Genomic DNA, 285122 nt, shown 5'->3' on the forward strand with positions numbered 1-285122 from the left:
CACAATATTATTCATGAGATTGTGCAACATAGTATTTACAAGTGTTTTTATTTTACTTTCACTCCCTAAAGTAGCATAATATCATCTAATTCAAGTGGATGTACCTCACATGCATCAAAAAGTATTAAGAGGATAGGCCAAAAGATGCCTCACACTGAGTATGATGACATATAAAAGACCTCTTGGACACCATGTTTGGCTATTTCCCTCATATTTCCTCATAGAGATCGATGGATGGATCCAGTTGTATTTTAGACCCATCTCTCGGAAAATAATGCATTATTGTCTCCACCCCAATCGACATAACAATGGACAAGAGATTTGCTAGCTGTTGCTTGGATAGCTCTTTGGCATGAGGGTTTCATTCTTCTTCTTTTCTTTCCATCAATCACCACAAACAATTTATAAAAGAAAATTAATGATTCTCATAGGAAAAATCAAACTTTAAATGTTCGAGAATTTCTCCAAATTTGCAATTTTAACTTCCTCATTAACATCAACTATAGAAACAATTATGAATGCTACTTGTAGTAAACTTTTCAGACATACATACGTGAAAAAAATCTCTTAACACCATTACTTAGTGAGCATCCAAAAGACTCATGTTAAAGATATGATATTTATTGTTGGTCTTCTATCTAATAACTTATATTTTTGAATCAATTGATTATCTAATATGGTATCAGATATCAGAGATTGAGCCGCATATCCCATTATTTATCATTTGTCCATATGCACTATCAGGGATTGCATGTTAGGGGATTGCGTTAACGGCATGACATATAGTATTAATCTGTTATCTAACAACTTAAGCTTTAAGATCAACCAACTTTCTAATAGCTCTAAATTTTAAAGGTTATGCTATACACTTAACTTAATAGTCATTGTCACATCTGTTGAAGTATTACCTCGAGTATTCTGTTTTGCTAATTGGATAGTAAGTAGTATTCATGCACTTGTGTCCAGGCATGTAAACATATACTACACATAAGATTACATGCATGGCACTAGTATGAAATATTCAATATATATATATCTACAAGGATAAATAAAATGTGAATAAGTTGCTAACCAGAAACATTTACATTGAGATCTTTTTAGTTAGTAGAGCTTAATTAAGAGGATATATCCATTGGCCCAGCTAGACTGTTTGTGGAATCACATATGGTACTATGTGAACCCTTGCGTGGCTGCAACCCCCTATTTTATTGGAGAAAGATGCTCTATTCCCTCTCTTCTCTCTTGCCTCATTCCATCAGAGCCATCTACAGAAGAGGTTATGGCTCCACTGGCAATGTATTTGCCAGTCATGGCCATGCTAATTTGGCTGCATTGCATTTTTGAAAGACCTCTCGTGAGTCCTCCCCCTGTTCTCTGCTTGTTCTTTAGGATACCACAAAAGAAAGCTCTCCATACCCATGGGAAGACCAACTCTTTGTCCTCCTGTTGTTGCACGAGTGTTTTAGATTCAAAAGATTTTTTTCTTTTTACCCTGCTCCCGCTCCCCTTAATTTGGAGCTTTTCTATGGGGTTAGATCAGGAATATTAGTTCCTCAATATAATATATTGTGTCTTCTTAGAATACAAAAAGATAAAACCACTATCCTCTGCTTAGAAACCTAATAAAATGTCTTGAATCCAAAAGTGAGAGAAGTTTTAGAGTATAAAAGAATAAAATATCACTGTTCTCTAGCACCTGCTCGGATAGTCATTCTCGGTCTCTGAAGACGATATGTATCCGAATTGTAAGGTGCACATCAACGCAGGGTTGAGATGCTAGATCAACTGATCTACTTTGTTGGTGCATGCAGGGCATTAGACAGTGCGTTGCGTCTAAAGATTAGGGAGGCGAATTGGTAGTGGTTAGACTCAAAGTAGGGATATAGAAGGCTTAACTAATTAAGTATTATAAAGTTCTAGGATTTAGATATGATAGACGGATGGCTAAAATCAAACGCAAACAATGGTGATATGTAGGTCAAGAAGCAAATTAATCCTCTCACTTTGTTGCAACTATTGCTTGTGTGAAATAGTACTAATAACTTTCTTTCTTTTTTATTGCTTGTAGTGTCATTATCATGTATAGTGTAGCTATTATTGTTAGCATAGTTGCTGCTACTAATACACACTGATAATTTTGTATCATTGCACAACTTAATAACACATACGTTTGGCAAAATAAAGTAACATAACCCGAGGTCTCTATAGATATTGCATTTTGAGTGCTCATTAGTGATTCATTTAGCACAGTCGAAGTGAATGAAGAATGTGACAAATTTCCCATGAAAGAAGATAGAGATAAAAGAGAGCATAATATATCCAAATCACATAATAAAGCTAGTCATAAATTTATATCTTGATCATTATGGTTGTCCAAATCACCATCTCTTTGAACTCCTAACTGGCAAAAGAGAAGTCAATTCATATAGTTATCAGATTTGAATTCTGTACAGTAAACTCCATGGTGATATATATAAATATATATAATCCTCTTTTGGAGTTTCTTGTAACTAGTTTATGTTATCTAGAATGCATATGTAACATTCATTATCTTTCAGACAAATGGGCATTTAAATTATTATCCTCCACCATTATGAACTGGTATTCAAGCTGTGCCCATCCATCCATCTGTTGCTCTTTGCAGTAGTGACATGAAAACTAACTACTCACAGATTCTAGCGATATACTACCAAAGCTCACGTGAGGTTGGAGCATTGGAAAGTACATTCACATGCAATTGTGGCAATAGAAAACAAAGCCCAAGTAACTTAAAATACGGGAGAGGGATAAGTATCCATGTTGTGCATTTTGGACGTAGCTACTATTTCTTTCAAATTTTATTTTATTTTATTTTACTTTATATATAATCCAACTTGCTAGATTGATAGAAATTACATCCTATTTGTTTCAATTTTATTTGATTTGATTACTATGAATACTTTCTGGCATCCTATCCTCATGTAATGATATATAAGCACGGGGACAGATGGTAGATACTTAGACCCTACATACTAGAATAGAAAATAGAGAATAAAAATGAGTTGAGTTACGAGGTTTAAACCCTCACAACCTCATACCATATTAAATAATGATTAAATTATTAGGTAATAGATTAAAAATATATCTTCGAGTAATTTTAGGTTAAGTCCAGCCCAGCTCAGCCCAGCCGGCCCAAGTAACGCATAGCTCGGCCCACAACCATAGCTTGCTTCTATTTTATTTTAATTTTAATTTTTTATTATTTTTATTTATTTTTTTCTTTTTGTTAAATGATGTTGCTTTCTTTCTTTCGGTCCACACTATGACTTTTTTGACCCGTTTCATTGGTAAGTAGAGCAGTCTAGCAGATCGTCTGGGATGCCGGAGATTGGTCAAGTTTGGGGGTTATTTTGCAGCTCTTGATTGGCTACCTAGAGAGTTCCTACACACGGGAATGCACCGGATCAGGAGATGGAAGATTCCAACTTTTTCTTTTTCTTTTTCTTACTCCTTGGCCCCGGTACACGACGAGGAGGAGGAGGCCATGGAGATGGAGGAGGACGCCACCTTCCCCTCGGCTGATCGGATCCCGATCGACTACACGATCACCAAATCCTCCCTCGCCCTCACCGGATGCGATCTGACGGTCCACGACGCGCGCGGCGAACTGCTCTACCGGATCGACGGCCGAGGTAGCGGCTCCTCGAGCCGCCGCGTCCGAACCCTCTTCGACGCTGCAGGCGATCCCTTGATCACCATCGTCCATAACAAAGTAATCTCCTTTTTTTAATTCTAGGAAGATTTCCTCGTCAATTAATTAGCTTCTTGTTTGTCTATTTTATTAAATTAATTTTCATTCAACACCCTACCTTTTGACGTTTTCACATCCAAGTTTTTAATATCTGGGATAAGTTGAAATCCGGCTAATCTAGGGGGTAAACTGTAAATTTCATATAATCTTAGGCTATTGCGCCTTCTTCTAGCGATCTGTAAAGGAACTTACTTTCTCTAAGCCATCATCAATGTGGATTTATTATTAAATGATCAGTTGCTTTAGCTAATATCTAAGTAGTATATGAGAATTCGACAAATTAATAAAGAAAAAAAAAGACAGTATGATGCCCTTAAATATTTGAAAATACATAGTAATGTGAACATATGATCATAATAACGTCATGACTATTGAAGTTTGACTTGAATCAAGAAAATTGTTCAAATGGGATTGGATCCGTTCGAACAGGTTTGCTGCAGAATGCTAGTGTTCCAGATTCATATTCCGGCGTTGGAATGATTTTCGGATATTCAATAACCCGAGAGTTTGGAAGGTCCAGTGTTTGAAGTTTGTTCCAACGGGTTTTTGATGGGGTGCGAGCGTTCGAACTCTATCTACCTGTTTAAATGGACATGGATTTTTCTCCTCTAAGTCATTTCTATAAATAAATTAATTGAAGTTTTAGGGCATGTAAGCATGGGAAAAATCTGAGAGGAAGAAAATCCATTATATTGGGAGAGGTTGGAGTGAGGAAACTCTTGTAATTGGATCTTCATTAGTGGATTGAAGCTTAGTACTGCCATAACTATAGGCACATTATTGAACCATATAAATATGATACGTGTATGTAAGTGCATGCATGCACCTATATAACTTTCTTGGCCACTTACTATCATGGAGCCATTACATGTTCCATATTTACCTTATTTTTAGTAGCTTGCTTACCAAGTCTTATTACTCTAGTTGGTGTGTTTAGATCTGTGTAACTCCTTCCCGAGTAATAGGAATAGGTGGGTAGTGCTAGTAGTGCTGCATGAGGTGTAACGTCCATATCCGTTATAATAGGATCATGCACATAACCATCTTTATTTCTTTATTTAAAGAATCCCTTATGTAACTGTGGGGAAAAAAGGATTGTTTAGTCAGACTTGGAGATCTAGTTTCTCTCTAATGAAGCTATCTTCTATCTCTTTCTATTTTTAGTTTCATTTTTTTAAGGCAACTAGTCACCACGGGTTGAAAGACTCAAACAGTTCGAAGTTGCTACAATTCGATGATTCTGATCATAACAAAATCTCGTCTCTCTCATTTTATTCTTTGTGGATTGCTTATATTATTCTACTATTAGTATTGCATTTGTGATTTTTCCCAATTTGGAATAGCTTTATGCATTGCTATTCTTTTGCATCTTGTTGTGTGTGGTTGGGGATCGCTTTCGCTGCCCTTCACCTTTTAAATTATTTCATGACAAGTGGTATCAGAGCCAAAAGTTCAAACTTAGGCTATTGGATTCAGGGATAGCATTGGACTTGGTGAATTTAAGTTTGCAAAATGTCAAAATTATCCAGATCAAGGAAAATTGTGTCAAATGCAAAATTTGAGGTAGAAAAATTTGATGGCACAAACAATTTTAAAATGTAGCAATGTGAAGTAATGAACATCTTCTTTCAACAAAAATTGGACACTACATTGGAGTAGAAACTTGATAAAATAATGAAAAAGGAATAATTGAAGATAAACCGGTAAGTTTGCAGCAATTCGGCTTTTTTTGCAAAATATCAAAAGTATTTTGTAGTGAAGAGGAACTAAACAAAGAACTTGTGTAAGGAATTGGAGGACAAATTCATGACCAGGAGTATTGAGAACCGGCTCTACTTGGAAGAATAAGAGTTCCGATTTCAATACAAGATTGAAACACTTATAGTCGAGCATTTGAATTTCTTCAACACACTATTTATTGATTTACAAATTTTGGATGTTGAGATATTAGATGAAGATAAGGCGTTGGTGCTACTGAGTTCATTGTTGGACACCTATGATCACCTCACTATCATTTTACAATATGGAAAGGATTTCATCCACTACAATAATGTTACAAATGTACTGATTAACAATGAGTATCGAAAATTGGACAAGCAAACTACTCATGAGTCATTATTGTATGTTTTGATAATGGGGTAGATTGAAGAACCAAAATTTGTTAAGAGGCAAATTTTATTTGAAAACACGAGATACATAATAAGATAGAAAAATACTTGCTAAGGACCAATTTTCCTATTGTCACAATAAAGGGCATTGGAAAATGGATTGCCCCAAAAGGTTAATGTGACACATTCAGGATGATGAGGATTCAGAGAGTGTATTGATTGGCTTAGCTCTTGCATGTGATGCAAATGAATGGATTTTGGATTCTGGATGCACTTATTATATATGTCCTAATCGGAATTGGTTTGATTTTTTGCTTTTGAGAAAACTTCGGGTGGAGTTGTGTTCATGGAGTGTATTGATTAGTTCAACTCTAATGGATTTTGGATTCTGAATGCACTTATCATTTGTGTCATAATTGGAATTGGTTTGGTTTTTCATTTTTGAGAAAGCTTCTAGTGGAGTTGTGTTCATGGAGTGTATTGATTGGTTCAGCTTTTGCATGTGATACAGATAAATAGATTTTGGATTATGAATGCACTTATCATATGTGTCCTAACTGGAATTGGTTTGTTTATTATACTTTTGAGAAAATTTCTGGTGGAGTTGTGTTCATGGGCAATAACAACCAATGTCAAGTTTAAGGTATTGGCACCATCCATCTAAAGCTTCATGCTGGATCCGTGAAGGAGCTGACAAAAGTTCGATACATACTTGAATTGAAGAAAAACCTCATCTCACTTGATGTTTTGGAATCGAAGAGCTTCACTATTATATTAAAAGGTGGAGCATCGAAGGTTTCTTTGGGAGCCCTTATTATAATAAAGAGTATAAAAAGGAAAGACTTATACTTCTTGTATGGCTCAATAGATGATATAGGTAGTGTAGCTACTGCTTTATCAAGTGATGTAGTGAACACTAGTAAATTGTGGCATATGAGGTTGGCATATCCAAGAGAGAAAGCATTGCAAGATTTGGCTAGCCAAGGATTGATAAAGGATGTGTTTAGTCTTAAGTTAGAATTTTGCAAACATTGTGTTATGGGCAAGCAAACTAGGGTCAAGTTTGCTACTAGAGTGCATTGAATTAAGGGCACTTTAGACTATATTCACATGGATGTTTCGGGGCCCACTAGGACTGCTTCCTTAGGTGGAAAGTATAGGTTTGCGACCTTCGTAAATGACTACTCAAAAAGGTTTTGGGTATATACTATGCACCATAAGCATGAAGTGCTAGAACTATTTTAGAATTGGAAGAAGATGATTGAAAATTAGACTGGCAAGATGATCAAGAAGCTCAAATCAAATAGTGGTGATGAATGCACATCAAATTCTTTTTATGAAACTATGTCAAGCTGAAGGAATAGAGTGACACTTTACTATTAGAGAGAAACATCAACAAAATAGTATGGCAGAGCGCTTGAACCATACCCTACTGGAGAAGGTATGGTGTATATATCCAATGCTGGCTAGGTAAGAAGTTTCTTGCTGAGACAGTGGCCTATGCATGCCATCTTATCAACTGTTTACATTTTCCTGTTAACAATAGGAAGAGCTCATTAGAGGTATCGTCTACAAACCTATTTCAAATTATAATTCCTTACACATTCTTTGTTGTCTGGCATATTACCATGTCAGGGAAAGCAATTGGATTTGAGAGCTAAGAATGATATCTTCTTGGGCTTTAGCACATGTGTGAAAGGATTTTGTATTTGGAGACCGGATTGAGGAAGATGATTATTAGCAGGGACATCACATTTGATGAGTCATCAATGTTGGAGTAGAGTCAGAAGGAGGATTATCCGGATGATAGCAGCGCTAGAGAGGTTCTATGACAAGTGGAGTTTGAAACAGATAATAGTCTGGTAAGGAATACCTCTTTAGATGAGGTTAGTGAAGAAAAAGACTCAAGTTTGCAGAAGGGTGATACCTTAGAGCAGGAAATAGATGAGCAAGACCCCATAGTAATTAGATGTCCAAAGAGAGATTAGAATGTCAACATGCTATTTTGATACGCTGGTTTATGCACTTCCGGTAATTAATGAAGATTCTCCCACTACATTCAGAAGCCATGAGGAACACTGGAAGTGCAGATTAGAAGGTGACTGAATTAATGAAATGCAATCTCTCGATTACATTAGGACTTGGGACTTTGTATAGCTTCTTAAAAGAAAGAAAGCAATGGGATGCAAATGGGTATATACCAAAAATGAGGATTCTCAATCAAAAAGCGATGTCAGATATAAAGCTAGATTTGTGGCAAAGGGATATACACAGAAGAAAAAAATTGACTCTAATGAAGTGTTTTCTCCAGTCATGAAATATTTGTCCATTCTTTACTAGCTTTGATTGCCCAGTTTGATCTTGAATTAACTCAGACGGATGTGAAAATCACTTTCTTGCATGGTGATTTGGAGGAGGATATTTATATATCCCAGCCAGAAGGATTCAAAGTTAGTGGAAGGAGAATATGGTTTGCAAATTGAATAAGTCCTTATATCCTAAAACATTCTCCAAGGCAATGGCATAAACGTTTTGATCATTTTATACGGAAGCAAAATTATAAGAGAAGTCGCTATGATAATTGTATTTATTTTAGAAAGCTTTAAAATGGATTCTTTATCTATTTACTCTTATATGTAGATAACATGCTTCTAGTATCGAAAAACAAGGTGAAGATTGATAAATTGAAGCATCAATTGCATAAAGAATTTGAAACGAATCTTGGAAAAGCTAAAAAGATACCTAGCATAAAAATTAGAAGAGATCAAAGAAAGGGGACAATATGCTTGTGACACAGGAGCAGTATTTAAAGAAAAGACTTTAGTGGTTTAGCATTGACAGTAAGATGAAACTAGTTAGTGCGTCATTGGCACGTCACTTTGGACTTAGTGCAGCCATGTCACCGAGTACAGATGTCGAGAAGGATTTTATGATCAAGGTACCATATGCGAGCGCAATTGAAAGCCTGATGTACGCAATGATGTGTACTAGACCAGATATCTCACAAGCCATTAGTATTGTTAGTAGATATATGCATGCTCCAAAAATAAGGCATTAATAGGCTGTAAAATGAATCTTGAGATATATTCATGGTATTTTGAAAATTGGACTAAAATTTGCAAAAGATGATAAAAACTTGGTGTACATTTTGTTAGGTATGTGGATTAGGACTATGTGAATGATTTAGACAAACGAAGATCTACTATTGGATATGTATTCACACTTGCTAGAGGACCGGTGTGTTGGAGGTCTACCTTACAGTCGACGGTTGCTCTATCTACTATAGAGGTAGAGCATATGGCAGTGACAAATACTATAAAAGACGCTATCTTGTTGATAGGTTTGATAAATGACTTGGGTGTATTTCAAGAACAGGTGAAAGTACATTATGATAGCCAAAGTGCAATTTGCTCTATCTACTATAGAACCAGTTCTTTATACTAAAAAAAAGCACATCGTTGTCCGATTTTTATTTTATGAGAAATTTTTTGGTGAAGGAGATATTTCTCTTTGCAAGATTGGCATTGCATATAATGCTGCAGATATGTTAACAAAAGTGGTGACAAGGGTCAAGTTCCAACTGTTTGGACTTGATTAATATCGCACTTCTTTGATTCATTTGTTTTGGTGTCTTAGGACGCAAACTTGCAAGCAGTGCATTTTGAAAAATTTCAATCACTTTGTAGTGGTGTAGAGAGATTTGTTTGAAGTCTTGGAGTTCTCGCCAAGATGGAGAATTCGTTCGAATGAGTTTGCTGCAGATTGCTAGTTATCTGGATTCATGTTCCAGCATTCGAAAGATCTCACCTCTATTCGAACAAGATGGAGAATTCGTTCGAATGAGTTGGATGCATTAGAACGACTTTCAGACATTCGATAACCCGAGAATTTGGAATAAGTCGGTATTCAAAGTTTGTTCAAATGGATTTCCATTGGAGCACAGGCATTCAAACGCCATCAATTCGTTCGAACGGACCGTTGATTTCTTCTTTCTCTTTTTAAGTCATGCCTATAAATAGACTAATGAGATTTTAAGCCATGCAACAACCCATAATTTCAAAAATAAATATAGAAATAAGAAATTTGAGATAATTATTTAGATAATGAGATATTTATTTTAATCCTTAATACTTTAGGATTTGGATTAAATTAAATTAATATTCATATTATGTATATAATTAAGAAAGAGATTAGAATTCCTATCCTATTTGGACTCTTATATCTTTGATCTATAAAAGGGAGGCTTACAAAAAGGAAAAGAAAAATCTAAACAAAAGTTTTTAGCGGCAGGACTATATTAGTGCTACAGGTGTGAGAAAAAACCTAGGTTTTATAGGGTAACACTAAAGCAATACTAGAGTACCAAGATGAGGAGGCTGTCATCTCCTACTTCCTCATCGAATCCCTACCTTGATGGAGCTACCATTGTCGGAATCGATCTTCGGGTAGTCACCGGAGTAAGTGAATAACACCAGACAAATCGCATGTGAAGAGTTTTTTTTTTACTTCGGTTATCGAATTGATCCATTCCATATAGACCTTAGGTGAGTGAATTCAATCACATAATTATCGACTCATATTATACTCCATACATTATCATCTTTTTATATTTAGTGTCACTCTACTTCGTGCAATACTTTAGTTCATGAAATATTGATCCTCATACATTACTATTCTTCATGCAAATAGTAAAATATTGACTAAGAGTTTGTAGGACTTTGAGAACAAGCACAAGGGAGATATTCTTCGTGCAAATAGTGAAATATTGACTAAAGATTTGTAGGACTTTGAGAATAGATGCATGCTAGATATTTTTCGTGTATCTCCCTATGAAGACTCAAGTCTACCTTAAAGTCCACATGATAGATTTATTTTTGATCGATACATAATTCGTCTAGGTGATTCTGTCGCAGTTAGATTACAGTTTCAGACTAGAGCAAAAATCTTCTTGAGGTGACTCTAATCTTTTTCCATGATTAGTGAAAAAGATAGGTTGTGTTTATCACACAGTGACACCTCCTTATGACTAATTAAATCAACTATGAGGAAAAGATTCGAGTGCCATCTCAAGGTGACTTCTGGTTGGTGTGGATCCACTGGCATAGACCCAAGTTGGGAAGTGGGCACTGTTAAGATTGAGGAGGTTTGCATAATAAAATAGAGCATGATATTAAGTTGCTAATTACATCTTTTATGGCTTATACTTAGTATTCATATTATGATATTACTGGCTATTATTATTAATCATTGAGCTTTATTAATATTTTATATTAGATAAAATATAATTTTCTAACATTTGGGTAGATTCACCCACTGAGCTAAAGTTGTTAGCTCATTAAACTATTTTAATATTTCAAATACTGGTAAGCATAGCGAATGAACATGGACACCAAGACTCTATCTCTACTTAGGATATTGGCTCTCACATTTTAAAATATAGTAGTGATTCTTAGTTTAAAATTGAAAAGCTAAATGTTGCCTTAGTAATGTTTGGAAGACATTGATTTTATAATTTAAATATTTCATGTCTTTGAAGGTTTTTGAATTGGAGTTATTAAATAAAATTTGAATTTCATTATATTATGGATAATTAGTTTAAGCTTCGTGTATCACAAGTCTATTGAGATATATGGCCGGTCATAATTTCTATTTCGAGTCATGACAGAGCATATAAGCATGGGAAAAACTTGAGAGGAAGAAAATCCATAATATTAGGAGAGATTGGAGTGAGGAAACTCTTGTATTTGGATCTTCATTAATGAATTGAAGCTTCGTACTGCCCGTGAATGTAGGCACATCACTGGACTATGTAAATCTCGTCTCTTTCGTTATCTTTTTTGTGGATTGCTTATATCAGGTGTTGTTGTTCGTGGTTTCATTCATTGTAGATATTATTCTACTATTAGTATCACATTGGTGATTTTCTCAATTTGGAATAGCTTTATCCATTGCTATTCTATTACATTTTGTTGTGGGTGATTGGTAGGGCTATCAAAATAAACAAGCGGCTCGGGCTCGGCTCGGCTAAAGCTCAAGTTCGACTTGGCTCAGTTAGAGATGAGCCGAGCCCGAGTCATCGAAACCGGCTCAAAATTAATATCTACCTAAGCCTGAGCTAGACCCAGCTCGCTCAGGCTCGGCTTGATAGGCTCAGTATAAAAGGGTTTTTATAAAACCCTATACCCAAATCCCTAGCCCGCCTCCTTCTCCTTCGACATCGGTGCTCATGAGCTCGTCTTCCTAAAGCTGCCACGGTGCTGGCCGCCTCGTCCTCCTTCGGCACCCATGCCCATGAGCTTATTCTTCTCAAGCTGCTGCGGTGCCGGCTACCTTGTCCTCCTTCGCCAAGCTCGAGGGAGATTCCGACGACGAAGGCAGCGTTGATCGGGCCACGGCAACAACGATGAGGATGCAAGAGCTCCTCTATCCACCAGTCAAGATGGATTCGTTCTGGAACTGACTCGCTGTCAAGGTGACAATGGCAATATAGGAGGGGATAAGGGCAATCGAATCGGTGTTCTAGAGGATGGTGATGCATGATGCTCGGCTTGGGCTTGATTTGGCTCGATCTAGCTCGTTTTGACTCGACTTGAATGAGGCTTGATAATAGGCTCATTTCAAGCTCGGGCTCGGCTCAAGTTGAGCTGAGCCGAGCCTGAGCCCAATTCTAAGGCTCGAAATTCATTTTGAGCTGAGCCTGAGTCGGATCCGGCTCACTCAGGCTCGGCTCGTTTATACCCCTAGTGATTGGGAATCACCTCCGTTGCTCTTCACCTTTCGAATTATTTCACGACAATGATATATGATCGATCACTGCATTATGTAATATGTTAGACATGTTGATGCCCCTGAATTTAAACTTCACTAAAACAAATAAAAAGAAATCATGTGGTTAGAATCATACTTTCATGAAAGTCTAAGATTCTTACTTCGATCTTTTATTGCTTTTTTTGCATTATTTCTATCTTGCTTCTCTAGAGCATTGTCATATGATTCTTGTCATTATTCTAGATTTATAAATTTAACCTGGCGTAAGTGATAATTTGCTGCTTTTGTCAGCTTTTTCTCATCAGCCATGAGTTTGATTTTCTTGTAGGATGAATGGCAAGCCTTTAAAGGGTACAGTATGGATTGGAAGGATATAGTTTTTACAGCACGAACGGCATCTACTTCTGCATTTAAAAACGAGTTGAATGTATTCATGACAAGTGAAAATTCTGGAGATTCAAAAGAGTTAAAACCAAGTTTGAGGCTAATTGGCAGCCCATTTCGGAGATCATGCACCATAATCATGGCGGATTCGATTGTCGCTCAGGTAATGTACTCATTGCAGTTACTTGATTTCAGTTCCTTCATGTGAGATATGACTAACAATTAGGATTCATATATTTGAATTGTAGCATACAAGAAACACATGATTGAAAGAACTACTGTTATTCATAAATTCATTGACCTGTTTAATTTCAGCTTATCACTTTCTTCATTTTATATCTGATAAGGATAAATATTTGAAACAGTTGGTCTAGAAAAAGAGGAAAAGTATCTAACTACATATTCTTTTTATGCAGGCCAACCTTTTGTACAGACTCCACAAAGTTATATATTCGAGGAATAAATTTCGATTTACTGTATATCCTGGAAGTGATCCTGTTCTTCTTATAGCTATGCTTGTGACCTTTTTGGGAGTTAATGGACAAAGAGAGAAGGGGAATTGGTCTATTCAATTGTATAATAGATGTTACGCCAGTATTTTCTGTTGTCCTTATCTATGTATTGTTCTTCCTAAGTGAAATGGCAATGGCATTGCATTGCACTTTCAGAGATTCACATTTCACCATGATTGATGATGCTTCTCAGGGATTTTAATTCTTTGCAAGTCCTTCTCATGGATTTCATATACATTTATCTACTTTCAACTCATTAGGAAAACTTATCTCTCGTAAATGGAGACATGCAAGTAAATAGATCATAGTTATTTGCAGATCCAGAGGACCCTATATTTTGTGTTATCATTTTTTTATGTTGTGATTAAATTCTTCATTATGTTGGATGTGAAATCTTAATGTAGCAAACAAAGTTAAAAAGGAGAAATGTTACAAATCCATAGTCAATTCTTATGAATTTTGGCTGCAATTGATTACACAGCAAGAGTTCATAAATCTAAAATAGGGATATATGTGTGGGATTACCCTATTCACAAATGAGAGGGAATGATCAAATGTTAGGATTATATTTCATCTTCTAAGAGTATATTTAGAGCTAAATGCAGAATAACTAATTTAAAAAGTCAAAAGGGGCAGTCCGAACGGTTAAAGAGGCTCATATTATATAAATGTTTTTACGCTTACAAACATTATTTAGTACATCGTAGAAGTATATACTCATATAAGTACTTTAATTCCACAGTTTGGGCCTAAAATTTTCAACCCTTATGTTGTGTCAAAAAGTTGTATTTGACATAACACTAATCATCTTCTCTCAAGTTAGAGAATGCTAAGATAGTTAAAGATGCTTATATTGTATGAATATTTTTAGATTTAAATTTTGGCGTTACTAAGTTTTTTTTTTTTTTGGTACCAGTTTACTTGTGACATTACTTCTCTCTAAAAAAAACACTTACATATGAATATATATAATTGGATTTGCTAAAGTCAGCTAAGGAGAGTCTAGATTTTCTTTTACTATTTAAGTTTGCCACTTATCTTTTTATGCATTTAATCTAACTTAGCCTGTCTAGCTATTAAAGACCACTTTAGTAAAGACCTATCTGGTTCCCTTCAGGGATCTCTGTTGTACTTTGCTTTATAAATAATATTTTATGTGATATACTTCCAAATAACTACAGATTATATGAATTTTATTTCAACTCCATTACTTTCCAAATAGTAGAATTCATCTCTAAATAAATGAACTGTATTTTATTTAGGGGTGGCAAATTTTAACCTGACCCGATAACTCGACACGATAACCCGACTCTTAATCGGGTTTGGGTTTAGTATAATCGGGTTCGGGTCATAAACTTGTCAACCCGTCTAACCCGTTTAATAATTGGGTCATGTTCGGGTTTATATAGGTGACCCGTTTTGACCCATATGACCCGTTTAAGTATATGGGTTGGGTCGGATCGGGTCGGGTCAACCCACCAAATTGCTAACCCGCAACCCATATATACATAAGGTAAAGTCAAAAACCTAAATCACACTCTCATTCTCTCCACTCTCTAGTCTCCACCCTCCGGCCGCAGCCGCCTCATCTCACCAAAAGGGGAAAAACACTTCGTCACGCCTCCTCTCTCTCCGAACGCCGTCTGTCGCCTGCCGCCGTGACCGAGGTAGACATAGTGGTCATGGTAGGCGGTGATGATGGCGTTAGATAACAAATTTAGTGATAGCGACCTCCGTGTGAACTTCAACGGCCTCCTGGCCGTCATAGACGTGGTAGAAGCCACGGATGAGCTTCGCCTTGTATAGGGAATCGACGGCGATCTCCATGCGACACATGGTGGACATGGTTTGGAAGGAGAGGAGCTCGGAGGAGGTCGTGTCGACGGAGCAAGAGAGGGGATTGATCCGGTTGCCGGTGAAAGGGATGCTCGTCTCAGTTGTTAGGGTTTTGTCACCGAAAGCGGAGGAGAAGCCATGAGGAGTGACGGAGAGGAAGCGGATGGAGGAGGTGGAAGAAGAAGAGAGGCGACGGAGGAACGCCATGGCCGTAGTCTCCTGTAAAATAGGAAGGCGGAGGAGGAAGAAGAGCAAGTATTTTATTATTATTATTTTTTTTTAAAAAAATTTAGGAAGAAAGAGCCAGTAGAGGAAATGTTAATACTTTGGTGGGAATGTGACACATGTTTGGCCTGAGGAGATGAACATATATGGATTCGTATTGTAATTTTAATTATGTATGAGTTTTGAGTGGTAATAAGCTATTTTATATGTATAATACATTATAAATCAGAAAATATTAAATTTTATATAAGATTTATATTAAACGGGTCGGGTTAACGTGTCAGGTTAACACGACCTGTTTAAATATACGGGTTAGACGGGTCGTGTTAGCGTGTTGTGTTAACCCGATTCATTTATTAAATAGGTTAGGTGGGTCGGGTCGTGTTACCCGTTTATTAATCGGGTCATGTTCGTGTTACCCGTTTATTAATCGGGTCGTGTTCGTGTTTACCAAATGCAACCCGTTTACTAATCGGGTCGTGTTCGTGCCAAGTTAAAGTTGACCCAATCCGAATTTGACCCGACCGAACCCGCTTAACCCGACCAGATTGTCACCCCTAATTCTATTTAAATAGTGCAAGGTGGAAATCTATGGGGATATATATAACGATAGTACTGCGGAACTCGGCGTCTTACTGGTAGAATCCGTCTATAAACATTGCCGACTTTTCTGGAGATTAACTATTTAATCCTTCCTTAGTTTTTTACTCTACTACGTTTACGTCCACGTTTTTCGTTTTGCACCCTAACCGAAGGGGACGATCCCAATCGCTTCCTCCGTTCGAAGACCTCTCGGCTTTCGATCTCGAGTCGTTTCCTTCGCATCGCTCTTTTTTTCGCGCGGAAGAAAACCCTAAAAGATGAGCTCGAAACCTCCCAATATCACCTTCAAGCTCGTCCTCCTAGGCGACGGTAATCTTCAAATTTTGTTTCAATTATGTAGGATCGATTAGTTGTCTATTCTTTCCTTTGATTCTGTTAGTCTCTGGCTTAAATTGGCTGTGGAAATGCTAAATTAGACTAATTTCATTGGGAATGCCATTTAAGGTTGGTGTTTGCTTGGTTGGAGTAATTTACAAATCTTGGGTTCCGAGGTGGTAATTTTTTCTGATATTATATGCGTGATTTGGGTTCTATATTGTGATCAAGCAACGCTGGCTCTATGCTGAAGCTGATTTGAACAATATCCATTTTCATCTGACGGTAAAGAGAAATGAAAATGACATCTAAGATAAACATAAAAATGATGATTCTTTATATAGGTTTGGGAATGGGCTTCTGGGTTATTAAATTTACATGGTTTAGCAGCTCTAGATAAGAAAGCTTATCACTGGTAGGAGATATTGAGTAGGAGGCCTATTGATCGTGCCATTTCTGTGATATTACATTAGCTCAAAACAAGATTTCAAAAGACTGTAGACAGCAAAAGGGTTGATAAGGAACTGCATACCACATAGGTTATAGAAAACGTTAAGGTGGATTTAGATGGCCCCAGATAACACTTAAGCAAGTCTGCCTATGTGGCCAAGTTGGTTTTTTTTAGAACAGTGGCTTGCAGTGTGCTAGATCTGGTAGATTGAGCACAATAATTTGTCTTGCTGAAGAGCTATGCTCCAGCATGCAAAGTGTTTAATGAAGAAAACAAAACACTTGATAACAAAAAATATTATATTAGTCATGGGAGCTTCATATCTAGATTTGGAAGTAGAATTGACAAGAATATTCAATGCCTCTTCTTGTAAATAATTCATGTCCAGCCTAAATTGGTGGATATGTCAGATAGTATGGGATTACTAATTACTTATTTTGGGCAGCCAATGGTCAACTGAAAATCTTTTGGTTTGAAAATTCATTCTAGATGGAGATTTCTTTATCAGATCCACAAATTGATTACAAGTCAATCTCGGTTGTAGCACAAAGATGTGTGATTTGAGAACTTTAAGTAGAGACAGAAGTTAGAGAGTCATACTTCATACATACTTTTGTTTGCTGACAAGTCACATACAGAGCTGATGTAAAATGTTAGTAAGAAATCAGAGAGACATGGATGGCACAAATATGTCTAGCTTGAAAGCACTATAGAGTATAGAGTGTAGAGAGACAAGTAATTACTTAATCTTGATGGGCAGTTAGCTGATCCTTATGGATGAACTTACTAGATTAATTATTAGATTCCGTGGTGTATTTGTTTTGGTAGTTATACTACTAGATAGGACAAAATGAACTCGAACTCTAAGTAAGAACTTGAAAGACGACACTAAACTGTAAACAATAATATTTTAATAATGAGTAGAACAAAGATCTGATCCGGACAATGAATGTTTGCTATGAGACGGAGAAGAATTATTGGTTATTCTTGATGATCAAGAAAATAATAAAGCAAAACAAAAGGAGTTCCTATCTTAGTTCAATTGTTCAAGTGATCATTGAATAATGTTGCACCAGGAAGTAGAGTAGTTTAATCAAAAGAAGAAAGTGTTTCTAATTATGGTATATATGGCCCAGTTCTTTATAAAGTAGAAGGATAGTTTTGCAGGGTATCTTTAGAACAAATCTGGCATTAATGGGTCAAGATTCATGCAATTTGGAAAAAGCTCTATTTAGAGAATAAGTGTAGTAGGATGATATTGTTGGGTAGATTGCTGGTGCTGAGACATGCACCAGTGGAGAACAAGATGGAGAAAGTTTGTTCGACCAACCTTGATCTTCACTAGCTGATGTGATGCATATCATCCTTCACATATTTCCCCTGAGTGTTTAGACAAGTCCCCATAGGAGAAGTAAAGTTGGCCTGCGCATCTCTTTGTTTCTTTCTATTATCCTCCTCCTCTTCTAGCTAATGTCCCCATTGGTTATTACTGTATTGTTCAGACTTTAGAGGATCTCCTTTCCCATGCCCAAGCTTTTCTCTCTTCCTGTTTTTGTATATCCCATCAACCACCAAAGCAATTCTAGTAGGAACATCGCTAGAACTTTTGACCAACACTTTTAATCTAGTAAATGTATAATTGATCTTTTGTTTGTCCTCTCATCAAAACTGTTATCAAAACCCCAAAGTGATCAACCAATTTGGTAAAGTGAGAGTAATTCCAACAATGGCGAGGAATTCCAATACATTTAATCCAAATATGATCTTGTCTACCCAATGCTCTCTACTCCATGGCATGAATTAAAGAGCTGCAACTCCCTAATCTATCTCATTCATCCTTCTACTTCCTCTATCATTTATATTTTGGGAAATCTATCAAGAATTCATTCTCAGAGATCTGTCTCATCCTCCGGTCCTTGTTCCATGGCCATATACTGCCAAAGCCAGTTCCAGATTTTGCTATGCAATTCTTCCCCTTTTAACTACCACAATCATACTCTTCTTCAAACTAAATTCGTTATTACACATAAAACAGACCACAAGTGTTCAAGAAAGGCTACGTACTGCACTATACTTAAGTGATTCACTTAAAGAGACAATGTTCAATGCCTACACACTGAAACTTGATTAAGAAAAGAATAGAAATGACAATCATGAAAAGAATAAAATGTGATTGGTAAATGGAGTTTCAACTGAATATAGACCAAACCAATTTAAAACCTATCCATAGGGCTGGCTGCTTGTTGATGTAAATTTTGGGTCAAACAACCATATTTCCTTCTATTTTCATTGTTTTTCTGATCTAAGTACAGAGTTTATGAACCGATTGTCTAGATTACTGCTGCGAGAGACCTTTCTGCTCTTTATTTTTCTACATGTCCTAGAAGTTAGAATATTAGAACTCAGAAGTATTTTCTGGTGTTCTCACATAGCCTTCCCTTTGAAATGTTATAACTGCCTTGGTTTTCTTTTTTTTTTCCTTTCTGTTTTATTTCAGTTATCTACGTTTCTTGTGATCCTTTTGTCATTTTCCTTTTTTCTTGTAGTTGTGGGTTATACCCTTTCTTTTATGTCATCTATTTGTCATAGAATATTCTTTCATTTCTTCTTGGAGTGAATAGTATGCTTTGTGATAATGCTTGGTATTTGTTTCCTGTAGGGCGAGTAGGAAAAACCTCTCTTGTGTTGAGATATGTGACTAATGCTTTCTCTGAGAAACAAGAAGCTACAATCCAAGCTTCCTATTTAACAAAGCGTCTTGTTATTGAAGGTGTGCCTATTACCTTGTCTATATGGGTGCGTTATCTCCTCTTTCAATCTTCTAAATTTGTACAGATTAATTTCCGAAGAACCTTCTTACTCTAAATCTGGGAAATCGGAACCATTTTTTTTAAATTTCCTGTGGAAATAAGATGATTTGTCATAATGAATACTGGTTGATGTTGCACCTTACCTTCTTTAGAAGGACTCTACACGGTCATAGTCTTCTGTACGTACTCATGGTGGATACAAATCCTTATTAGATAGACTAGAAGTCATTAACAATTTGTGTGCTTATTGTTTTGTACTTTTGCCTGACGTTATGTTTTTGCAGCTTTTCTCTATATGACTTAGCAAAAGGTTTGCACTTAGACTGTTCCCTTCTCAGAGATGGTGGACACTTCTAACAACAAATGAAAAGGGTAAGATAACTGAAGAAAGTATAACAAAGTCCAACTCCATAAGTAAATCTTTGGAAGATCTCGGTTAAACTAATCTAAAAGGAAAAGAGTTCCTGAAAAGAACTCAGGAACAAACAGGAAGAAAGTAAACAGCAAAGGTACAGAAGAATAATAAAATGGCTAATTGCCTTATTGATACAAGATAATTCGTATTTATATCCAATTCCTGATTAGTTCATTACTGAAGATATTAATTTTTATCAATGTGTACAATTGGTTGGCGTATCACATTGACAGATCCTATACCAAATTAATTTCTCTTGATAAAGTTATGAAGGATGCTACAGCCTTTCCTTGTGAAGAAGTATCCGGAAAATGAAAGATATCTTGGTTCAATACTAACCAATGCATTCAGCCATGATAAGTTTTCCATTTATCTTGAGACATTTGGGTTTTCTTTTGGTAGTGGATGAAGAGGATATGATAGATTTACTGAACTCTATCATTTAATCATTAAAAGCTTCACATGCCTAACCTAAGAGGATACTGGCTACTGGCTACTGGCTACTGGCTAGTCAAAAGAAGACAAGGACAAGCAGGAAACAAGTGAAAATGGAGAAAACAGTTTGAATTTAGTTTGACTATCTCCTCGTCCTAAATTACTTTTGAGAACTATGACATCACAGACAGTGGCTACTACCTTCCCTCCAAAATAATAATCTCAGGAAAAATCTCGGTCATAACAATCTCCGAATGACTAGAACTGTCATGATATGTTTGTGAGTAAGCATCCATGCACTTCAAGTAAAGATTAGATATCACTTTCATTATGATTTTCTTCTTGTATTAGTTGGCTTTTATGATGTTAGAGAATCCTGTGCAAATTTCTGCTGCTTAGGGGACAATGATTTAGATGACACCAGCATGGTGCATGAGGTGGCAGGTCTGTACAGCACCATGGCCTGTCTTGCCAGCATGTCTTAGAGTGCTTTATTTCATGGTAGGCGCTGCCGGTGCTGTGGTACCATGCTGATGGTGAACTAATATGCTATGTGCCAAGTGGCAAGGCTGCCACAGAAAGTCATGGTTTAGAAATATATGCATCAGGGCATATGCCAGTAGCTGCGAGGCTAAAGTGTTTATGCATTGTTTGACAGAAAACCTGTTGGTACCTTCTGAAAGTTAGAGAATGTTTAGAATTGAGACTTAAAAGAATAGGATTGGAAAAATGTCCAGCTGACATAACTAGGATGACTAGACATCTTGCTACTTTACAGAATTACAGCTGCAGTTTGGAACCTTTTGCTGTTTCCAGTTAATGCTGATTGGAAAATACTGGCTTAACTTAGTATAGTGGTTTTAAGCGAACTGAGTACATGCGTGCGATATAAAACAGTTGTGTTCAGGTCTTTATGATTTTCTTTATAGATCATCTTTATTGTTGTATAATAGATTGATAGCCGATCTTGGAACTGCATGTTTTGAAGTTCTACCCAAGACGGAATAGTAACGGCTAAAATTTAATGAAAACTAAGGCCACAACCAGCAAGATTTCTGGTTTTGACATTTATTTTGGACGACAATAGGCTAAAACCATTATTATTTTGGCCTAAAAGATTCAGTTTTTCTATGGGTAAAAACCGAAACTTCGAACTATACTTGGAATACTTGTTTGAAAGTTATCCTTATACATACCCATTGATGTCCTGATTTAATCATTTAATGGTTGTCAGAATGAATTATTTGTAGTTAATTGCATGTGCTTTCATGGATAAGTTGCTCATAAAAGTTGTTGCTTGGATCTTAGCATTTTCTTATTTTCCTTATAGCTAAATGACTCTAGGTTGTCATATAGTTGACTCAAACTTGAGTGTCTTTTCTATCATAGGATACTGCGGGACAGGAAAGGTTTCATGCACTGGGCCCTATATACTACCGCGATGCTGATGGTCTGTATCTAACTTAGCCAACTCACATCCTTCTCATTGATGATGTTGCTGGACTCAGCACTTAATTTATGTATATGATGTTCGGTGATTATTGATATCCACTATCATTTCTTCTACTTGATGTCTGCAGCAGCTATATTAGTATATGACATAATGGACAATGATACATTTCTTCGCGTTACGAAGTGGGTCAAAGAGCTTCAACTAATGGCACCCAAGAATATGATTATGGCCATTGCCGCAAATAAAAGTGACTTGGTTAGATCAAAAAAGTTCAATGTTCAAGAAGCTGAGAGGTTCGTAAGTTTCCTCTGACCAATATTAGTAATAACTATGCACATATTTACATCTAATGTTGCTGACACTGTTATACTACTAAATCTAATGTAACCTAATCTTATTATGATAGGTTTATTTGTGTTTCAGACATTCTTAGTTTCTTTAACCAAATAAATTATATTCAAGTATATTGTATGTACACAGAATGGCATTCATATAAGCAAAATTCTCTACAATAGATGGTGAAAAAAACCAATCATCATATCTTAAATCTCCTTTGGGATAAATATTCTATGAATCTTGATCTTGTAATGTACCTTTTCCTCTTCTTTAAAATAATGAATATTTCAGTAAAATTGACAAAGAGAGATTCGTGTTTAACTTATATGAAGGTTTCATCTCAATATTTTTATAAGGAGTTTGTAGTTGACAAGCAAAAATTGGAACCCTAATAATATTTAGGTGGCCAGGTGCTAGTTGGCGAGTTTTCAATTCATCGTGTAGCTTATGGACCGGTTGATTCCCAATCACTGGTTCATGTATGAATGATGCAGTTTGGTGTTTTAGTTGGGTTGAACTAGTGATGTTGAATTAGTTTGGTTGGTGGTATGGGTACATTTGAGAATTGAAAACATTGCCGCCGCCACCAACACCTTCACCATCGCCACTACCACCTCCTTTGCCATTGTATCTGCCATCACATTACCGTTGCCTTCATCATTACCACCACCTCCTCCACCATTATCGGTGCCACCAACACAACCTCCACCTCCATCATTGTTGCCACTGTGGCTGCCGTGACAACAATGGGGGTATCATGCTAGAGATAGCAATGTTGGTAGTGGTGGTGACGCTAGGTGGTGTGGCGCTAGGTGGTGGCATTGGCAGTTGTAGTAGAGGTAAGTAATTCACGATATTCATGATGTGAGAGGAAAGGGATTAAGCAGTATCAATTATCACAAATGATTCCTTAAGGCTTCGTTTGCTTTAAGAATAAGGTCAATTATTATTCCCAAAATGAGGTTTTTATTATAGGAATAATTATTCTTATGTTCATTTCTATTCTAGAATATGAATTTAATAATTACTTTTAATGGGATATAAAATGAAGAAAAAGATAGAAAAAAGTATTTTTTTAATATAAAATTATCATAAATATCCTTTGATTTGATATAAAGTAGGTTGATAGGATAGATATCAATGATAAGTTAATAATTGGATTATTATATAGTATAAGATGTAATTTTGATGAATAGTATTTGTATTCTAGAATATAATTTTAAATTTTTATAATGTTTAACTGTTATTCTGGAATAGTAGTTGTATTCTAGAATAAAGAAAAAATTATTCCTAAAATGAACGGGGGCAAAAGAATAAACTATAATGAATCCGGTATGGTTCAGAAACCATTATTTGGCAACATGTTACAAATTGAGATTCCAGTATTATCCTCTTTGCTTCAATATGATATAAGAAGCTTAATCTAATGTCTTCAACTCTTCATGGGCTAAGCAGGCAAGGCAGCTGTATTCCTGAAAAGACACTTCATATTTGTGGTCAAGCTTATGAAATATGTTCAACAACATAAGTTTATATTAGTAAGATAGTGAGATGAAAATAAGCTCTTTTGACTCTTTTCCCAAGGTAGTCTGTTGCATCTACTACATTGTGAATATTGCTTTTGGTGCTTTGCCAATATTCAAGAAAAGTTCTCCCACGGCATTATGAAGAGTGGTTATCCTGTTAGGCGGTCAGCTTATGGAATATCTGAACATAATTAGACAATGAGATTGCTTGTCAAGAAATCTTATTTTCCTAATTAGTCATATATGCTTCAATCATCACATGCTTCATTAATCTTCAAATTTTGAAAGTTCAATAGGCTGCTGTCAGTAAAGCCTACATACTACAAATTCATTTTGAAGATGGCTTCTGAGCCCATTATGATAGCTATGTCTAATGGTAGTTTGATGTGCTCAAGTGATTTTGAGTTTTTGACCATTAATATTCATGGTCTTCAGAAAATGCAGAAAAATTACAACTTACAGCAACCTCCAGCAAAACACCATTCTTTCTTTATGCATTTTCCTATCCTGCATGTCCTAATTAGTCTGATTTATCCAGGATTCAGTTATAATTGTTAATTTGGGCTCAGATCTATCTCTTTAGTTGATTTTTCACATTTATCCATATTACATCTTAGAGTATTGTGATAAACAATCAATAATTCTTTTTCCACAAAATATTTTGAACATTGGATGGTCTATTTTCTCCCTTGATCGAAAATTGCAAGAATTGATGTTGGATGAGGCACTTGTGCTTGAATTTCACAATTTTAATGAGATGAAGATTGTCATCTAGGTTGTCATACTATTATGTGATGCCCTGGTGCTTCTATGCCCAAACACTGGTATTTTGTTCTGAATTGTGTTTGTTCTGTGTGCAGTTAGGGCAGCCGATTTTGCACAGTGCTGTATTTGATCCTTGAGTTCTAAAGTTTAGTATCAGAGTGCTCTTTTTGAGACTATGTTGTTGATGTCATTTTTCCATCTGTTGCAGCTATGCATCAACTATTGGAGCAAGTCTTTTTATCACATCTGCTAAATCAGGAACTGGGATAGATGATATATTTCTTGATCTAGCAAACCGTAAGTTAGGATGTAACTAGCATAAGATTTATTTTTTTAAATTCTCCAGCGATACATAATTCTCCGTCATATATTGTCGTATATGAGTTCTGGTTCTGAAATTTATCAACTGTTTGATTTTTGTTCTCGCAATGTCACTTTTAATTTTGTCTCTGATGTATGGAATTTTGAAAATCTTCCTTATATATATAGTAACAAGTTCATGTTGTTTGGTGCATTGCCTTGAAAATTTCCTTCTTTGTGCTTATGTGGTACACATGCGAATTGATTTTTGGAAGATATCCAACTTGTTGATCTTTCTAATTTGTATGAAATTATGGATTGTGTTTAGGTTACATTAAGAGTACTGTACAGTTGGCTCCTTCACATATAACAATTGCTTCTGTGGGATGGTTCCAGTTATTTGGATGCTATAATGTGTCTAATCAGTGAGTCCTTCAATTCTTGAAAATTTCTACTAGCAAACTACACGACTAAATTTCTACTAGGAAATGGCATGACTTATTGGCAAACCCACAGGAGAATAGAAAAGATGGCAAATTCTTATCTAGTCATTATTGTGTTGTGAAAAGTCATTTGGTATTCTTATATTCAGAAATATTTCAGTCCTTAGTTTGGTAGCTCTCAACCGCATATTGCAGGAAAGGGATGTTTTAAAATCATATTTGAACAGTGGGGCAATGATTTTCTAGAGGACTGACTTACTATGAACGAAACTATAAATGATATAGATTAACAGTTTAAGAGACCAATATCATGACAAAATTCCTGTCATCCTGTGGTTCATTAACCGCTAGTATTTGCAGTGAAGTACCTGGGTCTGAGCTGGTCGCAATCCCATCTCGATCAAGTATGGTCATGAAGTAATGTTTTGTTGTGGGCTTGGTAGAAACACCCAATGCCAAAAGGTAGCTTGATCTGTACCGGCTTAGGTTCGTAATCTTGTCTAAAAAATGATTAATTTCCTTTTGTACATTGGATGACTGCCATCCATGGTTTTAAGTATCGGTTTTGGGATCGGAATCAGCCTCCCAAAAAGAAATGATAGAAAATTAGGAAAATATAAACTATACACATATGAATAGTGAAAACTGGAAAATACTCCCCTCCACACCCCCACAACGTTAGCCCTCTCTCTCCCTCTGCTGGAGAGAGCATAGAGAGAGTTCATGGTGTTGCTGGATTGTAATTCCAAAAAGGTGTTAAATTATGAACTACTTGACTGGAAGTCCAGATTGTAATCCCAAAAGGTGTAGGTAGGATACTGGTCTTCACATCATCACATGTATACCCTCAGCCAAAAGCCAGCTGGTTTTCCTCTAAATGCAAACTGAGATCTGACCTTGAAAGTTGAAACCAATCAATAATGACTAATGAGTAAGGTTGGCTCAGAAATATTATATCAGTTGGTCGTACCTGGTCACGATCCACCCTGATTTCATGCCTAGGTCGTATGTGAGGAGTGTAATGCTTAATTCATGTTAAAACTGGAATTAGTCTTTCTATGATCTTGATATGTGAAACTATGAATTGTATTCCTGTATCAATTGTTTCTTTTCTTACCCTCCTTTTGCAGTACACTGGTACTTATTCAAGTGACACTTTCATGCAGGACTATTGCAGAGAAGGAAAAGCATGGTTGAGGGCTTGTCATCAACTCCTCAAAAAAAGGGGATTGTAATTATAGATGATGAACCTGAGAAAGAACCCCCACCAAAGTGTTGCTCATAGCACTGGTACGTTATAGCTAGAGATATCCTGTTAGTAATGATGCTAATTTTCTTTGCAAGAGAGAATTTTGTGCAGGGTATGATGAAGCATTAATAGTTGGCATCATTATTTACTGATTGGCATTGATATGGATCTAGATACTCTTTATATCTGTGATTATTTGATGACATTGAAGCTGTAGATTACTAGATTTCCTTGCTTCCTTTATTGTGAAATTAAAAGATTTGTGGTAGAACAATATCTTATTTTTTAAGTTTATTATATTCTTTTCAAACTCATGTAATAATGATAGATTTGTATCTGCCACAATCAACCTGAATTATGACGTGATATGACATTGTTGATGAACATGTTAGGATTGTGATGTTAGTATTAATTGGCTGTAGTTGGTATCAAAAATGAGATGTGTAATCTATAGTATTGGAAAAATGCAGTGATTGGCAAAGTGTGGATTTTGACAGTTTAGAATTCATTTCTCCATTAACTCCCTGTATTCAATGGTTCAGAACAAAGAAAGAACTAATGCTTAAATTTGTAGGAGATAAGACTGATATAATATTTGATCTCTCTAGCAAATCATTGCTGCCCTGATTTTGGTAATAACTAGTAGAGTAAATTTAAACAATTTCCTTCACTTCCCTTTATATTTATGCTTTGCTATTCAGTAACATATGCAAAATAACTAGAACTTTAGTACATTTAATTATATTGTATCTTTTCCAACTTTTGGCAGGTTGACAGTCTTTGTTCATATAATAGCTGAAAATGGAACGAAACCAACACTCCACAGACAGATTTGGAAAAAGCAACAATTAGACTGGTGTAGATGTGTGAAGTTCTTTGTACCGACATTTTGTGGGTTTGTTACACCATTTTATATTTACAACCTGGAGATCCTCTTTAACAGATTTCCAGGATTTGGATTGATCTTATTTATTTGTCTATACATTATCTCAGTAAAAGGATCACATAATAGTCAGGAATGGTTGTAGATAAAGTCAAATTGCTCTATGCATTGTTCGCAGTTTCCATGGCAATGCACCATGAGATAAAAGCCAATTGGATTGTTCTAAAGATTAATTGATGACTGATTGCATATTTGTGACCATAATTGTAAGTAAGGTTATATCCAAGTGGTTTAATCTAGTTGAACTTTACCCTCTTGAACTTGATTTTGCTGCACATTTTGATGTTGTTACAACTGCTTCGAACCCAGACGTCCATGCGTATTTGCTCCTTATATGCATTAATAATAACTCTATATATATATGGAAGATGCGTAAGGTGATGGAGTTTATCTTGAATGCTTGTGCTACTCCAAATAGCTGTTGATGATTAGCATTTTCCATAAGGGATAGGATCATAGGAGTCCATCGAAAGGTGTTGGACTATCGTCAATTTTCTTAAAAGGAAAGGGTTATACCCAATTATATTAAGACTTGAACTATTATTAATTAGGTCATATCCATATTTTAACGGAAGCTTTTACATTGTTTGTATACACAAACAGCCTACCTTTTCTCATACGCCGATGCTGAAAAGGGCCTTTGCAATTTAAGGATGTGCCTGTAGTGCAAGTGCAGGCAAAATGTCAGGACAAGGAACTAAGAATTTTGCATTAGACCCTGTACAAGAGTCAAAGAAATCATCCAACGAATGGAAAAAAAGATACAACAAATAACAAATAAAGTGGGTGTGAAGCCCACTGGCACTGTTTAGTGAGAAAATTTTGGAGACTTTTTTTAGTACTTGCGAAGTTGAGTTCTATAAATATCAATTCCTGTTCACCATCTGTGAATTGCAAGAACTCGTTAGTTCGTATATTACAATTTACAACTAACTTTTGTTATATACTAGAAATTTATTAAGACGTCCAGGGCTTGAATACCAGACAAATGGAGACATGGCCAGCAATTGAGCCCCTTTAAACTAGGCCACAGAACATTAATGTGTCACCTGGAGAGAATAGTGAAGTTGCAAATAGAGGGCATCCTTGTTAAGCAAAACCTAATTGTTGCCTTAGAATAACCATTGCCATCAGTGTGATGGCAGCAAATCCAAGCCACTGCTTTAACATAGCATCATCAAATGATACCATAAGCACACTTTTTAGCATTCCTGCTTGTCCTTCTGCCATATTGGAAATGCAACAACAATTAGCATTATACATAAACATTAGTTAGGCAGTTATTAATGATAATAAATATTAATAAATTGTTTGTGACCATACTGATAAAGTTGTATCAAATATTGCACCACATTGGAAGGTAATGTGTCGTGTTCTGAAAATCTCTGCAAAAATTATCATTTGATTTACTGTTTGTGATTCAGATTCAATTAGGTCAATTGAGAGTCAATGGAAGAGCTTAAATCTTCACATTCTGAGGCTGCACACAAGGCCTTCCACACAGGAATCAATAGTTTGACAGGTGGCTGCAATTTCTGCAGGTTCCAATCAATAAGCTCTTCAGGTCATATTAGAATTGTTCCATTAAGTAAGCTACCGCAGCATTGAAATAGGGTAGGATTTACCATGAAAACTAGCATGAGCTCATCTTCATCACGTAGGATCAAAGCCAAGCTCCAGTAACAAGTAACCGGAGTTACACACTCATTTAGTACTGGTTTTAGAATCTTGCCAATGGGAACAAATCGGCGGTCTATTCTCCCACTAAGAAGAAAATAATCTAATAAGACAATGACAAAAAATTTAAGATGTTGAAGAAGTGAGTATCCAAACATATGCATATACTAATTGTGATAAACAATAAAACAGCTGAAAATCATTCACCACCTATAGTTATTGCAACTGTATGTTCCAGATAACTATATCTTCTCCTAAAACAAATTTTAAGAAAAAAATTGAGATCTAAATGGTAAATTGGTAATTGAACTAGTATACCGAAGATCTCACATTAAACAAGTGTCGGGTCAGAATGGCATGGATAGTACATTCTTGGTTAACCTTAATGCACTTAGTGAAGAAAGAAAAAATGAAGAGAGAGAAAACCAAAACAACTATTGTACCAATTTCAAGTTCCAAAGATCTATTTATTTTGTAGTACGAGAGAGAAAATAAAACATCTATTTATTTTGTAGTACCTCCAAAAATGAGTTTCAAGTTGCACTCCAAATGCCGGCATAATCACCACTGACTCTGCAAAACATTAGTGCAGTTCTCAGATGGGAGAGATATAAGCCATTTTCATCTCCTACATTCTTTACCCATTTCAAACAAGTCTAGAACTTGCTAATCCTCATGCAGCGATTCCAGAACAAATATTTAGAATAAACTGATCTTCTGTAAATTGTAATATAGTGACAAGTGACCCTTGGGTAACATGAGGAAGGTGAATTTAATCATAAGACAGTAACAAAATAGCAGACTATACACAACAATGAACTTGCAAAAATATTTTCGTTTCAAAATATGACTGATTGGCCCAAGAAAATCAAAGTTGCAAGAAAATGCAAGAGCTGAAGAAGAAATATAAATTCCTACTATCTCACCTTTCTTGACAGGCTTGTACTCCAAACATTTTGCAACCAGAATACCTACAAGAATACTCCATATGGAGCTGACACACAAGTGTTCCTGTAGTTTTGAAGTCAGGTAAGAGTTACCATCACATAAGTGATATCCTAAGTTGCAACTTAATTGATGGAAGTTAATAGCCTAATACATTGGCATGTGAGGACTGTTCCTATCTATTATAAGAGAGTAAAATGCTGGTACCCATCAACTTGTATGGTAAATGTAGATTACACATATGCTATATAATATGAAGATTAAAAAGTATTAGAAAAACAACAAAGCACAAAAAAACTGTCAAATACCTTTGCCATTACTGAGCAGTAAATACTTGCAAGAAGAGTAATGGTGCCAACATATGATAAGAGAACCCGCAACCTGTTCTTCCTTACAAAGATTTCGTGAACATCTATTGCTTGAGGAGCTTTCTGGCCAAGATGTCCATAACTGTATCCATTAAGAGATTCTGGACCCATAATATATCTCGATGCCAAAATTCTCTATATTTCAAGTAAATAGTGACCTGCATAGATAAAACGGATGGCAATTCATTGGTCAGACTTTACAAAAGCGCTCCTTAAAAAATTGTGATAATACTTCCAAGTTCCAAAGTAGTAGGTGCTTCAATAAGGGAAAAAAAAAATGTAAACCAATAGTAGTATTGCATTGAATTGAAATGTATAGATGCTGTGAGCTATACATTGTATTATCAAGAGATGTTCTCCCATGCGTCCTGTTAATAGAGTTGTAAACCAGTATAAGACAAAAAAAACCTTAAAAATCTTTGTTCCTGTAGAATTTCTTTAAATTCTTCAAGGTTGATTTAATCCCATTCTTTTCCAATTGCAAGATCTGATCCAAAACACTAAAAAATCTCTCCTTTCAGTGCCTGATGCATCACACCACGAGATTCAACATAAGTTGGCATCTTTAACCAATGTTCTATGCAACTTGAGCCCAGAGTGGTTCTCAAGCATAGCCTACCAATTTCTGTTATCTTGAGCCGTACCAAATAACCAAAAAAAAAACAGTCGAATAGTATTCACCAGAAAAAGAAAAAATTAGTAATCACTATTCACCAGCAGATTAGGCAAACACTAAAAAAACAAGATATCAACACAAAAGAACAGAAACAGATTGTAAACGACAAAAACCAATGTTTTGAAAGGTGGCCGCGGGTGGCAGCCTAGTGCCTAGGCGAAGGGCGGGTGACAAGTTGGTCTAACATTTTTAATATAAAAAATAAATAATAAATAAATAAACATATATAATACATATATAATTAACTAATTACTGTTTTACACTTTTACTTCCTCCACCAGTTAACTCACATTTTGAAAAGTAAAAACTAAAATTACTGCATAGAATAGGAAAACAGTAACTAGTAAGTACTAATTAATTGCTGATTTAAAAACAATAATAACAGTAATCGATAATTACTTGCTGATTATTGACTAGTTTATTCACATTTCAAAATCCTCTAATCAGCAACTATATATTTATTTAGCAGGTAATTAGTAATTCCTCCGATTAATAATGCAAGACAGTAAAACACTGTCAGAGAGCCGGGATTACCATAGCAGATTAAGAGAGCTCGGTAATTAATAATTACTCTAATTAATCCCTTTACCTGCTTACCGTAGCAGATTAAGGGTAATTGAACATTTAAGCTCGGGAAAATTAAATTTTAAAAACAGTAAAAATGAGAAACTGTAACTCTGTAAGAGAGCGGGAGTGAGAGAGACAGAGACAGAGAGAGTGAAAGAGAGTGGGAGAGAGAGGGAGAGAGAGAGAGAGAGAGAGAGAGAGAGAGAGAGTACCGTTGTGGGAGAAACTAAGAGAAGAGAATGGGAAAGAGACCGCCGCAAGCACGCTGCCGCCAGCCGCTCGCGACTTCGCTTCGGGAGAGACTGGTCGGCGCCTTCGCTGCCGCCGGCCGAAGAAGAATTTTTTTTTCTAGGGTTTTGGTGTGAAGAGCGAGCGAGCGAGAAGCGAGAGAGAGCAGATGGGTTTTTCTATATAGGTTAGTTATTAAAACCCGACCCGCTTTACTTCCACCCGCATCAAGAAATGGCAGGCCGCCAAGGCGGATGGCCGCCATTCGCCGGCGCCAAACAGCTTAGCGGGGCGGCCGGTGCACCGCCCCGCCATGCCGGCCGTCATTTCCGCCATTATAAAACAGTGACAGAAACAGAGTGAAAAGAAAAAAAAAGAAGAAACGATTACCTAAGAAAAATATTCTCTTCTCTCGCTCTCCCTCGGAGTGGAAAAATCCATCGACGGTTGACCTTCTCTTTCTCTTCTTTCTCTCCCTCTCTCCCAACGGATCTACCACACCCGTTAACTGACGATTCTTTATAGAGTTCCTCCGAAGGGGCTTTCTCGAGGACGAATCGCTCTTATATTCTGGAGTCGTCGCGCGAGAAATGGGCCAATGGTAGCTCTCGGATAAGGAGATTTATCAAAGAGAAACCAAGGAGAGATATCTACCTTCGAACCCTAGAAGTCCAATTAGGCTTTACGACGCCATTATTAGAGGAAGAAGCCTCGCGCTCGTCGATCACAGCGAGATGTTTTTTTTAAAAAAAAAAAAAAATCTTTTTATGCGGTCGGTGTCGGTCTGTAAACACTGTGGGATATATTCATAACGAGATGTGCGCAGTTTGGACAAAAATCATTTTAACCCTCCAAATTATACACTGAATCTTGCATTCAATCAAAATGAAATATTGCACTTTAGTCTACAAGAACACCAAGATGTACAGAAGATGCACAATAGAACTATATGGATTAAAATTGGATATCATCATTGTAAATAACCTATATTTTCTACATGGTCTTCGTTGTGGCAGATGTCCTTTTTTTTATTTGTTAAGGTCCCCAAAAGTGTTAGAAAATTTTATCTGAATCAAAGACTTGTGTATTGACATAATAGATAAGATGTGACATAATAGATAAGATGTCGATCTACGCTGGCACTTCTCTATTTAGAAGTATAATCTTCGTTGTAAATTATCTATATTTTTCTCGTAACATCTGCAAGATTAGAAGTACATTGATGCACCTGAAACTGAAATAAACAAAAAGTGAACTCCATTATACCTTTACATGCATTCAGTCCCATTGTAATAATCAGCAAATTGCGAGTATGCAATAATGGCATAGTGCAGTCAACTAAGCCTAGTTTTCAGATTAGTTAAATCATTACACAAATGTATTTTTCGTTATACCCATATTTTACAACAGCATTAATGATCCTTTCTTGCAATCTTATGTAGAAAGACGACGACGTTCAATACATTCCAATTGTACATAAACAACAATAGCTTTCAGATATCTCAGCTCATTCTGCATGATAACTTGATTTATTCCTATTGCAGAGAGCTAATCAATTGCCTCATTTTGTACTACTATATAGTATGAACATCTTGGATCGAGTTACCCCTGATCTGCCTTCTGATTAAGCTCCATTGCGTCGATCTTTTCTCCATTCCCATGGCTTCTCAGGGTTCTTCGACGCCCACAGGCCTACTCCAGCGGCACGCGCCTCTTTCTCCCACTACAATATCTCACCATTCCAGCAAATTTTAGCATTGATATGTTTACAGCTTCGTTACGAGTAAAATAGTTACATAGATCATACTCACCGCCGCAAGCTCATGACGCTGATCATATGCAAGATAGTGCCAAGCAAGCCCTTTCTTCAGCATATGTTCCTGTGTGCAGAAGTTTATGGAATCATAAGGCTAGCATTCCACGTAAAATTATGCAAGTCAATTTGTGCAACATTTTGTTCTTTGTTACCTGTACAAAGACTCCATTGCAGTGAATATCTCCTACACTACGGCCATATCTATCATCTCCAAATACATAGACCTTCAAGCACTTTCCTTGTACCAGTCTCACCAACTCCTCCTTGGCCTCCTTCCCATATGGCATTGAGCTTTCCGGTGCATCAATTCCCCTGTGTCCTTCCCATGATCGTAGACAGTATGATCAATAATTGCAAGATCACTACCCACATCTTAATTTTACCTCAAAAAATTTCCTCATTTATAACAAATTCAAGAAAGAAGGTGCATACCTTAGTCTGATACGATATTTTCGCGCAAGGATGTCTTCACCATTTGAGTTGGACAGTACCCTGCAACAGAAGTTAGAGATCAAGCATCTTGAGCATTTTCTGAAGTTGAATTCAGGATAAGGTATATGAGTTGAGCTTAACCTATATCCAGCATTAACTATGATCTTCTGAAGTGCATCAGCCTTCTGATAGTTCCTGACTGCCCTGGCCTTAGCCCTCTCGATCGCCGCCTCGTGTACTTCTAACGGGACTTTCCCAGACTCTTGCGGGCTGGCCGCGTCGACATACACTGTTATTGTATCACCATCTGCAACAGCCTTCGCATCCACCTAAAATTAGTATACAAACAAAGAGTTTGATTAGATTCAACATTTCCTTGGTGTTTACTCTCTCTAACTTCTATCATATGATGTTTATGCTATGATGAGCAGTATCTCACAGGGAGTGTTTGCAGCTCATACTTGACTCCCTCAGGCCTAGATGATGGTGGTGGAATTACTGAGCCTTGTGCAAGAGTTTGTGAGGAAGGAAGACCATAGAAAGCCAAGAGGCCCTAAAGAAGAACACAATTGAGTTTAGTATACAACTACGAATTACATCTAATTGCATTGAGGAATTAAGTTTAAGTTAGCTTCGACCTCCACATCTGCCTTGTGGTGCCTCTTCAGAGTCTGGACTACAAACCTAGCTGCCTCTTCTGGCGTCCTCGGCGGCGGATTAGCCTCCCGCCAAGCTTCTAGCAACTTCTTGTACCTGAAAAAATTTGCAAAGATTCGTTCAAATCTTTCCAAGTAGCATTAAAAGGAGGCGTAGGATTGGAAATAGTGGAGTACCAGTTAGCTTGTGCTTTCTTTGAGGAGACTACATGCTGAGTTAGCCCGTCTGGGACCTTGAATCGATCACACAAAACCAACGAGATCAAGAAATGATGATGATGATGATGATGGTTTTAATGAATAATGCATCATGGGCCTAGCATTATTACCTGAGACGTGGCATCAAAGTGCAGGAGATCTTGCGCGAGGGCCGAGACGCCGACGGTGGCGGCGGTGACGCCGTGGGGGCCCAAGAATTGTGAGTCGTTGGTGGATGTGGGCTTGGAGCAGATCCCACAGAGGAATCGAATAAGGCTGTTTCCCATCTCCTCCTCTTCTTCCGATTAGAATTCGTTTATTCCTCAGAGAAGAAGAGGAAAGGGAAGAGAGAGCGGGGGAGAGAGAGAGGAAAGAATTTTGTGAAGGGAGAGGAGGTGGACGAATCTAGCTCGCTTATCAATGAAGGAAAAGGAACGGGTAAGTCAACGTGAGCTAGATCTGACACATGGAGTAGCTCCATTGGTCAAATATGCGTATGCCTTGTGAGAGAATGCCATATCCTGATATCCAACATATAGGAAAGATCTCATCTAAGTTTGTTCCACTTTTTTTTTTCCTCACTTTATGAGTAACCAATTAAATTTTGGCATCATTACTATAAATTAATGAGTATTTAACCAAAATATGCCTCCTCCCCAAAATATCTAAACAGGTCTATTTTTGACATATCAAAAAATATCCGAAGCTGTATTGCATCTTACCTTTGAAGCTAAAAGTGCTAACAATCTGCTAAACTATAGAATAAATCAGTGGTTTTATATTAAGATTTGATGTGTTTACTATGGTAGTAAGATAAGATCTTTGATTGAATCATGAGCACAGATTAAGCTTTGATAAAAACAATGTTTTGTACATCAGGTGAAGCATCACTCAGCGGCAACAATCCTGGAAACGGACTCGCTCGTGACCGCTAGAATTCTCAGGGGCGAGAACTCTAGTTCATGGCGCATCAGAAACTTGGTCGAGGAGTGTGTGTGTCTCATGCGTGGTATCCGATGTATCCGTGTTAAGCATGTTGGCCGACTAGGTCGCTGCCCAGGGATGTATTGGTTATGGTCGGACTCGAATTGAGCCAAATGGACCAATCCCACCTGAATTATGTAAGCTCTTACTTTTGGACTCCACCCCGGCTCAGCTATGGGTGGGGTAAGCTAATATAGCTCATCGTTTCAAAAATATCAGGTGAAGCATTGAAAATTTCAGCACTTTAGTTGCAGTGTAAAATCTTGTTAATTATTTTTTGTCCGACTCGGTGATAATTGATATGTTCAAAATATACCACTTTAGTTATTAAATCTGAGGGTAAATTATTTTTGTATAAGTTTTTAAGGTGTCCAAGACGCCTAGTTTTGTCAAAAAAAAACTCGAAAGTATATCTTTTTTTTTTCATATACTACAAACCAATTCTCTATTTATTTGATTGGCATCCCCTTGCGCTAGACTATAGGGTGTTCCCTCTCCCTCTAAGGAGATCTCCTCTTTCACCGTGTCGTCGGTGAGGTTTTCCTCACTCCCGTCCCTTAGTCGATGGGCAAGGGGAGAGGAGAACTTCTTTCTATCTTTTTCTCTCTCTCTCTTCTCCTCTATCAACACTGTGCCCATTGCCGCCATTCAACACCATGCCCACTTTTGTCGCTCTTCTTCCTCATTCTCCATCGCCTAAAATCGCTCGTCGCTGTTGCTCCCAATTTCCGCCCCTCATTGCCTTCGCTGCTCCTTTTCTACTCCTCTCTCTTGTTGGATTTGAGCTTGGACGCCATTCTTCCACCAGATTCAAGCCCGTTGCCCCTTTGCTGATTCCCTTGGTGAAATCGAATATGTCCTAAACCCCCTCGTCACTAACACTCACTATCGCCACCGCCACCTCTACCATCATCACTTTTCTTATCCTAGTCGAATCCAAGCTTGGTCGCCACCCTTTCGCTAGATCTCTGCTCAATTTGCTACTGGTGTTGTAATTCCCTCGCTCAGTGTTGTCTTCTATCAGCTAGCCTCACCGTCATATCAGGTGGGAGAGTCCCCTCTGGGTGGCCGAGAGGGTCCTAGAGGGCGTGTGTGGAGACTTGTTCATAGTAGTAATCTGTACTTGGTGATGTCTGAGTTATTTAGATACAAATGTTGTGCTTTTTGGTGATTTCTACCTGTATCTTTTTGTTTTGCTCTACAGTAGTATTACGGTGTTGTTGGTTTTTCCTCCTCCTTAATTTGTGTTCTAAGTAGGTAATTTGTATCCTCCTACTTTTGTGGATTCTTAAAGCCATGTTTTGGATTGCTGGGCTGATGGAACCTACAGTTATTAGGCTAATAATGTTGTACTTGGAATCCTCTAGATTAATTTGTAGTGTAGTTTATTATATACCAAGTATAAAACTCGTGCCAAAGAATCATAACTCTATCTCCATTATTTTTTGTGTATCTGGATTTATCGTTGTAACTTTTGGAAGTTAATGAATCATCTTCAACTATCAGCTTCCCCCCCCCCAAAAAAAATTAGGATCAATTCAATTCCCTCCACAAATTTTCTAAAATGTTTATCCTTGGGTTCTAACTCTCTATACCAAATTAAATTCCTCTTGTTTAATTACTAGAATCCTGTGCAAGCTGATATTTAACATGCTTACATGCATCTTTAGGGATGTTATGGATGACTTCTTGTGAATACTTTATCCAAGAGTCTTATTCAGTTGTTGTTTAATTAACAATTAATATTTGCCATATTATCCTTAGTTGAAATACCCTCACTTGGTCTTCACTTATAATGAGCTCTTTCTAGTATGCAAGTCAAATGCAAATACTTTAATACCCCATTCTAATTTCTAATGTTAATCCTACGGTCAATATAGTCATTTTCTATCGTCTTTTTTTAATATCCAAAACCAGTTTTCCAGTACCCTTTTAATCATGGATTTAGAGACTAAAAAATTATTGAGAATTAGTTCTATATACACGTCCTCCTTTTTAAAACATATCTATTATCTCTGTTTGAATATAAAACAATCATCCAATAATAAGAGATTAAATTTTAATTAGATTCAAGTCTATTCTATCTGATTACAATGATAAGAGACTATGGCAAAACTCTCTCATCAACTCTCATAATATACTTAAAAAGTGATTATTTTTTTAAGAAATAGTATTAAATAAAATCATATCTCTAAATTAATATAAAATAATAAGGTTTTTTTTTAGTTGCTCTCGCTAACTGATATAGCCATATAGGAGATAATTAGTATAAAATCTCCTTTATACTTTTAGGACGACTAGATTTATATTTAATACTAAATACTCACATTAGAACGAGGCGAGTGTACTAATTTGATTTCATACTACTTGCCATTATTTAAGTACAAGCCCATATGATTACAATTAATATTTGCCACCATCTAATATCTATTCTTCTTTAAAAAGTCTCTCTCCTTTAGAAGACCTCGAGCTGATCGATCTCTCTTCTATCAAAGAAAAGACCATCGTTAAAATACAAATAATTCCACAGTCATCACTCACTTCCATAAGTGAGGGGAAAAAAATTTACATCTTTCTTCTAGGTTTAGATCCTCTCAAGCCAAAAAAAAAAAAAATTTGAATACAGTGTCAGATCATAGGACACTTAATTTGAGAGGATCTTAATTTTGATATCTATTAGAAACTAACCAATTTTGATAGTATCAACCCAATGGTTTTCATTAATACTTCCGAGATCTGAATTTGCTCCGATATCAATTGAAAATTTTACTGATTTTGATAGGATCAACTCAAGAGTCTTCATTAATACTCTCGAGATGTGGTCGCCAAACTGTGATCCGGCTACTCTGATGCTGTCGGTGGGTGGGCTTTCTCTCCGACAAGATCTCGACTAAGTAATTATCATCTTCTACTAGCTTACCATTCTTTGAGTGCTTCCTTTTGTGGATATATTTTTTTCTTTTTTCTGACGCTGATGTGACAGGGATAAGAAAATAAATCTGTCCGCGCTTGAGCTCTGATTCAGGAGACACGATCAAGATCCGACGGACGAGGCCTTGCGAGCATGGCTTGCTCAACACGTGGCGAGGATGAGCGGCGAGGATCTCTCCGGCTGAGATTGGACGGCTGTACTCGTCCACGTGGCCGTTCAGGTGTACAACTCGGACCAAGTCGAGTGCACCGCAGGGGAGGACACAAGCAAGGCAACATCTAAGATTGTTACCCATCTCTCTGTCTTTATCTCTCTCTCTCTCTCTCTCTCTCTCTCTCTCTCTCTCTCTCTCTCTCTCTCTCTCTCTCTCTCTCTCTCTCGATCTCTCGATCTCTACTTTGATTCCTTCTCAAAGTATGATTGAGGTGATTTATATAGGAGTTTAGCCATCAAGTAAAATGACGAATGTGCCCTTGAGCATATTATAACGAGTGTTAAAAGGTGGGCTGATGTGTTTCCCAACCTTATCGAAGTACTAATTAAAGGACAGAAGCACTTCTTCCATGTTCAATATATCTTATGATAACATCTCAAGGCTTTAATCCTTCCACTTTGGATTCAGATATAGGGTTAGACAAACTATGTCAATATTAGAGTTAAGAAAAAGATATATTTTACCACCTTGTGAATAGGTCACAATCTAAGGAGTTAATTTTCTTACCATCTTAATTTATATACAATCTTTAGTTTTTTCTTCCAAACTTAGCGGCAGAAATAATATTTTGTTAAAACTGTTAGACTATTGATCAATTTAATTTTTATATGTACAAAATACAAAAGTGATAAAAGTTGAGGTATTAAACAGTTTTTACTATATATGTACATATATATAGTATTTTGTATTAAAATTAATGTCTTATAAGTTAGAACAACAGGAATAACCACCTGAATATAAATTATAATTTCTCCTAGAATTAACTAGATATGAAAATAAACTAATTAAATATTACTTTACTTAATCATTACAAATGCTCTCTTATTTTCATCTCCAGTTTCTAATGTAAGATTAATATTCATGTCAAGTCTCACCAGGCTCTACTAGTCAACACCCATCCTTGATTTCAGGTCAAGAAATCTCATAACAGCCATCTGATTGCCATCAGTCCAGAGATGAGAGACATCTCCCCTAACATCTTGCCTTGATTCAAGGCTAGTTTGTCTCTTCTTTGAAACCATGAAGACTTAACTTTCAGACCATTGAAGTCTAATAATAAGTGTGAATTATATTTATAACTCTTAAGCCTATGGAATTATTGGACATAGATGGTTATATATATGTATATATAAATGAATTGTAACATTACTACTTGTGTTAAGAAAGTTATAAATGTATATAGGTCAATGACATCTAGGTCTAGGTGGAGTAACAACAAAAATATTCATATAGAGTGAGTAATTTTCAGGACTTTGGCTTTATGCAGACATTTTTGGCTATCTCAATAATTTTATTCTCTCTCTATCTATCTACTTATCTATGAAGAACATGGGTTGCAATGGAAAACTAAACCTAATAATTGGTTGTAATCTAATGAGCTAGCTAATAGCTTAGGACAGTGGTTGGGAACATTTAACTACTCTTTTCCAGCATTATTATATGTTTTTTTTTTACACCTATGGAGGATTTGTGCCCTTGCTATGCAGAAATCTAATATGCCTATAACATAGAAAATGTTCATAGATAATTGTGGATGTTCTTGAGCTGATATGGAAGGGTGGTTAGTTTTTATGGCATTTTAATAGATCCAAGATAGGAGACTAGGAGTTATATTTGGGTCAAGTGGTATTAGGTTCCAGTAGGATAGGATTGAGATTAGTAAATAGGTCAAGTTTCAATTAACTAATATAATTACACAGTGTGTTTATTAAACTAGTTACATGACTCATCTATTTAACCCATTTAATAAACATATTAAATAGGTTAGATAAACAGGTTAAATATGTTCAGGATTAAATTGGTTCAAGTATACATAGATTATTCGGATTAAATATATGTATTCAAGTTATTAATTGTTGTATTCATGTCATATTCAAATTATCAGATAATGAATAAGTTGGCGAGTTACAAACTTTTAGAGAAAAGTGAGAAATTAATGATGTCCTAATTAAATAGATATCATTAAGATTCCCATCTGAAAATACTTATATAACATGAACATCTTTAGCTGAGTGAGTATTATCATATTAGAATGGGTTGAGATAATATTATTGTGTCATATGAAAAATTGTCATACTTAATCCAAGACATATTTAAAGTAAGTAGGCAAAATTTATTTATTTATTATTGATTATAGACATAGAGATAATAGGTCGGACAAAGGGTCAAGCCAGGTCAACTAAGAAAATAAACAACAATGAGTAAAATATACGCACATAGTATTCTAATAAAATATTTACTAAATATTAGCCTTAATATCTAGGAGGAATAAAGTAAAACTCAACCACTGAGTTATAACGATAGCATATATGAGCAAAATCTTATATTTAATTAATATTATCGTATTATATTAAAAAATTGTCACACTTAGTTTGAAATATATTTAAATTAAGTGGATAAAATCTATTTATTTTTTATGAGTAAATAAGCTATAGATTGGACAAAAGACTTAGCTATCCCTCTCCAATATATAAGACAGCTAGGTCAACAATCCTAAGAAAATAAATAACAAGTATAAACTATACACATATAGTTCTCCAATAAGAAAATTTACCAAAGACTTAATCACTGAGCTATAATACTAACATAAGTAAGAAAAATATTGTATTTAATTAATATTATTATATTATATGAAAACTTGTCACACACTAAGACATATTTAAATTAAATAATCAAAATTTGTTTATTTTTTATCAATCATAAGCATATAAGCTAAACAAAAGATAGGATTAACTCTCCCCGATATGTAGATTGAACAACTATGTTAATAATTATAAGAAAATAAACTATAACAAGTCTAAACAATGCGCATATAGTGTTCTAATTAAAAATCCACTAAATATCGATCTCAACGGCTATAAGAAATAAAATAAGACTCAATCATTAAGCTATAGTGATATCATAAGTGGGCAAAATCTTATATTTACTTAGTATTATTGTGTTATATAAAAAATATAACACTTTGTTATAAATATATTTAAATTAATTAATAAAAATATATTTAATTTTCACATAAGTTTTAGATTGAACAAAGGGTCGGGCTAGCTCTCTCTGATATATAAGTTGAACAACTAGATCAGCACTCCAAATGAACCACAATAAGTCTAAATTATACACATATATTACTATAATAAAAAAATTACAAATATTAACTTTAATATCTATAAAAATAAAGTAAAACTCAACTATTAAACTATAGTTATGACATAAATAAATAAAATCTTACATTTACTTAATATTATTTTGTAATATGATAAATTCTCATATTTGGTTCGAGATTTAAGTGACAAAAATGATTTATTCCTTATTGATTATGAGCACATAAGCTAGTAAATGATCGAGCTAACCCTCTCCAATATATAGGTTGGACAACTGGGTAAACACTCAAAAGAAAATAATTTACAAACATATTAATGGATTGAGATAATTATTTTTATAAAAAAGTAAAAACTTAATAATGTCCCAATTAAACAAATGTCATTAAAACTTGTATGTTTAACACTTATACAACATGAGCCTCTTTAACTAACTGAGCACTATTATATTAGCATGGGTTGAGCTGATATTATTGTATTATGAAAAATTATTATACTTAATCCAAGAAATATTTGAATTAAGTGAGAAAAATCTATTTATTTTGTATTGATCATGATTATATAAATTATAGGTCGGACAAAAGTTGAACTAGTCATCTCTAATATATATATGTTGGACAACTATGTCAACACTTCTAAAAAAAGATTAATCACAACGATCTAAACTATACGCATATAATGTTATAATAAAAAATTATTAAATATCAACATCAATATCCATAGAGAATAAAGTAAACACGAGTCTCAACCACTAAGCTACAATTGTGGCATAAGTGGACAAAATATTATATTTACTCAATATTATCATATTATATATAAAAAATGTATCACACTTAGTCTAAAATATATTTAAATTAAATTGACAAGATCTTTTTCTTATCAATAATTAGCATATAGGCTATTAGTCGGACAAATTGCCTACCTAGCTCTTTTCAATATATAGGTTGGACAACTAGGTCAACACCCTAAAGAAAATAAACTGCAACAATTAAAAATTTAACAATATCGACATCAATGTCTATAAGAGAATAAAGTAAAATTCAACCACTGAGCTACAATGGTGGCATAAGTGGACAAAATATTATATAAATTTAATATTATCATATTATTAAAAAATTATCACATTTAATTTAAGACATATTTAAATTAATTAGGCAAAAATATTTTTTTATTGATCATGAGCATATAAGCTATAGGCTAGACAAAGGGTTAAGCTAGCCCTCTGTAATATATAGGTTGGACAATTATCCTAAAAAAATAAATCTCCACGAGTCTAAACTATATCTATATATTACTCCAAACTTCAATGCCTATGAGGAATAAAATAAAATAAGACGTAACTACTAAGTTTAGTGGTGTTATAAATAGATAAAATCTTATATTTACTTAATACAATTGTGTTATGTAAAAATTATCACACAAAGTCTAAAATATATTTGAATTAAGTTGGCAATATCTATTTATTTTTAATCTATTATGAGCACATAAGCTATAACCTAAATAAAAGATCAGGTTAGTCATCTCTAATATATAGGTTAGATAATTAGTTTAACACTTATAATAAAATAAATAACGAGTCTAAACTATGTGCATATAATATTCTAATAAAAATTTTACTAAATATCAACCTCCATATGAGGAATGAAGCAAGACTCAATCTCTCAGCTATAGGGTGACATAAATATGCAAAATCTTATACTTACTTAATATTATTATGTTATATAAAAAATTGTCACATTTATTCTAAGATATTTGAATTAAATAGATAAAATAAAATGAACCAAAATGAGTTTAAATTATGCGCATGTAGTACTCAATAAAGAAATTCAAATATAGACATCAACAAGAAATAAAGTAAGACTTAACAGCTGAACTATAGTAATATCATAAGGCAAAATATTATATCTAGTTAATATTATTGTGTAAAAATTATCACGCTTAATCTAAGATATATTTAAATTAAGTTAGACAAATCTATTTATTTCTAATCCATCATAAACACATATTATTATAGGCCGAACAAATGATCGGGCTAAATCTCTCTAATATATAAGTTAGACAACTATGTTAACAATCCTAAAAAAAAAAACCACAAACAGTCTAAATTATATGCATATAGTGCTCTAATGAAAATTTTCCTAAATATCGACTTCAATATCTATGAAGAATAAAGTAAAACTCAACCATTGAGCTATAGTGGTATTATAAATATGCAAAATTTTATATTTAATTAATATTATTATGTTATATAAAAAATTATTATGTTTAGTCCAAGACATATTTAAATTAAGTGAACAAAATCTATTTAGACAAAGGGCTGAATAATACTATTTAATATATATATTAGACAACTAGGTCAACACTCCTAAAAAAATGAAGTACAATGAGTTTAAATCATGCGCATATAGTGTTCAATATTTATCTTAACGTCTATGAGGAATAAAGTAAGACTTAACCACTGAGCTATATTAGTGTTGTAAGTTTGCAAAATCTTATATTAAGTTAATATTATTATGTTATATGAAAAATTACCACAGTTAGTCCAAGACATATTTGAATTAAGTTAGTAAAATCTATTTATTTTTAATTGATCATAAGCACATAGTCTATAGGCTGAACAAATGATTGAGCTAGCCCTTTTTGACATATAAATTGGACAATTAAGTTAACATTCATAAGAAAGTGAACCACAATAAGTCTAAATCATACGCATATAGTGCTCTAATAAAATTTTTATCGAATATCAATTTTAGTATCTACGAGGGAATGAAATAAAACTTAATCATTGAGCTATATATAGTGGTGGTGTAAGTACGCAAAATATTATATTTATTTAAGAGCATGCTATTTTTAGAATAATACAATGTTATTATATTATTATTAAATATAAATTTATAGTTTTAATTTTCCCAATCTTTCGATGTTAAATTTCTTAGATATTAGATAAAGAAGCATATATTATTCCTCATATTAGATAATATTAAGATTTCTTATTTTCTAATTTTGGTGTTAATATAACAGGAATAAAATAAGAGAATACACTCCAAGTCAATTTAGTTCAATTTTAATTTATCTCATTGTATTTTAAATTTAAGCTCTTTTTTTTAGAATTAAACACTTGTGAATATAAATTGCAATATTTAAATTTTTCATCCAAAATTGATAGTGTTTTTCTACTAGCGCCAATATTTTTCACAGTGTATACAATATAAAATAACTAAGAAAAAATTTCTATTATCATCAAATTAGACTTTCTATAGAGATAATTACGTTTTTTTACGATTTAGTTAACGGTTGACTAATAGTTATAATTTGTTCTGAACCATAAGAAGATTAAGTGCTTAAATTTGAATTCGAAATAGTTAACGCTAAACTATAGGAATAAATAGTATTTTTTTCTAAGATTTATCTCCTATTGTGATGTACATTTTCGTTCTCTTTTATATTAATCTAGATTTCATGGGGTCCATAAGTTCTCTATTATTTGATGTCGATCTAATAGTGACAATAGGTACAAATTAAAGAATTACTTAAAAAGATATTGGAATAGAAATAAAGTATAAAATCTAAAATTACTATAATAAAATAGTGCTCAAATAGAGTTTTAAAAAATATTATTTGAGTTTAGTTAGAGGTGCATCAATTCACCATAGCAACTAGCTCCACGCACACTCAAAACCAATAAGTCATTGGGCTGATTTAGTATATAAATAAAATGACTTTGCTTTTCTTCTATATCCTTCCATTTTTTTTAGTGATCACGATACCAACTACTTCAAGTATTAAATTCTAAATTAATATTTTATAATTCTTTAAAATTCCACTTCTAAAAAGAGAGAGAGAAAAAAAAGAAACATTATTTTTATCCATCTAATTAGTATTCAATTTTTTTTAATATTTTTTACTAAAATTTTTAACTAAGGAGGTAGAGTGATATAATTAGATAAATGCGTATATGTTTATTTTTTCTTAACAGAGTGAAAATGATATGAAATGATCGTTAATGAGTCAAAATATAGTTAACTCAAATTTAAACTAGAAAATATGACAATATTAAGAGTTACAAAAATATACAGGAAAATAAATTAATCATTTGGGGGCATTTTAAATATTTTTTGTTTTGGTTGGATACAAATATAAACTTATTTTATCATATTTTTAATATAATATTAGGAATAAGTAGTAAATAAAAAATGATGTGTGATGTGACACTTGTGAAAAACTACTTTTATTAATAAATTTTAAGCACTTTCTTTTTTATTGGGTTCATCAACTCAATTTGTTAGCACAGTTCTCCGTGTCGCCTAGTGATTGAATTCTATTAATTTATGATAGTAGTTATGTGTTCAATTTTCTTATAAATATTAGGACACTTTGGTTAATCAATAAAACTCTTTTCTATAAATTATGGATCTATTATTCATAATTTATAATTAAATACTACCAAATCTTATATAACTAATACCATGCATGAGTAACGTTTTCATGATATCGGAGCACTTCTATTTATTTTCTTATCATAATTTAAAGTTAGAATAATAAACGGATCTGCTATCATAATATTGTAATGAAATACAAAAATATATTTAACACTATCCATGAATTATCTTATTTTTCAACCAATTTTTCTTAGAGTTAAAGTTTAGTGAAGTTTTCACTAAAACACTATATCCAAATGGTGTGAACTCCTGTGGTCCATTTTTTAGGAGAACTAGTTCAGTTGTCCAACTATATGTATGAGAGAATTGGTCATTTTATCTAATCTATAATTATCATATTAATTCATAATTTGTTAAAAAAAAGAAACTCGGTTAGCTGGCATCACCTCCTATGTACCCTTACCGCCATTGCACCAGGCAAGAATTTGGAAACGAGCCGACCTCTCAAGGAACGCGTCGGCTTTGGACGCTACTCTGTTCAGCAAACCAGGTGGTTACCGGAATCGGCTCCCCCATTCCTTCCCAATTCCTAGGTAGCATAAACGGAAAATGCGAGAGTAGTTTCACTCCACACACCGGCGTGTTTTTGAAACTCCCTCCCCTGTTCTCTCTCTTTTTCCGTTCCATTCCAAGGAACAAACCGCACCATAAACCCTAACTCGATCGGTTCCTCTCCTTGATCACGTTATTATTTGTAGCATTCGTCGGCAACGATCGCTTTCAAAGTAATATTTCCCTCTCGTTTCTCTTTATCGACATCTTTGATTTGTTATGATCGGTGTTTCGATTGAATGCTGGATGAGTTCGAACCGAATAGGCAGTCATTTCGTTCTGTTGATCGTAATGAACGAGGTTGTTAGGGAATTTAGTGTAAATTTTCCTCTGCTTTTATGCTCTCTTTTCGACGAAGATTTCACTTCTTTGTTTCTTGTTGGTTGTTACGATTCTTAGATGATGATAAAGTTTAGGGAGGTTAAAGCGATGCCATCTTGAACTGTTCTGGTTGAATCTTTGTCGTGGATTTTTATGTCAATTTGTGTTTCTTTTGTCCTTTGGAAGTACATACAATGGGGGCTGGAAGAAAGACGGAGACGATTCCTGTTTCAACTAAGCAGCAAATCGCTCCAATGCCATTGAATACCTCGGTATCTGCTCGTAATTTGCGTCAGGGTGACATTGGAGGAGTCATCTTTGGCTGCACGCACAACACCATGAAAGAATGCCTCTCGAAGCAGATATTCGGTTTGTTTTTGTACCTCATTTTTCCAATCGCATGCTATGCTTATCTTCTTGCTGTTTTCTCAGCTTAATTTCTGTTAAATTATCAATTCTAGAGTTAAATTGCATGTAATCACTGCAGTAAAAGATTGACGACCTTACAGGATCTTTTAAGACATGTATACTTTTGGAGATTGTGTGTAGTTACTGGCTTACTGCAACTTATTTTATAGGATTGCCCTCACTGCACATCTCGTATGTGGGGAATATCAAACCTGGTCTGCCGCTATTCCTATTCAACTATAGTGATCGAAAATTGCATGGAATTTATGAGGCGGCAAGCGATGGCCAGATGAACATTGACCCATATGCATGGACTGATGGGGGTACAAGAAGAACATCCTTTCCTGCACAGGTATTGTGGATGGAGAATTCCTTACTTAGCATGCTTCATTTGGAAGTTCAATCTAAGTACTTCTGGTATCTGTCTGTGATCAAGTATTGGCTATTTACATTCTTAAGGTTCGTATCTGCATCAAGAAACAATGCCTACCACTTCTAGAAAACCAGTTCAAGAAAGTAATCGAGGACAATTACTATCATTATAAACACTTTTGGTTTGAACTAGACCATGCACAAGTAGAAGGTCTAAAGATATTATTCAAACCTTATACTGTGCCTCTCAATATCAAGCAAGTTCCAGCAGTTTCAAAAGAGGAAAACCTTTCTAAAACTTTTCCAGCAACAAACTGGAAGATAACTGCTCGTGCAGGACATATGAACACTGAGGCTGCTGTCACAAAGGATGCCAACTCCTTTGCTGTTTTGACAGATCCAAATAAGTTTGGGTCAGCTAACTGGGCTGATTGGGATGTTGAGCTTGCTAGCTCAAGTAAAACATCAACTAGTGCTCCGGATGATAGTGAAATCAAAGAGCAAATTTCAGACTGGGAATACTGTGATGAGACTGCTAGCAACAGTCAGTTTGGTATTCATCCTGTCCCATGCGGAGACAATCAGAATCTATTGGACGAAAGTCCTGGTGTCAAGGGAGCAGAGACTGTGAAGAGCAACGATGCAGTTGTTGACCTTCATCTGGATGGAGGGAGCCAGATTGTTCTGGAGGAAAGCTTGCATGCTAAAAGAGGGGAGACTTTGCAGGAATATCATTCAGGTTCCGATGATGTCAGGCTTGAAGCCAATGTACAGAAACTAAATGCTATATCAATTAAACGAGAATGCTCAAGTCCATCTTTCAATTACTGCGGTGATGATAGTTCAGGTCTGTACATGCCAGAAAAAGTACAAGGGGAAGCTAATTTTTCAAAAGAATCCTTTGATTTAGCTTTTTCAGGGGGAAACACAACAATTTCTTGCCAATATGAAGGAGGTGCCAAGGTAGTTGATTCTAATCAATTTTCTTTCTCCTTGATTTCCCCTTCCTTTCCCTTTCCTAATGTAATTGTCACATTTTGCTCCTTTTCCTTTTTGGTCTTAACCATGCGATTTATACTTCTAGAGTAATTTTATAATCTTCTATATTTGAAGCCTTAATCTTTGTTTCTTTCCCTTATGTTCTTATGTAGTTGGTGCAAATTATTGAACAATTGGCACAAAAGACTGCAACTTTGGAGAAGAAACAGGTATTTGTTATCAGCATTTTTATTTTTTATATTATAAATTTATTATTAGTTGACTAAGCATTATTATGTTGAGAAGAATTACTTGCATGTAAGATTCCCATTTTACATATCACTTTGATAACTTAATTGGAAATTTTTTTCTTGTTGATTATGTGTTATATTCCTTTTTGATACTCCATCTTATTGAGTTTCCAATCCTTAATAGTGTAACAGTGATAATTTGTATGCATTATAGGGAAGATAATATTTCTTGTTTGGAATAAGACTATAATTGAATTTGATGCATCCGCTCATTTTTGTTTCTTTACATACTCAATTTATGAAGACATTCTTGACTTGAGCCTTGTGAAGGCTTCTGAAATATGTATAATAGCATTCACTGTACATTGTATTTTTTTTATCATGCTATAATCTACCGTGCTTTGCAGGCTGAGTCAGATCAAGAAATTCAAATATTGAGGGATGTGGTTAAGGAATCAGGAAGAAAGATTCAGCAACTAGAGTATCAAGTTGAAGTGCTGGAGTCAAACTTTTGTTCTTCCATGTCCCTCCATGGTGGGACATCTAGAAATACAGTCACACTCACACAACATGCATCTGAAGAAGTCATTTACCTAATTGGTGGTTATAATGGCACCATGTGGTTATCCTCACTGGATTCTTTTTCACCTTCCTTGGACGAACTAGCATCTCTCAAACCAATGAGTTGTTCCCGTTCATATGCTGCTGCAGCAACGCTGGATGATAATATATTTGTTTTTGGTGGCGGAGATGGCTCTTCATGGTATAACACAGGTATCACTACTCCATGCATCTTACCTGACTTTCTTCGATGAGCTCCTTACCTAAATGACATTCTGTTCTTCAATGAAGTTGAATGTTACAACAAAAGGAATGATGAATGGACCGTGTGTCCTCGCTTAAACCGTGCAAAAGTAAGCCTTGCTGGAGCTACAATGAGTGGCAAAATTTTTGCTATTGGTGGAGGTGATGGGCTTGACTCTTTCTCAGATGTTGAGATGTTTGATCCAGCTCTTGGGAAGTGGATCTACAGCCCATCTATGCTTCAGAGGGTACGCCTCATTCTTTTTTATTTCTAACTAGTTGGATTAGTTTTTTCTAGTGTTTTTTCTTTTTTCGTTCAGTACGTCATTAGTTGCACATTATAAATAGATTCGGAAAATGAGATTTTTCTTGGGGATTTTTTTGGCTGTGTTGATTTCTTAGTACTCAATATTCTTACAAGTTTTTTATCATGTCACCTTTTATCATCTCATATATATTTTAATATAAAACTCCATTAGACATTTAGACTCAAGACGATGTCTACATAGTACATACTAGGCAGTTTTAGTTTTTTCTTTTGATGTTGAATGATTAATTTAGGTCAAAAACTTAAAACAATTATATCCTATTGAAAAAGATTATTGAACATAAAGTAAGGAAAAGGAGGAGACTTTTGGAGATGCTCTCATGCTCAATTAGTTATTGTACTCCAATGATTATTGGACCTTTTCTTCTAGAAGCATTATATATGGTCTGAGGACCTTTACCAATGTGATTGGTCTTCTAATTTCTAACCTTTATATCTTGAGTAGTGACAGACTAGAATGGTAGAATCTTTATCATGTATTTCTTCAGTAATATTACTAACCAAAGGCTCTGAATCTGTGTATCTACCGACACTGAAGATGGGTGCACTGAAATGGTGTCTTTATGCTTTAGGAAGATACAAAATTGTGTTAGCATATGATGGAAGAAAGGAGAAAAGGAAAGGGCATCAAACTTTGGTGAATTATTTGAGATTATGTAAATCTAGATCTCAGTATACTGACATGCCACTAGGGAAATTGCAAACTACTGATGTGCAAAAAAGGATAGTTAGAAGGTCCAGTGGTGCCCCCATTTATGGAACTAGAAAGTTTTGGTAAGACTGAGAAGTCTAGCATTTCCTCAAGAACTTAGGCTCTTTCCGTAGCTTGTATTTTAAAGCTCTTATAATATGAACAAAATTTACTAATGGAGCATTGGGGCTCTGAAGTTAGAGTAGGAAGATATTTTACATTCCTAATTGATGAGGAAAAAAAAGAAATAACAGACTCGGGCATTGCTAACACTTTTTTGTATTTAGTTTTGTAAGGTCCTACACTCCTGCATAAGTTGAATGACATCTTTGACTATACAATAGTGAAGAAATTATCGCAAGCAGTAGTACAATGTCCTATTAGTTATCCTAAAGAAAAGAATAATCAAGCCGAATTTCCAGAAATAAGGACATTTTTAGTGTTGAATTGTAACTAAAGAAAACTAGAATAACTATATCTCATGTTTCAAGCAAATAAACGAACAAAAATGAAAATTACCAACCATGAAGTTGTCTATATCAAAAATAGATAGTAGATATCTTCCATCACTTGGAATATGCTTTGCCTTATCGTCCATTACCTCTCCTTTTCTTTAATTGACTAATCGACATAGTTAGAGAACAACTAGGAAAACAAGATATGATGAGCAGGCTTCGATAGTCAGCACCAAGCTTTACATCCACTTACACTTCTCTTTATCTTGTTAGATTCTTATGCAAGGTGGTCAACAATTTGATTCATATATAATAATATTCAACCATAGGCTGGTTGATTATATGCCTATTGAATATGCAGGATAGCTACACACAAAAGTTGCTTATCATGATCCGAAATTGGAATAGTGACCAACCATGTGCCTTAATAGACTTTGGGATATACAAACCCTTATAAAAGTCAATATAAATTAATAACTTCAAAAATTCTCAAGATAATAAAAAAGTTTAAAGTTAGACATGAGGTGTTTTTCAAGTCTTTTCCTCGTAGTTGATCCATTTAGGGTCACCAAGAGGTGTTATTAGGTGGTAAACACATTTTGTCTTTTTCTCTAACCGTTAGAGAGAGATTAGAGTCACCGTAGGAAATTTTTCGATATAGCATTAGATTGTACCTTAACTCAGTCAAAGTCACTTAAGAAGGTCGTCGTAGTGATCTAAAATAACTTTATTTCTTGGATATGCAGGCATATTCGAATTACTACGAAAAGTTGCGAAACGATCTATAAAGAAACTTCGAGTCCTACTCACACTAGCTATTTGTGATTAATATATTTGTAATTTGCATGAAATATAATAATGCACAAAGAGTAATATTGTATGAAATATAAGATTGCATGAAGACAATATGATACCATAATAGAATATACAGATTTTCAGGATGGACCAAAACGTAAGTGAACCCACTCATCTATGGTCCATGTGGAATAATTCAAATCAATATCTGGGTGTGAGAAAAATTGTCACCTTTATTCATAAACAAATTTATCTTGTAATTTAACAATTATTATACAACAATTAGACTTTCTAGAAAATCTTTTAATCATTATTTGGGCCAAAATGAAACCCAAATACTTAGGCTGGGCTGCGGACTTGCAACCCACCCACTACGCTAAAATGGAATGGACTAAGGCCCAAACCCAACTAAAAGGAAAAAGTGGGTTGGGCCTTTGTCGGCCCACCTTGGTCATGGGTCATTACCCACATAAACCTATGGGTTGGGCTTGCCCACCCTAGCCTTCTTTTCTCCCTCGATGGAGGAGCAACAAGAAATTGAAGAATACAAGATAAAGCGCAATGAGGGAAGGTCTGCCAACTTCTCCACCTCGAGTGGTCCAAACCATTCCTCACGACCAAAACATCTCACACGAGGTAAAAAAAGGTTGGTCAAGGTAGTTGACGATGATGAGGCACAAGGACACTAACTACTCTATGTTTGGCTTCAGCAGGAGGCTACACCATCGGCGTGACCGGCGTTGCCAATGATGACCATATCCAAGGATGAATTGTTAGCAGGAGGCTACATGGTGTACCTGTGAAGGGGTACCTTTGGCACAGAGATGCAAAGGGTACCTTTGGCTACATGGAGAGATTTAGTTTTGGGTTTGGATTCAGGTTAACCAAAATTGACTCAATTCGACCCGTTACACCCGTTTTCACTCCAGCCCTGTCCAGCCCATGTTTCTTTTTTATTTTTGATTTTTTTTAATTCTGGATACGTCGGACTTGTGTCGGACTCCAACATGAACACCTCTCCTAGTAGGTGTCCATGCTTTATTGACAATTGTAGAGAGCATCTCGAGAGTAAGTTATACAGATAACTAAGAAGTGGGCAGATTTGGTTAATATGTCCACATTCACCGTAGCTGCATCATAATTTGATCGAGTGTGTGGAAGTCCTAAGAGAAAACCCATAGTTATGTCTTCTCATTTCCACTTAGGCAAAGGTAAAGATTGCAACTTTTCTACAAATCTCTGATGATCGACTTTGATTTGCTAATTAAACATCTAGCCACAAAGTTAGCAATGTCTTTCTTCATGCCATTGCATCAAAAATTCTCCTGGAAGTCTCTGTACATCTTTGTATTATCTGGGTGAATGTTGAATCCCAAATTGTGAGCTTATGATATGATCTCATTTTTTATCTTCTCACGAGCTAGAACATATCCAATTATGATACTTGAGCAATCTCTTATGTGATTTTGATTTAAGCAAGAGCTTAACTTTTCTCCACTTTTTCTAAACTTTTTTGAGATTAGTGTCCAACTAAGCAATCTAGATACTATTAAGAAGTGTAGGCCTAACCACCGACTAGTTGCATAAAGCTCCTCATGGTGCGATGTCACCTCAATCTCTAAGCATCTAAACTTCTCTATGATGCACTCCCTCCCTCTAAAGATTTTCTAACTCAGCATCTGCCACCACATTTTCCTTTCTTGCATGATAATTCATGCTAACGTAGTAACATCATAATTCTTGATCAGCTCTAGTCACCAACGTTGCCTCAATTAAGCTCCTTCTAGGTGAATATATACTTGAGAATTGTGATATATAAAATCTCACAAGATTCTTTATAAATATAGTGATGCAAACACAACTACAACTATCTCAAGATTATGAATAGGGTAGTACTCATGAACAATAAGTTGCCTAGAAGTATAAGCTATCATTTGCTCATGTTGCATCAATACACATCTCGAGCCTTGACGAGAAGTGTCATTGTAAATTGCGAAATTATTTCCTTTAGTTGGAAGTTATGAAGCACGGATACAAATATAGGATATGGATACGATACGAGGATACAACAAATTGTCAAAAAATAGGATACGATACGTCTAAGATACGATAATTAAAAAATTATATAAAAATAGTATATTCTAATGGCAACCTATACATGTCTGTGCAAACAGAAATTTATATTCTAATGACAACCTCTACATAACATTGCATCCAATATTTTAATATATCTAATATCTACATAAGCATTTAGTAGCAAAAATAAGAGTAGTAGATATCAAAGATAATTAAACAAAAAATACATCAACATTCAACAAATAATGCACCAAAATGAGAATAGTAGATATTAGTACACTCAATATGAGCAACTCATAGGCTCATAGCTCATAGCACTAAAGTATATAAAGTATATCCACCAACATTTTACAATTTGCATAACACCAAAATGAGAGTAATCATAAGTCAATAGTGTAATTGAAAATGACATTAATTATTCATTTTTATATAAGTTATTCTCCTCATTCCATTTAGTATTTTTTGATGCACATATATTTTTTAATATAAGGTTGAGGGTATGGACAACACATGGAGTCTAAAAAATATCAAAATACTGAGCCTCTATAAGCATCCCAGCTGACTTACAAACATGACCATTACAATAATGACTTGTAATACTTAAGTAACCATACTTAATCATGTAATACTTAAGGCCTTGTTTAGTTTGAGATTAAGCTTCGAACTTGATTAGTTATTCTCATTTCTTAGTTTTAATTTTTTGGAGAATAAACTTAGTTATATATGAAAAAGATAAAAAAAATATTTAGTTACTGAACCAGTTTAGGAGTCCTTAAACCAATTCAGGGGAGGTCCCTAAACTTAAAACAAACATGGTCTAAGTGATCATATTAGAATTAATTAAACTGAAAATAAGATAGAGAAGAAATATGCACAATTTTAAAGAAAAATCAGAGAACAAAGGGAAAAAATTGAGAAAAGAAAAGGAAAAAAAACTGAGGAACCTAACTTAAAATAGAATTCAAGAAGGGGAAAGTGGAAGAAATCAAATGAAGAAAATTCAGAGAAGAAATTGAGGAAAAAAAGAGCTGGTTTGTTGAGAGAAGAAATGAAAAGAAAATACTATCGTCGGTTGGTTCGTCGAGAGAGGGGGAGAACAGAGAGCTACGGCGTCGTCATGGTCAAGAGAGAGGGAACAGCGTCGTCCCCCAACTACCCAAATAAACCCAAAATGTATCCCAACGTATCCGGTTGTGTCCACCCCGTATTCGGGAATAAAAATTAATTATTTAAATTCAGGATAATTCGAAAACGTGCCGGATATAGATACTTATCCCATTTTGGGGTATCCGAGCTTCCCAGGTCAGAAGTGAAAGAATAAAAGTCGCGATATTATGCAACTTTTATTATCATCTAATAAACCATATCCTTTATCCAAATCATCACCACTAGCGCATCTCTCTTGTTCTTCTCATCGGTTTAGCCTACTCACATGCCCAATTCCGCCACTGGAATCATATTCAATGCCTCGCCCTGGTCCAATCACAAATAATTTTCAGAATTGATATTGAAATCAATTGAACCCCGATATGTTTTTAAATGGAATGTACCAATAGGTGGAATTTTTTTGATGAAGCCATAAAAATGAATTGGGGCTACACTACTTTCTAAACTATTAAATTAAAATTAAATACAGCAGGTGAAAGAGGACACGGATGAGTAGATAGGTGGTCTTCATTTGCTCCGAAAATGCTTTGACAGCTGATTCAGACAACAGCTGCTTTAGTGTGGTAAGGAGGAAGAAAGAAGGTGAGTGATTGCTGTGCGTGCGTGTGTGTGGGGGGGGTGGGGGTGGGGAGGGGTACGCTTTCCCTGTGGCGATTTCACTAGGGATTATGTGAAATTGCGAATTGAATCATTCCTCCCCTCTTGTAACGGTTACAAGGAAGAGAATGAGTGGTGCATACACTTAGCATGGCCCCCACAATTTTTTTTTGGTTAATACGTTGCTTATGTGTAATTCCAAAGTGCTAGTGGGAGTTTTTACATCGAGCTTTTCTAGATGGAAATTCTATCTGTTTGAATTATGCATCTTAAACTTTCCTCTTGTTTTTCATTCCTATGGTCGTCCATAATGAGCCATACCTACCCCTACTTATGCTGACTCCAGTCCAGTTTCCAACTTAATATTATTTTCCTCTTTAGTTGCATCATTGTTTGGGCCTTGGTTGCATGAATCTCACTGAGTACATGCCACATCAACTTTGAGTTCAGTATCGTGCCTCTTTTAGAATGCACAGTCAGAGAACAATAAATAATTCAGTATATTCTCTTCACACTAATCTGACTGTACTAGCATGAGTCTCACTTTAGTACATGTCACATTAAATTTGAGTTTAGTACGTTGCCTCTTTTAGAATGCACATAGTCGAGAAACCATATTAATTCACACTAATTTGAATGTTGAAACACCCAAACCTCCAAATACATGTACCGCGTGGGTAAATCCCCCCACGCGGAGTATCACATGACCTGTCAGTACAAGGATTTCACAAGTCACACAACAGCACAATTTCACCATAAATAAACTCAATTATAAGAGTCCGGAGACAAGTCCACAGGCCACAACAAGCCTTCCAAATATACATCCAAAATACAATGCTAAAGTCCAAGAAAATACAACGTCATCATCACACCCTCGCAGGGGCTTAATACACTAATATACGTACTTGAAAGAAAAGCGGCTACTCCTCGCTACCCGCACCCGCGTCCCCTAGCTCGAAATAATACCGCCACGGGTGAGCTTACGGCCCGAGTAGGATTCATACAATCTAAATTAATGACATCGCATGTATATATCCAATGTATGCCCATATTTGCTAACGATAACGATATGCTTATTTAAATGACTTACCACAATTTACTAAGTCAATGCAATTGATAAAGATTACCAAATACTATCCCGGAACATGCTAGATCCTAAACGTATTATGATAAGTTCACACGATATAAAGCTTGAGACAATCTCTTTTCATACACATCTCAATCATAGGTTTTACATATTATGCATAGCAATAAAATAGCAGTTTAGTCATCTCATGTCTACCAAGGCAATAATCATACTTATCATCGCTCACCGAGCTATTCACCACACAGGGTAAATACTCTTAAGAAACAATCATCCATCATCTCATACATCGAGGGGGGATATATACACATCACCTACACGTGTATGGCGACACTACATGTGATCGGTTGTCTGTGGCCATCAGACTCAGGACCCCGGTCGTAAGCCCATATCTCACTCTCTCTAAATCATCACCGCCCTCGGCGGAGAATCGGAGCCCTCGGCTCATCAACGAGCGCCCTAACCCCGCGTCGTCGGGTACCGCTAGAGATATATCCCCGCCTCACAATCATGTTCTTCTATCATCATAATCTAGTCCTAACTATGCGGTATAACTACCGAATGCCACACGGGCTTCCCGACCTCGGGTGTAGGCCGCTAATAGTATAGTCATATAAGATACACTCTACCCTTAACCCCGGGCCGAGTGAGTAGGGAGTCTTGCATAGTCGAATTCGACTACTAATGATAGGTGGAAGTGGTGCGGTGTTTATGAGTGCATAAAGCATGTTATAGTCATCATGATCATTACATTCTACGTTCACAAAGAATCATACATCTATGCAATGGTATACCATACCGGACACATGTAAAGCATTATCATACTAATGTTGATGTCACATTAACATTCTCATAATACTATGATGAACATGTTATAAATAACTACGTATGCAAAAGATATAATAGGAGTACCAACCGCATGCATTAATACCGACATTTCCTACATAGGTATAATGACTGTAATTATGTTATGCTAGATTTGTATAACTCTACTCGCCTGGGGGGTCTCCACGGTATGGTAAAACTCGTCAGCTAGTCCGGGATCCCAAAATCTTCCTCACGCGGTGTCAATCCTATTAATTCACGCAAGTAGAGTCATTAGCGAACTAATAGAATTACTTATCTTATTAGCACATTTATGTTTGGTACGAGACAAGGGTATCCTAGGAATCTTATGTTATCCCAAAATTAAGGATCAGGCTAATCAAAACATGTGAAAAATGATAAACAGGGTTATAGGGTCCAAATGGCCCCAAAATGGCTAGGCTAGAGGCAAAGGGTAGGCCCAAACCCAACCCACAAGCAAAAGGGCCTTGGTGGGCTGGGGGCCCAGCCACAGCCCACCAAGGTTGGAATAGTGGGCTGCAGACTGCAGCCCACTCCACAATGGGCTAATGGGTCGCACTGCACCCCACCCTGCACGGGCCGGGGGGGTGGCGGCCCACCCCACCCCAACAGATTAGTGGGCTGCGGTGGTCTCGGCCCACTGTGGGGGGTTTAACCCCACCCATCCACCTCATCTCCTTCCACTACCGATGGAAGGAGGGTGAGGCGGAGGGAAGCGCCCACGAGGCTGCGGCGGCGCGGCATGAGGCCGGCGGCGCAGCGCAGGGACGGCGGGGGCATGGGTCCGGCACAGCACGAGGCCGAGGAGGGGAAGGAGAAAGGGGAGAAATGAAGGAGGGGGAGGAGCTTACCGGAGGGGGGGGGGGGTCGGCGAGCTCGGCGGCTGGCGGCAACCACGAGGGAGAGAGAGGAGAACGGAGAGGCTGTGGTGAGGGAAAGAAGAGATGATGGAGATGGGTGGCGTGCACGGCAAAGGAAGGGAAGAAGAAGAAGAAAGGGAAGGGCAGGGTGGCAGGCTGACAGGCTGACGCACGTGCTCGGCACGTGCGTCAGTCAGGTTTTTTTTTTTATTTTTTTTTTTTAAATGGGGTGTTACAAATGTACTAGCATGAATCTCACTGAGTACATGCCACATCAACTTTGAGTTCAGTACAGTGCCTCTATTAGAATGCACATAGTCAGAGAACAATTATAGTTCGGTCTATTCTTTTCACACTAATCTGAATTTACTAGCAACCCTGCATGTGCAGATGCACATTTAGGCTTTATACTAAATTCTCAGTAAGTTTCCAAATTTGCTGAAACTAATTGTAAATGGAGATCACTAATGAAATAAATGAATCCAACTACCAAATTCTATGTCATTATATCATTAAATACAAGGTGTAAGTTGACTGTAATTACAATATATATGCATCTCATGGCTTTTGAGCATGGTGCCAATTTTAACTAAATCTTCACTTCTAACATATAGTTATGCTTGCTTTACATTCCCTGAAGGTAAGGGATAATTTTCACAAAGTTGACATGTATAGCATGTACTGTGCTGGATGGCACATCTGGGGAGTCTGCAACCATGCCTCACTAGGCAGTTGTTTGTCTGGGTAAACACATTATTCTTTTGGAAGATATTCTCAGAAGGCAATGCTGGACCACGGAAATCTGCATGTGATGGTTAAGAAAGTAATTAACATCTCCAGATACAACATAAAAGAAATGAAATTGTCCAACAAATGTTAGTTCATTACACATCTGTATTTCTTCAACCAGCTTTAGGAGATTTATGAGTTTTTTTTTAATAAAAAAATATTGAAAGGGGACTTGTAATTTGTGACAACATATGATGCAAAAGGAAATATATGCCCTGTTAAACAATAAGCTCTACACCTTTAATTTTATTGCATATGAACTTGGCTTGTCCATCTGTTAGTAAGATTATCAAAATAATCAAGCTGGCTCAAGCTCAGCTCGTATTTGAAACAAGTCAAGGTTCATCAAGGGGATCAGGCTCAAATTTTAATTTCAAGATGAGCTTAACGATAAGTCGGCTCGATTAGGCTTGACATACATACACACACACACAATAAATAAGATTCAACTTGGTTACATGTTTGATTTTATTTTACAAAGTGTAGACTATCGAACATTCAATTCAATGTTGATTCAAGCTTCATTCATGCTTGAATTAGGCTTGATTTAAAAGAACCTTGAATCTGCTTATCAAGTGGCTCAAAATAGGCTGAAGCTCGATTCTCTTGAGTAGAGCTGGACTCGATCAATCTCTCCTTTATTACACTGCTATCTGTTAACTTCTCTATGTTCCATGTCACTTCAGTTTTAATAGCAATTATTTGATACTTCAGTCTTATGCAATTTATTGTTCCAGCGGTTTGCTCCTGCTGCAGCAGAATTTCATGGCGTGCTCTATACTGTTGGTGGATATGATGGAAACAATTATTTGCAGTAAGATATTTAGCAACTCCTCTCTTGATTCTTCGTTAGTGCCATTGTCCATCATTTGCAAGCCCAATTGCCTTAGTTAAGGTGATATAGATAATATTTTTTCTTTTTTTAACATTAGCACTTTGCAATCTCGTGTTCTGCCAACTCCAAAAGTTACTTGAAAATGTTTCAAAAAAGAACTATTGAATAAACTTGTGAATTCTTAAAGTCAAACTGATTACTTAAACTATGTGTTAGAGAAGCATTAAGACACATTTGATGTCATAATCTGCAAGGTGAAGTGCTTATAATTCCAAAATCCAAGAACTCAGAAAAAGCTGTACTACTAGCTATCCTTGAAAAGGAAAAAAAATTCTTTTCCAATGTGTTCATTATAGTTTCTATGAATCACTAGATAAAGAAAGCACCAAAACCTGCGAAGGTTCTTTGAACTGAATAATCAGTTATTTAATCAAGTTGAGTGTTCCCTTAAAAGATTATGTTCGATCGAATATAATATTATTCATGAATATATGGAAGTGAATTAGTTTTAATATGGTCTCCTGCATTTCTCATGCATTCTTAGTCTAGCATTTGTTGTTTTTCTTCTATGATACACTTTCTACAAAGAGCAGTTGATAATTCATGATTTATTCAACAATACAGAATCTTTGAAAATCCATTAATGTTATGGAGTTTGTTAAGTTGGTTTCTATTTGGGTTGGTACTGGGCTGATTGATGCTAATGCTTTATGCCTTGACCTGAAGACATGCCATTTAAGTCACGCTTATTACTTTAAGATATTGTAGTGGACTAGTGGTAGTTACTCTATATCAACACAAAGAATCTAGTAGACCAATATGATTACCAATTTACCATCCTCCAGCTTTAAGATTAGTTCCCCCCCAAAAAAACAACACTTGGAAATATTGTACTGCATAACTGCAAGTGCCTTAATTTTGTGCCTAATGGCTGAATGGGAAGTGTTGATCCCTGGGCTTTATTAGTTGCTACATGGCCTTGTATGTTTTGGAGACAGATTCTCATTAGTTTTCTTGTAGCACTAGCTAAAAGGAGCAAGAACTTTCGGCTGCATTTCTTGTCCTAAACTATTAAATTAAATCTCTGTGGCACTATCATTGACTTTTTTTATGGTGTCCCTGACCAACGTATATGCTTGAGTTACATGCTTGATATCTGCCGGAAGTTGATGAACAAGTATCATTTCTTTTCTTAGATCAGCTGAAAGATGTGATCCAAGGGAAGGATACTGGACCAGACTGCCAAGTATGAATACAAGAAGGGGATCTCATTCATTGGCTGTTCTAAATGAGAAACTGTGGGTTTTTCATTGTGTGAGCTTCAACTAGAGGATAAGAGGTAATCAATTTTTTACTCTGGTATGAAGTAATCAATTTTTTACTCAGGTACGCAATGGGAGGATATGATGGCGAAAAAATGGTATCAAGTGTTGAAACCTTTGATCCCCGTCTTGGTTCCTGGATGATGGATGCGCCAATGAACTGTGTTAGAGGATATGGTGCTGCAGTAGTACTTAATGATGCTATACTCATCATTGGTGGGCTTAATGTGGGCGAGAAACTTGTGGATTCTGTATGTAGTTTCTGTATATCTACGTAGTTAGGTATTTGCGTGTTGATTTCATGGGAAAAACCAGATCACTTGTATTCTCTTCGTCATTTACAGGTGGAGTGCTACAACGAGAGGACTGGGTGGTCCATTTTAGGTACAAAATCTATTGGGAAAAGGTGCTTCTTCTCTGCCACTGTTCTCTTGGGATAATGATTTTATCCTATGCGCCAAGAGTAGGTTAATTTCTGTAATTACCATCTCTGAGAAGCAGTTTTGTACAGATGAGGCATTAGTTTTGTGCAGGTGCAGTATCGTTTTATTGCTTCAGGATGCCATAATTAATTGATTTCATATTGTAGTCCCTTGTACAGATAGGTACCGTACCATCTGGAATAACAACCTCTATTGGCTCCATCATAAGACTTGCAGTTTTACTGTCATTTGAAAATCACATCATAAAATACCCAAGAACGCATTTGCTGACCAACTATTTTGTCTTTAACCATAAGACTTGCCGGGTGATGATTTCATTTATAGTATTTATTTGCTGCATCCTTTGTCCAGGCTCCCTGAGTAGTGTGCCTTGGATATTCGATTCGACTGACTTGTGGTTTCCAACAACTAGAAATTTAAACATTCTTTGCACTTGTATTGTATATTCCTTGTCACGTATTACTTTGATGTTTGTCTCGTGAAAAAGATTTAATACTCTTTGTAGGAATTAAATTTGTAAAATTGTACCCTAGCTGACATAAAATGAGACTACTTTAATTCCATATAGAGGGTTTTTTTTTTAATTTTTTTTAACAATCTCCAAAAAAAAGAAAAACAAAAGCCTTTTTCTTAACATTTTAGTTTAACTGTATTTTTCTTTTCTACTTGATACCGAAAGTGTTTGAGATGCCTAATTCACGTCAGGAGTTGAATGGTTTTATGGCTGGGGTGGGTGGGGGTGTTTCACTGCTCCAGTCGTTAACTCATTGAAATGTAAGCCTCCATCTCCATCACCATTTCAAAATTTTGACGCATTTGCGTAAGCATCTGCATTCAAATGTTCAGCGAGCTCTTGGTAGCACTAAATGCAACGAAGCAAGATATGTTTACTTTATAATACATAACTGTCTGATAATCAGCAAATAAGCATCTCATATTAAAACCAGAATTATTGTACAACTCATCCATTACAATCGAACTCAAAGTGCTCAAGGAAATCTGGGTAAAAAAACTGAAAATGATATCAAAATTCTCACAACAAGATTACAAGGCATGCAGGTCAGCAGCAACAGCCATTGAGCATGGCCTTCTCCCACTAGACTCTAAATGAAAAATTAAAAGAAAACAAGTATGCAGAAAATCTCCCTACCACCATTTTTTGCACTTATGTGGACTGTTTCAATGAGTCCAATAGCTTCAACTTCAAATGACATAGTTGACGAAACTCAGAAAGTGAACTATGCTGCGCCCTAACCATTTTTCTCACCACAGAAGCAGAACTCCATGATTGTAGGGATCCGGCAATCCGTTCACCTAGCTCGGAGTTATTTGCAGCTGCATTCTCTTCTAAAATTTGGAGAACACGGCCCGGCTCTTCCTCGATACCCCTTCTATGTACATAGGATAACAGGGTATCCATTGCGTTTTCCTCTGACATGCTCATTTGATCCTCTAACCATTTTTGAATTTCTTGGATTGTGTTGCTTAGGCACTGGACTGAATCTCGTATAGCCTGCAACTGGGGCAAGTTTACCTGATCGGCAGAACTACTTCTCTTTTTCTTTTTTCCATGTGGAAGCATTGACCTCATGCAGCACTGAACAACAAGAATATGCCAAGAAAAGGATTCTGTTACCAATTGCACTAAAACTGGAAGGCAACTACCAGGAGATGTTAATATAGCTTCTGCATGCGTCAGCTGCTCCATGATGCTAGTCTTAATCAAGCTATCCACAATGTGCCAAGAACTTGGACTGCAATTGTCCTTGCTCGGAATAATGGGATGTTTAGAACTCAAGTTCCATGAGTTGAAAAAAACAGCAAAATTTATACAGCTGATCACATCGGAAGGGAAATCCTGTAAGTAGTTACACTTTTCATTAGCTTGAATTCACCAAAACGGAGCATGTTAAATTGCGAAGTATAGAGCCCAACAAAGGGCACAGATGCAGATATGGGGTAATGGGCACGACAGGTGTATGGCATTGAACTATTCAAGAATTGAACTACTGTGACCAGCACATCACAGGAGGGCTATCCCTATTCAACCCACTTAAATCCTACTGGGGCTCTAGAATACATAAGAGGAAATAAAAGAAAAGAAAGCATAATCAAACAATTTTAAAAAAACAGACAACTTATTTATATGTGGCTAGACATGAGATAGCCAATAAGTGCCCAAATCTTGTCAGTGTTCTTGTAACCCCTAAAATCAAAAAACGTAAGAGGAAGATCTCACTTTATGCACCGCCTTGATAAGTAGCAAACTACATTTTAGCATTGTTTACTTGTACTAGTTAAAAAACTGAAGCTATTTTAACTTCCAGCAAAGCTCTAGTTGGTTACCGACTACCAACTTGGCTACCTTCATACATATCAACAACCAAGAGAGTTTACCTAGCTAAGACTATTATAATGCTAGCCCTTAACCTTCCCTTGCACTTGGTCCATCTAAAGGTCTAGAACGAGCAAATAAAAGAGCAAGATAAAGAATCATAAGAAACAATAGATTCTTATACCATATAATGCAACATCACAAAGTATAAAATATATACTCATATACTCAATGAGAATTTAGAATGCTTAGACAAGATAAAGAAAATGAAAAAGCTATAAACTTCAAAAGGAGCATAGATTATTCTTAATACCTTGAAGGACTTTTGCCCCTTTGAGATCCCAGCAATTGCATCTATTGCAACATCAATAGGAAGACCAATGCTCATTGCATATCTATCGAGCAAAATTCTCAATTCTCCAACAACACTAGTTTCGGAGGTTAGGCCATTAGGTTCGATATTTTCCTTGATGGAAGATGAAGCGGCTTGCATAGAAAGATAAACTAGTCGGGGAATAAGTGATTTTCTCTCAATGTCTGTCTTCTCAGTAGGTTTGTGGTTGCACTGGAATGGATACAATAAATTAATATAAAATCTAATGAAAACAAATAACTTGGAATGCACAATTTCTTAAGGATAACAACTACTGAAATATCTTTAGCTTCCAGAAGTAACTGGTAACGGTCATTTTACTGATAAATAATAAACCAATCAAATTTAATTGGGAATTAACAGAAGAAAAGCTATGAGTAGTTGAGCAATTTCAACCAAAAACTTCTATGTTGTTCCTTTGAATGCAACAAGAAGCCAACTAATTTCCTCTATTTTGTATAACTGAAAGCATGTGGCGCATTAGAGGAAATGATCCTCCATGGTCTGCAGATTAGCTACCCTTTAACTTTAAAATTAAGTTTTTAACTAGATGCTTAATTAGATCAAACTTGAAAAAAAAAAAATCCTCTTTGATCCTTTGTTCCTTCAACATAACTATTGACCTTCTGAAGTATTCTTAGTTTTTTCCTTCTTTACTACAAAGTTGAGTTACTACGTGAAAACAACAACTGACTAGCATGAAACATCTAATTCATTAGAGGCAAGAATGATTGGTCGCTCTTGCAAAAAGAAATTTAGATCTCACAATCCTATAATAAATGATTAATTTTGAAAATTATGCACCTCAAATAAAACTTTTAAACTTTAACTTTGTAGTGGAACCCCCTTCTACATACTTGTAAACCCTAAATTCTTTCTCTGAACACAAAGCTCATATTCACATGAACCTCTATTTTCTGGCCTTTCCTATATTGCCCATCAATGCAAATTTACACATTACAACCAAGTACACCACTAGTGCATTTGCCAAATATTTAACAGTTTTTAAGTCTCATGGCCTTTATTTTTCAATTGATACATATATCTCTGAAAGTTCATAGTACTTGATTATAACTCTTTATGGCAGTTTAATAGGCTACTCTGACTAGGTAATAATTAGTACTAGATTCCATAATCTCAAGTAGTCTCCATTTCCCAATAAAATCTAATGAGTGCCCTATATAATCAAACTCTGGGGAATGCTACTGCACATTAGTGATAAGAAAATATTTTCCTAATCCATAAATTCCTGCACTTGCCCAATTTATTAAAGAAAGCCAATCTGTTGCCTTACGGTGACTTGCGTGAAAAGCGTAGTAGTGTATATAAAAGCAGCAATGCCAGCATAGAAGGGAACACTGAAACCTACAGGTAAATAAGCTAGAGATGAAAGTTCGAGAATATATTCTGCAGTTTCTTATAAAGCATATAAGTTTCGATACTATGCCTTAAGAACATAGCCTTCATGATACAAACACTGCTCATAAATATGGATAAAGTTACTACAATCAAGTAGCATACCAACTTTGCCCTAAAGCATGCAGATCCTTCTTCATATGGTTCTGCAAAAGAAAAATTACACAGTTAAAAAATCCATAAAGACATTTTGCACATACACACACAGTCAAAACTGCACCAGCACAAACTAAGATCAGTTTGCGCACTCTGAAACCGTCCCAGCCCAAGAAAGAAAGATAACAAAAGACCCGTCATGCTACAAACAGGGAAAATTTGTATATTAGATGCAAAAGTTAGTACATCAACCAAATAAAATGCAAAAGCCATACCTGAAAGAAAGTTTACACTGGATGTTGGTGACCACCAAGGCCGCGCTTGAAGATCTTCATTAAATGTTAAGGATGTCAACTTGTCCTTAGTTGAGAGCTCAAGCAACTTCATTCCATAGTTCACATTTTCAAAAATAAACTACAAACAAGAGTAATTGCCTTTGTAATAGATTCCTCACTTCATGGTATTGAGATCAGAAGACATGAATTTCATATCCATCTGACACTAATCCAAGAAAAATGTTTATTTTATTACAAGAAACAAAAGAGATACACTGATCATGATAGATTGCTAATTCACTTAACCAAGTTTACCATTCAATATGGTAATAACAAACCTTTCGGTAGCAAATTACTTACATGTGTAAAGCATCTATATGATGGCCTCCACATGAGTGGATCCAAGAGGATGTATGACTTGAAAGAAAGGAAATTATGGGCAAGTGGTCACAGGTCTGATGGAGATGGGGATCCCCAAGATTGAAAAACAAATGATATATCTCAAAAGCCACATAATAAGTAGCAATTTTCTTCTATGGTAGGATGAGAGAACTAAAACATATCAAGTATAAGCATGTTGCAGTGTCAACCAAGAGAATAGTAGAATTTGACCTCTTAAAAATTCAATCTTTAAGATTTGAAAAAAAATCCTACAAATTAGTTGGACTGAGGATATTTAACACCTCTATCTTGCTTGAGAAGGAATAAGCTGGTTTCTCATTTTCGTCGTTCCAAATTCAATAGAAATTTTTACCAGACCTTACAGAATTAAATCTCTGGTACATATAAAATTAGATCTAGAACTTAACTGATTTAACTTTCTTGTGACCACAGAGAATTAGTAGCTTTCCTCGGGGAACCCCTTACTACAGGGACACTGGAACTAAAATGCTTCTTCGCAAAGATTATACAGTTAGGGGCATGAAAAGAAATGCAGCGGGGCAGATTTCTTTATAGAGGAATTCAAAGGAATGTGAGGACCATCAGAGATGGAGGTTGGCTGGCATATGAGGCATTTATGGTTAATCATGGTTCCATATTCTCTGCTGGTTCGGGCACCAGCATCTACGTAGGAAGGAGAAACAAAATTGAAGCATATAAGCAGAGTATCTTACTTCAATTTCTTCAACACTATCAGCTTTCTGCTTGAGTTGTAGGATGAAAGATTCAATCCTTGCCATCAGATAGTGTTCTGAGTGTTGCAAGCGTTCTTTGAACTGAACAAATTCAATTACCTGAACAAATAAACAATTAGCCTACCATGTAACCTCAAACATTACAAATTTAACACCATCATAAGAACATGGACTCAATACTGTCAAGGAGCACAAAATAGCAGCGTATATAGATTAAAGAGCTAGTAAATATAAGCATTAGTTCTATTTACTTACAGTGCTTGAAGCAAATCAGACAGGAGTTTTTGGTATAAAAGCATAGTCTGATATGCAAGAACTACTGAAAGAAAGGATACATATATATAGCTAGATATCTATAAGAATTCCTTCAGAACTAAGTTCTCTACTGCAGAAACCATTGCCATAAACCTGAGGCAGCTTATTTCCTGCCAACTGCAGTTGTCAACAAATTCTTCCATGTCACTAAAAGCAAATCGGTACAAAGATAGTTGCAGACATCAGGATCATTAAAAGCTAGTCATCGTAACAAGCCAAGATCAAGCAACCTAAATAGAGAATGATTCGGATTGAAATTAACTAAAGTCAAGCTCAAGATTGCCTCAAGCTTGAGTCAAGCTGAAGGCTCAAGCAGACTCTAATCTAAAGCCGGATCAAGCTCAGCTTAGTTTGGCTGGGACCACTGGGTAGCAAAGTAACTTCTTTTTCTTTTTTCTTCTTTTTTTGCAGATACCGGTGAAGAAACTCAATTCCCATCATTTGCTTACAAGGAAAATTAAATTTTAGAAACTACAAAGAACATATGAATCGCTACCAATGTCTCGAAGTGGGACTAAAGACCAGAGCTCCATTCAGTTTGGAAAATTTTGAGAACTTTTTGCAACACCTAGTCTCGATCCCGTGATGTTGATAGAGAGCTCCTACCAACAGCTCTGATGTATAGAGAGCTTCACACAAGCTGTTCTACTAAACATATTAAATTTACATACCCAGGTGAGTTACTTCAAGCCTAGCATCGAGGAGAGATCAAGCTCGCCTTGTTAATCAAATGAGCAAGCTCAAACCACACCACATATGGCCGAGATCAAGCTCGGCTTGTTAATCAAATGAGCAAGCTCAAACCACACCACATATGGCCAAGATCAAGCATCTCGCAAGCTTGTTTGACACCCCTACCGAGAACAAAATCTCTAAACTGTTTTCTTAAACTGGCAAAGGAAAAGGTGTAAAGAATCAACTTGAGGTGTGCTGTACTTTTGTATAATTACGATGGCGATATGCAAGAAAAGTAAGATCAGCAGCTTCTCTCAAATGATCATCCATAAATTTCAAATACTCTTTCACAAGATCAGCAGCTTCATGCCAGAATGGTGATTTCAAAATCTGGGGTAAGATGTGGTGGGAGAGAGTCTCTAGCAGGATGTTTTTCACCTCCAAGGTGCCATACCTATGTAAGAAACTAAACTTTAGAGAAGAAGTATTGGCGTAACCCAATTCGTAACACAAAACAAGCAACTTAATATAACAGATGAGTTAGCCAAAGGAGGATCAAGTAAATATACCATTCATATGCTAATGGAAGAGCTCCCAAGTAAGAGTACAGATGCAACAAAGAGATCTTGTATTGCCAGACATATCTGCCAACCAAACAACAAGCTCATCTTCAGCATTAAGGAAGCTCAAGACATCAAAACAAGATTAGAATCTATCAACATGCACAAAATTTCTTTCAAAGCACAAACAAGATTTGATGACCACCTCTAAAAGATGGCTTGGCCAGAATACACAATGTAAGATAACTGATGACATAATCCATCAAGGCTATAGCTCATGACAATGCCCCAAAAAATGATCATACTTTTCAATCAATCATGTTATCGCACATAATACAAATGCAGGGATGCTCCTTGGAATGATATCAGGAACATCAGACTAGTGCCATGCCGGCTAGCACATGTCGTTGAGGCGGGTTGCCAGCACATTGCATGTGCCGACAGCACCCACAAACAAGGGTTAGGGTTTCTTCCGAGGAAGAAGATGATGGCATTTTCAGATTGTGAATTATTATCACAATCCACATACAAAATAAGTTAGGATCCGCTTTGCAGAATCATCGATTATTATCATGATCCGCATGCAAAATAATTTACGATCCTGACTTATTCCCAAAGCAGATCATGAGAAATAAGTTATGATTCACTCCCGCTTTAGGGTCTCGTTCAATCTTGAGAAGATGAAGGTGGAGGCAGAAGCAAAGATAGCGCAAAGGAAATGCAACAATGGAGAGAGGTGAATGTATCTCATTGTTTTATAGCATGGCCGGCACGTGCCATGACACAGGTCATGCCTGTGGCACAGCAATACTTGTATTTAAGCTACAAAAGACCATAAAATGACACTATTGTATAACTAGCATTTATGTGCACAAGAGTTGCATGGTTGCAGCATATAACCAAACAAACGATCAAAGATCATACATAACAGAAAATCAGAATCCATATATGAGATGCCATGACATAGATTTCCCAAGTAATTTAGAATTACTGAATGGTGAAACGAAGCCAAACATAGGGAGTTCAACTCTGTTCAAGTATTGGGAATCCACTGATCTAGAATTTAAGGCTACTTTAAACTTCCAATCCACAGAATAAGGGCCATCCTTGTTTGCTATACTACACAGTCTCAATTTTGTTTCCCGAAATCATGTGGTTAGGAAAAAGACATGCACAACAACAAAGGTGTCCTTTTCCTTTTACTTTCTCCTCTGGATAATGAGCTATTGCTTCGAGGAATGACTTGATAGATATAAGTGGTAGTCCTGTAGAATCAGCATGACAACAACCACCAGTCCTTCATCCCAACTTTTTGGGGTCAGTAAGCATTAAGAATCAGCAAGAAGTATAAATGTAACTCCCTCCACTTGATTATCTCAGTCTAACCATAGATATGCAGAACAAAGATATGGAAAACAGGTTGCAACTAATGGAATCCCTAGAATTAAGCCATAAAGATGTGATTAATAAGTTTAAAGTGTGGCAAAATTAGAAAAATAAAAGGCAAAATATTGATCAACCTCTTACATTTGAGCCAAACAGACATGTACTTCCATACTCTTACATTTGAGCCACAGTATGACAAATACAGCTTTGAGCATTTGATGAGCAGCAAATATGTAGACAATAGATTTAAAGGACCTTGATAGCTTGATCAACTAGTTCTTGATGCAAATGCCTCAATAGAGTGAGTAATTAAGTGAATCAAAGTTAGACACTTTCTAGTGAGCCTACTGTAACTGGTTGCATAAATGATCTCCAGAGCTTGACCAGTACGACATTTTACTTCTCTACAGACTGGCCAAAAATAAATGGAGAAACTATTCTTCACATGCTAATCTTTTCCTTCAGAAAGGATCCCTCTTAAGCTAGCATACATATGCATGTCTGGCAACAATTCTTCAGAAGAAACTCATTTTTGAAAATAGGAATAAATGATGTACACTAAGTAACAAGCTATGACAAATGTACCTCCGTATCGTCAGGCCAAACTCCAAAACAAAAATTGCCTCCAGTAAGTATCCCAAGTTCCTTGTGCGCCAGAATAGCTGTTTCAACTTTCATGTAAGTACTCTGATATGAGTTCATTGAATAGATTGTCACATTTTAAAGATATTGTAATGCAAAATAGCTCGTATGCATAATAGGAGAGAAACCTATAGGTTCTTTTTGAAGATAATGGTTCATGGACATGAGTCGAAGTGTCAGGTGATCAGGGAAATAATAGAGAAAATCTCATGATATCTAAAACTGTAAATTCTAGAATCTATGAATGAGCAAACAGTATATCCATCAAAATTTGCCTCACAAAACCAGCAAGAATCACCTGGCAAAAATATCCAAAACATATTGCTTAGAGTATATCATCCCAAAGGTTTCTATGGAGTAGTCTGATTAATCAAATGCAGGATAAACAGGTAATTCAGAGCATAAAAGAAAGGAGATTATGTTTCTTAACATAAGCAACATTTAATTGATAGAACAGCAATCAAAGAAGTCGGACACCATATAGAATCATAATTACCATATGACCTTTAGAGGAATAGAGGAGGAACAATAATTAAAATGATCCACTTTAAGCCAGCAACCTCTGTAGCAGATTGACTACCATGAAACTATTGTGACCTAAGCAGAAGCATCTGAAATATTTTGCTTGAAAAACTAATTAACGATACACTTGGCTATCCAAAATCCTCAGCACCAGCACTCACTTGTATATCACCAATGAGACCACATCAACCTTACCAAAATTGTGAGATACCTCAGGCCACTAATTTATTATAGCTTTCGGAACTGAAAGAACATTATTGAAGTTTCTGCCACTAGTGCCATCTTCTTTCAAGTGCCAAGGATAATCACATGCCATCTTCTTTCAAGTGCCAAGGATAATCACATACCTCCGGTGTTGATCCAACTTTAAAAGACTATTTTCTCTAAAAGTACATTGCAATCGCCAATTGTCACTTCCTGATTCATTATTGAACTCAAGATATCTTTTAAGTACATCTTTGTTTCTTACAATAAATGGTTTGAATCAATGAATTAATAGTCTAGATAGTGGAATATTGACTTTATCTATATTAGGTTCTTTAATATGGTGTCACTCTGAACTATGATGTTCTTTGACTGCTTTTCAAGCCTATTTCCATGTTTTAAGCAGTTCTGTTAATTTGTTTTATCAAAAGATACCATTATATGCTACTCCTTTCCAGATAAATCAACTTGTTTGCTACTTTATTCAGTAGAATCTAAAGGCTCGGGATTTATTTTACAGTCACCAATCCCTGACTCCACCAAAGACACCTTCGACGCATCCTTTATACTTTTCTGGAATGTAGAACAAGTGGGTGATGGAGGATGAAAATTCTAGGATATTCTATATAGTTTTGGACTTAGGTTCATTAATTATATTTTCATTTTTGTTTTCAAAATTACTGCAGCAATGGACATTACTGAGGAATATTTTATTATAATTTTTGAAGAAGTCCTAAATAGTCTATACTATAATTTGTTTAGGTTATCTAAAGAAACCTATTAAATTAAATGTTTGTTTCTTAGGGAGTAGCTTAGGATCAAAGTTCTAAGTTTTGGTTTAGCGATCGGGACAAATCGGCCATATCAGCTGATCCATTTCAGCAAACGGATGGGGATCGAGTGATTACTTCAATCCATGGTTGGGATTTACCTATAAAAGGCTATAAGAGGCTGAAATGTGCAGCAAAAAGATGATGGATTTATGAAAAGAAGTTCCATTCAGTCAGGTGTGTCATGCTAACTCCCTCCTCTCTTTCTTCCTATCTATTCTTCCTCTTTGAAATATTATTCTCTCTTGTTCTCTTCATCTTCTACCTTTTTCCATCTCATTATTCATCTCTACTGAAAGATCCACCATTGCGTTGTAGGAACCCTACTTTGTCTACATCAGCAGGATTATGGCATATGATGCAATATTAGCTACGATTGCTGGTTAGCTTGCCAAACTAAGGTGTACTTAATTCTCCTTTCCCTTCTTCCTTCTGGCCAAAAGTTCTCTTTTTCTATGAAAATCATGGGATTGTTAATCTTATAAGGCCATGAGGATTCTAATGATTTTAAGATATGAATTTTGCTTAGGATAATCAAAGTGAAAGAGTTTAACATCGTGTAAATATGTTACATACAATATCGGTTACTGGATTGATAAGTCTGGCAGTCCCATAAAATGTAAGTTACTACCTCAGATTTCCAACAAAGAAGCCAAAAAAGGTAACTTCTAGACATTTAGATATATTAACAAGGTAACAAATACTACTTTTTAAAGTTTTAAAGTTGAAGAATCACCATTTTTTATTTAATATCTGTCCCAATAATATATATATTTCGAATATTAAAGCAGACTTCTAGAAACTAGCCAATTTACAGATTCCAAATATATTGTTGTTAACTTACCTTTTCTTCTGTACATAGTATTGAAAGAACAGATAGACAGTGCCAATGAGTTCTCACTACAGTCATTCATTGTATCATGGTTGAGGAATGGAAACAATAAACTAAAATCAATATAAGATCTTAGGGAAAAGACGTAAAAAAGAATTAGCATCCTACAAAAATATTGAAACAATTTAGTTTAAGTAACCTAAGAGAAGTATATACCAGGACAAGAATATTGCTTGCCATTGACAAAAGTTCTTCACCGTGCATGTTTTCCTGAGGATCCAGGTCCCTCGAAAGTGGTAGGTTCTCACAGAACATCTTGACCATTTTTATAGCAGTGTCTTCATGTTCTGAGATTTAAAATATTCCAAATTAGAACAGAAGAGTCAAAATTAGTAGATTGATTCACAAGCAACTTTAAAAAGGAAGGATGTGACAATGTGGGTAGGAAGGTAAGAATGTATCTCCATTCCCTTTCTCTGACTATGATTATATCAATGTGTGTGTGTATTCAACTACAAAATAAGTACTAAAGAGAAAAATACAAGTTCAGGATCGTCAAACATACCTCCACAACTAAAAGGTAATTTTGAGGTGGAATCAAATATATCTTGAAAAACAGTAAAATTGTTTGGAGGGCATTAAAAATTCCAAATCAAAAGTGAACCTCAATTGTATAGATTTGGCATTGTCGACAAAACTGTAGCAAGATTACAATATCAATTGTTGACTAACTGAAGTAAGATTATCATGGCAAAGTTGTTTTACATCCTTTTCTGACTGACTTGTTACCAAGCAGCTCGTTAATCCATACATCTGACGATAATAGGCTTGAAATTAAGTGTTAATTAACATTAAATGAGTCGAGGAGGATTTCTATACCAGAATTCAGTTTCAAGGCAAGATTGATCTAAGCTAAGCTCATTTAACTATGTAAGCTCATATAGGTTAGGTGGTTAGGCCCCTAAATATCAAAAGAACAATAGATCTACTGATGATACACAAGTTTTAAGTACAAACTACAGGATATGTTTAACTTGACAAAAGAATACAGATTTTAGGCTTATATATATATATATATATATATATACACACACACCCACACACACAACTATGCAGTAATGGATAAGCGTTGAGCCATCCATGCCAGCAAGGTACTAGAAGAACAAAACTAATTGACAAGGTGGTGTTGTTACATAGGCACATGGCGATTGTCCCCCATACTATGTTGGCGTGAAACCATGTCAAATAGCACCTTGCCAACAGGTGTACCAGCAGCACTTAAAAGTTAAAACCTCAAATAAAGTTGTGAAGCATCATTCTGACAAAGACATACCTTTATTCGACCTTGTGAACATGGCACCAAAAAGTTCTTGAACCTTAAAATTTGTTATAGCCTGCCCAATCTTTTTTATTGGCGAAGTTGATGAAGCTTCTGATATTCTAGAAAACTTCTCTAGTAACTCCGCTTTCTCATCTTGTGTTAGCATGTGAAAGAACAATTCCACATCAGAAGCAAAGCAAGACAAATGACTGAACCTGTGCGTGTCAAAGACATTCAATAATTAAAGTAGGTGGAATCTACTGTCAGCAAAAAATTAATTAAAAGAATCATAAACAAATAAGTTTTAAAACATAGTTATCAGGATTAGAAGAGTTTCTAAATTAAAGACCATATGCATAAAAAGAAAACATAGATAAGAAGGCATGAGGATTTCAATTATCCAACGTTTTATGATTGGGCTAGCCACTTAGCCATGTTAGCCACAAACAACGGCCAAGAAGATCTTAAAACCCCATTTTCAATGATCAAACAAGAAAACAAGCACTAATTTCAATTATCCATCGTTTTAATCATGAAAGAGAAGATCCAAAAATCCAAAATGTCATGCTTTTTTCTTTCTTGGGAGTGCTAGATTGTGTTGAAAGAAGGAGAAACGGGAATATTCTCAACATTCAGTAATATGCAAACAGGGTGGACAAGGAATGAATTACAAATATAGGAAAGCCTTGTAGCTAGAAATTATTTCTTGTAATATCACATGCTTTAAAATTTATCTTGCTTCATTATGCTGCAAGTTAAGCAAAATTGGTTTTCCTATTGACATGTTTTATGTGTGCAATTTGGGGAGTAAAAGAGAAACAGGCAGGGGATGGCATGTTCGATATCAAAAGCAAGAAATAGGAGGGGAGGAAGAACTTATCATGGTAAACAAATAAATAAGCCACGGAAAATATACATATCACAAAGGCAGAATTAATGAAGAAAAAAATCACCTGAGCAAGCACCCATTAACTAAGTTAATCATAAAGGTAACTGGTAAAATAGAAAGAAAAAAAATTATTTATAAATTTACATATAATCAAACATTCCAGAAACCACAGGATTACATAAGACTAACTCACAAATCAAAATCATTCAATCATCTTCTGTAATAAATAGAAAATAAGCACAAAGACAAGAAGAAATTTCAAAATTTAAGTACTCCATAAAACAAACCTATAAAAATAATCAAGCAAGGCCTCCATAAACTTGCCATCATCAGCTCTCCCATTTAGGCGGTATCGCTTTTCAATTTCAAGATTAGCTAAGTACGGTCCTCTAACACAGTTGTCATGGGTGTCCTTTTGCAACATTTGTACAAATGACAAAGCATTTGATAGGCGTGAATCAAACTGCAGGTATGCATTAGTCAGATATAAAGCACCATTTGGATAAAAAGAACTACAATTAGAAGAAAAAAAAATTAAAAAAACTTTTAAGAAATTGATAACAGCTCCTTTAAGTAATTGAGAGAAGTACCACTTCCTCAGTCAGATGAGTCTCTTTGGACTCTCTAGAATCCGTGGAACTCGGTAAACCCGTATAATGACTAGTGCTTACTTTAGACCAATACGTATCATCCTCCAGTAAACAGCCTAAATAATGGAGAAATGACTCCCAATCATCAGGACTGCCCAATCAAAAAAGGGATCATCATCAAATAATAGAAAATTTAATCCCAAATTGCCAATTTTTTTGTTGAGATAGCACAAATAAAAGATGCACCAAGGATTCTAAATTTGATAACAAAAATTTAACAAAGAAGAAAAAAAAAAGTCTTCCATCACAAGTGGAGCTTATTGGCTTGGAACTAAACTAGAACCTAGATGTACAAAACAACATTTTGGGAAAAGAGAATTAGGACATATTGTAATAGAATAGCAGGTATATACCACAGCAGTAAAACAGTAAGTTTCAGCACTATAACTTCATCAACTTCTCTCAATGTTTTTGATTAGCCAGATATTTAAAAACATGACTATGTACTGTGGAAGAAATGAGAGTGGTTCGTGTGTGTCCTTTTAAAATAGTGATTCGTGTATAAACAAATTATCCAATATAAGCATACCAGGATTCAAGGACTTTCTGGAAAACCTCTGCAGCAGCAGCATAATTACATGCATGAGAAAGAAGCCTCCCCTGTCAACTTGACATCAAACAAGAATATAAGAAAAATATAACTTGAAAGGCAGGGCAAGCATGATTTGTTATTTAAATCATATAACAAACTTTACCAGAAATTTGTTATTTTATGCATATAAGAAACTTTTATCTAGCTAAACCTAAAGACATTTTAATTGCATAGTAGCTGGAAAGCCTCCTAATTGATTTGCATATAATTTTGCCAAAAATACATGAATTTCTCAAAGATAAATAGAAGATAGAACGTGACAGTTTCCAGTAAATTACCAAATGGTCACAAGATTATACTTTGTACCACAAAATAGTCTACTCTAACCTTTGTTGGACTATCTAAATGCAACTAAACTCTAAAGATGTATACAAGTTCAGGACATAATTAGAAGTGCAGGTTCTCAATACATATCACCACTACTATGTAGTTTGCACTAGAGAACGTAATGATCTCCCTCTGAGTGCATAGTGCATACACAATTAAGTGATTAGCAGAGGAACAACATGAACTATGTAATCTGACACAATATTACTGATAAATGAGAAGAGTAGATAGTCTATAGATAGTGCTTCTAATCAAGGTTCCCAGTTTCGGCCGATTCGAATCCTAGCCAAACTGGTTTTGGCTGGGGTATCGGCTGATCCCGACCGAAACGGGTCGGATCCGACCCGAGGGATGCGTGAAAAATGAATTATAAACAATCTACACAATAGAAAGAGTCAATGATTTGTGAAAAATTGATGCATAATCCTGTATACATTGATGATGATAGCAATGAGTAGAGTGGGGAGGATGAGGAGAGACAGATGAAGAGGGCAATAAAAAAGAGCAAAAATATGCATAGAGAAGAGGAAAATATGAGAAGAAGTACCGGTGGTAACTTTCAAAGATCTAGATCAGTTAATATATATGGAGAGAGAATATACCTACCAGTACTAGTCATAATACACCTAGTGGTGAGATCGTCACATCTACATTTGTTAAAGAAAGTCAATGAGGTATAAGGATTAAAGATAGAGAAACTGAGGACGCATATACATATCAGCAACGTCGTCATGAGAATATTACTTCTTATGATTATGATACATCGAGTATTTATTGTTTGGAGCTATCATAAAATCCATATGCTAGTTACTATTCTCAGTATTCTCAAATACAAGATCCATATGCTAATTATTATCTTGCTCAGATACAAATCACACAACAAGATCCGTACAATATAACCAGTATGATAAAATCACTTTTTGGAGCATCAGATCTTAGGCATCATTATTTACAAACTTATGGTGATTATGAGAATGAAAACCATAGGAATTTACGAGAACTAGCTCGGTATTTAACTATTTATCAAAATTTTAAATATTGAGTAAGTTAATAAATTTTTAAAATTTTTAGACTTCATATATGAGTAATTTTTGTTTTCTTATTTTTCTATCATTTTTTCTAAAGTTTTCTACATTTTAAATAATATTTAAAATTTTATGTAATTAAAAATTAGTCCAATCCGATACGAACGGCTAATACGGACTATAGGTATCGTTTTTCTAAACGACCGATACCGATCCCGATACTGAGAACCTTGCTTTTAATATATTAGTGCTCATTACTGTAATCAACAAGTTGTACCACTTATAGTTACACCAAAAAGGTTTTCATAAGCCAAGCAGAAAATAATGGTAGCAATGTAGCATGCCAAGAAGAAGATGCTCACAAAGGCACAAAATCAATGAACAATAATATGATGTTCAGTTGTTCACTGCTCTCAAAGTTGAAAATTGTGGCATACCATTGATTAGAACTAGCTAAAGCATAGAATGCATCTAACATCTACTATCCAGAAAAACACGAAATCAAATAAATGCACCACTTAAAATCAAGACAGGCAATAAAAACTTCAAGATCAAAGAAAGAATATTGGTACAAGGTCTTTCTAGAGTTTTAGTTTTTTATGTCAACTTTCTACATGGAAAAGTGCTGATTATATGAGAGAAATCCCATGCATCACACTTTGGCAAGTTTATGCAGATTTTAATCTAATGCAGATAATGCTTGCAAGTTGCCAAAACGATCTTTTTAAAAGGAAATGTCTGCTGAAATCTATAAGCTCGTTGAACATTTAGGTGTCCTGCCAAAGAGTTAACAACTTAAGATCATGCTATCAGGGGGACAACTAAAGGATCCCCACAATAGTAAGGGAGGTGTCAGCACTCATCATTGGAGCATCCTAGATGTTGATACCATATTTTGAGACATAATAGTTCAATTACTAGCAAAGATGGTCCCTTCTACGTTGAGCACAGAAGAAAAATTAGAAAACATGCTACCCTACAGGCAGAGATGCGCTATTCATCTCCTCTTTGCAACTGAATTTCTTAGAACTGAAACATTCTTATTGAGTAAAGTTTGATATTTTATCATGTTGTTCATTAGATCTTAATGAAAGGAGTTACCAAGGTTCTGAAAATTGGGATTGATTGCTTGGAAAATATGAATCGACAGTATCGGCCGCACATATTGGACTAATTTTTAATTACATAAAATTCTAAATTTTTTGTAAAATGCAGGAAAAATCCTAAACTTTAAATATATATACACTATGTGAATTCTATATATACACACACAAAAATGGGATAATATAAATTACTCTATGTGAATTCAATGGGATTTCCCAACTTTCTAAAAAAGAAAATAAGTCTGAAACTGAAAAAGAAAATAATTTCCTTATTTCTCTAGAGAGTTCTACAACTCTCTAGTCAAGTCTCCCTCACTCTACTCTCTTCCCCTCTCTTAAGTATAACCAAGATCTCTCTCGTCTCTTCTCTCATACTATCTCCCTCCCTTCTCTTATTGTTGTCTCTCTCCCTCCTTCTCTCTAGTCTCTCTCTCTCTTTGTCTTTCTCTCTACTCTTTCTCTCTCTATATGCGTTTGGCGGCAGTTGTAGGGTTATTGCAACAATTGTAGGGTCACTATAGTAGAGGAGAGTAGAAAGATAGCAAGAGGGATAGAGAGAGAAAGGGAGAGAGAGAGAGAGAAAGGGAGAGAGAGAGAAAGAGAACGAGGGAGAGGGAGAGGGAGAGGGAGAGAGAGAACGAGAGAATGAGAGAGAGGGAGACAGAAGGGAGAATATTGTAGAGAGAGATTGTTGGAGAGAGTGGTAGTCATCGAAGAGAGGTGGAAGAGAGGACATTGGTGAGAGAGGGGAGAAAGGGTAAAAAAACATAGAGAGAGAAACAAGGAATTGCCAAAGTTGTCGAAGGTTACGAAAGCCAACGGAGACAATTGCCAAATGTAGTCAAATATTGAGATTGAGGGATCTACCATCACCGTCATAGACTCAAAAGAAAGACGAGTGGAAATGGAGAGGGTAAAAGTAGGGAAAAAAGGAGATATCCCCAACCAAATTAGGTTGGATCAGATCTAAACAGACCAGATCCAAACCATCACCAATCCGTGCTCAATTGTGCCCAAAACCAATTTTTTTGGATTGGCGTTGACTTGGAATCGACCAAGACTGGAAACCGTGGGAGTGATATGATCTTATTATGTGGGTTAAGTTAGTCGAGTCGATTGGGTTGAGTCGAGTCAACTTAAGTTTAGTTAGTTAGTTTTATCTTATTATTTTAACTTTTAAATTTTAAATAAATCAGATAATCTGTATATGAATTCAATTCGCTAGAATTTTTTACTTCTATAAATAGGAGTGGACATGTGTTCATAAATTATCATTGAATGAATCTAAGCTTAGCCAAATTATTCTTTTCGTCTTTATTTTTTACTGTAGTCGTTAAATCGTTTTTATTTTTTTAGAAATAAATCATAACTATAGAAGCATTTCAATCTTTCCAACCCTAGCCATCTTCCTCCACTAGCAGCCAACCTATCTTATGGTTGTACACCACCATCCTTGATTGTCCACCACAATCCGACGATCGCCGCAACATTAGATATTTATCGCTATGCCCCGTTCTAACCTTGCTCTATTATTTTGTTTATATCTTTTTATCCGGACCTCCAATTTAGGTAAAACTAGAGTCATTAGAACCCTATCTCATAAGGCTACCACTACCTAAATTTTTATAGTTTTCTTACGTCCGAATCGGTCCAGGTTTGATGCGTAACAAGGAGACACCACATTATTGCATCAAGGACATCAAAACTTCGATATCTTCATTTATTAACTACCTCACTTTATATTATTATTTATCCCAAGTGCTTCAAACCAAAATTAAGATACGAAAAACCTACTTAGAAACAATTCAGATATAACTTTCTCAAATACAAGTGGTGTGAAGCTGACATGATGTCCAAGTTACCTAGGCAATGGCAATTTTATAACTGGAATATTACCAAACAGAGTAGATGCAAATGTCAAAACCAAGTATCTAGATCTAGAAAGTTGATTTCATGGTCAAGAAGATGCCAAATGGAATGAATATTGAAAGGTAAAAGAAGGAAACAAAAGAATATATATGACGGCCAAAGTGCAAGGGAAAATGAAATTAAAACTACCTTCATGCGTAACTTGTCCTCCTCTCTTGCAATAAGAGAACCTAGATTTCCGGAGAGCACTTCCAAAGCAGTGTCATACTTTGCTTGTTGTTCCAATATTGAAATATATATAGCAAGGGCTGCCACATATTTGGCAATGATGTCAAGAAAAGCTAACACTACCGCAGGCAAAAGGAAGCATGATGCTAGTCTTTTTGCCCTGCTCAACATGGAGAAAAACAATAAAGTGCACCTTCTGCCTCATGCAAACTATGTGAATTGATGTGCTTTTTGAGCAAGGCTTCAGCTAACAGTAATAATTTATCACCTCCACTGCTTAACAGTACCTAACACAGGACAAAAGAATCAATTAAGGATAATCATGAAAGGAGAAGATGAATATGATTGTGATATGATCCTATCACCCAAAAATGGCAAATTTTGAATCAACACAGTCACGTAGGTGAGATCTGAATATAATAACTAGAGGAATAAATCAGAAGATCAAAGAAAAAAATTAAAGACATGCCTGCAACTGTATGCTGCAAACTGCCCATAGTAAGAACCTTTCTTCACCCACAATCTTATACATTTTTATAGCTGTCTGCCAAAAGATACAGTAACAAATTCAGAATGAAACTAGCGCTGTATCTTAATAGATGAAGGACCAAAAAGCAAAATAAAAGTAGTATAAAACAGTATATACCTGCTGTTGTTTCACATATGAGTACTCACGAACATAACAGTTAAAAAGGCCCATCATTATTTCCAAATTGTTTGGGTACTTTCCACAAGCATGCTCATAGCAAGAAGTAGCCAGATCCACTGGTAAGAAAATCAGATATAAAGCTCAAATATTCAGAAGTATAATTTCCAAAAGAGAATGAACATGAGATGAATGTGGACAGACAGCGGTCAAGCCTTTGAAATACAATCTGTAAAGTGTTGAGTGTCAGATCATCAATATGGACAGCATTATCTGAACACAACAGCTCCTTGGCATTTAAACACATGCTCAATGCTTCATCAGGCTTTCCCATTTTTTCTAAAATAAGAGCCTTGAGTGCCTGACAGGAAATAAATTTGCAAACAAACTTAACACTAGCAGAAGTCATGTAGACAAGCAATATATTTCAAGCAAGCATCAGGGTTGAGAGTTAAAAGACCTTTCAAGAATGAATAAAGAAATTACAAACCTTGCAACCCTATGCCAATTGTCATACAGTTGTTCACCAAAGAGGCACCATTATTTCCAATATCAATTAGCATTGAATTCATAAATGAACTATCTTACAGCCACAAATGTATAACACACAATAGGCTACATAATGAAATATCCAAATAAAAGATATATGATCTATCTTTCTAATTAGTGACAAACAAAGAGACCTCGGTTCTACAGATCAACTTGTAGGACAAATAAAATCTTGCTTTCAGAAAATACATGTGTTGGGATGAAAACAATCCCTGGTATGGCTGGCATCACTCCATGGAATTTGAAAGGTAGGTGCCCACGCCTACTACAGATCTGAACCCCCAAAAGTAAGATCCTTATTATAGCGCCATTTTCTAATAGTTTGAACCATGAGCCTGCTTCACACTATCTGCATGGGGTAGAATGAGAAGTAATTTCACCTCACCTCTACAAGTTTGTTAAAGCACCTTTTTCTCTAAACTTTCTAGAAATTAATGTTGGCAAATGGTTGGCCAAGCCCTGATATGCATACATACTATTGCCATCACTACCGTATGAAACATGTCATCTATTTAAGATTCACGATGAGTTCAAATGTACTGAGTATAATCTATTATCCATATATTTATCAGGAGCCTCACCTTTTACTGTTTCTGTTTTCTAACTATTGACATCCACATCCTGAACAAAATTTATAGAAGAAGTCTCTGGAAAACCAAAGATAACTCTTCTATTCTTCCAGTTGAAATGTGACAGCCTCTTCTTGTTGTCAATGGAATCTCTGTTCCGCAAAGCTAAAGGCAAAAAAACATTCCCATAAATATTTTGTTCCCTATTAGCACTAATATAAATACATTCCAAGGCTAACTACACTTCGAGAAAACAAAATGCAAAGAACCACTCAAGTCCCCGTGAAGGTTTAACGATTTTACTTTTCTTATCTTCTACAAAATTGTTTACGGTAATCCTAAACAAAGTTTCCTCCCTTTACAGGGAACCTTTTTCTAATCCGCCAATTTGTCAACTACGACGGCATTTGTTGCACCGATTCGAAAGGCGCATCTACTTCCAGGAGGTGCAACCAGGTTTCCCATAACAATCGAAAAGAGAATAGAAGGAAACAAAGATATACGATTTCTTCCAAAATTGCCTGAGAGATCAAGAAAAGAGGAAAGAACCTACCAGGGCATAAGGAGAATTCGGGTACTTGGCGAGGAGAGCGACGGAGAGCTTGAGAGCTGCCTTGAACTGGCGGGAGTCGACGGCGTCCCATATTGGCCGGACCCGCCGCTCCGGGACCCCTCCGGCCAACCCGAGCTTGGACGCCATTAGAGCTGGATCTACGGTAATATATAGGGTTTCGAGACCAACTTAGGCTTTCTTTCTTCTGGTTCTTAGGATTCTTCGGCTTGGAGAGTAGAGATAGGGCGAGAACGAGGAGAGAGGAGAGTGAGCAAGGAAGCGGGAGGGAGAATGGGGTTTATCGATGAGATCTGTTGCGCACGATAAGTGCCTCGTACGCACAGCAGGCGTACGATAGTGCAGCACGAGCGGTAACCTAGTTCGGCCGATGTGGCCGTCTCCATCTATCCTGTAGCAACAGGTCGGATTTTATTCGGATCCTTCAATAAGGATCCATATGTGATGTGAACACTTGCTCTAGATGATCGAATGGTGACAAAATCATATCCGTATCTAATTTTTACTAATACAAATATCGATACAGGCAGTAAGTATATCAAAACTTTTTTTATTATTATTAATACAAATTTAATAGTCTTCCACTTAAATCAATATTATTGGGATTTAAATTAAAAACACTCGTATAGCATGAGTCCTTTTAGCTTATTGGTGTAAGTAGATCGCTAGAATTAACTATTTTTTAGATTGTGAGTTCGTGGCGCTTTTATTTTTTCGCAAATTTGTAGCAAGTCTTAGCTAGTTAAGGCTAAAACATAAAAGATGTAACGCTCCCGCCCGGCACGGGCACGTGCACGCCCACGCACCCACACGGCACGTGCAGCTCACGCACTCACACGGCACGTGCAGCTCACGCAACAAGACGAGCGGGGCACATCACGCACAAATACACTCCTGTGCACATTTAGTCATGATATCATCAAATAATACGTGTTAATATATCCATGCTCACATAATCCAACACCAAATAAATCATACTATCAGCCAAATAAACTTGTTAACATATGAATATCAAAGTCTACAATAATATACACTAGACCACTACATAATCTAGCATGACCCACACAGGCCACGACAAACCATCAAGATACAACTAAACAACTGATACACAAGTACAATATACTCTGGCATGTATTATATAAATCATCGTCAGATACAATAAATTACAAATATAACAAACAACGATACAACTTAATTTCTATACAAATTATCATCTATACCGTCTCGCACATATAGCTCACCTCATCAATCTAAAATATCTTCTCGAGATATCTCAAGTCACTATCACGTACCACATATTTAAAGAGTTTAGAAAAGAAATAAAGAGAGTCATGAGCAAAAGACTCAGTGAATAACCTTACCTCGAATTAGTGATGTCAAACAGAGAGTAAATTATGTACTTGATAATATGAATCAAAAAGAGCATTATATCATGAATGAGTATATGAATGTATTATCAATAATAATATATAAATGAAAGGTAGATAGCATGCCATAATTGATAAAAGTATATAACCTCAATAATAAATTAAATAAATCTCCATGTTATACTATCATCATAACTCTCTCTCAAATATGACACATGATGCATGCCGACAATGACCAAGTTATGATATCAAATACAACCATATATGATGTATATTGACCACTCAATAATCGGTAATCCAGATAATAATAAAATCATATGCATTTCTCAACATCTCAGTCATTAATATCAGTCTATATGTTATCATCATACTAGACCACTGTGCATAGTCAACACCTGATACCCGGTCTCAACATCATGTCCAAAAAGCTCAGAGCATACTCTGTCACCTGTAAGGAGTATCTCAAATATAACCATACTCTGTCACCCGCTAGGGTATCAATATTCATCCAAACCGGGCACTCTTCTAGCTGATAGAAATCTCGTGAGGATAACATTGACCAAGTGCGTCCTAACCCTCACCCACTCGGATATCCTCACGCTTTTTATCGATTATCCAATCAATCACACTTCATGTTTTTCCTTCTAAATGACAGATCATATGTATATATCCAATACAATAATAAGTCAATGCATAACAGGAATTTATGTGGAATAAAAATTAAGAGAAAAATAATGCAATGTAGTCTCCAACCATGTAGTCAACACATGCATACACATGCTAATATATTACATGCATACTCATGCTACATATTAATTGGATATAAAATTATAACAGTATAATCATATCTCATTATCTCTATTTATCATCATCATATTCATATCCAAGATCACTCTAATTATATGCATGATAAAAATATGCTTGACTGTAATCATCTCTAGATAAAGTCGTATAATCATGCTGGAGGCCAAAACATGCATGCACATAATATATAATATAACCTAATTTTAGAAAGATGTCTAGGGGATAAGACTACTCACACTGATCAGCAGACCCAATACACGTATCCCTCACGTCCACCAATCAACTGTCACACATCACTAGCAAGGTCCACGAGGTCTCAAATAAGGGAGTTCGAAGTTTGAAAGTGTTTAAGTAGTATGAAGTTAGTTGTTTATCTAACTAGAATTAATTCAAGTAAAATATAAAAATTTATTAGGTTTAGAATCACTTTTTTTTTTATTTTTGATTATATAACTAGATCTATATTATAGATACGATTCAAATACTATAATTATACTATTATCATAAAATGTTAATTATAGTATAAGGAAAAGAGGTTTATTTCCTTTTATATAAGAATATTTCTAAATATATAATTATAAAATAAAATAAAAAACTAAATAATTATAAGTATAGACAAGGCCTAATTATAAGTATAGACAAGGCCTAATTATAATTAATTTTATAATTCATACTCTATCTTGATTAATTAGGGACTATGCAGTCTTTACTCGACAATTACTTAAAATGTATATCATAAGAATATTAGAATATAAATCTAATAATTATAATTTACAAATCTATCTATTAATCTAATAGACATATAAGTAAATAAATAAATAAATATAAGTATTACCTATATTTATGTGTAATAGTTTATAACTTAATTAATCATTAATTAACTATAATTAATAATAATCATATTGATGAATATATGTTATCATTAAAATAATTAATGTTTAAATCTATTTGTAGTAATTAAGAAAGAAATACCTAAATAAATAAATAATAAAATAAAAATTAGGAGTACTGGCACTAGTGCTGGGCGGCCCAGCACTTGGCCCAGCGTTGTTGCAGAAAAGAAAAGAAAAAGAGGAGAAGTAGCAGAGGAGGAAGAAGAAGAAGAAAGAAGAAAGAAGAAAGAAGAAAGAAGAAGAAAGAAGAAGAGAAGAGAAGAAGAGAAGAAAGAGAGGAGGGGAGGGAAGGAAGGGAGGGGACTGGGGCGGCGGGGAGGGGCTCGGCCGTTGCTGGCTAGCCAGCGGCCGGCCTCTCACCGATGGCAGCTGTTCCAACGAACCGTAGAGAGAGAGAGAGAGAGAGAGAGAGAGAGAGAGAGAGAGAGAGAGAGAGAGAGAGAGAGAGAGAGAAGTGAAAGAGATAGAGGCGGTGGGGAGGGAGGCCGCGACGGCGGCGAGGCCCATCACACCAGCTGGCCCGACCAAGTTGGCTGGGCTGGCGGCTAAGGCATATGACGCCCTCCCCTCCTGCCACTGCATGGCACGAGGCCAGCCATATCGTGCCATGCAATAAAATTAACCTTTTTTTTAAAGGTTAGGTTATTACAGAAGATGGATAGTAAAAAATCCCAACAAACAAGATTATTGAATTATAAAAGCATGGGAGCCAACAATCTATTCCTTAAGGTTTCCGCAAACACATGAATGGGGATGGCAATATGTTGAGCTTTTGAGTTGGCTCAGCTCAATAGGAAGGTATTTTAGGCTGAGATTGGACCAAAGGATATGATTAACTCTCGATGAGGTTTGTGTTAGGGTTTGGATGAGAGGATAGACTTTAGAAAGACACAAAACAAAAAAAGCCATGACCCGAGGGCACACCCACAGGCTAGGCCTAGGTCACCTAGGGCTTGGACGCATCTAGAGCAGGGGGTGATCAAATAAAAGGTGTCCATCTTAGCTACAATTTTGAGAGGCAGCGGCCCAAAAATGAAGACATTTAGGATTGGACACATCGATAAACCGAGAATGGATGATCTAAAAGGTGTCCATCTTAGCTAGGAGTGTGTCTCGACATGTAAATGGTGAGTCCATGAGCCCTAAAAGAGTTGAGAGGATGTGGGATAATCTTAGGTAGGGTCAGTGTAAGGCAGCTCAAAGAAAACATAGTTGAGGACCTGAACGCGGAAGAAGCCCTTAGTTGGCTTAAAATATTGTGTAGACTCGTAATAGGGTAGAGTAATGATGGCTCAGAGATTTTGTGGCCGATGGAAGATTTTTGCACTTCACATATTTATAAAGAGTTACTTGACTAAGCTAGGACCTAATTAAAGCAAATCATAAATCAATTTGGACTGAACCATATATAAACTCAAACTAAGTAAATAATTGAACAAAACATAATAAGCAAAGGACTCAGATCAAGTCAATTGACTCTCCATGCTCAGGCCAACTCAAACTACCATTAGGACTCCGCAAGGATCATAACAAATCTCTTTCTCAAGTAGTAGACAACAATTTATATTTATAAAAATAAATAATTTTTAGAATGTCCAAAAAAATAATATAAGACTTGTTATTCGGACAAAGGTTTTTCTTATGTGGCAGCAAAAATTGTTGTCGTTTTTTATTAAGTTTGAAATTTTTATGTAGTAGTAATTTGGTAAAAACTCAACTTTGTTGTGGCAGAAAGTTTACAATCGCTCATAATTAACAAAAGCAAGTTACTACTTATTAAATCTCACTCACCACTCCTACATCATAATCTTACGATCGTAAGAGACCAAAAGTAAACCAACAGACATGAAAGACCAACAAAAATAATCCTAACCTACAAAATTATGTACATAAATCCAACAGCATGCAATACCCAACAACAATTCAAATAATCTCTAACAACTAATACTACTAGTATCATATAACACCAAATACTACCACTACCCTTCTTCAGCCTTGCCCTCTTCAGCAGAAGGCTCGGAGCCCCCGGCGGCCGCAGCCGCTGCCGGCTTGATCCTCTCCAACTGCCGCAGCACTTCCTGCACCTCCGGCCGGGCGGCCGGCGACGGATCGACGCAATGCAACGCCAGCTTCAGCGTATCTACCAGCTCGTCCCCGGCCGCGTCCTTCGCCAGCTCGTCGTCGAACACCTCGCTGCTCCACTCCTCCTTCACGGCGGACGCCACCCACTGCGGCAAGTCTAAGCCGTTGGTCGTCTCGGCCGGCGACTTCCCCGTGAGGAGCTCGAGCAGGACGACGCCGAGGCTGTAGACGTCGGTCTTGGGGCCGGCTTTCTTGAGCTTGGAGAGCTCGGGGGCGCGGTAGCCGAGGGCACCGGCGGCGGCAACGACGTTGGAGTTGGCGGCGGCGGACATGAGGCGGGAGAGGCCGAAGTCGGAGATCTTTGGGTGGGAACCGGAGTCGAGTAGGATGTTGCTGCTGGTGAGGTTGCCGTGAATGATGTTGGCGGTGGTGTGGAGGTGGTGGAGGCCGCGAGCTATGCCGGTGGCTATGGTTAGTCTTGTAGGCCAGTCTATTGGGGTGTTCGGACTACGACCTGAAGTGAACGTACCAAAGACAAAGACAAAGACAAAGACAAAGAAAATAAGATGAAGTTGAAGTTGTTGTGATTCTACGTAACAAATGAAAGAAATTAATAATCTCTCTCTTTTGATCTCTAGAAATTGGCTTGCAAACTCACTGCATTTATTGGTTCTACTGAAAGATCTTTCGGTTCGTCACCATAGGTTCGAAGTTGAATCTTAGAGATATAGTTCTTATTTGCAGAATACTTTGTCAAAACATTACTACTCTCCTACTCATCAATTACTATTTGATTGATAGAACAACAGATAAACTAGAATCTGCATCAGCTTGAGCAATGAAAAGTAGATTGAAGAAAGAAATCAGCAGACTATATATTGACTCACCATGTAAAAGGGCAGCAAGGCTCCCCTTGGGCATATAGTCGAACACCAGCAGCTTCTCCCCTTTGGGCCCCAAGTAGTACGCCCTGAGAGCCAGCAGATTCCGCTGGCGGATCTTCCCGAGCACGGCGACCTCCGCCTCGAACTCCTTCTGCCCCTTGGCGATCTTCTCCCTCAGCCGTTTCACCGCCACCTGGCTGCCGTCCTCCAGCGTCGCCTTGTAGGCCGTCCCGTACGTGCTCTTCCCCATGATCTCCGCCGTCGCGCACAAGAGGTCGTCGGCCGTGAACGCCAGCGGCCCATCGAAGTGCACCAGCTTCCCCCCGGTATCGCCGCTCGCCTCGGTCTCTGTTCCCGTGGCCGGCCCAGGCTTCTTGGCCCCGGCAGCCGTGCTCTTCTCAGAAGAACTACTCCTTCTTCCAAACAAACAGGACAGAAGAACGCAAGAAAGAAGAAGGAAGAAGAGGAATGCAATGCCTGCAACTGTGAGGATGAGTTCTCTAGTGTTGAGCTTTCGGGCTCTCGGAGATGATGGAGATGATGGAGAAGGGAGAGTCACCGGAGGTGAAGAAGAAGAAGAAGAAGAAGAAGAAGGACATGGGACAGAAAGATCAAATCCACACAGCTGGATGTTTCCACTAAAAGAGCTTGAGTTGAATCTTTTGGAGAGCAAAAGAGGAACAGAGCCGAACAGGTTGTTGTCGGACACATTGAAGTATGTGAGATTGGCCAGTTTTTCAATCGAGGCAGGGATTTCTCCAGTGAGGTTGTTCTCAGACAAGTCTAAATGCGAAAGGCTACTTATATTTCCGATCGCCGGAGGGATCTCGCCGTCGAAGTGATTCCCATGGAGAGAGAGGATTGATAGGTTTCTAAGCCCATCAATGGCTTCTGGGATCTTGTTGCCAATTTGGTTGCCATCAAGGTTGAGCTGAACCAATGAGGAGAGGTTGCAGAGTGATGCAGGGAAGCTACCATTGAGCTGGTTGTTACTAAGAGACAACTCTTGCAGCCTTGTTAGCCTACCAAGAGAGCTTGGAATTGACCCACTAAGGGAGTTGTCATCAAAATGCAAGATTTGAAGCCGAGAGGCTTCCCAAGAATCAGGGATAGACCCAGAAAGATTATTGCTTCGGAGGAGAAGAAATGCAAGGGAGGTGAGTCTAGTTAGGCCAGTAGGGATCAAACCAGAGAGGTTGTTGTAGCTAAGGTTGAGCCTATACAGCCTAGTAGAGTTTGATATAGAAGAAGGAACACTCCCAGTGAGCGAGTTATTGCTCAAGTCCAGTGTCTGAAGCATTAGGCAATTGCCAATGGACGGCGGTATTGCGCCGGAGAGGCGGTTATTGAACAGATAGACCCCTCTGAGATCGCGAAGAAACCCGAGGGCCGACGGGATCTGGCCCCTTATAGCATTGTCGTGGAGGCTAAGCTTCCTCAACCCCGACAGCTCGCCGACCTTCTCGGAGATGTGGCCGCCTAATCCGCGCCATGGGAGCTGGATGGCGATGACCTTACCGCGGGCGCATTTTATCCCGGCCCACGCGCCGGAGCACGCGTCTAGGCCGGTATCATTCCAGCTCCTCAATACCCCTCTTGGATCATCCAAGCCATACTTGAAGGCTTGCAGGCCTTGGTAGTCTGCTTGGGTGATGAGTACTCCATCCCAAGCTTGGCACGAGACATGGCCGATGCTTACAAAGTATACAAGGTAGAAGAATAGAAGAAGGTAATTCCGAGTCCTGGTGAAGAATTGAGAAGGCCAAGTTGGGTGATGGGGTTCATCCATATCAAAACTACTATTGCAACTAGTGAGAGAGGGAGAGAGAGAGAGATGGTATCAAACTACTATATCTAGTAGTATTGAAGCTGAGGTGAAGAGGAGAGGGATTGGGAAGGAGAAATAGATAGGGGAAGGAATCTAATTTTTTAAGGAAAGGTCAGAAGGATTTGTTCAAAGAACCAAATTTGGGTTAGATGCTAACGGCTAGTTTTTGCTCAGTGTTCTCCGACCAGAGCAGAGCAGAGGCGAGAGTTAATAGGAGAGTTTTTAAGCGTTCTCGGGAAGTTAAAAACACACAAAAAAAAAACACTAGCAGCAATGCAGGAATTTAGTACACTCGGGTACATAATAGCCAACGATTAGTTTCCAAGTACTAAAATCCTTACATCTGGGAACGGAAACAATCCGGTGCGACTACAACGGCTAGTTTCTTTTGCGGATCTCACCGCCGGCGTCGTCCAATCCGGGCCCTTGGTTCTGAAGCGAAGCATTAACTAACGGACGACCAGGGGGCTGACCTGCACGTGCAGCGCACGGATAGGCGAACAAAGGAGGCAACCCTTTCATTGTAATTTTTTTCTTCTTTTTGTTAATTCCTCTTCTTTGCCGTTAAAGAAGAAATTTCCAGTCGTCTCGTCTCGATCTGGAGCATGAAATTTTGGTCCGAGTAGTTGGATCGAAACCCAATTAACTTGTCTGAATCGATCTATGCCAAAAGAGCATCGGGATTGGATTCTTTTGGCATCAGATTAGATTCCAAGATTTTGATCAAACACTAATAAAAGCCTGTTTGGTTCTTACATACAAGTACATGAATTTTTCGATGTCGTATTTAGATGTTCAAAACTCTAAATCCTAAAATTTATATACTTTTTTTTTTGTTGAAATTTGGATATACTCAAAATTCTAAATCCTGAAATTATTTTTTGATTGGAGGTTGTTTGTAAAAACCCTGAAATTATCCACGTATATATACCATCTCTAAATAGTAAATACAACAAACGAAACGGAGATTTAATGTGCAGGTATTCTCCGTTCTCAGCTAGTGTTCCCTGCTTCATTAAAGTGTCATAAGTTTTCACTATTTTCTATAAATTAAAATAAGAAAGAAACAGATGAGATAAGCATTGGGCATTATTGATATTGAGGTGTGAAATCTAAGATAGCATATTTGTCTACCGGCCATCTGCAATGGAAATAAAAGCTTGCTTCCAGTTCCAGTGCCAGTGCCAGTGCCCATTGGTCCAGGATCACTAGTACTACTCACTTACTGCCATCCATAAATCCATTCTAACATCTCCTCCTCCTTCCTGCACACTTAAATGGGGGGGTCTATTGAATTCAGTGGGGGGAATGGAAAGCATAAGCACTAGAAGAAGAGTCCAAGAGATCCTCCAAAACTCTCTCTCTCTCTATATATATATATATATATGGCCAAAAATTGTTTTACATTACTATGTTTCTTAATATTTTTTTAGAAAATTGATTAAAAGTACATGGCATGGCATTTTGCTTTTATTGTTATCTACTAAATACCTTATGAGTATTTATCATTCGATATTGTATTATGAGTTTAATCCTAACCTTTCACAGAATAAAGAATATCATGTTAATATTAAAATAAAAAATTTGTATACTTAAATCTCTCATAAAATACACCTAGAGTCATGCTTATTTTTTTCTCTTTTGACTTGGTAGCAAGGGTACTTTGGTCATTTTATACTTGTAGTTAAGTTAATTAATGTGTATGATTATCTTTAGTTTAAAAATTAACATTATGATGTTTTTTTATGTCTAAACCCATGATATAGGGGATGAATAATAAATACCCATAGGTATGGTGTAAATAATAAATGTAGAGTATTTTTACCAATTTCTTTTCTTTTTACTAAACTATAAGTACAATAACATTAAAATTAAAATAAATGACAAAATGACTTAAATGGCTCTCCTTAATATAAAAAGTATATATTCAGAGAGAGTTTGTGAAACACCCAAACCTCCAAATTGGGTAAATTCCTATGCGGTGCATCACATGACTTATCAGTAATATATTTCCACAAGGCACATAGAAATATATGTTCATACCAAAAATGATCTCAAACAAAAAATGAGTCTGAATACAAATTTCACAGACCATAACAAGCCTTTAAAGATACACATCCAAAATATAACTCCAATCATAACACCCTCGCTCAATACAACTAATAAAAATAACTCTAAATGAAGTAAAAGCAGCTACTCCTCGCTACCCACACCTGCTTCCTCTAACTCTGAAATAATGCCACCAAGAGATGGTAAACACACAGCCCAGCGAGTAGAATCCATACAATCTATAACAATGAAATCACAGGTGCATATTCCAATGCTTGCTTATAGTTGTTAACAATAAAATAAGCTTATTTAAATGATTTACAATGAGTTACTAAATCAATGCAATCGATATAAACTACACGGTACTATCCTTAAACATGCCGACTCATATCAGGATAAGTCTACACAAGTATAAAGCTTAATACAATCTCTTATTTATACAAATCTCAATCATAGATTTACATGCTATGTTTAGAAATAAAAAGAGTAATTTTCCTCATATTCACGCAAGTCAAGGAGGATTAGTCATCACATGCTCACGAAGTCATTAATCATGATTTATCATAGCTCATCAAGCCATTTACCACATAATTTAGATATTCTCCAGAAGTTACCCATCACATAACCATCCATCATCTCATACATCGAGAATGGATATATATACATCTAGCGGTAATGTCACCCAAACATGCATGGCAACGCTGTATATGATCGGATGTCTGTTGGCCATCGACTAAGGACTCCGGTCGTAGGCTCATATCTCATTATCTCTAAATCATCACCGCCCTCAGCGGAATAGTCAAGAGCCTTTAGCTCATCAGTGGACTACGTAAGGTTAGTGAATTAATAGAATTAATTACCTTATTAAAGAATTTAGGTTTAGACATATCACATGAGTTAAGGTTCCTTAGGGTGAATTTTATGTTATCCTAAAATTCACACTATTTAGGTAATAAGAATTTATTTTTAGGAGAGTGGTTAGGGTAATTAATAAGGTGAGGATAGGAAAATGGGGTTTATATAGTCCAAATAACTATTGGGCTTAGGCTGGTGCATAAGTGGGGTGTTGGGTTGGGCTCGAGCCCAACCCAGCAGGGAAAGAGAGGCCTTTGTGGGCTGCTGCGGTCCAACCGCAGCCCACCAAGGATTTGGTTGGTGGGATGCGGTCTCCAGCCCACCAAATCCTTGGCTTAGTGTGCTGCGGTCTAACTGCAACCCACCATGAAGTGGGTGGGGGGTTTTTGCTTAACCTCCCTACCCTTCTCCATCATCTCCTTCCAGGAAAGGGGAGGAGACCGAGGAGGGAGACACGGCCACCACCGAGGTCAACGGTGCCGGCGGCGCAACCACGAGGCCGGGTAAGGGTACGACGGTCGGGAGGTGGTAAGAAAAGGAAAAGAAAAAAGAGAGGAGGAGGGCTCGATGGCGGTGGGGTGTAGCCTGAGCTCGCGGTGGAGCTGCTGTCCATCCTCCTTGCCTATGGGGGAGTGGGAGCATCTCGCCCCGCAGCTGGGGTGGCTGACGGGGCGGCGAGGCGCACTCCATGGCCGACGGCCATGGAGGTTCCCCCCTCCTTCACTAAGGGCCCAAGGCCTATCTAAGGAACTCCCCTCGCCCCCTCCATCGGAGTTCTCGAACCGGGCGGTTAGACGCGAGGTCGTTGGCCGTCGAGGACTTTGATGACGGCGAGGGGAAGGGTTGAATACCAAATTTTAACGAGGGGTTTAGGGGCTTACCGAGAGGGACGTACGGCTTGACTTTGTTGGCTCCGGGTTCGGGGCTTCGTTGGCTCCGGCGTCAGCAGCACGAGAGAAGGAGAGGGAGAGAGATGGTGGGGTGGAGGGGAAACAAGGGAGAGTGGCAGTGGTGGCGTGGACGGAAGGAGAAGAAAGAGAGGACGATGGGCAGGTTGGGACGCACGTGCTCGGCGCGTGCATCAGTTTTTTAATTTTTTTAATTTTTGGGTGTTACAGTTCAAAATGGCTTAATGATACAAAATAAATATATAGAAAGGTGAAATAATTTTTGTTAAAATTGTTAATTAATTTTACAATAAAAGCCATGAAAACTATTAAATTTGGATGAAAAACTTACTAATACCAATGTAGTCAATTTGCAAAGAGGCTTATTGATACAAAACAGAGTTCAAGGGTAAAATAATTTTGGTCGAGAGTGTAGAGCTTAGACTTTGGTGTTGGTATTGAACTAGACTGAAATGGCAGCCAAATGTACAATGTTTTTAGATTAATAATATCTTTAGATGGTGTTTGGAAATGGAAGAAGTCAAAATTAGTTTAGCTAAGTTCATTTCTTAAACTTACATAAGCTAGCTTAGATCAGTTTAGGTTAATATGATGCTTGGATGTAAACTAGTATAGTGATGTAATAATTACCCTTGATGTGGTATAAAAATAATAAATTTAAAAGATATTTTGGCAAACAATAAAAATACTCTTTATAGTGTATGGATAAGAAGAGGAGGCACAAGGCAATGAGGAAGAGAGAGAAAAAAGAATTAAAATAATACTTTTTAAGGGCAAAATGATAATTAGATTTTGTTAGTGAATATAAAATATTGGATAAAAGGGGAGATGAGAGAGAAGTCTCATTGCTAAAACTACTTGGAACCAAACTAGTATAATATAGGTTGAATTACTTTGGTAGGTTTCCGTTGTAGTGGGACAATACAAATGTCTTATTTGTAATGATAATGATGGTTTTCAGGTCAGCTTTTTTACTTTATTATTATTATTATTATTATTATTATTTAGACAATGGAAGTAATAAACTCATAGAAATAAGTCATAATGAGGTCAAATCTAATCATATCACACTAGTATAATTCATCCTTGAGAGTAAATTGATGCTAAGTGGTTGATTCTCCACACCTAAGATTTAGTTCATAGAACTCGAGAAAATAAATCAAAATAAGATCCATTCAAATTTTAAATCAAGATCCATTCAAATTTGATTTGCCACGCTTGCAGTGACTCGGTGAAATATTATTCGAGTTGATTTTGAGTCAAGCTTGAGTCAATTTCTAAAAACAAAGTCAAACTTACTTTGAGTTTATCAAGCTCCAACACATATAAGCTTCAATTAAATTGGATACCTAATTCACACTAGGCAATATTCATCAACTCCAAATATGGACAGAATCAAATAGATTCAAGCTTACAGTATATAGTCTTTCAACAAGGATCATTGAAATTACGAACCAACAGGAAAGAATAAAAATACCAGAAAGTATGTCGGAAAAGAGCATAACAAAGTGATGTACATCTAGGAAGAAAAATAAACGATAGCAGAGCCTATGAGACTGACCCACAAATCACACATCAGAAAGAGCATTTAGAAAGCATGGAAGAACATTACCTGCCATCATTTCATGGAAGCAAGTCAGCTACTAAGAAATAAAGAAGTCACTGAAGGATTCAGAAACACAATTTTATTATCTAGTGGTTAAAAAGTTTTAGTTTTCTGTTATACAAAGGGAATAGAGTCATAGACCCATCAAGACCAGACTCGATTAAAAGAAAAAGAAACTAATCAAGTCCATAAACGCCTGATATCCACCAGCATACTATGCAACACATTCGACTGTGCAATATCGAGCTACACCCCTATATCTTTATTCATTTATTTATTTTGTATATTTATAAGTATACCCTTATTTCCAAGGAGTAGAGTAGGAACTGAAAGAATTGACAAATGTTATGCCAACAGGCATAACAAAGCTCAGTTCACTACCTTACAGAAGAACCAAGCAGAACCAGCCAGATCCCAGCAACTGAGTTGAATAGAAGGTTGATGAGAAAGAAAGTCCCAGCAGTCAAGTCCTGCCCAAGTTCCGGCATTTGAATGCAGTTTGCTCCTCAACAATGCTAAGTTCCAACAGAAGAGGCAGAAAGATCTCCTTGCAGAACCCATGTCGGATATTACCTACTCGTCACTCAAACGAGGACTCAGAATCCCTCTCCAATATGTTGATCTCTGCATTCTCAAACGGAAGAGAACAAGTTAGAGGATTGGCAAATTGTGCACTGGGACCGACACCCTCGCTCCCAATTTTGCCTTCTCTGCAGCCTAAGAAATTATCAATATTCTCGTTCATTGGGTTGGAATCCATCATCTCTAACATTTCGTTGACGTCAAAGTACCAGTTCAAACCATCATTTTCAGGCAAGACATTCTGTATTGGCTCTAAAGGTTCAAACATCTCTGCATTTATTTCATCCTTCACTTTACTCGCTGCAACTTCATCAGCCAGCTGGCTTTTAGTCCTTAACTCCTCATCTGATTTCTCTATTCCTAGTATTGCAGGATTTAGAACATCGGATACATTGGACTGATACGATCTACCAGCCGATTCATTTGATGCTGAAGTAGTGGCGCTGAAACTGGGAACCGCATATTGATCAGGAAAGTTAACACGAGCAGAAGAACCATACATAGCCCTAGCAGCTTCATCGTATGCAAGAGCTGCCCTCTCTGCAGTAGGGAATGTTCCAAGCCACAAACGAGTGCCCCTGTTGGGTTCCCGGATTTCAGCAACCCACTTGCCCCATGTTCGCTGTCTTACACCACGGTACATGTAGTTTGGATTATCTGGACCTCCTTTTCCCCGCATGCAGCCTTTCTTTGATCCCTTTGCAGGTGCTCTTGGAGTATGTTTCTTGCCATTTGCACATTCAAGCTGCTGGTTCTGCTCCTTCCACCATTTAATGGTTTCTGCAACTGAATGTGTCCTCCGTGACCTTCTTTTCCTGAGAGAAGCATGAAACTTCAATATGTTAGTGCAGAAGATATAGCACTTCAAACATAGTAGTAACTGAAGCAAGAAGATAAATAAATTAACAAGTCTAATGAAATTAAGGAGAATAATTGGCATATACATGAACAGCCAGCATCTTCCAACCACAGATATGTATATATCCGCTATCAGTATTAAAGGACCACAGTAACATAAACAAGTAAAACAAAGCACGATCTATTTTATTCAATATATCAAATCTTCTGCCTTTTTTTTGTAGGATTCACGATACCCAGAGCATCCATCACAACCATATCAAATAAATTACATGAGGAAACACCATATCCCATGAAGCTGTCAAACAAACACTTAAGCAAAAGCGAGTTAAGCCAAAATCATCTTTTCACTATCGAACAACTGTACCTCCAACTGAGTCCTGTTTCAACCATAACTACCACCAACTTAGTGCATCACCAGTTTGGTTGTACTTGGGCCAAAGCCTACCTACACCAACTTGCAGAGATCTCAGCCTCAGATGTTAATGGGGCTTTTTGTAACTTAGTGCATCACCAGTTTGGTTGTACTTGGGCCAAAGCCTACCTACACCAACTTGCAGAGATCTCAGCCTCAGATGTTAATGGGGCTTTTTGTAACTGTCGTCAGTAACAAATACAAAGTTTTATTTTCCTTTAGAAACAAAGACTTTAGCCAACCATCAATTTCCCATCTTACTCGTGTTCAAAGAGACATGATAAAGCCATTCTACCTTCCACTGAGTTCCACTTTGAATAAAGCCTACCTCCCACCGAATTTTCCTCTTCCAAAGAATAATAAGTTCTACTAAATGTTTCACCATAAGCAATTTGACCCAAGAATAACCTTGGCCATCATATGACAAAGCCATCAGACACTCCCAGCTCCATCCAAGTTCCACTCTCAAACAGTGCTACCTCCCACATGCTTCAGCACCAACTGATTCAGTCAATAGCAAATCCATTCATCAAATATTCCTAATCTTACCCATGCTCATTGAGAAATGAGATGTACAACTCAATGGTACAATCTTAGATCTAGCATAAAAATCTGCAATGCTAAAAGCTATGAGCGTTAGAACAAACAAATATAAAGCTCCCCATTGGGCAATTGCACAGAAACTGTAACTTCAAATGAAATATAAACTGCCAATATAAATAGCATGAGCCTCTGTCACATAACAATAATCCGATCACCTCCTGAGATAATAAATAGCAGCTCAAAAATATGAGAATGTTAGTCCCCACTGAGATAGACGACACTAGAGCTAAAGCATTACACATATCTTTAATACAAGTATGGAAATCAAGTTATCAACATTCATACCTAACGACTTGATGCAATCAAGAATCCCGAGCATGGCAGCTCTCCATATTCTAGGTTCGGCAAAGATAGAAAAGAACAGGTAGCACAATCAGCCAAAGCAAGTAATCAATAAAATAAACTAAAAATAAACAGCAAACAGGGAAAACATAGAAACTAGGGATGGTGGAGAAAGATGAGGAGCATGCCACAGAAAAAAAGGGAAAAAAGGGAAGACACGATAGCAATGGATAAGCCAATACACGCCTTACCTCCCAACCCTCCAACAGTCTCAATCCCTCAAAAAAGAGGGGGACAGAAGGAAGCACCCTGTTTGAAAAAAAAGGGAAAAAAGGGAAGACACGATAGCAATGGATAAGCCAATACACGCCTTACCTCCCAACCCTCCAACAGTCTCAATCCCTCAAAAAAGAGGGGGACAGAAGGAAGCACCCTGTTTCATCTCCCTTCTCCTTAACCAGCTCTTCTCTCTTCATACGAGATGGAAGCATGACACTGATATCACATTCTACGGATGACATTGATATTGCATAATACACTCCCACATTTTTCCTTCCCGAACACCATAGGATTACATACTAGGTCATTTCGCATATGTCTGACATCTTAGCAAGTAAAACTATCCTTCCAACTAGCGAAAAAGATCCATTAGACATTTGCATGATGAACCCTTCATCTGTAAATATCAAGATAACACCACATAAAACATAGCAAACTCTGCAAGTTGATACAACCAGCACTGTTCATCTTCTTGTGATAGAAGTAACAGCCCATAAGCAGTAATCTAATTTCAAAATTTAAACATACTTTTAATCATATTAGACCTTAATTTCAAGCTCAATCCCACTAAGGCATCAATTCCACCTTCCATGCAAAATCACGCTCAATCTTCCAGCCCCTCCATCAAATGTCAAGACTACATTGTCCAATAACATAGCGGTTGTGCAACAAACAATCAACAAAAAACCTCAAACAAAACCATATAAATTAAAAGAAAAGAAGAGAAGAGTACACCTTTTCCTCTCACAGAGCAGAAAAGGACACAACACACACCAAAAAAAAGAAAGAATGAAAAAGAAAAAGAAAAAGAAAAAAGAAAAGAAAAAAAGAAGGAAAAAGAAAATCAAAAGTAAATTGTTTATTTCACTCTCTCCTTGGCCTGTTTCTTGTCAAAAGATACTGCCACTCATCACTTCTGCTCAAGGAACAAACAATTTTCCAAATAATCTGACAATTGATCAGACTAATCATTCATTCCATGAGAACTGCAATTAGAAATACACAATGTTTCCCTTGAATTGAGTTGACTTGGTCGTAACAGCTAATTTCATATCTTGGAACAACATCAATAGTGTAACTGATTATGAATTTCCTGACGTTCAACAGGATGATTATTTTCACCCAATGGGTTACGAACCTAAATACTTCCTGATTACTTCAAAAAAGTATATCCAACTGCATCTTTCTAACTTATCTTGCATCTGAACTCGTACTTTGATCTCAGGTTTCTTTTTTTCCAAAAGGACAGATTTGCTTTCAAGAATAACTACATATTAGTTTTAGAAATCCTACCAAACTGGAAATAAGGTCTCCAGGCCCATCTCTAAATTTTCAAGGCCAACACGCTAAGGCAAGAAATTATTGCAACACCAGATAATCCTCTATAATAAGAAATAATCCACACAATTTCACCTCAAATAATTCTCAAGTAAGAGCAATGATGATGAGCACCTCCTAAACTGAACAAACGTACAATCATCATCTACATCTTAGCAAAATCCATATGTAATAAGTCACTAAAATAATCCCTTTTCTCCTTCCATTCCACCAATTTGATTGATATAGTTTTCATCTTCAACAAATATCCGTATCGCAAAATTTATCGATTATAATCATAAACGCTAGATAGCTGACATTACCAAAACCAAAAACTAAGAATCTTCAGGTAACAAAGAGCTTGCACATTCTTGTAAATCCATTTTACATAAACTATGAAAGCATATCAAAAGAATAACTCAAAGTTCTCTAGGAGATCTGGCACTAGGGGAGTTCGGGCTTCCCTTTGACCTCTCTTGTGGGCTTTGACTCCTTCTCCTCAACATTTTCCTTGTACTACATGAGGGCTTTGGCTCGCCTTTCTTTCTTACCTTTAAATAAATATAACTAGGCTCAATCCACTTCTTCTATATATAAAAAAAAAAAGAATAACTCAAAGTTGAGAAAAAACAGACTAACAAGTACCACATCAACCTCCGGATCCAGTATCTAGCTAAGAAGAAGCATGCAAAAGATATTCTACCCAGTAAAGTTGAATTAAACTAGCAGTAGAAATCCATGTTGCTGACATATCTAAAGCTAGAACTGAAATTCTCAGTTTACCAAATCACCTTTAAGAGATACATAGATCATTCAATATCATCTTGGGGTGTGAAATCCACAGCTAGAAAGATCTCAATATACTAAATTCCTTTTCCCCAATTGTACACTTCAAAACTCGAAAAATTCCACTTTTTTTTTTTCCTTCCATGGCTAAGGGCAACCAAACTCCTCATTCATAACTATCGTGGAACCCTATCATTTCACTTCCAATTCTACATTCAGAGGTACGAAATTAGGTTCAATCCTACAAAGCCCTACCACTTAGTTTCAATGAAAATAGAAAATTTGAAGAGAAAAAAAAAAATCAGGGCCCAGAAACTCCAATTGCAAATTAAATCATTAACAAAGAGAGATAACAAAGAAACATATTAAATCAATCAAGCAGAAAAAATAAAAAGTAGAGCCCTACTCACCTCTCTGGCGCGGACATCTCTTCTTTCGCTCGTTCTCTTTTAATCTCTGATCTCTTCTAAGGTCTCTTTGGATCTTTTCCGCTTGACGATTTCCTTCTCCTTAATTTCTCTCTCTTTTTTTTTATAGGGTTATTTTCAAGGAGTTATTTTTTTTCCCCCGGAAGTATGAGACGAGGAAACGAGGTGATATTTTATAGGTGAGGAAATGGTGGACGCCTCTCGGGATTCTTCCGAGTTCCGAGTGTGTTGGCTGCGAGCCTTGGCCAGGAAGGCATCAAAAACCTTATATTATATTACGTGCTGTGAAGCGTATCCGACTCTTCTGCGAGATAATATTTATTTATATATTTATTTTGGGACACGTGGATTGGTCTTATATTATTATTATTATTATTATGAGAATTTTTGCATATAACATTCCGTCTTGTATTAAAATTACAAGTGACACCATATTTTTTTTACTATTTATAAATTAAGCCCTATAATTTAACGAATATATAAAAAAAATATTATGCTATTAGATCGATTAGTTAAACTTAATTAAAATTTTGAGTTAAATTAATTATATTAAGAAGATTATGAAAATACTCTCGGCTAAATTATACTTACCCAACCTAAATTAACTAAACCTAACTCAACTAAACCCAACATATTTTAGAAACATTTTAATTATTTAAAAATAAAATATATATAATTAATAGAATATTCTCACAATGTTAATTCAAATCTAACACAAAATATCTTCCACATATATTTACTAAATTATAGAAATTATAGGGCATATAATAAAGATGTATGGTATAAACTATAATTTTGTTAAGAAATAAAATATTATATACAAAATTTATTATAATAATAATAATAATAATATTATTATTATTATTATTATTATTATTATTATTATTATTGATATAAAGCGAGGGTTAACCCGAATTAATATTGATACAAGTTAAAAAATAATAATACTTTTAATTACTATTTTACCCTTGAAAGATGCCATTTAACTGTAATTCTCTCTTCTTTTTCTTCTCCCATTTTCAATTTTATGTCATATTAAATATAGTTATTACAAACTATACTAATTTATAAAGAAACACAAGAAAACTTATATTAGAATAAGCTTTCTTATACTAATACTAAAAATTAGCATAGCTATAGCAGTGTTGAAATTATTCTACAAAGTGAAAGTAAATGGAGGCCTAAATGCATATTTTCTCTTTGAAAATAAAGTAAACTCAAGTGCCAGATGAAAAGATGACAACCAACATCCAAGAACATCCAAGGTGAATACCAAATTGAACTTGGGAAATTTTCATGGTTAAATGGCAACAATAACTGTTACATCCATTTTACTGATGAAAATAATAATCTATAAATGATGAACTACTGCGAATACCTAAAATGAAATGCATCTCCATTGACAAAGTTTCTGCAGTAAAATCAACAATACTTTTGCTGCACGATTTTTTTATCTGCGATGCTATCAAATAGGCAAAGCTTGAATGATTGTTATTACAGAAAAATGTAACATTATTATGCTAAAGTTTTGTCCAGGTTGACTGAAGATCAACATTGACTCTGCCCCCAAGTTCCAACTTGTCTGATATGGCCATTAAGATGCTCTGCCTGCAGGAGATAATTAATTATCTGGGAAAAAATACCTCTCCAACTTTTCTACAATTCTGTCATGTAAGCTTTTTGAGTGACTCTACATAGGAGATGCTGATGCCCTAGTACATATTTTGCTGTGACCGCGAAGGGGAAATTCTGATACTGCAACTCACATCATCTGCAGAGAAAGATGTACAAATATCTAAATATTGGATCTATTACTCTCAAATAGTCTAACTATTGGATCTACTGCACTAGTACACTGCAATGCAAATACTCCTTTGGAAGAAAGAAAAAGAAGTGCCATCCCACTATCAGCATTTACCATGAAGTGATTAAACATCCCCTTTTGCAAACGGAAAACACACGACATGTTAAATGAGTTCCTGTCATTTTTGATAAGCTGCACTAGTGATTATTGTCATCTAAGTTTCAATTTATATGAAGATCAAGACAAACAAAGTTACAAATATTTAGCGACAACAATAGTTGAAACTGTAGGACTTCATTGTTTCTTGTTGCTGCATCTTTAACTACAGAAACTGGAGCATCACTAATGCCAAATCTGGCTATAAAGTAATACTATGAGATGCAAGAGAGCCTTCAAATCTGGAAGGCCAGATGCGCTCTCAAAGTCTCAATGGCTGCAAGTGGATTGGGTTAGGTTAGAATATCATTTAACAAAATCTGATATTGCTTCTAGGCTAGAAAATAGATCAAGCACTAGAACCAATCATTTAGGTATGTTGACACAAGTAGAATAATTTTTCAGTTTGGTTAGTTGGACTAGGTTTGAGGTTATACCTAATTTTCTGGGTTAGGTCTCAGTTCCTGGGCAGCCTAGTCAGCTTGAGTCCAGACCACGGGTCCTGGGCATGGTCAGGCTGGGCAGAATTAAGGTCCAGGTTGGCCATTGAATTTTCAAAACACCCATTTTGGGCCAAACACAGTTTGGGCTCGTAGACAGTTTGGGTACCAGTACTCATGTTCAAAGTTAAGGTATCCACTTGTATCCTTTCCTTATTTTACAGGTAGTCCTACATAAATATAGGATCTTCAAGTTGATTGACCTTCAAATTGATTTTTAAATGTTTCTGCTCTCATCATTATGGGATTTTTATCCTTTTACCAGAACAATCATATTAGAATATTTGAAATACATTTCCCAAAGAATAAAGAAAAACCACTAGGTGATCTTTAGTATGTAAAATCCAGATCAAGTTCATAATTATACAACTAAGTTAATAAGTAAGACCATACAGTGATGCAAACCTTAAAGAGATCACCAAAAATGCCTTGTAAGCCACTTCTGCGTCGCACACCGTAAAACCTACCAGCAATTTCATCCAACAACTGCACAATCATTGGTTAAAATGTTTAGTAAGATAAGGCATCCTCACAAAGTTAAATATATTTAAGGTCCATTCAAAGAGAACTTTATTCTTAGTGAGAATCTGCACAACATGCTTTTAGATCTTCATTTCAGATATGTGAACATAGATTTTTGTTCAGGCATAGCTGTCTAGTATAGTGAACCTAAATCACAACTTTCATCTATGGTAAATGATTACTTTAGGAGTTGTCACATCAAAACAGCCACTCATTTGATATCCCAAGTCAATTAGAACTCGCCATTCATTTGCAAGTTGATAAGTTGAATACTGAATATACAGCCAATCCAGTGCTAGGCACAGTTAGTATAAGGGCCTCAGAAAAAGGAAAGATCCCCACCCAAGTCATGCTCCTGGTTTTCGTCAAACGTGGCTTTGCCAAAATGTATGTTGCGTATACTTGTATAGAGTATATGCATGGAAGCACAAGGGCGTGTCTACATGTATAGCAAAAAGAGTCTGCCCAAGTTTACTAGACACCACAATAAAGTTTAGAGAGTTCCTTTAATAGGATTGACACCGCAATAAAGTTTAAGAAGAAAACATATTAATGCTAGACGAAACTCAGAGGAAGAAAAAAGCAGGTTAAAGCTACATAATATATGTAATACTTGCCAAACATGTTCACTGAAATTGAAATAATTACTTCAGATTGTAGAGAAATTACCTCATCAAAAAAAGATTCCCGTTCTGTACTAGACTTGTACTTTTCCCTTAACATTTTAAAAAGTGGAAAAGCATCTCTTTCCAACCTGTTAACAAGTAAAAATGCCACAACAGTGATTGTCAAAAGAATGTATCAGAATATATCTTCTATAATATATACAGATGAATCTATAAAAAGAGTAGGAGAGGTAGCAACACATTGCATCTATGTGCATATCTACACCAGCTAACAAACACATCAAGCATCAAACTTATTAAAACATGTATATCTTTTCACTTGATTTCTTTCGTCCAACAGGTAAGCAGCCACTATAAACCATTTAAACTCCACACCTTCTGTCAGTTAAAAGGTAAAGCTTCCAGTGTATTATTAGAAAAAGGTGAAAAATGAAAAATATCAACAAATTTGTAGAAGAATAAGACTGGCTAATGGTCTGGACTCTGAACAGTCATATTGAATCCCTCTTAGAAACTGAGTGCCTATATAAGTTAATGGTTCACATTAGGCCCTTCTTTGGCATAATAAGGTTGAAAAAGCCACTAGCAAAATAATGACCCAGCATGTATATATGCATCTAAATCCATATTTAATTCATAGTACCTAATACCTATAGTTGATAAATAACTCAGCATTGCATTACCAGTTTTGAACTTAATCCATGAGGCAAACATATTTAAAATATGTATGCTAAAACACAAAAGTTCTATAAATTACCCACTCCACAGCTGTATATTGGTTTCATGGAAATTAGGCATGTTTTGAAAACCCATGCAGGTGGCATCTGAAGTGATAATTAAGATGACACCAGTTTTTGAGAAAAAAGCAGATCACAATGACACTAGAACACCTCAAAGACAAAAAAACAGTATTGAGTATATAATTGCAAAAGAGAGGTCGTGGAGAAAAGAACAAAAACAACACCAATATGCTTAACTTTGCACATTACGCCCTTATCTACTGTTGGTAACATTCTGTGTAAGTGTGTAACACATCTCTTCTGGAATTATTTCACATGGACCAGCACCTAGTCATTCACTTGACCACTTGGAAAAGCAATTTATGGATAATGTAACAATAGAAGATCCAAACCTAGAATAGGTTTGGAGAGAAAAGAAAGGAGAAGAGGAGAGGATTTTGGTGAATGTATTTCTCTCCAAATGATAAAGGGGCATGGGCCCTATTTATACAAAGTCACCATATATCTAAATAGATAAATAAAATAAAATCAAATAACTCTAATACCCCCCTCAAACTCAAGGTGGATCATAAACTGAGAGTTTGCTAACTAAATACTCAAGACGCGGAAGAGGAAGTGACTTCGTGAAGAAGTTGGCAATCTGCTCCTCAGTGCTAAGGCGATGGAGAGAAATGATGCCAGCTCGGTACTCCTGACGAGTGTAGTGCATATCGACTTCAATGTGCTTCGTCCTCTCATGAAAAACATGATTTTCAGCGAGCTTCTTAGCACTATCATTGTCGACATAAAGAGGAGTTGGGAGGGGCAATGGAACACCCATATCATCGAGGCGACGGAGCCAAACAATCTCTTTAGTCACCGTACACATAGCACGATACTCTGACTCAGTACTAGAGAGAGACACCACATTCTGTTTCTTGTTGCGCCAGAAAATTGAGGAGTCTCCTAGAAAAATGCAGAAGCCAGTAGTAGACTTCCGATCAGACTTGTCACCAGCATAGTCTGCATCGGAATAAGCCCGCAGAGCTAAAATGGAAGTCGATGGCATGAAAAGAGAGCGGGTAATGGTGCCACGAAGATATCGAAGAATGCAAATAAGAGCAGCATAGTGAGCAGTTCGAGGAGTCTGCATGAACTGAGTGACAAGACCAACTGCATGAGAGATATCAGGCCGGGTAATAGTCAGATAGACGAGTGCCCCAACCAGCTGACGATATCTAGTCGAATCTGGAAGAAGCTGACCGTCATCGGGCTGAAGCTTCACATGAAGCTCAACTGGGGTAGCAGCGGGACGAGTGTCAGTGATAGTGGCACGACTGAGAATGTCTGTAATATACTTCTGCTGGGACAACAAAAGACCATGAGATGACTGAGCAATTTCGATACCTAAAAAGTATCGAAGAAGACCAAGGTTCTTCATCTCAAACTGACTCTGAAGATGCTGCTGAAGAGAGCAAATCCCGACCAAATCATCTCCGGTGATAATCATATCATCGACATATAGGAGGACCCGACCCTGAGTAGAAGACCGTAGAAACATAGATGGCTCAGAGGAACTGATGCGGACATCACTGATAGGACGCGATGGTGTGTGTACCAGCGCAGGAGGCGCCGACAATTGATGATCCCTCCTATAGGGATCTGGTTCTAATTTTTATTTATTTAGGGTGTTTTTTGTTTATTTCCTATGTAGGGTGTTTTTTGCTTAATTCTATTGTAGGTCTATATATAGACCCGTTATATTTCCTTTGGAACTTAATGAAAGTTTATGTGATTTGTTCTCTAGAGGATTTTGGTGTGAAACCTTTTCTTAGGGTGGAGGTGTGAAACCCCATTCCTTCTCTTCTTATTTCTCTATTTCATTTTCCTCCACTACGTTTTGCATCATTTTGGTATCAGAGCGAAGGATCCTAGTTTATGGACGCCCCTCCTCCCGGGTTCTACGCCGCTCCACATTTGTTCTTCGCACGACCAATCGCTCCACGAACACCGGAACATCAAGAAATCCGGCGTACAACGAGCAAAGAAATTACCATCGACGAGGAACAACAAGAATCTGTTGTCATAGAGGAATCGCTACCGCGTAAGATTCCAAGTCCTTCAAAAAATTGATTGTCGTTGCATTATCTAGTTTCCATCGTTATTTTTATTTGTTTTTAGATTGAAAAAAAAAGAAAAAAAAAGAAAAAGAAACAGCATGTCTCTTTTGCTGTGAAAAAAAAAATAATCAGTGTTTCAAATTTTCGAAAATTTCATTTTTGCTTTTAATTTTATTAAATCCCAACCAATTCCTTCTTCCCCTAAACCTCCTACCAAATTTCCTATTTCTTCTCTAACATCCCAACAAATCCTATCTATCCTAATTTTCATCCTTCCAATATTTCCAATTTTCAAATTCCCTCCCTAACTTAAAACCAACCCAACCCCATTAAACCCATCAAACCTAAACCCAAAACCCATTAGCCTAAAACCCAAACTTTATTAGACTAAACCCACAACCCATTAATCATTTTCTCCCAACCCGTTACCCAACTTCATCCCTAACCTCCCCCTCACCTCACACCAAAATCTTAACCCGACGCCGTCGCTGCTGTCCCAACGCCGCCCCGGCTCTGCCTCGCCCCGACGACGCCGTCACTCCACCCGACGACGCCATTCCTTTGACATCTGCAGCCATCACAGACGACGCCGACGCCTGCGCCGTGATCTCCCGTGCCTCATTCCCTGCCGTAGCTAACGACGACCACTACTGTCTCGGACTTTGCCGCCGACATCGCCGATACTGTTGCTGACCACTCCCTCCCTGGTGCTGACGGAGAAGGACATGAACAGTGACACATTGTGAGGGGAGGAAGAAAAGGGTGAAGACAAATTAATTAATTTCAATTCCTTTTTTTTTCCTCAGATGATCAGGTACGTGCTCTTTTCGATTTTTCGATGTATTAAATATTTTTGGGTCATTCTTTTCTAGTATCATCTCTAAACTGTTATCAATTCCTGCTGTCCACATATAGTGAGGGAGAGACTACATAGAAACCTTATATGCTTTAGTCCTGATATTAAGAGATGAACTGTGCCAAATAGAATATTAGTATTATGTTAATTTTTGGAAAGAAATTTAAAGGGTTTGGCATTTATTAAATGTGACTTTTGTTTAAAAACCATTAAGTCTTGACATTAGTTTTTGAATCTCCTGAACAGAAAATCTAAATTCAATTAAGTATTCATTTTTAAGATTTTCTTAATTGCATAGCATATCATCTCATATCATTTAGATTAAGACATTTGTATTTGGATTAAATATAGGAGACGTCTGCATTCCATTAGGTTAGAACATTATTTAATTTTATTTAAATTAGCAAGCATAAAATTAAAAAGATTAAAAAAAGAAGATATATATATATATATAAATAAAATATATAAAGCAATACATAACTCATTCATTGCATATTAGTGTATGCCAACACGTAGAGGTAAGGCTTATCTCCTCAGTAATTCTAGTGAGTCCAGCAGTAGCAGTATGGATCCCGAACTTAGTAAGAAGCTCGACGACATTATGGGACAACTAGGTACCTTAGCTCAACAAGTCAGAGATACTCAAGATACCTTGCTTGGGTATCAACGGGTGACCGATGAACGACTATATAGGGTAGAAAGACCCCGTGAGCACACCGCTCCTCAAAATAATCACCGCCCTGACCTTGAACGTGGTGAATCTCCCACTCCTTTACCTCGTCAACATTTTCAAGGGAATGAGCGAAATCCTGATGAACGGTACCTTCAAAGCATTAAAATTGATGCTCCGATGTTTGATGGTTGTCTAGATCCGCAACACTTCTTGGACTGGATCAAAGACATGGACCGTTTCTTTAAATGGTATGATATGTCGGAAATCCGTAAAGTCAGGTTTGCTGCCATGAAATTGACTGGGAAAGCAAATCAATACTGGACCAACGTTGAGACTCTTCGTGAGATTAGGGGTGAGCTTCCAATTGAAATTTGGGTTGACATGAAAAATGAACTAAAACGTAAATACCTCCCACCTTTCTATTACCCTAAGCTTCTAGACAGATGGAACCGACTTACCCAAGGGAGTAAGTCCGCTAAGGATTACGTTGCGGCTTTTGATGAATTGCTTGTTCGGTGTAGCGTGATCGAATCAGAAACCCCTATGCAAATCTTGTCCAGATTTAGGACTGGCCTACGTGAAGAATTGAGAAGTGAACTTTTTGCTCGTAATGTTGATACTTTGGAAAGGGCCTACAGCTTAGTTCAAGACTTAGAGGAGTCTAGACCTAACCACATCTCAAGAAATTATGAAACAAGACCTCAAATTCATAAATCCTCCACAGGTCCTCATCAAGCCAAATCTACTAGTCAATCTTTTAATCGATCTACCCCTAGCCCTTCACAATCCAAGGTAGAATACAAAGGTAAAAGCATTGAGAAAGACTTTTCTAAGATTAATCCTTGGGTCAAATGCTATAAGTGTCAAGGCTATGGACATGTTGCTGCAAATTGTGCGAGCCTGTATAAAATAAGTTTAATTGAGGAACCCTTCGAAGAAGACTCCGAGCAAGACTTTGATGGATATGTTCACCATGTAGACGGTGAAGAAGGAGATTTTGAAGACGAAGAGGAAGAAAATACCCTAGGATGCCTGAGGCACATAGACTCCACAAGGCTACATGTTGTTAGATGTGCCCTCTCTCAACCTAAAGTCAATGATGATTGGAGGCGCAACTCCATTTTCCACACATTCACGAAAATTAGAGGTAAAAATTGTAAAGTAATTGTGGATAGTGGCAGCTGTATAAATGTCGTGTCCTCCACCATTATTTCAAAACTAAATCTGAGAGCGGTTTCCCATCCTAATCCTTACAAGGTTTCGTGGATTAATTCAACCACGCTGGAAATAAAAGAGCGCTGTTTAGTTCCAATTGAATTCACGACTTATAAGGATAAAATCTGGTGCGATGTATTGACCATGGATGTGGGTCAAATTATCCTTGGAAGGCCTTGGCTATTTGATAATGATGTGCATATTTATGGCCGTTCAAATATCTGCATGTTTGAACATGAGGGTAAGAAAATCAAGATTCTTCCATCGCAGCCTAGAGGTGGTAAGATGGAAAAGAAGTCTGATCCAATCCACTCCGACAATAAAGTCAGCTTGATTAGTGCGAGAGGCATTGAACGTGAGATGAGTAAAGGAACTCCTATTCTGATTCTTGCGGCTCGAGAAATTTTGAATGAGCCTAGTGAATCAATTCCTTTTGAAGCCACTGCTGTGATTGAGGAATTCTCGGGTGTCTTTCCAGAGGATCTCCCGGATGAATTGCCACCAATGAGAGATATTCAACATGCTATCGATTTCGTCCCGGGTGCATCTCTTTCTAACTTGCCTCATTATAGACTTTAACCCAACTGAACACGCTGAACTAAAACGACAAGTTGACGAGTTATTGAGAAAAGACTTTCTGAAGGAAAGCCTAAGCCCTTGCGCAGTTCCCGCATTGTTAACGCCAAAGAAAGATGGAACATGGCGTATGTGCGTCGACAGCCGCGCTATTAATCGAATAACGGTAAAATACCGTTTCCCCATTCCTTGTTTGGATGACATGCTGGACATGATGGCAGGGGCCACGATCTTTTCAAAGATAGATTTAAAAAGTGGCTATCACCAAATTCGTATACGCCCTGGCGATGAATGGAAGACTGCGTTTAAAACAAAAAATGAGTTATATGAATGGACAGTTATGCCTTTTGGCTTGACTAATGCTCCGAGTACTTTCATGAGAGTGATGACTCAAATATTACGACCTTTTATGGGACAATTTTTAGTCGTATACTTTGATGACATCCTTATCTATAGTCGATCTCGGGAGCAACATATAGATCATCTTCGTCAAGTCTGCGCTGTCTTGAGGAGAGAGCAACTGTATGCAAACCCTAAGAAATGTACGTTTCTGACAAACAAAGTTGTTTTCTTGGGTTTCATTGTCTCATCTGAAGGAGTGTCTGCTGACCCTGATAAGGTCAAAGCTATTAAGGAGTGGCCTGAACCCCGTACCATAAGAGACGTAAGAAGTTTTCATGGACTCGTTACCTTCTATCGTCGGTTCATCAAAGGATTTAGTACCATTATGGCTCCAATAACAGAATGCCTCAAGAAAGGTGAATTTAAGTGGTCAGCAAGTGCTAACTGAAATCAAAAGGAAAATGGTGGAAGCCCCTATCATGCGACTCCCCGATTTTACTAAAGTTTTTGAGGTCACTTGTGACGCTTCTGGAGTTGGTATAGAGGGAATCCTGAGCCAAGAGGGCCATCCGATTGCCTACTTTAGTGAAAAGCTGAATGAAACTAGACAACGATATACCACTTACGATAAGGAATTTTATGCTGTGGTTCAATCTCTTCGCCACTGGAGGCATTATTTGCTTCCTCAAGAATTCGTAATCTTCTCTGACCATGAAGCTCTTCGCTACCTTAATTCCAAGAAGAAGCTTAATGCTAGACACGGTAGGTGGGTCGAATTTCTCCAGGACTATACGTACACCTTGCGACACAAGTCCGGAGCAGACAACAAAGCGGCTGATGCACTGAGTCGTCGCTTGATTCTTCTTTCAAGGATGAACGCAGAAGTAATAGGATTTGATAAAATCAAAACTGAATATGAATCATGTCCGGATTTTCATGAAGTTTACAATTTATTAAGCAATGGAGAGACTCAAGAAATAGATGGTTTCATCTTGCAGGATGGCTATCTATTTAAGTCCCGAAGGTTATGCATTCCTAGCACCTTGTTAAGGAAATTTTTAATTTGGGAATTACATGCTGAGGGTTTAGCAGGACATTTTGGGCATGCAAAAACTATCGAAGCTACGGAACATCGATTTTTCTGGCCAAGCTTAAAGAGAGATGTTATGAGACTTGTTAGTCGATGTCATGCATGTCAACTTGCTAAGCAGCGAAAGCAAAATATAAGATTGTACACGCCTTTACCGGTTCCTAATTGCCCTTGGCAAGATGTTAGTATGGACTTCGTGCTTGGACTTCCAAAGACTACTCGAAAGCATGATTCCGTTCTTGTGGTGGTGGATCGATTTTCTAAGATGGCCCACTTTATACCATGTTCCCGAACTTTTGACGCCTCTCGAGTTGCTAAAATCTATTTTGACGAAATCGTTAAGTTGCACGGGCTACCAAAAACTATTGTATCGATGTGGGATGTAAAATTCACTAGTTATTTTTGGAAAACCCTATGGCATAAGATGGGAACTAAGCTTCGCATTCAACCGCTTTCCACCCACAAACCGACGGCAACGCGAAGTAGTCAATAGGAGCTTAGGTAACCTACGAGAACTCTTGTCGGCGAGAATCTAAGAGACGGGATCAAAAACTGCGCAACTGTTGAATTTGCATACAATAATTCTGTTAATAGATCCATAGGTCTGAGTCCAACTAAGGTAGTATATGGTTATAAACCTAGACAACCTATAGATCTCATTCCTATGTCCCATTATCATAGGTTGTCTAAGTCTGCATCTGCATTTGCATCAAATATTCATGACTTGCATAAAGAAATCAGTAACAAAATTGCTCAAAATAATACTAATTATAAAATTCGAGCTGATTTAAGAAGGAGATTCAAAGAATTTAATGTTGGAGACTTTGTGATGGTCCGGATACGTCCGGAATGGTTTCCACCAGGAACTGTCAAAAAGTTGCGTGCACGAAGTGCCAGACCTTTTAAAATTCTCAAAAAAATTAATGATAATGCTTATGTTCTAGATCTCCCTAGTGATTTTGGCATCAATTCTACTTTTAATATTGAAGATTTAGAAGCTTATAAAGGTCCAGATTTTACTCCAGAAAACCCACTAGATACTGAGCCTACCTATGAGCCTGTTTATGAGAGACCCTCTTTACCTCCACTTCCCAATATTCCACCTAACACAGCAGACGAAATTGATAAAATTTTAGATGATGAAATTATTTCAACTAGAGAAGGTGGATCCCAACGGTATCTAGTACGTTGGAAAGGACGACCTACATCTGATGACACGTGGCTTGATCGTCACGATTTGGAGGTGCATCACCCTGATACCTTAGAGCTGTATGAGAGCAGCAGAGCAACACACTCGACGGAGTCGACTTCTCTCCCACCCGGGGAGAATGACGCGGACATCACTGATAGGACGCGATGGCGTGTGTACCAGCGCAGGAGGCGCCGACAATTGATGATCCCTAAGGGATCTGGTTCTGATTTTTATTTATTTAAGGTGTCTTTTATTTATTTCCTATGTAGGGTGTTTTTTGCTTAATTCCATTGTAGGTCTATATATAGACCCGTTATATTTCCTTTGGAACTTAATGAAAGTTTATGTGATTTGTTCTCTAGAGGATTTTGGTGTGAAACCTTTTCTTAGGATGGAGGTGTGAAACCCCATTCCTTCTCTTCTTATTTCTCTATTTCATTTTCCTCCACTACGTTTTGCATCAGGGACTCCTGAAATCCGTAGGCTATGAGAACGCTACGAAGTCGACAGATGTGACCTGGGGGAAGGGGGAAACCAGGTGGAGGATCCATGTACACCTCATTAAGAAGACTATGAAGAAAAGCATTCTTCACATCCATTTAATGAAGAGGCCACTAGCGACTGGAAGCAATAACAAGAATAGTACGAACAGAGGTCATCCGGGCAACAGGAGCAAAGGTCTCCTCATAGTCTTATCCCGTATTCCTGAGTAAAGCCCCGAGCAACCAGACGAGCTTTGTACCTAGCAATGGATCCATCAGGCCGATACTTGACCTTAAAAATCCATTTGCAGCTGATAGGCACGATGTCGGGTGGGCGGGGGACAACATCCCAAGTATGCATCTGCTGAAGGGCTTGAAGCTCATCTGTCATAGCCTGCTGCCACTCTGGAACCTGGACAGCCTCACGATATGACCTAGGCTGAGGGGTAGAGTGGATGGCTGCAAGAAAGGTATGAAACTGGGGAGAGTATGTAGCGGAAGACATCAAAAAACCATACCAATCGGGAGGGCGATGCTCACGTTTTAGATAACGACGAGCGGGTGCAGAAGCCGTCACAGTAGAGGATGGGATGGTCAGAGAGATACTACCTGTAGAGGGAGGCTCAACTGTAGGAGGGGGACGTGATCTACGAGTGTAGAAGTATGGAAAGTTCGTCATGGGAGGAGGGTACTCTGAAAGAGCTGGAACCTCAGTGAGAGAGCGGTCTGGAGTGGTAGGTGGAAGTGATAGTAAAGGAGTGTCAATGGGTAGAGGAGAACCAGGCAAGTGGGGCTGAAGCAGGGACATCTGAGGGGACGGAAGATAGGATAGATGTAGGAAGATCTAGAAAAGATAAGTCTGAGGGAGCCAAAGTATCGGAGGTAAAAAAAGGTATCTCTTCTAGAAAAGTGACATAGCGTGATATCCTTAAATGACAAGCATAAGTGTCATAACAACGATGGCCTTTATGCTTAGGACTATATCCTAGAAACACGCATTTAGTTGCACGAGGGGACAACTTGTTGCGTTCACCCAGAAGAAGAAGAACAAAACAGGTGCACCCAAAGACACGAAGATGACCATAAGATGGTAAAGTACCATAGAGACGCTCGTACGGGGTCACACCACCAAAAACTGAAGATGGAATTCGATTGATTAGATAGAAAGCAGTAAGAAGGGCCTCAGCCCAATAAGAACGAGGAACAGAAGCCTCAAAGAGAAGAGCACGAGTGGTCTCAAGAAGATGACGATGCTTTCGTTTGGCAACACCATTTTGAGCAAGGGTATAGGGACACGACTGCTGAGGTAGAATGCCGGCAGAAGCATGAATAGAACGAAACTCAGAGGAAAAGTACTCCCGAGCACCGTCAGATCGGAAGATCTTAATAGATCAACTGAATTGAGTACGAACCATAGAAGAGAAATCACGATAGATCTGACATACCTCAGAATGTTGACGCATAAGGTAAATCCAGGTGAAACGAGAGAATCCATCAATAAAACATACATAATAGAGGAAACCAAGACCAGAAGAAAAAGGGGCAGGACCCCAAATGTCAAAGTGCACAAGATCGAAAGGTGAATCAGAGATACTTTTACTAAGAGGAAAGAAAAGAGCCCGATGTTTTGCCAACCTACAACCAGTACAAGGAGACAAACAAGAAAAATGAATACTGCCTAAGAATCCAAACTTGGATAATGTCTTGAGACGTTGACTCGATACATGACTTAGACGCCGATGCCACAGATCTAAAGGAGATAGGGGAGTGACAAGACAAACACTAGGGCTAGGTGGAGGAAGATGAAGCTGGTCTAGATAGTAGAGCCCATGAATTCGACTACCGGTCCCAATCCTCTGGCCTGTTGATGTGCCCTGCACAACACACGAAGTAGAAGAGAAGAACACAGTGTAACCAGAGTCAGAAAGCTGAGTAACAGAAATAAGGCTCATTGTAAGACCAGGAACAAGCCAAACATCAAATAAAGTAAGACGACCAGTAGGATCCGTGGTCGGAGTGATGTAACCAATGTGAGAGATGGGATAATGAGTCCCATTAGCAGTATGAACATGAGGAAAAGCGGTGGGGGTAGGGGCGAGACTAGTGAAAATGGATGAGTCACCAGTCATATGATGTGAGGCGCCAGAATAAAAAATTCAGGATTGTTATACCAGAAAAAGCAGAGGCATAAATAAAGGCACCAATGAAGCTAAGGCTCTCACGGCTGACCAAAACACAAGGTGCCATTAGAAGAGACAACCTATCAAACACCTTGAGGGTGTTTCGATTTTTTTTTTTTCTGACTTAGGCCTTCGTCAAACACCCGGTGAACAGTGCTGTTAACCTTGACACGCTACCAAATAGATGTCAAATTTGGACAAGTCTGCTGAAAACTTGAGGGCTCGACATAGTGGACTTTCGTCGAACATTTGGTGAGCAATTGTTGAAAACAGAACTGCTAAAGAATAAGAGCTCGACACACTAACATTTCGTCGAACATTATGTGGGCACTTGCTGGAAACCAATTCTGCTACTGTGCTGTTGCTGCATTTGACACACTAAACTTTTGTCGAACACCTGGTGAGCTAAAACGTTGAATAGTGCTGCTAATGAAAGAGCTGAGAACAAGTGAACTTCCGTCGAACACTTGATAGGCACTAGCTGAGAAATGGATTGCCGTGCAGAAAAAGAGGGTTGTGGACACTCTAACTTTCGTCGAACACTTGGTGGGCGCTCGCTGAAAACAGTGTTGCTGGAAGAGACTGCGACTGTGGTGATGGTAAGGAGAGGAGCTCGCGCCAAGGAGAAGCACAGTTGTGGCTGACTGCTGCCGCTGACTGGCTACTGCTGCTGCAGTGGCGGTGGCTGCTGCTGCTGTTGTTGCTGCAGCAGCGGTGGCTGCTGCTGCTGCAGCAATGGTGGCTGCTGTAGACAAGATGTCGAAGTGAGAGGGAGAGGCTGCCGCGGAACTGTCGAGCTCGAAGAGGGTGAAGGAAAGAAGAAGAAAAAAAAAATATATATCCAAAGAGAGAGCAATGAGATAGAGAGAGATTGTTGGAGGAGAGATCCAATCTTAAGAAATGTCCCTAATGATCGGGAGGCTCTGATACCATGTAACAATAGAAAATCCAAACCTAGAATAGATTTGGAGAGAAGAGAAAGGAGAAGAGGAGAAGAGGAGAGGATTTTGGTGAATGTATTTCTCTCCAAATGATAAAGGGGCATGGGCCCTATTTATACAAAGTCACCATATATCTAAATAGATAAATAAAATAAAATCAAATAATTCTAATAGATAACAAGGCCTTTGTGGTGGGGAAAGTATATGTAGGGTTAATATCACCTTAGAATTGCATAAGGTTCAATAAGTTTGCATCATTTTCAGAAGTATTGACTTAAATAAGTAAAAAATCCAAATAAATAATCAACATTTATCAATTATAAAGTAATTCTTCTCAGATTACGGCAGTTATACAGCCCTGTCTTGTTGATAACTTGTTATCTGATCAACCATTAGCTATCCGGACAGGAGGGAAGGGACATTACAATGATGAATAAATGGAAGGTACATATCATATTAAAAGGAAAGGATCAGCTAGATAAAAGCTCCTCCAAAAAAGTGACGGGAATACTTACGTCTGTAAAAGATACTCAATGAACTGGATCAAATCTGACTGGGGAAAATCAAGTTCCTTAAATTCTAATAGCTTCTTAAGCTCATCCATCAAGTAATTCGCATCCCTAAGATTTCCTTGTGACAGGTACCTAAAAAAACAAAAAGAATTTTGAGAGTGAGACATTCATCTGTCCCAATAATATTTCAAGCAGATTTCATCAGTATCATACAATAGATACTGCACATTTTTATAAATAAGTTTGCAGATTTGATAATCAAATACTCTTCAAGTTTCATATTTGCCACCTGATCATGGATAATTGTAATGCTTCACAACAGGATCCAATATTATAGTGATCATTTCAGGTTGAGAATCTTACTAGTGTAAGTTTGTTACCTCACAACATTTCATGGAAGGCAAGAATGATATATTATGTTTATGGAAACTTACAATAGAACTGCACGTGCAATTGCTGTGTCATCTTCCCCAGGATAGCACTATCACAAAGAAAACGAAGAACATATAGTTTGACAAAAGTTAAAAGGTAAAGGCCAAAATAATTATATTGGCTAGAGGGTTGCCATATAAGGAAAAAAAATAAATATCAAGTAATAATCAATTTTAAAGATATGAGGTCAAATGGTCAATACATGCCACAAAGAAGTATCAACCTAACCAAAATGTGTACACATGCAGACATGTACAAGCATAACCATGCATGCAGAATTAATAGCTACAACAGTGCTGTCAACAGAAGCCTACACAAGTAACTATGACAAAGTTCATTTTCTGCTTCATCAAGTAACTGAAAGCATCAATACATCCTTGTCAGAAAGAGCATGCAAAATGTTGGAGTATCAACACCAGTTACAATGTTCTATCATGTTACACACTTACACCTCAACTGTTGGGAACATACAGTCCCTATATTTGACTAAGTGGAGCAAATTAAAAATTGAGGACATGCTTTTCCTTTTAATAGTCATATTACAAAAAGATTGAAGACTTACCTTGCCCATAAAGTTCACAAGTGTAGAAGCAAATTTATTTGGATCTTTTCCACGAACAAAGTAACTAGAAACTTTCATCATATCCTGTAGTGCACAAAGTTTCAAGATTCTCATTATTTGTGATTTACAAAAAAAATTCATACTTGGGAAGTTAGAAGATAACTAAAATTTGGGTTCAGAACATTAAAAAGCAAAACAGTACTTGAAAAGTTATACGAGGACTATCAAAATACCAACTCAGGAGATTCAGAATATAGATATTCAGCCAACATGTCATGTAATTCAGGAGATCCATTTTTTGGAGCTCCAAACTCCGCTGACCACCTAAGAAAAGGTAACAGCTATTATTTGTACTGCATGCCCAAGAAACTCAGGAAAATTTGAGGTTAGGTAAAAAATTGACACTAAATTACATTGAAGAGTATAGCTACTCAGGTAATTGGAAAGAGAAAAAGAGACACATAATAAAACACCTTACAGATGTAAAAAGTGCATCCTCACATCAATCATGTACAAGCATATTTTAAGCAACAAAGTACAATCTGCTTAAAACTTTATATTAATAGACTATATTGCCTTAAAAGAGATAAAATGGCGCATACAGTATACAAAGTAAAACCTTTTATTTCAGTCCCAATCCTAATAGGCTCTTCTTGTACACAGATAGGTTCAAGACATGATTGCAAGCCATCAGCAGCTTGCTTGAAAAAGTAACAAATTAAAGCATGCCCTAGCAATTAAATATGATAATTTTAGAATCAGAGGAAGCAATTACTTTATTCCAGCTTTCAAGAATGATGAGCAACTCTCAACACGCACTTTTGCTGCCACCAAAGCTTCAGAAAGTTGCTGCATGTCATCATCATCTCCCAAGTGCTGTGGGACAGATATCTTTGGGAAAGCCTCATAAAGCTTGCTGAGACGATCTAGGTAAGATCCAGTCATAATAACAAAAAGATGAGCGTTACAGAAAAGACAATTCAATCATAATCTAAGACAGAAAGAAATGAGAGGGATTGTTGACTTGTGGTGCAATATAAGCAATTTGTTCTCCCAAAAGAAAGTTCAGTGTAACATGGCTAAGGAGCGCACAACATCTCTTAGCTATAGCGCTGTATTTTCCTAAAGCTTCAATGAAGATAATTAGACTGATATGATTTTATGATTTGAAAATATCAGTAGCAACACAAAACATTGCAAATAACCATAACTGATGAATAATTCAATTCGAGACATGCAGAACTAGGCACCGCTAAAAAAAATAATTAATCATCAATCATCCCCAATATAGAGTCCATAACTTCTGAAAATGTGAGCAGGTTCTAGCACAATGAATTGATTTTAGAGATACCAAAAAAAAAAACAAGATTGAAAATTACTTCTATAATTTTAATTAAATGACCAGAAAAGGTAATTGCATATCATGAAGAAAGAAAAGAACAATTACTTCTCAAGCTGGAGTCATCAATATGGAGTAAGTTACCAAACAAATTGATTAGTTAAATAAAAGCCCAAGGTTCTAGCTCAATAGTCCCATGACATAGAGTCAGCCAACTGCCTGCACCAAAAGTTGCCAAGTCCCTAAAAGAGCGATAACTATTTAAAGAACTGTTACTAATAAAAATATTCTAGGGCCAGAAGACCAAAACTATCAAAGTTTTACCTCAAGCGAGAGGAGATGCAAGCCTCAGGAATATTATTTTGAAAATTTTGAAACAAAATTAAAAAGTGTCCAAGTTTTTTGTCATCCTAGTTTAAAATTTTCAGACAGACAAAGAAAGTATAGTGCCATATATACTCTTAAAAAATCTAGTGTAAGAAATTTTACATACATACATTATATAAATGAAGAAAAGGATCCCTACTCACCATCTATCATGACAAGAATTAGAGTGTAATGTGCCTTAGGACCTCTCAATGCAATAAGTGTGTAGAACAAGGTGAGCCTCTCTTACCTAGTTGAAGGGCTGTCTCACCAGTCTTTAGGTCAAATGAGCGTCAAGAAAGATTTTGAACAAAAATTTGAGAACAGGCAAGTTTTAAGGCTATACAGAGATCAGATTATGCAACCGTAATTTACAATATCATGAAGAACTAAAATTGACACTGTGATGTAAATAATAGAGTTCCAGCACGTTAAGAATTTTAACAAGTTAAAAGCAACTGAGCTTTGAAGTACCCAATACAGGAATGACACAAGAAGGATGCAAACAAATTGTAATGCAACATTAGAAAAGAATCTGACCAAGATTTTCTTTGCCGTAAGGAAACTTCCCCTTGACAAGTGTGTCTACAAATAACACAGCAAGTTCACCTCCACAAGTTACCTACATTGATTCAAAGAGCATCATTTGAACCAGTGTCTCTTGAGTTCTGACATGGTAAAATTGATTAATCTTCTTGGATAATCCATCATTTTATCTTCCTTTGTATCACATGAAGTCCAGTATTTTGCTAGCACCAGCTCTCATGACATTGTAATTAAAATCTTCTGTAGCCTTACTTGTGAAATGACTCATTTCCAGCTCTGATTAACAAACTAACTTGCTCTCCTAGTCTAACTGAGATGTGATCCTGTATTTCTCAAGTTGCTGGCCCAATCAATGTTCAGCCATAACTTAAATGCCAATACTAAAGTTCAGGCAACCAAATTTTTACAAGTTTTACGTGAAGTGGATGTGACAAATAATTAGGATTATCTTAGGACTGATGAGACTTCTTATTCTATTGTATAAGGAAAAGGAGAAAATTGAAGTTCCTTTTATATGCATTCACTATAACAGGGTAAGCAATAACAAGAATAAAGCCTTATGTAATCAGTACAAATTTTGTGCTCCATTGAAGAACTAGTCATATGCAGATGTCAGTGTTCAAAACTATCAGAATACTCAAATGTAGTCCATTGAATAACATATGTGGTTGAATATTTGGCTGGCATGCATAAACGGACCACTAAGCATCCTATAAAGGGCCTAGGCACCTCTTATAGGTACTTGAGCCAAAGTCTTATTATATTTTTGATACTTATTGTTTCCATTTTGATGCACTAATAATTTAATTATACTATAAGAATATAAGAATCAACATCTTCCCATGAACATTACAAAATAAATTAGCAGGAAATATTAATTTTTCATATGTTCCAAGGAACATATCACAGAAATCCATTATGAGAAGATTATAATAGCATATCATAATATGGTAGACTGCCTGATCAGTTATGCATAACATGTGGTTATGCCAGGTATTAGGAGAAAAAAAATGTAAGGAAGTAACCTGCCCATGCTTCAGTTGAATTAAAGCACCTGAGTGGAGGATCTCCAATGCCTCTAAGTACCTCTCAGCAGCTATATACCTGGTATAAACTATGAATCAGTATAACATGCCAGCTAATTGAGTAAATTTCTTATTACAAATGAAACTCAATCAAAACAAAATCTTAGTATGATGGATTTTTTTTGTACAAACATCATTATATCACACAAAAGAGAAACTGGGATATCATAGAACATAACAGTCAACTTAGCAGTTCCATAGAGAAGTTGGAAAATCACCAGTAAAACACACATCGAGGCAATTCTAAACATCATACTCATATGACAGCATTAAACTAAAATATCAAAATAGATGTCACCTAACTAATACACATCAATTTCATTGCAATTTTCAATCATGATTAGATCTTTCAACTTCAGCAGGCACGTTAAAGTTCCACTAAAAGATACTTCCATACCTTGCGCTAGTTGTCTTGTACATCTGTTGAGCTTCATAGAAACTTCCAGCATCTACCATCTTTTCTAGTTTCTCAATGTTCTGCAATTAAACAAGCATGTGTGGGATAAAGTTATCCAAAGATCCAAACTGAAAACACTGACACGAAATACTAAGAAAATCATGCCATATTAACGGAACGCTCCACATACTTCATTCGAACCAGCATATGTTTCGACCCATACATACCAATAAAATAAAATAAAATAAAATAAAAGAATATCAGACTTTAACAAGATAAATATAAATACTCAAGTAATGTTAAAAAATTTGCGATTTACCAGCACAGAGGAACTCCCAAACTTGTGTGCCCATTCCTCCTAATGTTATAACCAACCTCTAAAAGTTACTCATCAGGTATGCTTCATGAAAACCTAGTGAGATTATCTCATTTCATCTATAACCTACCCTTCCTCCGGTTCAAACTTGAAACCAACGCCTTAATCAAATATGATCCTCAATACTGAAACATAGTCACAAAACACCAACTTTTTCATGCCTCCTCCATCTTACTTCTATAATTATAAGAAAGATACAAGAATGCAATAGGAACAACCAAACTTGGAGAAAAATTAAATAAAAAAGAAAATAACCTCCAAGAAAGCTAGTCAGATAGCAAACAATTCCCAAAAGACCACCAAAATTAATCTTTGGTATCCGATGAAACCATCTCTTCTATTCCTTCTCATTTTTCTTGTTCAAGCCAACGCCTGGATCACAACACTAACGGTGGCGTCGAAAATTTGGTCTAAAAACACCACCTTTTTTTGTCCTACTCTTACGCACATAAAAGGAAAGGGAATTCCTTGACGAAGGATACCATACAACTATCTCTAGAGGGGGGTGAGAGAGAGAGAGAGAGGCGCTCACCGCTTGAGGAGGAGGCAGTTCCCCTCGCCTTGCCCTCGGTCTCGACATGGCTGCGATTGCTCGAGTCTCCTCAAGGATTCGAGGATAGGAAAGGATTTGGCAGAGAGATTGAGATCCGAAAAACAGGAGAAGAAGAAGAGTGAGTTAAGCCACCGCCAAGACAAAACCTGAACCTCTTTTGGGGTTTGGTCTGCTCTTAAGCTAAGTCTAAACTCTTGCATTTTTCTCTTTCTTCCTTTTATATATATATATACATATATATATATATATATATATATATATATATATATGAACGAAGAAAATAAGATATGGACTTGTAAGTTGTAACTAAAAAAGAGGTGTATATAAATTACTAATTCCATTATAATTTAGTTTTCTTATCTTAGTCCATTAATGGGGTCAGAGCTCGAGTTCTTTCTTCTTCTTTTTTCTCTTCCCGTTCTGTGGGATAAATAGAACTTATAGCATCACTTAAAACCATGAAAAAGCCACTGAAGAGAGCTGAACTCTGAATTCTGGATTTACTTTAAGTTGACAAGAGTGCATTTATAGATTGATCAATCTAATCGGCTTACATGTGAAAGACTATCAGTTAGAAATAGCATGGCACCCATACAAGGGGTTATCAGTGTTCCAATCTAAACTCAATAAGAAGCTCTACTACATTGGCATCTCAATAATGAGAGAGAGAGAGAGAGAGAGGGAGAGAGAGAGATTTAATGAGAAACAAAATCATACAGTATTCTAGAAAGAAAAAAAAGATAATAAACTACATTACTCATTGATAACAATGGCAGAAGAAGAGAATGGCACAAGGAACAATCAAACCCGAATCTTCCTTTTTTTTTAAAGAAAAAAACAAAAGGAAAAGATGATTACCACGAGGACAGAAAGCACCATCCACTTCGAAGCTCAAAATTTCAAGTAAACCGGAAAAATTCATTCCCCAAAAATCGATTTGCTTCACAGTACATGTGAGACTACAAAATCTGAATCTTCCAGGAAGTAAACAATCATTCAACGGCCTCAATATATATCACATAATAACTTTTGAGCCACATCAGAGACAAAAAAAGGTAATCAATCCCCTAAAGTGAAATCTAGAAATATATATATATATATATAATTATATCTATATCTAAGCATTAAGGACTTCAACAAGCTACAAGCAATTGATGATGCAAATACTTATTAGGTACACTGAAATAAAAGGTCATTTTCATTGCAGCATACCCTCCAAGCCAACTAATGTGATGTTAGTTTTCCTCTGAGAGCATCACAGATTATGATGCTGAGGGTAACAAAAACAGCCGTAAGTTCAACCCATTCAATCGTCTGCATCATAAGAATTAGCACAAGCTGCTTCGCTAAACCAAATAGTCATTCCACTGATACAGAAACTTTAAGGCCTCTAGCTTTTAATACTCAAGTAGCAGAGAATACTAAATTGCAATAACATTGTCAAAACTATCAATTCTTACGATAGAAGTAATGAAAACAATCTCTTCAACAAAAAGTTCACTTTAAGATTTGAGCCAACACTACGAACAAAACCATCTTCAAGCACTCTCAGTCACAGGGAATTCAAAGTGGACATCTTTCCCGCAAAGCTTCCGATAAACTCCAGTGAACGTCTCTAGTTTGTATTCAGTGTTGTTCCGTTCCTTTGGGTCCAGATATATCTGTCATAAGAAAAATCAGATGGTATGAAATCCAGAACTAACACTTAGCCAAATCAGGTGTCATAACAAAAATACTAAAGCCAAATCAGGTGTCATAACAAAAATATTAAGTGCAAGCAATACAAGAAATGTCTAATGCAAAGAGAAGTCCTCACCTTGATGATCTTTGAGCCATCCAAATGATATCTAACACGCTTTCCAACAATCTCTGCAGGATATACAACATCCTCCAAGATACCATCATGGACTGCAGTGAGAGTACGGCTGCGAGGGCGCACAACAGCTGAGCCTTTCTTCGGGGGCCTCAGTGTCCTCCTTGTTGAAACAATAATTACATCCTTCAAAGAGGAATAAACCAGATATTTAATCAACAATGTTTACATGAATATAGTTCCTCACTAATATAATTCATCATGATATATAACCAATGCAACAGAATATTGGTCACAATAATAGAAAGAAACAATAAAATAATCATCATCATCATTCCTTCCCATTGTAGTAGTGTGTTCAATTATCCATCATAACTCAAAGTGAAGGACCAGATAAAAATCTCCAGCTGATAGTTTGGGACCTTTGGGTCCATCAACTTTAATAATTTGATTAATAAAATAAAAATAACTAACAACACTCCATCTCCAACTTGATTGGTATATTAACCAAGCTGAAATAAATGAGAACAAAATCTAGAATTAGCTTGATGAAAGACAGTTGTAGACAACTGGAACCTTTATCTATCTTGCTTTCTCTGTCAGAGACAACCTCAAAGGAGCAGAGTATAAAATTTGCTCTCACATGACGCAGAATCAAATTGCACAAAAAGATATGCAAAAGGATTATTCATCAAAGCACTTCAAGATGATTTTTGTAAGCTGAAGATAGACAACAAAATCATACATAAGTAAATATCAGCACAAAATTGATCATTATTTTACGGAAAATATGCTGTAATACTTTATTCCTAATCAACCGCCTTAGAGCTAGTGAATTATGGGGAGAATGTAGGACAGTTCTATTTCTTCAAATATTATTACTTATGGATAATTTTGCAGGTAAACTGCAAACTGGATATTATCAACTTAACAAACCAACCAGCTAAGATAGTAAGATGAATAAAAGCCTAATGAGCTAAATAACTTGAAATTCGTGGTCCAGAACTTACTCAACCATGGGAAATGTGAAAAATTAAAGATTTGTCTCTTGTGCAATCCAAATATCAAAGCTGGAAAATATTATGATACTTAATATCATAAACCACGAACCCTTGTAAGTAACTAATAGTTAGATCCTTTTCATGCCCGCCTAAATATCAGATTTACCAGGTCAACACTTGGTCATTCAAATTAAAATAAGAACAAGATAAAAAAATGACAGTTCACACAGACAAAATGCAAAATATATGGATCTGAACCACCATTGACAAATCTTCAAAAGAAGCAAGTCTTGGAAAAAAAAAATAGCATAAACTTCTGTGAATTTGCAATTCATGAATCATATCTGTCTCATTTCTTTCTTATAATAATATATTCAGCTTCATTTTTATCATGAAAAAAAAAATCAAATTCTGTAAAATGTAGCCTACCTTCCCACTGAATTTCTTCTCCAACTCCCTCACAAGCCTGACATGGATCTTACGGAATGCCTTCCCAAGCCTGTATGGCACATGAATAACAACAGCTTTCCTGTTGCCAACTACATCCATTTGACTGTATTGAACACAAAAGAAGGTACATGATGCGTGTTACTTTTTGTTGTCATACGACAGAATATCATATGTATGTACAACACATGCAACTGTGAAGGACACATACACTGCCGAGTTGATGTAAAGGTCCTTTAAATCACTCTTGAGTTCCTGATTACCATTCTCCAAGTCAAAGAAGGCCTGCCACATAAGACATAACCTTTTAGAGTCCATACAGCCAAATTTAGAGAGACCCTAGAATCAAGCTCAAGGAACACACCTGAGCAACAGTCTCCTCAAACTCAGATGGCTCAAGGCCCTTATCCTTCTGGATTTTCCTCCTTGCAGTAAACATTTTGATTGATCCTTGAAAGCTTTCATCAATAAAAACAAAAACAATTTGAACAACAACCTTTTACAGGATGAGCTTGGTAGCAATCCATAATACAAAAACTAAACAAGCTCATCAAAGTAATTTAAATGTATTGGTGTATGTGACAGTAGACTAAGAACGATATTACTTTTAAACAGTGAAAAGGGACAAACATGGTCTCAGGAGAAGCATATTTACAATCATAAGCAGTAAATAAACCACGAAAATGGGGTACTACTAACATTCATTGAGTTCAAAAGACAGTAAGCCCCACAACGCAACTTTTTGGTAAAGATATGTACAAAAATCAATCTTTAGTTCAGATTCAATAAACATCAGATAAACTGGATTCAGAAACTTTTTTTTTACAAATTAAGCCCTGGAAGAATACACAAGAAGTCAAGAACCAACAAATCCCACAATTACCAGCACATCAAAAATTTAAAATAAGATCTTGTTCTGCTATAATATTATTCTCTGTAATATCCAATGACATGAACAACCAATCACGTCCCATAACACACCAAGATGACCTAATCCTTCTTACTTATGATATCATCGAACAGAAGAACAATCAGACAAAAGGAAGAGAGACTCGGTGATATATTTAACTAACTACAATACGATATACTACACTCTTGGATCAGAGGTTACTGCACTAGGATCTGGGATGGAGAAGGAGAGAAGAAGCTTCAACTCCGAAACTCTAACCCTAGATTTTGGAAATGGAGATTACCTTGGTGCAAGGAGATTAGAAGTAGCCTGCGAGAGCAAGGGAGAGAGAGCTCACAGCGGCGACTAGGGTTTCTCTTTAGAGGCAAATACTCATCTTATATCACCCTACCAAGTGTTAGTAAGCCGGGTCGGATCGGTTTCGAACCGGGATTCTATTTAGAGACCGGGCCGAAGGAGACGCCGAACCGGATAAGGTTCTCTTTTGGCTTTTGCTTACATTATGCAAATTTACGGATTTTACCCTGTATCTTTTCTATTTCTAACCCAGGTGAGGTGAGGGCAACTTTTATGTTACGTTGTTAAGTTTAAACCAGGCGAGGGAGTATTTTGTTAATTTTGCCCGGGTTTGAACCGTAAAATTTAAATTGCTTAAATATTTGTGTGTAATATGCAAATTTACAAAGATAGAGGAGCAATACACCGTGAGCAATACGAAAGGCGAGGGTTCCCATCTCAACCCCTCCCAAAATCCCAATCTCCACGTAGCTCAAAGAGAGAGATCGAAAAGAGCCGTATATAATTGCAGCAGACGTGGCTCTCTTTCCGCTCGACATAGAATTTGGGGCGCAGGATAGCAGCAATGGCGAGGTCTGCTACTTGGTGGCTCCCGATTCCTTGCTCCTCTCGCTCTCTTCTTCCATCTGCTTCGCGTCCTCTGATACCCACTTCTTCTCCGACCAGGAAACCAGTGTGCTCTCGAGGTGTTCGGTAAATGGCCTTTCTTGTGCTCTTAGACTAAATTTTGATCTCCAAACCTACAAAACTAACCTGTAGCGAATTGGGTCTTCTTTCATTTTCTAAAACTTAGACGTGGCTTCTCATTTTCTGACGAAATGAGCACGTAGTCTATGTGAATTCACCTTGCAGATGTCTGTTTGGTGAAGTTCTGTGTGAAAGGATGTTCCTTTCTTACGTGACTGATGATATATGTAGTTAAAGGTGATTCCTTTAATAAACGACTCAAGAATTTTTCATCGCCTTCGATCTACTTGCGACCAAGAAGCGATTGAACCCTGGAGGTGTTCTGTAAATGGTTTCTCTCTATTGTTAGTCCAAAATTTGAGCTTCAAACCACTTAACTTAGGCTATAATAAGTTGGGTTTGTTTGTGTTTTTATTTCATGATAAAATGAGCTTGTAGTCGTTACAAATTTGAACTACACATACATATTTTTTCCAGTTCTGTAGGAAGAGTATGATTTGATACAAACCGGTTATTTATTAATAGAAATTTCAGTCCGTTGATAAATTAAGGGGTATAGCAGACAATTCGAGAGAGAGATAGGGTGGTTAGGATTTTGAAATATACGAATACACCGGTGTGGATTTACCTCGCCATACATCTATAATAAATTAAAATGAAAATTATAAAATATAAATAACACCCTATATTTTGACTATACTATAATAAATCTCTCTATATTATTATCTACAAATAAATCTCTCTATATTATTATCTACAAATATAATCCTTCATTTGCTATAAAAAAGATGCCAAGACAAACAATACAAAGTTTGGATTCTATTTAGGCTAACTCTTGTGAGGGCCAGTCTGAACACGCTGTCGAATGCACACCAACGATATGGGCAGCTTAATTTTGTTTTAGCAAATAGAGGGCCCCATTTGTAAATAATAATAAAGAGGCTTCATTTGTAATATAGTCAAAATATATGGTTTTTTTTTTATCTTAAATATATGAAGACTTTCTTTTGATGTGATTTTTTTCGATATTTAGAAATTGACCTCTATATTTAACCAAATATTTGCAAAATATAGGGGTCCAATTATAAATATACAAAGACTCTGACTCGTCAATTGAGTGTGACTTCAACTAACCTCCTAATAAGTAATAAAAATAATTTATTATTCATTATTTTTCATAAAAAGTGTGCCATCTAGTAGAGAGAAATAAAAAAGGACTAGTTCACCTTACAAACTAAAAGGGTTACAGGTACTTCAGGTCATATTAACTTGTACTTTTAGTCAATTTATTTAGGGGATTATACTTTTTTAAATGTTAGATTAGGAGAGATAAATTTGTGGTTAGTATTAAATCATTTATCTTGTAGGAAAGGATGCTCTTACCTGGCATTTTATAATAACGACACATTTCGTTATATCAATTCGTTTATTTAAATGGCTCATGTATTTTGGGTTGGCTTTGATATAGTTGCCAACTAGTGATAAAGCATGTAGTTTTAAAGTTAACAGGATTCAAATTCGGGTTCCTCGGTTATGCTATGCTTTACCTCATTCATTTGTTTCTTGGGTCCCTTCTGATTTTTTATCTCGTAATTTGTGGATAATTGGTTCAAGGCAGGGATTGTAAATTAAGTGAATCACCAACAACTGGCTGAATTTGTTGAGCAGAACTTCAAGTACTGTGGCAGCATGCAGTTTGGTCGATTCAGGCATGCATTAAGTCGGATGGTAATTAGATACTGGGTCAGTGCTATATGGTTGGTGCAAAGCGAGAGAACATTGTAAACCACCCATGATTGGTTGGAGAATATGTGCTAGAATCTAAGTTGGCAAGTAGTTTATACTTTATAGTGGTTTCCTGAATCCACATTTTCATACTTATGGTATAGGCATTTTTCAAGAAACTTCATATATGTTATAATATTTTGAACTCAGTGATTTGAGCTTTTATATATTAGAAGCTAGTGATGATTTAATTTGTTAATGTTGGCGATTAAGGGCTCACGTTTTCTGTTTCAAGAGTATCAAGATTTTTAAGAATAATTGAATCAGTAGGTTGACTTTTGCTATTTATTATCCTAGGTCGGAGTTGTCTTTCTCTGTTGGAACACATCTAATCCCTCACCCAAAAAAGGTAGTTCAAATTCTAATATTCTTGAAATTTCACATGACATTTGACCTTACTTTTGGACTGCTATATGGGTCTGTTGGTCAGGTTTTCTTTTTCCTGCCAAATGGAAGTTCTCAAAATTTTTTTCTTTTATTAAGGCTGACACAGGTGGTGAGGATGCCTTCTTTGTGAGTAGTTACAATGGCAGAGTTCTTGCTGTTGCAGATGGGGTTTCAGGGTACAATATTTATTCTAAAGTCGCATCATTTCAATGTTGCTTCCTACAAGTTGCATTAACTAAAGGTTTTTATCCTTCTAGCCTTTCTATTACTTACTCACAGATGGGCTGAAAGAAACATCAATCCTGCACTATTTTCTCGGGAGCTGATGGCAAATGCTTCACATTTTGTTATGGATGAAGAGGTATTCATTATTAAAATCGAACTAGAAGTACAACTAATGGCCAATTCTGTCTTGATTTTCATTCAAAGTTGAAGCAAACTGATTTACTGAGGTTTCTTTGGAACCCAAACATCTGTATACATAATACTAGAATATGACTTAGTTATTTACATTTTACACCATTTGGTTTAACAACTTGTGAATCTTTGTGGGGAATTGACAACAGAGGAACTAGTTGAGGACCTAGAACTTCATTTTTTTTTCCCGTAACTTTTCATCTTAAAACTCTTGCAGTGTCAGATGTTTAAGAGTTGTTTTAGGAAATGGTCCCTTTGTTTTTCTAGGAAAACCATGTTAGCTGGAACTGCTAGCCCACTGACACATTTTTTTCAAGTTTTCTTCTCTATCAGGTTTTATTATGATTTACATAGAGTGACACTTGTTTTTATCTTAGTACTTGGATATTATGAGATTGATTGGGTTAAAAAGTTACTATATTCTGACTTCCTAAGTGAAAGAGGGTTTCTTTATTTTCTGAATTATAGGATAATGATTAATTTCTTTCTTTGTTACTCCATTCTCTTTTTGATGCACTTTGACAACTAGATGAGCACCTAGATGCATGCCCGGTTTCTGGGCTTCAGGAATTCCTCAGCTCACTTGCCTGCTGACTAAAGACCTTTAGAATATTTACTTATGAATCAGAAACTTGTATTACCTGCAAAAATTCTACTTTCAAAGATTGAGGAAATATTACCAACTTATTATCTCAATAATTTATACTCTGTTATTGTATCTGCATGCTTGCTACTAGTATGCTAGACATAACTTGTGCCTTTGACAGGTCAACTATGATCCTCAGATTCTCTTGAGAAAGGCCCATGCTGCAACCTCTTCTAGAGGATCAGCGACTGTGTAAGTGTTAGTTATATTTCTTTCCTCCTTTCCGTCTTCCTCAGATAGATTTTCTTATGCGGATGGTTGCAACAAGTTTCTTGATTATTTTGTTGCCTCACTCTGGAAGTTAATTGCTTTTAAAACTCATTGAGGCTTACTGAATTATACATCACCAGAAAGTTGAAATAAGGGATGCACCTTGATGTCAAGTTGCTCATGTAAACATCCTTGCGACACATGCACCTAAATGTAATAAGAATGTCAAGCGAAGGGATATATTTTTTATTCAATTGCAAGACTGTTATCCCATCCTCAAATTTTATACTTGAATTTCCTGTTCTGATTGTATGAAACCCAATAAATAACTGTTTGTCATGTGTCACATTAGAATGCATTTGCAAAACAAAAGTTTTGGGAAGATAAAATATAGAACCTATATGATTTACCTTTGACTTTTGCTGATATTTCTGATAAAAGTGAAATTTCAGACATTCTTGAGGAGCTCCTCAATCTTTAAATTTAGATACCTTGCCCTTCACTTCTTTGCAAATATTGCTCATGTATTTCTTTCAAGCTTCTATGTCTGGTTTTCCCAGTCTAGCTTCATATTATATCTTTAGCATCACATACTTTTTTCTAAGGTTTCTAGTTTCGACCGATTCTAAGTAGGGTTGGCTGAAACATATCAGAATTGGCCCTATCCCGATCCTGACTGAAACTAGCCGGTTGGCTGGTTTCGGCTGGGGTATCGGCCGATAGCCGATCTCGCTTGAAACAGGCAGGAATGGGTCAGATCTGACCCGGGGAGACATCAATAATTGATGCCCTTCCCCCCAACCAGCCCTCTCTTTCTCTTCTCTTATCCCTCTCTCTCTTTCTCTCTCTCTCTCTCTCTCTCTCTCTCTCTCTCTCTCTCTCTCTCACCTCTTCCACCCGGCGAGTAGATCTCTGACGATCTCAACCTCAGGTGATGTTCTTCGACGACCTCGACCTTCGGCGACCTTGGGTGAGTTTATTTTTTAATATCTTTTTTAGTTTTTAATTCCACTCTCATTCTCTCTCTTTCTCTCTTTCTCTTCCTGCTTGTCTATTACTGCTGCGCACCTACAGCAAAAGTTAGTGCTGCTGAGTAATTTTTATTTTCTTATTTTTCTATCACTTTTTCTAATTTTTTTTTGCATTTTTAGGTAATATTTAAAATTTTACATAATTAAAAAATAGTTTGATTCGATACGAGCTGCCATTACAATCATTTTTTTGGACGACTGATACCAATCCCTATCTCGATACTGGGAACCTTGCTTTTTTCCATCACTTCGTATTACTATATGAAGATGTAAAGAGACAATAATTATGCTTCTAAAGGTCAATTGTTTCTGTTTTTCTGTTCCTTAGCCTGTGAGAATGGAGAAAGATTTTCAATCACAACCTTCTATGTAGATGATTAGTTGTTGAGTATATATTTGACATGACTGGGAGGTCTTACAGATTCTCAAGGTTATTATTTTAACATATCCTATTTATCGGCAACCTCCTTGCTACTTGTGCTGTCACCACTTGCTACTGTTGATTGCTGAGTTCCTCTTTGTTACCTGTTGTTACTGCATACATTTACCAAATTAAGTTGAGGCAACTTGCTTATGACTTGTATGTTTTTTACAGAATTATTGCTATGCTGGAGAAATCTGGAACTCTGAAAATTGCCAATGTTGGAGATTGTGGACTAAGAGTTCTTCGAAAAGGTGTGATCAAATCATGGTAACCATTTCCTTTCTAGGTTGGCTTAACATAGTTTATTTGTGGATTCACATCATTTTTCATTTCCTTTGTTAATTGTATGATGCAGGGCGAGTGGTTTTTGCTACATCTCCACAAGAACACTATTTTGACTGTCCTTTCCAGTTAAGCTCTGAGATAATTGGCCAAACATATCAAGATGCAACGGTTATCTTCTTTCATTTTGTCTGCACTGTCATTAGTGTCCTCCAGTGCTTTGTTATGCCGGATTCACCTCAATAGCTTATATATGACTGAGCAATAATATTATATTGATCTTTAATACCATGTAAGGTGTGGAATATTTGGGAAAACTTTATTGGGATGACATCTAGTTGCTTCTTGTCATAGGCAAGTCCAAGGTTTACCTCATAGTTTGTTCTACTCAAACAGTACTATCTATGAACTTGGGACAAACCAAGAGTAAGACCTACCATGATTTCATCTTTCTCCTTTTTCTAGGCTTTCTAACTAGAGGAACTTTTGAAGGCCTACTTCTAGATTCCTTTAGTTGACACGGTATGTTGTAGATAGCTAACTCTTCTCATCAACCTTCCTCGTGATTGCGTGCAGCATGGCAATGCAGTCTTTCTGATGCAAAACGTGGTGGAGAAAGATGAAAGAGGAAAATAAGAAGGAAAGGAATGGGGTTTCACACCTCCACCCTAAGAATGGTTTCACACCAAAATTCTTCAGAGAATAAAATCATATAAACTTTCATTAAGTTCCAAAAAAAATATAACGGGTCTATATATAGACCTACAATGAAATTAAGCAAAAAACACTCTACATAAGAAATAAACAAAAGACACCCTAAATAAATCAAAATCAGAACCAGATCCCTATAGGAGGGATCATCAACTGTCGGCGCCCCCTGCGCTGGTACACACGCCATCGCGTCCTATTAGTGATATCCGCATCACTTTCAGTCTTTTAATTTGCTTGACTTTGCGGAGGATTGAAGAATTGGTGACAGCTGTGATCAAACTGCTAAATACTTATGGAAGTCATGCTTGTAATTCCTCTTTGACCTATATGACTGCAGAGCATTACCTTATGCACCTATTTGACCTTCTCTGTCATTCTGATTTTCTTCATGCCCTATACTCATCAATTTAGTCAAAGTAACTTAAATACAGGCACATATACATCATTTCCTGCAATGTTTATGAATGCTGAATTGTTCTGTTGTGGTTACAGTTTTCAGATCTTGCTACTTCAGATGGTTAAACACATGCACATCTGCATCTGCATCTGAACTGCTTGGCTCTGAATTATGTTTCTTGGACTTCTGTATTTTGATACTAAATTTCTTTAATCTCCTTGTACAGGTATGCAGTATTGAATTGGCTGAAGGAGACACTATTGTCATGGGTTCAGATGGGCTCTTCGATAACTTATTTGATCATGAAATTACTTCTGTGATATCTAGGTTTCAAGATGTGGTTGAGGCCGGTAGATTTCCAACTTATTGTCTACTTCAGTTGATTCACCCATACTTTGACCTAATTGGAATCATAACTTGAATTGCAGCTAAGGCACTAGCGGATCTTGCAAACAATCATTCATTAGATGCTACTTTTGATTCACCCTACTCCATCGAAGCTCGAAATAGGGTATGATGAAATTGTTTGAATGATCCTCTATAATTGATAATGAACTGTATATGCCATTGACATGAATGTGATGGCAAAATACCTAATCAGATTAGTTAGACTTTAATGATCAAAGAGAAATTTGTCTCGATATAGCACGAAATTATTCATTCCATCCAAATAAAGACAGTTGGGCTTTATGTTAGCTGCAAGCTCGTGCAAAATGTCCTGCATGGAACCCACCTTGTTCGCATGAAATATGTAACATTTCTTAATCCTCTATGTGCAGGGATTTGATGTGCCACTGTGGAAGAAGATACTTGGAAGGAAACTAACAGGTATTTGACTCTAGACTACATATAAATGTAGCTTAGTTTTTGCGCTGCTTCATGTCATACTTGTATCTGCAGGTGGTAAGCTAGATGATATCACTGTGATTGTTGGGAAAGTAATAAACCTGCCAAATAATAGGAATGATGTAAATTACCCCAAAACGGTAAGCTTTTTATTTATCAGCTATACAAATTATTATACGTCTTCAATATATTTTGATAGTGATAAGAGGAAACAAACTTGCCATCAGTAAGTGTAATATGCAGCTTAATAGGCTCTCTCGGAGTCTTCATTTCATTTTTTTTTCCTTTCCCATTCTAGCAGGGTCTTGGTCCCAAAACTTTTGGCCTAACCTATAGTTAAACAGTTAATGTATCGTACATCAAAATATGAACTATTAGACAATCAGGTCAGGTCCAGGTCAAGACATATGCATATGCCTGATGTTATTGGATCAGGCCCTGGAAAGTTCAGCTCATTTTACACATGAAATGCTTGTCCTACTTAATCTGGCTCTTTTCTATGTGGGGCAGGTATTGGTTTGGGAAACCTGATGCAAATGGTGGATCATGTTAGGATAGGATACTAACTTTCTGTCTTGATATCAGATGTTGATCCTGAACGGACTCAACCAATTACCACTAGTTAGAAAGGCACACAACTAAAATTGAGGTATCAAACCTTACCGTTAAGTAATTTAGTTAATATCTGGGAAGATAGCCTGCTAACTATAGGTTAGATTTTAACCACTGAAGTTGAGTGATCAGCCTTCTGCTGCATGTTTCATAGTAGGATGGTTATCTTATTTTTTTTCTAGCAAAATAACCCTTCTGAGCCTCACCTAAATTTTTTATTTCTTGACAATGATTTAGGTTCTGTTTGGTTTTCTTTTTCCTATTCTATTTTCTTAGACTCTTATATTTGTTTGTACTATCGAGTCCTAGATCAGCCTCTGAGTTCTCCAAATTGAATGGACGGTTTATAGAAGAGGGTCACCTAAGAAAATCAATTAGGAAATAATTATACATGAAGTAAAAAATTTCTATTTTAAGTTTGTATCAACATCTAAAATCTAGGAATGTTATTTATAACACACAATAAAAATTGTCTATCACAAACATTTCTATAATATATATATTATCAGGGAAGAATAGAAAGACAATGTTTTGCATCTTTTCTGAAAACAAGCAATACTGGGTATTATCTGATCCAACATTATTGAATGAACAGGAAGAAGAAAAGGAACCCTGCAAAACTGAAGAGCAGCTTGGCATCAGAGATACCGAGTAGCAGGCCCGCTTGTCGTGGAGTCTTAAGGCTCCTGAGCTTGATACTGTGGTGTTCGCAGTCTTTCTTTTTTCTTTTTTTCTTATGATTTTTCTATTTTTAATAGATCAATGTTCAACATTTGAAGAGACCATTCATTCCAGAGATGTTAACCTTTTCTGGTAGAACCAGTATGCTCATCATCATTTAGTAATCTGAGCAGGCTGTGTTAACTGATGTCTAATTCTCCATGCAGTAGACATTTCCTGCTGTACTTGTATATGTGACGTTGAGGAAATCATAAATCCAGGCATTTGGCCCTACAGCAATAAAAAGGGTCCTTTTCCATAATAATGTTTACTTTTCTCCCTTGATTTATTTATCCATGCTTTCAGTGGACACTTTATCTTTGGCCTTCAAAGCTAATGTAATCCCAAAAAGGCCATATCAATAATTCGTATTGTTTAGCTTTTATCTTCATCTCATACGTACATTTACGCTCAAAGTTCTTTTGCTTGCTTGCTATCCTCTTCCTAAAATATATATTATTCAACAGTAAAAAAAAAGAAAAGAAATGCCCTCAGATTACATGTTTATATGGCAAAAAGAATCTGAACGTTTATATCGTTTTATTGTTATATAATTTAGACTTTAAAGGTTAATTGAATTTGAGAGGAATCTACGTAAAAGACGAGAGTTCTGGTGGGAATCTTATATGCTCACAGTATTTTTCTTTGCATAGAAGCGAAATGTGGCGGCGTTTATATCGTGTAAATTCCATGACAAAGCTGTGAAAAATGGGTCACAAAATAAACATATTCATGCAGGCAGGGAGGTTACAAAGCTTAACCAAATAGCCCACCCAAATTGAACCTGACATCATTGATAAAAAAGACACCTCTATTAAAAACTAAAGGACCCAAGATATCCACCTCTTCTATATTTATATATGTATATAAATCACTAGTTTGTTCATAGAATAATCATTCAAATGCTTAGAATAGTGGTGTCATTTGAGTATGTAGGTGTGGTTGGATACTGAACTCATCACCTCTTCTTTATCTCTCATCTCAGACTGATTCTAAGGTGACAACATTAACAATCATGCCACCATTTGATTAATGAGGAAGGATCTCATGCTTTTCTTGCCTTCATCTTCTCATTTCTTTTTTATAATTTTTTTATAGACCCCCTCCTCCTCATCACTCGCTATATTTATCTACCTTCCTCCTTATTTCTCTCCTCTTGAGTGAGATTGCAAGCTAATTAAGGTTTAAGGTTGGACAGACACCAATGTTGTTTTGATCTTTTCTTCTACAATTTTTTTGTTTGTTTGTTTACAAGTGTTGTTACTTCTTGCTACCTAAAAAATTGAGGTTAATGCATTTGCTAGGTGAGATGGGGAGGCCTCCTTGCTGCGATAAATCGAACGTAAAGAAGGGTTTATGGACACCTGAGGAGGATGCAAAGCTCCTGGCTTACACCTCAACTCATGGAACTGGAAACTGGACCTCAGTTCCAAAGAGAGCAGGTCATATATATACTTTGAGTGTGCTTAAATCTTCTCTTCTTCTGGCATACAACTTGTAGCTCTCATTGTATTACTTTGGTGAGAGGTCTGCAGGGTTGAAGAGATGTGGTAAAAGTTGCAGACTGAGGTATACCAACTACTTGAGGCCAAATCTGAAGCATGAAAACTTCACTCCAGAGGAAGAAGATCATATTATCACTCTTCACTCAATGATAGGAAGCAGGTAAGATACTAATTAATTTAACTTCTTCCATTTTGTACATCTCTAGTACTAAATTATTTATAGAGAATATAACATTTTTGTGTAATATTAACTGTTAATGGTACCAAATTTTATCGTCGCATGCCAACATTTTAACGAACAGATTGGGAATATATTAGCTGTGACAAAGTAGTAGAGAATTTCTATGCTCTTCTTAAATTTGCAAAACAATGCTAAGAGTGAGAGCAATTCAAGGATGGGGAGTTTGAAATCAAATTAAAAATTGTAATATTTAAAATGAGTCTAAATAAGTCTTATGCTTTAATAATTTGAGTTGTGTTTAGAATAATTTTGGAAAGAGATGTGCAAATGTGGCTGCAAAAAGGGCTTTTCATAATATACTACAGAGTACAAAGCAATCATTAAGTACATAATACGAAAACTATTACTTAATTAACCCATGAACTCTTGTTATGCATGCCAACCTTGGCTCCCTATCTTAGTGAAAGGAGGTAAAATGGCATGAAGGGGGGATGATCAAATAAATGAGCTCTAGTGCCAGAACAAACTTAACTAACCATGACATATATATGAGAGAGAGAGAGAGAGAGAGAGAGAGAGAGAGCAAATCCAACCTGGATCAAGCTAGTTTTAATAAGATTTAATTTATAAGTTTTAATTTGGTATTAAATGTAGACCATTCAAGATTCAATTTAAGCTTGATTCAGACTTGATTTATGATAAGTTTGAATATACTTATTATCAAGCGGCTAGAAATAGGTTCAAATTGAAAATCGAATCAATTCAATTGAAACACAAACTAATTTCAATCGAAGCTTAAAAGACATTGCTCTCTGGTCTTGTTTTCAGGTGGTCTATAATAGCAAATCAACTGCCTGGCCGAACTGACAACGACGTCAAGAACTTCTGGAACACCAAGCTCAGCAAGAAGCTCTGCCAGAAGGGGATCGACCCCGTCACCCACCGCCCCATCTCCGACGTCATGCACAGCATCGACAGCCTTGCCAACTGCTCCGCCGCCGCCCCTAAACATAACACACCGCGTCGACAACGATCCTCGCATGGCGGCGGCGGCGGGAGTAGTACTCCTATCAGCTCTCTCAATCGCGACCTCAAGAACGTCTTCCTCTGGAACTGGAAGCCGACGACGCTGCGCTTCGACTCCGCCCACGAAGGTAGCCCGCCGTTGGACCTCTTGCAGCAATTCCACGCCTTCAGTGGCCTCATCCGACAGTCCCCTCATGAAGCCTCGTCGTCCTCGTCGGTGACCATGGCCGGAGCTACTGAGCTACCTCCGGTGCAGGAGCTCAACTGGAGTGACTTCCTCGTAGAGGATGTGCAATATCCTGATCACCATGATCCACAAGCTTCTTCTTCTTCTTCTACCCAGGTGAAGCTACTCAAAGGGAACGAATTTGCTAACCCAGATGGTTTGATCAGTGATTGGTATAACAGCATGATGGATGTGGAGGTGAACAGTGTTGCTCCAGGAGATTCGTGCGAGGGTTCCAGTTCTTTTGTAGATGCTATCTTGGATTGGGACAAGGAGATGGTATCAGACTTCCCTGAGCTCCCTGTTGACCCATATAATTTCTCGTAGAGGATGAAGTGCTAATTATATATATAAACTTGAAATAAATAAAGACTTAATTTTGATTGCTCTTTACTTATAAAGCCAGTAATTTTCTATTGATCCTACCAAAATATTAGCTAGAACATATCATCCTCCGAAATTGAATGCTAGAATTTAACAAGAAACAGAGAGAGAGAGAGAGAGAGAGAGAGAGAGAGAGAGAGAGAGAGAGATGCATTTATAAACACACAATGGACGAAGTAAAGCAGCAAAAAAGATTGTTAAGAAAAAGTTACATCGACGCGAAGCCGGCGGTACTTGCGGTCGTGTTGTCGCTCAGAAGTACGCCATCTCTGGCTCTAACCATCCTTTTGTAGATGCCGTTTTTGTCGCGGAATTGGTAGATTTGTTGAGTGCCGGCAGAGCCAGAGAGCACCGAGTGGTCCTCGACAAGCATCCACCCACTCGCGTCCTGCCGATCCGTGACCGCCACGGTGGTCACATCCTTGCCGACCGTGCGGCTGCTCTCTTCGTACAGGGTGTGCGAAAGATTTGTCCTCGATGTGTAGGTATCGTTCTCCCCTTGCAAAGTCGATGTTATGATCGCGAGCGGGTACTTGGTTTTGAACGTCTCTTGTGCGTACAGCGTCTTCGGACCCGACCTTATCCTCACGTCGATCTTCGACTTTGCCTTTATGTGAACGCCCTTGCAGTTGCCGTCATCTGTGTACTCGATCGAGCTCTTGAACTTGAGCTTCTGATCCACGTCGGTTGTCAGGTTTCCGAGCGACGAATTCACCCATCCTGAGATGTGGGATTTCCTCCCTGCTTCGATCTTGAATGTTCCATTCAAGAGATGGAAGTCGTATCGGCGAGAGATTGAGATGTTAGGGACGTGGTAATCCACGAGCTCTGCGGTGACGGAATCTGAGTTCTTATCCAGCCAGAGGTGTAGATTTGCATCGACAAGCCAAAATTCGATGCCGTCGGTCACTCCGAGGCCGAGATCGTGAGAGTTGTTTCCATCTAAGAGAGTTCCTAAGAATGGAGTCAATTCTAGGTTATAAGATGGGAGATCGAATGCCCCGAGACCGACAACTGGTGCCCAGAACAATGGATTGATTCCTCCCGTAAATATGACCGGGAAGGGAACCACCGATCCGGCGACCTTCCCATCAACCGTCGCGAAGACCTGGCGGAAAAAGCCATTCCCTCGCTTCGTTGTGAGATTGTTCTTCTCAAGGTATGAATCGGGCGGATTGGTGTACCAGAACTCATCGTTGGAGTGGAAGGAGACAAAGATTTCGAGAACCGCCCGGTAGGTGTTCGACGGAATGCTGACATTAGTGAAACGCACGTCGGACTCGTTCCGAATACGAAACCAGAAGCCGTCTTCCCCGTTCTCTTCCGAGATCGGTACGATCAAATCCGCCGGCTCCAAGTACAAAGGTTGCGCCTTTTCCTCCCCAACTCCGTACGCAAGATCCGGTTCAATTTCCTCCTCGCTGTAGAAATTGAGCGAGGCGTTGACGTGGTAGACTCCGGTGTAGACGTCGTTGACGATGTTCTCCAGCATCATGGAGATATTGCCGCCCTCGGGGCGGCGGAAGAGGGAGGAGAAACGGGTGACGTCCTTGCGGACGCGCCAGAAAACGCCGGCGTCGTTGGGCTCGGCGGTGCTCGTGCGGAGGAGCTCGACGCCGTCGATCCACACGGCAGCGATGCGGTCGTACTGGTCGCCGGCGGAGGCGAAGGAGAGGTCGAGGACGAGGCGGGACCACGGAGGGGGGCAAGAGGGTGGAGGGGAGTAGGAGGTGGTGAAAGGAGGAGAGCCATAGGTGTTGGAGAAGGAGTGGTGAAAGAGGAAGTGGGAGCAATTAGGACTGGAAGAGGGGAGGAGAGGAGCAGGGTAGGTGGGGTCTATGTACTCTTGGGGAGAGGAGAAAGAAGAGATGGAGGAGGAGGAGGAGGGAAGGGTAAAATGGTCAGTGAGGGAGATGGGAATGGAGGTAGAGGGAGAAATAGAGAAGAAGAAGAAGAAGAAGAAGAAGAAGAAGAAGAAGAGATGGAGATGGAGATGGAGATGGAGGGAAGAATGCATTGTAGTGAAAACAGTCAGAAGAAGAATAATGAAAGAAGGAGAATGAGAAATTTGTTGTTGTTTATTGAGGTGTTTGTATCTTTATATAGAGGAGAGGAAACCATGCATCCACTATTAACTTATTAATTGATTTGAATTAACCTCAATTTGAAATGGTTGGAAAACAAATACAAAACTTTCTTTCAAGTATAAAGGAGTAAAAGCAGTGTTAATATATATAAATACAAATAATGGATTGGGTTCCATGATTAAGTTGTATGGGAGACAATAGGAATTACTTTTCCAGGTGCATTCTTGATAATTTCTTTTGAGTAAATGATGGATAGATATTTTCAAAAAGAATGTGATGTTTAACCTTTTCAATGAAGAGATTAAGAGATAATATGATACCTTGGTTGAAGTATAGTATAGTTGCAAGTTGGATAGATGATATTTTTACCTGGAGCTTTCCTCTGCTTGTCTCCTTTGCTGCCTATGCTACAAAAATCTGAAGAGAGGAGATTACTGCAAGTTAAATGTGCTACCCCTGGAAGGGAGACCGAAGCTGGTAAAGGGCAGTTTTTATCTTATTTGATTTTGGATTCAAAGGTACAAGGGGAAATGTGAAAAGAGAGATTTGGAAGGAAAGAACTAGGAAGCACTAACTTCATCATATGGTAATCTTTTTATTTTTAATATTTAGATTCACAAATTACTCTATAAATTTAAGCGGTTAAAAAATAGTAATCATAAACTTAAAACGGTTAAAAAATAATAATGTATGTATATATTTTTTTTATTCTAACACTTAGGCAACTACTTAGCATAATGGTGTGATAAATTCACAATTATTTTAAAAACTTGAACCATTAGAAAACAATAGCCTTTACATTTTATATTCTAAGACAATCTTGCACCCTGAGATTACAAGATTGACTTGTGTGCTATATTCTAATAAAAATCTATGAATGCTTTAGTGGGTCGATCAAAATTTATAGGAGGATTTAATTTTGTTTGTCTGATTGTATTCGCAATTAACGCATTAATCATTGACGGTTTTAATCATATCCACTAAAATACTATAATTTTTTGTATTCTTTTAAGAGCGATTGAAGTCGTTGGATGCATGCCATCTACATTATATATCTTTTTGAATTAAATTATGGCTTCATGTAACATATGAATTTGACTTTTTTATAACCTATCATCTTAGAAGAATTGTTTAAGTGATTCAGCCCATGTATTAAGTAGCAGTGACTCCTCCTAAGTTATAGATCTATCTAAAAGAATCTCTCACATGCATATAGAGATGACTATTTGTTTTATATTTACAGTATAAGCATGAGTAGTACTAATTCTATATTAAGAAAAATGAAACTTTGATATATGTACCTATATTCTTTTACAGCAGTAACTACTACTCTGTGACACGTTTTTGTGAGACATTTTCAACTTGATACTTTTTCTATTGTCTATTATTGCCGACAAAATCACATCTACTCCTTATATTAACCTTTCATATATATATATATATATATATACACAGCCTTGTTTCAAAATTCTTTTATCGGAATGGACTATCTTCAAATTTATTTACCAAATGAGATTTAATTCACTGTAACCTTAACAAAAATGATGAATTGATCAATGTTTTTTCTCTGGACAATTCATCGTTTTTGTCTTGTCCTAAAATTGTTGATCAATTTAGCGTTTTATATATGAAATCTCTTTAACTTAGTCTAAATTGTCTGGCGATAAAAATGCTGAATTGATCAACGTTTTTGTTAGGGCTATAGTGAATTAGACCCCATTTGATAAATACATTTGAGGGTAGTCCATTTCGGTAATAAATTTAAAAAAAGAGTCTATTTTGGTCAAAAACTCTCTCTCTCTCTCTTTATATATGGGAATAAAGGAGAAGCCCATGGGTGTTTGGGCCTGAGTTCAGTCTCTATGGGCTTGTGTTTTGATTGGGCCGAAGACACGTTTCCACTGTTGGAGTGGGTTGGAATTCCATTCTAAGGATATGCTTTAGTTTATCAAATTTACGTAAAAGAGTAAATAAATCAATCAAATTATGATGAGAGATTTGTTTAATTATTTATTGATTAAAGAATAAAGAATTAAATTAATGGGCTCATTAATTTAATGACAATAAATCTTCATTCTTTTTTTTTTTAAATTTTAAAAATCCATTTTTAGATCCCATCCTTAGTACTCTTGTGGTTCCCAAGAATCCAGCTACAAGAGTTTGAATTACCAACTTGGAAATATTCCGTACTCTACCCGCTTCTGCCGAATTATTACTAATCTAATCAATAAAAAAAGCTAATCCAATAATGTACCCATTTTGTGAATTAGAATTTTGGTTATTTTCGATGAACGATATTCCTTTTCTTTTTCTTTTTCTTCCCAGAATCTTTTGTCTTACTAATGTTGATTTTTAAGAACGAGTAACAATTGCATAGTCTGTGTAAGCGAATACATGAGATTTGTGTGGAAAAGGAATCGAAATTATACATAAATTACACTGTTGGAGTAACTTGTACATCAAATCCTAAGAAAAAGTAATAAATAATTAAGTAAATAGTAAATAAATAATAAAAAAAAGGAGTTACTCATATCCTAGGTAACGGCTCTTGCCTCTGAATCTGAGCATATTTTGACTTCGAAATCTCCTCCTTTCCATAGAAAAGTCTACCATGTTATATAATTCACAAATCTCTATTTCCATCTCTCTCTCTCTCTCTCTCTCTCTCTCTCTCTCTCTCTCTCTCTCTCTACCAATGTGTATCACAATCAAGTCGATCAAAATCACACAGAAAGAAAGGAAGAAAGAATCATAAATACAATAAATTGACGAGTAATGTAGTACTCCATGATCGAGTAAACTTCTCTTCCTTACACAACTGATGATGGAAACACTCTACTCTCTGATCTACTTCTACTCAGCATCCTCTTCAGAGAACAACTCAAAGATGATGATGATGATGATGACCCACCTTCCTTTCCGACATCATTCTCACCATTACAACTACTAACTGCTATCTCAACATGGTCACCCACTGCCTCCTCCTCCCTTCTCGTCTCCTCCTCACCAACCTCCTCAGCCGCGCCGCCGAGCACCACCACCACCTCATCCATCTTCTCCTCCACCTTCACCGCCGCCCGACAAATCGGGCACGTCGAATGCGACATCAACCACACGTCGATGCACGCCACGTGGAACGCATGCTTGCACACCGGAAGCACCCTCCCCTTCTCGTCCTCCTCCATCACACTCAGGCAAACCACGCAATCCATCGCAGCCTCATGCTCCTTGCGTTTGTACACAAACGTGGGAAGCGAAGCCAAGTCTTTAACATCTAATCCATCCATGGATACCCTCGTCATCTCGGTGACCGCGACACCGGGGATTGTAGTGGTCGTTATCGGACGTCGTCGGTGGAGAGGCAGAGGCTCCGTTATGAGATTTGCGACGATGGGTCTTCTTCGAAGAAGCCATCGAGCGTAGATGTGGAGCAGCAGCACAAAGGAGACGACTACTGACAAAGAGATCACCGCGGCTAATAAGACTTTGTTGTTGGACGAACAAGAACTGGCTTCCTGGTTATGTAGCTCACCAGAGCTTGACATAGTTAAGCTTATACTTCCACTCACTTCTTAGTGAAGTAGCTAAACATATAAGGCCAAGGAGAGAGAGAGAGAGAGAGAGAGAGAGAGAGAGAGAGAGAGAGAGAGAGAGAGAGAGAGAGAGAGAGAGAGAGAGTAATATATGTACAACACCAATGATCAGCTAGGCTTAGGTAAGAGAGTAGTATATGGCGCATGGAATTAAGGGAAGCATCCCATGTCAAGTCTTGTAGTTTTATGTCCTTTTTCTTTAAAGAACATTCATTCCTACATCAATAATTTTTATTTTTATTTTCTCACTCATAGATCATAAGCACTATGGTGCAATTGACTAATTTCTTCATATTAGATATTCTTTTGCACTCAGGGGGATTCAACCATATGGTCATATTTGATGGTGTCCTCAAGTTGGAAAGTTGAGCAAAACACCTTGACCAAAGTCTAGAAAAACACTAGCACTACCTACAATTAATTAACTTTAGTCCTAGAGGATCCACCACCAATTCTAAGGGTCCCCTTATTTTTGATCTCATGGGAATTTAATTCTTATTGGCTCCTAATAAATAATTAGCCGTTTCTGGTCTTTGCTATTGAGAGGGAGACAGGGGGCCTTCTTATTGCCCGGGTTTCTCGTGGACTTTCTTGGGAAGTGTGGGTCAGAAGTGAGAGTCTCGTGAAGGCGACGGCAGAATCTTTTAATTGCTTTAATTGGACGCAGCCCAAATTAATTTCTGGAAAGTGGACCGATCCCAAAGACTTTGACGAAAGTCCTCGTCTTGTTCCTAATTCCTACTATATATGTATACAATTATAAACACATACTGTATTGATGATCCAAAAAGTGGGGGATGAACTGTTATCAAACAGTTTGTATAATGAGAAATTTAGTAGTATTATACTTTGTCGAGAGACAAAAAGTTTTAAGTAATTGGAGTAATTGGAATAGCATAATGAATTACCAGAATGTCAACTATATCAGCAAAATTTACAAATTGCTGTGTGTCTCCACATCTGTGGAAATGAAGCTCAATCCATGAGCTTGTATCTCTTCTCTTCGACGCCAGTAACGCCCATTTGTATCTCAATTATAGTGTGGAGTGGTACCTAATATAAGCAGAGAATAGCCTAGTTTCAGTTGATCTATAATGCACTGGCATGATATCCCTCTTTAAATGTAATAAGTTTATCAGTTAATGATTCTTAATGAACTTACCTCGATGTGAGGAATTTCTTTCAATGGTCTGTCAGCAAAATATGCGTACAATGCTCGAAGCACGGCCTATAATATAGTTTTGATCAAGATAATGATATCTAATTTTGGCTTCAAATTGTAAAAGTAAACATGCAAATCGCAAAGTAATGGCACAAATTACCTGGTGAGATATGACTACAACTGGTGCACGCTGCCGCTCAAGTTCAATGATTACAGGCTCTAATCTGAACAAAAAGACTCTTATATCAACATCTGATATTTAATACTCATGATCATAATAGTGGGAAAAATATGAAAAATCTGATGTTATCTGGCCAATTTAAGCTGCACTGTTACTTAACCTTTGAATGACATCAAGATAAGATTCTCCACGAGGATAGCGATACCTCAATTTGTCTTTCTTACGCGATCTGCAAGTTAGTAACCGAGGTGCAAGCATTTTCAGTAGAAATGTTCAAATAGTTCAGCCAAAACATGACTATGTGAACCGGTAACCTTGCATGTATTAAAAACCAAAACTAGCATAAAGAAGCACTTGATATATCACAATAACAAACTATAGATTAGCAGTCTTACATAGTGAGTTACCGACATAATTTAACCACTAAGAAAATTAAATGCTAATTATAGTGTTCAATTCGAATGAACTAATTGAACATTTGATTTATTTTAACTCAGCATACTCAATACATCATGATCATACTCGCTATGGCACTTATTTCTTGTGATTGGGTTATACAAGTTCTTGAGGATGTCTTTGATTCCAATAAGAACTGAAAGTTTTGCATATGATTGCTAGCTATCCCGACACTGAAGGAACAGATTAATAATATCTCAGTAGAACAATATCAGAACACGATAAACTAACGAAAAATAGCAGGTCCACAAGACTGATGGAGAGCTGGAAAGCATGCTTTAATAAATATGAAAGGAAGCACCTGTAGGTAAAAATGACAAACAACACACTTTACTTAAAGTTTCCGTTAGAAAAATCTAAATTGCTTTAAACAAATGTCAATGGGAAACATCACCACAAATGGAAGTTCTTCATAGGGCTTGAACGATGAGGGAGCTACAAAGATATGGTTCTAGCAGATAAGATCTACCAACAGCACGAACTAAAATCAATCAAAAAGATCTGATGCAAGGGCCCCATGTTTTTTTAAGAGGGAATCCTGACTGAAGTTCTATAGATCTCCACTATATGTTTTCTAGTCTACTACATGAGCAACTAGGAGAACACAACTCCAGTGCTTTGTACTTCATCATTGAGAAGCTCCTCTGGAAAGCATCAGAAGTTTCTAGCTAAAGAAGTTAACATATAAAAAGAACACCAGAAGGTTCAGATAGCTGCAAAATTGCATCCACTTGACACCAGTGGTAATAATCTGCTAAATTCCGTAAATTCAGCATTCTTCCAGCAGAATCCATAACTAATAGAAAGACTTATGATGCAGATGATGCAGATGATAATGTTAATTACTTCCAGAAAAAAGACTGCATGGCACATCATATTATAAGGACCCATTTAGTTGGGCAAGGAAAATCATGATAAAGCCTTACAACTGGTCTGCATTAATGAGGATGAGATATTACTAAGGCTTATTATGAGGTACATTAAGGAGGTGTAATTGTTACTCAGAATAAGTAATATTTTGGTACCAAATACCGATGTATTGCCATTATTTTGAGAAGAGAAACAAGATGGGAGGCTTTTACAATTTTGAGTTTATCACACATTTCATCTTCCCTCTTATCTCGCACCCCATAAGTGGGATAAGAAAACCATGATAAAGCATCCCTATCATGGAAGTTTGACCAAAGTTAACTCATCTTTTTAAGTCTCATCCCTCATGAGAAAACATGACAAGGAGGGGTTTAACCATGGATAATCCTACCATGCAATAAGATTCATCCTAATGTATCTGACAATGTGGTTTCAAAGAACTCACACTATAAAAACAAATGGATTGTTTGTTAAAATAAGCAACATGATTGAACTCATATTTGGCATATCCAAAAAGGTCTCAAGAAATAAATGAAGATTAAGGAAGAAATTTAGAGTGCATAAGGTTTAACATCAGTCCATTGCATGTCAACTAATTACTAATGTATCTAATAATTCAAGATGGTTTTTGAGTATACAGTACAACTAAGATCAGTAAGAAATGCATGAAAGAACTAGCTCATCAAGCATGACGTTTGTACATCACTACTCGCATTGTTGTACAGCATAAATAGAAAATGCAGCAATTATATTGCTTCACAGGGATACAGGACATCAATGAGAAATTGAGAATGTATTCAGTGCATACTCATATTCCTCGGGTTTGTTTCTCTTTATCTCTTCATATGACATTCCATCACAGACTCCAGCATTTATCTCATCAAGGGCACGCCATTGTATCTAGAAACAAGCAGTAAAAGAACATCAATGCAATACCAACTAAATCAAAAGGAAATAGGTATATCTTTTGGTCAAAAAAGAAAAAAAGAAAAAAAAAGAGATAAGGAAATTAGGTTTGTAAGAGAATTTAATAAACCTTTGGGAATCCAACAATTGGACCTGCAGTCAAAATCGTTCTCTGGAGAGTGCTGGTCCATATCTAAAAGTTAGAGGAGCAAAATAATAAACATTAAGACTTCATAAAAATCAAAGATTTCTTAAGTATAACATTTAGTGGCTGAAAAATTGAGAGTCCATAGCAAAGTGGAATTTTATAATTGATAAATTGCATGTCATCTACATTGGTTCATCTTTCACTATGGCATGTGGAACATGACCAGAAAAACTATATGCTTCATAATTGCAATTACATACTTTATCTCTCTCTCTCTCTCTCTCTCTCTCCACAAAAACAAATTTAGTTTGAAGATTCTCAATAAGGAATTTAATCATGGAATAAAATCTTAATGTTCAGACTCGAGAATATATTCATCTAACATAACATGTGAAAGATTCACAGGAGATAATTACAGAGGCAGTCCTCTCAATTTTCAGTCGCTTCTCTACAAAGTTGGCAAGTTTCTTTGCATAAAGCTCCCCTGCTTCACTGTAAAAATTACATCCACCACCAATATCATTATCCATTACAATCGAAAAAGATTTCAGAAATTAACATTTGAGGGTTAGCCGCGATATGTACTGTATGAAATGCTCTACTTCTTAATGGCTTATGCATATGAAGGCATCAAGAAAAACAAAAATAAGTAAGATACAAGTCTCCCCTCGTGAGCTAAGTCATTGATTCAAAGACCTATATCTCCATTATCTTTGACGGAAGCTTTATAATTTATAGGTGCTAAGCAGGTTCTTATGCAATCATATTCAACACTTCTGACACATTTGAAGATTTATTTTATGGAACATTTCTATCTGAAAAAGATTATAAAATTGACCAGTAACCTAAAAGTAAAGAAAAAGTATAGTACATCCTAATCATTGCATTACAACTTTGAGTTAAAAGCATCTTTTAGAAGGAGGAATGAAGTCATTTGTGAGAGAGAAACAATCCTTACCTACTTCAAGATGAGATGTTAGCCGTTCTAATTGTGATCAAGTACCTAATTATGTACACTTCTTCCGTCACATGATTTGGTCTGATTCACTCACCTTGAACATGTACATGTCTATTGACATGAATTACCTCTTATATACACATGTAGTTTGAGCATGAAGACTAAGAACTCAGTTATTCTGGTATGCTTACAATGCGGGCATCACAAACTAATAAGATCATTACTAGCTCATAACATTCAATTGTAAAACCAAGGTTTCTAGTATCGGGATCGAGATCAATTTTGGTTGTCCAGAAAAAAGATACGTATCGGCCGTATCGGCAGTATCGGCCGCTCGTATCAGATCATGCTATTTTTTAATTACTTAGAATTCTAAATATTATTTAAAAATGCAAACAAATTTTTAAAAATTTAGAAAAAATGAGAGGAAAATAAGAAAATAAAAATTACTCACATATGAAGCCTAAAAACTTAAAAAAATGTATTAACTTACTTAAAGTTTAAAATTTTAATGAATATCGAGCTCTCTCTCCCCTTCCCCCACTCTCAGAATTCAAAACTTACTAAAAAATTACTCGCATAGACAAGGTTCTAATTTGTTCTTTACTTTTTTTTCCCCCTTCTCTCTCTCTCTCAAGCTCTCAGCAACTGGTGCTGCTGCTTCACTGCAGCAGCAACAGTAGAGGTTGTTGGATCTACTCAGTGCAGGAAGAGAAAGAGAGAGGAAATGAGAGAAATTAAAAACTGAAAAAAAATAATAATAAAAAAACTCATCCGAGGTCGTCGGATCTTTGTCGGAGAATGTCGCTGGAGGTTGAGGTCACCGGAGATCTACTCAATTGCCAGTGGAAAAAGTGAGAAAGAAAAAAAAGAGAGAGAAAGAAAGAAAAGAGAGAGAAAGAGAGGCAGATAGAGGGGTGGGATCTGATCCCACTAGTTTTGGGCGAGATCTGCCGATACGGCCAATCTTAAAAAAAACGGATCGGGATTAGGATCAACTAGGGCCGATCCCGATCCATTTTGGCCGATCTCACTCGGGATCAGTCGAAACTGGAAAATGTGTAAAACATAGTAATTCAATATTGTAATAGCAGAATTGTTCCTTATGTTGTAGTTAATTCAAGCCTTAGCAAGAACTATAGAAGGAAGATTTCCTTCTCTAACTCCACACATGCAGAATATGGCTCTCCAATGAGAGTGTAGTTTCCTTCTTTTTCTCAATGTATCCCAATGTAGGTATCACAATATATGCAGAATCACAAATGAAAAAAAAGGCTCCAGGAGGATCATATATAAGCTGCCATATAAGTTTGATGCATACAAATGTATCATTAATTTATGGTCATTGCTTCTGCTAACTAAACCAGATAAGTACTGCAAAATCAAGATAGAGAACACCTCAAAGCCGTGTCACCACCAATTCTTCCTCTAACGTTATCTAGACTCTCACCATGTCTAGTAAGCAGAATAGGACGAGGTGTCAAATGAGCATTCACCTGCAATGGCATCTTGAGACATTAGTATGTCGTGTCTAGATAGTGGCATAAGCATTCAATAAAGAAATGATAAGTGTTAACAGACCTTCAGGTACAACAGTACTAATTTTCATTAAGAAACAGTAACTTCCTATTATATCAAGCAAAAATGGTGTCAGAGAAACAACAGGACAGGCAAGATAGAATTATAGATTTGACACTAGGATGTATTATTTACTGACTATAATATAGAAAGCATTATTTTGTTTTCTCCTATCAGTCTAACAGGATTACAAGATACAGAATCAGAAATATGTAGGTGCACCCCATATCAAGAAACCAGTACGCACTAATGAATAATTGAATACTAAGAAGTATTCACTGCATTTGAGATGGACTATATATGCACCAACACAGCCATCTACCTGCTGCAAAGGAGCTATGTGACACCTTAATTGCCCACATGCCAAGGCAGCTTTTTTACAACATAAGTTATAATTCTATTATTCAATGACTAAGCAATCACAGTTCTCTTCCTACTAAATATACTGTATGATTGGAAAGAAATATATTCCATTTTCCACAATAATGTGCATGTTCCTTTTCCCTATAAGAAAAATCAGAACTTAAGAGTCTTTAGACCATACCAAGAAAAATACAATCCGCCCAGGAAGATAACCACTGATATTGTTGACCTGAATGACAAACGAAAGTCAAGAATCTAAAGGAGAACAAATAAAAGGAAATAAAGATTGAATACTCTATTGACAATTTAAAATACAGGAAGAGTAGGAAATATATCTAATAAAATGTTTGAAGCATCAGCTCTCTCACAGAATCTTCTTGTACATGAACTAAAGTTTGATTTTGGTTGGGGCTAGGACGGACATAAGCTTATATTTATATATAAAAAAGGCAGCTTTGAGAATAAAAAAAAACAAAAAAAACAAAAAACTCGCGGACAAAATCTTCTGATTTGTAATCCATGGTAGAAATATTGATCTATTAGGTACCATGAGTTTATTGAGGATTACCACTTCTCGGTCTTAAATGTGGAATAACTGATAGAATGTGCTTATACATATTATAGAAGAGAGTGTAAAAGAAAGTTATGTGGATGAGCAACAGTTGGTAAATAAAAGAGATCTTTAGCAATGTAAAAGAAGTATAGTAATTTACAACAGAATATGTATCTATAGAATACGCAGATGCAGTTTGACTTGCTTGATGTCTGAATTGGAAATTACTTTCCCAACAATTGGTCTAGGGATCTCATTCTAGCATCTGTCAGATTTTAGTGGATGTTGATGCAAATAGACAGCCTTAATGTTGTGAAAGGCAAGAAAAAAGCCTCAACAAAACAGTGACTGAACAAAGTCTAACTATGTGGAGGAAACATCAATCTCCTGAACATCTAGATAGATGAAAGGGACCACCAAAACTTACTTGTAACTGTCCACCTTGTCCACTGACCATGTCGATCATTTTGACATAAGAACCTTCTTCCACTGGTTCATACACCTGTAGAAGCATATATTTTCAGTTATAGTTTGAAGCAGTGCCTGCAATTCAAGAATTCAACCAACAAGGTGTAGCTACACAGTAAGGTCATTTTACTTAGAACCTTTCCGTAATTTTCTAAGCGTGCTTTGAAATCTCGTAGACCAGCTTCAAAATCTGTCCTGCGACATTAGCATCAGAAACTGCACTCAGTATGGTATTGAAACAAAAAAACAACCTACTGAGATTGCATAATGAACCACATCTCACTCTTCTGCATAATCTGGACTCTGCTGAATTTTTAGACGTATATTTCTTTCAATTATGCGTTCATCATTACATATAGTTTCCAAAAATATGATCTGTAAGGTAAACAAAAGATAGGTTAGAACAAGCAATCTGCAAATTCATGCTATAAAGAATGTGAAAACTGAAGATAAATAAAAACAATGTTTATTATACGACTAATAAGGAAAATCATGATATGCAGCATGTGATACATTTCAATCAAAAAGTGAAAACTCACCACATAATTCATGTACAAAAAGGCAAGGACCATCAAGCAAAATATTGAGGTTATCTTGTCAAAGGCATTATGGTTAAAACTAAGCATATGTCCACAGAGATGTATTCCATATTTAATAGATCAAAGTTATTTTTATTAAAGAAACATTCAGTCAATCATCTGCCTGCCTCTGCTTCAGTAAGTATTATTTCCCTTGACCAAGATATACTCAGGCCTAAATTATTTAATTCAGAGAAGAAAAAGAAGTTATTCATGATTGGAACTTGAGGTAAGAAGCAAGAATAAAAATGCAACATAACATACTTTCCAAATATATATTTGCTCCATTTATAGAATACAACTATATTAATTTCAGCTTCCAGGGAGAAGATGGTTATGAATATTAATATATCCCTAAAATATGACTACCAAGGAAAAAGAATTGTTTGGCATTCTGGTTACAGATATAGATAGAAATGTAAGATGCAACAGTTTAGAAAATAAATATCTATACCACGAATTTGACCAGTTATGTAAAAACATCAGAAGAAGTTTGAACATATTCTAACCATTGACTGCACCTCGTGATCTGAAAAACTCATCCCAAAATGAGAAAAAGTAAAAGTGCTTTCTCTCTTACTTTATATTATAAGATGTGCTTTACAATCTCAAAGCACAATCAAGGGCTAGAAAAGTGTGAACTTATTTCTAAAAGTCCTAATGTAAAATTCCAGTCCAACTCTATTCATAGTATCACGTAAACTCTTAGGACTGAAAGAACAGTCAATGCTAAGGCACATGCACCTCTTGCTAAATGCCAAAAGAGGACTAAATGTGTTGTTCTTGTAATGATTTGCGAGAAGGAGCAGAGACACCAGTTGGCTGAGCTGTATTTATGTGCCCGTCTTGATGTATGATACCAAAATATTCAAAGCAAAAGGGTGGAGAAAGATTAGTCAGATGTTTAGATATTTGAATTTACCTTGCACCTTCCTTCAGCTATTTTCATCAGCATGTTTCTTCGTTTTCTTGTGCTGTTTGTCGCATCAAATATACCAACCTGTGGTCCATCAAAACTATCATTGGTTTGTAATAACTTTCAAGCAGCAAGATTTACAATAGGTAAGACTTACCTGTCCTCCTTCTTGCATCCACGCTAGCATATCTTCCATTGCTAGGGCTGCTACCTGGAAAGAGAGATCTCAAAATTATTTAAACCAACAGACTTTTTATAATAGAGGGAAAATGCATTTGAAAGTTCAAATATGTTCTACAGAAGAAAACCAAACTATCAATAGCTCACCATATAGAATATGCAAACAGAGATCCATTTATATACATAACTGAAGAAGAAGAACTATGAAGCAGATATTACAATCTTTAGATAACATAAGGTAGATAGCTCATCCTAACCTCATTACGTGCCTCCATGCCTTCTGGATTATCAGCACGGAAAAAATCTGCAGACTGTATCAACAAAAACAATTATATTTTACTATTTTAGAGCACTTTATGACACAAGATGTAGAGGTGTCCAAGAAAATTGGTACAGAAGATTTACAAAATATAAATAAAAAATACATACACAATCTGTATAATGAGAATAATCACCAGAATTTTTCTAACAAGAAAAAGTATGTGAGAATAAAAGGAACCAAGCAGGTATGCTATATAATAGGAAAATAGGTACAGAGTTAAAAAGAAGAGACTGATCGTAGAATGTTCTTCACAGATCTCTGTGTATATAGGAGATCAAGCCACAATAAAATAGTACATACAATTTTCATTACTGAGAGCCGAGTCATTCAAATTTCAATGATCCTATACAAGGTGACGATTTGCAAGTTGCAACCCCTCCCAATCTCCTCCTTAACAACCAACAAACATGCTAATGTGTTACCACCCTAAAAGTACTTAATAAATGATTTATTCGACTATGAAGAGAAGTACTAAAGATGGCTAAGGTTGTTATATTCTTTCCTTAAGACATGCTTATGCAGGCATTTTATAGACGTGAGAACACAAATCACTAGACAGTCTTCTGCAAACCTAATAAATTCTTGTTCTCTTACAGTTGCAAGTTCCAGAGTACTAGAGCATTGTAGAACAAACCGTGAGTAGGGCTGCCAAAATAATCAAGCTGGCTCGAGCTCAGCTCATATTCGAAATGAGTCGAGATTGATTAATTAGGTTAAGCTCAAAATTAATTTCAAGACAAGCTTGAGCATAGGCCAGCTCAATCAAGCTCTGCTCGATAAGGCTCAATTTGTTTACATGTTTAATTTAAATTTAGAGATAATTTTCTTTTCACCCTCTGAACTATCACCTATTTCCATAATGACCCCCTCAACTATTTTTTGGTACACATTGACTTCCTGAACTATCAGAAATACCTCATTTAACTCCTTTTGTCAGGGTTCTATTACATATTTCCGTCCATAAGTTGTCATGTGTTGGTTACGTGACAGCTAAATGACCAAAATACCCTTATATGTAGTGACAATTTTAAATAAGCTTTTATGATAACCAAAATAACCTTCCTTCTCCCCTTCTATGCCCAAAATAACCTTCCTTCTCCCCTTCTATGCTGCATCCCACCTCTTTCTCCATTTTTTCCAATCTTGAGGTTGACTTTAGAGAGAACCCTCCGTCGCTTTTCATTCTTCTCCTTCACCAAATCGAGCGATCGACATCAAGATCGAAGAGAAGCGATGGTGTCACTCAAGCTACAGAAGCGGCTCGCCGTGAGCATTCTCACATGCGTCCACGGCAAGGTCTAGCTTGATCCCAATGAGGCCAACGAGACATGGATATCTGAAAGCTTGTGAAGGATGGATTCATCATTAAGAAACCGATGAAAATTCACTCGCGATCTCGTGCAAAGCAAGCTTTGGAGGCCAAGAGAAAAGAGCGTCATTCTGGTTATGGTAAGCATAGAGGCACAAGAGAAGGTGAAAAGTAATATCTTTAAGAACAAGAGAGTGCCAATGGAGAGCATTCACAAATCCAAACCTAAGAAGGTAAGAGAAAAAACAATGGCTGACCAATTTGAAGTTGTGTGCTAAGAGCAAGGAAAAGAAGATTGCTATGAGGGAGGAACTCTCCCTCAACCACTCACCAAAAATTTCCTTCCTTCTGGTATAAAAAGCTAAAAAGCTGCCACCTTTAACCTCTTCTCATCAGATTCTTCAAGACCCAATTTACCTTTTTCCTTGATAATTTTGGGTTTCTTTGCTTTTAGAGATTGGGGTCTCGAAAGGGATGGGCATAGAGAAGGGGATGTTGATCTGCGCCCTTCTCCTTGGTTGTTTTGTTTTTGATGGGATTGTTGCGAAGGATCTAGAGCACAACCACAGAGAGAGAAGAGGAAAGAAAAGAAGAGAGGAAAGGAGGTGCGCAGGTTGGGCTAGGGTGAGATGTGCTCGGAGGAGATGTTGGGTGAGAAGGAGGGGAGAGGAATGAAGGAATTTTTGGGAGAAAGGGGATTAGGAGAGAGGGCAATTAGGGAATTTTAAAAAAATTAAAATATTTAATATTAGTTAAGCCACTTAACTATTCTATCATTATAAGTGGAGGGGCAATTTGGTCAATTCACTGATTCCGTTAACAGCATCAGGGGGTGAGATATTTTGATAGTTTAGTGGGTCAGTGTGTATCAAAAAATAATTAAGAGAGTCATTATGAAAATGGGTAATAGTTCAGAGGGTGAAACGAGAATTATTCCTTAAATTTATTAAGTGTAGCCCATCCAAGATTCAATTCAAGTTTGATTCAAGTCAAGCTTGATTTGAACTTGATTCAGACTTGAATTAGGCTTGAATCTGCCTCTCAAGCAGCTCAAAATAGTCTTGAGCTCAGTGTGACATTGAAATAGGTTAGGTTCAAAACTAATTTCAATCCAAGTTTGGATAGAGCTCGGCTCGGTTACACCCTTAACCATGAGGCTCTTTAGGTTTTCTGATGATAAAACATACCTTACCAAAGTTTGTATTCCTTCACATGCTTGCTTGTGGAAAGAAGGCTTTTGAAAACTTACATTCCACGGTAACAATACATATCCATTGACCTTTCATCCTTGTCACATTCCTAAAGAAACTTAGCTTAACTATTCCAGGCTAATAAGGAAGCGAAGAATAAAATCCACGATAAAAGGATAAATGTAAGAGAGGTAAAGGAAGAGTTGAAGGGGAATATTCATAACTGCTGATCTCAACTCTTTAATGCACATAAAGACAAAATAAGTAACAAAGTGCTAAGATAAGTGATTGCACATCATCATCTTGATATTAGCTAGCTTGATGTGATAAATGCCTCACTGAACTTTAAATAACAAAGAAAAGGTCTACTGGAAGAGGACACTAGCATACCTGATTCATTCCATGCTTGAGGCGGCGATACTGTATACAATTATAAAAAACAAACACCAAATTAGTAAGATCTTTTGTCAGCTACAGCTAAGAAGAAATTTTGTCACTTTCCAAAGATGAATTTTCATATAATTAGTAAAATAAGTTTAATAATCACCTTGCCGACATTGAAATGTTTTGTTTCATGACCTAACCATCGCAGATATCTTGTAAGCTTGGCTGCAGTGAAGGTCTTACCTCGAGCTGGCAAACCCACCTTAAGCACAAGTAAATAAAAGATTGGAAAAAGAATAAATGCATCATATAAGAGAACAAGAAAACATGAGGAAATATATGCTCAAGAAACAAACCAAAAAAAAAAAGAACTAAAACACATAAAATGAATGGTGTTGTCTGGAAACCTAAGAAATAACGTGTACACTAGAGTAATGTCCTTTCCATTGCATTGGAATGGCACTGTATCTGAAAGAGACCTCATTATCATTAAATAGGTTTAGAAGGAATTAATGGAGAAAATATCTTTGCAACTAATAGCTCTGGACTCTTTAGATATATGCTAATTTAGTAATTTGCAGTCTGTAGATAAAGTCAACAACATTGCTTTCGGAGCTCTACAAGCACAGGTTTAAGGGTCTTCTAGATCTTATTCATGCAGCATGAGTTCAATGGATGTAGTAAGAAACATCTGAAGCTGGTTATAGTTCTTATAGCAACATCAAACCTGAAGTAGCACATATCATGAGCAGGAAATTTCCAAACAAGTAGTTCACTTTATTTCAATGACATTACCAGCACAATAGCCAAACATCGATCCTCCTTTGGTCCATGCATCTGATCAGCTATCGCTGCAGCTGCAACAGCTCCTGCTGCTGCTGGCATAGCCTTCAAATATACAAAAATGAAAAGCAAGAGTAATCATTTTAATTAAAAGTAGACATTACTGTGATAGTGCTAATGTGCTATAATACATAAATGCTTGAATTGCATCAGACTGAAATTTGAAATGTTAAAAATGAAGAAGTAAAGCGAAAAAGAAAAAGTATTTATTGGATATTATGGAGATAGGTAATTTTTCGACATTCAAGGTAATTCAAAGTTCAAGAATCACTCATCTAATTAAATTCTCTCATAGTTCAGATAAGGGCAAAGGAATTTGTACCGACCAACAGAATCTCAGGAATCAAAAGATCAAAAGATTAAAAGAAATAAAGATGTTTATAGTAAAATTTTCCACAACAGGGAGGAAAGAAAAATATTGTTCTGGCTTGCAAACCTTTGCTTCAGAAACCAAATTTAGGTCACTTGTTAAGGCATTTGCACTAGCAGATTTAACAAGCCTAGGAGAACCAACACCTCTATCAACAAAGAACCCCCTTTGACCATCTTGTTTCTGCAATGCCGAAAATGTGCCAACCGATTTTGATTCTACCATACCATAAGCTGGAAAAACTTTAAATGGATCAGCGACTGTGACCTCAGTATCCTGCAATATAAGCAATTGATCATGTTATACCTGCCAACTTTTCAATTTTCCTAATATTTTAGCAGACTCAGCATCTTTTCTATTCAGATACGACTTCCAAGTGATGATAGGTTGATATAAGAATATGCACGGGACATGCTGGCATTCAATTGTTAAGAAAGATCATGGTGGATATCTTCCAAAATATAGACTTGATTCCACTTAAACAAGAAACAGGCAATTGAATGTCATCGAAATTATTTTCCTACATTTATATTGGCCAATTGAAAAGTAATCTCAAGTCCCAAACAATCAATAACACAACAACATCCCTTGTTCTGAAGTATGCAGCCATTTAAATGAAGCAACAACTCCAGAGAGCTTTTGGATATATTAGAATCTCAAAATGAGACTTTTGACAGAGTACGTGGAAAATAATTCTATGAAGAGTTTGCATGACTACCATATAATGAGATTGAAGTTTGATCCAAGAGTCGCACAGACTTTTTCAAGAGCACAAGAAATGGAGTACATTTCAGCACTAATTTGAGCTCTCAAAAAGTTGTGCGTACACCACAGGAAATCTCCATAATTTGGATTTTACCTACTAAAGGTCCAAAGACCTCTTTAATATATTTCCCAAATTTTATTAGGTGGTTCAATTTCATATGACGTTAAGATAGTGATTTATTGTTATAAAAAGCAATTCATCTTTAATCCATTAGAGCAAGGAATTGTAAGCTGGGTAACTAATAACAAGAAGCATGTCCCATCAGTAAAAATCCATGTCATTTTGGGAACGATCATTTAATTTCCCAGAGTAACTGGTCCAAATCCCTTGCAAACCATAAATATTAGCAGCCTTCACCTTCTGAAGTGACATACATTCCCAGTTACTTTGGCTATATACCAGGTTTCTTAAAATCCACGGGTGAAAGAAAACAATGCCATCTATCAATCATTATTATTAAGCATATAAAATGTATGTTCCTGCTTTGTAGTTGCAAGCAAACGACAAGTATCCTATAGCTTTAACAACTAGATCATTGAGAACTGGCATACTAGATAGTTCAAAGTCTATACCATGAATCCTCCAAAAGCAAGAGATGTTGTGGTGTAATACCTTCCGATCGTTACCATGGTCAAAAGTAAAAGCATCTCCTCTATAAGGATCTTGCAAACTACTGCTTGTAACATCATGTCTCACGAATGGCCCATTCTGAAATAGAGATCTTGGATTCTCAGTCAGGTTAGCTGCATAAACGACACCACGGTTGGCAGTTGGTGCGGGAACGACATAGTGCTCTAAATCAAGCTCCAAACTAGCAGAAGACCCATTCTGTTGGAAGAGATGAAAGAAGACAGTGAGAACTATGACAGCTAGGTGAAGAAGTTAAAAGGAATAAGCATGAGAAGTGATTGCTGGATCAATCTGCACCTCAATCCCATCATATGCCACATTTATACTAACATCCGGAATCCCGCGCACCCTTGAAGGCTGGAGATTCTCCTGATATGCCCTCCAACTTGCTGCAAGATCAAATGGGGAGACGATATCTGCCTTGATGAACACCCTGTACTCAACCACCTCCTCATCTCCATTTATCTTGAACAGCGCCATCCTTGCATCTCCCTCAAGCGTCCCTCCTGTAAGCAGACGGTGTGGCCCCTCCTCCACCATGCATGGTGAGTTGCTATACTTGGGCTTGAGCAAGAACTTGAACTCCAATGTTTCTGTATCACATCCACGCAAAATAACAAAGACCCAGTTGGCAAAATCCGAACTTAGAACAAGTCAAGTGGAACTAGAGCTCCAATGTTTCACATATAATCCAAGCAAAACAACACAGAACCAGTTGACACAATCAAAACTTTTAAACAACCCAGTTGGAACTTGAACTCCAATGTCTCTGCATAAGCTCCAAGAAAAATAACAAAGACGCAGTTGGGAAAATCCAAAATTTAGAACAATCCTAATGGAATTCAAACTCCAACTTATCAACGTTGAGTCCAAGCAAAATTATAAACATCCAGTAGTTAAAATCTAAAATATATGACAGCCTACGTGGGACTTTAACACCAACTTTCTACATTAAATTCAAGCAAAATAACAAACAACCATTTGGCAAAATCCAAACCCAAGTGTTCATACCGTGATTAGGGGGGACAACGAAGCTAAGCTCCCACATCGACGCCGATTCCCTTTCCATAGAAAGCTACACCATTAGCAGTATACAACGCATTAAAATTCCAAATCAAGAGAAGAGTTAGACCAAGGCATTAGGGGAGAGGAGACAAGTACAGCTTTGGAAGAGTCCCAAGAGCCAATGAGAGGAACGGAACCAAAGACATGGGGGAAAAGATCGTCTCTGATCTTATAGTCCTCCATTTTGAGGGAGACGTGGAGTTGGCCACCGCCTTCTCTTCCGCCATGGGTGCTGTCCGAGTTCTTGGAGGCGCTCGTCCCCATTGCTGCAGAACCCCAAGGCACACGAATCCTCTAAGGCCTCCAATGGCGCCAATAGATAAAGATTGGGATAAGGATACGAGAGAATGGAAGGATCGAATAAATCATGGGAATTTGAGAAAAGTTCGAAGATTTTGGAGGGATAGGAGAGCGATAGGCAGCGAGAGCGACGGGATACGATTATGGCCGAGGAGCGCAACGGATCTTCTGCGTGGCCAATTGCAGGAATTTATTCTGGGGCTTTTTGCGTGTATGCCCCTCGAGAATCCCTTATTTGCATATATAAACCTCCTAAGTTCGATTGATTCCAAACAGGTCTGTAATAAATATTAAATAACACGCTATATTTTGCATTTATAACCCTCTATGCAGCAATAATATGCTGCCAAGTACCCGATTGCAGGGAACTCCTAAAAGTAGGGGATATAGACTATCTGCTACCTGTCGAAGGACAGGTGGTGGAAGTTAAGAAGAACTCCTATAAGAATCAATCTACTTTGGTGACGACGTGTTTATGTCCATCAGCCAATCAGAAATATATATATATATATATATATAATTATCTTTAATGAAATTCTCTTCTTTCCAATTGTAATTGTAGAGATAAAAGAGAGAAGAAAATTGAGATAAAAAGAAGTGGTAAGCAATGGATAAAAATTGATCTCATCTGAGTTCAAGTTCAAGTTCTGTCCTGGAAGAACTGATTAACTTTATTGGGTTTGTTTTACATAATTGCTACTAAATTTTTTTAAAATATCATAATTACAGTTACATTTTTAATATATTATAATTGTTGCTTCACTCAAAAGAAAATCGTACTTTTAAATTTATTATCATTATTGTTAATTTTAAATAGAATATTTTTTAGCATATTATTGTTAAAATTAACTTAATAGATACGAACAAGTAGAATACCCTTCTTTCTAAAAATTTGGAGTGCAAAATATTTATAAACGATTTTTAATATTCCAAGAATAGCTTGTAAGCTAACTTTTTAACTAAATATTTTTCAAAGAGCGCAATGATTTCAATGGTAACTATAATGTTTTGAAGAATGTAATAGTAATTGTGATATTAGTTAGGAAGAACTAAATCTCTTATGATAATTTGATTTACTCTATTATCCCGAGGAGTTAAAATAAAATAAGCTTAAGCTTACACACTTCATTCCTAGTGACAAACTAGTTTAGTATAAAATTGGCTATCGAATGGTTTTTCTAAGTTAAACTAGCAATTTTCTAATTCCTAGATTGAGCATCACCAGTCACACTTAATGAGTTATCTTCTATCTTTTATGTATTAGGCCATATTTAAAATCTTGACTATTGGTTCAATTTACTATTCTCATACCAAATATAAGATATGTCGATTCTATAGATAACTAATCTAATAACATCCCTTATATCCTGCTGTCCTCCAAACAAAAGCACCCTATGGGGTAAAGAAGTGGACAGGAATCCAATCTGCATTTGAATTGTTTGTGCTTGTAGTAATGAATCAAATCACTTGCAAGGAGGAGGTCATTATAAGAATATAAGATCAAATCAGCTGAGTTCTTATTTACCTATTTATTAAAAAGAAAAAAAAACTCTCTTATTTCCACACAGTAATCATCTACCACTATCAAATATAGTCCCTTGAAGGCCTTCTGGGCATGGAGTGGAGAACAGCAGTAGATATTTAGTACTTCTTTTAGCCTCCTTTTGATACTTGGCCTTCCCATGCAAACTTATAATGAGATAATGGAGTAATTTGACTCTAAGATCCTCTGCCTCTTGCTTGAAATGTTGTTGCACATCATATCTGGAGTAGCAATCCTAGCCAAGGCTTCTTCTATTGACTCCTTGAGAGAGCTCAAGCACTCAGTTCTATTGCTCTCGTTTGTGCAAAGTACGAAGACATGTTGTGCTCTCCCTCCTATGGATACTAAGTTTGCCTGAATTGTTCTCAACCTTAGGTCATGGAATGCTTTTATCAGGTCGGCGAAGAGATCCGGGCGGTCGTCGCAGCTGATGGAAGCCGTTAAGTATTGATGTTCGTCGCCGGCGGGGCATTCAACGATGACTTCATTAACCTCTGGGGGAATTTTGATCCCTTTGCCAAGTTCTTCTGCTCTTCTCTTCAAGTTCTTCACTTGGTCAAGCACTCTACCTAACAGAGAGGCCTTATCCATCTGCAGTAGTAAAACGAATGCTGATGTGTTACATCTCTTCACTAAATTATTTTCTCCATCATTCTCAACTATTATCTAGATGCATGAAAAAAGAGTTTTTGAACAAACTGTAACCTGATGAAACAGTCAGTACTTCTGAATACACTAAGGAAAAAGGAAGGGGTGTTTAACAATTTTAAAAGTCAAACTGAGATTTATATATATATGTTCATCGCTACAAGTACTAAAAATCTCTTTTTTGACACATTTTTAGTCAGCGATTTGTATAAATTAAAATTATTGTCATTTGTAACAATAACTCTGTTTGACTCAGTGCGCTCGAAAAGCTAATACAAGTAGGCCGTAAGATTTGAGCAGGTATAGCAATCACGTAATGAACTACAAGTTATATATGGCATATAATTTCTATGAGACAAAACAACAATCACCTTGTTAGCATCAGGAATCATGCGGCGCAACGTCGACAAATGCCTATTAATCCTCTCCCTCCGCCGCTTCTCCGCCTCGCAATGAACCTTCAAAGCTCTCGCCTCCGCCACGCACTTTCCCATCGCCGACGACGACGAGGAGCACGAAGACACCAACATTTTTTTGTTTCCTCCAACTTTACCTTAAACTCCTCTACTGGATTAGAACAAAAATTGCAAGCATTGCCGAAAAAAAGAAAGAAAGAAAGAAAGAACTTGATCATTAATTCTTCATATTCTTTTAGCTCGATCTCCTCTCCGCCTAATAAATTACTCACTCGCCCAACTACCCTTATCAATCTCCACAAAGCTTTTGGACTGACATGCGCTCTCTCGGGACCATATCATAGTGTGATGATGAGTGGTGTTTTGGACTCATTCTCCTTTGTAATCAACTTTAATTTTTTACAATTTCAGGATAAATACTAAAAATAAAGACTTTATAACAAGTACATATGCAAGAGTTTTTTACATAATTGCCACTGAATTCTTTATGATTCTTTTAAAATTTATTATTATGGTTATTAAAGTTAGTAATGTATATAAATAACTAAAATACCCTTGTTTATAGCTTAAAATATTAAATATTTATCACTGATTTTTTTTCTTACTGTTAAAATATAAAATGTAAAAAAAAACATTATTATGTAACAACTTAAGTTTATAAAGTCATTAGTGAGTTAACATGATATTATAGCATAAATTATGAGTTTGAATCCTGTCAGAGTCGTCTATTATTTAAATTTGCTGTTATTATTTTTTTTTAGATTAGAGCATAAAATATTTATCATTAGTTTTTTATTATAAAACTATAACATATATCGAATAATACTAGATAGCTTTAAAACCATTTTGAGAATTTTATATAAGAATAACAGTCTTTTTAATCTAAGTTCTGTTTTCAAATGACATTTTTAAAAGAGCTCAATGTTTTAAGTGGAAATTATGATATTGTAAAAGATCTAGTTTGATCCATGATCACCACCACTTACATTTTTTTTGCTTTAATTCGAACCAAAGCTGGTCGATTTGACATCATATTGCAACTATAGTGGCAAAAAGGTGGTGAAGTTGTAAGTGGTGACATGAAATGGAGAAAAGAAGTATTAGTATTTTGCAAAGGTAAGGATGAAAAAGTTGGCTTCTTATATTACTTCGATTTGTCTCTAATCTTTTCTTCTTCTTTTTTCTTTTTTCCCCTTTTCTCCACTTGTGTTTGTAAACACTAGAGATAGGGCCATGCGATCTTTAATGCGTCGAACTACGATCAAGCTTTTGACGTCCTCATCCCCTCTGAGAACTACAACGAGGTGATAGGTGGGGGTGGGAAGGTGGATGCACATCTCCAACTTTTACTTTTATGAGAGGCCATTTGGCCTACTTTGCTGCTATCTATCTATATCTGTATATGAAAAAGTATCAATGAGTTCTGTTAATGAATAGTCATTGATGAATAGGCATTGTGCGAAAGATATTTATCTGATTTGGCGGCGTCGAAAAGTATTTATTTTTGGAACAGGCATGCTCAGAACATGCTTAAATTTCAAGTGTTTTTGAGGCATTTCCCATGATTTAAAAGCCTTAAAAAATGCTGAATTTTTTAGTGTTTTCAGATTAAAAAATAGTTGTAAGTTTAGCATCGATGCATATTTAGGTACATAGTTTGGAGGAGATGAACCTGGCTACCTGTAATCAGCTCAGAATTTGATTAAAAAGAACTCGATGAGCTCAAGACATATTCTTAGGCTTGGATTTGCAGCTAATTTGATGAATAATACTAGATTTACGTACTTCCACAAGCAGGCTCACCCACCCTCGCAAACATCTCAGACAAATTGATGGTTACTGATTAACAATGGATGCTGTCCAAAGATGCTAATATTTTTCGTGTTCGATTCAAGGAAGCATTCAGCTGAGATTGTTTCCTTTTAACAAATAAAAAGAGCAAGTTTGCACCTTTGGCACATACTGTAACAATCTCCATTTTCATATAGTATGTCATGTACTAAGACATCTACTAACATTTTATCTTGTAGAGAAGCAACATGTCATTGGAAAATCGAGCAAACTTTGTCGCAGAATGTGAGAGCTCTGATATTGATTCCTATTCAGTGCGAGCAGGATCTTTAAAAGAAAGAAGAGAATTAGTTCAGTTTCTCTTAAACATAGTTGATCATGCCAACTTCCAGCAATAGGGAGTGAGGGACATTCAAGATGACATGAGGTTCCCTGAAATTCTTGCTAAGAAAAGCAAATATCAAATTGATCGCAAACTTCTTGACGAGGGAAGATGAAGCCTTTGCTTTGGCATATGAATGTCCAATAATGTAGACCACCCCAAATTCCTTTGCCTTCAGAATCTCCAGAGACTCATCCTTGTGAAAATAATTTTCTGCAAGACCACACTCCTTAGCTTTCTCCAGAGATAAAGTCGAACACAGTTGTAGAGTTTGCTTACTGCTATGATCTGCCAACTCGTGATTTACTGTGCTTCCTACTAAGTGTGATTCAGCTTCCATCTCGACGAATTCTAACATTCTAGATACTAATACATTCTCGAAATCATAATTATCTCTGTGCAGATCTTTGTAGCCATATCGAACGATGCATCTGAACATGCGAAATTCCTTTGGCCCTATCCGGCCTAAAAGAAATCGCTCCTCTTCAGAAACAAAGGGAACTTGTACTGATTTGATACACACGAAAACTAAGATCTGATGGAATGCAGGTAAATTAGTTGCAAAGTGTCCAAAAACTGCCGGTATCCCAGTTACTACATTAGCATAGATAATTCCTATTCCTGGTACTCGAACAATTCCAAGTGTAGGCCCCAAAGCCAGTATCTGGCTTACGGAAACCCTGTTCTCCAAGTCATGCTCATGCTTTCTTAGTGTGCCATAGTTCCAGGTGTACATCACAGTCATGAAAATCATAGAGAGAGCAAGTGGTATCCACCCCCCTTCAGGAATTTTTATGAATGATGCTGAAATATACAAAAGCTCTATAGATCCAAAGAATACAAGAAAAGTAACCGCTGTCATTATCTTTTTTTTCCACACAACTATCATTACTAGTGGCATCAAGCAAGTCGTTGAAAAGATCACAATCGCGAACGCAAGCCCTGCAATTAGATAGACTTGTCAAAGAACCATACTACATGACATTCTACTATACGTAATCGTAAATTCTGTTAATTAAAAGCGAAGCTTATACCATATGCATGACCAATAAAGTTTGTATTCCTCAACCCAATGGTGACAGCCAAGCATAGACACATGAGAATCCAGTTGATTTCAGGAATATAAATCTGTCCGTATATATGGTTTGAAGTATGGACAATCTTCACACGAGGGAAGCAACTTAGAGCACAACACTGGCTTATTACTGAGAAGGTTGCTGATATAACAGCCTGACTTCCAACAACAGCTGCAAAAGTCGCCACTATAAAGATTGGCCAAAAGACAGCTTCTGCATACAATATAAAGCTTTAGAAAGTAAAATACAAATATTGCTGTAATTCTGGCACTTTGCAGCAGATTTTACCTGGTATCGCTTTGTAGAAGCTTTGCTGGATGTCTTCATGGTGTTTAGAAAGAAATGCAGCTTCACCCATATAAGCAAGAATAAGACAGGGATACACCAGCGAAGTAAATGCAAGCTGGCAGTCAATACATTCTCTAATTACAAGGATTCATACTAAGAACATTATATAAATTAATCTGCATTCTAAAAGGAGAATGTGCACTTGCTTTGATTGAAAGTGGAGAAAAATGACCCAGATTTGCAAACATTGTCTCAGCACCTGACATAATTTGTTTATGGAGATTAGGCAGACAATCAAATAAACCTCTCATTGAGTGGAAAGACTAGTGGAAAATAAAAGAAAGAAATACTACTTACCAGTAATACATAGTACTACTCCTCCTAATGATACCCAACCTTCTTTGCCTGTACTTTTGAGAAATCTAAACAAGTATACTGGAGAGAGAGCGGAAAAGACATTTCGGTTCCATCGCATTATGTTATAAATACCGATTCCGCTGATGCACAGAAGCCATGCAATGACAATTGGAGCAAACATGAAACCAACCCGATGTGTACCGTAATGCTGGAGAGAGAATAGACCCACCAGAATAACACATGAAATTGCCACAATGTAATCTGAAAAAAAACGTTATAAGTAGATGAAACAGATGCATCTTTATTTCCTGTCACCTTTCTTGCACTATGAAAAAGGGAAGGGCAAAGATCGATTGTCTATCCAAGTGAACTTACTTTCATGAAGATCTTCTATTTTCACACCAACACCCGAAACAGCAGAAAGAACTGAAAAATGCCATGCAAACATCTTTTAAGTATAAACAAATCAAGAGAAATTACAGATCAAATGTTAAAAGAAATATCATCACAGCATGAGAAATAGCAACTACTCTGATGCTCAATCCCTGAATAAATTTTCTGTTTCGTATCTTTTGGGCATATAAAGGTCCCAGACGGGTCAACTACTTCGACAGAATAGTACTGGTATTTATTTGGACAAATGTAGCAAATATTTAGAGTTTTTTTTTTGAAACATCATGGAGAAGGAATATATTTTACATGAAAAGCACAGATATTCACAGCAAAACAGTGGTGGTTTCCATGTGAAGATTTGTGGAAGACCACAGAGATGTTAGCTGGTCTGTTAATTCTCTTTGACGGGTTATTGCACTTTTGAATTAGGACAGTAGATAAATATCCTCAGGTAAATAAAGCATTTACCAGCTGCCTCTCTGAGATTAAGTCTGAAGATTGATTTAGTCCCTACAGATAGACATAATGAGGTTGCCAACTTATTGGCGATTATAGGTGATGAATTGATGATATTTCAACTTGCTTCTAATGAAAAGAACATAAAAGGTCACAATTTAGAAGATATATTCCGTATGCAATCAAAATGATGAATATAGATTTCTTCAGGACTCTCTGCCTTGGTGTATGCAAATTTTCATTTGACGAAAAGAGAAATCAAATTAGACTTACCTCTGGAGGTAAATTCATAGACCTGAAAGTATATGCGACTGGTAATTTACCTGAAATTGTTGGCGTTAGCACTCCATCACCAATTGCCATGCAAGTTGCAAGCAGAACAACTACTAGTAGTCCATTTCGACACCTCGGATGTTTCTTGAAGAATTCCTTGAGCATTGAACTCTGCCATGTGTCTGCAACTCCTTGCACATCATACATTGAGAGTCTCTCATCAGCATCTTGTTGATTTGGGAGAGTACATAGCTTGGAATGTCTGCAAAGAAGAGAGTATAGCGCAAATGTACCGCCTGGTAGGAAAGTGGGAGATGACGAAAGTTAGCATAAAATGAAAATTCACTTGTGCATTATATAAAAACAAATGGACTTTTATTCTTTGAGCGTGTTAACCCACTCACAATTCCAAATTTTCTTGTAAGGAACTCCAACACATTTGGGCTTTTCTAGAAAAGGATTTCTTTCCATGTTCAATGCCATAAGAAATCAAAAGCCAGTAGTAGACCATAGATGTTACTGATTTGGTGCTCTTCAGGAATGCAAATATATAAAGATCAAGACAAATACTAGACATCATATTTAACAAAGTGCAATAAATCCTACCTTCACCATTGTCGTCTGCAGATAGAACAAAACAAATGTACTTGAAGAGAGGAATTAGAGTAAGGGTCCAAAAGATGAAGGAGAGCACCCCAAAAACTTCCTCATCATTCTCGTGGAGGCTTAATTTCCCTGAGAACGTGCTTTTGTACACATACAAGGGAGAAGTACTAAGGTCTCCATAAACCACTCCTAGACTCTGGTAAGCAAGTGTGAGCACGGTCTTGCAAGAAGGTCTCTTCGGATCCTGCCTCCATAAACAATAGTCCGAGAACAAGTAAGAAACTAAATTCTGTTGACGAACAAAATCAACCACAAATTCTTGGTGATGCAAAACTTGACTTTAGTCATATGTAAATAAGGAACTTGATATGCATAGCTAGTTATTTGAAAATTTCGAAAAGCTCAAGCTGTCAACACATAGACTTTGCAAACAAATGAGAGGATAGAGATTCAACAACAAGAGAGATCCTACTGAGATTGGAACATAGCAAATCACTCATGCTCTAATAACAATAAAACTATCAGATATTGCAAAAGCATTTATAAAACAAAAAACAGCCTAGAAAGTATAAATTCACAATTTGGGTCTATTTCCATTAGACTGGATTTAGACAACTACATACATTTAATTCAATCAAATTTATATGCCCTTTTTTCAGAGACTACTCACTTTCTTCAAAGAGAAAGATGATAGTCAAATAATGAGTTGGCCCTTTCTCTTTTACGAATTTAGGAACTTGCGGCATCCCATTTAAATCATAAACAGGTACTAAAAAGGAATCAATTTGCTACGATCTCACAACCAATATCATATTATTCATGAGCCAGAAAAAAAAAAGGAAATCCATCAAAGACCCAATAAAGAAAGAGCCTAAAGCTATTCTCATGATTCACAAATGCAGCTACAAGAGAAATCCAATGTGTTAGCAGTTTAACTCCACCACGTAAAACTTCAAATAAAAGGAGGACAGATGAGAACTTACTCGAGAAACCAAAACTTTCTCTGCTGCAAATGGTGGTGGTGGTGTTGGTGTAGAAGATCTCATGGCAGGGAAGTAAAAGCTTGGTGGCTGTGAAGAGGAGGGAAGGGAAAGGAAGGAAGGAGGAAAGAATGCGAGATGGGAGGGAAGAGGGAAGAGGGAAGAAGGTGGTTTTGAAGAGGGAAAAGAAAAGAGTGCTGGTGGGGAGTAAGTCGGCAGCGACTTTAGTGTGAGCTTCAAGAAGTCGGTTGTGACATGCACTTCATCAGCGCCTCCATGTAGCAAAGCCTCGGTTGGGCCCACTTATTTGTCCTTTGTCCTTAATGACTTAATTTTAGATATTATTTTGAAAAAAAAAATTATATTTTATCTCTTATGGTTAGACCTAAATTTCGATCTATATTATTTTAGAAGCGTTAAAAATTCTTTATAATTTTATATTTAATAAGTATTTTCAAATTCGACTTGTGGTTTGATCATGATAAAAAAAATAATAGTTATATTTAAATTAAAATCATAATAAAGTAAAGTGACACAAATAAAATTATAGGAGTTGAAGTGAGTTTCAACATAATTTATCTATATTATTTTTACCTCTAATATCAGTTATGGGTGGCGATGTTAAAAGAGAACAAAAGCCGATTATTTAATTCAATACACATAATAATTAAATGAATATTTATTATTAGAGTAAACTTACACCCTGATTAGAATTCCTGAATAAAATTATCCAAATTCTCTGTTTGGAACCATCAACTAATGAGATTTCAAGTGATCTCAGTAGATTTAGACGATAGATAGTGAAATTTAAAATAGAAAAAAAATATCGCAATGAAGTGAAGACCTACCTCGGACCAAACAACAAAATTTAAATGGATTTGATTTCAATATTATTATTTCTCAAATAGAAGTATTTATATTTTAAACAAAATTAATTGAATTCTATCTAGAGTTCTTCTAAAACATATCATCTCACTTATATTCTCTAGTTCTAAATGTAACCTCCATCTAGAATTGGTTCCAAGATGTTAAGAGAACCAAACCGGTCTTCATCTTATATATTCTTATTTTTAATTAGGGCTGTCAAAATTATAAATATGCTCGATCTTGGCACGAGGTCATCTCGAAAATGAGTTGAGCCGAGCTTGAATTTTAAAATATGCTTGAAAATAATTTCAAGTCAAATTTGATCATTAGCCATCGCAATTAAATAAGCTCGATAAGACTCAAAATTATTATATACTTATTGTACTTTTATTATGTTCTAAAATTTACTTAAATAGATTATTATGTAATTTGATCTTATAGAGTTTAGTCCTGATTATATTATATATTTTTCTAAATACATGATATTAATAATTTATATGTTTTTAAGTAGGCTTCAGTTTGATTCAAGCTTAATCTAATTCAAACGCTTAAATTTGACTTGAATTGATTAAGGCATGAAATTGCTTATTGATTGATTAATTTAAGCTCAAGCTTGAAATGATTGAAATAATTTCAATTCAAACTTGATCATAATCTATACTCCAAATTATTTTTAATTCAAGCCTATTTTTAATATGGGAAGTGAGAACTTAACTATGTCATTGAAATTCAAATTCAAAAATATTCATATATATATATATATATTAGATGTTTCATGATAAAACACATCACATGCTTGCTAGTTAAATCACGAGTACTGAAAGGTGTTTGTAAGATCTATATATTTTTATTTAATGTCAGTTGATTACTTTTGATTTGACTGATCTACGACTAATAGATGAGAAAAACAAATAATATATAGAAATAATGGGCTTCTCATGAGAAAATTAAACTAGACTTCTGTTCATGGATTAATAATTCTCCTTATTCTTTGTTTATAAGTGGTTTTTGAAACTTCTACGTATGGATTAGAATTTTTTAATTCATAGCTTGTAATCAAATACCGCTTAATTCTTTTCAAACTAAAAGTATCAAATTTAATCCACATGATTTGCATGGATTAGAAGTCAACCCTTAGATCGAATTTGATCATAAACACCCATTTTTCTTAAACAGGACACAAATAACTTCATATCTTATATTGTAGATAATAATTAATCAATTCGTGCATTTTAATTAAAATGTCTTAAAAATATCTAAATAGTCGATGATATATATATATATATATATGGGTTAAAGTAACTGAATACAAAATAACGATAATACTTTTAAATATTTTTTATTATGATTTTATATGAAAAAGAGAAAGATATATTTAATTATGAACCAATTTAGGAGTCCCAAAACTAATTTAGAGAAGGTCCCTATACTCAAGGTTATGGTATGTTAAAAATTAGCACAGAGTATTTTTGGGTCATTAAAAATAATGCTGGGTTAAATAATAAATATTTATTTGGTAGCGCGCGGATAATAATTAAAAACAACAACAATAATAATAATAATAAAGAAAAGTTATTTTTAATAAATTTTAATAGAAACTAATTCTTGTAATTTGTATCCATCGTCTCCATTGGGCACTGGTTCACATCACTTGGACTAAGATTGAAGAAAGGAGTGGCCCCTGGGAGCCAATAATAGAAGATAATGACAAGCGAAGATCTAAAAGATGACACAGTACAAGCTTCTCTGTACTGCGACACAGATCTTTAGATAAAGACTTTGCTATGTCGGCAAACAGTTTATCATACTTAACATAAAAGACGTTTGTTTTATTATAATTGTCAATAAAATATTAAATTTATCAGTGTTATATCTAAGAAAAGAAGGCACTAATAATTAATATTTTTCTTCTTATATATAAGATATTGATCTGATTGACATTTTATCTGTAGCAATAAAAAAAACTAAGATGGACTTAATTGAATCTATTAATATTTTATCTGAAATTTTTTAAATTAATCGATGATTAATTCAATATTATATATATATATATATATATATATCATTAATAAAATTATCATTTATGTTATTAACTTATAGATTCAGCTTCTATTTAAAAGTAAAATATTTTGCTAACGGCTACAATGAAATAAACTATTTAAGTCTGAAGAGTGATCCATTTGATAAAAGTAAATCAAGAGAGGACTTGTTTGGTCAAAAACTCAACAATTGTCTGCATTAACTAGACATTGCAGTAGAAAGTTGCAATTAAAGCTGGAATCCAATATCTTCTCTTTATGAGAAATATAGGAGTAAATTTAATAAAAGTCAGGATTTATTAGACTTAAAATGTAAATACCTATAAGGTAAAGTTATCCAAAAGCATCTTTAGAAATTCTCCTCCATTTTGGTGTTGAAATTTTTGTCTTCACATCACAGGCTGTAAAAGTCATTCAGTTCAGTCACAATTATCAGTACAAAAGCATGCAATTGGCTGCAGGCCTACCCCATATCCTCTCCCACATTAAATGCCAAGTCCTTCCAAGGCCACACTGACCAAGTGAAGACTCCATTATTCAAGCCCTAGATGCATCCTTCCTCCAAGGGCCAAAGGAGTGTGGTCCCCCTACTAGCTAGGAATTGACAAAAGAGATACATTTCTAGGTTCATATGATTCATTACCTCTCCTAGTGTTTGACACAATGCAATGCCCCTGTCAAATAGTTTGATGCACCTGGCACAAATCATTGGTGACAAGATGACTATGTAATTGGAATAAAAAAGGACATGCAACCAGTTGTGCCTTCAGACTTCAGTCATCACCCTTGTAATGCTATGATCTATTAGCAGCACTAAACTTCACCCTTGTAATGCCTTGAATTCACAATGAAAATGGTGCCTCAAGTTGGTTGGTTGGTTGGTTGGTTGGCATACAATTTTAAACACTAATTGAAATGTAGTCAGTGGTTGCAGTGCAATTACTGTGAAGTGATTGTTGTTACACTTGTAACATAGTAATAATTCAACACAAAATCTAGGATTGTATTGATTGAAAATGCCGAACTTACAAAATTATCCACATAGAAGTGAAGTCCTGCTTGAATGTTTCAGGTGCTCGCTAGTGGTGGTAGTACATCCAGCAAAAAAAGTACAGTAAGGTCCACAAAAGAACATTAAGCCATATACATTATATCATACAATCATCTATTGCAAAATTGTAGCAATACAATGATAAGCGAAGTCGCTAATTGATGACTTCCCGTTATCCATCAAATACCTGGAATTTCATCCATTTAAAGAACACTGTCACGATATATATAACAGAAAGCTATAATATATCTTTTGCACATGAAAGAGTAGGCAACACCAAAGAACACCAGGTTGGAGAGAGCATGTGAGCAAGTAGCACTTCAAATGTACTGAAAGCCACACATCATTTCATCACATAATCAATCGAGTAGGGTAAGTTAAAAGGCAGCAACTCAATGCGTTCAAAAGAACTCAGGAGAAAAGCTTATATAATTTCAGACACAATGTGATTGCATATGGCAAAAGTACTAGGTTTATTGTACTACTCAAAAACCAAATTAACTTTGAAAAAGCTGGATAACTTACAAATGACCAACACAAGAACACTTAAAATCCTCACCGTTACGTCAAAGATCCTAACGAACTTGCACAGCACATAAAACACCAGCAGAAGGTTTGGACAGAACATTACGTTACGAGACTTGCAGAAATTCCAACATAAATGGCAGACTATGAGCTCTTAGGAACTTTATAAAAGTTCTTCCTTTCCCGATAAAATATCTATGGAAATTTTTTGAATCGGCTAATTTTACAGAGGAAACCGTGGAGCATGGCACATTATGAACTCCGAATAAGTTGCTCCCTAAGATCTAGGCAGCAGAAGATGATTCTTCAGATTTTGTTTGTGTCTCCTTTCTGACTTCCTTCTCACCAGTTGCAGCAGGCACATCCGTTGCTGTATTTTCCTCTTTTTTGCTTTCACTCACACTGAGCTTCTCCATAAGTCCAGCAGTAGATGCAGCTTCTTTGCTCTCTTTCTCTTCATTCTTTCCCAGTGATTCTGAAATTTCTTGAACCATCTCCATGAACTTCTTGCGGTCTGAGAAAAGAAAACACAGTTATATTGAAAATGCTTCTAAGCAGTCTAAGGAAATAAAACAATACCAAAAGCAAGTAAGATCATAAGCATTTGAAGATGCTTGAACCGAAAGGTATCTTGCTTATACTAATCTCTTAACCATAAAGAAGACCGAGAGGTTCACTTTTGAAATGGAAATATGATGGATAGGAGAACTAAAGTTATGTCGATTGAATTTATAATATATGGTCAGGAATAGCAGTAATATTAGTATGATAATTGGCTGGCTGTTGTTGGAGAGTTGGCACATGATAGCAATAAACAAGAAAAGTGTAGAGGAGATAAAAGTGAGAAAAGGATGTATGAAAAAGGAGTACGCAGTAGAACACCACCACCAAACAACTGTGGCAAGTAAAGGAACACACATATTTAAGACATGGTTTAGCCAGCGCATGTGCAACATGTCGTCCAGTAGTACCAAAACATCCCTAATACTTGGTTACATTTCTTTTCTCAAGTGCATCATGGTTTGAAGCTTTTAAAAAGACAATGGTTTGCCTAAAACATGAGAATATAATCACCACAGTGTTCTAAAAAGAGGCTAAGGCACCCAAATGATGTGTGGGCACCTATCCACGTTAATTTACATCATTAGGATCAAACAAGGAAATATTACTGCACCTAAAGGGCCTACCGGTTAACATCATATAACTTAAAAATCTTTAGCATTAAGTAAAAAATAGGTCCTAAAAAACATAAAAGAAGAATAATCAAGTTTTAAAATCAAAGCTATAAGCAAATTTTATCAATAACATCATCACACATAAAACCAAAAGAGTTGATCATGGTTAGTTGACAACTAACTAATTTGAATACAGGAATTGTGAGAATCTAGGATGACAACAAGGACAATAATGCCTTAAGACAATATTTTAACAAGAAAACTTACAAAATCGACTAGTATTACAACAAATGTTTTGACATATCAATATCTATTTAATATAAGGAATGAAGGAAAAAAAACAAAAAGATGCAACAGCTTCAACACTCTAAACGATAATAAGCTAAGTGAACAAAACAAACAAATAACTAACATTAGCTCTCCTCAACATGATGGGGCATTAGCAAGCAAACTTAGCAACTTAATGACTAATAGGTATTATTATATATTCTCATGATGTAACACCTGAATATACCATATACCAATTGAATAAATGAATATAGTAATAAGAGCCAACATCAGCGATAGAATTGAAGCAGCAAATGGCATATTTATCCCCACTTCACATTTTAATAAAATCACATTATCAACTCCATTTCAATAATATCTTAAGTCTACAAAACTGAAACAAGAACTTCTCATAAGTTATAATAACCATCAGTTGAAAGGGTAAACAACCTACATATCTCTACTAGCATGTAACACCACAACTTGAACCAAACATTAGAATGCGCATAGCAGCAAAGAAGAAGTAAGAAAAGATAGCACAGCTTCAGGCATGCAAGCATCAAAACAAATTAAAAGAACTCCACAAGTAATATACGATAAAGATCACGAATAAGTGAAGAACAACTCACTCTCGACAGATACAAATCGAATAGCAAACATCTCCTCCTTCAATTCCCCATCCGAGAAATCACTAGCGTACCATACGCAAGACTTGTCATTCCCCACATGCTCCTGCAACTTGGTCATCGTAACAACTGCAAACCCCGCAAAAATAAAACAAAATCCAATCATCCCCAAAGCAATTTCTAAGCCAGAAAAAGTGCAAAAAAGATCAAAAAGGAGAAATGAATACCTAGATGATTTGCACAGATCTTAAGAGTCTTAGCCTGTCTCATAACCAACCGGACTTTTCCGGTCACCTTGTGCTTAAGAAGCTTCACATTCCCGGTGCCCCTCTCCTTCCATTGGTTCCCTTCCTTGTCGTGCCGGTAAAGCTTCGCCTTCCTAAGAATAACGGCAGTGAGATCAAGAAAGAAGAGTGATGATAAAAATGGAACCTTAAGGCATAATGGACGGAGATGTAGGAGTGACTCACAGATCGAGGAGAACGTCCTCGTCTTCCTCACCGGTGGTGACGGCAACCTCCTCGAGCTTTATGATCGGCGCGATCTGAGCACCGGTATCCTCTTCGTCTCCGGCGGCCACCCCGGAGGTCTCCTCCTCGTCTTCTCGGTGCTTCGGTTCGGTGTTCGCCATGGCTAAAGGTGTACAGGTCGAGAGAGAAGGTTCTAGGGTTTTATGGAAAGAGAGACGAAGTTTGCAAAAAGGCCCGCTTTTGTGGATATTTGTGCTATTGGTCCCTGAACTCGGAAATAAAGGATGAGACTGGATCGGGTCGGATTGTCGAGATGGGTTTTGGATAGGGATAAAACCCGATAAGGAAATTATTATTAGATTTGGGCCATTTGGCTACTGCTGCATGATTACAGAGAAGACTATAATCTAGATTCTCACTTTTTCTCATCTCTTTTTTATTTTATTTTCAGATTCAATTGACTCTTAGACCAATCTGGCACAATCCAGGAACTTTTTTTATTCCAAAATTTATTTGCTTGATAGAAATAGATATTACCATACTAGGTGAACTCTCAAATTTTTATCAAACTAGACCTATTTTTCACCATGTCAGTTGAAAAGAAAATTATTTACAGAACTAGGTTTTTTTTTTCTTTGTATCTGGAGATGCCCATCTGTGTTGCAAAATGTCTGCATTTATAGATGGAATAGTTGAAATGTACTGATCCCAAGTGCTGCACTTGTATATGTAAATTTCTGCCATACAAGTTCCTAACATTGTCAATCTGTCAATAATAAGTTATATATCAGCTACAACAGAAACTTAGAAATTCAATTTATTTCGACAGTTCAAGAAACAACAGCCTGAAAATTGCAATCAAAGATGACAGAGCATTGACTAGTGGTGCATACTTGACCAATATTGACTACGAAAAGTTGCTACACAACCAAATTGGTAGTAAACATGAGATACATACAGCTCTTGGACCTAGCTAAATGTTGGTGCTAAGATACACAAATCATTCATAAACTAAATAGAACGACAAGTAATGCATGTAAAAACCATGCACTTGTATACTTTCGGCCAAGACCAAACTACGTAGCTGCGGTTATAGCATTTCTAAGCAGGGCATTAGCATAAGAGGCCAAATAGTGCAGCTCCAGCTTTCATATCTTCTCATATCAATACATTATAGCCCAGCAGATATCAGAAAAATCTCCACTCAAGTAGTTTCGGTGATGTCTTGATCAGTGGCTGCTCGCCAAGGCCGTTACTAAGAGACCCAAGACGAGGAAGGGCTGAGCACTAGCCTGTAACATGGTAAGGAATACATTAGGCTAGCTTTCATGTCATAGTTACAAATACTGTGAATGGTTTGGAATTGCATGGATACCTGATATTTAACATCATACTTGATAGGGTCCTTCAAGAAATATTGGAACTGCAAATGCAATTTAAGTATGAGAATTAAGATACAACAAATAAAGCACTTCGTAGTTGAATGATTAAAACTGCTAACAAAATTTTGATGTCCTTAGATAGTGGAATGTTTTTTCCTTTTCCCTGAAATAGTATACAAACTATATAACAGGAGATGATCATCAAATAGGAAGGTCTAGTGCTTACCTGAAAAACCACCTGAGGGATAATTAACCCGAGTAGGGCTAATGCATAAAATGGCTTACCAGTACCAAGCAGGTAACCTGAAACCTCAAAGAACAATCAAGATCATTATATATACAAAATGTGAGAGGACCCTGAGTAGTGTAATTTCAGTCAGCAAAATGATAAGAAAACATGCATATGTTTCAAATGTCTGGCCCTTTCAGCTTGTCAGCTTCAAATCCATTTATTAGAGAAATTCTTATGTTACAGTGTGCGGAGCGGATTAAAGCAAAAGGTTGCAACTTACCATACCAAGTAAGAAATTGGAGTTGTGCTATCAGTGAATGGTGGAAAATGTTAAGAAAAAGAAGTGCAGCATGAAATGGCAATAAAAGACATGGTCATAAAAAAATAAAAAAAAAGTAAACTGCATTTACCCTTAGACATCATGAAACACACAATAGGAAAAGTGCCTATTGGTATGAGATATATAGGATGGAAATTGCAGTAACTGGTCATAAACGAAAAAAAAAACAATTAAATTTGTACATTTACATTCCTTCGAAAAGGAATCAATAAGTACATCTATTACAGGTCATTAGAGAAAAGTCTTCAGGTTAATTGGAATATCAATGGAAATGGAATAAAAGAAAAAAGTAGAGAAGATCGAGGAGGTCCCAATACATGCATAAGCTGTGTGTTATTGATGTACTACTACTCCATGTCTTAATTCTTAACAATTTGCACTTTGATGCTTTTGGGCAACTTCTGAGTCCGGAGTGTGGATAGACAATCAGGTGTCACACATATGTTCACAGGTCCCTGAAAACCCCACAATCAATACAACTATTGTGTGAATTCAGATTATGTAGCTAGTTTTAATTATTAGTTTAATGTAGCTCATTATTAGAATATAAATTGCCAATTTGGTATTGTTTTATTAGCTAGGACAAATAGTCGTGACTTTGACAAGTTATTTATTGGATGGACTCCACCATTGGCTCGATTTAAAAGGATAAGATACTTTGCTCACTACTGAGATGTGAACAGTAATAGTAGATTTAACTATTCATTATCTTCCCCTTTTATCTTTTCCTTGAAAACATGGGGTTGTGGTCTGAGTTGAATTACTATTAAGTGTCTTGTTTTAAGAGGTCTTTTGGGAACACAAAAAGAAGTAATTACAGTTGCCAAAGGCATGATAATATTGTTGGTCCATTACCTAAGAACTTAAGTTTCCAGTCTACTAGTTGTCCTAACAAAAGTGTAATATAAGACATGTGATGGATTAATGAACTTTGAGTCTTTTCAGTTTTACCTATAGATGGAGTAATATGGGTGTACTATGAGATAGATTCAAGACTTCCTTTATACTTTACACCTCCCAGTTATCTTCACCTCCTCTCCCCTTTCTTTAAACCTGAGGTTGTTTTACAATTCTAATTTATAAAGTAGCTTCCCAATTTGGACAAACCATTCTTGATACTTATCTGAAAATTTGGCCACTAGCAAACAAGAAGAGAAAATGATAATATGTAAACTAGATAGTTAACAAATTTTAGGACCAAAAGTCTCACCTAAAATATTTTAGTTACAATTTTCTTCAGACCATAGACTATGCCAGCTCTCAGTTTGCAAGAACTTCCTACTTACTGGTTAATAAGCTATTGTGACCTATTGTTTATTGTCAAGGCTTTTTTCTAGGACTATGCAGGCATCACGTGTGTACGCTTTCGAGAAGTATCAGCATAATGAACTCGTGCCTTTTCCTGTCTCCCACACTTGAAAAGGAATTTATGATTATGAAGCCCTTAATTTTTAGTTTAGACTATGATACATTGCTCTGACAACATTCTGAAAAGATTTTACGGGCTCTAAATAGCTAAATGCAAATGAAGCGGAATGAGCATTAAAGGTAAGCTGGTGCATTATACCTGCAACAGAAATTTGAGTAATGTCAATTGCTCCAACACATATCCATTTGGCAGCATCAATTCCAAAGGCAACAGGGAGTGACTGACAGATTAATATGTAGCAAACTGCTTAATAATGGAATATCTTGAGACAACAATTTCAGTGTTTAAACACGCCATACTAGCAGAAAATAAAATGAAGAAAAGACCTGCAGTCCCATTGCCCTGTCTCCTTCGATACTTTTAAAATCATTAATAATGGCAATCCCCAACTAGACAGAAAAGGTAATTATCATTAGGATCACTAAATATCAAGAGCACAAAAAATAAACCAGTTTGACAAGAAAGTACCCCAGCTATGCTGTACAAAAGTGTAAGGACAATGATGTCCGGAGTAAGAGTTCCAAATAGAGCTTGCCCAGCCCACCTATTATTCATATGGTAACATAGCAGTAATTTAACACAGGGTATTTAAATATAGATGTGTTGTACGCAACAAGTAACAAAAATAACCATATCAACAGCACAGAATAAATCCACACAAAAATATGTCATACCATGGCAGACTGATGTAGCTTGCCCCTAAAGCAAAATTACCAATCCAGCCATTCTGCTTGAGCTGCACCATATGAAAACATGCCCAGCAAAGAAGATGTCAGCTAATATAGTTCAACCATGAAGGGGAAAATTTGTTCATGTCAAGGTACCATGAAATCTGTACGGAAGTAAGTGCTTGTACCTTTAGAGGTGGAGCTGAATATATGTAAGAAAGCAAGGATCCACCCAAAGCTAGATAAAAAACAATAGGAAATTTGTGTCCTGCCTGAAATGAAGAAAAGCAACTAAAAGCCTAGGTAAGCATTTATCCAGATCCTTTATCTTAATAATACATTAGAAACACCATAGGAAGACGTACCCACACATCTAATAAAGCTCCCAACCCAAGCCCTCCTAAAAGCAGCACCCAGATCTGGACTATAACCTGAAAATAGTATCTTTAGAAAGGATGTAAAATGATTTGTTTACAGTACAAATGCATCAAGCCATCAACTTCGAACATATTCACAGGTAGTAACATTCTTGAGAAATTAGCATATGCCAAAACTTTTTGAAGCCTAGATTATGAAAGTAAAATATTTTGGTGGCAGTATCTGAATGATATAAAGGAATACTAAAGAATATCTTGAACCAAATACATACACTAGGTGTGGCAATCAGGGTGGGTCGGGTATGTGTTGAGACAAGTTCAAGTCAACACAAATCAACGATGGTTGTTCCATAGGCATAGACTGTGCCGGCCGCCGGCCGGCACGACACGTATTGTAAGAGAAGGAGAGGAAAAGGTAAGGAATATTCACCTTCACTTTCGCAGTCGTCGACAGCCACTCACCGATCGCTGTCGCCCGAGCTTCGTCGGGTGCCCTAGCCTAAGAGAGAAGAAAAATAGAGAGAGAGAAGGGTTAAAAACTTAAGTTGTGGATCCGGATTTCCGCAACTTAAGTATTTAACCCCCTCTCTTTCTCTCTCGATCGATCTTTCTTCTCTCTCGGGCTAGGGCACACGATGAAGCTCGGTGGCCGACAACGGCGAAGGCGATCGGTGACAAGTAGCTCAACGACGAGGTCGATGACGAGCGATAAAGCTATTAGGAGGGGTGCCATCTAGCACCCCTTGTGCCATGTGCTGGTAAGCTGCCGGCACGGCAAGTGCTGACTGGCACGACCATCCATGATATAAATATAATCCATTTATTAAAAATGTTGGAATATTAGACACGAAAAATTCATTTTTTAAATGAGGTACGTGGGTCATAAACAAGTTATTGAGTTAAATGATATATTCAGATTTATATAAGTAATTTGGGTTACAAATAGGTTTATTCGTGTTATAAATGGGTTATTCACCTGATAAACGGGTTATTTCAGTCATAATTTGGTTATTGTATTATAGATAGGTTGGTGGGCTATAAATAGATTAAACAGGTTGAAATAATAAACATGAATATAACCCAATTAATAATGGGATTAGGCAGCTCAGCATGTCTATGCCCTGAATCTGAAACCCATTTAAACCCTCCAAGTTCATGTTGGTTTATCTGTCAAAAATTGCCACCCTTAATATACACTAAGGTTTGTTTATGTTGCATAAATAATTAATTGCTTATCCTTATCCTTTCCTTTTTCTTCCATGCCAAAAACCACCATTAAAGAGAAACCTTGATTGTAAGGACTTTCCTTAAAGAAAGAAGGAAGAGTTGTAAGAAAATTAAAGGATAACAAAGGAGTACAAAGAAGAGAATCAGATTGATCTAATATTAACCTTTCTTATGTTGGGCTTGTGGGACTTGAAGATCTAAGAATGATAGGACAATCAGTTTTCATCTGAGCCAAGAAAAGGGAACATTCTAAATCATTTCTTTTATCATCTTAAGTAAAATAAGGCAACCTAATTGATGGTCTACTTTAGAGTGGACCTAGAAATCTACATACAAAAAGTGGAAAGTTTAGCACCCTAATTGATGGTTTGGTTTTTCTTCCTCTTTTCTTTCAGAAATATCAAATATCTTTTTGGTGTTTTCTCTGTATACTATATTTTGGTTGCTCTGGATGACAATAAATATGGATGCATGGTTAGTTAAAACTTTAAAAGTTACTTCAGGTGGCTTTGTTTTTGTAATAGCGTTTTGATGTATAAAAAGGTGGTATGACTAATCATTCTCTGGCGGAATAAAACTAAGGTTCCAAATATCAAAAACGAGATTGGCTATCCAAAACAAACAATACTTATCGGCTGTATCGGGAATATCGCTAGTATCGACCATCCACATTGGTCTTCTCTCTCATTACCTCTCTCTCCCACTCTCCCACTAGCTCTTCTCTCTCTCACTACCTCTCTCTTTCCCACTCTCCCACTCTCCCACTCTCTCTTATTAACTCCCTCTCCAATCTATCCTCTCTCTTTAGCACTCACACTCTTTCTCTAGCTAGGCCATATCGGGAATATCGCTAGTATCGACCATCCACATTGGTCTTCTCCCTCATTACCTCTCTCTCCCACTCTCTCTTATTAACTCCCTCTCCAATCTATCATCTCTCTCTTTAGCACTCACACTCTTTCTCTCCCACTCTCTCCCCAAGCAGATGCTTCTCCAACATAATTTCACCCTCCATCAATGTCAGATGAAATCTTCCGACGCAAATCCAGATCTGTTGACCTCCGACGACCTTAGATAAACTATTTTCTTCCTTTACTCTCACTCTCTCTCGCTCCAACGAGCTCTCTTTTTCTCTCCCTCACTCTCCTCTCTCTTTGTCCCTTTCTTTCTTACATCCTCTCTTTGTTCCTTTCTCTCTCCCCATTTTAGTCTATTTCAGCCAATGCGACTAATCCCAACCCGAAACAGATCAGGTATTGGACGGATGCTGAAACCAGCCAATGGACTGCTTTCACCCCTAGATCGGGATCGACATCGATCAAAAATAGCTTCTATGAATGAAACTATGAAAGTATGATGAATGGAGTGTTTCGTTAATCAAAATAGGGTAATGCTCAACCTTTTACCAGATCAGGGGTTCTTCTCTTAAGGCTTCATTCACTTTAGGAATAAGAGTAATTAAAAAAGTATTCTAATTTGCTATTTCTAAATGAGGCATACATATATTCTAAAATAAGAGTGAAATAATTAACTTTAATGTGATATAAAGTGAAAGAAAAAATGAGAAAAAATAATTTAATGGTATAAAGACTCTTTAATTTAATATAAAATAGTTTGATAGGACAAAGTATATTAGTAATTGGATTAGTGTGTGGTATATGATATAATTTTAATGAATAGTGTTTCTATTTTAGAATATGATTATAATATTTAGTTGTTGTTTTAAAATAAGAAGTTATATTCCATAATAAGAAAAAAGTTATTCCTAAAGTGAACGGAGGTTTAGGAAATAAAAAGCCCTTTTGAGCCAAGAATTTTCTAAAAAAATAAGCATCTCATTTCATGCCAATATGTAATGCTAGCTGTCATAGCAAAAATTCCTAGTTTAACAAGAGGTTCGAGGTTTTTCCTCTTTGTTTAGAGAAGATATTGAGTGACATTGTACCGGTGATATCATGGATTTTGCACAATTTTTTTTTCCTAATTTCTTTTAAGATAACAATCATTTCTGGTCACTCGAAGAAACACCTTTATCAATGAAAATCCTCCTAGCATACATTTCCATATTTGTACTTCAAATAAGCTTGTCGATTCTTTTAGATCATCTTATAGCGGGAATACTTTCAGCACTGACCTGGAAAGAAACATGTTTTTATACTACAGCCTAGTATAATGTCTGACTTTTATGTCTAGCAAGCAAGTTTGAGAGTTTCCATTTATCCCATCAAATAGGACCAATTTGCTCCAAGGAATTATTTGCAAGTCAGTAAATGAGTATTTGGATCCCTTGAGATATCAAATACATGGTTAAAGAAGCAAGACTTTTGGCGAAAAATATATCACATACCTCATTTTCAGATATTGCTCCTGAAGGGATAGGACGGTATGGCTCATTAATTGCATCAATATCTCGGTCATACCAGTCATTAATCGTCTACAAAAAGAATAATAACAAGAATGGTAAGGAAGATTGAAATATCAAACATCTATAAGTAGTCCACCAAACATCCAACTCAAGGGAAAGCAAATAAAAGATCAATCTAACCTGTGTGTAGCCTGTAAGACATGGTCCAGACATTATCATGCAAATAATAGATTTAGCTACATCTTCAACATTCCAATGAAAATTTCCTGGGTACAAGAATACATTGGAAAGGATATAAATAAATTGATTTTGTATATTTTAGTTTGTTGCACTTACAAGTAAGTCATTGAAGAACTCATTTCAATGTTTAGCCTGTAAACTATCTTTTGTTAGTATTAAGTGTTGCGCTTAACGTTAGGTAACAGAATTTTCACATGCACATGTAATTTAGCTAACTTAAGCAACAACACAAAAAAACACAGCTTAGATAGTCATAAAAGATTTTAACTTTGTTCCATGACTCTTCTGGGAGAGAAAAAAAAAACTCAAAAATGGGCATTGCTTAAGATAGAATGGCAACAACAGCTATGAATATAAAATAGCCAAGAATATTACCAGATGCAGCAGCTCCACAAACGACCCCCCATATCAATGGAGGCCAAGTGACAGGTTTAGTAAGTTGAAGACGGATCTTCCAAATATCCTATGTGGAAATAGTCGAACAGCCAATAATTTAGAATAAGCACTTGATAATAATCTCCTGCATTTAGGAGCCTGAATAATATAAGCAAATTATACAACAATAAGAGCTCAAAATGATCCAATTTAATCATCACCCAGAGATAGGCTGCAAAATTCAAATCTCAGGAAAAGTAATTACATATAACTATAGGGTCACTATAGCATACAAATATCCAACAAAAGTCGGTTACCATAATACCAATCTGAAGACCGTTATGTGGATAAATTACTAAAACAGGCAGTTCTTCCTTTAGTTTCAGAGACACTAGTACTATAGCAGCATACATAGTTGACGTGATGCTATTACATAGATCTCAAGAGAACAGTCAGATTTGAGCTTCTAGTTAGTAAACAATTCTTTGATGTTTCTCCGTTCACAAACTGATTGACGATGTTGACTTCTTCCAACAGGTACTTCTAATAATCAACCAAATTATCTTAGCATTGCATCTTTTTGTATAAGTAGATGCTGTTTATTAAGATTGATATATCTGTGTGCTTTGCACTGTATCATCTGAACCGGGAGTCTGGGATATGTCAATCTCATTTGCCCACTCATGACGTTCTCTAAATATGTAGCACTAAACTAAGAGCGTAAGACGACAAACAAGATTGATAACTGACAGGATATGAAGATCAAATGAATTATCCTTAAATCATATCAACTTATTGACGAATTAAGAAGATACATAGTGGATAAATATTTCTACCTCATTTTATTTGTGTAGAAGCCTTAAACACAAATATAAGAGGTTGTGTTTGATAAGAAAAAGAGTGATAATTTTTCATGTCCCCTCATCTGAGATAGAAAAACATGCATAAATCTTTGCACGTTGACCAAACTTAGCACACTTCTAGAGAGAAAATGGTGTTTGGTGTGCTATTTACAAATAGGGGTTAATTCGCATATAAGAGAGGGTTATGCACTAATCAAACATTGCCTTAATAATTAAGCTTTAGCATCCAATTAGTGTGGAGATTACTTAACCAAGGGAAATTTGAGTAGAACAGCCAAGTAGCCAACACGTAAGCAAACAAAACTGTGGTTCGAACCCTGCATATTTAATATTTCCAAATCCCACCCTATAGTAAAACAAGCAAAAAGCATATTGGGACCCTAGTTTAGGTTAAACTTAGCGCCGTTCAAATGGATTGCATAAAAAAAATCATGTTGGTCAATTCAGTAATGTAGTTACTTTAACTCAGGATCACAATTAAGTTCCATTGAAAAACCTAATGGAGTTGTGTCTTTTGCTTATTATATAGAATAGATGGGCTAGTTGTGGGGTTGGAACAACAAATGTCCTAAATAGTAGGATGTTGTATGCAAGTTTAGCTTTAGCTAGTGAATATTCACTTTGTAGCTTGGTTTACAATTTTACATAGTGTGCTAAAATAGGGTTAATTACATGTGGACCCTTGTACTGTAGCACTACATAAATTTATTTATTTTTTTGATATTTCCACCTCCACGACTATCTAATATCTCTCATCCCTTTGATGATGTCAACAGAGAACATCAAATGACCATCTTATCTTCAATTTTTCTCTCTTTTTTTTTCTCTAAAATAGAGGCAAAATGGTCCCCAAAGCCAAATGCCTAAGTGGGAGTGCCCCTATGTCTACTGGTTTACAGTGCTCCTCAAGCTAGACTTAAGGCTCTCCTAGAAACTAATCCGAAGTTTATCGTTCCATTTCTATGGATAGCTTGTAAGCATATGAGGGAAGGGTGGATGAAAGGCAGTGACCCTACTAAATCTTGCGCCAACCAGGCTGAACAAGGGTCGTTTCCAGGGAAGGTAGAAGCCTTTCAAGCTTAATAGTGGTGTTGAGCAGGTGTAGCATAGTAAAGGAGATGGGCTTAGAGCCAGCAAGCAACGTAAGGCAAAGCTTTATCACGAAGAGAGCAAATGAATGAATTGGTTCTGGGGTATGCCTTCCAAGGTATGTCTGGGAACAAGAGCAACAAAGGCTGCAGGAAGAGTTCAACAATTAAGCGAGAGGACTCCTGTCCATTAGACGTTGAAGGCGGAAGCACAAAAGAGGAGTTATACCAAGTTGGAGGATTTTCTTGATGAAGTAACAAAGACGCAGACTAGCTCTGTTCTGCAATGAAAGACTGATCTGCCTAGCTTGATGACTGAATTTTCAAAGGAGCAAGTTGGCGGGCTTTCTTAATAAAGTAACAAAGGCACGGCCTAGCTATGCATAGCCCTGTTCTACGATGAAAGACTGATCTGCCTAGCTTGATGACTGAACTTTCAAAGGGCCAAGTTGGAGGGATTTCTTGATAAAGTAACAAAGACGTGGCCTAGTTATGCATAGCCCTGTTCTACAATGAAAGACTGATCTGCCTAGCTTGATGACCGAACTTTCAAAGGGCCAATTGGAGAACTTTCTTGATAAAGTAACAACGACGCGGCCTAGCTATGCATAGCCCTGTTCTACGATGGAAGATGAAAGACTGATCTGCCTAGCTTGACGATGAACTTTCAAAGGGCCAAGTTGGAGGACTTTCTTGATAAAGTAACAAAAGCAGCAGCCTAGCTATGCATAGCCCTGTTCTACGATGAAAGATTGATCAGCCTAGCTTGATGACTGACTAAACTTCCGAAGAGCCTAAAATTGATCGGTGACATCTTTCAATGACAAGAATACAACAAATAACCAATAGAAAGGTATTTCAGGTTTTATTAAGGGAGTCAATGTGTTATAAAAAATAAATAAGAGGATCTATGTTAAAATGAGCAATAGTTCAAGGGGTTAATTATCCCTATAAATACAAGTGCTAAAACAAGTAGACATCTATAACTGTTAAAATTGCTGCCTAGGAGACAAATAATAATGAGCTCCAAATGCTCTTCAAAAATTCCAATTCTAGTTGATTATTTTCCTCTTCCTAGCGCAACAGACTCCAAATCAAAATGTACCAGGAATCACATTATAATAACATTAGAGATCAAGATATCACCGCCTCCTGTGCCGCGCCCTTTATCCCAAGCAACTGATTAAAACTCGAGCCACCAGACTCAGCCGGCGCCTTCTCCGGAGCTGTAGGTTTCACTGCATCACAACCCAAACAACTTAAACCCCACATCAATGTAGACGAAACAAAAAAAACAAAACAAAACAAGACCCTATCAGGAAAGGGAAAAGGAAAAGGGGATTTTTATTCTTGGAATCGCAGAGCAAACCTTCTTTAGCATCGGTTTCCGTCGCCCTTACAGTTAGTCTCCTCCCTGGGATTCGAATCAAGCGATTAGAGCTACCTAACTGGGAAAGAAAGAGAGAGAGAAACTTGAAGCGAGAGAGAGAGGGAGGGGGGGGGGGGGGATAGGGAGGGAGGGAGACTGTACTAGTGAGATGAAGCGAAGGCCGTGAATTCGCCGCCGGTGAGCGGAGGCGGAGCGGGACGCGTTCCGTGAAGGCGAGGGAGGAAGTGGTGTAGAGAAGAGAGGAAGCCATGGCGGGGAACTATCCGTTGAGCTCTCTACGGAGGAGCGGAGTGGAGGAAGGCGGATAACCTTGGTATATCTTTCTGGTGTTCCGCGGGTTTAAAATGTACAGGCAGACTGGCAGTTTGGGTTGGGCCTGAATTTGGGTCAATTTGGTTGCTGAACAAAAGAGTTAATTCTGGAGCTAATAAATACTAGCCACGTCGTCACATCCATCATCCGACTCCGATTTCTATCTTATTTTATTTTATTTTACTTTTAGAGAGAGTCCATAGAATTTGCCTTCAAATATGTCTCTCCCACGGTAAGAGGTATGATGGGTCCAAATCTCCTAGACAAAGCTGGCCATGACAGGCACACAGGAGCAAAAGGGTGGAAGTCTCGTGGCTTTCTTAGAACTATTTTGAACAACCGATACATATAGACTTGTGAAGCACTATAATAGTTCCTAAAGAAAACAATAGCGAGAGAGAGAGAGAGAAAAAGGGAATTGACGGTGATGACAACGATCATGGTAACGACTATGACAACGTCGACGGCAATGTTGGCAACTACTGCTGTGATGGCCTTAGCGATCAAATAGGGGTAAAGGATGGCGGTAGATGATGGGTTGCCCTACCCACCTTTCCCCAAATTTGGTTGGGTTACCATAGGCAATGGATGATATCATGATGGTGGATATCAGAATGTAGGCATCGAATGAGAGGAGGTCAGCTAGATGGTTGTGGACGGAGGAGATGAGATTGAACATGAATAAGATAGGGAAAGGGGTAGATCTGAAATCATAGGTAGGCGAATGAAATGGAAACTATGGCAATGAGGTTCGTCATCATCAAAGGAGGAAAGATAATAGGGAGAAAGAACAGAAAGAGAGAGAAAAGAAGGGAGAGGGAGAAAGGAAGAAGAGAGAGAGGAGACAAGGGGAGACAAGGGGAGAGACCTCATAAGGAGAGGAAAAACCTCTCCTCTCCCAACCAAATTGGCTAGAGAGGGAAGAGGGAAAAGACCATTGACAACGGTGGAGAGAGACCCTTAGGGAGAGGAAAGATGACGATTTAAACTCTAGCGAAGCTAGAGTTTAATTCTTTACTTATTTGCTTGCATTATTTTCATTAGGGCTACATTCAACTATGATTACACTCAACTCTAATATGACCCTCTTGAATTTTTCTTTCGAACATAATCACAGTTGTTGGATATGCACAATTGATACATTAGCTATTGGATGACTATCTCAAAACAACCTAAACAAATTAACTCAGATAGAATCCTTGCCTTACTAAATTTTTTGGGTGCTCCTTTAGTTTAAAACTCATGACCTTTTGATCATTTAGTAGGATCCTTGTGTATGTACTAGTGGTTAAAGCCTATTCAAGAATTACACCCAATTACAACCAAACTATTGTAGAGAAGCTCTAGTGGGTTTCGAAAAAAAAATTTACCCCTTCCCTCCTTGCCCTCGCCCTCACACCCTCACCCCCAGTTCTTGTTCTCTTGACCACCGGTGGCGATGCTGGTGGCTTCTTCCCCCTCCCTCATTGGCATCTTTGGCTAGGAGGAGAGGGGTATTTCCTCCTCCCTCGTGAGGATAATTTTCTTCTCCTCCTCCCTTCTTTTCTTCCTCCTTGTCTTTCGTTCTTTCTTTCTTCTTTCTCATTTTTCTCTTTCCTTCTCTTCCTCTCTCTTACTATCCTTATCACTAATCCCCTCGTCGTGCAAGGTTGTTATTCCCTTACAACACTGTCACTCCACTATCCTAAGAGTCCTCGTTAAACCAGTAGTGGTCTAGGCTTATCCGATCCGACATAGCACCTTCCTCTTTTTCTAATTTTTTCTCTATTTTTGTATAAGTTTGCTTCTTTGCTAGCCCAAATCCACACTGATCATGATGAAATCGTCAAAAGTTAGATCTTTTGTGTCTATGTATTCGCTAGGCTTAATACTATGTATTTTCTTGCTATTGTTTTTTGCAAGTAATGGGAGCTTGTTCAAACTAACTCCTCTTCTCCTTGTATTAGCCTTATAAACATCTTTTTAGCATGAAAAATGTATCTCTTCTATAGGCTTTTTCTAAAAGAAAATTGTTGCTCTATTGTTATGATCCGCCAATTGTACAATTTAATAAATAATATTATTTCAAATTTGTATTGAAATTAGAATAATTTTGAGAAATTTTTTCCTATTTTTAACATCTAAATAAGCATGTGCACAATTTCACCCTTCCATGCTAATTGTCACTTGCTTATCATACTTTTTTCTCATTAACTTTCTTTCTCTACAATCCATTGGCATGGCATAAAATAAGTGAATAATATGTTATTTTCTAGGGTTCATAGTGTAACACCCACCACCAAATACATGCCTTTATGTGGGTAGAACCCACGTGATTACCACGTGACCTGCTGATTACCAAGTCCCAAATTTTCACAAATAATACAGACAAAAGAAACACATAATATCAAGGCCACAATAAATCCAAAATACATATCCATAAAAAAAATAAGTCAAAGCCCACGAGGAGCTACAAGCTATTTAGCTTAAATTACATGAATTGAATAAGATAGGAAGTAGAAGACTAAACACCAGTCTTCACCAAATCCTCATGGGTCCGGGGTCATCTACTAGTCTGAACATAATTTCACCAGACGGTGGTGAGTATAAAGCCCAACAAGTATCTACTATTATAGTCTAAAATTAGTACAATGAATGATACAATAATAAGTAAATCTGAATATATATATCATGATAAAATAGAATCCATCAGTACCACATACTAGTGATGCTCATTTAATGCGCATATGCATTAGTAATCGATAATCTACCATGCATCAATCTGAACTATCAAGTCCTTAAACTTGAGCTCACACCGAGCTCCGTCTAGATGTCATGTCAATGCTACACTACATAACATGCATCCTCTCAAACTATCAATTTTGTGACTTAGGCTCTTGCAGAGTTATGCCCGTATGCCACATCATCACTCAACACCCGACCACACACATACCCCCAAGGTAGGGTAGACCCTAGTGGTAAAATTGTCAATCCATCACCTGACAAATAGCATGACTGATTGTTTACCACCACAGATTAAGAAAGTTAGTCGTAAGCCCATCACATAGGTCAGTATCGCATATCAATACTGCCATCACGGACATCCTCACCTTACGTTATCAGATACTATTTAGCCTACATCATTCTACCCTTCTCTCTCTTATCTTAAACACTCTAAAGGGTATCACTCTCATTGATTGACAGTAAATTGCCTATTGCCTAATGAAGCGGTTATTTGATTGTCTATGATCAACAGACTAAGACCTCAAGTATATGCCCAAATATATAGATAAGTATAATAGTATCTCCCACCCCTAATTCTGACTGGAAATGTGTTGGATACTAACGAGACATAGCAGTCACCCTCTTTATGGTTGTGCACATGTACAAGTGACATGATATTATATAGCACAATAATAATAAATGGAACGCACATCATTATCATGTTTTGCATACTAACACACATGTTCATACCCAATAAATATGTGTAGAAATTATAATATGCAAAATTTTATCGAACAACAAAATAAAATTACCATGCATGACATGCAATAATAATAGTAAGAAAAACGTATGTACATGCATGCTATGAATGTGATAACGTTATAAGATAAGCTATTTCATTTGCTACACTATTCCTAGATTATAGAAGTTTTACTTGCCTGAACCATTTTTCTAATACTAGCTGCAACTATGCCACATGATCATCCTCATAGGGTACGAAATTTAGCTCGATAAGAAAAGTAAATAAAAAGCATAAGCACAATATTTCTATCACTAATTAGTTAAATAATCTCACTATGTTCACTACAGGCTTGCGTAGGTCCATCTACGGATTCTCATATTTATTAATTAGGTTGAACTAACATAGCTGTACTAACGTCTAACACGTTATTAAAAGTGATTTAAAATAATTTACCTCAAATTTTTGTTCCACTAATTATTATTATTTAGGTAAATCCTTTGGGCAACATTAAGTTAATTTGCTTCATTAAATTAGACAATCTACTTAGTATAATTTTCCTACAGTAATCTGTATTAATTCTCTGACATGAGCAATTAATATAAATACATTTAGATCACTGATTCATTTGCTAAAATTAATTTAACCAAAGTTAAAATCAACCATGCTAAACGCTACCTAGAACTAAATCCCTATTAAGAGCAATTATTAAAATTAACTAAATCACTCTTTATCGATAATTAATATTAAGGCTCAAGTTGACAAGAATAAAAGAATAAGATGACTAGCATAATTAAAAATAATTATGATGCAACTAATCGGCTTGGTCAACTCAATGCCAAGCACAAACTCACTAAAATTGGGCCCAAAGCCCCAAGGTAACTAGGCCTAAAGGCCTTATGGGTTGGGCCACAGCCCAACCCACCAACAAACCTAGGTTGGGTTGCCTACAATCCAAACCCACGATAAACTTAGGCTGAGCTGCATGCCGCCCAACCACACCCCAAACTCAAGTTGGGCCGCACCCAACTCGACCCAGCACACGGGTTAGGTCGCACCCAGCCCAGTACAAATAGAGTCTAGGACTCCCCCTTCCCTTCTTCCTCACCTCTACTAAAAAGAGAAAGGAAGGGTCGCTGCCGGTGCTAGGCCACCGGCAATCAGGGCCAACGGAGCGACTGATGACGGCTGGCGGAGGAAGGCACCCATAGTGCCTCCCCAGCTGGTACGAAAGACAGGGACCATCCACTGACCCGGCGGGCGAGAACCCAGTTGATATGGGGCGAGGGAAGAGCTGCCAGCAAACCCAGCCGCCGGCAACCCAACCAACCCCAACTAACACGCTCCCCTCGGCAAGTAGAAGCCAGCCGAGGGGAAGCCCAACTGCTAGAGGCGGCCGGCGGCGAGAATCCACCTCGCCTCGGCCACCGACCAAGGTGAAGGGCCGCCCGACAACTCCGACCATGAGAGCGCTAAAGGAGACCACCGAGGGAAACCTTGTGAAGAGGGGAAGCTCACCAGATCGGCGCAGCAAGGCATAAGGCCGCCGATCAGTCGGATCATGGCAAGACCAAGAGGTGAAAACTTCAGAGAAGAAAATCGACCACACCAATACATTTTTAAATTAAACTTACCTAACAAGAGAGAGAGCTCCAACACTTCGATCTAGGGGTTCAGTAGTTCCAGTAGCGCTTCGGTGCAATGGGAAGAAGGGGGCCGAAGACTACTAGCGGGGAGAAGAAAGAAGAAGAAAAGAAAAAAAAGGAAAGAAAGAGGAGAAGAAAGAAAAGAGAGAGGGAGGAAGAAGGAAAAGGGTGCAAGTGCTAGGCATGTGTGCATCGTTTATGTAATAACCCAAGCCCAAGTAAAATAAAAAAACTGCACTGCATGGCACGACAGCTCGTGCCATGCGGTGGCAACAGTGTTGGGCGCCACGCGCCCCAAGCGCCGGTCCGGCCAACCTGGCCGAGCCAGCTGGCGCGGTGGGCCCCTGCCGCCGCCGCCCCCTCCCCACCGCTTCTCTCTCTCTCTTTCTCTCTCTCTATTTCTCTCTCTCTGATTCATTTTCACCCCCCTCTCTTTCTCTCTCTTTCTCTCTCAAACACCCCTTCTCTCTCACTCTACCCGCTACCGCCGCCACCTCCACTAACGCCGATCCCGACCCCCATGTTCAAGACCCTGTGGACCTAGCTATTGAGGCCTGATCGTTATCGTAGCAGCGTGAACGAGTGGTGGTTTGGTATTTTCAGTGGTGTGAGTAGTCTTATCCCTTAGACGTCTTTCTCAAATTAGGTTATATTATATATTTATGTACATGCATGTTTTGGCCTCCAGCATGATTATATAATTTTATCTAGAGATGATTATAATCGAGCATATTTTATCATGCATTCGATTATGCTGATTTGGAATATGAGTACATTGGTGATATATATAGAGATGATCAGAGATGATTCTACTGTTATGATTGTTTACCGAGTTGATCTGTGGCATGAGTATGCATATAATAGATTCGCATGAGTATACATGTATTGACGATATAGTTGGTGACTACATTGCATCATTTTCTCTTGATTCCTATTCCACCTAAATTTTCGTTACACATTGACTCGTTATCGTACTGAATATATGCATGTGATCTGACATTTAGAAGGAAAGCATGAAATGTGATTAATAGGATAGCTGATAGAAAGCATGAGGATACCCGAGTAGACGCTAGGGTTAGGGGTGCCTGGAGTGATGATTATGGTCGCTGATATGCGATATCTCGTGGCCCATGTCCGAGGTCAGTTGAGTCTGTGCGCACAGACAATCGGATACATGCCGTTCGCCAGGGCATATGTGGCGAGTTATCCTCACGAGGTTTCTATAAACTATGTGGGGTGCCCGGTCTAGATGGAGGTTGATACCCTTAGCGGATGGCAGGGTATGGTTATATTTGAGATACTCCTTGTCGATGGCAGAGTATGCTTGGAGCCTTCGGGCATGATATTGAGACCGTGCACGGTGTTGATCAGGCACACATGGTCTAGTATGATGATATTATACCGGGATGTCGGTAATGATCGTGATGTTAAGAAATGCATATGATTTCATTATTATCTGACATACCTGATTATCGAGTGGTCAATATACATCATATATGATTGCATTTGATATCATAACGTGGTCATGGTCGGCATACATCATGTGCCATATTAGAAAGAGAGTTATGATGATCATATGACGTGGTGACCTGTTTATTCATTGTCTATTCTTATTAGTTATGACATGTTATATATATTTCATTTATGTATTATTGAGGACACATTCATTTACTAATTCATGACATGATGCTCTTTCTGATTCATATTATCCAGAGTTTGATTTACTCTCTGTTTGGCATCACTGATTCGGGGTAAGGTCTATTCAGTGAGCCTTTAGCTCATGACTCTCTTTGTTTTCTCCTTTCCCAAAAACCCAAGTGAACGAGAGGAGCAGGATTCTCCCTTAGAGGTCTTGCCGGTGAGTGAGGAGTAGAGTGTGATTAGTGTTATATGCCAGATGAGGTATCTTATCTAATGTATCAGTAGACCTTCTCCAAAGTGTATCTATATCCTTGTCTTATATTTTAGCAGATGACTTTGTACTTGTATAATTATGCATATACTTCTGGTGTGTATATGTAGTTGTGAAAAGCTCTTGATGATGTATTGTGGCTTGTGTGGGGCCCAGTAGGGTTATCTTGTATGATGTTGACAGTTAGATTTGAGTTATTCTCGGTCTAGATATTATGGATAAAATTATGATGTTGCTACAGGTTTATTTGATTATTAGTATCCAACCAAATGGTATGGTGCTACGCACGTGCCGTATGGGCTCGTGCCATGCACATGTTTAGGGTTTGGGCGTCATAGTTTTTTTTTTTTTTTTTTGGATGTTCACCTAGTGCTATCCTTGGAAACTCAGAGAATAGGATTCACTTTCTGAGTATCCATAATAAAGTTGGGAATTTTGAGTTTTATTGTTCTTGATTCCATTAGTAGTGGAGTCCTAAGGAATCATTCAACTTTGCTCTCATATCCTATGAATGATTCAAGCACAATCCTTCAATTGAAATATCCTCGGTGACAAGATTAGGTGTTATGAAGTCTTTGATTCTTTCTTATAACAATTGTGCTAAAAAAGATTAGCTAAGAATTGCAAAACAATACTGGATATGCGGTAATATAAGCTCATTTAGATTCATTATATTTGGGAAGCAATCTGGCATATTATTTAGTTTATTTAGATTTATGAGCTCTAATTAATCAAAATAATAATAAGAGAAGAGACGAGAAATGATACCCATGTATTTCAAACTTAAGTAATTAACTTTTATGGTCTAGATCAAATTGCGACAATTACTCTACTGAGTCAACCGATAAATATGACGTTAACAAAATTTAATCAACCCTCTCAAAAATATATTCTTATAGATTGAGAGGTAGCTTGATCATTTTGTTATTTATTCATAGTGAAAAAATATTAGTGTAATGAAACATTGTTAGTTTTGGATAAAAAAATTTAACAATTATAAACTTATACTTTGGTCTGACCCAAAAAGCGAGTTTAGTGTGTAAGTTTTATCCATAAGGAGGTAAATTAAAATTGAGCTAAAATATATTGATAAACTATAACTTGCACACAAAAGAAGTTCAAATACTTCTGAGAGAAAATAGTCAGAAAGAGAGCCAAAAGAATGCATCAAAGAAAGGAAGTAGTATAGTTGTTATTTAATTCATAGTGAAATACTAGTGCTAATGGAACAACATTATTTTTGGATAAAATTTTTAATAGCTATGATAACTAAAAGTGAGCAAAACCATCACAGGAAAAAATAAATCTATAACTTGCATCATAAAAAAGAAATCAAATACTTTTGAGAAAGAAAGAGATAGAAAGGAAAAGAAGAGAACCAAAAGGATGCATCAAAGTCCTGTAAGGAAGTTCCAGATCCTTCAGCTTCAAATCTATCATCAGGATTGCAGAATCTTCCAAGCAATTCCAGTTGAGGAATACTGTCCCTTTGAATAGAAACAATGGAATTATAAAGGAATTAATTGTCAACCTGCCAAGTTAGACTCCCAACCTCTGCCAACTCTCCTACTGCATCAGATTCCCTTGGATTAGCCATAATCCAATTGGTGCAAAAAGGCTATCAAATGTTGCATATTCTATGGAACATTTCTTGGTTAGAGCCTTAGAGCAGATCATATACCTTGTTGGAAATCAAAGAAGATGAGAATAGCTCAAAATATTAAAATGTTTCTTGTGACTAAGATGCTCTACTTGTTACTGTAGGAGTGCAGCCATTCACAATATTATTATGAGGTTTTTCATCAAACATCTTTCGGAAAGTTGTACTTCTAACTCTTGTAGTTTGACTCGATTTCGTAAAATTATGATCTACTTTTAATTTAAACATTTAATTTTATATAGTTTTGAATAAATTATAAGTATTATTTTTTATTATATTTAATTAAAAAAATAAGATTTAAATTGCTTTGTGAAATAGTATTAATATAGCGGTTTGCGAATTTGAATCCCAAATATAATTTAATTTACAACATATTTAGATATTCTAAATTTAATTTGATTTAAAATTTTATTTTCTTCAAAGTTGTTGTTTAGGAAAATTAAGTTATGAAATTTTAGTAGATTTCAACAAATTTAGATAGATTTTGGTAATATAATTAAATCCAATAATTTAAGATCATGATTCGTTTCAACCTATGCCAACTTTCCAAAATCCCAAAACCAAACTGGATAACTATTTATTATTCAACACCTATATTTTTCTCTCCATGCCTCAAGAACACCTTAAGTTAATTTTTAACTAACAACAACTAACAAAATATTAGTATAGAATATTCCTTACTTTTAAAATTTTAATTTTTTTTTAAAACTCACACTTTGACCTTAAAATCTGATTCCTCTTTTACTTCTATCTTACTTCTATATATATATATATATATATATATATATAGTGTTAATTAGTTAGTTTAACTCATATATATGATAACTGTTCATTAAGAAAATTAATGGCAATATATTTTTTTATACATTGTAAGCAGAATGAAAATATTGAATAATAAATCAATATTGTAAGACAAAATGTAGAGTGTTTTAAAAAAAATTTAAAAATAAAACATAATAAAAACTTCTTCTTTCATCTAAATAATTAAGATTAAATAAATTTTATCTTAATTTCATTATTTTCCTAAATAAAATCAATTGAAATCTACATAATATCAGTTCTAAACACAGTGGTATGGTATGGGTTAGTTACACTTTTGACCCATTTTTTACTTCCAAGTCCTCATCTGTTCTTCTTATCTAATATTGTCAATTAAGATTATGAAATGATAATTATATCCCCAAAATATGATGAGATTAAGGGTGATAATGAGATTTATATTTATGGTTACAATTTAGGAGAAAAAAAAATAAGGATAATAGGTTGAAAAAAAGGAAGTTTTAGTCTATAATTAAGTTATGTGGTAGATATGTGATGAATTTCTGTTAAAAATCCTAACATAGACTAACTATAGGACTTATTTGATAATTTTTAATAGTTAAGGGGCTTAAGTTGTAGGGGAAAAAAATAAAAAGAATAAAAGTAAAATTGAGGGGTCAAAATGTAATTAACCTTAATGTTATTTATGGAAAAGAAAACTTATTTTTGGGTAATTAATGGTCTTCAGTCAGACCTGCAACGAAATATCCGCTCGAATCAACGAATGTTCCCTTTTACCGGCTCTATAAATACTATGCTTATTACTCCCTTCCCCCTCTTAAATAGAAGAAGCTCTCTCTCTCTCTCTCTCTCTCTCTCTCTCTCTCTCTCTCTCTTGAGTCTCTTTTCTCTCTCCCGGGTTTCCGAATAGCCATGGATTCCTACACTCTTCACGTCGCCGTGGCGGCGCTCCTCGGCGCGTCCTTCGCCGGCATCTCCGCGTACTACATGCACAGCCAGACCCTATCCCAGCTCCTCGACTTTGCCCGCGCCGTCGAGATCGACCGCGATCGCGACCGCGATTTCCTCCGCCGCAGTCGCCGCGACGGATCCGGCGGTGACGACGCCGCCGCCTTCAAACGCCCTCAGCGGCGGTCTTTCCGTCGTCGTGGAGTGTCGGCGGCGGATTTGGAAGTGGAAAGGAAGGTGGAGGAGTGGCCGGTGATGATTAACGGGATGATCTTAGAGCCGACGGTGGTGGAGGAGCGTAGCAGGAGCTTGCTGGTCCCCTCGGGATTTCCTCGGATTCAAGAAGGTACTCACGGTTCACCTCAGTTTCCCTCCGACTTCTCTCCCGAGTGAGTTGGATGTATCTTATATGGTGATTTAGAGAAGATGATGGACTCGAATGTATGGTTTAGTTATTAATGGGTTATGTGCGGGATTTATGGTTGATAAAAAGATCACTACGATTTTTCCTTCATGTAATTGTTGCTCTTATTTAAAGTGATTAGTAATCAAGCCTCCCTATAGTCGCATGTATCTGCGAATAAGGGGTTCTGTTTACTTATAGCGTTTTTCTAGCGCTTGTCTATTCTGCCCCCTTTTCTAGCGTTTTTCTCATCATTCCCTATTAATGCATTCATCCATCCAAACTCTGACAGTTGATAGATAATAAGGGTCAGTTATCTGCGTGGTGACCTGCGAGAACACCCTGAATTGTGCACTGTGTTTGTCTTTTCGTGCAACAAAATTAGGTCTAAATCAGGAACTTCACGGTGTTGTTGGTCTTCTCTTTCTGAGTCTCCATCACTTGACAATGGGAGGAAAGAAAATTGAATTCCTAGAAAGACGTCAAATAGTTGAGGAAGTATTGTTTTTTTCTGGATGTAGCTAATTGGCTGGAGAAATTTATGCTATGGTCATTCTTGATCAAACCTCTGCTTTTGATCGGTCTTCTTCTCTGTCTTCAGAGAGTTAGTTTTATGTTTCTCACTAGGGACTTCTTTTGTTGGGCTTTAGGCTTGTAAAATAGAAGGCCTAGAATTGCCCCCTGCTGAATCAAAACACTATCTGATACTTCATGATGTTTCCATGAGCTCATCCTCAACAACTCTATCTATTGTACCCTAATCTCAGAGAATTTCAGCTCACTACCATTTGTTTGCAGTATCCTAATGCTAATTTTTATTTTTGATAGATCTCACTGTAGATTCATCCTGAGGCATTTTCATGCACTTCAATTCTTTTAGCTAAAAGTGTCGGGTGTGTAAAACTTGTGCAAGATTGCGCATATAATTGTTTCTCATCTTAACTACAGAATTTAGCTGATGGGGAAAATGACTATTCAATTTCTTCAAATATTGGATGGAAATTATTCAACTAATGATCTATTTAGTTGTAGCTTCTTAGAATTATTGCTTAGTCCTATACTTTTTTAAAACAAATGTCATCTTCTGATGTTAAGGGCTTGCATTGCAAGTTACTTTACGTGTCTGCAGATTTATATAGATGAAGTAGGGTAAGAACAAAATCAAATTGGCATTTAACAGCAAAAGGTTTTCATTGTTAATAGCATTAGTATTGTGAAAGGATTATTTCTTGCCCAATGGTTTAAATAGTCATGATAGAGTGGTGATATCCACCATCCCTCATGCACATCCTTAAAAATATCTACGTGGCATATTCTCCAAATAACCACTCTAAATAAGCACTTGTCTGTATATGCTCACAAAAAGAATAAGCTACTTAATTAGTATTTGCCTAATTAGAACCAATTAATATTTTTCATATAATCACATTACTAGAAGAAATTCTAGAAGCAGAAGACAAGTGTATAATAACTTTTCTTGCTAAAGATAGCACTATAATTGGTCATTCTTTCATTGTTGACAACTATAATAGTAGATTTTTGAGTGAAATCCCTCATGCCAAGTATCTGCACTTAAATTTTTATACATTTTAGAAACTCTTTAACCATGTAATGCTTCATTAAAGATAACTAGATTTATTGATGTGTCTTCCTTTTTCCCATTTCCAAGGTCTCTCACATATGAATGTCCTTAATCATTACAAGTAGGCTACTGAAAATTTATAAATTTCCCTGCGGCTGCAGTAATTAGGCATAGCAATGTATCAGTGCAATTAATTAAGAGAAAAATGGGGAAGTTTCTCGGAGAACATTGGACAGCAAAGGTTTCCTCCATCATACAGAGAAAGTTGTTTGTTAAAGGCATCACATTTTATAAACAAAAGGAAGATAGAACCAATCCTAAGTGTATAAAAAGGGCAAAACTTATAGTGACCCACAAAGGCACAAAATAGTCTGACATCTTTAGGTAAAATATGCAAAACAATACACACATCAGAGAGTCAGATAAGTGTAGAAAATGGTAGAGTTCTGTCATCCATATGAAATTAACCAAAGAAAACTTTCAGGAATTGTCAAGTTATGTACATTTTGCAGCTTCTAAGTGACAAAATTTTCTTCCTTTGAATTGCTGACAATGTCAATGACATTAACTTTTTCTTTTTTCTCAATCACTCACTATCTCTTCAAGTTGCATGCATCAGATATTGATCATAGAAATGTCTGTTTCGCAAAAGAAATATGTTTCATGTCGGACACTGCATGATTTTGATGATAATAAAAAAATTTAATTATGAAATTGAAATTATCTTAGATCTTTTTTCCTCCCTTGTGTGGGAGTATGCTCTTTCTATTGCATATTTTATGATAGAATATTAATTCTGCATGTGGTTTATTTGATGCCACTTCTTGTCTTTTTGGGTGCAAAAGATGTTAGATAACAATAAGATTTCTCATGCATCAGGTAACACATAGTACGTCTGTTCAAGTTCAAGCAAAGAGTTGGACATATCATCAGACCGAATTCTCCTAAGTCTCCAGTGGCTAGTGTATATATGCGCTCACGAATGGAGCAATTGTAAGTTCATCTATTTATACCTTTCTATCTTCAACATGACAACATTCATTTTCTTGCTTTTCTTTTAAAAGTTTGTAAAATGAACTAGACAACATATTATTCATTGTTTAATGAATCTCAAGCATTAAATATATGTGCTTCTAGATATGCGTGCTTTTCTTTTTTGCTTCTTGGCAGCATGATTGCGACCATATCTCTCACTTTGAAGAAGATATGGAACAAGTAATTTCTAGAGTCCTTCGTTAGCTATTTTATTTTCCTATTACTTAAATTTTTTGGTGAGATCAGAAAAATGGGCTTGAGTGGTGTTTTTAGTTCATGATTTTTAGCTTGATGTAGCATGAGTTTTGACAGTGAAATTATCACAATTATCTAGAAAAAACTAGAATGAGAGGGATCTTAAAATAAATTGTGCATGAGATGAAAGGGTTAACTAGACAAAATATTGACTGTGGACTTGTTAAGGAATTGAAGAAAAATATTTAATAGATAACACCATAAGGCACAAAACATTTACTTAAGGATGGCAATCAGATAGCTGGATTCGGGTTGGGTCATGGTAAGTCAAATATAAACACTACTCATTTATTAAATGGGTTAAAATTTCTAAACACAAACACAGTTCATTTATTAAAAGTGTTACACAGGTCATAAACGGGCTATTAGGTAACAGGAATTATTCGAATTTAGATAAACTATTTGGGTTATAAACATATTTAGTCGAGTTATAAACAGATTTCTTTTAGATTATACATGTGGCTTTTCATATTACAAATGAGTTATTCAGATCATAATCGAGTTATTGGCTCATAAACAAATTGGCGAGTCATGTTATAAACGAATTAAATGGATTGAGGTAATAAACACAAACACAATCTATTTAATAATCAGGTTAGGCAGATCAACCCATTTATGATCGGAACATAATTATATTAAACTCAACCCATTTTAAAGTCCTTGGGTTCATATGGGTTTATCAGGGCCGGGTCGAGTAAAAAATTGTCACCCTACCTTTAGTACCGTAATTTGCTGAATGGAAAAATCTTTGTTGTGTTGCTTATGCAGGTAGCTACTGCCCAGGAGAGAAGTTCAGCAGGCACGGAGAGAAGTGCATCTTCATCAGCAACAGTGAACTATTAAGGCATAAGATTTATAATCCACAAAAAGAGTGTTACTGTTATTCAGGTGAAAGTGAAACATGGGTATAAAGCAGGTAAGGAGCAAGGACATGGAAAATTGAAAGAAGAACAACACAAAACAAACTACAGCCCCTGTTCGAGAAGCACAACAGCATCAACCAAATATTCAACATCTACTTGACAAGGAACTTTGTACTTAAAAAGATGAGAATTCCATCCACAGGTTTAGCAGTCCCTCTTCTTTTTGGTGATTCAGCAGAATTTACGAGCAGACTAGGTAAGATAAGAAGCTACTTATCTTTCTACGTGTACAATGAGCAATAGAGTCCACATTAAGAAGCATTGCAGGATAAGCACTAATTATGGAGTAGGAGATTCATGCCATCAAGAAAAATGGCATTTGGGAGACACTTCCAAAAGTTCAAAAGACCATTTAATTTAATAGGTATACAAAATCAAATGCGGAGCTTATGGATCATTTAATTTATGGGGCTCGTTAGGACTTAAGTTGGCAAAGCTACTTGATTTGTATTTGGCTCGGAGTTGCTGCCAACGCTCTTTCGTGTACATTTTCTGTTTCAGCTTTAGTTGATTACTGAATGAATTCTTTTTGTTGGTTTGCATTCCAGGATGAGTTCTAGGAATCCAGCTTCCTTCTGGCAGTGTGTTAGAGTTGAATTATGCTGGTGAATACATGTGTTGAATTGATCAATTCTTTAGAGGTTGTTAACAGTCAGTCGTAAGTTGGTGGTCTTGTGGATTATATGGTGAGGTGAGCATCATTGGAACTCGTTTGTTCAAAAATGGTGTCAGAAAGTGAAACTAGACAAGGCTAACAAGGACTATATAGAGTTCTTGACCAAAACTAGCCCTCTTTTGTATTTTATTTGCCTCGGTAGATTACATGTCAAACTTAATATTAAAATGGGTTTGTATTAATGTAGTTTTAAATAAAATGCTGATAAGTTTATTATTTTACCTTTAAATATAAATGTTAAAAAATTTATTCTAACGAAGAGTTAAGTATTTTATCAAAAAAAAAAAAAATTTAAAGGTAAGATTTGAAAAGGCTATATTTTTTTTACGATTTTGAATGCAGTTGGTTGTTGAGAACGACTACGTTCTTTTAACTTATAAATATTTTTTATGTCTTTATAATAATATATTTTATGATTAAAATGAATAAACGAACACAAATTTATAGTGACATATTTTATTACTAAAATAGATGATAATCGAGCATAAAATTATCATGCTATAAATTTTTTCTTTATATTTTTATCTATATTTTTTTGTTTGAGGTTCAATTAAATTTCGATCAAACTTATTAAATTTATTTTTTATCCTCGTAATGGCATATCATATTTTTAAAATGGATTATCGCTTAGAAAGTTATGATTCGCAAAAGTAAGTAGTTTTAATATTTTAATAAGATGTTGAATAATTTATTATATTTACTAATAAAATGTTTAACATTTTAGCGTTTTATGTGTATTCTCTTTTCCTAATAAATCGTTAAATTTTGCATCATTTTTTCTTTCAATAAAAATGCCGAGCAAAATTAAAAAATGCTAATATAATTAACATTTTATTTTTGGCTGAGTAAAATGGTTAATAATTTAGCATTTTACTTAGAACTATAATGAAATAGCCTCTTTTTTATATTTAATTTAGGGTGTAATCTATTTCGATAAATAAAATTAAAGAAATAGGTCTAGGTCAAAAACTCCAGCTATATATATATATATAGTTTGTTCAAGTGCGTCGTGTCTGTGTCTTGTCTGTTATAAGACTGAAATTGTATACAATATGAGGATATGAAAGAATGGGGAAGAGTGAGAATACTGAGGTATGTGGTGTTTTTGAGAAGATTTTAGGGGATCTCAAGAAAATGTACTCTTCTTTTGGATTTAGTAGATTGGCCTTCGAATTGCATTGTTTTTTTTTTTTTAAACTAAAGTCGATTATATTAAACAACTCTTTAAGCCTATTATATATATATATATATATATATATATTAGTCTCCCATTTACATTTTTTAATTACTATTTTATCATTGGAATAAAAAAATCATTTTAATCTATTATCATTTCAATCTATTTCTTTCCTCTTCTTTCTCTTCTCACCTATTCATTATAATATTTTAATCATTTATCAAACTATTATTTTAATTTTATATCACACTAAATATAATTATTACACATCATACTAGAATACAATTAAATATTATAATAGTTTATATCAGTATAAGCTTTTTTATATTAGTATAAGAAATTAGAATAAGAATAACTATAATAATATTGGTCTTATTCCACACCAAGTGAATGAGGTTCAAAAAAGAGGATTACATAGACCCTCTAAAGGGGCAAATTTGGCCAGATTGTGGGCAATTGTTATTTCAGGGGTAAAATAGCCTAATGCTCTAGTCTTATATTAAATATTAAATCAGACAACCATTTCCAAAAATAATGAAATATGTCAACAAAAAATAAAATTAAAAAAAAATCTTAATCACATAACATGCACTCTTCTTTATACATAGAACTCTGGAGACGAGGACTAGATCATCTGATTTGTTTTAATATCTTTCCAATTCATTTTCTATCAGGAATTGGGAGATTGCTAGCTCCAAGCTGGACTCAAATGGGATTTGGCAGCCAATTCAAGGTAATTATTGGACTGGAGAAGGCAGGGGGGTGGTCAATTTGGTGCTTTATTGGCTCCACCTCAATAATTGACTGACAAACAAGTCACAAAGTTCTTTCAATCTTTTATTCTGCTTTACAATTGCAGCCAATTTATTAGTGGTCAGGTACCCAATTTGCGTTAAACTCTTGCAGCCGAGATTGCGGAGGATTCTCAACTTGAATTTGTTTCCCCCTCGTTGGCGGAGGTGATAGTAGAGGTGATCAACCACCTACTCTCTTTGGCAGAGTTGGTATCCCTACGACCAATGAGGTTATTAGATTGATTCTAATCTCAAACAATTCTTATAAGAAAAATTATTTGGTGATTTGATGGCTTGACTTAATGGCTCAGCGGTGTGATTGACTTGAAGAAACAGCTTGACAATGCGATGACTTAAAGCAGATCTCGACAACATTTAGGTCGAAGTAATAGTTCAGCGCTAAAGCTTGGTAGAGCCTAAGTACTTCTCTATCTAGAGAGGGTTAGCCTTTTGTCCAATCTATATCTAGCCTTTGGACTCTTGAATAAAAAAAAAGTAGAGGTAATCAACCACCAACCAACTTTAATGAAGTTAGTAGGTAACTCCCCTACGACCAAAAATGTCTCGGAGTTGACTCTAACTATAAGCAACTATTGTGGAGAAAATTGCTTGGTGGTTTATTAGCTTGGCTTAATAACTTAACTTGAAGTAGTACGGTGACTTAGAGGAGTAGCTCACGATGGCATAGAGCAAAACCTCATCAGTATTTAGTTTGGAGCAATAATTTAGCTACACATGCAGCTTGAAGCCTAGACTGGATGACTTAGTATGTTAGCTAAAACTAGGTGATATTTAAGTGCATCTATATATAGAGAAGATCGATTATTTGTTTAGCTCATATCTAATCTTTAGGCTCTTAAATTATAAAAAAGAAAAGAAAAAAGAGAGGTGATCAATCAGGCCAGCCTACTCGATCTCGGTTAGGCTAAGGTTTGGACCCAACTCAGCCCTTGCATACAAAACATCCTTTGTTCGCTCAACCTAGTTCGAAAACCCGACCCGCTATAGTTGCTCACAACCTAGTCAATCATGCTTGCTCATAGCCCGGCTCTTGAAGCCCACCAACAAGCCCATCCGTATGTTTTCTATGCTTATTTAATCCCTTATCAAAAATTTGATGTTTTGAAAACCACTACATTACTATTTCCCTATCAAAGGTAATAAAAAAATGTTTTACCGCTATAGTAATACTGTTAAAATAAAGTTCATCGGCTCGGCCTATTAAGCTCAGCTCGAGCTCAATATCTCCCAACCCAAACCTAGCTCGGCTTAAATGATTAACGAGCGAACAGACGAACAAAAAACTCAGCTCAAAAGTCCTATATGAACCCCATCCGGTCTGCCTGATGATCACCTCTAGGGTGATAAGTGACAAAACTTAAAATCACTTCAATGTTCCTTGATCGATATGAGTTCCTTTTGATACGTAAAGTTGACTTGACTCTCCAATGATCACTTCTGGGACTGGGCCTTCCGAGTGGTCCCTCTCCAATAATGCTGCTCTTTTTCGCAAGAAGCATATTATGGTAGCCCTTCTTCTTTCCTTATCCGCATTACTTTGTAGTATTTGCATCGACAGAATCTATCACCCTCAAAGAATAAAAGCAGCAGCTTTTGAAAATTATGAGTGTATGGACAAGTTGGAGCTTCTAAAAAGTCGAGGTGGAGTTTTTATTTTATTTTTTATTTTTCTAACCAAATAGCTCTTCTAAACTTTATTTATAAGAATAGAATATACTCTAAACTTAATATCAAAAAAATTATGGTACTGTAGCTATAAAATGTTAATAAATTCAGCATTTTACTCATAGATGAATCCGATGTTTTATCTTATAAGTATTTTTTATTATACAAAAACACTGAAAGAATGAATTAACTATCGTTTCAATTTCTTTTCACCTTCTCTCCTCAATCATCCACTATAAGTATTATAATGCTAATACTTATATATTAAAGATTATAATACTAATACTAATATTACAATTTATAATCAAACACCCAATCTGGTAGAATCCATTTAATATACCTCAAATGAGATTATAAAAAAAAAATAGTTGGAGCTAATCGCGATTTTGGTGCTAAAAGGAGCTCTACTCGTATTTCATTTCATGTCACGGAACGGCGAAAACTGAAAGGCCGAACAAAGCGCGAGGATTCTGCATGCCCTCACGCTAGATACATGATGGCGAGGCAAAAAGACAAACACCTTTCATGCGCTTATGCCCGTCGTCCTCTTCCTTCCCACCAGAATCTCCTCTCGCCCTCGTGACTCGTGAGCAAATACATGCTGGGTCCCACGGAGCGGCACGAGGCGCCTCTTGGTGTTTCCAGCTGTAACCCGCCACGTGGCGGACGGTGAACGAGGGGCTATAAAGTCGCCCAACCGCCGGGCTGTGTCTGATGATCCCGCGGGTTGCCATCTTGGAATGCTACCAGATGTAAGGTTTTCCCGTGCAAGATACTATTTTGATGTGCCTCTTGGTTTATTCTCATCAAGCTGCAGGTTGTTTATTAGTTCATTTGGGCATTTTCGATAGAGTTATTTCTCTGTTGTGATGCTTGATGTTGATTTTTTAGATTTGGGTGTACGACTTGGTCGCGTTTTTCCTTATAAATGGTAATTAGATTGGTAAATACTTTCCCTCGATTCTGGGAAACATTTTTTTTTTGTTCTTTATTTTGTGCATATCTGTCTGATATCTCTCGATGTGCATAGCCAAATCTATTTGTAATGGAAAGCTTGAAATTGCACACAATATGTATAGGAAAGAAGATGTAGGTTTTTTCCTTTTTCTTTTACTTTTATAATCTATTAGAGGCCGAGCCTTTGTACTACCTTGTGGAAATTTTGCTCCTTTTCTATTGTAATACCTTGAGTTTAGATACTTTTGACGTTAGACTTGCCGGTGTTTAATCATGATATTCAATTATATATAACGCAGAGAGTAGAGAGAGATTTCATAGCAAGCAAAGTAGGAATTTCTTTGAAGGAGGGAAACCATGTTCTTGATCAAGCATAACCGGGTCAAGATTTTTGATTTTAGATTCTTTCGTGCCATTTTCATGTAGTCAGGTGATGGCTAAGGGTGTAAACCAGCCGAGCCTTAGCGAGCTAGACCCAGCTCGGCTCGCCTGCTCGTGGGCTGAATGAGCTAGGGTATATTCATCATGGTCGCCGTCGATAGTGAAGAAGGAGATGGTTGTTGACTCGCCGTTGATGTCGCCTTAGTGATGAAGATGAGGTTTCGGTGGTCCGGTGGAGACGAGAGAGAATTGACTGTCGGCGCCTCGGTGGTGAAGATAGAGATGATCGTCGTCGGTGCCTCGGTAATGAAGAAGAAGATGGTCGCTTTTGGTGACCGAAGAAGCTGGTGGGGTTTCGGTGGAGGGTTTGGGCCTTGGGTGGTGCCGATTGGGATAGGCAATGGATTTGGGGAGAAAGCTAGGGTTTTCTCCTCATATATATATATATATATATATATATATGGTGAAGATAGAGATGATCGTTGTCGGTGCCTTAGTGGTGAAGGAGATGGTTGCTTTTGGTGATCGGAGAAGTTGGTGGGGTTTCGATGGAGGATTTGGGTCTTAGGCGGTGTCGATTGGGATAGGCAATGGGTTTGGGGAGAAAGCTAGGGTTTTCTCCTTATATATATATATATATGGTGAAGATAGAGATGATCGTTGTCGGTGCCTTAGTGGTGAAGGAGATGATCACTTTTGGTGATCGGAGAAGCCGGTGGGGTTTCGGTGGAGGGTTTGGGCCTTAGGCAGTGTCGATTGGGATAGGCAACGGGTTTGGGGAGAAAGTTGAGGTTTTCTCCTTATATATATATATATATATATATAACCAAGCCTAATCGAGCCGAGCCTGAGCGAGCCAATGCTGGCTTGGTTCGATTCAACAATTCTTTCAAGCTTGATTTTTGGGCTTGGCTTAGCTTATTTAAAGCTTGAGCCGAGCTCGCGAGCCTCACGAGCCCACGATCTTTTTGGACAGGCCTAGTGATGGCGGATAACAAAGATACTCTTTTCATATCTGAACTTTGATATGAACCGAGTTAGATTGAATCGCATCATGTGGACATTAGGCTTGATGGATTAAGTCTATTTATCTTTTAATTGATTTATATTTATGTAAGCCCTTAAGACGAGTCTAATTAAGTCATCTAAGCTATGAAGACAAATCTAATTAAGTCATATAAGTCTCTGAGATATTTCTTAGTTTGAGTCGTATAAATCTTTAGGGCTAATCTAAGTAGGATTTATTGTACCCAACATCTATATATAAAGTGATTAAGTTTCTTTGTTTATTTATCCAATCATCCAAGCATGCAATTATGCAATCATTAATCATTAATTGAGTTCAGTTATTTTTTTTATTATCACATTTATCGTCTTATCATAGCCGTTAGATCGTCTTTATCTTTATAGGAGTAGATCGAAACCATAGAACTCTTCCAAGCATTTAAACCTAGCTACTAAACTCCAACATGAACTACCCTACTATAGGGCCGTTTTTCACCACCCTTGGTTGTCCGCCATTATTCGACGACCGCCGCAACGTCGAATATTTATCAATCTGTCATGTTTTGATCTTCCTTCACTATTTTATTTATATCTTTTCATCCCGACCTCCGATTTACGTGAAATTAAAACAATTAGAACCCTAATAGATATAAGTCGTAAGTGGAAACTAAGTGGTTGTTCTTTTTTTGCAAAGCCTTAAGACATTTAGACCTCTAATAGATGTAAGTCAGATAGGATAGTCCAGTTAGCACTTAATGTATTTTCTGTTATACCTTCCCAAAGGATTTGCTGAAGTTCTATCTAGTTTATGCTTTCTCTTGTTAAAGTTGAACCACAGGATAATATGCATTCTAGCGATCAAATTTCTGCATTCTAGACAATATCTCCTTGATACATTTGTGTTTCTTAGGTTGAGGTTTCAGAGTTGCTAGTCTTAATTCCAGAGGAACTAATGCTACTCAAAATAAAAATGAGTTCTAAGTTTCTAACTTTTCAAAATGAGAATTGAGGGTCTAATACTGTTTTACTTAGAATAAAAAGCCATTGAGATTTGAGAGTATCCACAAGGAGCTTGTTCCATCATTTGCTATAACAGTTGTTTACTGTTTCATTTTCTGAAATGTTACCTACACACTGTCAAAGAATCTTGAAGATGGATCATCGTGCCTGAAGGAATGGAGTCATGAACAAGTCCACACATATGGAAGTTGAGAATCTTACAGTTGAATTGAGGAAATTTGCAGATGCAGGATTAGTGATATATGGGCATGTCCAACACTGATTCTTACTGCTCGTGCTCTTGCTATTGTGATCTGGAACAAGAGTTATCTTTAACTTGTATTAAATATCTAGCATAAAACATTGTTTTTATTTTATTGGTTCCATAAAATTCGGTGTATATTAACTTAGCTGAAACTGTGTGTCTTTCCTTTCTTTTCTTTTCTTTTGCAACTTATTTGATAATATGAATATGTAAGGTATTTGCTTCCGCCATACTATTTTTTGGCCACTGAAATTGGCCTTTAACTTTAATCGTAGAAGAGATGCACCCAAGAAGTATGAGAAATTTCAGTTGAGAAACTTGTACTGCTTCAGCTGATATTTTCAGACAAATTGCATCTGCCAAATTTCTGATATGTTGTGCCAACTGGATATGGAAGAACAGTGCCTTAAACAAAGATACAAACTATTGTAAAGTTAATTATTAGGTACTAAGTTGATAACTTTTTGGATGGATTCACAATAAGTTGGAGAGATAGGCTAGCCGCTAGTCATTCATATCTATATGCACGTTGATGAACAAATTGGAAGTTCTAATTCATAGCGTTCTAGTTTCTTTAAGGAAAGATTTATGCCATTCGGCTTGATTAGGACTGCAGTAGATATGCTATTTTGAAGCTGAATATTCAAGAGCTGTGTATTGTTTTTCTGTTTACCGGGACGGTAGTAGCACTCATTTTGTGGGTTTGGACTTCTGTTTAGTCTTCAATGCTTTTTTCAGCAAATGAAACATCAATTTCATCATTCATAACTACTGATGGTCATCGCTGCTAATGCTGCATTTTTGGTTTCTTATGGTTTGCTATTAATAGAAGAATTTTTTAATCATTTCTCCTTGTAGAAGTGTAAGTTAAATCTTTTGTTCAAGATACCTTATTCATTGTGTTCACTGGCTTTCTATAGATGGATAGGCAGACCGCCGCCACAGCTCAGATTATTGAAGCAAACATAGATGTGCCTGCTAGTGCATCTGGAGTTGGTGGAACCAAGATCTGTGGACGTGCTGCTTGTGATTTCTCCAGTTCAAAAGCCAACACAAAAGAGGCCAAAGAGAGATCTGCTTCTATGAGGAAGCTTCTAATTGCTGTTGTGCTTTGCATCATATTCATGAGTGTCGAAGTGGTTGGTGGCATTAAGGCAAACAGCCTTGCAATCTTAACTGATGCTGCTCATCTCCTTTCAGATGTTGCAGCTTTTGCAATCTCTTTATTTTCACTGTGGGCATCTGGATGGGAAGCAACACCGCAGCAGTCATATGGCTTCTTTAGAATAGAAATTCTTGGCGCACTAGTTTCTATTCAGCTCATATGGCTTCTAGCTGGCATACTGGTTTATGAAGCCATTGCAAGACTAATTCATGAAAACGGAGAGGTCCAAGGCTTCTGGATGTTTGCTGTCTCAGCCTTCGGTCTGTTGGTCAACATTGCCATGACTGTGTTGCTAGGTGATGACCATAGCCATGGTGACCACAGCCATGGCCATGCTGGACATGATCACAGTAACAATGAGTCTGATGATGATCAGTACCATCTTGACAACAAACATGAGCATGACCATGCACATGGTAGAGAACATTATCATGACCATGGCATTACCATCACAACCCATCACCATCACTCAAGGGAGGAAGTGTGCAAAGACGAGCTAGAACCATTTCTTAAGCACCCAGAAGATTCTGCCAGTCATAGTTCTAGTCACCAGGAAAATAAGAAGGAAAAGCGACGAAACATTAATGTGCACAGCGCATATCTGCATGTGCTGGGAGACACCATCCAGAGCATAGGGGTGATGGTTGGAGGGGCCATCATATGGTACAAGCCTGAATGGAAGATCATTGATCTCATATGCACGCTCATCTTCTCTGTGATCATACTAGTGACTACAATCAAGATGTTGAGGAACATACTAGAGGTCCTCATGGAGAGCACCCCACGTGAGATTGATGCAACCAGGCTCGAGAAGGGGCTCTGTGAGATGGATGGCGTGGTCGCCATCCATGAGCTGCACATTTGGGCCATCACAGTGGGGAAGGTCCTTCTAGCATGCCATGTCACTATCACAAAAGAGGCAGATGCTGATCTTGTGCTTGATGAGGTTGTAGGGTATATTAGGAGAGAGTATAACATCAGTCATGTGACCATTCAGATCGAGCGCCAATAGGGTATTAAGAAGTTGGACTACTTGATGTCACTATTATCTTCCTCAAGATGATAGATGTCCTCATGAGTCATGACAAAAACTGCAAACTGTTAGTGTTTTCCATAAAAGACTGCAGGGTCGAGAACTCCAAAAGACTAATAGTTCATGAGAGCAGCAAGTACTATAACCCTGCTCAATTGTTTGTATCTGGTATCTAGTGTCAGTTTGTCCATCTATCCCTCAGGTTTGGTGTGCTCTACCTTATTGTGTTGCTATCTTCAAATCAATGACTTAAGCTCCAGTTTGATGATTTCATGGACCCATAATCCATATTTTGGAAGGGGATTCAGCAGCAAATGCAGGAAAGATCACCTGTGACTCTAGCTGGTTTAGATGTTACTAATGATGATCTTGGTTATTTGTGTTTTTATTGTTTTTCCTTTTTTGTTTTTTGCTCTGATATTTTTCACTTGATTAGATTCTTCTCTCTCAAGATTCCTATTTCTCCCTTTGTAGGGCTGTCAAGCTCGACGAGCAGCTCGGGCTTGGCTCGAGCTTGGCTTGGCTGAAGCTTGAGTCCAGCCCGGCTCGGTTAAAGCTGAGCCGAGCTCGAGCCGCTAAAACCAACTCGAAATTAATATCGAGCCGAGCTTGAGCTGGAGCCGGCTCGCTCAGGCTCGGCTCGATAGGTTCGGTATAAAAGGGATGAGATAAACCCTAATTCCCAAATCTCCGCCTCGTCCTTCGCCGTAGTGCGTCAATGCCCACCTCATCCTCCACCATGGTGCGCCGCCTCTTCCTCCTCCTCATTCTTCTTCTTCTTCTTCTTCTTCTTCTTCTGTAGCCGCGGTGCCCTGCCTCCTCTTCCTCCTCCTCCTCCTCTTCTTCTGCAGCAACGGTGCCGCCTTCTCCTCCTTCGGCAGCGACAAGCTGCCATGGTGCCTTGCCTCCTCCTCCTCCTTCTTTTTCTTCTTCTTTGGCAGCGGCAAGCCGTTGCGTGCTGCCTCCCTCCTCCTTCGACAGTGGCAAGCAACCACGGTGCCCCGCTCCTCCTCCTTCTCCTTCTTCTTTTTCTTCCACAATGGCAAGCTGCCGCGATGTCGCCTCCTCCTCCTTCGGCAGCGATAAGCAATTGCGGTGCCCCCCTCTTCCTCCTCCTCCTCCTTCTCCTCCTCCTTCTTCTTCTTTTTCTTTGGCTCGGTTTGGGCTCGATCCGTCTCAGCTTGAATGAGACTTAATGATAAAAGCTCATTTTAGGCTTGAGCTTGGCTCAGGCTCGGTCTGGCCCGGCTCGGGCTCGGGCTCAACTCGAGTTGAGCTGAGCCGAGCCTGAGCCTAATTCCAAGGCTCAAAGTTAATTGCAAACGAACCTTGAGCCAAAGTCGGCTCGCTCATTTACACCCCTATCTGCTCGAGCTCGGGCTCGGCTCAAGTTGAGCTGAGCCGAGCCTGAGCCTAATTCCAAGGCTCAAAGTTAATTGCAAGCCGAGCCTGAGCCAAAGTCGGCTCGCTCATTTACACCCCTATCCCTTTGTGAACTTTTGTTCCTTTTCGCCACGTCCTGTGGATCGTGGAACCACATATGCTAACTGTGGTATTCCAAGAACATAATAAGTACTCCTAAAATCTATGACCATTTGGGCGAATGAGACATCTTAATTTCTTATCGAATAGCTTTTAATGTACTTAACTTTGGTTGAATGCCCCCTTGCTTGACGCTGAAAAGTTCTATTCCATTTGGGCCAACGAGACATCTTATCCAAATAGCTTTCAAGGAGACTAATCTAATATATATATATATATGCTGAATCAATCCGCAACTTGCATTAAAAAGTGGGTCAATAATTTAGAAGACATAGAATAGTTAAAAACTCAATAAAAAATATACATTAAAATAATGTATTATTAATAATCGCAAGGACTAAAATTGACTAATCCGGTTAAAAACTTTGACAGGGAGAATTGAGAAGGTTATTGAATCGTAGTAGTTGAGTCATACTTCTAGAGCAATGATTGAATATAAACAAATTATTTTTATTGAAAGAAATTTCTATCCCTTGATAAATTAAACAGTATAATATACTATTAATTTTAATCAACTGATTACAACTTTGATTCATGAGTAGAAAGGGTCCTTGTTGGGTGCTAAGCATGAAAAACAATGCATTGACGAAGAATCAAGCAAACCGTTTCAGAGTTTTAATAACATTACATAAAAACTACTAATAAATGTATTAGCAGCTTTTATATCAATTTTAATCAGATCAGTTTCTCTCTTGCCAATGAGAGAACTCCATTAATTAAAGATGCTTATATATATTATATGAGCACATTTGGATTTGAATTATAATGACATCGATATTTAATGGGATAGAATTATGAGTACTCACTTCTCTCTCTCAAAAGGAATTAAAAAAATAAACAATAACGAACAAACAAACAAAATCCCACTTGAAGTTAAAAATTCCTTCTATGTGAACTTATCCAAACTCCTATCACATGAGCTTAATTTTTGACAATTTTTTTTTTCCAAGAGGAAAGTTTTGGTCATCTTTTACTCACCAACCCACTTTACTTGGAAAATTGCAACATAAATTAGGATCCGACAATAATCCAGTCCAAAGTGATGACTTGAGGATAACATCTACCAAACATATAATAAGAAATTGTATGAATACTTGTGCTATAAATCAAATCAAACAAGTACTGCGTGACTCCTTTCAATCTCTTGTAGACTAGATTTCTATTGGAAAAAAAAAAGATAATTTTATTTATATCCCCTTAAATTATTATTATTTTCTGTCTATACTCTCTTAACTATTTATTTTATTGCATACACTTTTTGATCTATTTTTAAAAAAAAATTAGATGTCCGTATAGTTACTTTTTTTTAAGTTCAAGTAGGTATATATAAATATTTTTCTTATTTTAATAGATGCATATAGTAAATAAATTTTAAAAAATATATATATAAAATAGTAATAGTTCCACGATCTAAATAGAATTATTCCCAAAAATATCTTAAGCCACTAGGGCCAAACTTTTGTGCGAGGATGATACAATTCTTCGAAAGGGGGGCTCTGTTGGCAAGTTGGGGTTGTACATACATATACATCATGTTGATTCCTAAGAAGGGGGTCTCTAAAAAGGACTACCGCCCTATTGCCTTATGCAACATGACATATAAGGTGATCACCAAGATTTTAGTGCACCGTTTGAAGCCATTATTGTTAAAGCTATCCGAGTGGAGCAAGCGGCCTTTGTTGCTAGGAGATCGATACACGACAATACCCTAGCAACTTAGGAAATGGCTCACTCTCTAGTGTGAGATCGCTATAGGCCTTCAATGGTGATGGCCAAGCTAAACATGGAGAAGACTTATGATTAGATGTCTTGGGAGGTGATTGGTCACTCACTAAAACTAATAAAATTCTCAGCAAAATGGAGAGACTAGATCGCGGTGTGCGTTGCTTTATTGTGGTTTGGTATTATGGTGAATGGCCAGCAGCCTAGTGATTGGATCAACTTGCGTAGAGATCTTCACTAAGGTGATCCGCTCTCACCATTTTCATCCTTTGCTCGCAAATCTTCACCACTCTATTCAATGAGAAAATAATGGAAGGAACGGTGGAGGGCTTTCGAACTGGTGAGGGCCAAGTTTCTCACCTCATTTATGCGGATGACTTATTGGTGGTGCTCCGAGCGAACGAGGAGAATGCAGAGGCTCTATTGGAAACCATGAACACCTACACCAAACTAACTAACCAGAAGATAAATACAGAGAAGTCGGAATTGTTCATGCCCCTGTGGATGGAGGAGTAAGCTCAGTCTAGGTTGGCAAATAAGCTATCACTAAAGCTCGCCAAGATGTCCTTGGGCATCAAGACCTCATCGAGAGGGTGAAGCAAAAACTTGCTTGTTGGAAAAGAAGCACCCTATTCTTGGCGGATAGGGTGACTGGTCCAGAGTGTGTTCTCAACCATTTCGTACTACAGGATGGGGTCAACTTGGCTGTCAAACACAGTGCTCAATGCCATCATGAAGACCTTGTGAGCCTTCATATGGGAGAAAGCGGCTGGCAGGAGGGGCCTTCACCTTATAAGGTGGGATACCATTACTACACCGAATGTGGAAGGTGGTCTCAGACTCAGATGTTTGTGTACGACAAGGAAGGCCTTGATGGGGAAGCATATCCTTAGTGTGCTCCAACGAAAATAGGTTCCTTGGATTAAATTTTTTTTACAGAAGTATGGGGAGTTGTTCCTTTGGAGAATGGGGTTTGAGAAGAATATATCGTAGGTGTGGAGAGGCCTTAACTGGGTGGCTTTAGGAAAATCATTGGTGATGGATGGAACACATTGGTGATGATGGACCCATGGATCCTAGAGATGCCACTTAATTGGGTCCCATGTTTTGTACACGTCAGGATGCTGGAATGAGCATTCCGAAGCAAGGAGCTCCAAACAAATCGATGCTGGAATGTGGAGAAGTTGCTGAACTATTTTGGGGAAGACCTTGCATTCTAGATATGTTCTTTACACTATAGCAGTTTTGGCCTGAAGGACACATGGATATGGGCCCCGGATGAGAACGGCGAAGCAAAGACAAAGTCCATTTATAAATTTTTGAGGACAACTGGCAAGGCTAGGCAAAGCTGTGGGCTCTAGAGCTGGCGCCTTGGGTCAGACTTTTCATCTGGAAAGTCTCTTGGGTTCGACTGCCTATAAGGGCATTCTTATATAACATCAATTGCGACCTAGATAAGAAGTGTGGGCTTCTTCAAGAATATATTAACCATCTACTATATGGTTGTCGTTTTGCAAAGGAGGTCTGGGGTCTGGTGGACGAGATCCTAAAGATGCGCAGGTTGTTATATGCCAAGATCGACAAAAACTAGATTATCATGGACTAGGACAATGGCAAAGGTCGGGATAACTCAATTTAGGTTGTCATAGCTTCATCCATGTGGGAGATATGGAAAGCTCGAAATGGTAGGGCCTTTCGGGAGATAGGAGGTCTTGTTATAGTTGTAGTCGGGCTAGTGGTGCAGTTAGCCAAGGAATATATGTGAGAAGCCGAGGGCGAGTGCAGTCAAAGTAGCGCTGGTCGAAGGGCAAGGTGGGAGCCACCACCAGCTGGCTAGCTAAAGCTCAACTCTGATGGGGCATATGATGAAAAGGAGTACCAAGGCAGTGCAGACTATATCATTCGCAACGAGAGGAGACAAGTAGTGAAAGTGGAAGCAGAGCCCATGAGCAAAGTGTCCTCGTCCTTCAGCGAAGCCTCGATGATTGCTGTCGGACTATGTGTAGCTCATAGGTAGAGTTGATAAGTTAATGGTGGAATTAGATGCATAAGTCATCATACAAATTCTGTAAGGAAAGAGGGTGACGTCGTGGCAGCTACGTGGTGTTATAGCGGAGTGTCTTGAATTAATGAAGGTATTCATATAGTTAAATTTTGTCATATTTATAGGGAAGTGAATAGGATGACCAACTGGGCTAGTAGAAAGGGTAGAAGAGTGGCAAAACAAATTGTATAAGGAGATGAGCCCAACTATTGGAGGAGTTAGAGGTAATACTCAAGTAGGATGAGCTAATCTAATATGTACCTCTACTTTGCAAGTTAGCGGGTTACAGATCCTTATGGAAAAGAGTTGGTAAGTACATTTTCTCACAACCAAGGAGATCAACTCTAACTCTAAAATAATTATTATGGAAAAGTTGTTTGGTAGTTTGATGAGTTGGCTAACAGTTCGGCATAGTTGATAGCTCAGTGGTGCGGTTAGTTTAGATAGATAACTTGTGAGGGATGGACTTTTGTTGCTTTATTGGATCTCCACGCAGGAGAGGATTCGAAACCGTTTGAGATAAGCTTGCGTGTGCATCGAGCTCGCCCATGTCGTCATCGCCTACGCTTCGGTCGTCTCTATCTCCGTGCCCAAACAGCGAACAGTAAACACCGATCTGGCTCCTCTTCTTAAATTCCCCGCCTTCGCCATCTCCTTGCGTCCTCTCCCTCATTCTCGGCTTCTTTTCCGATCCAGAGAAACCCTAGGAGAAGAATTCCTATCTCTCGAGCCGTTTCCCAGTCTCCAGCCATGGCCGCCGGTTCCAGGAATCAAGGTAGAATCTTGCGAAGATTATAAGTTTTCGATTGGATTATAGATGGTTGCTTTGCGTTCGAATCACTGTGTGATCCAAGTAGGTGGTAAAGTTATGTGCTTTAATGGTTCCAGGGGATCGTTCCAACGATGGCGTGGATTCGCATAGTGGATCACTAGACATCTCTGTGGCTTTTCCCCAGGCAACGCCTGCTTCTATCTTCCCACCTTTAGGTACGATTTGTTGTACTTCTTTTCGTTGCTTTTTGGCTATTAGAAAGTAGAAGTTATCTTTTATTTTGATAAGTTGAGGAGTTAAATACACCTAGTTATGACCGAAATATCAGTTGAAACTATTTTGGGAGTACCGCCTACTTGTGGAATGGCGGAATTATCAGTGATCCTGTTTGTGTTATTTTCGATCTTAATAGCATCAGTTTCAAGGAACTTTATGAATGATTTGTCCGGGATTTAGGAAAGATGGCGGTCTGGCATTTCTATGACAATTTGAAGTACTGAGCTTAGTTGTAATTGAAATGAAGTGACAGAGGAAGTGGGAATAATGAAGGTTGTAGATTTCTTCAGTCTAAATATTCATTGATTGCCTTATAAAAGGATAATAGTTTGCTTGTATATGGATGATATTAGTGAACTCAGTTCATAGACATGTATGTTCAACTTTAGATTGAGAACCTGACATCTTGATGTTGTTCTCTTGATCTGTAAATTTGACCCGTGTAGTTGAGTGTTGAGTTTAGGTTTCTAAACTAATGGAATGGTCAAAATTACGGTGAATTTATTGACATTTGATCTTCCAGTATGCCAGTACTTTCTTCAAGGTGACAACATAAGAATTCTACGGAGATTCTTCTTTTCCTTTTCCAGTGACATCCATGAATGGACGTCATTATTGATGTCAGATGAGATGTAGATAGTCATTTGGATGTAGAATGACAATGTCTATCAATTAATAAGAGCACTCCACTTATCTTTACTCTTTAGGTCTCTTTACGATTAGTATGACCCATTTCGTTTGTAGTTGGACCAATTAGTTTTGGTATTAGGCATTAGCATCTTGGGCATTTTTCCTTCTTCTGATTATTTTTTTTCACCCTCACCCAGTTTGGTCAAGAAATAGTAGGATTCTGAAATTATGTTGAAGGTCAGATAACTGATGTAATAAACTTTATTTTATTGTTTGGTGCCTTGGCCATTGGAACATTTCTTTTCATGGTCTCATATTAATTTATATAATATCTTTTATTGGACTTTAAAAGTATAATACTGTTATCAAATTAGTGATGCATCATTTTTATTATGTGATGAAATTTTCCTTTAACAATCATAAAGGTAAGATGCAGTTATACCTAATTTCAAGGTTTGGCAGCAAACGTGCTGGCAAGGGGTCATTGAACTCCTAGGTGCTAGGTGGATATGTATGCGGACCTATAGAATACACAAATAAAATAAATAATGGTTTAAAGCGGTGGTTAAAATTAGTAATATAGTCGATAAAATAAATTAATGCATTTCCATTAAGAGATATCAAAGTCATTAGAACCCACAATTTTACGAACAGCTACAACGAGTTTTAATTCCACGGTCAACCAACAGAAAGATAACATGTTACAAGATAATAAAGCAGATACCTATGAGGGACCTAAGGGGAGTACAGGCATATTCTGTTTTATGAAGTTTCCTAGGTGGTAAGGTGAGTGTGTTTTATAACAATGCTAAAGTTAGATGGTGTGTAATATGCACTTGAAGGATCTAAATCCTGATTGTATATGGTGCTTGCCTTTTTTAGCCCCTTACACAGAAGATATCATAAACTACAAAGTAGCAAATAGAAACCAATAGTATTTTAGACTCTCTTTTGGAGTGGTATATTTCTATGTATTTTACACTTTCCTATTGCAAGTCAATGCACTGGTCCAATCTTTCTTATTTTTGTAATAAGTCATTCCTCTCTTACCTGCAGCTTCGGACTATTATCAGTTTGATGATTTATTGAGTACTGAAGAAAAAGCTCTACGAAAAAAAGTTAGAGAATTTATGGAGAAAGAAGTTGCTCCTATAATGGCAGGGGTATCTCTCTACTTATTATTCCCATTTGTTAGATACCTTAAGCTATATAGCAAGGATGCCATTCAGTATATCCACAATGTTGCAAATTCCCATTTCATAAACTAGACTTCTGTTTTCTTGTGCCATATGTTGCTTTTGACTCTCGAGATACACACATATATCTACATGTGTGCATGTGTGAAGCGCATGCGCATTTGTGTGTCCATCTGTTTGCATGCATGGCAAACAGCCCTATCAACTCTCAAATTTTTCTGCATATTTGTTTGTTTGGTCTTGTTTGGTTTGAGACTAAGCCCTGAACTTGATTAATTGATCTCATTTCTTAGTTTTGATTTTTTTGATAGTGAACTTAGTTAAATATAAAAAAGATAAAAAAATGTTTGATTACTGAATCAAGTTAGGGATCCTTGAACCAGTTTAAACTGAAAGCAAACAAGGCCTTAGAGCTTTTTGTTACCCTGAGTCATGCAGCATTTTTTGTATCATGTGTATCATTATTTTCTATCCCACCATATAATCTTCTACGACCTTGAATTTCAGGAGATGCAAAGTACATCTTATTATTAGCATTAATCTATGCTTATTACTTATTAGATGCCATACAAAATGTTCATATTTACTCTTTTATTGATACTACGTTGATGCTTCTACCTGTAATTATACAACTTTTGATTTGTAGTACTGGGAGAAGGCAGAGTTTCCTTTTCATATTATTCCTAAACTTGGTGATCTACGTGTTGCTGGAGGGACAATCAAGGTGCTTCTCAGTTTTCATCCTTGGCAGAGTTTTCATAGTTGCTAAGATAGTCTAATCGCTTCCTTTCTCATAGGGTTATGGGTGTCCAGGGCTTTCCATTACTGGAAGTGCTATTCTTATATCTGAACTTGCCCGGGTTGATGCAAGCTGTTCCACATTTATGTTGGTGCATTCTTCTTTGGCAATGCTTACAATTGGTAAAAGTTCAATTCTCCTTTGATTGATCATTTGCTTTAAGTCTAATTTTATATTAGAATGTTTAACTGTAAGTTTTAAAAACTAAGTCATATCTTTGTATCTCTTTGCTTTTTGTCAAGAGTAGCACTATGTGGATCAGAGGCACAAAAGGAGAAGTATCTACCATCATTAGCCCAGTTACAAACTGTTGCTTGTTGGGTTAGTTCAAGTTACTTATTTAATATGTTTGGTGGGAAGCAGTTGACTTTATCAATTAATCTACATTTATAGGCATTGACTGAGCCGAACTATGGAAGTGATGCAAGTGCTTTGAACACGTCAGCAACGAAGGTTTGACTCTCAAGTACTTATATTGATAAGTTAAAGTCACGTTTACCATAGAACTTCTGCTACATCCCCTACTGATTACACTCGCTTCTATGTTGGATATTTTTTCCTTTTCAAAGAAATGGGATAGACCTAGTTTGGGTTTATACCTGTTGGAATTTTAAAATGCTTATCATAGAATGTGATTCATCTTGTACAACAGGTTTCAGGAGGTTGGTTGATAGATGGCCAAAAGCGCTGGATAGGAAACAGTACATTCGCAGATGTGCTAGTTGTTTTTGCTCGCAACACAACCACAAACCAGATAAATGGGTAATCCAACTGAATTTTTTTAATCCCAGGAGCTTCCTTTAATAACATTCACTAAGGTACCTGCTGCACCGTATAGTATTGAGCTACCTTGGTGTCCAACTGTCCATGTGAAGAAAGAAGGATCACAAGTTTCTCTACATTATGAAAAGTCTAAGGAATGCTGGCATCAAAATTTATTCAATTTAATTAGTTACTTTCCTTTGCTTTCTAGATTTATTGTGAAGAAAGGAATTCCTGGATTGAAAGCTACAAAAATGGAAAACAAAATTGGCCTGAGGATTGTTCAGAATGGTGATATTCTTTTTAATAAAGTCTTTGTCCCTGATGAAGACAAGTTGCCAGGCGTCAATTCTTTTCAGGATACAAGCAAGGTATGTTTATCTTCATTGGAGAAGAAAATTTTTGTAAGCATAAACTTGTCTTGCTTTTTATTGCACTGTTCTAGAAATAGCCCTTGAATAGAAGAGAACGTTATTTTATTAATGCTTGCTTATTTAAATTGATGAGCTATTAGGAATTTAGGATGACCTTTTCTCTCGAAACTATTTTGTTGGAATACTAAGAACTTCCTTATTTTGAGGTTGCAAATTTTCTTTTTCATTTCGTTGGCATCTGATTCCTGTATTTGAAGGCAAGATCTGATTTATGGAGATGGTAGTGGAGAGGTTTAAAGAGGATGCCAGAGAAAAGATGTTACCTCACGCAATTCCATTTTTGCTTCTTGCAAATTATAATTTCCTTTTTTTTTTGCCTCTTTTGATTGTTCTCTTTCTATTCCATGATGCAATTGCTTCTTGTGCCTTGTTTTGTGTGCTTTCTGCGCATTTATGTTTCTCATCTATGTCATTCTTTTCCATTTGTCATTTATCATTTATGTTTGCTCATCTATGTCATTCTTTTCCACTTGTCACTTATTCCAATTTCCGGTGCCATGGACATGACTTCAAAAGGATTATTTAGCCATTTGCTTTCTTTAAACAGGTTCTTGCTGTTTCACGCATTATGGTTGCGTGGCAACCTATTGGCATTTCAATGGGAGTTTTTGACATATGCCATAGGTATGATGTCTTTTTATCATACATACATACATACATATATATATATATATATATATATATATAAATATATATATATTTTTATTTTATTTTATTTTATTTTTTTACTATGGCACTATGTGTCCCACATTTTAAATATAAATTAAAATAGGTATCTGAAAGAGAGAAAGCAGTTTGGAGCTCCATTAGCAGCATTTCAGCTTAACCAAGAAAAACTTGCTCGTATGCTTGGTAATATCCAAGCTATGATTCTAGTTGGTTGGCGCCTTTGCAAGTTGTATGAGTCCGGAAAAATGACTCCTGGTCAGGCTAGCTTGGGGAAGGTTAGTGTATTATTTGCAAAAGATACTTCTTCATTGTCAATGCTGCTGCAATTAACTTAATGTAAGTTTTTTTTTTTTTTTTTTTTTTGATTGTGATTGCCAATCTTGATTTTCAGGCATGGACTTCACTAAGGGCAAGGGAGACAGTTTCTCTAGGTCGAGAATTACTGGGTGGCAATGGGATATTGGCCGATTTTCTAGTGGCAAAGGTACAAGAATATTTCTTTAAGACTAGTTGAATCATTTTCACTATTATTTTGCTCTAGTAGTTATCAGTTCAACTTTAGATATTTTGCAATTTGCATGTTCAAGGTTTTTTAAGCTCATGGCTCTTTAGCTAAAGGTAGCATCATTCTTGAAATGGGTTTTTGACATAACACCAGTACATTTTACCCTTTTTGCGGAGAATTTCTTTCTCTTCACATATTTACACCTCTGATTACCTACGAGTAATATTATTAGTAGATTCCATTTCTTTTTTGTCAAACTGCTCCCCTAGTCCTTTACCCACCTTTGCTAAAAGACCAACTAGAGGGCATTTTCCTCGTGAAAGAATTTGAAATGAATTTTGCAAATATACTGAAAAAGAAGTCTCTATTTGGAAGCATGTTAAAGGGAGGAATTTTCCCCTTTTTTTGCACTATGGATGAAATGTAGTCGGTAATATGCATATTTGTTAACCTTTTCAGATAACATGATGCTTGTAATTAAATGTCTAATGCAACTGTTAGTGCCTGAATGATATGGAATTCTGCAAATTACAGATGCTTTACGGGATGACTTATTCTTGTATAACCATTTGGTTTATTTTCCCTTGGGGTTTTATTCCCATCAGCACCTACCCTGGTTCAACTTCTGAATGGCACTTGACAGCCTGATGTTCCTACCTGCTTGTTTCTCTTTCTTGTTGAAACAGCAACTAGCACATCTGTTTCATGTTCTTGAGAAAAATTTCAGAAGATGCCAAGTACACAAAGAGGCTAACTGAGAGAAAACTTATGAAAAACGTCATGCACATTATACAAGTGATATGAATTGGAATTGAGCTGGTGAAAGTTGAAAGAGGCCATGATGAAATTGAGATCTTAGCATTTAGAGAAAATGTTGACAGTTACCACATACTAAATCCTTTGGGAGGGAAATCTGAAGGAGCCCAAGTGCTTGGCCTTGGAAAAGAATCCTTGATAATGTTTGAACTGTTGTGCGACAAATAATGCTGATTTGTTGAGTTGGAACCAATTAGATTTGATTCTGGATTGTCTGTATCATCTGTGGTCCAAATTAGATGATAAAGTTGGCATCCCATAATATGTTCAACTTTTGATTGTGGCTACTATTGAGTCTGATTCACGTTCCTCTCTCTGTAGGCATTTTGTGATCTCGAGCCAATTTATTCCTATGAAGGCACCTATGACATCAACACCATGGTGACTGCAAGAGAAATCACCGGAATTGCGAGTTTCAAACCTGCTGTGCTGGGAAAAGCAAGCCGTCTTTAAAGCAATAAGATCCCCATGCAGGCATTCTTTTCAAATCTGAAGATTGGGAAATTTTTATAACCAGACCTTGCTGATGTGCCGATGATGGTAACTCAACGATGGTGGAGTGGATGTGATCCCCAACAGGATGGTCCTCTTTAAGTTAATGGTTGTAGACTGTGAGATGCCTAAAAACTTTCCCAGTGAAAGCTTCTGATATTTTGACTTATTTTTTCTTTGATCAGTCTGCTGTAACCTATATCAACTAAGAAATGCTGGTAGCTTTGAAGTAATAAAGTAAATTGGGAAGCTCTGTATAAAACTCAAATAAGCAATTGATGCAATTTAGATGACTTCATAATAATATCTGCTGTGGGTGTATCCTATATACTGCGTCCATGACTGAATTATCTTGAGATATACAGGACCCTTGAACTTGTTCTGATTCAATTCACTCTCCTAGCTCTCCCAACCTATAGCCTCACCAGCTCGTCTACTCCTATATGTACTGTGGATGCTATATGGCTAAAATATTTTTCAGCTAGAAGAATTGCAAACGCCATGAGCTTGTTACTGTAATAATATGATTTCAAAAGTCATAGAAAATTTGATTAAAAAATAAGTAAATAAATTTACAGATTGTAGAATTAAATATTTTATATAGTCGAGTCTAGTATTGAATACTATATTTTTAAAATTAATCTTTCTTCCATTCGTTATTTTTGGAACAATAGATGTTGGTCTTTTAGAATATAATAACTGTCTTGCACACGAAAAAGAAGTTAAAATTCGAGTGCTCTATCAAATCAAAATAGTGCAGTATTCTCTCTCAAATACACATGTAGAAGACTTGAAAATGTTTGAATAGAATGAATTTTTTGTGACGTGAGGACCAATAGAATGGCTAAGAGTGCTCTCGAAGTCTTTTAATCTCATCTCCGACAAATTTTGTTGGTGGGTCGACCTCATGAAAGGGGACGATGTTCCCTGCTAAAGCCTACAACTCTCTCAGTGCCACTTAGAGAGGGTTCAATCAAGCTTATTGGAGACGACCGTGACACTTGAATTATATACGAAGGACCCTTAGTTGTTCTCTACGCAGCTCGCCTGGAAGCCTAGTTTCTTAAACTTGTGGTTTGGTGAGATTTCCTCCCATTTGATTACTGTCTTTCCTCTTCCCCTCTATCCTTTCCCAGATAAGTAGATTTGGAGGTCGAACAAATGGGGATACATCTCGTCGAAGTATGCTTATGAGTTCCTTAGCCTGTGGCTCCTTGCATTAAGGTCTTCATTTGGAAGATGCTCTGGGATTGCCTGCCGTACTAGTCATTGGCTCTGCTCCATCAAAATCCCCATGTTGTCACGACTATATACATGAGATGGATATAGTCCATGACCACTTTGGGCTTTCAGTTCTCTTTCTCTAAGGTTTGGCTTGCCGTTGAATCGTTGACAACGGATGATATACTTTCGTCGAAGTCTAAAAACTTTTAGCTTGCCTTTACTACTAATGCCTTCTAGCAGTTGAGGAAGGCTTGAAATGGCCGAGCCATCCATGTTGAGCCCTCCTCTGCCGCCATGGTCTTCTGATGAACCTTACTGATGGCACAAAAGTACTCCTTACTCGATTGTTGCCTGCTTTGGATCGTCTGGCACTTGTCAAGTTCTATTCTGACAGGACTTTTGAGGTGGTATCAACGCTATTCTCTCAGCTTGCTTCTGTGATCACCTTGGCCACTTTATTGTCACTTGAGTAGCTCCTCTCAGCTGTGACAATGCTTTAATAGCTGAAGCTGCTGCTCTCCTCTTTAACATTTGAATGGCTGCTAATCTCCACATCAATCATTTTATTGTTTGAAGTTGATCTCTTCTCCCTTTGAGCGATGCCATTAGCACTTTTCACACATTATAGAAGGCATACCTCTCATTCTCTCTCAATTTTAAATATTCTCACTTGTTCATGTTAAATGGCCAGCTACTAATTGTCGCTTCGACATTTCCATTTTTTAAGGAACTCTCATGTTCTTGTTGATCTCTATTCCATGTTCTTGTTGTAACTCGGAAATCATCCATTTTATTCCTTTCCGAGGCTCCCGCCTCTATTTTATGTATCCTTTCATTAAAAATACTAATCAAGAACCAGTGATGACTTAATCATCAACTTCACTTTATTTCAATTTTAGCATCAAATATGTAGAAAAGGGATATATACATACGTACATACGTACATACATACACATATATAGATACTTATAAGATCGATCCATAGTGATTCCACAACAATATATTTTGTTTCTTCTTTATTAAAAAAATGGGTGTAACTTAATATATATTTAATAGAGCCTAATACTAATATAGCCTCTTTTACAATCATTTGATTCACCAGCAACCTCTCTCCCTCCTTTCCTTTGCTTTAAGATTGCAGTTATGATCAGATTAAATGGTATACCCATGCATGCTGCTCGTGCTTCAAATTGTGTGCCTATTTTGATCAATATTTGCAGTGCCTCAAATGCATGCCCTCCTCTCCATATGACTGAATCCTTATTACTGTCATACTTTGCTATCGATCTATATTGTAATAAACTCCTGGATGTGTATCTTAAATATTGTGTCAGGGGATTGAGTGATGGTCTGATTAATTTGGTAATTTGACGTTATCTTTTAGTGTTACTTCTTGAGCTACATATATAGTAAGAACCCATAAACTTGGCATATATTAATTCTTTTTATGAAACATGTTAATAAAGAACAACAATGGGGTTTCTACAAACTGTCCCTTGCACTAAGGTTTACTATGGATTTGCATTTACTATCCTCTATTATTATATTCTAGTAGTAGTAATAATAATAACATTAATAAACATATGATAATTGAAGCATCAACTTCACTTTATTTCAATTTATTAGCATCAAATACATCGAAAAGTGAAATAGACGTATATTTATATATTATCCCAACTTTTATTCATCCATCCTCCTATCCGTCTGTCGATCTTCGCATCAGACGGCGGAGGTGGCAGCATCATGCATCATTTCCGGTGAAGCCAGACTCACGTAGCAAACGCCGATGAATTATTCCTGGGCTCTCACTTGCTGGAGGGTAGTCGATGCCGTATTCCGCTAGCAACCTCCCCTCCCTTTCTCCTGTTTCAGGATTGCAGCTACGATAAGATCAAATCGTATAATACCCATGCAACTCGATCGTGCATCAAAATGAGTGCTTATTCTGAATTTCTTGTAGCCTATCATTTAGTTTCTTTCACTAATTATAATAAGTTAATGCAGTACCTGCTGAAACTGGGAGAACTTCACTTGCTTCGGAGATCGAAGAGACTGCGAGCAAGAAGAAGAAGAACCAACCTTGAAGACGTAGCCAGAATCCTGAAGCCATCTCTACCTCCCTTTCCCTATCTCTACTATCTCTCTCTTTCTCTCTATATGTATCTATATTTATAGAGAAGAGTGAGAGACCTCTTACGAAAGGGTGGCAATGATCATGAGCTCTGGGCCTCTGGCGAAAGGGTGTAATCTTTTTTATTTTTGTCAGGTAGGGGAAAGAACAATATATAAAAGGATGGTGATAATTAGTAGAGATAAAAGTGATATGAAAACATTGTATTATTATTATACTAAATAGTCCGCTACAAATCAATGGTAGTTATTAGTAGACATAAAAGTTATGATACAAAAACATTGTATTATTTAACTAAATAGCCTGTTATAGATCTGCCATATAAAATATCTATATGGATAGAATTTTCAAGGACATGACAATGGATTCAAATCAGTTCAGTATTATTGAAATTTCTTAGCATAGATTTTAAATGTATACGAAAATAGATTAGAGATTCATGTAAATATATAATAAGTTTTTATAAATATTGTACATTAAATGTATATCGTTTCAGATAATGTTCTTCGAATCATTATTGTGTCCACACAACGTACCTAATATAAATATGAATTGGAATATGAAAATGGATAAGTAAATTTAGATTTTAGACTCATATTTATAAAAAATGGGATATGAAATTAGATTAAATTTAAGGCTATCCGAACCTTCACCCGGTCCACTCAAGGAGTAGCTTCCATGTAGTGTGTGTGTGCGTGTGTGTATATATATAAGGATTAGTTGATACATTATCATTTATAGGATTTAGCTGTATTTATTTGATTGTGTTTCTCATTTTTATTTTTATTTAAATATCTTATAAAAATGAAAAAAAAAATTGATGTATCTCTTATAGATGTGAATAAATAGTTTGAAAGTAAGTCATCTCATTTTAGTCTTCATCTGGACGACTTAGTTATTTATACAAGTAATTTGTATATTATCTTTTAGGGTGATGAGCACACTAGAAATTTTTTTATCCTCCTTTTTTTTTTTTTTTTTTTGCTTTTGATTATTATAACTATCATAATATTCTCTTGGTGTAGATATTACCCCATGCATTATTTCTCTTTGACAAGTAGAACATTAGCTAGAGTCACACTGATTGACCTCTTAACATTGTGTTATATATAATTTTATTGGTATAGTTTAAAAGATCAATGGTTAGTGCTATTATGTATTTCGTGTGAAAGTCATCTAGGTAGTGTCAAATTTATCACCTTGCACTATGTTAAAGTATATTATTTTTTTTTAAATATTATGTATTATAAGAAAATGACTACCAATTTCGCGACAAAATAACATCTTTTCTATATAAAATCTAAATCAATACTCATCATTAGATCCTAACAAAGTATTCCAACAAGTGTTAAGTGGAATCAAAGTAGAGCATCCAAACTTCATCATGTGAAATGCATGTCTAGTAGAAAAGTAAACATGCATGTCAAAATTATAAATCACTATATATCATGCTACTCATAAAAGATACAAATTAACAAGCATAAATATATTAAACATTCATAGCTTGAGCAAGTCCATACCATCTAACGAAAATAATTAAATATATGTGCTCATAATTTTACTCTAGCAAGATAGTAGAGGCATGAGATCACTATCCAAAATCAACTAAACACAACATAATACTCTCTACTAAACTCAAACCAAACTTTAAGTTTATTGTCCCCATTTTTTTTAAGAGACAATCTTTGGTTGGCACAATAGTTAGCAATTTTCACCCAGGTGAACAATGCGTTCAAGTGTGTTTGATAGAGAGATGTTTTTAACAACGTGTGTACTATATGCACTTAAGGGTGTTCAAACACATATAAGAAACATGATTCTGTGAGCTTTTTTTAATATATTTGACGTGTAGTTTGAGTTAATCTTAGAGGAGTTTTACAAGAATTTTAGACCTAACCCTAAGATTTCTCTTTTAATATTATAAGTTGAGTCGCGGGTTTCAATAAATGATTTCTAAACTTATTGTAACTATTACATTCGATATTACTTATTTGTTTTATTTTGGATTAGATTCGTCATTTTTTTGAAATTATCTTTCTACGCTTATTTATTTCATATTTTATTATTAATATTGTGTAGAAAGATAATCTAAAACACAGAGTTTTATGTGAAAAATTACTCTTAAACTTACAGCAAAACATAATGCTTCAATATTATAATTATAAATTAAAAATACTAATAATCAGTAACTATTTTTGATATATGGCCTAAGATATTTCAATAAAGTTAAAGCTGAATTCATCTAGATGAGTAGGAACTAATACAATGTTTGGAAAGAAAAAAAAAATCTTTTTAACTACATTTTAAATCAATCTATCCTAATATGCATACCATATAGCTTTGTAATAATTTTCTTTTCTTTTTTTTTAGAAAAAAAAGAGTAAAATTAATCTTGCAACTCTACTCCTAACCACTTAGAATCTATCAGAAGTTTAGAGAAGAAAAACAAAAGCTGACATTTTAAGCAACAAAATAGAAGAAAAGAATAATAGAAAAGACCCTAAAAAACGGAATCCAATTAAAGAACGGCTGCGATGACTACAGCAGCCCCCAACACTCTCGCTCTCCATTTCGCCTCCCGTTCCTTTCCCTCCTTCTCGCGCCGCCGCTCTCCCAACTGCGGTAATCTTCTCCTCTTCTCTCTCTTCTCCTCCTATCTCCTCCTCATCCACCTCGATTCCCCTTCTCCGTCCTCGGCTTCTTACGCCAAGTGCTGGGGTGGATGGGGTGGGGGTTCTTTGAGATGCTATGCTTGAATTATCTTACGTTTTTCTTGGGTCTTGGTCGGATGGTGGTATTTCATTTCCTCCAGTTAATTTTTTATTTATTTTGGGTATTGGATATGATTGGGCCTTTGCGTTGAAGTTGTTTGTTGAAATGCCTGTGAGGGTAGATGGTTTGTAAAGTTTTAATTTTTGAATGGTTTGGTTGGATGTTGTGAAACTAGACAGGTTATTTCAGAGCAGCTTCGACGAGACTAGTTTCGACGAGACAGACCCTGAGTCCGACAGCAGCAATGGGAGACGGGGTTTCCACTTCTGCTCCTCCTCAAGAGCAACCGCGGAATACTGTGAGTGAAATTCTTACAAGTTGTTTCCTTAGATGCATTTGACCCGCTGGTTGTCCTTTTAACAAGCTGCATTGTGCTTGGCCGTGGCCGTGCTTTCCTGGTTTGTGTTAAGAATTTGCTTCCTGAATAATGCTACTAAAACTTGAAACTTTATGCAGATTAACTCAATTTAGACTGGCTAATTCTTGTTTGACTGGTGACCTTTCTGCCACACAATGTATATATGATAGAGGTGCTTCTCCTATGATTGATGACCTCCATGTAAATTGATTAAATATATAGGCAATGTTTTTGGCCCCTCACATCAAATCCATTTCTAGCCAGAATCTGTGGTTAACAGCTTATTTGTAAATTTCAGAAATAGAAGAAGAAAAAGAGCTGCTTGACTAGGAATGTGCTCACAAGGCTATTCTTGTTTCATTCTCCATTCTTAAAGATCTTCATTTTTATTGTTTATTTCATGCTCCAATTTGCTTGCATAACGGGGTCCAAGGGTCTGTATCATTCTATTACCCATTTCTCCATCAACTAGCCTCTCGTCACTTCTCTCATATCTACCTAGGTATTTTGGTTTTGGTACTGCCTAGATGCACCAAATCAAGTGGCCTTAATATTTTCTTATCTACTTCATACCAATCAATCTAATTGACTTGATTGACACCCGTTTTTACATCATTACGATGGCGGAGCTGAAATGGATCACATATATAGCAGGATGAAGATGGAAGTGGAAGTGTCAAGCAGCAACTATCGAAATTAGTGAAGTCATCACTTCAAGCAACAGTTCCAGATTTGCTGGATGTAGAGCCACTGGTTGCAGTTTGTACAGCACAATATGGTGATTATCAGTGGTATATTTCTAGCCTATATTTTTGGATAACTTGCACCGGTAAATGGTAGTGTTCACAACATTCATCATTACACTAACCTTAACATATCATTTCCATAAGTTTATCATATGGCTTTCTTTCTGGTAGTAAATATTAAGATTTGAGAGTCTGTGATGCAGCAATAATGCGATGAGTTTATGGTCAAGAATAAAAGGATCAGGAACAAATTTTAGAAACCCCAATTCTGTTGGACAGGTGCTCTTTTTTATACTATCCCTTGGTTTGCACTGAATCTAATTGACAATCTTGTGGTGTTCTTCTTTATTAATTTCCAAATAAGGGGTTCCACCTTTTTATTTTTGTGCATTTTATTTCTTTTCCTTTTGACACTTGGTAATGTTTAACTCCCAGGCCATTGCAAGAAACCTACCTCCATCAGATATTATTGAATCCACTTCTGTTGCAGGACCGGGTTTTGTGAATATAATCTTGTCAAACAAATGGGTGTCAAAGGTTAGCATAAATCATCTGTTGGTTATATTAATACTTACTTCTTTAACTATCCATCTTGCTTAATCAAACTGTGTTATTGCAGAGAATACAAGAAATGCTAATAGAAGGCATCAAGAATTGGGCACCAGTTCTGCCAGTTGGCAGGGCAGTGATTGATTTTTCGTCACCTAATATAGCAAAAGAAATGCATGTTGGCCATTTAAGGTCCACGATAATTGGAGATACTCTAGCACGAATGTTTGAGTTCTCGAATGTTGAAGTTCTTCGCCGTAATCATGTTGGTGATTGGGGTACACAGGTACTTGTATTTTAGTGTCAATATATCACAAAATAAAGTTGTTTGGTTGATCTAGATGTATTCTGCTTGGTAGTCTCTGGTTCTTATAAATTGTTTACTGTCTTATATGTATTGTGATTGGGCCATATAATAAACATCTGAAAAATTCAGAGCTCTCTGCCCTTGATCATCTCCTTTTTACTGTTAATGGCTTCCTGTATAGTGAAAACTGTGGTAGTTCTGCTTTCGAGTTTCTAGAATACCTTAGTATCTTAATGTATCTTTGGTCTATCTCTCTTCATTTTTTGTATCTTATACTGTATCTTGGGTTCAAGAGGCCTTTGCCATAGCAGTTAACTGTACCTCTCTCACTTTGTATACTGTACAAGTGTACAGACTACAGAGGGAAACAACTATGGGCAAACCGTATTGCATCAAATAAGTTATTTCATACTTGCACATACTTTCTATGTATGTATTTATCAGAACTGAGAGTAGTCTAGTTGCATACTAATAGTATGGGAAGCATGATCCAGTTTCATTACTGTGCTTTAGCATCACAATATGATTACTCTACCTTATTCACTTTTCTGATTATTTGTAGGTCAGATCAGATAAGATGACAAAGAAACTCTCATTTTGTTGTATGCAAAATTATAATTGTTCTTTTCTTTTTGCAGTTTGGCATGTTGATAGAATACTTATTTGAAAAGTTCCCAAATTGGGAGGATGTAGGGAACCAGGCAATTGGAGATCTACAGGTGAGCTGAAAGATGTCACATTAATGTAAATCAAGTCGATGTTCGTACAGATTAATTTTCACAATATCTTGTTATATTGGTGATCCTTTCCACGAAAATAAATCATGAAGTTCAGACGTTCATGATTTAATGTCCAGCCACGGAGTTTTTAACTGGTGCTTACATACATGTGCTCTTATAATCATTTAAAAGGTTTAAACTTGCATCCTGTATTCATGTATGGAGCCAAAAATAAAAACTGCATGCACAAATGAATATTGTATTGTTTATATCTTCTTCCTCTTGATAGAATGGTCCTTAGTCATGAAAGTTATACGTGTTGTTGTTGTTCAAGCAATAGCTGTTTGATTCACCAGAGAGCTGTTGGTTTGCTGGCCCATTCATATTATCTCACTGCTATGAGTCATAAAACTATTAAAACATCGTATACCTTCAAACTTGAGGTTGTATCTTTGCATAACATTTATTTACCAGTAAAGTGGTGTTTTATTTGGCTGTCTAACATCTCTTCAGATGCATTGTGCTACATATCTTTATCAAGTCAGAAGTGGCACAGCAAAGTATAGTTAGAGATATCAAAGTTTTGTATTGCTGTTCTCTGTGGCTTTTTGGTCTCTTGTTTTGTTTCTGTTTTCTTTTTCTTTTTTTCTTTCCTTTTCCTCTCTAGTAGTGGTGCTCTGATATAGAATGCTGCTTCAGGATTTCTACAAGGCATCTAAGAAAAGATTTGATGATGATCCAGCCTTTATGGAAAGGGCTCAGCAGGCAGTTGTTCGACTGCAGGTGAATATCTTTCCTTTTTAATGCAGAGTATATTGTACATAATCTTTAATGCTCCAGGACGGTTCATGTTTGACAACATCAAAAAGAGATGGTACTCTCAATTTGACTAGATAATTATCTTTTCACTTTATTTTGAATTGTTTATTTAATGATAGGGAGGGGAAGCTAAGTACCGTGATGCATGGAAAAAAATCTGTGAAATTAGCCGGAGCGAATTTGATATGGTATACCAGCGCCTTAATGTTGATTTAGAGGAAAAGGTATTACTACTATCCCATGATTCAGGTTCCCAGCTTTGAATGATAGCTTACTGTATTTTCCTTACTGAAGATGTTTGTCTATTGGACATTTGAGGACATTTGACGCTTCTTGATAGCATGTGAAAGATAATTGGTTTAGCATGAGTGAGACTATTAATGACTATTAGCATGCTGTGTTGAACTTCTTCCTCTTGATTATCTTACTACCTGCTTCCTCTTTGAACTTTTCAAGTTTGAATCTTGCATAGGTGAATTAATGACATAATATATTAAGTAGAATTAATAAGTATGTAGTTTATATTAGACATATAAAGTCCACACTTTCTTCATAATTCTTTATACTGTATATATAGTAGCCTTTAATTTTCTTAAGGTACTGCAGTTAGAGGTGAAAGTGGATCTGATACGAATCGGATAGTGCTCAACCCACATCCGGATTTATATTTTTAGTTCAGATACGAATTTGGATACGAATATTTGACGGATAGCAAAATCTAAAACCATATTCCAACTAAACGGATACAGATAATTTTTTAATACAGATTGGATCTTAACAAAGATATATCAAACTTCAATTGACTTTAACATATAATCACTTTATTCACAATTACTTGAAGAAAACTAAATTATCATAAATTCAATCTAGAATTATACATGAACCCTATTAAATTAAATTGAAGATTATTAAGTATTTATAAATATATATCTCCATGTTAAACATGAGTCTCGACAAACAAATTATACGGAAACACCTTATTTGAGAAGAAAATGATGCTCAGATTTAGACAAATGATGTATCTCATGTATGGGTGAAAATGGATTGGATAGTGTTAAAACTACATGTGCATTCATATTTTTTGTCGGAATACGAATTCGGATAGGGATATTGGATGGATAGCAAAACTTAAAACCATATCATAACTAAACAAATACAAATATAAATTGGATCTTAAGTGGATACGAATACAGATCGAATACGGATCGAAACCAAAGCACATCAAATTAATTTGTTTCATATATATATATATAGAGAGAGAGAGAGAGAGAGGAAACTAAGGCATGTTCAAAAGAATCACAGATTTGATTTCAGTTAGATGCATAATGTTTCATTTGTTATGGTGTTTGCAATAGCATCTCAGACCTAATAGTGCCTCTGTATTGAGATAGGATCATAACTCAATAACAAATTTTCTCCTTCTTTTGCTCCTTGATTTCATCATTGGAGGCAACATCTCTCTCAGATAGGGAGGAACTCACAGTAATATCCTAACAAAGAGGCAACACAACAAGATGACTTGTTTTCTATAGGGTTCATTTAAGGTCTTAATTTTGCATTTCTGTAAGGTGCATTTAAGATCTTAATTTTGCATACTCCCATACTCTGATAAAGTAAGATAACTTCATAAATTAAGCTATTTTCCCCATCAGTGATTCTAGAGAAATGGATTATGTTTACAAAATCATAGCAGATACTCCCCAAGCAACTTCAGAATCTAGTTTGGGCAAGATAAATAGTTAACAAAGAAAATAATATTGTTCTGCCAAATTAACAAGACCTATGAATTCCATCCAACCTTGTGCAAAAGATAAATATTCTATATCAATCTACAAACTGAAATTGGTGAACTTAATTTGTGGTGTACATAAGGCAGAAAAAAATCTGAAGTTAAGAATTCATGTAGATAGGCATATCAAAAAATTCAAACAGAAATGCTTACTGCTGTACTGGTTGTCATCAAGAGGCTATGGATGTTTAACCCAAAGAAAGAGGAGATTAGCAGGAAACTCCAGATTAGAAAGAGGAGGATCAAATAGATCGAGGCATCAAGATTCGTTGGACTAGAAGAGGAGGGAAGAGAAGAGGTCTTGATTTCATATACAAATTCGTTTGGACTAGAAGAGGGTAAGGCTGTACGGGCGTTGAGATTTTGACGATGACTAGGTTTAGGATTAGAGAGTAATGAGATAAAGAGAAGAGGGGTAACTAGTAATGCCATAAGGGTAAGGGTTTGGGTTAACAGGTCAGATTTTATGTAACATATAAGTATATAATTTATAAATTATGTGGTAAATGTATATCCAATATCTGTATCTGTATCTAAAAGTTCTACCTGACCAGTATCCATATTTGTATTTGGGTATTTTTCAAAAATTCGATCTGTATCTGAATCCGTATGGGTAGAATTTTTTGACCTAAATCCAGTTCAGATTGGGTTGGGTCGGAGTTAATCCAACTTTTTTACCCTTAACTGTAGTACCTTAATCAGTTGGCACCAACGATGGCCGTGCCACGAGCACAGACCGTGCCGCGGCACTTGCCGGTCGTGCCGTAAGAGAAGGAGAGAATAAGATAAGGGATACTCACCTTCGCTTTCGCAGTCGCTGTCGCTTCGTCGGGTGCCCTAGGTTGAGAGAGAAGAGAGAGAGAGAGCGGCACCCCCACCCCCCCTCCCCCTTCTCGATCTCTCTCGAGCTAGGGCATCCGACAAAGCGACGATGAGCGATGGCGATGGGTAGCTTGATAGTGAGCGATGAAGCTATTAGGAGGGGTGCTGTGCAACACCCCTCGTGCCACGTGCTGGTATATCGCCGGCACGGCCATCCAAAGTTGGCACACTATCTAGGATATGGATAAGATCCTTAGAACTAAGTATAGCTTTAAAGTTTAGAAATAGATAAATTTAAATTTTAAACATGATAATGAAAAATGTTAAAAGTTCTTTTTAACCAACTCAAGTCTAATCTACATTCAAGTCCAATGGCTGATTTAACCTAAATTATCTAATTTGGATGACTTCCAAACTTTAGATAACTCAAACATACAATTGGCACAATTGAGTAATTTATCGAATTGACTCAAATGGAAGCGAAATAGCCAAAATAAATTAGGTAGTCTAAATACAAACCAAATTAAAGAAAGACAGGCAATTCTGCTTACATCATACTTTTTCGAGTTCAGAGAAATTTGATAACTGAGAAGAGGAAAAAATGGCATGATGACCAATAGATGTCAGTAGCCGAACTCATTTTAAATATGATGCAATGCTAACTGATGCCACCACCAAATTTTGTTGTTGCCATGCTTACAGTCTGTTTTTGGGATGTATTCTATCTTACCAGCTTACAAGTTCATTCCATAATGAACTTGTAACAATGTTCTATAAGTGAAGAACCATTCAGTTTGCTAGATAGACGCTCCATTATGCAGGCTATATGCACAGGAAGCAACGTACTTTCAAATCTTATCTGCTTTTCTGTCTTGTTTCAGAAAACCTTTCTTTTAGGAGTGAAATTTGTCTTGTCAGATTCTGAATGCTAGTTAACATTGAATATTAATCAATTTTTCAGGGGGAGAGCTTCTACAATCCTCATATTCCACGTGTTTTAGAGGAGCTAAGTAGCAAGGACTTGATTAAGGAAAGTGAGGGTGCTCGTGTGATATTCATTGAAGGGCATAAAATCCCTTTGATTGTTGTAAAGAGAGATGGAGGATACAATTATGCCTCAACTGACTTGACTGCTCTTTGGTTAGTTTTGTTGACATTGATTCACAAACACTTTATCCTGTACATTCTTCTGTCTTGCCAATTAGGAATAGTGTCTTGTTTAGATGATGTTGCAGAATATGATAAGAAAGTACAAAGAATATTAAGATACAATACATCATGCTTGTTCTTCTGAATGTTTTGTTCTTTAGATTTTTTGTATTATATTCTTTGCTTGAGAAGTATCTTATGTACAGATTTCAGGTTTGTGTCTGACTTTTTATAGTTTGAACTTTGGAAGGTACATAGCAATGATAACATAGGCTTACTTTTTTTTTAAAAGTTTTCTGTTGAAGGGAATGTTATAGATATACTTTTAAATGGTTCATCTCAAAAGGATCTACCTGATTTTCACTTAGACATGGATTTAAATTGGGAAAATTTGGTCTTGCTAATTTCTCTACTAAAATTGAGAACCAATGAAATATAATCTTTTTAATTACTGCTATACAATATGGAAAAAACATTTTATCCACTTTTGGTCATATGTTAATTTTTACAAGTATTTTTCTATAACACAGAAAAATTATAATAATAATTATGTGTAATCATCCAAAATTTAGGGTGCAGTTTGAGTTGAACTTACATTTAGGAGGCTCTCCAAGTGAGTTCTTATACATATATTTCTATGTCTTAGGTCTTTCAAAACACTGGATCAAATATTACTTTTTCTAGAAGATAGTTTTCAGTCTTATAACACCTGCTAACGACATCTCTATATTTCAAATGAATGGAATTAGTATTCTACTCCTATTTTGCTAAATGTGATTATGCTTCCAACTTAACAACACTACCTAAGAGTTTGCTTTTTTCTTTTTTCTTCTCAACATATATCATATTTTTATTCTTCTTTCATAAGCCAATTCTAAATAGGATCTCATTTCAGAAGTGCTTTTTTTTTCTTTTCCTTAAGTCATTAACATACACGCTTCTACAACTTTATTTGGGCTGCTACAGCTTGTTCATTCTTGTTCTTATTCTCCTGAAGGTATCGGCTTAATGTGGAGAAAGCAGAGTGGATAATATATGTAACAGATGTTGGTCAGCAACAGCACTTTGACATGTTCTTCAGTGTAGGTGTCATATACTATTTTCTTATAATTTGTATAGCTTGTTTTAATGTTGCATTTCTTGAGACTTAAGTTTATTACTTTATATTCCAGGCTGCCAGAATGGCTGGTTGGCTCCCAGGTCCTGAGGAAAAGAAGTTTCCCAGAACAAACCATGTTGGGTTTGGTCTTGTTCTTGGATCAGATGGCAAACGTTTTCGCACTCGCAGTTCAGAAGTTGTACGTTTAGTTGATTTACTTGATGAAGCTAAAGCTCGGAGCAAAGCAGAACTTGTACAACGTCTCAAGGACAATGGTATCATTATCGTTTACCATTTGTCTGATGAGTCTATTCCTTTCTTCCTTTGATTAATGCTATTGAGATTTTAGATGATGTCTTTCTATGAGTTTTGTTGCTTTGGGATTCTCTTGTTATATTTTTAATGTTTTCAACATGCAACAAATGTCATTCTTATCTTGGTTCAGGTAAAATTGGCGAGTGGACAGATGAAGAGCTTGAGAAAACTGCTGAGGCAGTTGGATATGGTGCTGTCAAGTAAGATTTCTTTTCTTGTTCGTATATCTTGCTTCTATTTGCCATTGTAGGAAGTTAGAGATTTATAACACTGCAATTTGAAACTCTTTGTTTAGCAAAATAATCACAAACTTTGTTTCTTTCACCGGTTGCTATGCTTGACTATCTTCTATTACCCATGGAAGAACAATTAACTGTTCTCATTTTGGTTTTTTGTTCTTTCAAAGAAAAAATAACATCTAAATCACTGTTTTGAAAAGCGGAAAAGGCGGCCGCCATGGCGGAGCGGTGCACCGGCCGCCCCGCCATGTTGAAAGACGTCGGCAAAAGGCGGCCAAGCACCTTGGCGGGCCGCCTAGGCGCTAAATAGTGCTAGGTGGGCCGCTTGGCCTGACTTGGCGGGCTAGCGCTTTGGCCCGCAAAGTCGAGATGCGGTTATTAGTGAGCGGGTCGGGTTTTATAGCAGAACGGGTTTAATAAAACTAACCAATTTAGATGAGTTAATTGCTAATTGCTTTATGAATTATTGAATTAAGATTATAGAGAAGGAATTTTTTTTTACTGTCATGCATTATTAATTAGGGGAATTACTAATTGCCTGCTATTTAAGTATATAATTTCTGATTAGAGGATTTTGAAATGTGATTCATGTGAATAAACTAGAGTTAGTAAATAGATATCTCAGTTATTCAGTTATCACTAAACAGCAATTAGCCAATGTGATTATGTTATTTAGTGTTTTGGTTTAGTGCACTATTAAAATTTCTGTATATACTATGCTTATTTATTTATTTATATTAAAAATGCTAGATCGCCTTGTCACCCGCCTTGTCGCCCGCCTTCCGCCTAGGCACTAGGCGGTGGGCTGACCGCCTGCCACCCGTGGCCGCTTTTTAAAACATTGATCTAAATGGACATTTAGTGTCAGCTCTTTTTTACATTTTCTGTGATCTAAGGGTGCTAGATTAGGACATAATGTTTCTTCACCAACTTGGTATTTGTAAATTCTGATTTACACTATAAATGTTTATGCGGACATGCAGAAATCTCAATAGCATTAACCAGTTTATGATCAAATCAGTTTATGCAGACATCCTGATTTATGCAGTTTATGTTCTTGTACTGAAATAGTTTTTAAACAGATATGCAGATTTGAAGAACAATCGGCTGACTAATTACACATTTAGTTTTGATCAAATGCTGAATGATAAGGTACTTGTGTTTTTTAATTCTGATGCAGATTTATTTTGAGTCTTACTGAAGTGGCAAAGGGAATTTGATTTCTATAATATTACTAAGACAACTAACTGTAGCTGTTTGAAAACTTATACAGGAAGACTGGTAGCTAAATGCTTATTTTGTCATACACTAATGTCAGTTTTTCTTCCACAGAAAAGTGCTTCATATGCATAATCTGAAATACATCTAAAGATATTGACTCTCTACTGTTTATGTTTATAAGCTTCTATATAACAGCATATTAAGTGTCACAAATAATGATATGTGATCGAATTCTGTACTCATTTCATTTTCTTTTCTTTGCTAATCTTAGCCTCATCATGCAATTATATGTAGGTTTCACATAAATATAATAGCTGACATATCAGTTTTATTTGTATTATAGATCATTGAGCAGTGCCCCTTGAGAATCTACCTTTCTCCTCCAAAAGTATCTGTAACCAGGATATGTGTTATCTTCCTTTTGCACATGCTAATCAATTTTAATTTAGTTTTATCTGGATCAAGATTGTAGATTAGCTCAATTGTTAATCTACCACGTTCTTCCAAAATGAAGTTTCGATCTTTCATGATAGCTGCATCTTCATTTTTGACCAGGGGAATACTGCTGTTTATCTGCTTTATGCACATGCTCGTATTTGTTCGATTATCAGGAGATCGAATAGAGATATAGAAGAACTAAAGAAGGTAAATCTTCTATCTGACATGTGAAAGAATGGAAACTATTCAACTTAACAGCATTCACATATCCACTGTCCTTCCATTGCCAGAGCACAAGATGCTCTTGGTACTTGGAACGGATTATTCATTGCGTCTTATATTAGTACTTTGTTGGCAGAGTGGGTCTATTTCGCTTGATCATCCAGATGAGCGTGTTTTGGGGCTTCATCTTATCCAGTTTGCAGAGGTATGCGTACTTCTTTGCATTAACTTTATTCTATTCTGTTGCCGTCTTCCTTTGTTTTTAGATGAGTAGTTGGGAAAAGATCATGAGTATTCAAAGTAGTCATCATTGCTATTTAATATATAATAAGTGTGTAATATGACTCTGATTGTTGTTAGTTATGAATCATTTAGTAAAGTTACATTTATCTTTATGTGACTTTTCTGCGCGACCTGATATTATATTTTGCTGATTGTTGTTAGTTACATATATTTAAGTTACATTTATCTTTATGTCTCTTTACTTTTCTGTGAGACTCGATATTATATATTCTGGATCTGATATTTTCTGAGACATTATCGTAGGTTTACCTTATGTCTCCCATTTTCTTCATATGACTAAGGTGCCAATGTCCTTGTTATCTTATTTCAGGTAGTTGAGGAGGCTTGTACCAATCTCCTTCCGAATATTCTGTGCGAATACCTGTACAATCTATCTGAAATATTCACAAGATTTTATACCAGCTGCCAGGTCTGTTTCTTCTTTTTTACTTACTATTGGCCTGCATTTTTATAAATGGTTCTATTTGTGGGGTATAAATGGTTATATTTGTGTATCCTTTGCCCTTAGACTTCTAGCATATACTTTTTCCCACAATGGAATTTGCATATAAATTCGTGTCTAATAGCACTGATCTGAACTGAATAACCAATCAAAACCTGCCATATGGGTAAGACATTGTCATGGCAAGGCTCCCTTCATTGGTTCCATCTTTGATTAGCCTTTTGCCATGAGCATGAATAAATTGCATGCTTTTTTTTATTCTGCCAATATTGGATTGCTTTTCTTTTTCGCGCTACCATCATAAGCATCATTCCCTAACTGTTTGCTCTCTTTTGGAATCTGGCAGGTGGTTGGATCACCAGAAGAAACCAGCAGATTGCTTTTATGCCAGGCAACAGCAGTTGTCATGAGACAATGCTTTCATCTTCTCGGAATCACACCTGTCTACAAGTTATAAGATTGATTCAAAGTCATTTTTTTTCTCCATTCACAGTAAGATTACAGAGTTCACTCTTTGTGATATTAACGGATTTAAACCGAATGAATCTTAGAGAGTTATACACTTAATTTAATCTCTGATGAGTGCTCTAGTGCTTTAGCTATAGTTGGATCTTTGATCTTATCTGTTTTATCCAACTTACATATTTTGTTTTACTTGACATCATTAAAGTATGTGTATTCCGCTGCAAAAGCCTCATCTTAGATGTGAATCTAGAAGAAGTGTTATCAGGGCAGCTATGTGAACCGAGTATATATATATATATATATATGCTTATGTCTAATATTGAAAATAATGTAAAGTAGGATTGGATTAGCAGTGTAAATACCTTGACATAATCAACTTATGCAATGGTAAGAAGGTTCAGTTTAGTGGCGTATCGAGTTGATATTGTAATTGACGATGAGTGTTCAAAATAAAAATTGGTCATTTAAAAATGTCTGTATTACTTGTATGAGGATTGAGCAGCAGCAAAAGTGGATTGAAGACCGGTGAAATTCTTAGACTTAGAAGAAAAGTACACCAAGTTGGGTTCTACCCCACTGACGTTCCAACACACTCGAGGGGCATCTGAATTTGGATTGAAGCGAATTTTTAAACCTATTCTAATTCCTTACGGCAGTTGACTAAATAAACTTTGAATTCCGCGACTTTTAAAGAAATTTGAATTGGGATTGAGTTCACATTAGTATGCAAATGCCCATCTTTTTTTTTTTTTTTTTCTGTGAATGAGTGTGAGGATTCACATTTGTAACCACCAACGGGAAAAAAAAACGAGTCATTCAAATGGTTTTTATACCACTTTTTGAGCAAGTGTTTACTTGTTTTACTTTGCATTGCCTGCTTGAATAAAACGAGCTTTCTTGCTCTAAATTTATTGAGACATTCATGACAAAAAGATGGTCCTCTCTTTATGATGATTCCTACATTATTGAGAAAGATTAAAACGGCACACTCGAACGGGTAGTAGTACAATATTAGTACATAGCATAGGAGTTTACCAATTATAAATGTATTAAATAAATTCGCCAAGCACCAGAGGTTGACTTCAGGTTGACTTTTTAGGAGCTTTGGGCTTCAGATATACTTGAAATGGGGATACCTTTATGCACTTGTGTAAATTTTAATCTCAGACTCTAGAGGAGACTTTTATATTTGCAAATATTAGTTTTGATATAATCTCTTCTTATTTAAAAAATAAAAACACAAGCAGGGGGTGGCGGGCAATAGCCGCCGCATGCCCTGTTTTAGGTGTCTCAATCATTGGAATACTCATTTATGGGTCTTAAAAGATAGAGTTTTTTTTTATTTTTTATCAAACAAGACCTTTTTTTATTTTATTTGTATCAAAATAGATTATTTTTTAAAATTATTATTAAATAAGATTTAATTTATAGTAGTTATACTAATCAGCATTTTTAAAAAATGCTAATCATTTCATTGCTTTTATCGTTAGGTAATTTTTTTAAAATTGCCGAAAGATTAAGTAAATAAATATATATGTATATAAAACACTGAATTAATCAGCGTTTTTGCTTAGAAATAAAAAATGGACTAGTTCAATATTTTTTATTACGGTTACAGTAAATTAAATCATATTTGATAATAAATTTAAGAAGTAGTCTATTTCAGTAAAAATAAATTAGATGAGGATTAGTTTGGTCAAAGCTCCTTAAGATATCTTCTTCCTTTTGTTTAAGGACCTGCTAAGTCAACTGAAGCTGCAGCGAGGAATACTCAACTCTTAAGAATAGAAATAGAAAAATTTATAGATCCTAACAAAACGGGTTTAAATAAGACCCATCAAAGTTGATTTTGAGGTATCTAAGGGTATCAATCAATTATCCATCCACTCCCTCCTCATGGTGATAAGATGAGTGATCACCCTCTTTTGTCTTTTATCATAGTATTCAATGGCGATTTGCCCATAATTCCTCACCATTATAGAAGTCAAACCCATCTCTTCCCTATAAATCCTCCAAACTTCTTTCTCCAACCCAGTAAATCTCTAGCAATGGCCACTACTTCCAAGAAGCAAGGTAGAGTTTATCCTCTCTCTCTCTCTCTCTCTCTCTCTCTCTCTCTCTCTCTCTCTCTCTCTCTCTATATATATATATATATATATATGCTTAAACTCCTTGCATAAGTTTCAGGTGATGATTCCAAGTATAGCATGGATCAACAAATTGGACTACCGGCATTAGATATCTCTGCTGCATTTCCTCAGGCAACGCCTGCATCCATCTTTCCACCACTAGGTAATATTATTTGCTCATAAAGAAAAGCTTCACTGAGATTTTGAAAATTTTGCAATCATATTGAAAGGAAAAATAAAATAAATAAATGGATTATAGAAGAGGTAAATTAAATATAAGTAGAGGAAACTATCACTCATAAATTAAATATATCTTGTTTATTTTATTAAGATTTATCTTTTTTACGTACTAATTTGTTGTTCTCTCGTGCAGTATCAGACTATTATAGAATTGATGATTTATTAAATTCGGATGAAAGAGCTTTGCGGAGGAAAGTGCGAGAGTTCATGGAGAAAGAAGTTGCTCCCATAATGGCAGTGGTATGTATATTAATATTTATGAATAATTCCACTTAGATCTCCTGATTTATTATTATTTTTCACATATATTTTCTAAACTTTTTTATTACTCATGTAACATCATCTAAACTAAGAAAAATATTTATATATACTGCTTTGAACTAAAATAAAAAAGTAACTATAAACCTTTTTTTGTTTAAATATTTTGGATATTATTTTTGAATACTGAGAGAGATGAATATATTAGATTTAAATCCTATCTTTTTAACAAAATATATGAGTTCGATTTTTAAGTATATCATCAGACAAAAGAGATTTATATTAATTGGAGAGAGAGAAAGAGAGAGAGAGAGAGAGAGAGAGAGATTTGAAGTAGCCTTGTATCATTTTTAATCTAATTAATCTCTTAAAAGAATGATTATCTTTTATATTCAAACGGAGAAAAAGATGTTTGGAAAAAGAGAACATGGTTGCGTAATTACTAAATGACTCCCTAATCCTCAAATTTGTTGTGGATATATATATATAAAGAAATCAGCTATACTGCCTTTAGGATTAATATTAGAAATTAGAATAGAGTATTGAATTACTTACCTCATAGCTTACATATGTATGAATCTAGATTATTATACAAAGACAATTATAATATTTAGTTCAAGAACTACTTTGAAAGCATAAGTTCCTAATTAGCTATATATTTTAGTACTCCATACACTAACACTGAAACTATTATATTGTTTCTGCAGTACTGGGAGAAAGGAGAGTTTCCTTTCCATATTATTCCTAAACTTGCTGACCTTGGTGTTGCAGGAGGAACAATCAAGGTATTTTGCTAAGTCTTAATATATATACACACACTAAGGTGCTACTTTTAACAAGAAAAGACATGATATATATTATTCGTTCATTACCTTTAAGCTATTGAGGCAGCTAATTATTTAATATGATACTAGACCTTATTTTTTTCATTATCACATGTGGTATTAGGAGCAGCAGGTGATGTTCTTCTGGGTCAATTAATTATCTAATAATTTTAAATATATGTATCCTGACAGGGTTACGGTTGTCCGGGGATATCGTTTCTCGGAAGTGCCGTTATAATGGCAGAATTTGCACGGGTTGATGCAAGTTGTTCAGCGTTTTATATGGTGCATTCTTGTCTCGCAATGCTTACAATTGGTAAGGCTTTGATGTTTCTTTAATGTCGTTTTAGTTAGATTGTCTTTCTTTTAATGCTTGTTTAGAATTTTGGATAACAAAATTGTATATATATATATATATATATTCATAGAACTAATACAACACCTATTTTTCTCAGTATTCATATTTTGTATTTTTTCTTTCCTTGTTGCCTAAGAGCAGAACAGTTTGGATCAGAGGAGCAAAAGCAAAAGTATTTGCCATCCTTAGCCCAACTCCAAACTGTTGGCTGTTGGGTAATCTCAAGCTATATTTTGCTTTGTTAATTTGGTGGGCATCAACTTTTACTTGGATTAGAGTATGTGTATGAAGTTTAATTCTTTTTGTAGGCTTTGACTGAGCCAGGCTATGGAAGTGATGCAAGCTCTTTGACACTAACAGCAAAGAAGGTTTTAATTCTACTAATCTTTTACATATTACATCAACTTGTAACATAAGATTAGTAGGACTTTTTTTATTTCTATACATTTAGTATTTTGATTTGATTTATCTGGCATATATAATAGGTCCCAGGAGGTTGGATATTAGATGGCCAAAAGAGATGGACTGGAAACTGTACATTTGCAGATGTGCTCATTGTTTTTGCTAGGAGTGCAACCACAAACCAAATAAATGGGTATCAATTTCCAGGAATGGCTTTTGAATTTTAATTACATCTAAATTTTGATTTAGAATATAAAACTTTAGTGTATATAATTTCTTATAATCGATGTATATTTTATTATAATGAAATGCGTACAATTTATATAAACTGTATACACTAAAATCTTTTATTAAAAGATTAAATATAATTTAATTGCTAATACGTTAGAAGATTTCTTGCTTTTATTATAAGATTTTCTAAAGCACCTGATTTTGGATGATTCATGTCAGTTAGTCAATCTAGATGAATAATTAGATGTACATTAATATATTGATCGCATGTATTTGACGACTCCAATCATACTTAAAATAAAATATAAAGGAAAATAGAATTTAGGATAGCAAACTCGAAGCCTTTAGATGTGTATAATAAATGCATTGGTGCACCAAACCCTAAACTAGTTCTGCAAGCACAACTCTAAGTCCTTTATTTTAGTTTGATTTTATTTTTATTTTTATTTTTAGACTGTACCTATACCTGAGAGGGTAGGAATAAAATCAGAGGTGAATAGTGGCAAAATCATATTTGTATTTATTTTGCATTTTTGGGATGCACATAGTAAACTTAATTGCCATAACATTAATAATATAGAAAAATATAGATCATATATTAGAGTATTCGTTCTTTTTAATCTATAAGAATTTGTAACATTACTGAAATCTATAGCATAATCAATATATATTATAATTTTTGCATATATAAAATTCTATATTTTCTTGCTTCGCAGATTTATTGTGAAAAAAGCACACCCCGGATTAATATCCACCAAAATTGGGAACAAAGTTAGTGTAAAGATTATGCAAAATGGGGACACTATTTTTAAGAACGTTTTTATCCTTGATGAAGATAGATTACCCGGGGTCAATTCATTTCAAGATGTTAACAAGGTATGTATTTATGATCTTTTTATTGATGATATATATAAGAAAGAAGCCACATTAAGTTTAAATCATATGCATATAACACTTCGATAAAAGAATTACCAAATAGCAGTCTCAATATTCACGGCTGTTATGAGCTTTACAAGATCCAACATTTAAGTATTTTTATGTTAACTATTTATTCTTAAAAACGGCTACTAAGTTTAGTGATTCTTTTCTCTTCTCTTACACTATAATATCATGTAATATTAGATAGTTTTTAGACCATTTTAAGTAATTTACACAAGAGCAAAATGGTCCTCTTTTAATGTAACTTTAAATTTAATTATAATTAATTAGATTTAAGTAATGGAATGGTATTTTTTAAAGAGTTCAATAATCCTATTGCAAAATATTTCATTATGTTTAAAAAAAATTAATGGTACTCTTGCTTTAGCTGATTGTAAATATCAAACAAACAATTATAATGAAAATAAACAATTTGGGATTAGCTTCCAACCTATTTAATGTGCTTATATATATATATATATATATACACATATATTTCACTATGCTACTCTAATTTGTTCTATCTTTTTGAATTAGATTCTTGCCGTTGCAAGAGTTATGATTTCATGGCAAGCTATTGGCATATCTATGGGAGTATATGATATGTGTCATCGGTAAAAAAAAAAGAAAAAAAAGAAATCATTATTATTATTATTTTTCATACATCTAAATGCAATATTATCTTATTATTATTTGTTTTAATCTTTGAAATAGGTATCTTAAGGAGAGGAAGCAATTTGGAGCTCCATTAGCAGCATTCCAGCTTAACCAAGAGAAACTAGTGAGCATGCTTGGTAATATCCAAGCTATGCATCTTCTTGGATGGCGTCTCTGTAAGTTATATGAATCTGGAGAGATGACTCCTGGCCATGCGAGCTTGGCAAAGGTCTGCAAATTATTCGTTATTGTTACCGAAATCATTGAGCTCTTTTAAAATTATCATTCTGTCTCGCAAATCTAATCATTTATAATTAAAAGCAAATTTCATAAAAGAAATTTTATTTATTTATTTTACTCTCGTAACTTTTACAACCATTTATTAGGATTTTTTCTTTGTATATATACACTTAAAAAATATCTTATTTGCATTGATTATTGCATGTATACATTTTAAAATATATGTTATTTACATGGATTTTAACTTATGTCTCAATAGTTTGATAAATAATAAAATTCTTAACTAAGAGAAATGTATAAAACTGGAATATAATATTTTGCCTCTTTATATTTAAATTATTTTTTTCTATGAATTTTTTTTAAAGATATTCATTTTAGGGATATATATTTATCAAAGTAAATAAGAGATTTTTGAAGATTACTTATGCAAATAAAAATCCTTTTTAATGAATATTATGTTATAAAAAAACATAGTGAATTTTTGAAAGAGTTAAAAAAGATCTCAACGACAATTATCATAGAGTGATATTTTAAAACATTTTTATTCCAATAGCTTTTAGATATAGTCTTTTGATCATCTTCTTTCTTCAAAGCAATTAAGTGAAGTTAATGGTTCTCAGGCATGGAGTTCATTAAGGGCAAGGGAGACAATCTCTCTTGGTCGAGAATTACTGGGTGGCAATGGAATTTTGACTGACTTTCTCGTAGCAAAGGTGACAAAGAACATTTTATTTTATTTTTTCATTTAATTTATATTAAATCAAATTTTGTCGAAAGGATTTTTGAAATAATTAAAGAAATTAAGCAATCCATCCATGCATATATCTTGTTATTCTAATATTCTTATTGCTGTAGGCGTTCTGCGATATGGAGGCAATTTTTTCATACGAAGGCTCATTCGAAATAAACAGTTTGGTGACCGGAAGAGAAATCACCGGCATCGCAAGCTTTAAACCGGCGGTGCTCCGGGAAGCAAGCCGTCTTTAAATTCTAAACTAGTTGCCAATGAGATTGGGATAAGATGATTAAAGTGGTACATTTCTTTCAGTGTTGTTATATTCCAGTAAATATGTTTCAGGTTCTCTCTGAATTAAGGATTAATCATTGTAATAATTTATTATAGAGATAGTTAAGTCTAGACTTTTAAAATATATGAAATGGACGTTCCATTAGTTATCTTAGATTTTTTTTTTCTTTTTGAAAAATATCTCGTGACTATCATATGACTAATTCTTAGGCTTTTTAGGGATTATTTAATCTTATTCTATAGGAAAGAGAAAAAAAAAAGTTAAGAGAGTTTTGGTATGAGTACATAAAAACTAATAATAAATTAGATAGAACTTAGTAGTCGGTTAAAAAAGCTCTAGTTGTACGAGGACACTCGAATTTGAATCCTACTAGTATTGATATTTAATATGACATAATTATAATTATAGTATTGCTTCTACGTGTGCTTATTATCCAAACTCCTATCACATGCTCTTATGAATACTTGCTCTATAACAAGTACTGCTTGGCTTCTCCTTTCGTCTCTTGTAGACTAGATTTCTATCGGAAAAAGAGAAATCTTGGGTTAGAAATTATAAAAGCCGCAACCAAGATTGAGCATATTATCAAACATTATTTAAGCTGAGTCGGACCGAGCCAAATCGAGCCCGAGTCGAACCACAACCTGTGTAAGGTGAAATAAGCTATAAGAGGAGGACAATGACAAGGCGGCGGCTTGAGGAAGAGAAGGAGGAGCCGGCTTGTTGAAGGAGGAGGAGGAGGTGGGCTGATGATGGAGAAGGATGCAGCGACAGGTCAACAGTGGAAAAGGACGAGGCGGCGACTTGAGGAGGAAGACGAGCACGAGGTGGTGGCTTGAGGAGGAGGAGTTGGCTTGCCAAAGGAGAGGAGGAGGTAGGCCGATAGTGGAGAAGGATGAGGCGATGAGCCGACAGTGGAGAAAGAAGATCGGAGCGACCGAGCAAGTGACGATTGAGGGAGAGCTAGGGATAGTTGAGAGGCTGTGTTTGGGAATTGGGACTTGGGAGTTGAGGTTGGGGTTTCTAATTTGATAATCTCTTATATACTGAGCTTATTGAGTCGAGCACAAGCGAGCTATCTCCAGCTCAAGCTTGGCTCGAAATTGATTTCGAGCTTTCTAATCCGGCTCGGGCTTGGCTCAGCTCCAGCCAGGCCGAGTCAAGCTTGAGCTTCAATCAAGCTAAGCCCGAGCCGCTCGTTTATTTTGACAACTCTAGAATAGAGTGCTATTAGGAATATCATATATTTAAATATAAATATTTTATTAATTTTGAGCCCAGATTTAAGTGGGTTCCATACACTACTAACGGTGGATTAATAGTAGAATTAAAAATCTCAAAGAATATAATATCATATATTCACATCTTCAAATCCATGAAAAATAGTGAATAAAATTTGGCTTTAAAATAAGTATCATGATAATAAAAAAAATAAAAAGAACTGAGTTTTGTATCATATTTGATGTTTGAGAAATATTTGTATCGTATGTAAGTGACAAACTTCTCATGGACTTTGGGTCCCAAAAATAGATACCTATTTTGTGAATAAATAAATTTTTATACATCAACACACACACGCGTGCCAGTCGACCCAGTTCAACTAGGTTCACACGTGCGGGTTAAGTCAACCCAAAGTGGTGCATAAGTAGTTAGTCCACTTAGACCCAAAGGGGTGCATCCTTTCATGACCAGATATGCCTTAATCCAACTATCTACATCCCTTCGACGTGATTGTTTAATTCTTTAAATAGGTCATGAGTTTGCAGGCGGCTTCTTTTCGAGTGCAAGATAGTTGTTGTATCTTTAGAGATCAATGTCCACTATTTTGGAAGAAATAATGTCAACTAGACTCAACTATATATAATTTTATATTCTGTAATCTGTAAGTTAATTTAATTTAATTTTTTTATTTTGGATCAATTTTTTTTGTGACTTTTAGAATAAGATAATTACAGTTATGATCTTTCCTCAAAATGACTCGTTCTTATCTACAATCGGTTTTGGACAGAAATTAGAGGAAAATTTTCGAGAGATATTTCAGACGATCTAGCTATTTGATCAATGTGTTGATCTATTATGGCTCTAGAAGAGAATCCAATGAATCTAGTATCTCAAGATCTTGATAGCTAGATAGTAGGATATTGTGAGATCAATTGTCAAAGGTGGGGGTGGACATTCCAAACTAGTTCCGGGAATTCGTGGATGGAGGCACAGACTCCTAAGTGTGGGTAGTGGTGGTAGGACAACAATAAAGGGGTGGTACCGAAAGGGTAGGTGGTGGAATGTTAAGACGGTGGTGGTGTAAGGTTATAGGAGATAGTTTAGGGAAGAAGGAAGAATGGAGAAGATGGATTGTTCCTTAGGGTCAAGGAAGTGGTCAAACAAGGAGGTAGGTGGCTTGGTCAGCCAAGGGTGGTGGTCGGCCAAACTTAGCAATGGTCAAACAAGGGAGGAGGATTGATAGAGGAAGAGACATAGACTAACTAGGATTTCAATAATCCAAAGCTGCTCAACTTAGGTGCTCACCATAATATTTATAGGTGACTCTTTGACTTGACTCAATTAACCGGATTGAACAGGCTCGATCGGACTAATCCACTTAAGCAACAACTAATACACATAAACAAAGAACTAAAAAGCAAATACACTCACATCTGATCTAAACAACAAAAGTCATCTAATAAGCAAACAAAGGAACCTCGTCACCAAAATGTTTGAATGCCTAGAAGCTCGACAACCTCTCGAACTAAGGCATTCGAATGACTGTCAGGGGCATTCGAACGCTCGGACTCGAGACTTGAATTCCTAGCCTAGATAGGTCATAACTGTTACCACCAACAAGTGCTTTGGCTTGGAGTTGTTCCTCCACTCCTGGTGTTTTCCAAAGGTCACGTTGGTTGCCCACTGATATGATCATAGGTGAAATAAATCCAATCCCTTCGCCTATGGGAAGGGGAGCAGCAAGCGTAGGCTTCGACAGTGCGTTTTGGGGCGCGTTTACGATGTTGCAAAGGTGCGCAATTTCTTATTGTTTTTAAGCGCAAAAAAGCAAGTCAAAAGGGGCGCGAAGGCACGCTTCAAGTCTACAACTAGTGAGAGCGGGGAAGCTGCCGGGCTGGTTGAGGGTATTTACCTCGACCTTGCTTGGCCCATCGGGACTGCCATTGACATCCTCTATGGGCGACGACAACCTCGTTATTTTGTTCCCCATCTTCCCTCACCCCACCCGAAACCTCCCCACGGTATCTCTCCTCTCCTCCGCGTCAAACCACCTTGGCTTCCTCATCTTCCTCATCGTCCTTTGGTCATCGACAAGTGCATAGGGGATGTGTCCTTGCTTGAAATCACCTTTGGACAACCTTCTCTCCTTGCTCCCTTCTTGCATGGCCGTTCTACGACGTGGGTCACCAACACCTTTTCCTTCCCCTCTTTAGTCATGAGTGTGAGATGGAGGGGAATAAGGGTGGAACCCTCCAATTTGGTAAACCCAACCCAATTAGGCTAGTTGAACCCAAGCTTGATTATAGTGCGCTAGTGGGTGGGATGGGCGGCTTGAGCTCGAGCTCATCGCGGGCTAGGCTGGGTTAGCCCAACTTGAGCCACTTTGTTGGGCTGTCTTGGTGTGGCCCATCTTGGCCCACTCTATTTGGGCTGATATAGCCTGGCCTAGCCTGAGCTCACTTCAAGCTAGGCCCGAGCCCCTTATGGGCCTTTTGGCTATTTTGTTGGTTTTTAAACATTGGAACGTGGTTTTTATATTCTATAGTAGAACCTCGTGAAACCAGTGGCAACCCCGTAGCAAACCAAGAGTAGAACGACACAACTTGTCACCAGGGAAATTTAGCATGTCCAAGCAAGTGGATTATCAATCCTTGCAATGATTACTTGATGTTATGTGTCAAATTGCATTCCAAAATAATTGTCGATAACATGATAACCTAAATATTGTAGTTTCATATGATAATTTAACCGGCTGGTTGATATGTTACTCTTATCATAATTGATATGCATATCCATTAGCATGCTTATATTTGATAACACATTATTATATGATAATTATTTTTTTTCATCGTGCTTACTTGTGCTGTATATCAACATGCCACTAACACACAAGCACTTCTACAAAGAGAGTAACATCTACGTCTCAACAGTACCCGACACCTTCTTAGCCAGAGTAAGAGAGGAGAGAATTATATTATTATTATATAGTAGGGCCTAAGCTTGAGATATAAATCTGTGGATTATAGACAATCAGATATGTTATTCACTAGGTTATAAGTGATATATTGTCAATTGATGAGGGTCAAACCTTATATTGAAGATAGATGGATAGGATGACAAAGATCCGGTGGTATCTAATGACGCAAGGTGAGTGTATTCTTGAGCGGCGACTTATAGTTTCACATAGTAGTATAATAATACTGAGCTGAGGGCTTGGATAGATAGTATTAATGTGCGATGTTGACTATAATATGCTTATGACTGAAGTTTTTAATTTATAATGGCAACAATTGGTAATGTTGTTTGTCGGGTGAGGGCAAGTTATTTTACTATTAAAGTCTACCCTCCTTTAGGCCAAATGTTAGACATACTAAATGATTGTGGTGGATAGAGTTAATTTGTGTTGGGTCAAACAGTGCTAACCAGATATTTAACTCATTTTTCTATTACGATAACTAATTATTTAAATATCCTTGCATTCTCTAAATTGGGTGTATTTATATATTTGCATTATTTTGCTAGCGATAGTGTCACTTACTGAACCTTAGGCTGATAAATAGTTGATATATGATATAGATTGATTGCTATCACGATAAGAGCTCAATTGTTGGCGCGACAAAACAACCAAAAAGAGTGACTGAATTGAGTTTACAAACAAAATATAAGAATAAAAATAAAGTATACGAGGCACAAATTTCAATGATAGTGAATTTAAACTTTCATGCAAATAAAATAAAAAAATATAAATAAATAATTTTATGTTTATGTGTAGGATAATGCTATAGCGGTTGCCCGGATTCGCTCCCTTTCTTAAATCCCCCGCTGCGCGATCTCCTTCCGTCAGCTTCCTCCTCCTCTCGGCTTCTTTTTCGATCTATTGAAACCCTAGGAGAAGAATTCCTACTTCTCGATCCGTTTCCCACTCTCCAGCCATGGCCGCCGGTTCCAGGAATCAAATAGAATCTTGCAAAGATTCCAAGTTCTCGATTTGCTTATAGATGGTTGCTTTGCGTTCGAATCACTGTGTGATCCGAGTAGGTGGTAAAGTTATGTGCTTTAATATTTCCAGGGGATCGTTCCAAGGATGGCGTGGATTAGCATAATGGATCACTAGACATCTCTGCGGCTTTCCCTCAGGCAACGCCTGCGTCTATGTTTCCACCTTTAGGTAAGAGTTGTTGTACTTCTTGTCGTTGCTTTTTGGCTATTGGAAAGTAGAATTGACCTTGTATTTCGATAAATTCAGGAGTTAAATACACCTAGTCATGGATAAAATCACAGTTGAAACTATTTTGGGAGTACCACCAACTTATGGAATGATGGAATTATCAGTGATCCTTTTTGTGTTTTTTTCTCGATCTTAATATTATCAGTTTCAAGGAACTTTATGAATGATTTGTCTGGGATTTAGAAAAGATGGTGGTCTGGCATTTCTATGACAATTCGAAGTTCTGAGCTTAGTTGTAATTGAATGAAGTGACAGAGGAAGTGGGAATAATGACGGTGTTGTAGATTCCTCAGTCTAAACATTTGCTGATTACCTTATAAAAGAATACTTTACTTGTATATGGATGGTATTAGCGAACTCAGTTTGTACACATGTACGTCAACTTTAGATTAAGAACATGACATCTCGATGTTGTTCACTTGATATGTAAATTTGATCTGTGTAGTTGAGTGTTGAGTTTAGGTTTATAAACTAATGGATTAAGGTAAATTTGTTGACATCTGATCTTCCGGTATGCCAGTACTTTCTTATATTTAAGATTCATAAAAGGGTCAAGGCGACAACAAAAGAATTCTACTAAAATTCTTCTTTTCCTTTTCTAGTCACACCCATGAATGGATTGACTTCATTATTGATCACATGTAAGGTTTGAAAAATTGGGTTCAGGACAGGTCTCTCGAAAAAGCGGTATGTATCAGCCGTATTGGTTGGCTTAATTAGATGAATTTTTTTTTATTACCTAAAATTTAAATATTATTTGAAAATGTAAGAAAGTTTCTAAAAAATGATAAAATAATAAGAAATTAATGATTTTTTTCATATGAATCCTAAAAATTATAAAAAGTACTAACTTATTCGAAAATTAAAATTTCGATGAATATCGAGCGGGCTCTCGTATATCCCTGTGGTCGTCGTTATCATAATTACCATAAATTTGTAAATAATGATGTTTAGGGATTGGTGCTCCAAAGAGTGATTGCATCATGTTAGTCATATCAAATAAATTTTATTATTTTTTAGGAGGATAATAATTAATATATGAATCTTGTGCCTTAAAATACTGAGGATAATAACTAGCATATAGATATTGTGATGGTTCTAAACAATGAATATTTGATGAACTATAGTCATAGGAAGCAACATCATGATTACAACGTCGCTGATATGTATGTACCTTCTCAGTTTCTCTCTATTCAATCCCTATGCCTTTTTTACTTCCTTCAGCAAGTGTGGAAGGGACAACTAGGTGTATCATTATAATCATCATGGTTATTGCTGGTACTGATAGCTATATTATCTCCCACTGTCGAGCGATTCGTACCAGCCTTTGTTCTAGTCATAGTTTTCCCTAATACCTCATCTAACCATGATTTTCTTTGTCATCTACTTCTCTGATCCATATAATCCGGGGGTCTTCTTTATAAAAAATATAATTTAAATCAATCAGATGATTATTTGATGTTTTTATTTTTAAATTTCTCTCCCTCAATATATCATATTAGAATAATATGAAATTAAAAACTAAGAGAGAAATAAAGAAACAGATTAAAAATTTACATATTGGAGTTTGTCGGAGTTAGATTTCTCCATAAGAAATGATGACTCTATGGTAAGGAGAGAAAAAGGGAATAGAGTGAGAGAGAGAGAGAGTTCAGATTATGGACATCAATAATTGATGTCCCTAGGTCAGATCCAGGTCAGATCCGTAATGGATCTGGCCTGATTGACCCAAAACCCATTGATCTCTATCTGGATCAGGATTCGGTTGATCCTGTCTGATCCCAATCATTTGATTGGGATTGGGTCTGGCTGATCCCAATCCAAATCGGCCAATCTTGCTAATGTCTATCAATTAATAAATGCATCTCCACTTATCTTTAGGTCTCTTTATGATTAGTATGGCCAATTTAGATTGTAATTGAACCAATTAGTTTTGGTATTAGGCTATTAGCATCTTGAGCTTTTTTTTATCTTCTGATTATTCTTTTTCACCCTCACCCAGTTGGTCGAGAAATAGTAGGATTTGGAAATTATGCTGAAAGTCATTGTTTGGTGCCTTGGCCATCGGATCATTTTTTTTCATGGTCTCATATTGATTTATGTAACATCTTTTATTGGATTGTAAAAGTATAATAATGTGGTCAAATTAGTGATGCATCATTTTTATTATGTGATGGAAATTTGCATTCAACAATCTACAAGTAAGATGTAGCGAAATGTTTCATATAAATATAATTATACCTAGTTTCAACATTTAGCAGTAAATGTGCAAGAAAGGGATCATTAAACAAGAGCTTTGTTTGGCTTGAGTCTAACACCTAGACGTGGTTAGCTAGACTCATTTCCTAATCTTATTTTGGATACCTTAAACTATGCTAAGAATATTAGGTGTTTGTTTGTGAATTAAACGAAGAATGTAAGTATTACCTTTAATGTGATTTTAAAAAGTGAAAAATGTGCATGTTCGTATAAAAATATTATTATTTTTTTAATGATAGTTTTCTTTTTCTGTTTTTTGAAAGATATCAAAATGATTGCAGACTTACAAACCTTAAGTCTACAACCATGCAAACTTAAGGCTTGTAAGCTCGTAAGTATTAAAAGTTGTTTTATTATTTTTTTACCCCAGTTTTAAAGGTTTGTTAACTTACAAGCCTTAAGTCCATATAGTTGCAGGCTTAAGACTTGTAAAAAAGCAATCACTAAGGTTACCCAACTCTTTTTTTTCTTTAGGGCTTGTTTGCCTGCAAGCCGGCATAGCATATAGTTACTATTTTTTTTTGTATGCCTCTAAGCGGGCCTCATCGAGTTGTGGTTCGTGAGAGATAGAGATGTGTTATTTTTTTAAATTATGTAAGGGAAAGCAAATGATAAAGACAAAGAGAGAGATAGCATATTCAAGTTAAATGTGAAATTTTATAGAAAATTTAAATAACTTCTTTTTTATTGTTGAATTAGACTAGCATAACAATTAGACTGATTTGTTATAGTTCTGAGGTACAACTAATTAAATGTCGTTATGAAAGAAATCGTTACTAGTTAGATAGGACTAGGAATTTGTTCGGATAAGTTCACTATATTAATAAGGTTAGTTTTCTTAGGCACTTAAAGGTTTAGCGTGGGGCCTATGAAAATTAGGCTTTGAGCCCTAAATTTATAATTATAATTTTTTATTAGCCCAATCCTAGATAGCCGCCTAAATGGGCTAGTACTTGGGCCAACCCACTTAAGGTCATTAACATAGATGGTCGTGCCGACGGTGTACCGGCACATGGCATGAAGGGTGCCACATGGCACCCCTCCTAACTTCGCCGCTCGTCATTGACCTCGTCGTCGAGCTACCCGTCGCCGATCGCCGCTCGCCGTCACTGTCGCCCAAGCTTCTCGGGTGTCCTAGCTCGAGAGAGAAAAAAGATTGAGAGAGAATGAGAGAGAAAGGGGGTTAAAAATTTAAGTTGTAGAATCGGATCCGGATTAACGGCGATGGCGAAGGCGAGCGGGCATCGACGGTGATTGCGAAGGCGAAGGTGAATATCCCTTACCTTTCTCTCTCATTCTCTTACGGCACGACCATCATTGATCCTTAACACTAGTTTCAATTCGCTAGAGCCCATTGGCTAAATGGGTTAGATAAATTCAAGCTGGTTATAAATCTTGTATAAATTTTTTTAGCATACTTACGGCAAAAAAGATTAAATAAGACAAGGGGTTTTGTAGAACTTATAATTAAATAAAAATTATAAAAAATACTATTAATATAAAAAATACTAGTAATCAATAACTATTATTGATATATGGCCTAAGATATTTTAATAAAGTCTGAGTAGGAGCTCATCCCATTGAGAGAACTCATTTTTCACAATGTTTGGAAAGAAAAAAAATCTTTTTACCTAATGTAGATGCACTGACATTTAAAATCAGGCTATCCTAATATGCACAATATATAGTGTTAGTTTTCTTTCTTTTTTAACCAAAAAAGAGTTATATTAATCTAGCAACTCTAATCCTAACCATTTATAATCTATCAGAAGTATAGAAAAAGCCCAAAGTTGATATTTAAGCAACAAAATAAAAGAAAAAGGAAAAAAACAAAACAAAACAAAATTAAAAAAGAATAGAAAAGACCCTAACAAAACCGAAGAGAGTTTTGCTTTAAAAACCCAAGATACATTTTAGGTTGCACTTTTTCCTTATTTTAAGTTTCTATTGCAAATTCTCCCTATTTTACTATTTTTTGACCGATTTATCATCGCCTTACCTTTTGAAAGTTTCTGACAACTCTCATTTTCATTTAATGAAGTATAGTGAAACGATATAACATGTTCCTAATTTATACACAAAATATAGATTATTCTAAAGGGAAACTCTTCATTATTAGATGAGGCTAGGTGTGAGGGAAGGGCTATGACCATTTTTTGAGCTCTTCCTCCTCATTCCTGTTCTCTGCAATTTTATTTCTAATGAGTATTTTTAAATTCAACTATTTCGGAAGCTTAAAATTCACTTACGTCGGTTACCTACGTAAGTCAACAGATAGTTACGTTGGTGAATAGTGGTATTTCATTTCTTGGGTGTTGGTCAGATGGTGGTATTTCATTTCCTCTATATATTTTTTTGGGGTATTGGATATGATTGGGCCTTTGAGTTGAAGATGTTTGTTGAAATGCCTGTGAGGGTGGATGGTTTGAAATGTTTTAATTTTTTAATGGTTTGGTTGGATATTGTGAAACTCGACAGGTTTTACAACGAGAAAGACCCTAAGGCCGACAACAGCCATGGGAGATGGGGTTTCCACTTCTGCTCCTCCTCAAGAGCAAGCACGGAATGCTGTGAGTAAAATTCTTACAAGTTGTTTCCTTAGATGTATTTGACCCACTGCTTGTCCTTTTAACAAGCTGCATGGTGCTTGGTCATGGCCGTGCTTTCCTGGTTTGTGTTAAGAATTTGCTTCCTGAATAATGCTAGTAATACTTAGAACTTTATGCAGATTAACTTGATTTTGATTGGTTAATTCCCTCCGTGTAGATTGATTAAGTATATAGGCAATGTTTTTGGCCCCTCACATCAAATCCATTTCTAGCCACAATCTGTGCTTAATAGCTTATTTGTAAATTTCAGAAATAGAAGAAGAAAAACAGCTGCTTGACTAGGAACAAGGCCATTCTTGTTTCATTCTCCATTCTTAAAGATCTTCAGTTTTATTGTTTATTTCATGCTTCAATTTTCTTGCATAACAGGATCCAAGGGTCTGTATCATCCTATCATCCATTTGTCCATCAACTAGCCTCTTGTCACTTCTCTCATATCTACCTAGGTATTTTGATTTTGGTACTGCATAGATGCACTGAATCAAGTGATTAATATTTGATTATTTTCTTATGTACTTGATACAAATCCATCTAACCTGACATGATTGCCACCTGTGTTTACATCATTATGATGGCATAGCTGAAATAGATCACATATATAACAGGATGAAGATAGAAGTGGAAGTGTCAAGCAGCAACTGTCGAAGTTAGTCAAATCATCACTTCAAGCAACAGTCCCAGATTTTCTGGATGTAGAGCCACTGGTTGCAGTTTGTACATCACAATATGGTGATTACCAGTGGTATATTTCTAGCCTGTATCTTTGGTTATCTTGCACTGGTAAATGGTAGCATTCACACCGTTCATCATTACACTAACCTTGGCTTCTCATTTCCATAAATTTATTATATAGCTTTCTTTCTGGTAGTAAATACTAAGATTTGAAAGTCTGTGATGCAGCAATAACGCGATGAGTTTATGGTCAAGAATAAAAGGATCGGGGACAAATTTTAGAAACCCCAATTCTGTTGGACAGGTGCTCTTTTTTATACTATCCCTTAGTTTGTACTGAATTAGTTGACAATCTTGTGGTGTTCTGCTTTATTAATTTCCAAATAAGTGGTTCCACCTTTTTATTTTTGTGCATTTTATTTCTTTTTCTTTTTTTGACACTTGGTAATGACTAACTCCCAGGGCATTGCAACGAACCTACCTCCATCAGACATTATTGAATCCACTTCTGTTGCAGGACCTGGTTTTGTGAATATAATCTTGTCAAACAAATGGGTGTCAAAGGTTAGGAGAAATCATCTGTTTCTTATATTAATACGGACTTCTTTAACTATCCATCTTGATTAATCAAACTGTGCTATTGCAGAGAATACAAGACATGCTAATAGAAGGCATCAAGAATTGGGCACCAGTTCTGCCAGTTGGCAGGGTAGTGATTGATTTTTCATCACCTAATATAGCAAAAGAAATGCATGTCGGCAATTTAAGGTCCACAATAATTGGAGATACTCTAGCACGAATGTTTGAATTCTTGAATGTTGAAGTTCTTCGACGTAATCATGTTGGTGATTGGGGTACACAGGTACATGATTTTAAGATTCAATATATCACAAAATAAAGTTGTTTGGTTGATCTAGATTTATTCTGCTTTGTGGTCTCTGATGCTTATTTATTGTGTATTGTCTTATAATTATTGTGATTGTGCGATATAATAAACATCTGAACAATTCAGAGCTCTCTCCCCTTGATCATCTCCTTTTTACTGTTAATGACTTCCTGCATGGTGAAAACTGTGGCAGTTCTGCTTTCTGGTTTCTAGAATACCTTAGTATGTTAATGTATCTTTGGTCTATCTCTCTTCACCTTTTGTATCTTTTACTGTATCTTGGGTCCAAGAGGCCTTTGCCGTAGCAGTTAAGTGTACCTCTCTTGTTTTGTATGCTGTACAGAGGGAAACAGCTGTGGACAAAACATATCGCATCAAATGGTTTATTAAACTTTCATACTTGCACATATTTCCTATGTATGTATTTGTCAAGTCTAGTTGCATACTAATAGCATGGGAAACATGATCTAGTTTCATTACTGTGCTTTAGCATCACCATATTATTATTCTACCTTATTCAGTTTTCTGATTATTTGTACGTCAGATCAGATAAGATGACAAAGAATGAAAGAAACTCTCATTTTGTTGTATGCAAAATTATATTTGTTCTTTTCTTTTTGCAGTTTGGCATGTTGATAGAATACTTATTTGAAAAGTTCCCAAATTGGGAGGATGTAGGGAACCAGGCAATTGGAGATCTTCAGGTGAGCTGAAAGATATCACATTAATGTAAATCAAGTCCATGTTTGTACAGATTAATTTTCACAATATCTTGTTATATTGGTGAACCTTTCCATGAAAAACAAAATCATGAAGTTCAGAAATTTATGATTTAATGTCCAGCCATGGAGTTATTAACTGGTGCTTACATACATGTGCTCTTATAATCATTTAAAAGGTTTAAACTTGCATCCAGTATTCATGTACGGAACAGAAAATAATAACTTTATGCATGAATGAATATTGTATTGTTTGTATTTTCTTCCTCTCGAGAGAATGGTCCTCAGTCATGAAAATTTGTAAGTGTTCTTATTGTTCAAGCAATAGCTGTTTGATTCACTAGAGAGCTGTTGTTTTGCTGGCCCATTCATATTAAGCACAGCATGTTTATCTCACTGCCATGAGGCATAAAATATCTTATACCTTCAAACTTGAAGTTGTATCTTTGCATAACATTCATTTACCAGTAAAGTAGTGTTTGATTTGGCTGTCCAACATCTCTTCAGATGCATTGTGCTACATATTTTATCAAGCCAAAAGTGGCATAGCAAAGTATAGTTAGAGATATCAAAGTTCTGCAAATTGCTGTTCTTTGTGGTTTTTTGGTCTTTTGTATTGTTTCTGTTTTCTTTTTTTCTTTCTTTTTCCTCTGTAGTAGTAGTCCTCTGATATAGAATGCTGCTTCAGGATTTCTACAAGGCATCTAAAAAAAGGTTTGATGATGATCCAGCCTTTGTAGAAAGGGCTCAGCAGGCAGTTGTTCGACTGCAGGTGAATATCTTTCCTTTTTTGATGCAGAGTATATTGTACATAGTCTTTAATGCTCCAGGAAAGTTCATTTTTTACAACATCACAAAGAGATGGTACTCTCAATTTGACTAGATAATTGTCTTTTCACATTATTTTGAATTGTTTATTGAATGATAGGGAGGGGAAGCTAAGTACCGTGATGCATGGAGAAAAATCTGTGAAATTAGCCGTAGCGAATTTGATTTGGTATACCAGCGCCTTAATGTTGATCTAGAGGAAAAGGTATTACTACTATACCATGATGCAGGTTCCCAGCTTTGAATGACAGCTTATTGCATTTTCCTTAGAGAAAATGTTTGTCTATTGGACACTTGATGGCTTCTCGTTAACTGCATTTGAAACATAATTGGTTTATTTTAAGTGAAATTATTTATGACTATTAGCATGTTGTGTTGAACTTCTGCCTCTTGATTATTTATTGCCTTGCTTCCTCTTGTTTGAATTTTTCAAGTTTGAAGCTTGCATAGGTGAATTGATGACATAATATATTAAGTAGAATTAATAAATATGTAGTTTGTATCAGACATCTAAAGTCCACACTTTCTGCATAATTCTGTATACTGTATATATAGTAGCCTTCAATTTTCTTAAGGTACTGCAGTACCTTAATCAGTAGGCACACTATCTAGGATATGGATAAGATCCTAAGAATTATGAATAGTGTTAAAATTTAGAAATAGATAGATTTAAATTTTTAATGTGATAATGAAAAATGTTTAAGTTCTTTTTAACCAACTCAAGTCTAATCTACATTCAAGTCCAATGGCTGATTAACCTAATTTATCTACTTTGGATGACTGCCAAACTTTAGGTTAACTCAAACATTCAATTGGCACAATTGAGTAATTTATCATATGGACTCGAATGGAAGCTAAATAGACAAAATAAATTAGGTAGTCTAGATACAAACCAAATTAAAGAAAGGCAAGCAATTTTGCTTACATCGTACTATTTTTTAGTTCATACAAATTCAATAGCTGAGAAGAGAAGAGAGACAAAAAATGGCATGATAACCAATAGATGTCAGTAGCCAAACTCATTTTAAATATGCTGCAATGTTAACTCATGCCCCCTCCAATTTTGTTGTCATGCTTACAGTCTGTTTTGGGATGTATTCTATCTTACCAACGTACAAGTTCATTTCGTAATGAACTTGTAACATTGTTCTATAAGTGAAGAACCATTCAGTTTGCTAGATAGATGCTCCATTATGTCAGCCTATATGCACAGGAAGCAACATACTTTCAAATCTAATCTGTTTTTTCTCTCTTGGTTCAGAATACCTTTATTTTAGGAGTGAAATTTGTGTTGTCAGATTCTGAATGCTATTTAAGTATTAATTGACTTTTCAGGGGGAGAGCTTCTACAACCCTCATATTCCACGTGTTTTAGAGGAGTTAAGTAGCAAGGACTTGATTAAGGAAAGTGAGGGTGCTCGTGTGATTTTCATTGAAGGGCAAAAAATCCCTTTGATTGTTGTAAAGAGAGATGGAGGCTACAATTATGCCTCAACTGACTTGACTGCTCTCTGGTTAGTTTGGTTGACATTGATTCACAAACACTTTATCCTGTACTTTCTTCTTTCTTGCTAATTAGGAATAGTGTCTTGTTTAGATGATGTTGCAGAATATGATAAGAAAATACAACGAATATTAAGATACTTTCTTCCGAATATTTTGTTCTTTAGCTTTTGTGTATTTTACTCCTTTTTGTTCTTTCGAAGTATCTTATGTACATATTTCAGGTTTGTGTCTGACTTTCTATAGTTTGAACTTTGAAAAGTGCATAGCAATAATAACGTAGGCGTACTTTTTTTCAATTTTCTTTTGAAGGGAATGTTATAGATATACTTTTAAATAGTTCATCTCAAAAGAATCTGCCTAATTTTGACTGAGTTATGGATTTAATTTGGAAATAATTGGACTTTCTATTTTCTCTACTAAAACTGAGGATTGGTGACCAATGAAATATAGCCTTTTTAATTACAATATGGAAAAAGAATTTTATCTGCTTTTGGTCCTATGTTATCTCTTACAAGTATTTTCCTACAGCGCAAAAAAAAAAAAATTAATAGTTATGCATAGTCATCCAAAATTGAGGGTGCAGTTTGAGTTGAACTTACATGTATGAGGCTCATCCAAATGAGTTATTATACATATATTTCTCTGTCTTGAGTTTTTCAAAAACATTGGATTTACCTTTTTTAGAAGACAGTTTTCAGTCTTATAGCTTCTCGATAGTTGATACTATGGACATATGATGGGTTACGGTACCAAAAGATAGGTACGGAACGATTCCTTCAAGATCTAGATTTATTGTAGGAAACAGTCCACGCAACCGAGGGAAAATATTCTCCCGTAATCAGAAAATTACAAAACAAAGTGGATTAGATCTAGATTGCGATCCCTTCTGCATTCGAACGCGACCTACAAAAATTTTATTATAATGAAAATAAATAACTAATGCAATAAGAAAAGATCCTATCAAGGTGTATCAACATACCGGTGTAATGCCTGCTACCTAGCCAGCTCTATATTTTAAATTATTAGAGTTATTAGATATATATATTATTCATTTATCTTATTTTATGATGACCTTGTATAAATAGGGCTTGGCTCCCTCTTTCATTATCAATAAAATGCAAAATAATTTTCTCCCAAACTCTTCTCTTCTCCCTCAACCCAATCTTGGGTCAAGGCTAATATCGTTACATAGTATTAGAGCAATCTCGATATCTAGAGACATTTTAAGTTGGATCTCTCACTCTCCAATAGTCTCTCTCTCCATCTCTCTCTTTGATTGTTCTTTTTCTTTCACCATTATCGAACTCGAGAGCTGCCCCCTCGTCACAACCCGAAATAGGAATCATGACCGGCCATGCATCTCAATATGCTTGAGATACACGAAGCCTTATTAATACTTTCTACGTGTACGATGGCAAAATAAATAAATAAAATAAAGATCTGCTTTATATAAATTTAAAACTAATTGCAATAAACATAAAACAATGTTACTGTTTTTTTAGTCTCTAAACGAAATAAATAAATCTTCTAATCTAAAGCATAAATTCCAAAAGAGCGGAAAAGTAAATAGGTGAATCCTAAGTGGAGGTGGAGTCCGGGTACATCACGCTCAGTCGCCCCGCTGACTATTACCTGAGATAGATAATGAATAAAAAAAAGAATCGATGAGCCAACAACTATAACTCAGTGAGTAGAATCCACTCGAAAACCAAGTAATTTTAAAAAAACTAAAATCAACAGTATACAAAACAATTTGCATTATACATGCTCTTTAAATCATGACAATGATAACAATAGAGAGTCACAACTTGTAACATTACGTAGTTTCAACATATTAACATTTTTTCAATATTTATACTATCATATGTCTCAATGGGTCTAAATCTTGTGGATCCACATTAACTAAAAGTCACCTCAAGATGATGCTTTAGACTTTTTTTCATAGCTGATCCAGTTAAGGTCATCAGATGGTATCACTATGTGATCAACACACTCTGTCTTTTCCACTAACCGTTGAGAAAAGTTAGAGTCACCTAGGAATTTCTCATTCATCCTAGGACTATTCCCTAACTCCGCTAAAGTCACCTAAGAAAGTCACCGCAGCGATCTGATTTAGGACTTTCCCCTGGACTTCCAAATAGACTTAAGTCAACACGATAAATCGCAAGCGATTTATACCGGGACTGTTCTCTAAGTCGTTCCAATACTAGTCTCATTTTTTTTTTACTAAAATTTAATATTTGCACAAAGTATAGTGATGCACTGAAAATAATGATTAAATGCACACAGAAAATATAACAATTAAATTTTTGCACGTAAGGATGAAATAAATAAATTTGCACACAGAAAATTTACATGGTCTGACAAAGGTACGAAATATAATAAAATAAATATGTGAGTGAACCCACTCACTTGAGTCTAGGCAAGACAACCGAAATCTCAAATCTCTAGCTCACGTACTAAAAATTACTACCTTTAATAATAAATAATAATAAAAATTTTAATTTGAATAATATCAATATTTCTAAAATTTAAAAATTAAAAAGAACTAAAATAGGTTAAATCATCCATTGGATTGGGCTGGGCTACCGCTGGCCCGGCACAATCCAAAAATGAAACTAATTGGGCTGGGCCAAGGCCCAACCAAAATAATGGATTGGGCTACGGGCCAACCCGCAGCCCATCCAATTAAATTGGTTCGGGTCGGGTCTGTGGATCCGAAATCCAAACCCGAACCCGAACTTGAAAGAAAAAGGGGTTGGCTCGAGTTAAACCCGAGCCCAACCAAACCCCTTTCCTTCTTTCTCGCAACCGACGCGAGAAAGAGAAGAATCGAGGGAGGGAGTGACCGCCGGCGACCCTGCCGGCGGCAGTCCACGACCACCCTCAAGCCTCTCGGTTCTCTCTCTCTCTCTCTCTCTCTCTCTCTCTTGGTTGTCCTCACGAGGTGGAGGAGAACCCACCACCGACGCCAACGACGACCGGGGCCCATGAGGGCTCTCCCGAAGGCAACCATAGCGCAAGGCTAACGGCTTGGAGCTCTTGAGCACGAGTAGCAGCAGCCCGAAGCCGCCGGCCGGTGAAAGTTGCCGGCGAAGCCGAAATCCCCCAAATTAGGTATTTCTAATTTATTTTATTAAACTGAAATTAAACTAGAGGGATGAGAGAGGGCTCACCAGGGAGGAGTGTGATGGTCCCTATTTACTCCGACGATGCTCCGACGGGCCGAACCCACGTCGCGATTCCGACGGTAAGGAAGAAGGAAACGAAGGAGAAGAAGGAAAGGGAAAAGGAGGCTAGGGGGGGGGGGTTGAGGAGAGAGAGAATTAGAGTTTAAATTTATAGGGCAAAGATCCAAATCTGAATTAGATTTGGATTTGGCCGATTTCTGTTGCGCCTCGTCGCGTGCCGGAGAGGGAGAGGGAGAGGGGAGGGCATTGCACGTGCACCCTCCTCTCTCAACCCCAAATTCTTTCTTTTTTTTCTGGTTCTTACAGACATCTTCTCAAGCACATCGACAGCATCTCTGTGGGGTGTGCTCCCCCTCGTACTATCATCTAGGTCACCATTGCTATTGAGTTTGATACACCCAAGGCTATTTAGTCGAAGGTTTCGTCTCCAGAGTATGATGAGTGGGCCCTACGTGATATAGAGATTTGCACCTACCTTATCTTGTAGGTTGATCGATGCTTTCGACCTCAACTCCAGACATTGTCTTCTACTCAGGTCATCTAGGCCTATCTTAGTCACCGATTCATTTAGTCAAGTTTGATGTGTTGCTTTCAGCTTCGTCATGAGGCTCAGGAGGTCAAACAGGGTCGGCTCTTTATTCATAACTTTTGTGCCTGCATGACTGACTTATGGCGTGAGCTTACATCAACAGACCCTACTTTCTACCCCTCTGACTCGATGTTTGCTTAGCACCATCGTGATGAGGATCATTTGATGGATTTCTTAAATGCCTTTCATCTGGAATTTAGGGATCTAACTCGACATCTGTTGCATCGCTCCACTACCCCTAGCTTGGATAGTGTCATAGCTGAGCTACATGCTGAGAAGCTTAGGCAGCATCTCTTGCCCTCTTAGCAGGCCACCTTTGTACGGTCTTCTTTTGCCATAAAGAGTGCTTGGTGCTGCTCCTACTCATATATCAATCATGCCTGATATTTTGACTGCTGGTCACGTCACTCATGTGCTTGGACGAGACCATCACTCATCGCATCCCATGTGTACTCATTGCAATCATCATGTTCATCTTGTCGCGCACTGTTATCGAGTTTATCCTGAGCTTGTTCATCGTTCTGGCAAAGGGGGGGTCAAGCAAGGATAAGAGTCGCCACTTGGCATCCTCGATCGCTGCACAAGCATTGGTTCATCTGATCACTCCAGCAATCCTACCTTCAGCAGTGCACAGCTCCAACAAATTCAGCAGCTCATAGAGCTTCAGCTTCACTAGTGCCTCTATTTCTGACTTTGTTGTGGTATGACCAAACCCTAGATTTTTTATTATGACGCCTCACATCATATGACTAGTGACTCTTCCATCTTTACTAGCCTCACCCCTACCCCTATCACTCTTCCTCATGTTCACATAGCTGATGGAACCTATTACCCCATCTCTCACATTGGCTACATTACCTCTACCACGGAGCCTATGAGTTGTCTTACTTTATCTGATGTCTGGTTTATTTCTAGCCTAACCATGAGTCTTATTTTTATTATTCAACTTTCTGACTCTAGTTACACTGTATCCTTCTCTTCTACTTCTTGTGTTGTGTAGGACCGTCTACAGGCCAAAAGATTGGGATTGGTAATCAGATTCATGGGCTTTACTACCTGGATCAACTTCACCTGCTCTCACCTAGCCCTAGTGCTTGTCCAATCACTCTTCTCTCCTTTAAACCTATGGTATCGGCGTCTAAGTCATGTATCGAGATGGCATCTCAAGACCTTGTCCCGGTCTGGGTGCTTAGACAGTAGTCGTTTTTCTTGTTTGTCCCCTTGTACTGGCTACAAGTTGGCAAAACACCGGGTCATTCTGTTTCCTCTTAGTGCAAATATCTCTGAATCCCCTTTTCACATTGTGCACTTTGATATTTGGGGCCTTGCTCCGCTCTTTTTGCGTCTTGGTTTTCTCTACTATGTCTGTTTCATTGATAATTTTTCTCATTTCACTTGGGTTTACCTCATGTGCTAGTGCTCTGAGGTGCGTCAAATCTATTGTGATTTCTCTTCTATGGTTCGTACTTAGTTCGGTCGATCCATTAAAATCTTTCAATCTGACAGTGCTCGATAGTACCTTTTTTCTGAGTTTCGTTCTATTCATGCTTCTGCCGGCACCCTACCTCAGTAGTCGTGTCCCTATATCCTTGCTCAGAATGGTATTGCCGAACAGAAGCATCGTCATCTTCTTAAAACCACACGTGCTCTTCTCTTTGAGGCTTCTGTTCCTCGTTCTTACTGGGTTAAGGCTCTTCTTACTGCTCTCTATCTAATCAATTGGGTTTTATCTTCAGTCTTTGATGGCATGACTCCGTACAAGCATCTCTATGCTACCTTATTATTTTATGGTCATTTTCATGTCTTTGGGCGCACCTGCCTTATTCTTTATCCTCCCAATGAATGCAACAAGTTGTCCTCTCGAGCAGCTAAATGTATCTTTCTAGAATATAATCTTGAGCATAAAGGTTATCGTTGTTATGACGCTTATGCTCATCGTCTTAAGATATCACACCATGTCACTTTTCTAGAAGAGATATCCTTCTTCGCCTCCGATTTTTGGCTCCTTTGGACTTTGCATTTCTAGATCTCTCTACACCTATCCTATCCTCTGTCCCCCCAGATATTCCTATCTTAGCTCCACTATCTACCCCCCACTTGTCTAATACTCCTCTACCCATAGACACTTCTTTAATATTACTTCCATTTGCCTCTCCAAACCGCTCTTTTGTTGAGATTCCAACTCTTCCAAAAGAATACCCCGCTCCCATGACGACCTTTTCATACTTCTATACTCACAGGTTGTGTCCCCCTCCTATAGCTGGGCCTTCCTCTACTAGTAGTATCCCTCCAATCGTTCCATCTTTTACCGTGACGGCTCCTGCACCTGCTCGTCGCTATCCAAAGCATAAGCATCGCCCTCCTGACAGGTATAATGTTATGATGTTTTCCGCTATATACTCACTCTAGTTTCACGCTTTTCTTGTAGCCATCCACTCCACCCCTCAGCCCAAGTCTCATCGTGAGGCCGTCTAGGTTCTAGAGTGACAGTAGGCCATGGTAGATGAGCTTCAAGCCCTTTAACAGATGCATAATTAGGATGTTGTCCCTCGCCTACCAAATATCGTGCCTGTTAGCTATAAATAGATCTTCAAGGTCAAGTATCGACTTGATGGATCCATAGCTAGGTACAAAGCTCGTCTAGTTCCTCGGGGCTTTACTCAAGAGTACGGGATAGACTACGAGGAGACCTTTACTTTAGTTGCCCAGATGACTTCTGTTCGCACTCTTCTTGCTGTTGCTTCTAGTCATTAGTGGCCTTTACATTAGATGGATGTGAAGAATGCATTTCTTCATAGTCTTCTTAACGAGGAGGTATACATGGATCCTCCACCTAGTTTCCCTCTGTTTTTAGGTCACATCTGTCGATTGCGCCGAGCTATCTATGAGCTCAAGCAGGCCCTTCGTGCTTGGTTTGATCAATTTCGTAGTGTTTTCACAGCCTACAGATTTCAGGAGAGCCTATTTGAGCCATCTATGTTTCTGCGCTCTTCTGCTTAAAGTTGGGTCATCCTTTTTCTGTATGTCGATGATATGATTATCACTAGAGATGACTCGCCGGTATCTTGCTCTCTTTGAAAGCATCTTTAGCGTCAGTTTGGGTATCAAAATTGCTTAGTCATCCCATGGCATTTTGCTGTCCCAACAAAAGTATATTACATATATTCTTTGTCGTGCCACCATCACTGATACTCATCTCGCTGCTATCCCAGTTGAGCTTTATGTGAAGTTTCAACCTGATGATGGTCAGCTTCTTTCAGATATCGTTAGCTAGTATGGGCACTTATCTACCTGACCATTACCTGGCCTAATATCTCTCATGCAGTTAGTTTTGTTACTCAATTCCTGTATGCTCATCGATCTGCCCACTATGCCATTCTTATACATATTCTTCGATACCTTTGTGGCACCATCACTCGCCCTCTTTTCATGCCATTGATTTTATCTTGGCTCTGCGAACCTATTTCGATGCAGATTATGCTAGTGATAGGTCTGATCGGAAGTCTACTACTGACTTCTACATTTTTCTAAAAGATTCTCTAATTTTTTGGCATAACAAAAAGCATAATGTAGTGTCTTTCTTTAAAACTGAGTTAGAGTATCGTGCTATATGTGCGACGACGAAGGAGGTTGTTTGGCTTCGTCGTCTCTTTAGTGATATGGGTGTTCCCTTATCTCTTCCAACCCCTCTTCATGTCAATAATAATAGTGCTAAAAAGCTTGCTGAAGATTTTCTTTTTCATGAGATGACGAAGCACATTGAAGTCGTTATGCATTACACTCGTCAGGAGTACCTAGCTGGCATTATTTCACTCCGTCTCCTCAGTACTGAGGAGCAGATTGTCGACTTCTTCACGAAATCTCTTCCCCTTCCACGCTTTGAACATTTAGTTACCGAACTCTCGATTTATGATTCACCTTGAGTTTGAGGGGAGGTATTAGAGTTATTCGATGTATATATTATTCATTTATCTTATTTTATAATAACCTTGCATAAATAGGGCTTGGCTCTCTCTTTCATCATCAAGCAAATACAAAACAATTTTATAATAACCTTGTATATTATTCATTTATCTTATTTTATAATAACCTTGTATAAATAGGGCTTGGCTCTCTCTTTCATCATCAAGCAAATACAAAACAATTTTCTCCCAAACTCTTCTCTTTTCCTTCTCTCTTCTCCCTCAACCCAATCTAGGGTCAAGGCTAATATCGTTACACAAATGAACTGAATTAGTATTCTACTCCTATTTTGCTAAATGTGATTATGCTCCTTCCAACTTAATAACACTACCTAAGAGTTTGCTTTTTCTTCTTTTTTCTTCTCGACATATTCCATATTTTTATTCTTCTTTCATAAGCCAATTCTAAATAGGATCTCATTTCAGAAGTGCTCTTTTTTTTTCCTGAAGTCATTAACATACAAGCTTCTACAACTTTATTTGGGCTGCTACAGCTTGTTCATTCTTCTCATTCTTATTCTCCTGAAGGTATCGGCTTAATGTGGAGAAAGCAGAGTGGATAATATATATAACAGATGTTGGTCAGCAACAGCACTTTGACATGTTCTTCAGTGTAGGTGTCATATACTATTTTCTTATAATATGTAGCTTGTTTTAATGTTGCATTTCTTGAGACTTAAGTTTATTACTTTATATTCCAGGCTGCCAGAATGGCCGGTTGGCTCCCAGGTCCTGAGGAAAAGAAGTTTCCCAGAACAAACCATGTTGGGTTTGGTCTTGTTCTTGGATCAGATGGCAAGCGTTTTCGTACTCGCAGTTCAGAAGTGGTACGTTTAGTAGACTTACTTGATGAAGCTAAAGCTCGGAGCAAAGCAGAACTTGTACAACGTCTCAAGGACAATGGTATCATTATAGTTTACCATTTGTCTGATGACTCTATTCTTTTCTTCCTTTGGTTAATGCTATTGAGATTTTAATGATGTCTTTCTATGCTTTTTGGTTGCTTTTGGGATTCTCTTGTTATATTTTTAATGTTTTCAACATGCAACAAATATCATTCTTATCTTGGTTCAGGTAGAATTGGCGAGTGGACAGATGAAGAGCTTGAGAAAACTGCTGAGGCAGTTGGATATGGTGCTGTCAAGTAAGATTTCTTTTCTTGTTCATATGTCTTGCTTCTATTTGCCGTTCTGTAGGAAGTTAGAGATTTATATAATTGCAATTTGAAAATCTTTGTTTAGCAAAGTAATCATAAATTTTGTTTCTTTCACCGGTTGCTATGCTTGACTATCTTCTTTTACCCATGGAAGAACAATTAACTGTTCTCATTTCGGTTTTTTGTTCTTTCAAAGAGAAAATAGCATCTAAATGGACATTTAATGTCAGTTTTTTTTTTCCCTTTTCTGTGACCAAAGGGTGCTAGATTAGGACATAATGTTATTTCACCAACTTGGTATTTGTAAATCCTGATTTACACTACAACATGCAGACATGCAGAAATATCAATAGCATTAATCAGTTTATGTTCAAATCAGTTTATGCAGACATGCAGATATCCTGATTTACACAGTTTCTTGCACTGAAAATCTGAAATAATTGTATCGTTTTGAAACAGATATGCAGATTTGAAGAACAATCGGCTGACTAATTACACATTTAGTTTTGATCAAATGCTGAATGATAAGGTACTTGTCTTTTTTAATTCTGATGCAGATTTATTTTGAGTCTTACTGAAGTGGCAAAGCTAATTTGATTTCTATAATTTTACTAGGACAACTAACTGTAGCTGTTTGAAAACTTATACAGGAAGACTGGTAGCTAAATGCTTATTTTGTCATACACTAATGTCAGTTTGTCTTCCACAGAAAAGTGCTTTATATGCATAATCTGAAATACATCTAAAGATATTGACTCTACTGTTTATGTTTATAAGCTTCTATATAGCAGCATATTAAGTGTCACAAGTAATGATATGTGGTCGAATTCTGTACTCGTTTCATTTTCTTTTCTTTGCTGATCTTAGCCTCATCATGCAATTATATGTAGGTTTCACATAAATATAATAGCTGACATATCAGTTTTATTTGGATTATAGATCATTGTGCAGTGCCCCTTGAGAATCTACCTTTCTCCCCCAGAAGTATCTGTAACCAGGATATGTGTTATCTTCCTTTTGCACATGCTAATCAATTTTAAATTAGTTTTATCTGGATCAAGATTGTAGATTAGCTCGTCTTGTTAATCTACCATGTTCTTCCAAAATGAAGTTTTGATCTTTCATGATAGCTGCATCTTCATTTTTGACCAGGGGAATACTGCTGTTTATCTGCTTTATGCACATGCTCGTATTTGTTCGATTATCAGGAGATCGAATAAAGATATAGAAGAACTAAAGAAGGTAGATCTTCTATCTGACATGTGAAAGAATAGAAACTATTTAACTTAACAGCATTCAAATATCCACTGTCCTGCCATGGCCAGAGCACAAGATGCTCTTGGTACTTGGAACGGATTATTCATTGCGTCTTATATTAGTACTTTGTTGGCAGAGTGGGTCAATTTCGCTTGATCATCCAGATGAGCGTGTTTTGGGGCTTCATCTTATCCAGTTTGCAGAGGTATGCGTACTTCTTTGCATTAACTTTATTCTATTCTGTTGCCGTCTTCCTTTGTTTTTAGATGAGTAGTTGGGAAAAGATCATGAGTATTCAAAGTAGTCATCATTGCTATTTAATATATAATAAGTGTGTAATATGACTCTGATTGTTGTTAGTTATGAATCATTTAGTAAAGTTACATTTATCTTTATGTGACTTTTCTGCGCGACCTGATATTATATTTTGCTGATTGTTGTTAGTTACATATATTTAAGTTACATTTATCTTTATGTCTCTTTACTTTTCTGTGAGACTCGATATTATATATTCCGGATCTGATATTTTCTCTGAGACATTATCGTAGGTTTACCTTATGTCTCCCATTTTTCTTCATATGACTCAGGTGCCAATGTCCTTGTTATCTTATTTCAGGTAGTTGAGGAGGCTTGTACCAATCTCCTTCCGAATATTCTGTGCGAATACCTGTACAATCTATCTGAAATATTCACAAGATTTTATACCAGCTGCCAGGTCTGTTTCTTCTTTTTTTACTTACTATTGGCCTGCATTTTTATAAATGGTTCTATTTGTGGAGTATAAATGGTTATATTTGTGAATCCTTTGCCTTTGGACTTCTAGCATATACTTTTTCCCACAATGGAATTTGCATATAAATTCGTGTCTAATAGCACTGATCTGAACTGAATAACCAATCAAAACCTGCCATATGGGTAAGACATTGTCATGGCAAGGCTGCCTTCACTGGTTCCATCTTTGATTAGCCTTTTGCCATGAGCATGAATAAATTGCATGCTTTTTTTTCTTTATTCCGCCAATATTGGATTGCTTTTCTTTTTCGCGCTACCATCATAAGCATCATTCCCTAACTGTTTGATCTCTTGTGGAATCTGGCAGGTGGTTGGATCACCTGAAGAAACCAGCAGATTGCTATTATGCCAGGCAACAGCAGTTGTCATGAGACAATGCTTCCATCTTCTCGGAATCACACCTGTCTACAAGTTATAAGTTCGATTCTCTGTCATATTTTTCTCCATTAATTGACAGTAAGATAACAGAGTTCACTCTTTGTGATATATATTATCAACTTATGCAATGGTAAGAAGGTCCAGTTTAGTGGCTTATCGAGTTGAGTGTTCAAATAAAAATTGGTCATTTAAAAATGGCTGCTTTACTTGCATGAGGAGTAGCAAATGTGGATTGAAGCAGTGTTCTTAACTTGTAAGAACACCTTTAGCAGAAAGAAAAATTGCAAAAACTGTGATCCAACTTTTAAGAATGCGTTTGGGCAAAAAGGAAAGTGTAGAGATAAGAGTTAGAATCACTTGAGAAGGCCTTCACGGAAAGGCTCATCTTTTTGCATGAGATTCAAACACACTAGGGGCATTTGAACATGAGTTTTCGATGCCATTTTAAGAACTTCTATTAGGCCTCGTTCATGTGTTGAATAAGGTTAAAATATAAATAAGAATTTCTATTTATTATTATAAAAAATAAGAGATTTATTATAGAAATAATTATTTCTATGTTCACTTGTATTATAAAATAATAGTATAAAATTATTTTTAATATGATATAAAGTGAAGAAAAAAATATTTTTTAATGAAACTATAATAAATATAGTTTGATTTGATATAAAGTAGATTGATGATATTAAAGATATATTGGTAATTTAGTTAGTGTGTGATATAAGATATAATTTTAATAAATAATATTTATATATATAATCTAATTATTATGATGTTTAGCTATTATTTTAAAATAAGGAATTGTATTCTAAAATAAAGAAATTGTTATTGCTAAAATAAACAGAGTCTTAAAGGACAGTTTAAAGACCTTTAATGACAGGTTCTTAGACTTAACCCCAGGCCATCTTTTGGAGAAATTGATTTAATTATCTTGAGATTAAAATGACTAAGGTAGAAGGTTTTTAAAGATCTTAAATCCTAGGAGCTTTATTGAAAAAAAGAAAAAGAATAAATACGATCTACTTCATTGTTAGAGATACATTATAAAGATCTAGAAGGCATAAAATTTTTTTACCCAACACAGATATGGATTCGAATACGGGTAGAGTTTTTTAAAAGAAAATCCTTATACAAATTTGGATACGATTAGGTTTGCTAAAAACCCGGATATTAATATAAGTTTTTAGATAAAAAAAAATATTGAATATCCATTACCTACATATTATTTAAATAATTTATCATTTTTAGTTTGTTTAGTTAGATGGTAAATATTTATATTGTTACTAATGATATATTCTATGTTATTTGTAAAGACTGATTTTGCTAACTTTATATGTATTATTATTTTATTTAAAAAATAGTATTTTGTGTTAGTTGTGTATAAAAAGAGGTCATAATTTGTTTAAAATTTGATTATTGCTCGTTTAAGATCTGATCATTTATTTAAAAATTTAGAATATGACTCTAAATTCTGCTATTCAATTCGTTTTCATCTCTCCGTTTAAAATCCGATCATTTATTTAAAAATTTAGAATATGACTTTAAATTTTGCTATCCTTCTAATACCCATATTCGTATTTGAATTTGTATACAGACTAAAAATATAGATTCAAATATAGATTGAGTACTATTCAATTTGTTTTCATCTCTAATTCTACATCTATTCATGGTGAGACGTGGGTGTTTGAAATGGAGAAGTTCTAACATAGTTTACGAACCGTTTACACATGGAGTGCCTTATCATGCGATCTAGTCAACAAGAAGAATTTTGTCCATTAGCCGTTGATGTTACAGCGAGAAAGAGTTAATAAGTATATCTTATACCTATACTTTTTTATATGAAAATGATTCGATTTATACACTTAGTTGATAGGTGTTTTAGAAGCAATGGGCGATTCTCCATTCAAATTAAATATAAGTGGGCCATGAATCCCTTTGTTGTGCTGCACGAGGTAAACTCTTTGAATTGGGATTGAAGCCAATTTAAAACTATTCGAATTCCTTAAGCCAGTTGACCAAACAAAACTTTAAAATCCTCCAACTCATCCTTCACATTAGTATGCAAATGCCCATCAATTTTTTTTCTCTCTTTTACGTTTTGTAACAACCAACGGAGAACAAAAAAAGTCATTCAAAGGTTTTTTTTTTTTTTTTTTAATGCCATTTTTTGAGCAATTGCTTGAATAAAACGAGCTTTCCAGTTCCAAATTTCTTTAACATTCATGACAAAAACGATGGACCTTTCTCTTATGATGATTCCTATATTATTAAGAAAAAAGAAAAAGGGCATACTCAAATGGGTAATAGTACACTGTTAGTCCATAGTACAAGAGGTTGCCAATTGTAATTGTATTAAAATAATTTAATTCATGTCAGTATTTGAGTACGATCGTCGCCATTGATGCAAGCAATAAGGGTTGACCACCGGCTGCTTAGCAAGACCAGCGGCATGCCCATGGTTTCTATCTTATTATTAATAGCAAATCATCAGGTATCTCAATCATTCGACTGCTCATGTATGGTCTTAAGATATCTTCTTCATTTAGTTTATTAAATTCCTGGGAGTCTTAAGTTCACCGAGAATCAAAAGAGATGATACAATCAAGTTCAAGGGGAAGTGAGTAATATTCAACTCCTAGGAA

General features: G+C 36.4%; 25 protein-coding genes across 63 annotated transcripts; 11 read left to right on the forward strand and 14 right to left on the reverse strand.

The window, feature by feature from the left end:
• Positions 1–3356: 3356 nt before the first annotated feature.
• LOC140788893 (protein LURP-one-related 7) lies at positions 3357–13777 on the forward strand. Its single transcript, XM_073138440.1, has 3 exons — positions 3357–3751; positions 12995–13213; positions 13467–13777. Exons 1-3 carry the CDS (start codon positions 3434–3436, stop codon positions 13686–13688), a joined length of 759 nt encoding a protein of 252 aa, XP_072994541.1. The 5' UTR covers positions 3357–3433; the 3' UTR covers positions 13689–13777.
• A 2534-nt stretch (positions 13778–16311) lies between these two features.
• On the forward strand, positions 16312–27927 carry LOC140800311 (uncharacterized). 3 transcript variants are annotated; one of them, XR_012111184.1, is made up of 8 exons: positions 16321–16535; positions 19652–19788; positions 22042–22102; positions 22236–22398; positions 24941–25029; positions 25361–25457; positions 26642–26765; positions 27494–27927. XR_012111184.1 is itself a non-coding variant. In XM_073155150.1 (7 exons), the coding sequence occupies exons 1-6, from the start codon at positions 16484–16486 to the stop codon at positions 26758–26760; spliced, it is 624 nt and encodes a 207-aa protein (XP_073011251.1). In that variant the 5' UTR covers positions 16312–16483; the 3' UTR covers positions 26761–26765; positions 27494–27927. The 3 variants fall into 3 exon arrangements, 1 of the variants encoding a protein (XP_073011251.1); XR_012111179.1 differs by having other exon boundaries at positions 16322–16535; positions 22233–22398; XM_073155150.1 differs by lacking the exon at positions 25361–25457 and having other exon boundaries at positions 16312–16535; positions 22233–22398.
• A 428-nt stretch (positions 27928–28355) lies between these two features.
• Positions 28356–32981, reverse strand: LOC140780634 (uncharacterized). Of its 8 annotated transcripts, none has more exons than XM_073126355.1 (8): positions 32519–32981; positions 30598–30815; positions 30271–30355; positions 29863–29917; positions 29293–29431; positions 29139–29225; positions 28991–29052; positions 28356–28890 (listed from the first exon to the last, which is right to left on the reverse strand). In XM_073126355.1, the coding sequence occupies exons 2-6, from the start codon at positions 30766–30768 to the stop codon at positions 29175–29177; spliced, it is 501 nt and encodes a 166-aa protein (XP_072982456.1). In that variant the 5' UTR covers positions 30769–30815; positions 32519–32981; the 3' UTR covers positions 28356–28890; positions 28991–29052; positions 29139–29174. The 8 variants fall into 8 exon arrangements, with proteins under 8 accessions (XP_072982456.1, XP_072982440.1, XP_072982448.1 ...); XM_073126339.1 differs by having other exon boundaries at positions 29139–29202; positions 32519–32855; XM_073126347.1 differs by having other exon boundaries at positions 28991–29225; positions 32519–32980.
• Positions 32982–33439: 458 nt separating this feature from the next.
• On the reverse strand, positions 33440–35642 carry LOC140780395 (uncharacterized 38.1 kDa protein-like). Of its 2 annotated transcripts, none has more exons than XR_012107504.1 (9): positions 35362–35627; positions 35210–35265; positions 35015–35129; positions 34816–34929; positions 34518–34705; positions 34377–34436; positions 34097–34263; positions 33940–34008; positions 33440–33851 (listed from the first exon to the last, which is right to left on the reverse strand). XR_012107504.1 is itself a non-coding variant. In XM_073125921.1 (9 exons), exons 1-9 carry the CDS (start codon positions 35515–35517, stop codon positions 33753–33755), a joined length of 1017 nt encoding a protein of 338 aa, XP_072982022.1. In that variant the 5' UTR covers positions 35518–35642; the 3' UTR covers positions 33440–33752. The 2 variants fall into 2 exon arrangements, 1 of the variants encoding a protein (XP_072982022.1); XM_073125921.1 differs by having other exon boundaries at positions 34097–34256; positions 35362–35642.
• Positions 35643–38633: 2991 nt separating this feature from the next.
• On the reverse strand, positions 38634–39543 carry LOC140801046 (uncharacterized). The gene has a single exon (XM_073156041.1). The coding sequence runs from the start codon at positions 39439–39441 to the stop codon at positions 39004–39006; it is 438 nt and encodes a 145-aa protein (XP_073012142.1). The 5' UTR covers positions 39442–39543; the 3' UTR covers positions 38634–39003.
• A 7902-nt stretch (positions 39544–47445) lies between these two features.
• On the forward strand, positions 47446–63103 carry LOC140780593 (uncharacterized). 2 transcript variants are annotated; one of them, XM_073126239.1, is made up of 11 exons: positions 47446–47619; positions 47954–48136; positions 48346–48527; positions 48635–49510; positions 49699–49755; positions 50184–50550; positions 50629–50828; positions 61006–61082; positions 62300–62401; positions 62490–62676; positions 62770–63103. In XM_073126239.1, the coding sequence occupies exons 2-11, from the start codon at positions 47962–47964 to the stop codon at positions 62863–62865; spliced, it is 2319 nt and encodes a 772-aa protein (XP_072982340.1). In that variant the 5' UTR covers positions 47446–47619; positions 47954–47961; the 3' UTR covers positions 62866–63103. The 2 variants fall into 2 exon arrangements, with proteins under 2 accessions (XP_072982340.1, XP_072982341.1); XM_073126240.1 differs by lacking the exon at positions 62300–62401.
• Positions 63104–63774: 671 nt separating this feature from the next.
• LOC140791057 (N-terminal acetyltransferase B complex auxiliary subunit NAA25) lies at positions 63775–85064 on the reverse strand. 2 transcript variants are annotated; one of them, XM_073141433.1, is made up of 19 exons: positions 84787–85064; positions 83320–83476; positions 83116–83234; positions 82939–83013; positions 82663–82756; positions 82431–82549; positions 77855–77925; positions 77266–77416; positions 76963–77138; positions 75799–76001; positions 74682–74812; positions 72021–72097; positions 70059–70133; positions 69751–69943; positions 68479–68598; positions 67364–67502; positions 67098–67138; positions 65517–65768; positions 63775–64726 (listed from the first exon to the last, which is right to left on the reverse strand). In XM_073141433.1, the coding sequence occupies exons 1-19, from the start codon at positions 84931–84933 to the stop codon at positions 64034–64036; spliced, it is 3033 nt and encodes a 1010-aa protein (XP_072997534.1). In that variant the 5' UTR covers positions 84934–85064; the 3' UTR covers positions 63775–64033. The 2 variants fall into 2 exon arrangements, with proteins under 2 accessions (XP_072997534.1, XP_072997543.1); XM_073141442.1 differs by lacking the exon at positions 83320–83476 and having other exon boundaries at positions 84787–85018.
• Positions 85065–89617: 4553 nt separating this feature from the next.
• Positions 89618–92751, reverse strand: LOC140782181 (probably inactive leucine-rich repeat receptor-like protein kinase IMK2). The gene is made up of 2 exons (XM_073128633.1): positions 90838–92751; positions 89618–90464 (listed from the first exon to the last, which is right to left on the reverse strand). Exons 1-2 carry the CDS (start codon positions 92621–92623, stop codon positions 89848–89850), a joined length of 2403 nt encoding a protein of 800 aa, XP_072984734.1. The 5' UTR covers positions 92624–92751; the 3' UTR covers positions 89618–89847.
• Positions 92752–98142: 5391 nt separating this feature from the next.
• Positions 98143–103922, reverse strand: LOC140799518 (dehydration-responsive element-binding protein 2B-like). 10 transcript variants are annotated; one of them, XM_073153885.1, is made up of 5 exons: positions 103613–103881; positions 101196–102967; positions 100824–100873; positions 99888–100547; positions 98143–99477 (listed from the first exon to the last, which is right to left on the reverse strand). In XM_073153885.1, the coding sequence occupies exons 4-5, from the start codon at positions 99911–99913 to the stop codon at positions 98661–98663; spliced, it is 843 nt and encodes a 280-aa protein (XP_073009986.1). In that variant the 5' UTR covers positions 99914–100547; positions 100824–100873; positions 101196–102967; positions 103613–103881; the 3' UTR covers positions 98143–98660. The 10 variants fall into 10 exon arrangements, with proteins under 10 accessions (XP_073009986.1, XP_073010001.1, XP_073009993.1 ...); XM_073153900.1 differs by lacking the exon at positions 101196–102967 and having other exon boundaries at positions 99888–100436; XM_073153892.1 differs by lacking the exon at positions 101196–102967.
• A 974-nt stretch (positions 103923–104896) lies between these two features.
• Positions 104897–125999, reverse strand: LOC140793809 (protein GET4). Its single transcript, XM_073145524.1, has 12 exons — positions 125772–125999; positions 124864–124943; positions 124407–124485; positions 123376–123457; positions 121906–122056; positions 121364–121454; positions 121131–121214; positions 120571–120617; positions 120140–120268; positions 107282–107366; positions 106496–106576; positions 104897–105401 (listed from the first exon to the last, which is right to left on the reverse strand). The coding sequence occupies exons 1-12, from the start codon at positions 125817–125819 to the stop codon at positions 105393–105395; spliced, it is 966 nt and encodes a 321-aa protein (XP_073001625.1). The 5' UTR covers positions 125820–125999; the 3' UTR covers positions 104897–105392.
• Positions 126000–127120: 1121 nt separating this feature from the next.
• LOC140781840 (small ribosomal subunit protein eS7-like) lies at positions 127121–130475 on the reverse strand. Its single transcript, XM_073128102.1, has 6 exons — positions 130247–130475; positions 129418–129511; positions 129265–129338; positions 129036–129159; positions 127609–127791; positions 127121–127453 (listed from the first exon to the last, which is right to left on the reverse strand). Exons 2-6 carry the CDS (start codon positions 129490–129492, stop codon positions 127331–127333), a joined length of 579 nt encoding a protein of 192 aa, XP_072984203.1. The 5' UTR covers positions 129493–129511; positions 130247–130475; the 3' UTR covers positions 127121–127330.
• Positions 130476–130654: 179 nt separating this feature from the next.
• Positions 130655–139680, forward strand: LOC140780556 (probable protein phosphatase 2C 26). 3 transcript variants are annotated; one of them, XM_073126187.1, is made up of 12 exons: positions 130655–130953; positions 133030–133081; positions 133216–133295; positions 133377–133480; positions 134304–134374; positions 136019–136098; positions 136203–136300; positions 137464–137587; positions 137666–137748; positions 138017–138065; positions 138138–138223; positions 139291–139680. In XM_073126187.1, exons 3-12 carry the CDS (start codon positions 133259–133261, stop codon positions 139348–139350), a joined length of 792 nt encoding a protein of 263 aa, XP_072982288.1. In that variant the 5' UTR covers positions 130655–130953; positions 133030–133081; positions 133216–133258; the 3' UTR covers positions 139351–139680. The 3 variants fall into 3 exon arrangements, with proteins under 3 accessions (XP_072982288.1, XP_072982287.1, XP_072982289.1); XM_073126186.1 differs by having other exon boundaries at positions 130690–130953; positions 133399–133480; XM_073126188.1 differs by lacking the exon at positions 130655–130953 and adding an exon at positions 132670–132690.
• Positions 139681–140714: 1034 nt separating this feature from the next.
• LOC140802780 (transcription factor MYB35-like) lies at positions 140715–142686 on the forward strand. The gene is made up of 3 exons (XM_073158401.1): positions 140715–140857; positions 140951–141080; positions 141930–142686. Exons 1-3 carry the CDS (start codon positions 140725–140727, stop codon positions 142678–142680), a joined length of 1014 nt encoding a protein of 337 aa, XP_073014502.1. The 5' UTR covers positions 140715–140724; the 3' UTR covers positions 142681–142686.
• Positions 141772–144873, reverse strand: LOC140802779 (peptide-N4-(N-acetyl-beta-glucosaminyl)asparagine amidase A-like). Its single transcript, XM_073158400.1, has 2 exons — positions 142950–144873; positions 141772–142654 (listed from the first exon to the last, which is right to left on the reverse strand). The coding sequence occupies exons 1-2, from the start codon at positions 144752–144754 to the stop codon at positions 142636–142638; spliced, it is 1824 nt and encodes a 607-aa protein (XP_073014501.1). The 5' UTR covers positions 144755–144873; the 3' UTR covers positions 141772–142635.
• A 4335-nt stretch (positions 144874–149208) lies between these two features.
• Positions 149209–165074, reverse strand: LOC140793846 (6-phosphofructo-2-kinase/fructose-2,6-bisphosphatase-like). 2 transcript variants are annotated; one of them, XM_073145594.1, is made up of 23 exons: positions 164710–165074; positions 164560–164623; positions 163846–164141; positions 163531–163746; positions 162219–162428; positions 161735–161827; positions 161103–161201; positions 160946–160975; positions 157992–158045; positions 157712–157765; positions 157561–157638; positions 156344–156435; positions 156198–156255; positions 156020–156094; positions 155221–155268; positions 154497–154594; positions 152557–152632; positions 152123–152185; positions 151895–151986; positions 149921–149989; positions 149740–149803; positions 149580–149645; positions 149209–149470 (listed from the first exon to the last, which is right to left on the reverse strand). In XM_073145594.1, exons 1-23 carry the CDS (start codon positions 164875–164877, stop codon positions 149393–149395), a joined length of 2241 nt encoding a protein of 746 aa, XP_073001695.1. In that variant the 5' UTR covers positions 164878–165074; the 3' UTR covers positions 149209–149392. The 2 variants fall into 2 exon arrangements, with proteins under 2 accessions (XP_073001695.1, XP_073001703.1); XM_073145602.1 differs by having other exon boundaries at positions 164560–164609; positions 164710–164975.
• Positions 165075–166380: 1306 nt separating this feature from the next.
• On the reverse strand, positions 166381–167834 carry LOC140796119 (transcription factor bHLH51-like). Its single transcript, XM_073148998.1, has 2 exons — positions 167476–167834; positions 166381–167047 (listed from the first exon to the last, which is right to left on the reverse strand). The coding sequence occupies exons 1-2, from the start codon at positions 167632–167634 to the stop codon at positions 166604–166606; spliced, it is 603 nt and encodes a 200-aa protein (XP_073005099.1). The 5' UTR covers positions 167635–167834; the 3' UTR covers positions 166381–166603.
• A 1543-nt stretch (positions 167835–169377) lies between these two features.
• On the reverse strand, positions 169378–174354 carry LOC140780288 (potassium transporter 1). Of its 3 annotated transcripts, none has more exons than XM_073125721.1 (9): positions 174126–174354; positions 173143–173386; positions 172587–172832; positions 171790–171840; positions 171415–171675; positions 171264–171316; positions 171058–171172; positions 170728–170982; positions 169378–170635 (listed from the first exon to the last, which is right to left on the reverse strand). In XM_073125721.1, exons 1-9 carry the CDS (start codon positions 174186–174188, stop codon positions 169674–169676), a joined length of 2250 nt encoding a protein of 749 aa, XP_072981822.1. In that variant the 5' UTR covers positions 174189–174354; the 3' UTR covers positions 169378–169673. The 3 variants fall into 3 exon arrangements, with proteins under 3 accessions (XP_072981822.1, XP_072981838.1, XP_072981830.1); XM_073125737.1 differs by lacking the exon at positions 174126–174354 and adding an exon at positions 172941–173068 and having other exon boundaries at positions 173143–173272; XM_073125729.1 differs by lacking the exon at positions 174126–174354 and having other exon boundaries at positions 172941–173281.
• Positions 174355–178479: 4125 nt separating this feature from the next.
• On the reverse strand, positions 178480–181384 carry LOC140788995 (ran-binding protein 1 homolog b-like). The gene is made up of 4 exons (XM_073138565.1): positions 181143–181384; positions 180900–181051; positions 180676–180801; positions 178480–179118 (listed from the first exon to the last, which is right to left on the reverse strand). Exons 1-4 carry the CDS (start codon positions 181301–181303, stop codon positions 178889–178891), a joined length of 669 nt encoding a protein of 222 aa, XP_072994666.1. The 5' UTR covers positions 181304–181384; the 3' UTR covers positions 178480–178888.
• Positions 181385–181946: 562 nt separating this feature from the next.
• On the reverse strand, positions 181947–193516 carry LOC140793788 (chlorophyll synthase, chloroplastic-like). The gene is made up of 15 exons (XM_073145487.1): positions 193260–193516; positions 193098–193142; positions 192875–192966; positions 189778–189865; positions 189343–189428; positions 189145–189231; positions 185559–185624; positions 185382–185465; positions 185200–185261; positions 184994–185069; positions 184852–184914; positions 184664–184745; positions 182751–182827; positions 182518–182565; positions 181947–182434 (listed from the first exon to the last, which is right to left on the reverse strand). The coding sequence occupies exons 1-15, from the start codon at positions 193366–193368 to the stop codon at positions 182372–182374; spliced, it is 1128 nt and encodes a 375-aa protein (XP_073001588.1). The 5' UTR covers positions 193369–193516; the 3' UTR covers positions 181947–182371.
• Positions 193517–203691: 10175 nt separating this feature from the next.
• On the forward strand, positions 203692–208921 carry LOC140780514 (uncharacterized). Of its 3 annotated transcripts, none has more exons than XM_073126141.1 (4): positions 203692–204164; positions 206683–206796; positions 207862–208380; positions 208565–208921. In XM_073126141.1, the coding sequence occupies exons 1-2, from the start codon at positions 203783–203785 to the stop codon at positions 206691–206693; spliced, it is 393 nt and encodes a 130-aa protein (XP_072982242.1). In that variant the 5' UTR covers positions 203692–203782; the 3' UTR covers positions 206694–206796; positions 207862–208380; positions 208565–208921. The 3 variants fall into 3 exon arrangements, with proteins under 3 accessions (XP_072982242.1, XP_072982249.1, XP_072982234.1); XM_073126148.1 differs by having other exon boundaries at positions 207862–208212; XM_073126133.1 differs by lacking the exon at positions 208565–208921 and having other exon boundaries at positions 207862–208558.
• Positions 208922–212722: 3801 nt separating this feature from the next.
• On the forward strand, positions 212723–218422 carry LOC140790872 (metal tolerance protein 1-like). Of its 4 annotated transcripts, none has more exons than XM_073141187.1 (2): positions 212723–213101; positions 216877–218422. In XM_073141187.1, exons 1-2 carry the CDS (start codon positions 213090–213092, stop codon positions 218131–218133), a joined length of 1269 nt encoding a protein of 422 aa, XP_072997288.1. In that variant the 5' UTR covers positions 212723–213089; the 3' UTR covers positions 218134–218422. The 4 variants fall into 4 exon arrangements, with proteins under 4 accessions (XP_072997288.1, XP_072997296.1, XP_072997303.1 ...); XM_073141195.1 differs by having other exon boundaries at positions 213056–213166; XM_073141202.1 differs by lacking the exon at positions 212723–213101 and adding an exon at positions 213152–213280.
• A 5538-nt stretch (positions 218423–223960) lies between these two features.
• Positions 223961–231117, forward strand: LOC140799482 (acyl-coenzyme A oxidase 4, peroxisomal-like). Its single transcript, XM_073153817.1, has 13 exons — positions 223961–224237; positions 224351–224449; positions 226197–226303; positions 226983–227060; positions 227134–227257; positions 227383–227456; positions 227529–227588; positions 227788–227897; positions 228109–228268; positions 228879–228955; positions 229104–229275; positions 229392–229484; positions 230643–231117. Exons 1-13 carry the CDS (start codon positions 224213–224215, stop codon positions 230772–230774), a joined length of 1311 nt encoding a protein of 436 aa, XP_073009918.1. The 5' UTR covers positions 223961–224212; the 3' UTR covers positions 230775–231117.
• A 5538-nt stretch (positions 231118–236655) lies between these two features.
• On the forward strand, positions 236656–249168 carry LOC140799083 (arginine--tRNA ligase, cytoplasmic-like). 5 transcript variants are annotated; one of them, XM_073153230.1, is made up of 18 exons: positions 236656–236790; positions 237120–237238; positions 237950–238089; positions 238248–238323; positions 238480–238581; positions 238664–238879; positions 239539–239619; positions 240319–240402; positions 240558–240662; positions 244011–244189; positions 245196–245280; positions 245371–245572; positions 245743–245812; positions 246934–247003; positions 247628–247717; positions 247869–247937; positions 248346–248444; positions 248824–249168. In XM_073153230.1, the coding sequence occupies exons 1-18, from the start codon at positions 236703–236705 to the stop codon at positions 248932–248934; spliced, it is 1986 nt and encodes a 661-aa protein (XP_073009331.1). In that variant the 5' UTR covers positions 236656–236702; the 3' UTR covers positions 248935–249168. The 5 variants fall into 5 exon arrangements, with proteins under 5 accessions (XP_073009331.1, XP_073009354.1, XP_073009361.1 ...); XM_073153253.1 differs by having other exon boundaries at positions 236674–236790; positions 237116–237238; XM_073153260.1 differs by having other exon boundaries at positions 236674–236790; positions 237116–237238; positions 237953–238089.
• A 1960-nt stretch (positions 249169–251128) lies between these two features.
• LOC140799282 (acyl-coenzyme A oxidase 4, peroxisomal-like) lies at positions 251129–256293 on the forward strand. The gene is made up of 12 exons (XM_073153542.1): positions 251129–251234; positions 251445–251551; positions 252277–252354; positions 252586–252709; positions 252893–252966; positions 253060–253119; positions 253237–253346; positions 254101–254260; positions 254840–254916; positions 255017–255188; positions 255820–255912; positions 256055–256293. Exons 1-12 carry the CDS (start codon positions 251150–251152, stop codon positions 256184–256186), a joined length of 1272 nt encoding a protein of 423 aa, XP_073009643.1. The 5' UTR covers positions 251129–251149; the 3' UTR covers positions 256187–256293.
• A 4913-nt stretch (positions 256294–261206) lies between these two features.
• LOC140793205 (arginine--tRNA ligase, chloroplastic/mitochondrial-like) lies at positions 261207–282636 on the forward strand. Of its 4 annotated transcripts, none has more exons than XM_073144584.1 (19): positions 261220–261616; positions 266414–266505; positions 266914–266990; positions 267150–267286; positions 267445–267520; positions 267679–267780; positions 267863–268078; positions 268726–268806; positions 269510–269593; positions 269750–269854; positions 270985–271163; positions 279426–279510; positions 279599–279800; positions 279972–280041; positions 280513–280582; positions 281206–281295; positions 281447–281515; positions 281927–282025; positions 282410–282636. In XM_073144584.1, exons 5-19 carry the CDS (start codon positions 267455–267457, stop codon positions 282518–282520), a joined length of 1629 nt encoding a protein of 542 aa, XP_073000685.1. In that variant the 5' UTR covers positions 261220–261616; positions 266414–266505; positions 266914–266990; positions 267150–267286; positions 267445–267454; the 3' UTR covers positions 282521–282636. The 4 variants fall into 4 exon arrangements, with proteins under 4 accessions (XP_073000668.1, XP_073000685.1, XP_073000676.1 ...); XM_073144575.1 differs by lacking the exon at positions 266914–266990 and having other exon boundaries at positions 261287–261427; positions 261518–261616; XM_073144591.1 differs by having other exon boundaries at positions 261567–261616; positions 267125–267286.
• The last annotated feature ends 2486 nt before the right edge of the window (positions 282637–285122 follow it).

The sequence above is a fragment of the Typha latifolia genome, chromosome 1, assembly GCF_019914945.1.
Source record: "Typha latifolia isolate L0001 chromosome 1, TyphaL0001v2, whole genome shotgun sequence".
NCBI lineage: Eukaryota > Viridiplantae > Streptophyta > Magnoliopsida > Poales > Typhaceae > Typha > Typha latifolia.

Excerpts from the sequence above, each read along its gene's own strand:
- LOC140788893 (XM_073138440.1), top strand. The coding sequence starts at position 3,434 with ATGCACCGGATCAGGAGATGGAAGATTCCAACTTTTTCTTTTTCTTTT. Across the intron at positions 3,752-12,994 it reads TCACCATCGTCCATAACAAA|GATGAATGGCAAGCCTTTAA; the intron begins GTAATCTCCTTT and ends ATTTTCTTGTAG. Across the intron at positions 13,214-13,466 it reads CGGATTCGATTGTCGCTCAG|GCCAACCTTTTGTACAGACT; the intron begins GTAATGTACTCA and ends CTTTTTATGCAG.
- LOC140800311 (XM_073155150.1), top strand. The coding sequence starts at position 16,484 with ATGAGCTCGAAACCTCCCAATATCACCTTCAAGCTCGTCCTCCTAGGC. Across the intron at positions 22,399-24,940 it reads AATGTTCAAGAAGCTGAGAG|CTATGCATCAACTATTGGAG; the intron begins GTTCGTAAGTTT and ends CATCTGTTGCAG. Across the intron at positions 25,030-26,641 it reads ATTTCTTGATCTAGCAAACC|GACTATTGCAGAGAAGGAAA; the intron begins GTAAGTTAGGAT and ends ACTTTCATGCAG.
- LOC140780634 (XM_073126330.1), bottom strand. The coding sequence starts at position 30,768 with ATGGGTCCAGAATCTCTTAATGGATACAGTTATGGACATCTTGGCCAG. Across the intron at positions 29,918-30,270 it reads GTACAAGCCTGTCAAGAAAG|AGTCAGTGGTGATTATGCCG; the intron begins GTGAGATAGTAG and ends AATGTTTTGCAG. Across the intron at positions 29,203-29,292 it reads AGCTCATGCTAGTTTTCATG|AAATTGCAGCCACCTGTCAA; the intron begins GTAAATCCTACC and ends TGGAACCTGCAG.
- LOC140780395 (XM_073125921.1), bottom strand. The coding sequence starts at position 35,517 with ATGGGAAACAGCCTTATTCGATTCCTCTGTGGGATCTGCTCCAAGCCC. Across the intron at positions 34,930-35,014 it reads ACCACAAGGCAGATGTGGAG|GGCCTCTTGGCTTTCTATGG; the intron begins GTCGAAGCTAAC and ends GTTCTTCTTTAG. Across the intron at positions 34,706-34,815 it reads ATGAGCTGCAAACACTCCCT|GTGGATGCGAAGGCTGTTGC; the intron begins GTGAGATACTGC and ends TACTAATTTTAG.
- LOC140801046 (XM_073156041.1), bottom strand. The coding sequence starts at position 39,441 with ATGGGTAACAATCTTAGATGTTGCCTTGCTTGTGTCCTCCCCTGCGGT.
- LOC140780593 (XM_073126239.1), top strand. The coding sequence starts at position 47,962 with ATGGGGGCTGGAAGAAAGACGGAGACGATTCCTGTTTCAACTAAGCAG. Across the intron at positions 49,511-49,698 it reads AATATGAAGGAGGTGCCAAG|TTGGTGCAAATTATTGAACA; the intron begins GTAGTTGATTCT and ends GTTCTTATGTAG. Across the intron at positions 50,829-61,005 it reads GCCCATCTATGCTTCAGAGG|CGGTTTGCTCCTGCTGCAGC; the intron begins GTACGCCTCATT and ends TTATTGTTCCAG.
- LOC140791057 (XM_073141433.1), bottom strand. The coding sequence starts at position 84,933 with ATGGCGTCCAAGCTCGGGTTGGCCGGAGGGGTCCCGGAGCGGCGGGTC. Across the intron at positions 67,503-68,478 it reads ATAGTGTTGAAGAAATTGAA|TTTATTTTTGAAAATGTGAA; the intron begins GTAAGATACTCT and ends TCTTGTTTGTAG. Across the intron at positions 67,139-67,363 it reads CAGTGTAAACTTTCTTTCAG|AACCATATGAAGAAGGATCT; the intron begins GTATGGCTTTTG and ends TTTCTTTTGCAG.
- LOC140782181 (XM_073128633.1), bottom strand. The coding sequence starts at position 92,623 with ATGGATGAACCCCATCACCCAACTTGGCCTTCTCAATTCTTCACCAGG. Across the intron at positions 90,465-90,837 it reads CCTTGCTGCCCTTTTACATG|GTCGTAGTCCGAACACCCCA; the intron begins GTGAGTCAATAT and ends CGTTCACTTCAG.
- LOC140799518 (XM_073153900.1), bottom strand. The coding sequence starts at position 99,913 with ATGGTTGAAACAGGACTCAGTTGGAG. Across the intron at positions 99,478-99,887 it reads GAAACAGGACTCAGTTGGAG|GAAAAGAAGGTCACGGAGGA; the intron begins GTACAGTTGTTC and ends TGCTTCTCTCAG.
- LOC140793809 (XM_073145524.1), bottom strand. The coding sequence starts at position 125,819 with ATGTCGAGACCGAGGGCAAGGCGAGGGGAACTGCCTCCTCCTCAAGCG. Across the intron at positions 121,215-121,363 it reads ATTCTGAATCTCCTGAGTTG|GATATGATGAAAGTTTCTAG; the intron begins GTATTTTGATAG and ends TGTGCACTACAG. Across the intron at positions 120,269-120,570 it reads ATTGCACGTGCAGTTCTATT|GTACCTGTCACAAGGAAATC; the intron begins GTAAGTTTCCAT and ends TTGTTTTTTTAG.
- LOC140781840 (XM_073128102.1), bottom strand. The coding sequence starts at position 129,492 with ATGTTTACTGCAAGGAGGAAAATCCAGAAGGATAAGGGCCTTGAGCCA. Across the intron at positions 129,339-129,417 it reads TTGAGGAGACTGTTGCTCAG|GCCTTCTTTGACTTGGAGAA; the intron begins GTGTGTTCCTTG and ends CTTATGTGGCAG. Across the intron at positions 127,454-127,608 it reads ATGGCTCAAAGATCATCAAG|ATATATCTGGACCCAAAGGA; the intron begins GTGAGGACTTCT and ends TTCTTATGACAG.
- LOC140780556 (XM_073126186.1), top strand. The coding sequence starts at position 130,826 with ATGGCGAGGTCTGCTACTTGGTGGCTCCCGATTCCTTGCTCCTCTCGC. Across the intron at positions 133,296-133,398 it reads GTTGCAGATGGGGTTTCAGG|ATGGGCTGAAAGAAACATCA; the intron begins GTACAATATTTA and ends ACTTACTCACAG. Across the intron at positions 136,099-136,202 it reads ACTAAGAGTTCTTCGAAAAG|GGCGAGTGGTTTTTGCTACA; the intron begins GTGTGATCAAAT and ends TGTATGATGCAG.
- LOC140802780 (XM_073158401.1), top strand. The coding sequence starts at position 140,725 with ATGGGGAGGCCTCCTTGCTGCGATAAATCGAACGTAAAGAAGGGTTTA. Across the intron at positions 140,858-140,950 it reads CTCAGTTCCAAAGAGAGCAG|GGTTGAAGAGATGTGGTAAA; the intron begins GTCATATATATA and ends AGAGGTCTGCAG. Across the intron at positions 141,081-141,929 it reads CACTCAATGATAGGAAGCAG|GTGGTCTATAATAGCAAATC; the intron begins GTAAGATACTAA and ends TCTTGTTTTCAG.
- LOC140802779 (XM_073158400.1), bottom strand. The coding sequence starts at position 144,754 with ATGCATTCTTCCCTCCATCTCCATCTCCATCTCCATCTCTTCTTCTTC.
- LOC140793846 (XM_073145594.1), bottom strand. The coding sequence starts at position 164,877 with ATGGGGACGAGCGCCTCCAAGAACTCGGACAGCACCCATGGCGGAAGA. Across the intron at positions 163,747-163,845 it reads TGGCATATGATGGGATTGAG|AATGGGTCTTCTGCTAGTTT; the intron begins GTGCAGATTGAT and ends CTCTTCCAACAG. Across the intron at positions 161,202-161,734 it reads GATGTTTGGCTATTGTGCTG|GTGGGTTTGCCAGCTCGAGG; the intron begins GTAATGTCATTG and ends CTTGTGCTTAAG.
- LOC140796119 (XM_073148998.1), bottom strand. The coding sequence starts at position 167,634 with ATGTTGGTGTCTTCGTGCTCCTCGTCGTCGTCGGCGATGGGAAAGTGC. Across the intron at positions 167,048-167,475 it reads TGATTCCTGATGCTAACAAG|ATGGATAAGGCCTCTCTGTT; the intron begins GTGATTGTTGTT and ends TTACTACTGCAG.
- LOC140780288 (XM_073125721.1), bottom strand. The coding sequence starts at position 174,188 with ATGAGATCTTCTACACCAACACCACCACCACCATTTGCAGCAGAGAAA. Across the intron at positions 172,833-173,142 it reads TGCAGACGACAATGGTGAAG|GCGGTACATTTGCGCTATAC; the intron begins GTAGGATTTATT and ends CTTTCCTACCAG. Across the intron at positions 170,983-171,057 it reads CTTCTACAAAGCGATACCAG|AAGCTGTCTTTTGGCCAATC; the intron begins GTAAAATCTGCT and ends TATTGTATGCAG.
- LOC140788995 (XM_073138565.1), bottom strand. The coding sequence starts at position 181,303 with ATGGCGAACACCGAACCGAAGCACCGAGAAGACGAGGAGGAGACCTCC. Across the intron at positions 181,052-181,142 it reads GAGGACGTTCTCCTCGATCT|GAAGGCGAAGCTTTACCGGC; the intron begins GTGAGTCACTCC and ends CGTTATTCTTAG. Across the intron at positions 180,802-180,899 it reads GATCTGTGCAAATCATCTAG|TTGTTACGATGACCAAGTTG; the intron begins GTATTCATTTCT and ends CGGGGTTTGCAG.
- LOC140793788 (XM_073145487.1), bottom strand. The coding sequence starts at position 193,368 with ATGGCTTCCTCTCTTCTCTACACCACTTCCTCCCTCGCCTTCACGGAA. Across the intron at positions 189,232-189,342 it reads GTCTTACAGGCTACACACAG|ACGATTAATGACTGGTATGA; the intron begins GTTAGATTGATC and ends TTCTTTTTGTAG. Across the intron at positions 184,746-184,851 it reads ACAGGGCAATGGGACTGCAG|TCACTCCCTGTTGCCTTTGG; the intron begins GTCTTTTCTTCA and ends TTAATCTGTCAG.
- LOC140780514 (XM_073126141.1), top strand. The coding sequence starts at position 203,783 with ATGGATTCCTACACTCTTCACGTCGCCGTGGCGGCGCTCCTCGGCGCG.
- LOC140799482 (XM_073153817.1), top strand. The coding sequence starts at position 224,213 with ATGGCCGCCGGTTCCAGGAATCAAG. Across the intron at positions 224,238-224,350 it reads CGCCGGTTCCAGGAATCAAG|GGGATCGTTCCAACGATGGC; the intron begins GTAGAATCTTGC and ends TAATGGTTCCAG. Across the intron at positions 227,589-227,787 it reads TGAACACGTCAGCAACGAAG|GTTTCAGGAGGTTGGTTGAT; the intron begins GTTTGACTCTCA and ends CTTGTACAACAG.
- LOC140799083 (XM_073153230.1), top strand. The coding sequence starts at position 236,703 with ATGACTACAGCAGCCCCCAACACTCTCGCTCTCCATTTCGCCTCCCGT. Across the intron at positions 238,090-238,247 it reads CAATATGGTGATTATCAGTG|CAATAATGCGATGAGTTTAT; the intron begins GTATATTTCTAG and ends TCTGTGATGCAG. Across the intron at positions 238,582-238,663 it reads CAAACAAATGGGTGTCAAAG|AGAATACAAGAAATGCTAAT; the intron begins GTTAGCATAAAT and ends GTGTTATTGCAG.
- LOC140799282 (XM_073153542.1), top strand. The coding sequence starts at position 251,150 with ATGGATCAACAAATTGGACTACCGGCATTAGATATCTCTGCTGCATTT. Across the intron at positions 252,710-252,892 it reads TCTCGCAATGCTTACAATTG|AACAGTTTGGATCAGAGGAG; the intron begins GTAAGGCTTTGA and ends GCCTAAGAGCAG. Across the intron at positions 255,913-256,054 it reads CTGACTTTCTCGTAGCAAAG|GCGTTCTGCGATATGGAGGC; the intron begins GTGACAAAGAAC and ends TTATTGCTGTAG.
- LOC140793205 (XM_073144567.1), top strand. Across the intron at positions 269,594-269,749 it reads AGGCAGTTGTTCGACTGCAG|GGAGGGGAAGCTAAGTACCG; the intron begins GTGAATATCTTT and ends ATTGAATGATAG. Across the intron at positions 279,801-279,971 it reads ACAACGTCTCAAGGACAATG|GTAGAATTGGCGAGTGGACA; the intron begins GTATCATTATAG and ends ATCTTGGTTCAG.